A 227,072-nucleotide genomic window follows, 5' to 3' on the forward strand; every position below is an offset into this window, starting at 1 on the left:
ATTTGCATTCAGAACCTAGCACTCAGATCTGTAAACAGTCTGAGTTAACAAAGTAATACAAAAACAGACAATGGAAGCAGATACTGTATAATCTATTCAACAGAATAGATTTTTTTTACATGACTAAATTAAATGTTCCCTGCCAACTTTATTGGTTCCCATTCTCACAAGGTTTTCTAGGCTTTTGGAGTTACCTCTTAAGTCAAGTAGCTTCTTTAAATCTCTGCCTCTTGCAGGGCCCACAGCCAAATGTGTCTGAGAATAAAGAAACTTTTAACTTCCTCTCCCACTGAATTCTGCTTCCCTCAATGTCATTGGCAGGACAGACTCTGTATTTCAGAATATTTCAAAGTCTTCCAGCTAGCCAGCAGCCTAATTAAGGGCCCCCTTAATCCATTAATCCACTACAACAGCATATACAAAATGTTTTTATATTTCCATTTTTGTCCATTATAATCAACTGTGTTTTTTGGTCATGGAGAAAACATTATTGTATTCATTTAATTGGTTTTCAAAATTCTAGAAAAGTATTTTGGAACTCTTCAGCATCATGAATATATATCCTTTTGGGAGAGGGAGAATTTTGAGAAAATGTATACCATAGTGGGCCAGTCATAGAACTGCCATTTTCCCCACAACAAGAATCTTGTGAATGGGTTGGGTTGGGTTGGGTTGGGCTTAGAGAAAGTGACTGGCCCAAGGTCACCCAGCTGGCTTTCATCTGTGCAACGTTCATATAACATTAATTGGTTAATAATTATATTAAGTAATTATAATCACTATTATATTTATATTAATTATAATTATATTCAATGTATACATTATTTTATTGCCTTTACTCATTTTTTTTGTTTTTAATTACATTAGTTCTATCACACAGTATATTAATTATAATATTAATTATATCATATAGCTCAAGGGTGTTCAAACTGGCGGCCTGCGGATCAGAGGCGTCACACATAGGCCACACCTACCCCAGCTCCGCAAAGGGGAAAAACATCATGATATGTCACGCAACAGCAATGTGACAGCACAAGTTTGACACAAGTGTATCAATTATTATCATACTAATCAGCAATTGTTACATTAATTTTCATTAGTAATTAGTTGTTATTAATGAGAATTTGTAGAATCTGCCTGTGTGAATTTATGTCCATTGGGTAAATACTTTTTTAACATGTGATTGTTAAAAATCAGGGGGAAAAGGAACAAGAGTCAAAGAGAGACTCAGATTCTGGAATTTCAGAAACCATTTTGGTGGTGCTCAAAGGCATTTTGCAAATGTACAGAATGATGGAGAATGGCATTTTGTTTTGCAGCAAGTGAGCCGCAGATGATTTTTAATGATTTTATTATTTAATGTTTTTATTTAAAGTTTTTTAAAAATCAGCTAGGCAAGAAACCTGATCAACATTAAGAGTGTTATCTAGGTTATGTTGGCACCTGTAGTTTCCATGTTGTTTACCCTTATTAAGTTATGGTATTAACTGAAATATTATATTTGAAAAACATGTTTGTTTGTTTGTTTGTTTGTCATGTTTATAAGCCACCCATCTCACAAAATGTGACAAATGCTATATATATACTTACAGATCCCTACTTCATTATTACCATTGAAAACAATACTTAATGACACAGTATAAATTATTTAAAGAATATGACATTTCCTGTGTTTTCCATTTTGCATCATACATTCACTTATTTTGACATCTAGAGGCATAACAGGAAGTAATTTATAATTGGCTTAATATTACTTCACATTATGTGACTTATTCCCCTCCCCCTTTTAAGCTCATAATGTTTGATATTGGAGATAAGGTTAGTGTTTTTATAGTGACACAAAATATTAGGTTAACAGCTTATGAAATGTGAGAACTTAAATAAATCACACAGATTTTCAGAGTTAGTCTGTATGGTATTTACCAGATGACAGTATAATTTGTTGAAGTTATGTTTATAACCTACTACTTATTTTAAGAAAGAACTTGTAATTAGTATTTCCATTTTAAAACTTATGGTTGCTGCAGTAATGAATCCATATGCAGACAAACCTTGGTTTTCAGTGCTTTATGGCTGTTTGCAGTGCCCCGCTGTTACCTGAATGTGATTTGCAATGTTTGTCAGTTTCCAGTTTACTTCTGGTTTTTGGCAATAAACACCACTGGGGAAAATTGATACACATAGTGACTGCTGCAAAAAATGTCAGAAACTCAGCTCTGGTCAGGTGATGCCTTACCTTATGATGTCAACAATTGGATATAATATAATATATAAATGGATGAAGACTATTGCTTAACACAGTGTAAGCCGCCCTGAGTCTTCGGAGAAGGGTGGGATATAAATTCAAATTTTAAAAAAATTTTAAGATTGTAATTCTTGGCTCAGTTATGGTTGTAAATTAAGGACTATCTGTATAAACTCTTTCTAGCTGTCCTTGTTTGTCAAGATCTTTTATTAAATTACTCAAAACATGGATTAAATTCTAGGAATGAGTGGGTACCCTTTGAGTGTCCTATGTGTGAGCTACAGTCTTTTTAGACAAAATACCAAGCATTATAGTATAACATTATAGTAAAACATTACAGTAGAACATTGCCCTCCATAGAGTGAAACTGCCAGCTTTATGCAGGTGAACAATAACAAACTGCTGTAAATTATATGATTTTGGTAGCATATAAATTAAATCAGTAAATAAATGAAAGGCCCTTGGTGCTCTATGAATGGCTCAGCTGGGCATGGGGGTGGGCAGGGATTTTTGCTACCAGTTCTCCAAACCACCCGCCGCCACCGCTACCAGATCAGGTGATCCGATCCAAACCTGGAGCATTTCACCCCTGGATTACTCCTCCCTTTCCTCTACATCTGTCTGTCTGTCTGTCTATCTATCTGACATTTTCCTGAGTTGCATATGGATTATAAGCTTTTTGACTAGATAAAGATTGACCTGCCTTAATTATTATATTCTTATGTATAATATGTCTTCATATCTATTATCTGGATTATAAATCAGGACCAGACATTCTTTATATCCTGCTCAATGTGAAGATTTTTTTCCTTCTATTTTAAAAACCTTTTTAAAAAAGAAAAATAATTTCTCATAAATACTGTTCTCTGTATAGGTTCATAGAGATACTATCAGAAGGTTATTTATTTTGCATGAATATGTTTTGAGTTTATTACAGGCTGTGCCATTATTATTGTCAGCTGTTTTTTATCTGTAATAAACTTGTTATTTTTACTTGGCTTTTATGAAATCATTTGGGAGTTAAAGCAGTTTAAGAGTTTAATAAAATTGATGTGAAAATAATAAATGATTAATATTTGCACTTTCCCCCACCCCAAATATACGTTTGTTTATTAATCAAATGTCTATGCCTCTCATCTCACTGATACAGTGACTCTGGATGGCTTACAATAAAAGTGTAAGTAGATAAATATAGAGAGCTAGTTTGGTTTAACTGTTGACTTGCTAACTTGGCTTTGAAATAGTTAATAATAATTTATGGTTGTTTTATTATAGCTGTGATCTATAAAACCTTGTTTATCTATAATTTTTTTTTTTTATTCAAAAAGTTTTACAAAAATTTTCCCCTTTCCCCCAACCCCTCTCCTTCACAAACCCCTCCCTCCCCTGGCTTCCCGGAACAAACACAAGGTATAGTTAAAATAAAACAAACATATGCTAAAAAATTTTTCCCAAAACTATTATACCAATTCTCCTCTCTAGCTCTGACTTCCTCCTTACATAACCAAATCCTTCAAAAATTAACAATAAACAGTAATAAAATATATAAATCAGTAGAACAAATTAATCCTAAAATATTTAAAACCAGCTAAAGCATAAAAATCCAATCCAGTTCAGAGAATATCTCCTTATAGCTTCTATAACCATATAACCATATAATTTCCCCAAGTCTTTCTTACATAAGATCTTTCAAGAATATTCTATTTTAAAATTCAATACAACAGATTATAAAATTTATAAAATTTCAATAGAGAAAATTACAATATTATTTAATTAATTACAATATCTATTCAACTTTAGTCCTTCCTCATCAAAATCCAGTATATCCAAATATCTAGTCTCTTATAATCACAAATTGTCTTCGGGACACTAATATTTTTGTCTATTAATATTTTAAAACCTTGTTTCAAAAATAATACTTTTGTCTCTTGCCATTTTTTGGTGCATTAATCTCTGTCTTTCCTTCGTTGCTCCTTTTAAAAGTCAATCACAATATTTCCTAGTAATTCCTTATGTCCAGAAATCCAAAATTACTGCCGTATATTCCATCAGTCCAAAAGAGAACTCTTGGGAAACATTAAGCTTGTGAGTCTTTTCCATTTGAGGGACAATCTCCTGTAGCACAAATTCAGGCAGCTCATCCAAACTATTTAAAGAAAACTTCTTTAGATCACCTTGTTTCTTCACGATCAAATCTTCATATTTATTCACTTTTATTTGTATGTCCTCCATTCCATTTTCCGAATAATTGCACTGGTTAATTTGCTCCAAACTCTCATCCAAAACGTCCCCATTTTTTATCAATTCGTATTTTTGAATAATTAAATACATACTTTCTATGTAGTCCTGTATAAAGTCACGAATCCATTCTTCTGAAAGAACCTCCATAACAAAATTCCTGCTGAGAATCCCCTTGTAAAGTATTTAAACAGCGTAATATAATCCAACAGTCCACAGTCAAACACAATAAGATAAAATCTCCATTCAGTTTCAATTCAACAGCAAAGCTCCCTTTGATGTATCGCTCTGCTTTCAGTTTCTCCAAAACGAAACTGAAGGGGGGCGAAGTCAGAAAATCAAAAATACTTGCAAACCAATAATTGTTCCTCACACTCGTTCCGCCTGCTTTTCGTATCCACAAAAAGAAATCAATTGCTAGCAGAAGTGGACACCTTCCTCTTTTCCTGCTTTTTCAGGAGCGCAGAGAATACTGGAGGTGGGGGAGGGGTAAATAAGGGGATTCGACCGTTCAGGACTTTGTATTACAAAAACAAAGCCCCTAGGGGAATCTACCCAATTTCTCCCCCTTGCTCTGTCTCTCTCTTTCAACCAGAGAGAGAAATGAAGCCGGGATCAGTTGTTAAATCCGGCTTTTACCATATTCAATGCGGAGTGCCATAAATTAGCACCCAGCGAGAAAGGTGGCGCCACCCAGAAGCCCTATCTATAATTTTTTTGATTGGTAATTATTTTAGTGTAATCAGAGTTGACTAAATCATACCGATGAATGGAAAGTTGCACTTCACATTTTAGGAACTGTATTTCTCCATAGCAGTTAAGATTTAGGGACATAAAGATTTTATTAGCAGAAGGCAACACTACAAATAATTAAATTAAATTAATTAGACTTAATGTGCTATCTTACACCTTAAATAAAATTAATTTTATTATACCTGTTACTGACTTTCATTTTATGCATGTAAAATGATTGAAACTAATCCAAGTGACAGCTTGAGTAAAGAATTAAATCGCTGAAGTTTATGGGCTGAGTCCTCTTTCCACTTTCTTCCTGATGATAAATAGTTATCTTTTAAAAGTAATGTAATCTGAAAAACATGTGCATCCACTTTTAGAACCAAGCAAGCCATATAGTGGCTTAGTGTGAGTTAACGACTCAGCGCTGTCCTTCTTCACAGTAAAATATGGTATGTATAAGTTATTTATGGTTCATTTCTAATGCTGGTTGATTTATAGCCTTTATCACGCCTTGTGGTCTGCCAATCAACCTTGTGTGGACCACTAACATTTTTTGAGAACTTAACAAACTTACCGCCACCAGACATTGTCACAATTGTCTAGGTTTTTATAGCCATGTTGGCCTTGAAAGACATGCTGCTAAGCACCTCCAACAAATCCAGGCATTACTGATACTGCTAGCTCCTATAATGCTACTATGCTGCTAGCTGCTGAAAAGCTGGTCATTACACTAGCTGTTTCTTTGAAGCTTGCCATTAACTTTCAAGTATCAGTGTGGCTCCTTTTTCTCTATGAATTCTGCACTTCTAGCCTATGTTGTACAATATACAGGTGCTGCCAAATACAGAGACCTGAGAAGAAACTCAAGGCAATACAGTACACAGAAGACTTTCATCTGTAAAGGATGTAAAGAAGGCTTCCCTGTACAGGCTTTCAGATTATTTTGCAAAGGCACCATTTTGGATTGAAAACACTTGATGTTAAGTTCAAAAGAGTTATTTGGAGAGAGAAATTGTTTTATATTTGGAAGTAGGTTACTTCAAACAGAATTATTTTGAGTTTAAAATGCATCCACAAGAACAAAATATTTCATATTTAAAACAACTACCGGTATTTTGAACTTGAAGTAGTATAATTCAAGTAGTATATTTCCCTACTTTCTAGTTCTAAAATAAGAGGGGGCCAAAAAGTGTGTGTTGATCTTTATCTGTGTGCATTTATATCTATAAATATAAAACACACATACATACATTATTTTATCTTCATTGTTCTTTCTGGATACACAGACAAGAACTGGAAAATAGGAACTAGAAATATGAGTTTCACCTAGAGATGGAAGAAAAAAGAGGGCAGGATTGGACCTGTCTTCTTTAAGATTGTACCAAACCTATATCAGGCTCTGAAATATACCTGATGTGGAAGAAAACCTATCACTGGATGGCTGTTTAAGTTATTTTATCCTCTGAAGCATCTGAGCTATTATTAGTATGCCTTTTTAAAGAAATTATTTTTAACCATCTTGTATTTTGCCCTTTAACATTCCAGCATAGAGACAGTGTACAGCTGTTTTAGAGTGAAGCTTAAAATCAATTATATGAAACTGCTACACTTCTTTAAATTATTTCCCATGTGAATTATGATGCTGGACAAAATTAGATAAAGTTACATATTTGTAACATATAAACTTGAGGGGTCATATTATTATTTTTTAAAATTAAAGATTATTAAACTTTAAAAACTAAATTTAGTTGGCTTTGCTGGCTTTATTGGATAAGATTTAAAGCAGGAAATAAAGTCAGAGTGTTTAGCATTTCAAATGTTAAAAAATGGAGCACCCATAGAGACTGGTTTTTGAAGTACCAATAATACCTTAAAAAATGAATCATTGAAAATAATTATGTCAAAGAATGGATTGCTCTAAATGAAATCATATTGTAATAAAATATTTGATACCCAGAAAGATTATTTAGTAGAATATTAGCAGTATAATATTCTAGGTGAATATAAACATTAATTTGCACTGCAATAGAAATATACAGAAGGAAGATAGAAAAAGAGAAATGTTTGAAATACTGATGATGGCTATTTGCAATTCTTGGTTTATTGTATTATAAACAGTAATTCTAGAAGAAACGTAGCAGCCAATCTCTTTTTAAAAGGATAATGAAGACAAAGGAAACAGTTTCAACAATTTTTTTTGTTTCTCTAACTCAAGGTTATTAAAAAAAAACCCTCTTGATTCAGTCTTCCAAGCAATACAGCATTAAATACAGCTTCCTTCCTTCCTTCCTTCTTTCCTCCTCCCTCCCCTTAGTGCATTTGTGGGGCATTTAGTGCACCAGACTATTTAATGCCTAGTTCCCATAATCTTTCCAGTTCCCTCCTTCTGAGTGGTCAGCGAACAGTTGAAAGCAGAGCTGCTTGAATATATGAAAAATATGATCAGACTCCTTTCCTTGTAGTTTTGTACTATGCAGAGTATTTGGTTCCCCTGGTCTAGAGGAAACATAAATGGGCACCTGTTATGCCATCTACAACAACTTTGTGCAAAAACATTATCAGAATGCAGTATACCAGAGGTGGAAGGACCTTGGAAGTCTTCTAGTCCAACCTTCTGCTCAAGCAGGAGATCTTATACCATTCTGGACAAATAATTGTCCAATGTCATCTTAAAAACCTCCAGAGCATCCACAAACTTTAGAAAGCAAGCTGTTCCATTGATTAATTGTTCTTACTGTCAGGAAATTTCTCCTTAGTTCTACGTTTGAACTTTCTTTGATAAGTTTCCATCCATTGCTTCTTGTCTTGCTCCCAGGTGCTTTGGTGAATAGGTTCTCTCCCTCTTCTTTGTGGCCCAAGGCCAGGTTACTCATGGGGTCTCCTCTTTTTGAGAGTATCTGCCCGTCCTCCGAGATCAGAAGAGTCCACGTTCCTTTCCTGAATCAAGTGGGACCTCAGAAGAGTGACCCCTTCCCATGGTTGGCCCTATCTTATGGAACACCTTTATTCAGCAACTAACAATCTTTTTAGCCTTCCAGAAGATCATTAAATTCTTTGCCCAGGCAATAGATAAAGGGTGAACTGTGGAGAGTTTGGGGGCCTTTTGGAGGTTGAATGAGGTGCTGGGTTTTTTATTTTTATATGTTTATATAGGTTTCTTAGTTTTATTGCTGTGAGACCTCCTCGCAAGATTGTCTGAAGATGGGCAGCCATACATATTTTTTAAAATAAATAATAAATGTGGGACGTCTATGGAAGAAGGAACTTTCCCACCACCCTGAAAGAGAGAGAGCATAGGTTACATTTCATGGAGTTGACGTTCTGTAATAAAAAACAATTTTAGTCCAATTAAGAAAGTTTGGCAAACTGATCAGTGGTGAAAGATATGAGAAAATTATTCTAATTCATTGTGATTATTTAGGAAGAATTTCCTTTATCTTGTAGAATATAGTACTTCGTAGTTGAGCAACATTACTGAAAGAGAATATTAGCAATGGTGAATATATTTAATTCATTCCTGATGTGCAGAATAGTAAGTAATAAGGAATTTGTCAAAATATTCTCCAGGTTCATATGTGCTAGTCATTCCCGACTCTAGAGGGTGGTACTTATCTCTGTTTCAAAGCCGAAGAGCCAGTGCTGTCCGAAGACATCTCCGTGGTCATGTAGCTGGCATGACTAAACGCCAAAGGTGCACGTAATGCTGTTACCTTCCAAACAAAGGTGGTCCCTATTTTTCTACTTGCGTGCTTTCGAACTGCTAGGTTGGCAGAAGCTGGGACAAGTAACAGAAGCTCATCCCATTACCCAGCACTAGGGAGTTGAACCACTGAACTGCCGAACTTTTGATCAACAAGCTCAGCATCTTAGCCACTGAGTATCTTTCTCAACATTGCTATAAGCATATCCATTTATATAACTTCTGTAGTTGTAGCAGTTTTATTTAAAATTCTCTCAATAATGGTACTTTTCCCCTCTTCGATGACAACACTTTGAGTTCTACAACAGGGGTCTCCAACCTTGGTCCCTTTAAGACTTGTGGACTTCAACTTCCAGAGTCCCTCAGCCAGCAAAGCTTAAAGGGACCAAGGTTGGAGACCCCTGTTCTACAAAGTATTGTGTATTGTAAAGGTTTGGAATTTTGTCCTGATTTATACTAATGATTTTTATCTATCTCTTTCTAGATGTTACATCTTGGGACAAGTTGACAATATCTCTCAGATGAACCTCTGCTTAAAAATATGCCATTTGTACATGCTACTCAGTCTTCTTGAAACATGGGTGAAAAAGACAACGATAAGTACAACCAAGCTAATCAAATATTTGAAAGCTTTGTTCAAGCTCAAACATGCAAAGGTTCGATACAGGCTTTTAATATTCTCACTCGCCATCTTGAATTAGATCCTTTGGACAACAGGAACTTTTATGCCAAACTTAAATCAAAAGTGACCAGCTGGAAAGCCAAAGCTTTGTGGAATAAGCTAGATAAAAGGGCAAGCCATAAGGAATATAAACGTGGAAAATCTTGTACAAACACAAAGGTAAGGTGAATTTTGTACTTTATTTTGAATCTGATCCTGCTTGAATAAATCAGGTGACCCTCTGGTTTTATAGAAGAAATTTTGGGATACTTCTTTGGGTTTAATAACATTTCTGCACAAATTTCCTCTTACGGATAAAAGTTCTAAAGTCTATTCTTATGCTTTGCTGTTCATACATAATATATCATAAGCTATGTACATCTGTTTTTTTTAGTATTTGAAAGTTGAACATGATACATAATTGTAAATTTCCAGTTACTTTAATATGTACTGTAAGTATAACGAATAAAACAAAACAAAACAAATTCAAATGTTAATTTTAATATATTAAAATATATGTACTTGCTTCATCTACTCGCCTTTTGAGGAAGGTTATTGTCATATTTAACTTGCATTCGAAGTCAAAAATGCAAAGTGAGCTGGGAATACTTAATAAGAAACCAAAGCAGCTTTTTTGTTTCCACTGTCAGCTTTCATAAGAACCTGTGAGTGAATGATCACTAGGTAGATGGAAGGGAAACATCCTTTTTGAAAAACTGCATCCATTTGCATCCAATTAGGGTAAAATCCTCTGTTTCAAATGCAGGAAATCAGGAGTCCAGGCAGTTCAAATGAATATAAGGGTTTATTGCAAGCTTAAGCTCTCTACAAGAATCTGAAATACTAACAGTCAAAGCAAATTGGCACTGTTGACAAAGAGTCAACAGAATTCAAGTGGACTGGACTTAGATCTCTTGTGGACATGAAGGGATTCGAGACTTGTGACATGTTTGACTCCCTCTCTTAGGCTCATCCTGGTAATTTACTACACTACGAATCTGACATATTAATACAATTAGTCCTCTGTTAATGACAGTAATTAGGCAACTCTGTCGATAAACAAAGGGGTTGTGAAACACAATGTTACATAATAATCACATCAACTCATGTGGCTTCAGTTGCAGTTGTTGAGCTAAAAAGCTGTGCAGGATTCACTTAATATCACAAGATTAACATTTAGGTTCTCCAGTCAGCTTCTCATTGACTTCACTTGTTGGAAGCAGACAATGAAGGTCATAGATGGTGATCATGTGACTGCAGGATGCTGCAATTGTCATAATTGTGAGCCGGTTGCCAAGTGCCTGTGGAGATGCTCTGACAGCCTCAGCTTTGAGAACTGACCATAAGTTTACTCATGCAACAGTGTTGTTTGTACCTGTGAAAGTCATTAACTGTAGCACTGATGTGAACAAGATAATTTGAGTTACATGTTGAATATATGAAATATGTGCAACTTAAGTAGTTAGTAACCTTCTGTATTTAAGGATTTTTTAAAATGTGTTTTTTATCCCCAGGTTAGAAAAGAAAAAACTGGTCTATCCCAAATTCTGTTATTAACAATGGCTTTTTGACATTTTTAAAAATGAGAATATTCCACAGAAACTAAAACAAAAATGACATTTGAATAGAGAACAGTATCAATTAATAAATTTCAGTTATTCCAAAATGAACCAAAATCGTTTTATATGCTGTCAGAGTAATCAGACTGTATGTATGGAAATGCTTAATCTGAGGAATGTAATGAAAACACTGACTGGATTGCCAGCTGAATGTAACTATCAAGGAAGCATTCTTGACTGATGAATCATTGTTTCCTGTCAAAAAATATCTATGATATAAATATGAGTGATAGGAAGTGCAGAAACAAGAACAACTCCCCAGTGACTACTTTGAGGCAGTACTGGTATTAAAATACTAAATATACTAGGTTTAGCACCTTAGAAGATTAAATTACATGCCAGTATATAAATCAGTTGTGGAACTAAAATCTTCCATACAATTAGTGAGAATAAAAATACTTGGAACAAAATATGATTCTAATGTTGAGCATTAATGATCATAGAATTAAACTTTGTGGAAGGGCTAGAATGTTTTGCTAAACGTTAGAAAATGTTTAGCTAAACATAGAAAATGTTGAATTTTCTGCATTGTAATAAATATAGCAGCAGTCTTGCATATTACTTTCTATATTATTTCTGATTGTCTGTCTATCTGTCTATCTGTCTGTCTATCTCTATCATCTATCTTGTAGCTTTAAAATGTATATATTGCATTATTTATAATGGGATGTATAAGTATAAAATACATACAATAAAAATAAATGTAATGGTTAAGGCATTAGGCTACAGACTGGGAGAAAGTGAATTCTAGTGTCACTTTAGGCACAAAGCCATCTGGGTGACCTTGGGCCAGTCACTTTTTCTGAGTCCTAGAAAGTAGGCAATGACAAAACCACTTTTGAAAACCTCAGCAACAAAAATGCAGGGATTTGTCCAGGTCATCTTTGAGACTCAGACATGATTGAATGGAAGAAAATATATACATACAGTAGTGAAAAATAATAAATAAAAATTTCTGAAACAAAAAAACAGGAAAATCACTAGATGTATAAGAAGTAAACAGTAACATTCACTTTTAAATAAAGATATATTTTCAGATGTTGGATACAGCAATATTAGAATAGAGTTAAGACAACTTTTTAATGGTTGAGGGAGAACTTTGACAGATAAATCTCTGCTTTGTAGGAAAAAGTAAGCATTCCCATTTCTACTTTAGCCTCTGATTTAATAGGAATGCCTGTCTAAAATCAATTTTGAGGTAGGAGTACCTGAGGAATGCAAAAAAACTGAACCACATTTTCCATATTGATTAAATTGGAATCATTGTATATTTTCTAATGTTGCTTCTTTGAATTTCTGCATATTTTATTGAACTTGATTGGTAATTGGGGAAAAAATGGGATATTGGGTAGAATAATCAATTGTACTATCACTTATGCTCCTCAAAAAGCTGAATTTAATCTATTAAATGTTGTGCAAAAAGGCCTGCAGAGCACCTGAGATATGACCAAACCTCCTTCAATAATTCAATAATCTTGACAGTAAAATCCATTTTGCAATGTTAGCTCTTGCATACTGTGGAGGGGGGTGTATCCAACTAAACATTACTTCATTGTCATAATTAGTAAGTCAATTGTGCATTATTCAGAAAGGAGGGATTCATCTGGATCAGAACTCTTAACATGGAAGTGAGTGATTTACTACCTGTCTTGCTATAGTTCTGATGTTACACACACACACACACACACACACACACACACCATTTTCCTGCTTTTTGGATACCTGCTGATCTAATATCAGTAGAAACAATGGATGGCTTTTTGAATGGGGCAGATATTTGCAGAGAAGGTTGGGCAGGCTGTTCTTGCTCTTTAAAATTCGTGCAAATGGAGCACCTACAGCTATCTGATGTAATCCTAATCACTTTTCCCAGTCAGTGCTTCAAGAGCAGACAGACTGGCAATAAGTACATTGCTTAATCTGTTTGTTTTTGCTTGATAATGTCTGGAATACAAACTGAGCTCTTTTTTTAAAAAATGCAGTTCCACAGTAAGATACATAAATACTTCACCATACCCTTTATGCATTTCCAGCTAGCTGAATCAAGGTACACGAACGCTGTATATGTCAAGTGTGCTCTTTGTTAGATTAATATTAAACTTTATTGTTTCTTAGCCAAGGCTTGAAATGATAGATCAATTTCTCAGGAAATATGAAATTAGTTAATATTTAAAAGTATTAATTAGTATACATTGTTGGACGAAATATCCATCTGGGTTCAGTTCCAAGTGAGGACAAAGACACTGGAAACATGGAGGCTGCTTGGAAAGATGGTTTAATGGTGGTCAGGATCACATGGCTTGAGTTCCTGAACAGAAAAGAGGGCTGAGATCCTGTGTGCTCCCTGGCTTTATGCTTTCTCTGAGCTTTGAAGTTCCTGGGGCACAGGAAGAGTACCCTGATTGGCTGTCAGACTCCCAGGGGGTGGGAGTCTTAGCTAGCCTTGCTGGCTGATGTAATCTTCCCAGGTGCCATGTGGTGAGTTTCAGTTGCTAGATGGGTTCTATTATGATGCAGATGATGGCCCATTGACAAAGGTGGGGGGTGGCAGGAAGTTGCAGGGAGCTGCTTTGTCTTTAAAACATGTTTCTCCATTTCTCATCCAGGGAAATATATTCTGCCTTTTTAAATATTTTCTAAAATATTTCATTCTTCTAGGAGGGGGGTGGTTGCTAACTTCCTACAACATATTAATGGAAGAAAAAAAAATCCATTTGAGCTTCATTAAGCTAAGATTATCTTGATACTAAAACAAAGTAAAATATTATGAGAATAACAGCAGCAATTGTTATGATATATATTATAACAATTTCACCCCCACCCCCATTTTCTATCAGTATGAATGTAGTTATATTTGGAACTTTAGAAAACATATTTGATATCAGTGTATATTTTTATTTGACTTTTAAATATTTTCTCCTCTTCTTTCATATATTCTCCTTCTTCCTTTTGAGAAATGTAGTTCAGAGACCAATGAAGTTATTGTTGAAGGTACATGTTTCAAGTAAATGTTTCTTGAACAGCACACACTCTTCTACCCATCCCCACCCCCAATTTTAATGCAAATTTAATGGCTTTTGGCACTGAGGAGTTTTTAAAGCAATCGGGCTTGGAGGAAAAGTTTAAAGTAATGGGAGTACCTACATACTGGAAAAATGAGTTTTTTCTTTTACCATTGTCTCCTTCCAAAGGCTGAGAGAGGATAACTGGCCCAAGGTCACCCAGGTTTTTTTTGCCTAATATGAAACTAGAACGCACTTTATTCTGGTTTCTAGCCTGATTCCTTAACCACTGCACCAAACTATCTCTCTAAGGACTGCAATTACAAAACATTCTAATAATGTAGAGCAGAATTCAGCATCGCTTAGAAATTGTGGAAAATTTACAAGTTGCTTTGAATAAAATGCTTAGATTCAGCTAATAAAACCAGAGCCAAGAAACTTATTTAAAGCCAAAGGGCTTTCATCAGCTCAATAAAAAAATAATAATTCTGGGACTCCCTCCGATTATTTATGCTTATTTAGCATTACCTGTTTTATTTCAAACCACAAGAACCGCAGACACCAAGACATTACTCTGATGATTTCTGTACTGTGCAAGCACACGCTGTCCTGAAAAACAACTGCAATTATTACCAGATGACAGTAAGCACAATCTCTCAATAAAAATAATGTTAGGGGGGAATAAGTATGCAATTTTAGCACAAGAATTAGCTGTGAAGACAAGAAATTATATGGTCTACTAGAGATAATTAGATCAGTGTGCTGTGATAGCAGAGTGAGCAAGATAAACCAGACAATGGAGACATAGGAATCAGTTTTTAGATAGCTTGGAAATAATCTGACTTATGTTCCTTAGTTCAAAATCATTTGAAATGACCAAATGGAAGCATTTGGTTCCAAATGGTTCCAGTATAGATGGAAGAACCCTAAGATTGTTTGATAGGAGATGTATTTGGTAAATTTGCAAAATTCCAATTTGTTGTCATCTTTTTGAGAATTGCTGATTTTACTAAATCCAATAATTTGGGCAGAGTTGCTCAAAATAACTAAACATCTCTTTACAGCATTAAATAGAAACAGCATTAAATAGAAAGAAATAGAAATGCTTGAAGTTTTACCATTTATATTATTTACATAATGATTTAGTTTACAAGTGTTCATGTTTTTTTGAAAAAGAAAATTATAGGAAATAATTCTTTTTCAAGCACCGGTGATGAAAGGAAACATAGACAATACTTTTTTGAAAACAGGACAACATATTTGACTTCAGGAACATCTTGTTTGGAGGGATTAATTTTGGTGTAATGCCATCAGCACTAAGAACTGCTTTTTCTGGCACTTGATTGTTGCCTACAGAATGAACTTGGTACAGTTACTTTTTATGTATATTGTTTCCAATAATGTAATAGTGAGGGATATTTAGCTAATGTTTTGACAGTTTAAGACAGTTTTGCAGAATAAATGGAATTATTTGTTTTAGAAAGTTATTGATACTGACTTCTTGTTTTAAAATGGACACTGTGCTAGGACAGTATTCCTAGAAGTGATGAAATCAGGTCAGATGCTTAAATAGTAAGAGATGAGATATTTGTGGTTAATGCCACAGTGAAGTTATAGGAAACTTAAGGTTATGGGAGGATGATGTGGGTCTTGAGTCATTGTGGGGAAGCTGTTCTAGACTATGAGAAAGGTATGATCAACAATTCTTAAGCTTCTGGAAGGAGCTGAGTTCTTACACTACTAGCAAGAGACAGAGCAATAAATTGGCAGATGGCATATGCTGAATTTTCAGAACAAAACAAGGAAAATAATTTTCCTACTTTTAAAGTTACACCTAGTTTGTTGACTGCATTACATGCTTCCATCTAAGCTAGTAATACTTTAGATCAGCAGTACAACCCAGAATTAAGTTGTGGGTTAATTTTAAAAAATCAGTTTAATAATCCAATTATGAAACAGAAAAAGTATTTTTCTACACAGCTTCAAAAATATAATAGCATAAAGGTTCTAATTAATATGAGGGATGAGATTTTTCTGGGCCCTAAATGCAGGGGTGAAATGCCACCAGTTCAGACCGGATTGGCAATCCGTAGTGATGGCGGCGGGTGGTTCGGAGAACCGGTAGCAAAAATCCCTGCCCCCACATGCCCAGCTGAGCCGTGCGATCATCAGAGGTTGTTTTTTTAACTTTTAAAAACACTTTTTCTTTGGCCGAAAAAATGCTTTTAAATGTAAAAAAAAAGCCTCTGATGATCGCGTGGCTCAGCTGGGATCATCAGAGCCTTTTAAAAGCATTTTTTTCTATAACCGCTTTGGCCGAAGAGACTTCGGTAGAAAAAATGCTTTTAAAAAGCTCTGACGATCCCATCTGAGTTGCCTGATCGTCAGAGACTTTTCTTTTAAAAGCAAAAAAAAATGCTTTTAAAAGAAAAGAAAAGCCTCTGATGATCAGGCAACTCAGATGGGATCGTCAGAGGAGCCTTTTAAAAGCATTTTTTCTACAAGCACTTTGGCCGAAGAGGTTGTAGAAAAAATGCTTTTAAAAGTAAAAAAAAAAAAGTTGGCCATGCCCACCCAGTCACATTACCCCCCCCCCACCAAGCCACACACACAGAACCGGTAGTAACAAATTTTACATTTCACCACTGCCTAAATGCTATGAGATTTTTTGGGTTCTAAAGGCTATTCAAATTTGGATAGAAAAGGGGAAAATAAAAGTCGATAGGATAGGACAAGATAATATAGAAACCTGTTTGATGATAAAGAAAAAGATAAATTAGCATTGCAAGTACAATAAGCCTCAGGCTAATCTTTGAAGCCCTGCTTTCCAGCCATAATGTCTACAGCCATTTCTTTCAGTGGAAATCTGCATCTTTTCAACAGTCTCTTCTATTCTCAGTGAACATAAACTGAAATGAAAATAAAAGATTGTTTATTCAATGAGCAGCAACATTTAAAATGGAAGGTAATTTCCCACGCGGGTCACTTGGTAATTGGTTTCTTAATTGTCTTTCAATAAATTGAAAGGTTCCAAATATTACTTGGTACATCCAGTTCAAAGTTATAAATCCATATCTACTTGATTATCCAGAGAACTTGTCCAAATAGATGGTACAGCATTGGATGGACAGAAGCTAAGCTGTCTTAATGCAGGGCAGGCTGTTGTATTCCTCTGAGGTTTGGAGAATAATGTGAAAAAGTATGAGAAAGAAGATAAATAAAATATAAGCATATTTGTCTAAGAATGTTTAGAGTGGGATCCTTATCCTACTTTGGGTTTAGTTGCTTCTCCCTTTGCTAGCACATGACATTTAATGTGCTTCTGTGGAGTCAGTATGGCTGTTATAGAGTTATGAAATAAAATATTAAAAATATAACCAATGGGCATACTTGATAAAATCCAAATAGAGTTAGAAACAAAAAAAATCTAATGAAATGAGATTTGTGAATGCTACAGTGGTCAAAATGGAAAGCAAAGACATGGGAATGGATGCAACCAGTTGGCCATGTTGAGAAAGCTTAGAACACATTACAAAAGAGCAAGAAAGTGATTCTTCATATTCAAACCTTGGGGCATGTAGGCATGTAGAATTTAGCCTGCCAGAAGCTGCTTTTCATACTAATGAAAGTTCTTATATCTGTAGCAAGGATCTTATCGACTCAAGTCAAGTGTTTGGCTTCTAGTGAGAGAAATCAGTTCTACTGAAGAATTATTGCAGGAGCTCAGGGCTACCTTGTGACAAGTTCAGGAAGAATGATGTAGGCTGCCAGCTACAAAGGTAAAAGGAAAATAAAACTTTTGCAGAGTCTTACATCTAAATCAAAATATCCCAAAAGTAACAGAAAACAGATTTAATCCAAACTGCAAAGAATAAAAAAGTTGTCACTAATTATAGGGGAAAAGATAAAGATAACATTGAGTAAAAGAGGAACCAAATAAATAGAAAAGGTCAAATATTTTAAACTGAACTAAAGCCAGAGTAAAGTCACAGATCTATATTAGTGAACCAGCAATAGAATGAGGAGAGATCAAAGTCCAAGCAAGCAAACTGTCATGCTCATCAAAAAAGAGATTGTAACTGAAGGTCTCTTAAGACAAGGAATTTTCACTACCCCTCATTTGACAATGCAGAGGACTGGGAAAATAAATGGTAACAATCTCTTTTGCAGTGCTTTATGGTGAGGACATTCACCGTAATTCATTTTGACCTTTGAATTCCTTTATTGAAATAGAATCATGATTATATATGTAGCAATAGGGCTCATGTATTAAATTCTGTTGAAGCCAGGTGATGTTCCCTTTTGTTGATTTTAAATCAACCAAGCATAGGTCAATATATGAGGGAGGGAAGGAGGGAAAGGTAGATTTTGCTTTGGAGCAGAATTTTACCGAAATGCCAGAGGTGGCTTTCAGCAGGTTCTGACCAGTTCTGGAGAACCGGTAGCGGAAATTTTGAGTAGTTCGGAGAACCGGTAAATACCACCTCTGACTGGCCCCGCCCCATCTATTCTCTGCTTCCCAAGTCCCAACTGATCGAGAGGAAATGGGGATTTTGCAGTAACCTTCCCTGGAGTGGGGTGGGAATGGAGATTTTACAGTATCCTTCCCCTACCATGCCCACCAAGTCACACCCACAGAACCGGTAGTAAAAAAATTTGAAACCCACCACTGAGAAAGGCCATAGAAACAAAATATTTTGCCCAACAATAGTTAAAATATCTACAGTTTAGAAAAGATATATTAATTTTGCTGTATTAACATTAATTTAAAGTATATAATGGATCAAGACTGTTAGATGGGAATGTTTAACTTTTTAATGTAACATGAAGCAAAACAGCTCTTTTATCAACATAAAATGACATTCAAATCACTTAAAGAGAATGTTAATTACCTGTGAGCAAAATTTATAACCATGCTTAATAAAACTGTTAAACTATTTTGTCACTCTGATAGGTGGCACAGAATATCTGGTAGTGCTTAACTTAAACATATTTGACACGGATTTTATTTTTACATTTAAAGCTTTGTCTTAAAAAAGCCCAAATTCTATATCAAACAAAAATTGTGGGGCATAGCTGTAATCCTATGTATTGGTTCCTAGAACAAAGTCCTATCAAACTCGGGAATACTAAATTCTGAGTGCAGCTTTCTTAACAGCTTTTAATAAGAAATGCACACAACTTGCTTAATTTACTTGCCAAGCCAAATATAATCTATTTAGTCCAGTGTCCCAACAGATGACTTTGTTCCTGTCTCAAAAATAACTTGGAGGTACGTTTCCCTGCATTCCTGTGCACTGCTATGAACAAAGAAGCTTTTTCTTTGAGGACATTGGCATCTACAGTATTGCTTTAAAACAATCCTTTGTAGTTCACATCAGGAGTGAGATAAATTTATCTGATAACATCTGCTATAAAAGTTGGAACAAATTGGTGCTTACTTAAACTATTTCCTTAGATGTAAATATAAGGCATCAGATCTGTATGATATCAGATGCATATTGAATAAGGCAATTATGCTTCATACACCTGGCTGTAGAATGGTGGAGGTGGATTCTGACCTAGAAAACAATTTTTTGCTTCAAGCTCTACAGTAAGTTCAATAGTATGGCATATTAGTGAGTTTTATAAATGTCTATTATTTAAAATAGAAGTTACCTTTCATCTTATTTAAAAGTGTTTTTATGCAGTCTCTGTAGAAACCTTCAGAACAATGAACTGAACCAAGTAGCAAATTCAGAAAGAAGAAAAAAACACAATGGCAAAAAAATTTCAAAGAACAAGAACACACAATGTTAGACACAATAAATCAAGTTGTAAACATGTGTGCCTGCTTTATAAGAACATACCAATTTTTTCATTCTGCCATTCTCCTGAATCCATCCCATTACTTTGTCAAAGTAATGGTTTTGTAGGAAGTTAGCACGCCACGCCCCCCTAGAAGAATGAAATATTTTAGAAAATATTAAAAAGGCAGAATATATTTCCCTGGATGAGAAATGGAGAAACATGTTTTAAGGACAAAGCAGCTCTCTGCAGCTTCCTGCATCCCCCCACCTTTGTCAGTGGGCCAGAGGCAGAAACTCATTCTCCCCACCTTTGTCAATGGGACCATCATCTGCAACACAATAGGACCCATCTAGCAACAGAAACTCACCACATGGCACCTGGGAAGTTTACATCAGCCAGAAAGGCTAGCTAAGACCCCCACCCCCTGGGAGTCTGACAACCAATCAGGATACTCTTCCTGTGCTCCAGGAAATTCAAAGCTCAGAGAAAGCATAAAGCCAGGGCGCGCTCAGCATCTCAGCCATTTTCTGTTTAGGAATTCAAGCCATGTGATCCTAACCACCATTAAACCATCTTTCCAAGCAGTCTCCAGGTTTCCAGTGTCTTTATCCCCACTTGGAACAGAACCCAGTTTATACTATACTTCCAACAGTTTATACTATATTAAAATTGCACAGATCCTTTGAAAGATATTCTTTGCAAAGCATGGGAACATGAATGAAGTACCTCTCTTCAAATCCCTAAAACAGCTACATCTTTTTCTAGGTTATAAGCTGTCCCTGTATGCGGGTGCATGCAAACCCTCTTTGGTTTGCTTTCTTCTCAGCAAAATTCTTCTTCTTCATGCAGTGTAGCTTAAAAAACTTATTTGATGAAAGAGAGATGGAAGTGGTTCCTTAATGTTCCTTAATGTTAACCATATTATCCATTTATCTATAGCAAATTCTGTCAGTCAGTTCTTCTCTTTTCACACACTGATTTTTTTATTTTTTTTATTTTTTTGCTGCAAGTCAGCCAAGGCAAAAGCACCAGAGCAAACCTGATAACAACCTTAAAGTAATAATTTACTTTTTTTAAAAAATCTCCTTAGATTCCGATTTTGCAAACAGAAGAATGAGTTAAACAGAAGGCATTTCATAAACCAGGCATAAATCCAGAACGGAAGCTAATATAAGCCCAGAATGACGCTATTGGGTCTGTTTTTCTGACTGTTCTCCTTATTGAGTCTTTGCCTAGCTCTTTGTGTCTTATTTGCTCCCTTTCATCATAAATGGATTAACTAGATTTGGAAATGGAGAAAAAGTCTGGAATCAATATGTAGTACAAAGTTAGGTCTGTAGAGAGTCTCAGTCATTCAAGTCATGGTTGTCCCAAAGGTGCTTTTTTCCCAAAGTCCAGTTGCCTCCAGAAAAAGCACCTTTGGTACTTTGGTTAGGTGTTTGTACTGTATATTAAATGTTTCTTCTTTATGTATCTTCAGATTTCAATGTAACTGAGGATTAATTTGTTCAGTCTCATTCATAATTTGCTAAATACAAGAGTCTAAATACTAATGCTGGGAAAGACTAAGGGCAAAAGAATGGGACGACAGAGAACGAGGTGCCTGGATGGAGTCATTGAAGCAGTAGGCTTGAGCTTAAATAGACTCCAGAGCAGGGGTCTCCAACCTTTAAGGCTTGGCGGACTTCAACTCCCGGAGTTTCTCGGAGTTTATGTCCGCCAGGCTTAAAGTTGCCAAGGTTGGAGACCCCTGCTCCAGAGGATGATAGAGGACAAGATGGCCTGGAGGAATGTTGTCCATGGGGTTGCGATGGGTCAGACATGACTTCGCAACTAACAACAACAACAAAGCACTACTATGTTTAATGCAGTTAAGATCTATATTGGTGTTTGTCCTCAAATATTTTAATATGAATGGCAAACGACACATGTAATTTGCATTTTAGTAGGAAATCTTGATAAACAAAACTACAAAGCAGGTAATTTAATGTAAGCATGTTAGATGGTATTCTCAGATTTTGGCATAAAACAGTTACTAACCACATGCCTCAGAGAAAGTAGGTGGTGTTTATCTTGCGACTGCTCAGAAGTATTATGTTTTAAGTGATAAACGAATATTCCTTGAAAAACCAAAGTTTGAATGAATCACTTTTTATAACTGGAATTGTTTGTATATATGCACACACAGATGCATACGCACATCTTTGCCTGGCAAAGATTAAACCATTTATGGTGTGCATGTGTTGAGTACTGTTAAACTGTATATATAACTCTTTAGCAATGTTTGTTAGAACTCAGAGTTCTCATGTGAATCATAACAAAAACGTGCTGACAAATCATATAAACCTCTGCCAACTGTTTCTTCAATCTTGATAGCATCTGGACTAGATAATATTGATCCATATAATTAGGTCAACTGAACCAGTTTTATGATAGCAGCTGACACAAAGTACCTTTGTAGCTTTATCTCAGCCCTTCGAGGTAGGCTAGACTAGGAAATCAAAGTTATAAATGCTAATACTACTTTTATTATAAAGTTACAGTAACAGAATTTTTGAGATCTGAATCACTTCCCCCATCCCTTCCTTTATCTTTGTAAAAACTAGAGAGGGTCATATCTGAAATACTTTTTCAAATTACATTCCTATTCCAGACTCAGATTTAAGGTTATTCCTTCTACCTATTCTACTTAGTAGTTTTGACTTCATATGCTAAAGCTAGCTGGGAAGAGCAAAATTTACCTATGAAGAAATAGTTATCTGCAAAGAATGCATTGGTTTTCATAGAGAAAAGTAAGCATAGGTTGTTAAATTAGTACTTGGGGTTTTATTTTCTGTTTCTTCTGCCAGTGATCATAAGAACTGTTTTAACAATTAATCAGCATAGTGTGTGTGTGTGTGTGTGTGTGAGAGAGAGAGAGAGAGAGAGAGAGAATGAGAATGAGTGCATGCATATATATGAACAAATACATGCCAAATTTATACTGAAGAATTGATTGGTTCTCAAAATAACAATGGATTTTTCATGTTGATTTTAGGTATTTAAATGTTTTTGTTTGCTTCAAAGTTTGTTTTAATACTTCTAAGCAAGTTTCCAGAACTATATAATTTGGTCCAAACTATATTCATGCCATAATATTGTTTTTGACCTAACCACTTGTAAAGGGAAAGCAGCTGAGGAAGGGCTTAGCTGTGAGTTATTTTCCACCTATATAACCTAATCCAGATACTAATTTCTTCATGTAAATTCCCCCTTTTTAAAGTATTTGCTCCAAAATTGCTTTACTATATGTAGTAAACATATTGAGCACATCTTCTGTGCTCAAAAGTGCTGTTTACTACAAACAGTAAAGCAATTTTGGAGCAAATAGCTTTAGAAAGGGGGAATTTACATGAAGAAATTAGTATCTGGATTAGGTTATCTACAACTATTTTAATGAAGGAGACCAACTAAGAACATGTAATTGGGCCATTGGTGGAAAGTCAACCATAAAGGACCCACGTCTGAATTAAATGGCAGATTTTTGAGGAAGTATATTTTGTATGGAGTTATTATTATTTGTTAGACTTTGTAAATCAAGAAATTCAAGGCAGCAGGCATAATGTTTTGTCTTCCAAAGTTTTCACACAATCACATTTCTGTGAAATACATTGGGCTGAGAGTGACTTTGGCCCATAGTTCAGAAGTGGGTTTCAGCAGGTTCTAACCAGTTCTGGAGAACCGGTAACAGACATTTTGAGTAATTCGGAGAACTGGTAGTAAAAATTCTGGCTGGCCCCACCCCCATCTATTCTCTGCCTCCCAAATCCCATCTGATCGAGAGGAAATGGGGATTTTACAGTAACCTTCCCCTGGAGTGGGGTGGGAATGGAGATTTTACAGTATCCTTCTCCTGCCACGCCCACCAAGCCACACTCACAGAACCGATAGTAAAAAAAAATTGAAACCCACCACTGCCACAGTCACTTTGGAAACTTCTGTAACCAAGGGTGGCTTTGAACCAGGTTGCTCAGTGTTAATATTTCGAATCCTATCCATAATCTGAATTGATTTTGCCCTTAACCGTTACCAAGTTAATGATTAGGGTGAGCTTCTCTCAAGGTTTTTAGATGTGTCTTTCATTATCTGTGGCTGTGCAGGACAGTGTAAATTTTAATTTTCCTATAGGCCTAAATGTAAGCAGTTTTCCTCTTATTGGTTTTTCCAGTGTTTGATTGTTGGAGGTGGTCCCTGTGGCTTGCGAACCGCCATAGAACTTGCCTTTCTTGGAGTCACAGTCGTCGTCGTAGAAAAGCGAGACACCTTTTCAAGAAACAATGTACTTCACCTCTGGCCATTTACAATTCATGATCTTCGAAGTCTGGGAGCTAAAAAATTTTACGGGAAGTTTTGTGCGGGATCGATTGATCACATTAGTAAGTCATAATTACATCATTGTTTCTTTCTCAAAAGGAAAATGGAGGCACATTATACCCATGGTGAATATTTTTTTATCTAGAAATATTAGTTGCAACAATACCAAATGCGTTGAATAGTTAATGGCATGCAGATTTGCAGCTCTTCCTGTTATGATATAACATTTATTACAATGGATTCAAATGCTAAAAGCAAGATCCACTGCGGAGAAAGTCTTTGACAGGTATTTTTGGAAGAAGACAAAGTAAGTGCTTTAATACCTAGAATATTGCAACTCCTTCACAGTGTGTGCTTCCTGTCAGTATTTTCAAGTGTGTTTGATCTCAGGGGTCTTCAACCTTAGCAACTTTAAGACTTGTGGACTTCAACTCCCAGAATTCGCTGGCTGAGGAATTTTGGGAGTTGAAGTCCACAAGTCTTAAAGTTGCTAAGGTTGGAGACCTCTGTTTTATCTAACCTGGATGCCTAAGTGTTCCTTCAGAATTTTAGCAATATCAGTTGACAAAAATTATCTTTATATTTAGTATTTACTGTATGTACAATTTTTCAGTAGGACTTGATGTGTATGTCAGAGTTCAACTACAGCCTCCATTTACAATCTGGATTATTTATCTTAAAACACAGGAATGGGATTCCAATTTATAGGGGTAGATCCTTTCTTAACAGTAAAAGAAAACTATAAAAAAACTTCCTAGATATCTTTCGGAATGAAAATACATGGTAAATAATGTATGATTCAGGAGCCAATGTGGCGCAGTGGTTAGAATACAGTACTGCAAGCTACTTCTGCTAACTGCTGGCTGCCTGCAATTTGGTAGTTCAAATCTCACCAGTCTCAAGGTTGACTCAGCCTTCCATCCTTTCGAGGTGCATAAAATGAGGACCCAGATTGTTGGGGGAAATATGCTGACTCTGTAAACTGCTTAAGGTAAAGGTAAAGGTTCCCCTCGCACATATGTGCTAGTCGTTGCCGACTCTAGGGGGTGGTGCTCATCTCCTTTTCAAAGACGAAGAGCCAGCGCTGTCCGAAGATGTCTCCGTGTTCATGTGGCCGGCATGACTCAACGCCAAAGGCGCATGGAACACTGTTATCTTCCTACCAAAGGTGGTCCCTATTTTTTCTACTTGCATTTTTATGTGCTTTCAAAACTGCTAGGTTGGCAGAAGCTGGGACAAGTAACAGGAGCTCACCCCGTTACACGGCAGCACTAGGGATTCGAACCGCTGAGCTGCTGACCTTTCGATTGAGAAGCTCAACATCCTAGCCCCTGAGCCACCGTGTCCCTTGTAAACTGCTTAGTTTACAGCTTAGAGAGGGCTGTAAAGCACTGTAAAGTGGTCTAAGTGCTAGTGCTATTGCTATGATCAAAAAAACATGTAATATTTGTCTTTCATAGGTATTAGGCAACTTCAGCTTATTCTCTTCAAGATTGCACTGCTGCTGGGAGTTGAAATCCATGTGAACTTAGAATTTGTGAAAGTTTTGGAACCTCCTGAAGATCAAGAAAATCAAAGTAAGCTGTGTTTCTTTGAAAGGAAGAATTTCACAGCGGAAAATAATTTTTACTATTAGAAAACAGGATACTATTTTTTGTGCAAGTGATTACATCTGTAGAGATGTGCAAAGCATTCTTTGTGGCTAGTCTGTGTCCAGAGCATAATATGTATTTTTTATTTGTATCTGTAGTGAAACTGTGTAACTTAATCTAGGCACAGGTCGAAACTTGTGTTTTGGGCGGAAATGTTTATAGAGAAAGCCAAAGTTTATGGTGATACATGATTGCTAAGTAAAGGAAGGTATGAGAAAAGTCAAGCCAATGGAAGGACTGGATAGATAGCTCTCATCCTGACTTCAAGGATAGCATACACAACCAGCCTCCAATGTTTTCTTTCTCTATTTCCCTTTAGCTGCTAATACTAATATCCTTGGCTTCAAAAGCTGCATAAGGGGAAGCAGAGAAGAAAGGCTTGGCTTAAGCTAGGTATGTGGACTAGGAGAAGAGAGCAGTCCTTAGTACTTTTCCAAAGTTTGTCTCAACCATATCTTCAAACAATGAAATCCTTCTGGATTTCTGTTGTTGAACAACTGTCCACCCACAGTTAAGGAAAACTTCTGAAACAGTATGTGTTTGTGGTCATATTTGTGTAAATTTTCTTCATGTATTGCTTGATTATTGTTTAACACAGAAGTGGTACGAATGGATATGATCATCTATCATTATGGTGTCTGTCCCATTTTTAGATTGTTTTAACTGTAAGAGAATTTGCAATAAATATACTTTTTTTCACAAATTATAAATATAGTATATATTTCTCTTATAAAACACACAATTTATCTGTATTTTCTATAATGCATATTTTTAATAAATTGAATCTTTAAAAAATAAACTAGAAGAAAGTAGGAAAGTTTTTCCAAACTTTTCTTAACATGATTTGCATTATACATGCTATTGGACATACATTTGCTAACTAACCTCTTGATTTCAGAAATAGGTTGGAGAGCTGAATTTTTCCCAATGGATCATCCTTTATCAGAATTTGAATTTGATGTAATAATTGGAGCTGATGGCCGAAGGAATAGTTTGGAAGGTATGTTATAAATAGAATCAAAATCCAATTGAACAAATATCTAAAATGGAAATAAAGAGCCTGATCATTTCTTTCTTTATGAAAAACAATAAAGTAGATAAGACTTTTAAAAAATTATTACACATTTATCTTTTAAAAATATAGGTGGCTATTAGCAAATGAAAGAGACAAGCATTTTTTAAATTGAAAAGTCTAATGCAGATCTTTTCATTGTTCCAGTAAGGACATGCTGTGCTATTTGGATCACAATTCTGCAGGGGTACAAAATGAATACGCACAATACTTGCTATGTAATTACTTTAGAAAGCAATAATTTGACTTAAAAGATAATCATTGTGAATTTGGCATAGAATAACGAAATAGAAGGAGAGAAAGATCCTGTTGTACTAGCTGTTAAATGTTTTAAAAGGAATTTAATAATAATAAGTATCACAGCTCTAAGTCACTTTTGCCTGTGAAACATTAGTTAAATAGCCTGTGTTATGTCATATGACCAAACATCTTTATGCCTATTCCTATTGGGCTTTAATTAGATGCACATTTAATTCTTTGAAACTACTGGAGTTTTATGTTAGAACTTTTGAACTTAATATCACTACAGAGAGTTGTGCCTACCCAATTCTAGAAGAAAAAAAAATCAGTACATGTAATAGACATGATGAATTCTGAGGTTGCAAGGTACCAGAGGAATGTGGTAGAATAGTCACAACAGGTAACACCAAGAAATTTTTAGCAAAACAAGTATAAACTCTTTAGGAAATCTGTAAGTAAATGTTTGTACTGGATATGAAATATGTAGAACTGTCCAGTGGAAAAATGAAGAGAGTCAGTTTTAAGAATCTGATAAAGGAAATTATATAGCTAGAGGAGGTGTAGTTCAGTTAAAAGAGGACATAATAGAGAAATGCTAGGAGAGAAGAACAAATATTTGAGTTTTCTTGCTTCAAATTAATTTACAATCTTTGTAACGCCACCTGAGTTCTTGGGTAAATGCCAAAATTCCTCTTGGGAAAAAAGTATTAATCAACTCTTGTTGTTTTTCCTTGTAAGGTTTTAAAAGAAAGGAATTTCGTGGAAAGCTAGCTATCGCCATTACTGCCAACTTTATAAACAAAAATACCACTGCAGAAGCCAAAGTGGAGGAGATTAGTGGTGTTGCTTTCATTTTTAATCAAAAATTCTTCCAAGATTTAAAAGAAGAAACAGGTAGGTATTCTTTTAAACATGGCAGAATATAGTAAGCTGGCAACCAAACTGAATAGCAGAGGTATAAAATCAGTGGTGGCACTTTAATTCATTTTCTTTAAGATTTTGTTGTTCATTGATTTACACAAAAATCTGTAATAGACAGCTTAGCACTCATTATGCTAAATCGAAAGCAATCTTGCTACATTATATTTGTGCAGTAATGTGCAATTTTTTCTAGGTTGTGGGTCACCCTTTCCTGTGGATGTAGGAATATAAAGGATTAAGACCAAACTGATTTAACTTCATTTATCATTTTAATTAAATTGGAATTAAATTGGAATTGAGTATGAATGCTATCTAGTTAGAAATTTAATCTCTTTCGCTTTCTCTTACAATAAAAACTATGATTTGGTAATAATTTCTGAAGGCCCATGCAAGTTATTTGCAAGTTTTCAAGGGTGTTTGTGTATCAGGACCATGGATTATGAACTTCTGGTCATAGTATTAAGTATGAACTAAGTCATAGTTATTTCGAAGGTGCTACTCATTGCAATAAAAATAGTAAAATGTTTTATGACTTCCTACAATAGAATCTTCTCAGCCTTTACATTTTCATATTATTTTCTGGTCCAAAATTTTTCCAACACTTTGCATGCATACAAGGAGAAATTGAATTCCCTGAAACATGCTGTTTGTTGACAAATTTAATGTGACATAATAGAATAGAATAGGATTTTAGATTATGAACACACATGATGTAATGTGTTCATCTTTAAATTATAAAATCCTGTTGTTTTTTTTACTGTCAACATCATGTAAGAACTTAATTAAATGTATTGTTGAGAATGTTACAGTAGAAATGAATTTGAATTCAAAATTTAGGAAGTTAAAAAAATGTTTTTCCCAAATTGGTTGAATGTTAAAGTAGTAAAAAATTGAGAAATACACACTGTTTTATTATATGAGTTTTCATCCAAAAACATGTCTTGCTCTTCTGTAGGAATTGACCTAGAAAATATTGTTTACTATAAAGATAGCACACATTACTTTGTGATGACTGCAAAAAAACAGAGCCTTCTGGAGAAGGGTGTCATTATTAACGTAGGTATCTAATGTATATATTTTTTTCTCTGTATAATAGTACTCATTCTGATCGCTGAGCCTCATCAGAATCTTAAAACCCAGATTCTCTTTTTTTTAATCGCTACTATCCAGATTATTTGGGACAGATTATTTCCAGAATTCCCAGCCAAATGGCCATTGTATTCCCAAAGTACTGGGTGGAAATTCTAAGTGTTGCAGTCACAGCACATCTGACAAACTACAACTTGATAAAAGCTGAACTGCATTTTCAAATTGAAATATAACAGGAAATTGTTTTGAAGTGTTCAAGAACACTTTACTGAAACTGAGTGTTCAAGGAGGATAGAGAGGGAACATGTAGGCATAAGACTCATCGCAGTACTAATAAACTAGGCCATGTCCTGGATTGTATTTGTTTTTCCTCCACTTTCTCTCTTTTGTGTAAACTGCTTACCTACCTATATCCTCTACTTTCTTCTCGTAATATTGGTGGCTGGACGGTATCTAGATTATAATAAAGAATTTGGATTTTTTCAATTTAAATTATAAAATCCTGGTGTTTTTTACTGTCAACATCATGTAAGAACTTAATTAAATGTATTGTTGAGAATGTTACAGTAGAAATGAATTTGAATTCAAAATTTAGGAAGTTAAAAATGTTTTCCCAAATTGGTTGAATGTTAAAGTAGTAAAAATTGAGAAATACACACTGTTTTATTATATGAGTTTTCATCCAAAACATGTCTTGCTCTTCTGTAGGAATTGACCTAGAAAATATTGTTTACTATAAAGATAGCACACATTACTTTGTGATGACTGCAAAAAAACAGAGCCTTCTGGAGAAGGGTGTCATTATTAACGTAGGTATCTAATGTATATATTTTTTTCTCTGTATAATAGTACTCATTCTGATCGCTGAGCCTCATCAGAATCTTAAAACCCAGATTCTCTTTTTTTTAATCGCTACTATCCAGATTATTTGGGACAGATTATTTCCAGAATTCCCAGCCAAATGGCCATTGTATTCCCAAAGTACTGGGTGGAAATTCTAAGTGTTGCAGTCACAGCACATCTGACAAACTACAACTTGATAAAAGCTGAACTGCATTTTCAAATTGAAATATAACAGGAAATTGTTTTGAAGTGTTCAAGAACACTTTACTGAAACTGAGTGTTCAAGGAGGATAGAGAGGGAACATGTAGGCATAAGACTCATCGCAGTACTAATAAACTAGGCCATGTCCTGGATTAAAATTGTTATATCTCTGTTGAGACAATTTATAAATTCATAGAATTCGCATTTGTGCTACGTTAAAAATAATTGGGGATTACGGGAGTTGAACCCCAAAATGTTCTGGAAAGTAATTGGGGAAGAGTAATGTACTGTACGTCTTTGGGAACTGAGTTTTATTTATAAAAATAAAATGAGAAAAGTAAGATCCTGTACCTAGGCATGAAAAATCAAATGCATAAATATAGAATAGTCAATAGCTACTTAAGTATGAGCCATCAGTGTGCTGCAACTGCCAAAAAAGCCAATGCAGTCCTAGGCTGCATCAACAGAGGGATAGCATCAAGATCATGAGAAGTGATAGTACCACTCTATACCAAACTAATGAAGCCACGCTTGGAATATTACATCCAATTCTGGTTGCCACAATACAAAAGAGATGCCAACACCCTAGAAAGAGTGCAGAAGAGAACAATAAAGAGGATAAGATATCTGGAGCCTAACCATATGATGAATGGTTAAGGAAACTACGTATGTCTAGCCCATTGAAAAGAAGGTTTAGGGGTGACACAATAGCTGTCTTCCAATACTTTATGGGGCTGTCACAAAGGAGAGGGGTTCAACCTATTTCCCAAAGTCCCTGAGCGCAGGACAAGCAGTAAGAGGTGGAAGATCATTAAAAGGAGGTGCATGGTCCTTTCCGACTCTTTTATTTTATGTTCCACATACTGCCTGAATTTTATACTTTTTAAAAAAGAAATCTCAGTTTTAAAAATTTAACCAATCAGCAACGTGCTTGTTTCCCGCCTAAACCATTTAAAGATACATTACAGCAGGGGTCCCCGATCTCTGAGACATGACTCGGTACCATTCAGAACCGGGTTGTATAAGCAGTGGGTGAATGCGAAACTCAATTTGTATGAGCTGCAAATGGAGCTGTATATGTGTGCGCGCGCTCACCCAGAACCATCCACTCTTCTCCCTGCTGCCAATCCGCAAAGGCAGAAAGATTGGTGACGACTGGTCTAGAGCAAATTAAATTGCTAGCATACAGTATGCATATAACTTGACCCTGTATTTTTATATGTAATTATTTGTTTTATCTAGCATCCATTGGATTGTCCAAGAATTCTAACAATAGACATCTGTGGTTTCATTTAGGATTTTATTGATACTGAAATGCTACTGTGTGTGGAAAATGTAGACCAAGACAATCTATTGTCCTATGCAAGAGAAGCTGCCGACTTTGCGACTGATTATCAATTGCCTGCCTTAGATTTTGCAATTAATCACTATGGACAACCAGATGTGGCCATGTTTGATTTTACTTCTATGTATGCCTCTGAAAATGCTGCATTAATACGTGAGAGGCATCGACATCAACTGTTGGTTGCTCTTGTTGGAGACAGTTTAGTAGAGGTAAGATGAAATACATGTTTGTTCAAGATAGCTTTTAAAAGTGATTTGCTTTGTAAAAGCAGCTTGATGAACTAACATCTAGTAATTATCGCAATTATGAGTGCTATAATACCAGTGATTAATATCAGCCAGTTCGCACCACTTCGGGAGAACTGGTTGTTAACTTTCTGAGCAATTGGTAAACTGGTTGTTGGAAGAAATCATTAGGGCAGAGAACCGGTTGTTAAATTACTTGAATCCCACCACTGTATAATACTATTCTCTAACTGAAATGTAGGAACTTCAGAAGCATTCACAATCTATGCGAAGAGGTTTTTTTTATTACTATTATTGTTGTCCGATACTCCAGCTTTTATCTATTGTATTTGTTTTTCCTCCACTTTCTCTCTTTTGTGTAAACTGCTTACCTACCTATATCCTCTGCTTTCTTCTCGTAATATTGGTGGCTGGACGGTATCTAGATTATAATAAAGAATTTGGATTTTTTTCAATTTAAATTATATTAGATGTTACCTAAAACAAAAATATGTTTCACAGCCTTTCTGGCCAATGGGTACTGGCTGTGCAAGAGGATTCCTAGCTGCATTTGACACAGCGTGGATGGTGAAAAGCTGGGCACAAGGAAAGTCCCCTCTTGATATCCTAGCAGAAAGGTAAGTCTGTATGTGCTTGTCTTTATATACTAGAGAAGTGAGTAAATTCCATTTTTCACAGAGCATAAATTGATCCCAGTTTGATCCAAATGAGGAATATGGCCGTCCAGATATCAAGCATTCCTTACTATTGGCCTTGGACACTTGGTTGCTACAGTGTATTTCAGTAGCAAATAGGTGACCTAGTTCTACCATATTTGATAATGCTTCTATTATCTTGTTCTTATTTTGTTATCAATTTGTTTCTCATTTGTTTCAGTGCAGTCTTTGCCCAATTACAAGGAAGAAAGGAGAGTTGTTGAGAGGGCTTTTTTTTGGTAGATGTTATGTATGGTAATGATGAAGTCAAGTATCTGAATTTGGAAAAAGGTCATATAAGGGCTGAGAAAGCATGTTTGTGGAAAAAAGACAGCACAGGCTGTAAATGGAAACCTGACTGACTAATAATGGCTGTGAAATCTATACCTACTGCTGTTTTGTGGCTAAAGGAGGAGTTGTTTCTTGTGCGAAAGGAAAATTAAAGCCAGATGATTTGGGATGATGTAATCTTACTTCATTGTAATTATTTTTCTGTCTTAGGAAGACCTATATTTTTCTGTCTGAGTTGTTGTCATCTTAAGCATTTTTCATACTATGGCAAATCTAAATTCATTGTCTAATAAAGGTAGGTGCACCTCAAGTAAGGACGAAAACTTCTTGCCTCTTAAAATCAAACAGGCATATTTCTATTGCTTTTTTTCAGGGAAAGTATTTATAGACTCTTACCTCAGACAACACCTGAAAATATCACTAAGAATTTTGACCAATATACTATTGACCCTGCCACACGATATCCGAATTTGAACTCAAGTTGTGTTCGACCTCATCAGGTAAGCCAAGATATAAACAATAAAACTCTTTATATTCAAAGCGTTACTAGGAAGGTTGGGTTGGGATTTTTTTTTAGATAATAATAATAATAATATAATAATATTTTAATTTATAGACCGCCCTTCTCCCGAAGGACTCAGGGCGGTGAACAGCCAGTTAAAATACAAAACAAACCCATACAATAATTAAAAACTACCCCTAAAAAACTAATTCAATTGGCCAAGCTAAAATACAATTACACCCTATAAAATCACTAAAATTTAAAAACCCCAATAAATCCATATTAAAAGTTTAAAAATTAAGTCAGTCCAGCAACATGAAACAAATAGATTTTAAGTTCGCGGCGAAAGGTCCTAAGGTCGGGCAGTTGTCGGAGTCCAGGGGGAAGCTCGTTCCACAGGGTAGGAGCCCCCACAGAGAAGGCCCTCCCCCTGGGGACCGCCAGCCAACATTGTTTGGCTGACGGCACCCTAAGGAGACCCTCTCTGTGAGAACGCACCGGTCGTTGGGAGATTGAAGCCGGCAGAAGACGGTCCCGTAAGTATCCCGGTCCTAAGCCATGAAGCGCTTTAAAGGTCGTCACCAATATCTTGAAGCGCACTCGGAAGACCACAGGTAGCCAGTGCAGTCTGTGCAGGATAGGTGTTACGTGGGAGCTCCGTGATGCTCCCTCAATAACCCGCGATAGTTTAGAAAGTTTTTGTTCAACTTTGACTGCCATGAACATGGTGGTTGCATAGGTGACCTATAAAATATGAAAACAAACTCGGATGATCATGAAGAAAATGCAGACCTGCCTGTTTTGCATGCGTGTCTTGATAGATTTATTTCCCCTAGATCACTGATGATGAATCATTTTGGCACCGAGTGCCGAAAAGGTCGTGTGGAAATGTCGCGCGCACAGAAGCGCGCTTGTCAGGGCCACGCTCCGGAAAAGGCGAACTTCCGGGTTTTAGCATGCAAGCATGCCTGACAATTGTCTGGTGCACATGTGTAGGCTGGTTTTCGGCACTGCCGCATGCATGAAGGGTTCACGCTCCAGAAATGCCAAACTTTCGGGTTCTAGCACGCACGTGTGCCCGATGATCAGCTGGCTCGCGTGTATGCGCAAGCCAATTTTTGGCACTGCCATGCATGAGAAAGACAGCTGATTGTCATGCATGCATGCACGCTAAAAACCCAGATGACAAACAGGCAAGGCTGAGCATACTGGGCAACCTGGCTTCACGTACCACTTTGGGCACACGTGCCATAGGTTCACCATCACAGCCCTAATGTTTACCTGTAAGTTAACACAATGTTGTTTTATAGAGTTTTAATGTTTGTTAAATGCTTGGCATCTTGGAATAGGGTAGCACATAAATATAATAATTAACATATGAACTGGGGTTAGATAGATGTTGCATTTCCATTGTCAGTTTAGATAATTGAATGATAAATCAGATTTGAGCAGTGAAGATTCTGAACTCAACTGATGATTATCTTCCCTTAGGTGAAACATTTATATATTAAAAATGAGCTGCAGCCGTGCCTACTAGAAAGAGCAAATACCGTTAGAAGATCAATTGGCCTTTCAAAACGTGGTATGAGAAGTTTCATTAGTGTTTTTTTTTTACACCATATCCTGGGAGAGTTTGAAAGTTGTAAAGGTTGTACTGGTATTTTTTTTTTTTAAAAAAGAAAATTATTCTTTCAGAATATGACATACAGCCCAACAAACTTTTAACCTGGTGTCAGAAACAGACCGAAGGATACAAGAACGTGAACGTCACAGATCTCACCAGTTCGTGGAAAAGTGGCCTTGCCTTATGTGCAGTTATACATTGCTTCAAACCTGACCTCATGTAAGTTTTTATACATGTATGTAATGCTTGCTAATTGCCAAATTCCTTTTAAAATAGAGACTTGAATAAGGCCAATCAAAACAGTAAAGAAAGATTGTTTCTCTTTTTAACATCTATTTTGCAATTCTCTGCATCTTTTTGTTCAGATTCTGCCCCTCAGTGTCTTTGGCTCCATACTGAAAAATACAAAGTATACAGATTCAAAGAATTCCTTGAGTTTTCAACCATACTGTTTTTTTCTTGTGTTATGGAAGTTGATATCTTTTATGCTTGTATTTATTCCTGAATTCATAGCATTTGTTATTTTACAGTGTTTTCTTTTAAATACTCTGTGCTGAGTAATATTCTCATGCAAATGTGGGGAGAGGTTATTCAGAAATGAGGAGTGTCATCTGTATTGTTATAATGTCTGGGAAAAAAATACAAAAACAGCCCATAACAAAAGAGCAAAGAAAACAAACCCTGAAGGCAACTAAAAGGAAGAAAAGTGCATCAATTGTCCTTACCAAAACCTAGGCAAAGAGCCAGGTCCTTAGGGCTCTTTGAAATGCCAGTAGTGTGTGTGTGTGTGTGTGTGTGTGTGTGTGTGTGTGTGTGTGTCTATCTTAATGCATCTGTGGAAGGATATTATGTCAATTCTTTAGAGAATAAATTGTATGTTTTATTCCTATCCAAGTTCCGCAAGAATTCTGGAGATGATGATGATTAGATTTTTATCTTGTCTTTTACATTTGTTGGTCAACTCAAGGCAGCTCCCACGTCCAGTTTTCTCCACAAAAATAGCCCTATGAAGTGAGTTGGGCTATGTGTCTGAACAAAGTCATTCAGCCAGTTTTTCATGCTTAATAGAGATCTAGAACTCAGTGTCCCCTCGTTCCTAAGTCAGCACTTTAACCACTACACCAAATTGGCTCATACTGGAACTAGCAATTACTTCATACTTATTTAGCAAATCTCATTCTCTAGAATAAGGATATTCTTATGCCAACAGATGCTAACTTTCTTCCTAATACCTAATGCCTTCCATATCTATGTACATAACTTCCCATAATCTCTAGTTGCAGTCTCTAGAAAGTACTCAAATAACAGTTCAGAACATCTGTAAGGTATAAGATCATAGACAATTGATTTTGGACATTTGCATATTCTGGTTTGGTATATATTATTCTATTATATATTTTATAATATATTTATTCAGGATTTCTTTTGTTGGCTGTCTGGCTGGTTGGTTGGTTGGTTGGTTGGTTGTCAGAGTTCTAAGTGATAATTATAGACTATTGTTTATTGTATATATAACCTGGACTGAAATAATATAAGGAGATGGTGGTATTCCACTCTGGCAAAAACATAATGTGAAAGAGAGTAAGTAGGTATGAATACGCACTAAATTAAATTTTTATCAAGGATACCAACACAGATTTCCTGCTCCCCCCCCACAATGTTTTAGAAAAACTTTGAAAACAAAAAGATTTAGTACAGGGAAAAACATTTTCTAAAGTATTGTACAGATGAGAAGCAAGAATATAAATCCAGTTGCCAAGACTCAGTTTTCAGACTACTCTTAAGAGATGTTTCTGTACTTATATTACTTTTCTTCCTAATTCTTAAGTGACTTTGATTCCCTGAATGAAGAAGACGCAGTCGAAAACAACCAGCTAGCATTTGATATTGCTGAACGTGAATTTAGAATTCCTCCTGTCACAACTGGGAAAGAAATGGTATCTGCTGGAGAGCCTGATAAACTCAGTATGGTCATGTATCTCTCAAAATTCTATGAGCTATTTAGGGGGACCCCTCTGAGAGCAGTGGGTAAGTTAGCTCTGTTGTTTTTACTCTCAGTAAAAATCAAGCTTTTGTTGCTTTACATTCAGGTTTGGCCTTAAACCTGAGCCCAAGGTTTCTTGCAATTGTAACTGCTTTGAAATATTGAATTATATTTAGCTATGTCAATCAGGTTTTATAACAAAATGGGGGAAAGGGACGGTTTTATTCTTGAGTGGTTTTGGAAAGCCAGAAGACACTGTTGCCATTACTTATTTTGGTTTATTGATCACATAAGTTTCATGAAAGTTGCTGATTCTGCATTTGGCTTTCATATTTGTCTCCGTTTTATTAGATTTTTTTAAATTGAGAACCTTGTCTGCTAGATACAGTATATTGTTTTCCAAGTACTATGATATGGTTCAATAATACTTAGAAATCTACATAACCCAGTTTACTTTTGCACCTTTCATATAGTCATAGGCAAAATGGCAAGGTGGAAAAGAGGGCAACAACAACTCTTGACTCTGGTTTGCATTAAAATTTGTACAGTAGAAGAGCTTTTAGGCACGCACAAATATCTTTTAAAGTACTCATTACAATCTGCTGATTGTAACTGGTGTACTCAGATATATATCATGCTTCGACTCAGCTCTGCTCAATGTGTTAAAATTTTTGTGTTAGCATTTGGCAGTGTTTGAGTAGTTGAAGGCTTTAAATCCACCTCCCAACTTTCCGGACAATCACAGAAAGACATCTAATGATACTGTGACTTCATTGGAAGGAACAAGGCCAAATTTTATGTCCCTTTCATGTGGTGGTTAAGGATAGAAATAGAAGTTCGACAGACAGTAGTCTGTCGAAGACTACTTCAGCTTCAATCGCAACAATACATGAGCACACAATAGATTTAAACTTAATGTGAACCACTCCAATATTGATTGTAGAAAATATGACTTCAGTAACAGAGGTGTTAATGCCTGGAGTGCACTACCTGACTCTGTGATCTCTTCCCATAATCCCCAAAGCTCAAAGATTATCTACTATTGACCTCACCCCATTCCTAAGAGGTCTGTAAGGAGCGTGCATAAGAGCACCAGCGTGCCTACCGTTCCTGTTCAAATGTTCCCCTTGATTGTATCCAATTTGTATGGTTATTTCATGCTTATACGTATGTATACCCTTGTTTTTGACAAAATAAATAAAATAAATAAATAAATAAAAGTTGTAGGCCTCTGAGAGACAAATCACTTCCATCCCGACCCATAAAACTTCCTAAAATCCAAGCAGTGGCCTAATATCCCATTCCTCGGGCTCATCTTGGGTCTTTCTCCCAGATTTGTTAGAGGGACAGTTATAGAGGTATTTATAAACATGTTCAACTTTTTACAACTTCAAGTTTCTGGGGTTGTTATGGTGGGGAATAAAAATGGAACCGGGAACAGGAAGCAAACCACTTCTACTTTGAATTTTTAATGTTTTTTTTTTAAGGGCTACTGAAATTCAGCAGTTTTGTTATTAACTTTGGCAGTGAAGTTTAGGGTGTTTGAGTGGGAGCTGACTGTGACTTTGAAAGATGTCCATGTCTATTCTAAGTTCAGAGTACAGGACTGTACTATTCAATTTGAAGAATAATGTTGCTTTTTCAGTGTTTCAATTTTTTTTTTGTAATGAAAGACTTTCTGAAGTTAACAATGAATTATAGATGTAGTTTTATAGGAAAAATACTTGAAAGTATAAATGGCTTGCTTTACATGATTTCCAAATTAGAATAGAATAGAATAGAATAGAATAGAATAGAATAGAATAGAATAGAATAGAATAGAATAGAATAGAATTTTATTGGCAAGTGTGATTGGACACACAAGGAATTTGTCTTGGTGCATATGCTCTCTGTGTACATAAAAGAAAAGATATATTCGTCAAGAATCATAAGGTACATCACTTAATGATAGTCATAGGGAATAAATAAGCGATCAATCATATTAGGAAACAGTCAATATAAATCGTAAAGATACCAGTATCAAGGATACAGTCATAAGTGGGAGGAGATGGGTGATAGGAACAATGAGAAGATTAATAGTAATGCAGCCTTAGTAAATAGTTTGACAGTGTTGAGGGAATTATTTGTTTAGCAGAGTGATGGCGTTTGGGAAAAAATTGTTCTTGTGTTTAGTTGTTTTGGTGTGCAGTGCTCTGTAGCATGGTTTTGAGGGTAGGAGTTGAAACAGCTTATGTCCAGGCTGCGAGGGGTCTGTAAATATTTTCACAGCCCTCTTTTTGACTTGTGCAGCATACAGGTCCTCAATGAAAGATAGGTTGGTAGTAATTGTTTTTTCTGCAGTTCTAATTATCTATGAACTCTTGTGTCTGTCCTGTTGGATTGCAGATCCAAACCACACAGTTATAAGAGCTGCAGATGACAGGCTCAGTAATTCCTCTGTAGAACTGTATCAGCAGCTCCTTGGGCAGTTTGAGCTTTCTGAGTTGATGCAGAAAGAACATTCTTTGTTATGCTTTTTTGATCACGTTTTTGATGTTAGGTGTCCATTTTAGGTCTTGAGATATGGTAGAACCTAGAAATTTGAAGATCTCTATTGTTGATACTGTGTTGTCTAGTATTGTGGTAGTATGGGAGGGTTTCTCCTAAAGTCTATCACCATTTCTATGGTTCTCTGTGTGTGTTCAGTTCCAAATTGTTCTGGTTGCACCACGAGGCTAGTTGTTCAACCTTCCGTCTGTATGTGGATTCATCATTGTCTCGAATGAGACCGATCACTGTTGTGTCATCTGCGAACTTCAGTAGTTTAACAGATGGATCGTTTGAGATGCAGTCATTGGTATATAGAGAGAATTGGAGAGAGCACACAGCCTTGTGAGGCTGTATCAGTTAACTGATGTAATTCTGCTTAGTTTCACCTGCTGCTTCCTGTCTGTTAGAAAGCTTATATGATCCACTTACAAGTGTGTTCAGGTACCGCTAGCTGGTTTAGCTTAGTTAGAATAATGTCTGGAATGATGGTATTGAATGCTGAACTAAAGTCTACAAAGAGGATCCTTGCATGGGTCTTTGGAGATTCAAGATGTTGTAAGATGTAGTACAGAGCCATATTAACAGTATCATCTGTTGATCTATTTGCTTAGTATGCAAATTGCGGGGGGTCTAACCACTGATTGATGGTTTTCAAATGGGACAGCATTAGCCTTTCAAAGGTTTTCATGACTACAGATGTTAGAGCAACTGGTCTGTAGTCATTCAGTTCCTTGATGGTGGGCTTCTTCGGCATTGAGATGATAGTAGAGCGTTTGAAGCAAGAAGGAACATAGCACATCTCTAGCGATTTATTGAAGATTCGGGACAAGATGGGGGCCAATTGGTCAGCACAGACTTCTAAGCAAGACTTTTTTTTAAATTAATACATGATGCCTTAATTTACTTTATTTCTTTATGTTTGAACAGGTACCATGGTAAAGCAAAATGGAGAAAGAATTGATCCTTGTTCAACAAAGTCATCCAAATTCTGCTGTAATAATTACATAAACTTGACATTTCCAAGGAAGAGAATACCAAAAGTAAAATTATATATCTTTTTTCTTCCTCCCCGTCTTTCAGATAAAGGAATAAATGCATGCATAGTACAAAATAAACAGCAAGGTTATAAATGTATAAATACTGTGTAACTCATGACAGTTAAAAATAGGACAGTTTTCAATTATGCTATCTACATGCTATTTAGATTTACACTGTGAACAGAGTATGCTTTCTCTGTCATGCAAAGTTTGTAAATTTCCCTGGACTATTTGGTTGCCATTTGAGGTCAGTATGAAATTGGCCTTTGATCTCCTAAGGGCAAACTATTCCTAAAACTACTGAAAAATGTTCTCCAGTAAAAATGTTCTCTAATATTAAAGGAAACTACTTTAGTTTTCAAAAGAGAATCTACTTATCTGTGACTAGTATTCTCTGTTGATTTCTGAAAGAGATCACTGTATTTTTCCCCCTGTTGATGCTTCATTGCTTCAAATTAAAAAAAAAATTGGAACAACTATGGTATAACTTCATAGCAGCAGGAAAATAAAAGAAAGTGTGTGAGTTTGCAGGTGTCACTAATAATGAAAGAAAGAGTGTTACTTCCCACTAGTAATTTTATATTTAGTACAAGAAATACTCAGCTTCAGAACTGGAAGAAGTTCAGTTTTATACAGATACAACTCCAGAACACTAACCTGTATTAAAAATTAAATTTAAAAAATGAATTAAATTTAAATTAAATTTAGAAAATTAAATTTCATCCTACGTATGAAAATTAAATGTTTGATCTTTGAGATAAAGCCTATCATATCTCTTATGTATCAGGGGGGAAAAAGCTTTGCATAATACTAATTGTGTTCAAATATAAGCTTAAACTTCCCAGTATTTTAATAGTGAAATTGCTGTAGTTCAGTTCATTCATCTATCAACTTCCATCATATATAGTACTGTTTGATGGAATACATGTTTGTTAAAATTGCCATCTGACTATACTTAGTTACTTCTGTGATGAGTGGAATTTACACCACCATGAATTAGCTACAGTGATTTGAATAGTCAGCTAACAATGGCTCACTCCAATATGTGAGGTTTCACACATGCAATGTAACTCCCCACCTTTTCTCCCCCCTACATTTCATCCCTACATTATTTACCTGTCCCTAGAATGCATCCAGAGACATTAGCACACATGTATCATTTTATAGAGATTGCTTGAATCAAGTAAGAGAATATATAAAAATATTTGGTCAACAGCTTCAATAACTAGCAACTAAAAACTATGAGAGCATTTTGTGCTTTTAAAGCTGTATATCAACTCTGCCTTCTGAAGGCCAATGAATAAAGCCTTCCAAATACACAATGTAAGATTCTTCTTATGCCAACCATTCTATAAATAATACCATCAAATCATGTGAATATTAAGCTTTCTACCAGTAGTCATATGCCCTTTTTAGGGAACAGCCTTTCTTTATTCAGCCTTGCAAACAGAACTGGTGTGTTTATTCAATTGAAACCCAACTATCCAATTTGCCAGAAATAAGACAAAAAGGCTCAAACTTCCAAAACAAGTTTACAGTAGATTCCTCTCCTAGAATATCGATATAGTGTATTTCATGATGTTGCTAATTGTAACTTTTTCAGTCTCTCAAGTCAACATAAATAAGACATTTTAATTTGTTTCCATATTTGTTATTCTATGCCAGCTTTCCTGCTCTCAGTTACATAAAAAAAATTATTGTTATTAAATGCCCAATTGAACAGTGAATATGAAATGTTTTAAAAACATGCTCAGAAACTTAGTTTTAAAAGATCTATGGATTAAATCTACAAATCGGTAACAGGAACTGTACTTGTAGTGCTGTCCCATAGATGGTTCTTTTACTTACTTCCCTGCTTCACAGGGAATGGAGTTCACACAAATAGCTTGGCAGGGAGAGAATAAAAACAATTTCTGGTTTCTATTAGTAGTAGGAATTTCTGTTATAGCCTCTTCCAAGAGCAGAAGGGTAATTCTGGTTCATGTGACCATTAGTAATGATTTTTATCTAGACAGACAATAGCCTGATTCAAAATAAAAACTTTGAAAACTTTTAAGGCAGTTTTTAGAACTATACATCTGTCAGTTTTTTGGAAATGAAAGCTAAGAGTGGTTTTGTCCATCATTTAGAAGATTACGCATAGCTATCAAATACTTCCAAAAGAAATATACTTATGTGAAATCATATGGCTTGCAAGCTCAGCCAGAGTGTTGAATTTTATCAGTGATGCCACTCACACTTGTATGAAATATTGTTGAAGTGACATAATGTTGAAATATTCACAGGATTCTTTCTACCTCTTCTAGTGGTAGAAAGCTATATAAATTAATTCATATCACTGATGACGTTTGTCTCCCTTACATAAAGAACAGCTGGTGATTTATCCAGGACCTGAATTAGGCAGCAGTATATACAATCCCCTGAGTGGTGTCATATTAAAAAAATGTATAACGCTGAGATCTTTAGGCCCGAAATAATGCACAAAGACCTTGAATCAGGAGAACCGGATTATCTCCTGGCAGGTTTCTGAGCTACTACTGTGACTTGGAATTGTGTGATTCCTGAGTTATTGTGAGATGTCGGATAACTACAATAAATCATTTTATATGTTTAAACTACAATCCACAGCATTGATACGCGTGTGCTGTTTTTGTACCAAAAATAGAATATAGATGATAATAAAAACTTCATCTTTTGCTTTCCTTAACGCCTTGAAATCTATTAATTCAGGTAGTTGTTCTCTTCTCATGTATTTTTCGGTGTTTTAGCTGTTAATGAGAAAAGTGCTCGTGCTGACATAATACAAAGAAGAATGGTAGAATACAAAGTGGCTTTTATTTCCATCGGTCATATGTGGTTTTTACATCAAAATCAGATTATACAAATTCCACAGCTTATGAATAGAATGGAGGAGACTGAAAAAACATATTCTAGTTTCAACTATATAATAATAATAATAATAATAATAATAATAATAATAATAATAATAATAATAATAATAATAATAATAATAATAATAATAATAATAATAATAATAATAATAATAATAATAATAATATTTTAATTTGTATACCGCCCTTCTCCCGAAGGACTCAGGGCGGTGAACAGGCAGATAAAATACAGACATACACAATAATTAAAACAACCCTTAAAAAACTGATTTAAATTTGCCCAAAAATTAAAATAATATACACTCCCATAAAATTACAAAAATTTAAGAACCCATCAAATTCAATTAAAATTAAAGATAAAAATCAAGCTAGTCCAGCCATCCGAAATAAATAGGTTTATAATATAGATAATAAAATTTTCTGAGAATAGGTTGGTGTTTGTAGAAAGAGAAACATTAACATCAACTGGCTTTATAACATATTAAAAGTGCCCTAAAATTAGTCCTCCAGTTAATTCTTTATAGAAAGATGCATAATAAAACTTTGAATTGCACCTGGTACATGATTTAATTATACTCTTTGTCCTTTCTCCTTTTATAACTAATCTGATTTTTTAACACACAGCATGTTAATTTGCCCTTTTATTAAATAGATAATTTTTTGATACATTTACACTTGTGAATTTTTTCTAAAGTTGATTTCATTGCTTTCAGGTGGAAGAAAATGAAACCAGTAAAAGGCGACGCAAAAGTCTCATCAGTTTTGAAGAGGTTGGTAATACATTTCATTATTAAATATGCTTTTATTGTGTAACAAAATTTGTTTTCCACTACAAAAAGTAGATATTAAGGAGTTCACATTCAGCTTTTTAGCTGATTAAAATTGACCATAAGGAGTCAGGGGATGGGTAGCATTATTTTATTTATTTATTAAAAGGTTTAAACTGCCCCATAGTTGAAGCTATTAATCCCATTTTTTTATCAGTTCAATGTCTGCAAAAAGAAAAATAATATTGTTTTGGAACCGGCTTTGGACAAGCAGGACTTCACTTTAGCCTCTTTCAAGTAATACCAGATTCTTCAAATCTGTGGTTGGAAATCTGTATGGCTACTGCCATTGTCAGTGGAAGCCAAACTTCTCTGAAGACATGTAGTGTGACAAGTGTCAAATATCAAGGATACAATTGACTTGATTGTTTCTTAGGAACTTTTCTGTGGCTTTAGATACCATCAACCTTCTGGATCATTTGAGAGATTTGGGAATAGGCGGCATAGCTTTGTAATAGTTCCATTCCCATCTCTCAAATAGGTTTCAAATGATGTTGCTTGGACACAGATCCTTAAAATAGGAAGTATAAGAAAGTCTACAGCTTTATTCTGTACCCAGTAATATTTTATATCATCCTGAAACACTGAAGATGTGCAGTTAGATTTATCAATGTGCTTCTGACATCCAATTCTATGTTTCTATAAACTTTTCAAGAAATTGTATGACTCCAGTGAATGGCCTGCAGACTGTAGTGAGACAGATAAGGGATAATTCATTGCAAGGTGAAGCAGATGATGCTATTTTGAAAGGCAATAATTCCAAAGAAGCATAGAAATGTATATTTTAAACAGGATTGCACTCTTCTTGCAAGACACATAGGTAGTTTGGAGTATTTCTGGACTTGGATCTATCTCTTGTTTCTGAGAACAGATTGAAAATGGCCAGGAGCACATTTTATCAATTCAGAATTTGTACCCATTGGAAGACAATGATTTTAATATTAATGATATATGTCCTAGGAACTTCCAGGCTCTACACAGGTTTACCTTTGTGTCTATGAACATTTAATTTGGAACAAAACAAGGCAGTCAGGTTGGTCTCAGAAGGACCATGAGCGGTCCATATTTAGCCTACTGTATACCTAAAGTATACAGTAGGTACTGTATACTTAAAGTATACCACTGAGCAGTGGCTCAGTGGCTAAGACTCTGAGCTTGTCAGTTGAAATGTTGGCAGTTCAGTGGTTCGAATCCCTAGTGCCGCGTAATGGGGTGAGCTCCTGTTACTTTCCCAGCTTCTGCCAACCTAGCAGTTCGAAATCACGTAAAAAGTGCAAGTAGAAAAATAGGGACCACCTTTGGTGGGAAGGTAACAGTGTTCCGTAAGCCTTTGGTGTTTAGTCATGCCAGCCACATGACCACGGAATTGTCATCAGACGGTGCTGGCTCTTCGAGTTTGAAACGGAGATGAGCACTGCCCCCTACAGTCGGGAAAAAGTAGCACATATGTGCGAGGGGAACATTTACCTTTACCTTATACTTAAAGTACAGTAGTGGCTGCCCATTTATTTGTGCACAAAATACAGTTAAAGCCCTACACAACTCCGGTCCTGACTATTTGAGAGAAGACTACTTTTTGTATGAATCTTTATGACTACTGAGATATGAAATTCTCTACCTGTTACTCATTTGTGGGTTCCTCACCCTTTCATCTGATCGTTCCTTAGGAAGCATCTTTCCCCACCCCTTCTTCCATTCTCTCATTCCATGCTCACATTCCATTGCACCCATTTTCTGTTTTATTTATTATCAGGCTTGATCCCCAAAACTCAAAGCTTGCATTACTTTTGTGGTGTGTAACAGATGCATTGTTCTAATGTGGGCGACAGAACACTTTTCAAATCCACAAACGTAATGAAGAAAGAACAATCTGGTCTAATAGTTAAGGTGGCAGGCTAGAAACCAGGAGACTCTGAGTTCTAGTCCCACCTTAGGCATGAAAGCCATCTGGGTGATTTGGGTCCAGTCACTTTCTCTCAACCCACAGAGCGGTTGTTGTGAGAAAAATAGGTAGAGGAATGGGGGGAGTAAGTATGCTTGTTACCTTGAGTTATTTATTTAAAAAATGTAACCTTTTTACGTAGCTTTTTAAAATCTACATTAAAAATTTACATAAATGGCAGTCCTTAATGTTATGGAATAAATACATATACTTTTTTCTCCATGTGCTTGCTTATAGTCTTCAAATCATTTAAATCAAGAAAGAAATTCTAGTAATCGATCAAGGGATTTGAAAGGAACAATAAATCGAAACAAAGTGAAATCAATGGCAACACAGCTCTTAGCCAAATTCGAAGAAAATGCGCCCAACGTTTCATTAAGGAGACAGGTGAGTGAATAAGCAAATAAATAAAGATGAGAAGAAGGCAGAGCAATTGCAGGACAAGGGGCACACCATCTTGGTTAGTTGAAAAATGGGACTAAGACTATACTGACAGTGTTATCTAAAAACAGATGGAGTTGAGGTAGAGATGCTGAATTCTTCCTGTCTCTCTCCTCTGCATGCTATGGAATATGAAACGTGCAATAAAGTGAATTACATACAGTAAAGTACATGCAATAATTTGAAGGGAACATCTAAGACAAGGGTCTCCAACCTTGGCAACTTTAAGACTTGTGGACTTCAACTCCCAGAATTCCTCAGCCAGCAAAGCTGTCTGAGGAATGCTGGGAGTTGAAGTCCACAAGTCTTAAAGTTGCCAAGGTTGGAGACCCCTGATCTAAGACACAAATCTTGTAGGAAGAGGAATTCTTTCATACTGTCAAGCAGTTAACAAAATCTAGACTCCTAATACCCTGTTTAAGCCTACAGCAGAAGTTCCATGTTCGATTGTGCAAAGCTCCTATGAAGATGATGCCTACATGTTCTTGTGACCTTGGCTTGTTTTTAGATCTTCTGTATACATCTTCTGTTTCGTAGAGTAAATGAATCTACTGCCTTACTTAGTTTAATCAGCTTTGATCTGACTAGTTACTAGACTTCCCTTTGGCCTTGTTACTGCTTTGTTACTATTTCCAGTACAAATAGTAAAACTCACATTTGGAAATGGAATCAAATCTTTCTGAGGGATAAGCAGCTATTTTGAGGTATTGGCACATAGGCCTTCTGAATATATATGCATGGAATGACTATCTTAAGCTTTGAGTACAAGGAGAAAGATTCTAAAACTTTATTCTGCTTCCAAACAGCATTTCATGGAATACTGATATTGATCAACTCTCAAAAAGCATGATTCTGGGGTAATGCAGTTCAGTATTAGTTTCAGAATCTTCACATATACAGGAAATACACATTAATAGTCAGATAATATAAATATTGCTGGCATTATAAAAGGAAGCATCTCAGAATACCTCCTGACGTCGTATTTTTGTATACTGATGAAAATGCAACATAGACATTTGCTCGTAGTCCAAGATAAACAAAGTCCCTTTCAGATAGTAGATAGTGTGACGTAATTATATAATGCTTTCCTTCTCTGTTACTGAAAGTTTTTGAAATAATCTGATGACATGGGATCAGGCTGCTGTCTTAGTATGTAACATAATTTAATAGAACAATATAAAAGCTGTATATTCTTGTGCTTCTTAAGTTAGTTTGCAATATTTTGGTTAAGATGGTGGAAATTCTGTTTGCAATATTTTGGTTAAGATGGTGGAAATTCTGTTGCACATTTTTATTGTTACTTAAATAAATTGATTTTCTAAAAACATTATATTCCATGACAATTGCTGTTTAACTATGTACAAATATTTGTAGTATAGGATTGCATTTAGAAAACAAGACAACATTTTGTGTCAGGTTGGGCTTTTGATCAGAGTCTTAAAGAGTCCACCATAAACACTTGTTTGAAATATCCTACATTAATTCAATGTATACACTTACTGTATATTAAATAGTGTAGAGAAGAGCAATAAGATGATTAAGGCAGGGGTCTCAAATCTTGGCAACTTTAAGACTTGTGGACTTCAACTTCCAGAGTTGAAGTCCACAAGTCTTAAAGTTGCCAAGGTTGGAGACCCCTGGATTAAGGGACTGGAAGCTAAAACATAAGAGCAGGAGTTGATGATGTCTAGTCTAATGAAAAGAAGGACTGGGGTGACATGAAAAAAAAGGACTGGGGTGTCTTCCAATATTTGAGGGGCTCTCAGAGAGAAGAGGAGGACAACCTATTCTAGGTTCAAGACAAGAAGCAAATGGGGAGGAGGGAAACTAGTCAAGAAGAGATCCAACATAGAAATAAAGAGAAATTTCCTGACAATTAGGACAATCAGTTGAACTGCTTGCTTTCCAAATGCTCCATTACTAGAGCCATTTAAGAAGAAATTGGACAATGACTTGTCTGAAATGGTACAGGGCTTGAACTCCTGCTGCTGCTCTAACAAAAGGTTGGACTAGAAGACCTCCAAGGTCCCTTCCAACTCTGTTGTTCTGTATTCTGCATTTTATTTTTATTCCTATTGCTATTGAAATGAAAAGTATTCAAAAAAGAGGAGTATTTTTAACCCCTATATATCGCCACCTAATGATAGAGGATGTTCTCAAGTGAATCACATGTAAAATATGTGAATATGTAATGTCACACTTTCCTATTCCAAATGAAGATTGTAAGTTGTTTACATTTCTGTCTTCTCCACCTCCAATGCTGCTCTTGATAATTGCTCAAGGCTAATTTACACTAGGCTGACCTTAAGCCAACCACTCACTCTCAGCCCTAGGAAGAAGAAAGCAAACTATTTCTAAAATCTTATCAAGAAAATTTCAGAAGCTTGTCCAGACAATTTCTAGGAGTTGACACTGACTCAAAGGTGTAAAAAATAAATAAATTTCAAAGTTACGATTAAGTTAGGTAATGGTTGAAAGTGATGACTAAATCAAGGCGACTGAGATTCATTGTTTTATTTCCTTTTTCATTTATTTATTCATTGTTTATTTCTTCATTTTTCTTCAGACTACATGGATTAATTTTTATGTTTTCACACCAGTTGAAAAGGTTACATATATTCTCAGTAATTAATATACTTGCCTAGTTATTTTACCGTACACAGAAATCTAGGATAATTTGAAAATTGAACTAGTAAAAAGCTATCAATGATATGCTCAGTTGTGATTGTAGTTTGCTATACAAAAGTACTAATGAATATTGTGGTTTTTAAAATTCTGAAACATTTATTGTTCAAATGAAGAAAATGTATTGGTTACTCCAACAATAAATCCTGGTTGCATATGGTAGACAGAAGTCCTCAGATATGAAACAGAGTTGGCTTGATTGTAGCGATAGTGATGATATTCCTAATGGCCATCAATGTGACAAGTCTAAAGAGTCAATGCTTATTGTGTGTAGTTTATAAATATTATCCTCTCTCTTTAGATGGTTTTAAGTTTCCTGAGTTTAGATATTTGAATAGCACCTAACTCAGGGGACTTTTGCAACAGGCCAGATTTTCAGTCTGCTTAGGTTTCTGTTTAGCTTTCAGTATGAAGATCAGGGGTGAAATTCAGCAGGTTCTGACAGATTCTGGAGAACCGGTAGTGGAAATTTTGAGTATTTTGGAGAACCGGCAAATACCACCTCTGGCTGGCCCCAGAGTGGGGTGGGAATGGAGATTTTTGCAATATCCTTCCCCAGGAGTGGGGAGGGAATGGGGATTTTGCAGTATCCTTCTCCTGCCATGCCCACCAAGCTACACCACGCCCACCAAGCCACGCCTACAGAATCGGTAGTAAAAAATTTGAATTCTACCACTGATGAATGTTTATGACTATTGGGTAACATAATAGCCACGGCTACAGAATCGGTAGTAAAAAATTTGTAGCCACGCCTACAGAATCGGTAGTAAAAAATTTGAATTCTACCACTGATGATGTTTATGACTATTGGGTAACACAAACTGTGAGCTCAACAGAAAACCTATGAGTTCAGTTTATGATTTGCTCAGCTGACTTGCAGTTAGGTTAGTACCATAAGATCATATTTATGATGTTCTATTGTTTAACGCAAAACATTTAATATTCCACATGAGTGTTTTGAAAACAACCTGCTTCCAATTTGTTTAGTTATCTAGACTTTTATTCCATTGTCTTTCATAATTATGTAAATAGAGGCTTTGGGGAATGATTTTAATTGGGACCCGAGTAGAGAAGAAAGATTAAGCTTCTCCTTCCTACTGTCCTAACTAACACTATATAAATTTTAATGCTAACTACCAATCCAGTTTGTACCCATCTGATTTTAGAGAATATTATAAAATTTGCAATAAATAGAAATTATAATATAATAACTTCACAGATTTTAAAATGCTACTGCTGGTGATTCTTCTTAAAATTTCTTTCTTCTTCTTCATGCTATCTTTCTGTTCTAATTTTAAAATGTTCCTTTCTCTGGCTGTTCTTCACTTTTTTAATTTAAGGAGCCGGTAAATAGACCAGGCTTGCTTCTTTCTTCTGAATCTCCTATAAATCCTCGCTTTGCTAAACCTAAGGAGACAACTGATAATCTGCCAACTCCACCAAAGAAACAGGTAGGCATTCTTCAGGGTGGGGGGGAGGACCCTTGATTGCTGGAGAGCATGATTGGATGATGCTAGCAATAAGCCCATTAATAGATTCCAAAACACTAGAAAGTCATTTCAACGCAATGTGAAATATACTGAATAAGTGATATAGTAGGTAGCAATGCTTGGCTCCTAAAAACCATTATTTCACACCATTATTCCCTATCCTGGGGGAATGTCAGAAAAGGCAAAATAATTTCAAGGATCATTTTACTATGGAAATCTAATTTGCAGTAATCAGATGTGTGCTGTTTATGACTATTGGGTAACACGAATTTTTGTTCCAAATAAATTATTTGCCTTGTGTTTAGGTGATTAGGTGCCCGTTTGCATGGATACATTTTGATTATTTTAGCCAATTTCAAAACAGATATCCTTTGTTGGAAGAGAGGCCACTGGCTTCCTTTGCGGTGTTTCCCAGTCTCAGGCCAGAACTAAGATGGACTGCACAGTCAGGAAACCCTTGCAGCCTTTTTCTGGAGAGCAACCATTGGCCAAGACTTTGAGATGCAGAGAACCAAGCGAGCCGAAGTCTAGAGTCTCTGAAACTCTTGCCTCTTCCTGTCCTGCTGCCCTTGCACTTTCTGGTGTGCTTCAGCGCCTTCAGGATGTGGAGGAAAAAATTAATCAGGTGACATTCTTTCCTCTATGTCCCCTTCTTTTTTCCTTTCTGGTTTCTTCCTCTGCTACTTAAACACATTCAATCATATAGGACAGTTCTGAACCAATGAAATCCTAGCTGCTCCAACCATGAAACATACTTTTTGTTCCTTTCACAAATTCCCTCATCCTTTTACCGTTTGTTTTCTACATTGCACCGACACTGCACACACCTTAGATTGATTAATGAAACTCTTTGGGCGAAACTTGACTAGAAAGTTCCCTTCCTTTTGTCTTAGGCAGGGAAACAGTTGTAACAGTTGGATAAGCCAAATTGCTTATTAAAGTCTCCATTACTTTTTAAGTCCTGCATGGTATTTGATAATTCATTTATCAAGTAAAGATTTGACTCCCTTTTTTTAAACCAACAGCCTTCAAGATATCTCAAAGTCAGGCTATAGGAACTGGGGACGCAGTCATGATATCTTAAGAGATTGCTGTGCATACACAATTCATGGAATGTGATCCCTGGAAAAAGTCTTTTTTTAAAAGCACATTACAGTTTTAAGAGGAAGAGCAGCGTAGCTCATCAACTGGTGAGATGCACCAGAAAAAATGCACATTGAGGTGACATCAGGCACAGAGTTTCCCATAAAGAATTCCACATGATGATTTTTTTTCTCTTTAATTATTCCAGATACTGTAACTTCATGTATACATAACAGTGCTTTGGGTTTCTGTGCCTTCTTTCTCTTTGTTACTTAATCGTCTTTTCTCCAATCTGCTACCTTTTGTACTGTAATTTCTACTTTTTCTCCCTAACTCAAACTTTTGTTCTCTCCTTGCTGTTCTTGCCACAGAAAAAAGCTCAGTCCGTAGCCAATAGAGAATTTCATAAAAAGAGCATTAAAGAGAAAGCCGCTCACCTGGCCTCCTTGTTTGGTTGTGTTGACATCCCTAAGGTGAATAAATAAGCAGAGGATGCAAAGTTGGTGAGGAACTGTGTTGGTGGTTAAGAGCTCATGCCTAATAACTCTTTTGCTTCATTTCATTAAATGTGATTTAAAAAAAAAAAAAAAGAAATGTGGAAATTTGCTCGTCATCTGTCACAAAGTGATAAGGGCTAATTTCGACATGTCGATTTTTCCCCAATAAGTTTGTCTTAGTTTATGGCTGAAATAATTTTTTCTTCTGGCTGTAACAAAACGTTCTTCAGTAATTTAATGCATGTTGGCAAGTTCCAAAATTTTAACATGCGTTTGCAGGTAAATAATTTGGGACCATTTTTTCCTCTTTCCGCTTTACACAGAATCCACTTCCTACTAAAGGTCTCTCTCATTCTCAGCTCCCATCTCCCGCTTGTCTGCCATCTCATGATTCAGCTGTTTCCTCTTCATCTATAAACTCTGCTTCCCCTGCTATTTTTTCTGAAAAGGTATTTTTAAACGGGTTTCCTCTCAGCTTCATATTAAAAAAAAAAAGCCTGTGTACCATTGGCTTTCACTAACGTTGCAAGAGAACGGTGTGTGTGTGTGTGTGCTATATTTCATTTGAAAAAAAGCTAAAATAATGGTATTAAAGAATTTTAAAACAGCACCAGAAATTGAATTTGGCTTATCCTGTTTAATAAACTATTTTAAAACTTGAACTGAAAAAAAAATGGAAATCATGTAAATTTCCCCTCTATAAACAGTGGGAGAAGGATGAGTGTATATTTGCTGTTCAGGAAAAAAAATCTGCTTATTATCAGGTGAGCTTCAGGGCCACATGGGTTCCCAATTCCTTGTTTACAATCCTCAGAATTTTCTCTGATAGCCGTTGTTAGAAAGTAGCATGATGATTATGATTTTGAAGTAGCACTAACACAAAAATACTGTGGAAATGTAATGTTTTATATAACAAAAATCCCCAGGGGGAAAAAAAATGGAAATCATGTAAATTTCCCCTCTATAAACAGTGGGAGAAGGATGAGTGTATATTTGCTGTTCAGGAAAAAAAATCTGCTTATTATCAGGTGAGCTTCAGGGCCACATGGGTTCCCAATTCCTTGTTTACAATCCTCAGAATTTTCTCTGATAGCCGTTGTTAGAAAGTAGCATGATGATTATGATTTTGAAGTAGCACGAACACAAAAATACTGTGGAAATGTAATGTTTTATATAACAAAAATCCCCAGGGGGAAAAAATAAATAATGTCCCAGCCTTAATCCTTTTGCATCCCTGTTTTCTTAACTTCATCTAGAAAGAATGGATTCGCACATTATAGAACACCATAATGTAGTTTGTTTGCTTGGGGCTTAACATTCAGGAACATAGTGCTTTGTTAAAACATGGTTTAATGCATGTGATTATATGCATCTCACAGTTCACTTTCAGGAATGCAAAACAGAATAAAGGAATAAGAAATAGTAACCCAAGAAAGGGAAATACAGATACATCTAGTTTACATTGAAACCATTTTCAGTCTTTGCAAATCAACATAGTTTCCATAATGTCCAAATCCTGTTTCATATACTAATCTTCTCACAGTGCTCGTTTTGATGAACAAGTATTCAACCATTCTTTCCTAGTTTTCCTCTTACTTTCAATCTATTCACTTTTCCTTATGAATCTTCATTAATTCTCTCTTTGTAATTAAATTACCTCTAACATTTCTATTGCATTGCTCACTGAAATCTGCATTCAGACCACTTTCATGTATTTTTGATCCTATTTCTTCCTGGACCATACAGTTAAGTATTCCATTCCCACTGTGTTCATAATAGTTTCATTATTTCTCCTGATTTACCAGTACTCAATCCTCACTTCATGTAACAAAGCAGGTAGAAGCACTCTTATTGATGATGGTGGTGATAGTGATTGCGCAGATTACATTTTGAATATTTGATAGTAACCTGTCTAAAAATATTTTTAAACCTGAATAATAATAATTTGAATAATATTTAATAATAATATTTAATAAGCAGCAAGTATATAAAATTATGCAGACAAAAATAATTGTGTTTTTGCAAGACAATCCCATTTTTGGCAAGCTTGCATCCTTTTTAATAAAGATTGTGTCTATCATTTTAAGATGCAAAAATATGTTGCTTTACCAGCTGCCATCATGATTGATGTCTGGTAAATGAAAGCATTGATATGAACTGTGTCAATAGATATAATTTGCTTCAAAGGATCAAAACCAGGTGTTGTTAACTTACCCTTTATTTCATGCATTTTTGAAAACATGCTTAAGCACATTCACCAGGAATGCCTTCCTTTACAAAATGCTTCTTGCATTTTTATTTGGTGTCATAATTGTAAATGTTTGCATTACAAGGTAAATTATTAAAAGTCTCTATTCCTTTTTGAGAAGTCGAAAGGAATATGTGTTGGCAACTGTAATATTATGTAATATTTCATTTGCCATTTAACAAGTTGCCCAGAATTAAATGCAGCTCTTACTTAATTCTCTAGCCCAGTGATGGCGAACCTTTTTGGCACCGAGTGCCCAAATCGGCATGCATGCACGCACACACACATGCGTGAGAACATGTGAGAGCCAGCTGGTCTTTGGGTTTCTGGTGCTCTGGCAGGTACAAAGACTACCTGGCACATTGGAAACCAGAAGAACAGCTGTCAACAGCGTGCATGCCCACAGAGGGGGCTCTGTGTTAGCCCTCTGGGACGCGTGCCATAGATTTGCCATCATGGCTCTAGCCTTTTGTGTCAAGAAGAGTGTGCTTGAATATATGCATACACACAAACTCGTCTGTTCAAGATATTCATACAATCTTAGGTTTTAAAGATGTGGTATTATACAGATTTTAGATTTTATATAGTAAGGGATAAATGTTTAGATTTTATGTGGGGTTGGCATTCCGTAATTAAGCTCTCTTCTTTTTTTACTTTAAGCTTGTACACCTTTGCTTCACTGTTTTTCTTTGCTTTGCTTTTCCTTAAATTGTAATTTCTAATGCAAGATTTCTTCCTTTTCCACCTTTTCTCTTTCCTCTCCCCTTCTTCGGGCCTTGTTAAATACTAGATGACAGTAGGGAAGGTGTCTCATGGAATAGATGCTGTAGCACAAATCCTTGTCAATCTATACAGGAATGATCACAAGCCTAACCCATTACCTGCATCTTTGCAATTGGTAAGCCTTAACCCACACATAATTGAGTGTAATTTGTTCTAACAACGACGATAATGTTAAAAATGTATCCATTTTTAAAGGATTGAAAACAATAGAACCTTTTGATAGATAATAGTATTGGCTTTTCCAAAGCACACCAAAATGCTGAATTATGCATAGTTTCCCTGATTATGTTGAGTCACTTTATATGTATCATACTTTGAATAAGATATAGCCTAAGTAGCCCAAAGTAATTTAGAATTTGCTGTTAACGTTTAATACATATAATATCAGTGGTGGTATTCAGCCAGTCCTATCTAGTCCAGGTGAACCTGTAGCAACGGCTGCAGGAGGCTCCATCCACCCTCCTGGACGTCATCACATCCCATTTTTGATGCTCTGCGTATGCGCAGATAGTCAGATTTCCAAACCAGTAGGGAAAGTAAGTGAATTTCACCCTTGATGTATATGGATATATACATGGATAGAGCCAGCATTTGTGCCTATATTTTCAGTTTATACAGATATGCAGAACATAATATAAATTATAATATTAAAATGAACTACATTACATTGAATAAAATATGAAAAACATTGTTGCTCCCTAACCTTAGTTTAGCACATTAAGACAATTGGAAGTAGTGCTTTTTATTTGTGTCTATATAAATGGGCATAATTCTATTTCTATAAACATATTGGAAAATCTGAAGATTAGTTAGCTATTTTATATACAACATGTTGCACATACTGTATTTGAGCATAGCCTAAGCAAGACTGAAGTACTTTACGACCATACCAAATACAAACCTATAGAACCAAAAGTCATTGCAGATGACACTCAGCAGATAAATGTAAAGAGCTTCAAATATTTGGGATGCATCATCTTAAGTGATGTGTTCTGTCCTCCCCGACCTCCCCTAAGAAAGCACGCCAGCCGAGGGCCATCTGCCAGCAATTTATTTACACTTGGCCGGGTTTTCTTTGGCAGCGAAAAGTTCTGGCAATGTTTCTTCATGTGCCTGCCAAGTCTTTATCAAGTAGCAGCGTGCTGATGGACCATTGCCAGGGCAACCAGGAGTCTGCAGGAAGATCAAAAAGTTACTCACAAAGAAATCTCAACCTTCAGTCCAAAAGCTGTCAGTAGCTCACACAAAGCAGTCCAAGAGCTCGTAGCTTGTAGCTTTGTCCGACACACGGGCCTACGGAGCAATTCCACCTGCTTTTATCCCCTGTAGGATGTGGCTTCGTGACTCGGCACTCCCTGGGTCTGCCATACCTCTTCCTCTGCTGCGCACGCTTATCTTGGGATCGCTGTCTTGGATCGAGCCAAGATTGTTCCTCAGCAGCTGGCACTTGGGGCGTTTATTATTTATTTATTTATTTAATTAATTAATTAGATTTTTATACCGCCCTTCTCCCGAAGGACTCAGGGCGGTTTACAGCCAGGAAAACAAAACAGTAATATAAATACAGGATAAAATACTATTTAAAAAACTTATTCAATTTGGCCCAGATTAAAATATATTTAAAATAATAAAACCCATTAAAAATTAAAACCATATAAAATCTAAAATCCTATGTCAGTCCGGCACGAATAAACAAATATGTCTTCAGCTCATGGTGAAAGGTTCGAAGATCAGGAAGTTGGCGGAGCCCTGTGGGAAGTTCATTCCAGAGGGTAGGAGTCCCCACAGAGAAGGCCCTTCCCCTGGGGGTGGCCAGCCAACATTGCTTGGCGGACGGCACCCTGAGGAGTCCCTCTCTGTGAGAGCGCACAGGTCGGTGGGAGGCAGTCGGTAGCAGTAGGCGGTCCCGTAGATAACCCGGCCCTAAGCCATGGAGCGCTTTAAAGGTAGTGACCAGCACCTTGAAGTGCACCCGAAAGACCACAGGTAGCCAGTGCAGCCTGCGCAGGAGTGGTGTTACATGGGAGCCACGAGTGGCTCCCTCTATCACCCGCGCAGCTGCAGGCATTGCCAGGGAGGAGGAGGGGTCGGGGGAAAGAGGCCTTGTTAGCTCCTCCTCCTCCTCCTGGTCTGCAGCTGGAACCTGGGGCGGTGCCAGAGAGGAGGGTCCTGGCGAGGGAGGCCCTGCTGGCTCTTCTCCCTCACTCTCCGAGTCACTCTTCTCCATGAGGGCAGGCTCGGGGACCAGCTCGGGGGCCGGAGCCACAATATGATGGGTCTTTGAACAAAGAAATTGACTACCTTCAGGCTCTGGCCAAATGCATAACAGAGTGATCTAACAACACAATATCTATATCTCTACAAAGCTGAAAGTCTACAGAAGCTATCATTATTCCTTCTCTCATATACGGATGTGACTCAGTAGTGACAACATATCAATCAATTGGAGAAATTTCATATTCATGCCCTCCACTTCAGCCTTGGCATTTGTTGACAAAACCATGTCTCAAGGAGATTTGGATCACGTGGATCAGGGGTGAAACGCCTAATCCAGTAGCGATGGCAGCCGGTGGTTCGGAGAACTGGAAACAAAAATCCCCCCCATGCCCAACTGAGCCACGCGATCAACAGAGGGTTTTTTTTTTTACTTTTAAAAGAAATTTTTTTGCCGAAAAAATGCTTTTAAAAGTTAAAAAAAAACAACCTCTGATGATTGCGTGGCTCAGCTGGGATCGTCAGAGCCTTTTAAAAGCATTTTTTCTACAACCTCTTCAGCCGAAGAGGTTGTAAAAAATGCTTTTAAAAGGCTCTGATGATCCCAGCTGAGTTGCCTGATCATCAGAGCCTTTTAAAAGCATTTTTACAACTTCTTTGGCCAAAGAGGTTGTACAAAAAATGCTTTTAAAAGTAAAAAAAAAATAGTTGGCCATGCCCACCCAGTCACATTACATGCCCCCACCAAGCCATGCCCACAGAACTGATAGTAACAAATTTTACATTTCACCACTGATGTGGATCCATGAGGATTGTGTCCCTAATTAACAGTAGTAGGTGGGACAAATCATCAAAATGGATGGGCCCCTGTGGCTCAGACTGGTAAGACAGTCTGTTATTAACAGCAGCTGCTTGCAATTACTGCAGGTTCAAGCCCCACCAGGCCCAAGGTTGACTCAGCCTTCCATCCTTTATAAGGTAGGTAAAATGAGGACCCAGATTGTTGGGGGCAATAAGTTGACTTTGTATATAATATACAAATGGATGAAGACTATTGCTTGACATAGTGTAAGCCGCCCTGAGTCTTTGGAGAAGGGCGGGATATAAATGCAAATAATAATAATAATAATAATAATAATAATAATAATAATAATAATAATAATAATAATAATAATAATAATAATAATAATAATAATAGACCACTGTATGCCTTGTCAACTGTTCTATAGTGAACTGGAGACTGAAAAGAGACCTCAAGATCATCCATTCAAGCACTACAAAGATGCTGTGAAAAGCAACCTTACGTTGCTGTGTCATCCAAGATAATTAGAAGATGTAACTGATTACAGAACCAGCACCACAAATGAATTTTGAAAAATCGTTTACTATGCTAACTTAATAAAGCCATCTAGTATCATGAAAAAGCATCATAAACATTAAATATTAAATCAGGAAGTAACTGAAAATATATAAAATATGGTACCAGCAATTAAAATCTGCCAGCAAATTACTGTGGAGAGAAAGTGGGAACATAAAAGTATGTTTGAAGATTTTTCTTGGCAGCATATCAAAGAGGCTGATTAGGTTGCTGGTAGGAGTTAATTCCAGAGCTTTTGGCTCTTCTATTGCCAAGGTCTTATCCCTAATTGTAGATAGCTTCACATGGGCACTCACACCACATATGGAAAGCCTGCTCCACCGTTTAGCCATAAGATCTACTGAATTACTACTACTTCTATATGGTAGCAGTCTAAACACAGCCCACTAAATGCATGGTTTGCTATGACAATGTAAGTCGAGGGTAGACCTCAACTTACAACTACAACTGAAAATTTCTATTGTTAAGTGAATTTTGCTCCATTTCTTGCCACCAATAGTAAGTGAATCACTGCAGTTGTTAAATTAGTAACGGCTTTGTTAAGTAACGGCTTAACAAAGTCCCCGTTGACTTTGCTTGTCAGAAGATTGGAAAAAATGATCAAATGACCCCAAGCACACTGCAACCATCATAAATGTTGCCAGGTGTCTAAATTTTGGTTATGTGGGGATGCTACAATAGTCATACGTAATTTCAAATTGTCACTAAACAAATGGTTGTAAGTGGAGGACTACCTGTATACTATTTAAACGTACAGTATATTGCCAGGATGCAGAGTGTAGCTCTGCATCCCGGCAAGAAAATGCAAAATGATATAAAATAGCTCTGCTTAAAAAATATGTAAGTAACAATATAACATCAAGCAAATCAGGAGAGCCTGTTCTTGATTAAACTGTTAGTTTTCCTTCTGAAAGAACTTTTTTTGTGGTAAAATTAAAGAGTTATACAAACGTTATTCAGATATTACCACTTTACGTACTTTTTTCAATAGGGATCTTTGAAAAGAGAATTTCCTCAGACAATAGGTGGAAGTGAAACCTGCTATTTCTGTAAGAAAAGAGTTTATGTCATGGAACAATTGAGCGCGGAAGGCCACTTCTTCCACCGAGAATGCTTCAAATGTGTCATATGTGCGACCACTCTCCGCCTAGCTACATATACCTTTGATGCAGAAGAAGGTAATGCAGATCTACAATAAAACATTTCTTAATTTATCGATAAAAAGAGAATACTTGTAGCTCAGGGTTGAAATGAGGGGTCCTTGGGGCTCTCTGAGCTTGGTTGTTTTCTTGCAGGCATTTCATTACCTAAACTAGGTAACATCATCAGTGCTTGTCGCACCGATAGTAGGACTAAAGGTAAAGGTTCCCCTCGCACATATGTGCTAGTCATTCCTGACTCTAGGGGGAGGTCCTCATCTCCATTTCAAAGCCGAAGAGCCAGCGCTGTCCAAAGACTTCACTGGTCATGTGGCCAACATGACTAAATGCCAAAGGCGTACAGAACTCTGTTACTTTCTCAACAGAGGTGGTTCTTATTTTTCTACTTGCATTTTTTAGGTGTTTTCGAACTGCTAGGTTGGCAGAAGCTGGGACAAGTAACGGGAGCTCACCCTGTTACATTGCACTAGGGATTCGAACTGCTGAACTGCTGACCTTTTGATCGACAAACTCAGCATCTTAGTTACTGAGCCATGACGTCCTTTGATAGTAGGACTAGAAGGACTATATAGTCAGATAGTAGGACTAGCAGTGATGATGCTACCTAATTTAGGTAATGAAACATCTGCAAAAAAAAGCAATCAAGCTCAGAAAGCATCAAGGACCCCTCAGAAATATTTATGAGGGGGCCTTGATGCTTTTTGAGCTTGATTGTTGTTGTTTTTTGCAGATGTTTCATTACCTAAACTTGATGTCAAGACGATGTATCCTAAGCATATTTTGATTGTATGAGCCTAGATAAGATTAAATTAAATGGTAAAGGGTGAGTTATATGAAACCAAGCAAGGATAGCATCTTCATGATCAACAGCAAAAATAGCATGTGGTATTTTAGCTGCTTTGCCAAGGCTTTGTTATCCCAAGAAAAGACCGTTCAGTTGCCTTATTCAGTAGAATAAGGTAATAAGTTTTCCTCATATAAAGGACTTTTCTTAAATGAAATCACTGCTTTCCAAAAGGTTTTCAACCACATCACTTAAAATGACTTAAATCAGAAGTTATACCACCTTTACATTCCCCCATTCCATCTGTCAGGTTTACTAACTGGTGGATTGCATTGGGGAAGGGACAAAACCTAATGATGTTCCTTTTATTTTTCAGGTAATTTTTACTGCAAGCTTCATTTTGCACAATGTAAAACAAAGAATATGCACAGAAAGAAGAGAGTGGAAATAAAGGTATATATATATATATATATATATCTACTAAAGTATGACAGGGTAGGAAGATTATAAAGAGATAAATTCCAGCTCATTGGAAGTGGTACATAAAAGGGGAACCATCTATGTTATTCTGGGAGAGACTCCTTTGCACTTGAACTTCATGGGGGTAGCCAAAATGTTGTCTCACTTAGCAGAATTGAACTGATACATTCAGAGACATTTTCGCTCAGTCTGTCGGCCACCCTAGCTTTAAAACATTTATAACAAGGCATGTCTTTGTGTCACATGCAGAAAAGGAGGAGCTGAAATACCTAAGAATTGCAAATGATTGTTCTTTGGACTTCAATGAGATTTCTGATGGTTCCATTATTTTAACAAGCCCAATTACATTATTTTCCTAGCCTAGTCATATCAAATACGTTCTAATGTCTTTTCAATTTTGACTGGAAAATATGATGCGTATGATGATAAGCAAGAAAGAAACTAACCACAATTACATTATTTTTTTCCCTGGGCTGCCATTTTTCCGTTTATCAAGATGAGAAAGTATTAAATATCCTTTGCATTTGCATTCTATCTTCCTTGCAGCCTCTCTAAGCTTTTTATTAGTTTTTGAAAGGAGACACTAGGGAAAAGAGATAAGACATGACCTTTATGCCTACCTTGATTCTGAAAATTGATATCTATTTATAAGTTGAGCTCAATGGAAAATATTCCCTTACTTATTTTGGAGTTAGTTGGCCATCAGGGTGATCCTTTTCTAAGTTGAAGCACTGACATAAAGTAAATTGTATTTTGGAGATTACCCAAAACTCCTTGCAAAGAAATATTTTGCAAGCTAGAGCAGGGGTGTCAAACTCAAAGCCCATGCGCCAGATCTGGCCCAAGGGGTGCTTAGATCTGCCCCACTGAGCCACCCTGGAAACAGCGAAGGACCAGCTCTACCAGTGAAAACGGAGCTCGGGAGGGCCTCCCGAGCTCCATTTTCGCTCAAGGTTTGCAGGAGCTCCGTTTTCATTGGCAGAGGGTTGCAGGAGGCCATTGCAGACAAAACGCAGAGGGTTGCAGGAGAAGGTTACAGAGGGCAGGAGAGGGACAGCGAGGCTCCTCTGGAGGACAAGAGTTTGGTGCTCTCCCTGGTCTCGCCTTCCTCCGCTGGAGACAATGGATGCCCCCAAGGCCCACCCACTACAAGCACCCCCAACATGAGTGATGTCAAGATGGCCGTGCCCACCCGGCTCCCCGAGGTCAAACGCAACCCTGATGAAATTGAGTTTCACCCCTGATCAAGAGAGTCTGTGAATCGTGGCAGGGCACTAATGTAGACAATAATAAATAAATGGTTTTTAAAAAAAATATTTGAAATATTGAAGATGAGCAACCTGTTAATCTACTTCTCTTTAAAGGAGGAAGTGGGATTTCAGAAGCATCAAGAACCCATGTGTGAAGAAACTAGCTCAGAAAGTGCTTTTGCTACTAGTAGCAGTTCAGAAGACCGGTCGCCAGGTATCCTGCCTTCATTCTTTGGGAAAACTCTATGCTGGCCTCTTAAGGTGACCAGGGATCTGCTTGACCTTCCAAGACGCCTCTCTAACTGGATGCATGGTTTCCTGCACGCAACCAGACTTCATTTCAGGGACAATGCATACAACTATATCTACTTGTATGAACTCCTAAGCTTTAGCATGCCATTCTTTTTTGTGCTTCAGGAGTTACTTGGCAATTTTTATGGGGAAGTGGAGTTGTCATACGAGGATATGCTTGAAGTGGTGAAGAAATTTTTCAAGCTTTAAAGTTCTTCTGAATCTTGGTTGTGCCTTTCAGATTTCCAAAACAAACAGCTTTGGGGTTTTGCACAAATATAAATATTTCAATTCAGTAGGTGCTTTAAATGAGCCCAGAACTCCATGGTGCAATTGTAAAATTATTCATTTTTTATTATGATGATGATTATTGGATCATGAATGTTAGTGTCCGAATTCATTTCCCAACCATGGAGACGCTATGAAGGCTAGTTTTATAGATTTTTTTTAAAAAAATTACATGATGGATCTATTTCTAGTTAAAAAACAGATATTCCTCTATGTTTACATTTTGATATTCTTATTTTAATGACTGTGAAAGGAAGAACTTTCATACATAGGGCAGTAGCAAATTTTTACTATATGGAGTTTTTTTTTGAAAACTGAATGTGGCACATACTTTTTCTACCTTTTGCTTTATCTATGGGGCGACTGTCTGCATCAGGTTTTTTTTAAAAAGTTCAAATGTATACTTAGCCCATAATAGTTGTATTGACGTCTCTTTGACAGACCCTTTGTGAACACTGGGCATTTTCTGTAATATTTATGAATGAATTCAAAGAGTAAATATTAGACATTAATTAATTAATTAAAATAAACCAAAGTGCAACAATAGCCTATATTTATTTTTTCTTAAATCAAGGGGCAATTTTATTAATTTATATTAGAGATGACCTAGAGTTGATATGGAAGGTAAGATGTATCTATGTTAGAATACTTTTCTCAGTCAATCTTTTGAAAGTTGTAAGGATCAAAATAGTATAAAAATGGAATAATCTGAGAAAGAGGGAGAATTTTTCAGTTTCTGTTATTGACTTCATACAACTTTTTGACACCTTAGTCTCTCATAGAAATTAGGATATGGCTGAGAATTATATTATATTCACTTGATATAAAAGCCACATTTGACTGAAAGAGAAAAGGTATTGCCATTATAGAAGATTTACACAGGAGATATCTGTGGATAAATTTAAGATAAAAATAATTAATAGGATCCCTTTAGTTGACTGTCTTATTGTCCTAATTTATCTTTGAAGAATACATGCTGCTTCAAAGTCTTGGGAAATAGCTGTAAAAAAATAAAGTCCAACCATGAGGCTTGTACACTCAATAAAAGATCCAGGTGATCATAGCTGTTGGCTCCTGAAACTAAAACCAATTTGACTTGGCTGATAGAAAAATAGCTCCCCTGGAATTTATGTCTGGTTCTCTATACCCATCCTGTGGCTATCCAATTACATAAATATTATTTGTATAATGTGATGTTAACTTACCATTAATCAGAATAAAAACAACTTCATAAAACCCATAAATAAAGATTTAATTTAGAGCTAGCCTGTTAAAGGATTAACTGGTACATTGGAATTATTCTTAAATATACATGCTGTTCTATTTTCACCTTTAGTCTCATGTATTCCTGCTTGGAAAATTGTCCTATTTGTTTCATTGGCATGGAGAGATATAGTGTTAAGCACAATACATGACAATAATCTTTAATTAAATGAACAATGATGATGAAAAGAGACTTTTAAAATTATTTTTTAAAAGAAGGTTAATTTTTGGTCTGTTAATGATTTGCTCGCATGTAAGAATTTTAGGTGGTTCTACTCAAATACTGTGATATTGTGAACTCCCTGACACAATAAAGGGGTTTGTGTGACACCCCTCCATGATTAAAACCAATGAGTTCCTCCTCGCTATAATAGTAATTGTGCCATTAGGTGCACAGAAAGCCAGAACCCACTAAGAACTCAATTCTGCTGCTAGCTTGTCTAGGCACAATGGTGCTTTTAGGTGCTCAATTCCTAAGAAGTATGCCCGAATGTGCATCATCTGACAGATGAGATGTCTGAGCCATGGAGCAAAGGACTAGATCCAGGGAAGAACAGGGTGGAAAGGGGAGTTGAATTATCAGAAGCCAGTGTGGACTGTGGAAACTCAGATTACTGCTATACCAATAAACAAGGCTTCTTTTAACAATGGAAAGGCTTGTTCGATCTCCAGCCTCTATCCTTTGGACCTGGGATCAAGGCTTTCTGGTCACCTCTCTTCTGCAGTGATGAGCAGCAGAGATAGGGAAGCTGTAAACAATATTTCTTACTCTTACATGACTAGTCTTTTGAGACTACTCTACTATCCCCTCTTGCCATACAATTGTACTGCCTGTGGTGTGGCCACTGATTTGCCCAGGCAGACTAAGATAGTATTTGACAGCAATTCAGGTTGATCTGGGATTACAAATTTGAGTCTTAGTTTGTCTCAACATACCAGCAGCTGCATCACTGAATTTCCTTTTCCCCTGATTGCCATGTTTTTCTTGGTATTCTTCAAGAAGAGAGCAGCCTACCACATAACTTGTAAAGGCGGTTTACTGAGGCACCCTATGTTTCTAAAGCACTCTCCTGCAAGACCAGTTTCTGGGACCTTCATCTTGCCCACCATGGCTTTGAGTTTGGCTCTGGGCAAGCCTTCCTGTTTCCTCCCAGTTAGTAAAATCATGGCTCCCCACTCTTCACCCCTAATCTGCCTGAGAATGATCTTCCTGCCTTGCCTTTCTGCTTGGCTTTCTTCTACTCCCCAGTCATGTTTTCCCAGCAGTCTCTATATTATTTCTCCTCCTGCCCTTGAAAATTTGCAGCCTTCCCATTTATCAATTGATGATGGGCAAGCTCTAAACATGTGAACTTACCCGTTCCTTCCCCATTCCCCCATAAAACTCTCCTGCATTAGGAAACAATATATATATATATTTAATTTGATGTCTTTTTTTTCAATTAACAAATTAAACTCTGTAGTTATTCCAAGGTCTCCCTAGCACATAGTTTCTGCTTACGCAACAGTTTTCGGTGTTCCCCCCCACATGCCTTTTTCAGAGTTTCCAATTCTCATTTAAGAAGATGTAAGAGAAGGGAAATTTGATCTAGCGGCATCTTGTGCTGGCTAATGGATACAACTCTGCAGTCCATTTCACAAGTTGAACCTATATATATATATATATAGGTTCAACTTGTATATATATAGGTTCAACCTAGATAGATAGATAGATAGATAGATAGATAGATAGATAGATCTGCTGCCATTCTTGCAATTCAGCTATTGCATAACTCAGACTCCGGGAATGAAGCATCAGAGTAGCCAATATACACCCAAAATCTATGAATGATTTTAGGGCAACTTCAAGGGTGAAGAAGTAACAACACAAATACATTTTGTACTGCTTGCTTCAGTGTATCTTACATAAAAAAATAGTTTCAACCTTATTAAATTATGTTCATATTTTATTTGCCTATAATTTGACTTGTTAGTTACACAATCATTAGTTAATTACCCTGTTTTCCCCAAATTAAGACATCCCCTGATAATAAGCCCAATTGGGCTTTTGAACGTATGGCAATAAGGCCAAGCGCTTATTTCAGGGTTCAAAAAAATAAGACAGGGTCTTAGTTTTGGGAAAACACGGTATTACAACTTCAACTGAGTTGTATATCAAAAATTTATCACAAACAAAACTCTTCAACTGCTTCCAGTATTATCTAATAGTTTGAATGCAATGTATAGAAAAGGAGGGTCCATTTACATTGTTTGAAGCCACTGATAATCATTATACAATACAATTTTGTTTATCCAGTTGTTTATCTCATTCTAAGGGGGACTATTTCCCAACCATTTCCCAAGGTGTGTTTGATCACTGTAAAAAGGCCAGAATTTTCTTTTGAGTTATGTCCAGTCACATCTACACAAATAACCAAGTTCTATTTGGCTATGGTATTTTGTTACTTCCTTGTCATTTGCACATTAAATGAAGGTTTCTTAGGAAAGCTTTAGAGGTGGCTTTGGGGTTAAAAAAGAAGATGTGACACAATATATTGTACACCTAAATCCAAATTCAGTCTCAGATAAATGCAGAATCATTTATTTTGGCTTAGTCATATTCAAAATTGATTGTTTGAAGTCCGTTGCTATTTCAGAGTCTTTGATAGCTACTATTATTTGATACTTGAAATTTAAGAAATGTGGTTATTTAATATTTTTGGCTGATCAGAAAGAATTACTGTTCATTTGTTCTACCTTACAGTATCAGTGCAATGTATCTAGTGCTATGTAATCAAAGATTTATAGTTGGCTTGTTCTGACTATTTTTTCCCCCCAATATTTTATATCGTCTTTAGTTCATTTCAACATTCCAGTGCTACAGCCCCTCACTGGCTGAACCATTTCTGGTGTAAGATTATTATTCTCTATGCTTCCTTTTTTCTGTGTTGCGATGAATGCCTAATACTCCCTACTAGTGTTCAAACATACTAGTGGTGTGTGTGTGTGTGTGTGTGTGTGCGCGCGCACACGCGCTAAATACAAAATAAGAATCTGCATGGTCACTTACCTTGATTTGTAGCTGACAGTCAAAACTTCTGTCTTGCTTCTTTCCAAATGTTCCCTCTCTGCATTGCAGCTCTTATCTTTGCATGCGTTCCAAACTTATTTTTTAAAAAGAAATTATTCAAATTAAATCATAAGGCATTTCTGTGGGTTTTTTAATTCCTTCTTTGCAATACCAATAATTAACATTTTGCTCAAGCACCTGCATCTCCTTAAACTGTAGCTGTTGGTCTAGTAAATATTAGGAAAAAAATGATTAGGGGGAATGGCCTTTTAATTTTACAAATCACTTTAGCAATAACTATATAAAAAGCAATCTTAAAACATGAATTGTTTCTTAACATTCCTTTGGTACAGATACAAAGATTTAAGTAAAGTCTGGAAACTGAAAGACACAGATTTAATTCCTTAAGGGATTTTAATGCATTTCTCTGAAATGCAGATTCATGTTGCTGTGACATCAGCATAATTTACATATTTTGCAAGCTTTTGCTTATAAATGTAAAGGCCTAAAGGACAAAACAGACAGAACAGCCTCCTCCCCCTCCCATGTATTCCTCCTCCCAAACCTGTTTCATCTTCTTTTCACCAAGATTCTTAGTCTAAGAATTGAGAAAGCTATTATGAAACATATTTTAAACACTGAATACAGTGCTTAAGGTGATATATTACTTTACCTTTTTCAAAATGGTCTGTCAGAACATTGAAACAGAAAGACGGTTCTATGCAGAATTATTACCATTCCTATCCTGAGGAGAAACTATATTTGCAAGAGAAAGATGTGTGTTTTCCCTCAAGGCTGTTTTCATAAGAAAAGGAAGAAGAACCCCTTTGCTAGTGAGGTCTCTTGTTTACAATTGGCTTTTTTTTCTGTCCTCCTGCCAGCCTTATTGAGTCTGAAAGGCTGGATCAGAGCTGGATAACATCAGGTTTATTTTAATTATTGGTAGAGTTGAGAGTAGAAATAAGGATTTCTCTGCTTGTTCAGGGGGAGAATAATTCTAAATATTCTGGAATTGGAAGGAATCAGTCTGATTTTATGATTCATAAAAGTAATGGATAGTACAAAGAAGCTAGGAAGAAGAGCACTGCAGATGACTTAGTTGATACTTTCTAAATTGAGAATCCCAAACTCAGTCATATGCTATTAAAATTCTTACTCATCCAACTATGTTTCATGTTCCTATTTCCAAAGGAACAAAGTGATTTTAGTCTCTTAAGTATGCTAAACAAAATCCGTTTTTCTTGGTTTCAGAATTTTTAGAAATGTGTATGACTCTTCCTGTTACTTCGATGCTGCAGAACAATATTCAGCTTGGATTTTGTTAAAAATGTACAATTTTGCTGGATTTTAATGATAAATTTCTGCTTAATGTTTTTTAATGAATCGGGAATAACCGAAAGCTTAGCACATACAGAAACCATAATTCCGTTGTTAAATATGCTGACTCTCAGTCTTCTAGGAATTATACTGATTGCTTTGGTTCCCACTTTGAAGGATTTAGGGACTCCCCAGCATGTTAAAAAAAAAGATATCAGTGAAGGCTTTTAAATACCACTTGAAGGATCTTAAAAAGATTCTTCTTTTGGATTCCCAAAGGGAAGATTAGGAAAGGATGCAGATATGTCCTAACAGAATGGTACTTTTTTTTTTTTTTTTTGCTGTGATTAACAAAAATTCTCAGCATGTTTGGGGCATGTTTAGGGCACAGGGGACATCTGAATGAAAACTTTCTGTCTACTTTACTTATTTCTATTGCAGATCTACTCATCTCTTAAACAGTACCAGTAGGAATTCTCTTCCTCTACTCCTTGTCACTTAAAATGTTTCTGGAACTCAATTAAGCATTTTTGTTAGAGTGTTCTTTTTTTTTAAAAAAAAAAGTGTATATAAAAATTTCACATGGAAATTTGTATTTTGCACAGATTTAATGTTTAACTTTCTAATGTGGCTGTTAAGAAATAAATTTTAAGTTCTCCTAAATACTGTTGCATCTTTTCTTCCTTTTTAACAAACTGCATTGGAGGACAGACTGTTCCACCTTTGCTGCTTTTCTGGTTTTGGTACAATGCTTCTTACACTCAGCGTGGGCTTTCTTATTTTATGCTCCTGAAAGACATTTAAAATGTTGCCAAATGACTACAAAATACAGGTAATCCTCGACTTAAAACAGTTCATTTAGTGACTGTTCAAAGTTACAATAGCACTGAAAAATGTGACTTAACGACCGTTTTTCAGTTATGACCTTTGCAACATCCTCACCATCCTGTGATCAAAATTCAGATGTTTGGCAACTGGTACATATTTATGACCCTTGTTGCATCCCAGGGTCATGTGATCACCTTTTGTGCTGTTCTGACAAGAAAAGTAATGGGGAAGTCAGATTCACTTAACAATCAGGTTACTAACTTAATCAACTGTAGTGAATCACTTAACGGTGGCAAGAAAAGTAGGGCAAAACTTACTTAACAAATGTTTCAATTAACAACGTAACTATTGGGCTCAATTGTGGTCGTAAGTCGAAGACTACCTGTATGTGCTATAAAAATTTTGCAACCACTAGATGGCAGAAAGACGCCACAAAACCCCGCCATCTGGTGGGTGCACTGATATTTGCAGACCTTCTTGTATGAGTAGGTAACATTTTACAATGTTGTGCTCAAACCTATCATATGGCACTTTTTTCCTATCTGGAAATGGAAGCCTTTAGTGTAATTATAGAATATACTCTTGACAAATTTTTGCAGATTCTCAACTGAATTTTGAGAAATTGGGGCTTTGGTAACATTTCTAACTTTTCACTTTCACTAAATGGATCTCTTTTTCCTTTAATCAAAGTATTTTTTAATGAATAATGAAAGCTTCAGACTGCCATGTTTAGCTATGAGAGAATTTGATTAGTTTCAATTGCAACTATAAGTGCTAAAAAAGTTTTTACTGTGTTTAAGAAGCAGGAAATGTGTTTGAGAAACTAAGGCTCAAAGGGCTCAGATCCTCACGATCAATTAAGCAAATGACCCACAATTCAGAAATCTAGTCTTCTGACTGTAGAACTAAAACAAAGGAGAACTTGGGTATTGGTTTCATAATTTTAGTCAACATGATGCTAAAGGCACTTCTGTATTGCAAACCTTGAAGCACAGGGGTGTCAAACTTGATTTCATTGAGGGCCACATCAGGGTTGTGTTTGATCTCGGGCAGGGTCCGGGGGTGTGTGGCATGGCCAGGGTGGGTGTGGCCAGCTCGACATCACTCGTGTAGGAGCTCAGGTGGTGTCCCAAGCACTCTGCCAGCGAAAACGGGTTCCCAAGGTCAGTTTTCAGCTGTGACAGCCTTCTGCAACCCTCTGCCAGCAAAAACGGAGTTTGGGAGGGCCACATGCAACCTTCCCGAGCTCCATTTTCGCCAGCAGAGGCACCACAGGTCAGTCCTTTGCTGTTTCTAGGGCCAGATCTAAGCACCCTGCAGACTGAATTCGGCCCGCAGGCCTTGAGTTTGCTGTAGCACAAACATAATAGTCTCTTTCTGCTAGAAAGAAGTGCTGAGATTTCTTAGCCAATCATTGCTCAGATACTGACCAGTAATTGAGTGTCTCATTTTCACATCAGCCAACAAAGTAAAAGAAATTACACTGAGAGTGTTTTATCTTCCCCAAACTTTAATGCTGAGGAAAGTTAAACATTAAGTTTACAGGAGCTGCTCGTCCCTTTGAGTAAGTTCATCTCGATCACTGGGTCATTCTAGGGGACGAAGGGAACCTACCATCTCTTACCCTGCACTTACTGGCTTATTAAAGTACTTAAAGCAGTGCCTATACAACAATATTAATTAGAAGAGCTCCAGTTTCATACAGTACTTACTCAGAGATCTTCCTTGTTTGTTCAAACCTTTCAATAGCCTAAAAGTCTCTAGAGATTCTCAGTCATCCAGGTCATGATGAAAAGGTGCTTTTTCTGGAGGCAACTGGACTTACTTGTTTTTTTCTTTTGAAGACTTTCGTGTTTTTTTCTTTCAATAAGCCTCCATTCCCAGGACTCTGCAGGACTACAAAGCTTTGCTAGGTGCAGTGCCAACCCTTTTATTTGAATCAGCTGTGCAAGGGCAACACAGGGTGGTTAAACATCTGGAGAGCTTTAACTTTTTTATGTAATCAATTTTTTGTCAAAACATTCATAGGTTTTCGTCTCTTAGGTATTGTTTTTCCTGAATTGGACCACACTGTAGAGAAAATAATTCCGGTGTATATTGGATTTCTTTCCACAATGACTTTATTTCCCTTTTTCCAATCCAATTTTAACATCTCCACCCTTAAACCTTTGGTTATATAAACATACAACCATATTTTGCCTTGGATTGTCGGAAGTGACTTACAATTTGGGAAGGATTCTCTTTATACTTTAACAATTAACTGCTAGTATGTTCAATCGGGATACCTGCCATTAGTATAATACTGTTAAATATTTCAAATCCTTATTTATTACTGTATTTATGTCCTGCTATTTGGTGTCTGAAAGAGCCAGAAAGGTGATCTTAATCATTTATCATGAAACATTAAAATAACAACTTCTTGACGTAAAGTAATAACTGCCTGTTATATTTGATTTGATAAAAGTTATTCTAATAAGCACTTTCTATTACATTTGTATTATTCTGCAGGCCCGTATTTATTATTTGAAAACCATATAATGTTGTTCATTTTCTCTCTCAGCAAGCCAGTGCGAGAATATTACTTAGAACACCCCAAACTTTTTATGCTTAAGTCTCATATTTTGTTTTTTAACAAAAGGATGCTCGACCACACTTCCATATCATATAGAGTTAACAGGGAGTCCTTGACTTACGACTATTCATTTAGTAGCCTTTCAAAGTTGCAACAGCACTGAAAAAAGTGACTTATGTCCATTTTTCACACTTACAACCATTGCAACTTGTCCATGGTCATGTGATCAAAATTCAGACAATTTGACAACAGTGTCCTGGGGTGATGTGATCACCTTTTGTGTCCTTCTTTCAAGCAAAGTCAGTGAGGAAGCCAGATTCACTTAACAACTTGGACATGAGAGGTCATAAAATGAGGCAAAATTCACCTAACCAATGTTTCACAGAAATGTTGGGCTCAATTCAGGGATGGGTTCTACTTACCTTTACACTGTGTCTGTACACGCACACGGGCATGATGCTTGGGCACATGTATGCTCTTCTGTGCATGCACAGCAGCTTCTGTGCATGCTCAGAAGAGTTTTGATGACATTTGGATCAGTGGGCGGAGCCTCCCACCAGTTTTACTATAGAACCAGTCGGAACCAGGTGTTGTGTCTTGCCCGCTCTCACCGCAGCCGGGGCCTTCTTATCTGCTTCCGAACACCGAGGAATGTCCTAGTATGCCTCCCGGCCCCAGTCCTGGCTCCATGCCCAGACAGGCTGAGGAGGAGGAAGCACTTCCCGGCCCCAGCCCTGGCTCCATGCCCAGGCAAACGGAGCAACTAGACCCCTCCCCCTCCCCCACAGCATGTGAGCCTGAGGGAGGTCAATTACCAACAGCTGCCGAGTGGAGTGACCCTCGCTTCAGAAGAATTGATAGGCGGCGGCGTCAGAAGGAAGGGAGGGGCACGCCTGGATAAGTGCTGAGTCATGGAGCCACACCCCATGGCCTATATAAAAGATCTGCTTTCTGGCAATCTCTGAGTCAGGCAAAGTCGAAAATATCTTGCTGAAGTCACTTTCTGGTCTCCTGCCTGCCTTGAGGACTTTGCTAGGACTTTGGCAGAGCTGCAGAGGCACGCCTGATTCGGATTTCCCTGACCCGGCCGTCAGCGGAGGAGTGGGACACGACACCAGGGGCAACCCACCATTGGCTCAATTGCAGTCATAAGTTGAAGACTATTTATATTTCTAATAGCACACTTTTAGTTCTCACATTTTAGATGTTCCTATATTTTTGTATTCAGCAAGTTCTGCCTTGTAACGTGTTGCGAAGTGATAGGAGGAGGTGATCTTGGATAACTAATTAAGTTTAAATACTATCAAATGGGCTCTATGTTAATGAATATTTCTCTGCAAAGTTTTGATGTGCTAACAAATGTTTTACAGTTTGCGATTTTTAACAGATGAAAGTACCGTATGTCATGTTACTGCCACTTGTATTGTTCACAAAGAAGCTAGAGACTGAGATTCTCCCCTGGGCTGATTACATTGAATACATGAGATAGAGCTTATTGCAAAATGTTTTTCAACATTCCATCCAATGCTTTTTCTAGGATCAGACTAAAGTTGTATTTAATGGAAGAAAACATTAATTAATTTTTGATTAGCAGTCTTCAACCTGGCGACCTCCAGATTTGTTGGGACTAGAAGGTCCATAATTCTTATCCAATGTATCTGGGATGGTTGCTTTAGTTGCATCAGACATCAAAATAGATTTAATTAATGTGTGAAGCATATCTATTCCTACCTATCTGAGATAACCAGATTTTCTGCCATATGAAAAAGTCCCAGTATACTATACTGATCAAATTTTCAGTCATAACAGATTGCTGGGTCACATTCTCAAGGGACAGTTTTTCCTGAATTTATATCAGCTTGCTGAGGACACTAGAGTTTGTAAGACATGCAGAAGGAAGCCATGGCAAATAGGTTTCTGATAGGCCACTGCTACATGGCATCAAATTGAGGGTATTTCATATCATGAGCCATGGTAGTGGAGTGGTTAGAGTGCAGTACTTCAGGCTACTTCTGCTGACAGCTGGCTGCCTTCAATTTGGCAATTCAAATCTCACTGGTTGATCCATCCTTCCAAGGTGGGTAAAATGAGGACAATATGCTGACTCTGTAAACCGCTTAGAGAGACCTGTAATGCACTGTGAAGTGGTATATTATTATTATTATTATTATTATTATTATTATTATTATTATTATTATTATTATTATTATTATTATTATCATCATCATCATCATCATCATCATCATCATCATCATCATCATTCTTATCTTTTATTATACTTTATTATCAGTGTACAACATAGGTACAATGAGATTGGTTGAGCTCCCTCAGTGCCCACCCCCCCAACGCAATACAACTCACAGTGAAGACAGAAAATCCCTAACCCAATAAATCATATTAACAAAACACCCAGTCCTATTGCACCAGTGTGAACACGTTACACATTGTGCCAGCCCTGCAATCCATCATACTACATAGTTATGATGTTATTTCTCATTCAGGAGTCTGAAAGCTCACGGATAAAAACTGTTCTTCAACCTGTTTGTGCAGCTGGCTATACTTCCCAATGGTAGGAGGGTAAAGAAGTGGTGACCAGGGTGTTCTGTTTCCCCCTCCCAATACTCCCAACAAAAAGTCAGTCAAATGCCTTCTTTAAGTTTATTTACACTTGGCTTCTGGCACAGAGATGTTTTGGCCACGTCTCCCCACGCGTCTGCCAAAATCTCTGAAGATAACTAGAAAATTATAGATAAAGCAAGAATCACTCACGAACAGATTCTTCCATCCATGAAACAGTTTGCCCGTGCAAATTCACTTCTTTGTCCAACACAAAAAGCCAAGAAGCTCCGCCTCTTGCTTTTATCTGCTGTGGGTGTCGCTCCGTGACTCATCATTCCCTGAGCTGGTCCCAAAGCTTCCTCTGCTGCGCGCGCCAGTCATGTCTGCGCAGTCTCGCATCAAGCCAAGATTGTTCTTGGGGCATTGCCAGAGCAGAAGAAAGCCTGGGGGAATCAGGCCTTGCCAGCCCCTCCTCCTTCCCCTGGGTCTGTGCCAGGGAGGGAAAGGGCCCAGGGGAAGCAGGCCTTGCCACTCCTCCTCTTCACTCTCTGAATCCTCCTCCTCCAGGAGTCCAAGTCCGGGAACCTGGGTCACAACACAGGGTGAGAGTTGTCCCTGAGAATTTTCCTCACTCTTCTAAGGCAGTGAGCCCTAGCGATCTTGCCTAGTGGTATCAGGGGAGAGTTCACGATGTTTTGTGCTCTACTCACCACCCTCTGTGATGTTTTTTTATGGTGGTGTCAGACCAGCATGCCATACCGTGATGCAATAAGTGAGGACACTTTCTATTGTGGACCGGTAAAAGGAGGTCATCAATTGTTGTTCCACCCTGTTTTTACGCAAGACCCTAAGGAAATGGAGTCTCTGTTGGGCCTTCCTGGCCATCTGGATCGTTTTGTTTTTCCAAGTGCTGAGATGGATTCCCAGGAATTTAAAGGAGGAAACTCTCTCTACACAGCCCCCCTCGATGTAAAGTCGGGCAGGTTCCTCTCTCCTCCTCCAAAAGTCCAGCACCATCTCCTTGGTCTTGCTGATGTTCAGGTGCAGGTTGTTTTTTAAGCACCATGTGGAAAATTTTTGAACCTCCCCCCATATGCTGTTTCGTTTCTACCTGTAATGAGACCCAGTATAGTGGTGTCATCTGCGAACTCAATGATCACAGTAGATAGGTCTGACGGTACACAATCATGTGTGTACAGTGAATACAGGTAGGGACTGAGCACACAGCCCTGTGTGGAGCCAGTGCTAATCTTCAGAGGGGTAGATATGACAGACCCAACCCTCACTGTTTGTGGCTGGTCCCTCGGAAAGTCTTTGATCCAGTCACAGATGAAAGAGGGAAAAATCCTCTTCTAAGGGCTATTGCTATTGCTATGTGTGGGGAGATGCCTCATCTTTCCATTTTTGCATGACAGGCCAATATTATTGAGCAAACATGCCTGCCTGGCAAATATCAGCCTAAAGTACTCATTTGGTATGCGTTTTGGGACATACTTTAAAAACAATTTGAAAGTATATGATGTAGAGAATTAGAATTCTGGCAAAAGTAAAAGCCTCTGAGAGGAATCAAAATGAAAATTAGATTCAATGTACTTTCTGCATTTGTCACAATGTGCTCAGTTTATTGTAGTGTTTCCATCATTTGAAAAGCTAAATGATAAATACGTTGCGGTTATAACGTATTTATCAAGATATTTAAAACGTGTGTTGCTAGAGGTCCGAAGCTATTATATTCTTTGATCCCACTGCCATGATACTTGAATTCTGCTGCAAAAAGTTCTAACTAGACATCCCCATTGTCTTGGGCTAGTGGTTGTGTCACCGAGTTGTCATAGAAAATTAGACTGGAATAGATTTCTCCATCAGAATTTTGACTGAGAATAGAAAGAAGGCCAAGCATTTTTTGGATGATTTTTATTATATTATTCATTGGCATATATTCGCATGTTCTTGCTAAAATGAAGACTGTATTTTACAACTGAATTCTTTACATAAATCTAAGAGATAAGATCTAAGAAGGCACACATATCCAAGAGGATATATATGTCTGGAAAGTAGTGACACATTTCTAAAATCTGAAATTTTAGGGGGAAAAACCAGTTATTTTTAGTAGACAAATTATATTTTTCCATTCTTATATGTAAATTTATATGGTTGTTTACAATTGTGTATGTAGAGAACTCATCCCAAAACTTTCATAGAGAAAAGAATGAAAATCAAATGCTAAAAAGTCAATAAGGAGCAAGAAGATTCCTCTATCTGGTGAGCTTTTTAAGGGAAAAGAGGCAATTCCATTTCTGGCCATTTGCGGGAGGGAGCAAGGGAAGAAAAAGAGCACTGTTTTAGAAAACTTGGAATGAGTTGAAGTAGAATCTTGAGAATTGCATATTCTATTGTAAAAATATGAGTTAAATTTGGATACAGAATACTAGCTAGAGAACATCAAGATAAAACCAACAGTATGCAAATAATGTTGTCCACACCTTGTTAATAACATGATCTTTGAATGGCATGGTAGGACAGAATTTTACAACATCTTATGGATACTAATTGACTACTTGCATAAACATTTCTAAAGTTAAAAACCAAATTTTATATTTAAAAATGAAGCAGGTGCTTCTGCAGCACTGTTGCTAGCTAGGAACTATTTCAAATACAGTTAAAGACAAGCATTAAGTAGATAGCATGCAGCTTAGCTTCTACAAATCACGCAGCAAGGAGAAGGGCAATGTCTAAGTACAAGAAGACATGCAGAAACTATCCCAAAAGTTTTTCTAAAGAGATGTCAGAGATGCACTTGAGAGAAGAAACCAAAGCTACACAAACCAGCTGACCTAGTCTTCCATGGTAGCTGTTTCCATGGCTGCTAATTTAGCCCTAGACGAGAGCTTGGGCTGCATTGGAATTTCAATTTCCAGAGACCTCACTTACTTAATTTGTTGTTTAAAATACCAGCAGATGATTAGAGCATCTTTAATTAGGGACATTGAGATCTTCATGGCATATCCCACATTTCAATGTTTCTTCTACCTAAATTACACAATAGGAAATAAAGCCAGGCTCCAGAGCAAAAGCTCTATCTATGATGATAGATAATCTATTTCATAAGAAAAAGAAAGGAAATTGTGTTAGGAATGTAGAAGAAAAATTGTTATGGAAATAAATAGTATCTGGTCTCTTCTAAAATTCTGTGAATGAAACTGTGACTAAGGCTGGAAGAAGGATAATAGCTCAAGTGGTAGTTGTATCAAAATTGTGCATTTTGAAGGAATGCAATTTCATGTGAGCTTACATGGAAATACAATAATTGCTGATTGATTAACATACAATCCTTTCTTTTGGAGTTACCCAGTCAATTTTTTTTGTTTTTATTTAACAACATGGGATCTCCAAAGGATGTGTCAAAAGAGAAAGATTATGGAAAATTTCACAAATGCATTTTAGGAATTGTATATCTAAACTGATCCAAAAGTGGGAGGTGGAGATATATTATCATTACAATTGTTGTTCATAATCAGATATATTATATTTATCCTGGTTGGTTGGTTGGTTTCAGATACAACTTTGATATTTAATAGGAATACTGACTAAATCCATTTCAATATTTTTTCTTTCAAAGGTATATGCACGCATGTGATTTATAGACCCGTATTTTGAGTAGTAGTACTAAGTTAGAGATGAAAAATGGGATGCAGTGGCTCAGTAGCTAAGACGCTGAGCTTGTTGATCAAAAGGTCGGCAGTTCAGCGGTTTGAATCCCTAGTGCCGCGTAATGGGGTGAGCTCCTGTTACTTGTCCCGTTACTTGTTCTGCCAACCTAGCAGTTCGAAAGCACATAAAAATGCAAGTAGAAAAATAGGAACCACTTTGGTAGGAAGGTAACAGCGTTCCGTGCACCTTTGGCATTTAGTCATGGAGATGTCTTTGGACAGCGCTGGCTCTTCGGCTTTGAACGGAGATGAGCACCACCCCCTAGAGTCGGGAACAACTAGCACGAATGTGCAAGGGGAACCTTTACCTTTAGAGATGAAAAAAGGAGTGCCTGACTGAGTGTGTCTTTGGAATGTTTAATTTCACAAGAATTATGGTAAACACAGTTCTTCATAAGCTGTCTACATTTTCCAGGACCAATTAAACAATATTCCTCCCAAGAATTATTGGCTATTCTTAATGTAGTAGGTTCATTGACCAGAAAATGAAAGGGAATTGATAATTTGTAGTGTAATTTTTTTTTTAATTTGCATTTATATCCCGCCCTTCTCCGAAGACTCAGGGCGGCTTACACTACGTCAAGCAATAGTCTTCATCCATTTGTATATTATATACAAATCAATTTGTATATTATATACAAATTAACTCCTTTATATATAATGGATGCTTTGAATAAAATGGCTGAATACTTTAAAGCTTGTTTTCATCATCATTGATGTTAATTTCCACTGGCAGATAAGTACTAAGAATTTTAGGCGTGGCATTCCTTTCTCCATCTCGGCATTTTTTGCCTTGGCCTTTCATTTTTTCTTGTTCAATGAGCAGATTGTGAAGTGAATCGCACACATACCTGCATAATTTGAAATATTCTTTTCAGAGTTGGATGTAAGGAGGACCAGTGGCTATTGTCTAGCTAGATTTATTTTGGTTGCAGCAAAAATATAGTTAATAATTAAGCCCAAGTATTGGAAATGTTTAGAAGTTGGCTGCAAGGCAATGTTCACAGAAACCCAACAGCTACTTTGTCACTGCTTCGTTTCAATTCCAAGAAAGCTGAAAGATTTCTTGACTTGCCAAATACCTTCTTTGGATTCTCGAGTTCTCTTTGCAAAGTTAATTGAACAGAATGGACTGTGCAACTTAAAAAATAATATTTTGCTTCTTAATGCACAAGAAGATTGAGCAGATGGATGAATGTACATTCAGACAGGCAGGGCTGTTCATAGCGATGACTCTGGATAGTTTATAAGAAATTAGAAACAAGAAAAAAGAACATTAAAGAGCCAATAATCCACATAACCAAAGTCCAGGATCAAGAAACATAATTCCAAATTTACCAGAGCAATAAAATCAATCAGCCAACTCATAGCAAAGTTCATTTAACAGCCCAAATGCCTGGGGAAACAGCCAGGCTTTAATTTCCTTTATGAGAGTTAATAGGGTTGGGGCCATCTGGATTTCTGAAGGGAAGCTGCTCTCTGGAGCAGGCATCACCACAGGAAAGGCATAACTCCTACTCCAGCAAGATGACATTGACAGAAGTCATCTGGAGCATGACTGTCCCTCACAAAACTGATAAAGTTTTCCACAAAAAAATGGAGACAAATAGCTTGGCTGGCCATATGCCACAAAGGGCTTGATAGCTAATAACCATTTCCTGAATCTCACCCAGAGGCTTCCTGTGGAGCCAGCTGTCTCACCGAAAAGAGTCTTTCTGGTATCCCTTTTCCAGATTTAAGGTGTCACCAGGTGGCAAAGGTTGTAACGTTCAAGAGAGCAGATCAGCAATCTGTTTTTAATTTCAGAGTGGATTTTGCCCAAAGAAAATGTGAAAAAGGGATTTTTAGAACATGTATCAACGTTTTCCAATGTGTGGAATTCAATCCCTCCAATGCTTAAGGTCACCGGTGGGATTGGCTTTTCTCATGGCATTGTGTTCTACAATGAGAGTTTGGGTGATGGGAATGAACATTAGCTACACACACATACACACACATATACACACAGATCAGGAACTTTTCCCTCATAAATATGTCTTCATGCAGATGTTAGACTATTGTAGAATTTCGAGGATGTTCTGGGTGTGAAGACATTGTGCCCAGGAGACTGTTTCAGATAACGTATGCATTTTGATGTTAGTAGAATGTGATTTCCCCCTCAAAATCTCTTTCTTTCTCTCTCTGGTCCCTCCTCTACCTTAGAAATGGCTTGCAAATTTGGGGGAATATAGCATTTTAACCTCTGCAATCCTTCATGGTGCTAAAATGCCTTTAAAGAAGATTCATGAAGTTCTGGTGAAGTAAAATATAAACAGGACTTTTTGATGAGAATATATATATAGGGTATGTTTTAATGTTTCCAAGTATAGTCTTCTGTATAAGGAAATGTTTTGCTATGATTTGTTATGGGTGGATATGCTTGGGTTTTATTTAACTATACAAAGAAGATTTGTGTATTAGCAACAGAAATACAGTGGTGCTCCAATGACCCCCTTTAGGGTAAACTGAGTTCCAAACACTCAAGGTGTACAGACACTACGTTCCCTTTGACACTCAATTATACACAAACCATTGCTTTCTGTTATCCCACACACAGCCACATAGGCCTGCTGCAGCTAATAGTGTTAGTCAAAAAATTGCACAGATTCAGAGTTTCCTTTTTAAAAAAAAAAAATCAGAAAGAAGAATATTCAAGCAATGGGGAATATGGAAGACTAAGACAGTCACAAGTAGAAGAATATGATACTTAATCAACCCATCCCTCACTTTCCAAATTAAATTATATAAACGAACGGGACAATTGCATAATGAACACCTAGCCTCAGGCACCCAAATGGGGCTCCCCTTGAAGTGCACTCGGAGGCTTCAGTTAGTCCAGAATGCAGCTGCGCAGGTGATAGAGGGAGCTACGTGTAGCTCCCATGTAACACCGCTCCTGTGCAGACTGCACTGGCTGCCTGTGGCCTTTCGAGTGCACTTTAAGGTGTTGGTTACGACTTTTAAAACGCTCCATGGCTTAGGACCTGGGTACTTACGGAACCGCCTGCTGTTACCACATGCCTCCCACCGACCCGTACGCTCCCATAAAGAGGGACTTCTCAGGGTGCCGTCCGCCAAACAATGTCGGCTGGCGGCCCCCAGGGGAAGGGCCTTCTCTGTGGGGGCTCCCACACTCTGGAACGAGCTTCCCCCGGGGTTACGTCAAAAACCTGGCCTTCGGGCATTCCCTTGGGAACTGAAGACACATCTCTTTATTCGCGGGGCTGGCTTAAATTGGATTTTTAATGTGAAATTTTATTAATTTTTAAACGGGGTTTTTAGTTTACGGTAATTTTAATTTCAGGCTAATTTTAAATAAGTTTTTTAAATGGTATTTTAACCTGTATATTTGTATTGTTGGCTTTATCTTGCCTGTACACCGCCCTGAGTCCTTCGGGAGAAGGGCGGTATAAAAATCAAATAAATAGTAATAATAATAATAATAATAATAATAATAATAATAATAATAATAATAATAATAATAATAATAATAATAATCTCAAAAGTTAGCCAACCACAAAAATCTACTTATATTCTCTTTGCTAGCCATAATGACTTACAGAAATCTAAACTGCCTATAGCATTTGAATTAGTGTTTTGAGTTTGCTTTGATATAGAATGAGGGTTATTAGAAAAGGTGATAATGGAGCTCTTTTAAGTTAATGACAAAGAAGTGTGCCTAAGCAATGACAAAGAGGAGGGAAGGAAACTCCCTTCCACATAAAGCAGGGGTCTCCAACCTTAATCCCTTTAAGACTTGTGGACTTCAACTCCCAGAGTCCCTCAGCCAGCTTTGCTGGCTGAGGGACTCTGGGAGTTGAAGTCCACAAGTCTTAAAGGGACCAAGGTTGGAGACTCCTGACATAAAGCATAGAAAGACAGAAGGCTGGAAATAAGGAAGATGGTGAGCTTAATGTGTATCACAGGACTTTCTTTCTGCTCACCAGATAATCAATCACCCTGTTCCTCCCTCCCTCCCTCCCTCCCTCCCTTCCTTCCTTCCTTCCTTCCTTCCTTCCTTCCTTCCTTCCTTCCTTCCTTCCTTCCTTCTTTCCTATCATTGTTTAGCTTAATTTTGGAAGATTGTTTCCCAAATATCTTCTTGGTCCCATGATGTCTAATAATGCAGTTTTTGAATGGTGGTCATTTCTGGAAGTTGTAACAGAGTATAGGTAAACATACTGGAAGATTTCTACTTTTCCTGTAGTTCAGTGTGATTTCTTTTGTCTCTGTATAATATTAAGCAAAAATCATTCTTTAAATAATCTTTGTGCTTTAATATTTCTGCAGGATATTATGAGGTCAACCCTTAGTCTGATGTCCAAAAAAGCTTAGCAGGTTTGAAACTGATTACTACAGGAAATCCCAAGGCTGTAGACTAAATTGGAAGTTGAGAAAAATATCCCAGGAGAAAACAGTGATATAATATACCCAGATTGCAGCTAAAAACTTGTATCAACACAGTGAACAGAAGCTGAAGTTGACTTGTTGGAGTCTGCACTTATGTGATCTCCAGGCATAATTAGTCAAGTTCCCATTGTTCTAGGAAGCTTTGTGCAGGCTGGTTGCCTTCCAATGTGGGTTTAATTACCTCGCACAATGCATACTTGGCCTGTCTTGGAATTCTGGTGTGTGAAGTTCCACAGTCTTAGTAAGACATAAAGTTGGGGGACGCTATTAGGCTCTATTTGTATGCATATGTGCTGATGTATACATGTGTGTGTGAGAGAGAGACAAAAATGACTCAACGACTCTTTTTTGTTTGTTTGTTTGCCATTAATGCAATGTCTGGAATAAGGGATGAGTAGGAAAGATTGTGACTCAGAGGCTTTCAGCCCATCTGATGTATAGTATGATTTTTTACTAAGCAAGGCAGCATAAAATTTATTCGATTTTTAGTAATTATGCATCCTTTGTAAAGTAATCAATTATTTCCTGAGTTTCTATCTTGCTGTGACCAAGATGTTCCCAGCTTTATGCTTTCTATCTCCTTAGGGAATCATCCTGTCGAATTTATTTATAGTTCTTATGAGGGCTCCTGGTATTCCTTTCTATAGGCAATAAAGCCTATTTAAAGTTTCTAGGGAAAAACCTCATCTCATTTTATAATACTTCTGCTGTCTAGAACTACACAGTGTATATTTGCTGGGGGGAATATACACTTTTTGTAGATTTGGTAAAATATAAAATGTTTATGTGGGAAGGGGGAGTTGTTGGCCTCTCCAAGATTGTTGGCATCAAAAGGCATTATGTCACAAATAATGTGATGTAGTATAGGTCTCCTGTGTAAGAGGGTTGGACTAGATGACTTCCAAGGTCCTTTCCAACTCTGTTACTGTAACCTTTTTGTGCAGCTGAGCCAGAAGCATCAATCGGGTTTGCTGCTTCCTCGGTACCATCCCCCCTGCCATTCAATGGCATTCCTGCCAGGCTACTTAAGCTCATTTCCGGTAGGGGAGTTCCCCAGCCAGTAGTGTTGGGGACATCAATCTACCTTCCCACAGCAAGGGGTCTAGAATGATCCAGAAAGTCAAAGCTACCATGACAGATATGAATCAAGGACCCAGAACACATTAAAGGCCACATACTAAATGTAGTTTTCAGCTCAGGGCAGACAAAATGTGATTTGAAAGGGAAGGCATTGAACTTTGTCCCTCATCATGGACAGATAATTCTTTGCAACATCCCCTCCACAAGGAGGAAGGATCTATTAGATTGATGACTCCTACTGCAGGTATCTAATAGATCCAGTGGGTTTTCAGATGGCTCTTGGCAGTGGTGGGTTTCAATTTTTTTTACTACCAGTTCTGTGGGTGTGGCTTGGTGGGTGTGGCGGGGGAAGGATACTGTAAAATCTCCATTCCCTCCCAATCAGCTGGGACTTGGGAGGCAGAGAATAGATGGGAGTGGGGCCAGTCAGAATTTATACTACCTGTTCTCCGAACTACTCAAAATTTCCGCTACTGGTTCTCCAGAACTGGTCAGAACCTGCTGAAATCCACCTCTGACTCTTGGGGAGTTTCATGAGGATCTGGTAGGCAGTTTGGCTGACACTGTGATCACTCTCTGAAATAAAGAATCATCCAGGGAGTGGGCCAGATTATACCAGAATAGTATATTGAAATGGAGGGTAATGGAGCTGTATTGGAGAAACATAGAGAACTATTGGAAAAAGATTTATCTTGAGTCTGAGTCACATTCTAGTGACTGGCAAAAATAAATATTTTTTGGTCCTTATTGTATTGGCTGAATGCCACTCAATGGTCCTTTTTAAGAAACTCGCTTCCCTTTAGGAAAAGTTGCTTGCTTCCTTTTAGGAAAAGTTGCTTTAAAAAGATCATTGGCTGAATGCCATCCAACGATCCTTTTTAAGAAACTTGCTTTGTTTCAGAGGAAAAATTGCTCACATTTGAATGGTTATTGCAGGATTTCGCCAACAAAACAAATTCAAGAGCAGTTGGACTCCAATATAAACAGAAATGATTGGGGCCATATCTTTGAAGTAATCTGGGCCTGTGAGTAATTTTGAGCCTGTGAGTCTCAGGAAGTAGAGACTTTCTGAAAACTCTACAGCAGGGGTGTCCAAACTTGGCAACTTTAAGATTTGTGGACTTCAACTCCCAGAATTCCTCAGCCAGCTTTGCTTTGCTGGCTTTCCTGGCTGAGGAATTCCGGGAGTTGAAGTTTTGGTGGCTGAGGAATTATGGGAGTTGAAATCCACAAATCTTAAAATTCCCAGGTTTGGACACCCCTGCTCTACAGTGTAATCCCATTTGTGAGGGGATTCCTGTTCTTCATGGCTGGCTAAGACCTCCCATGAGATGGCAGGAGACTGCAAGTGAACAATAATCAACACTCCTCTATCTTGACTTTCTTGTTACTCAACTAAAACACCTCCAACCATATTATAATTTTTGTAGGGGAATAATTCCAGTCCTCTTCCTCCTTCTTCTCCTCCCACCATTTCAGCTGCTTTTCCTACCTTTCCAGCAGTAAAATAGCCTTTTTGAAATCATATGAAACCTCTATGCACACTATTCCAAATGTGAGTGTATCCTTGATCAATGACAGAGTGTTACAATACATTAACTACACTTATAATTTGGAACTTTTTGTGACAGAGGTTGTTCGTCATTTTATTTTTTAAAATTAAGGATACAGGTTTTTTACACTCAGTTTTGTGCATCTTCAAATTCATGAACTCTGCCACATATGCTCCATATTATGGAGCTTTTGTTATGATATTACAATGCTCAGGGACATAAGTTTGTAATGCTTTAATATGCTTCCCAGCCCAAAAAGACAATGTTAAGTACATTTGGGGGCCAATGAATAAATGAAGCTGAAGTGCACCAGTAACATTTAAATGAATCCATTGATGATGAGAACATCTTAATTGTTTCTGGTTTACAATCATGCCACTTTACTGCTTGGCAATGATGCTAAAGGTGTCTAATTGTTATTGGAGGAGAGAAAGCTATTGCTTTCTTGAAAAGCCCTTCTGTTTATTTTATTTATTTATTTGTCAAGTATGTATTAGATAATATATATAAGTATAAGCATGAATTGAATACATAAAATGAATACAATTAAAGGGAACATTAGGACGGGGCGGTAGGCACACTGTTACTCTTATCAGACCTCTTAGGAATGGGGTGAGGTCAACAGTAGACAGTCGAAGGTTAAAATTTTGGGGATTTGGGGATGAAACCACAGAGTCAGGTAGACATTGGCCATTATTTTGCTGAAGTCGTATTTTCTGCAATCGAGTTTGAAGCAGTTCACTTTAAGTTTGTATCTATTGTGTGCTCGTGTATTGTTGTGGTTGAAGCTGAAGTAGTCATTGACAGGTAGGACATTGTAGCAGATGATTTTATGAACAATGCTTAGGTCATACCGAAGGCAGCGTAGTTCTAAATTTTCTAAGCCCAATACTTAGTATTTGTAATAATTATTACCTATTATTATTATTATTATTATTATTATTATTAGTAGTAGTAGTAGTAGTAGTAGTAGTAGTAGTAATAGTAGTAGTAGTAGTAGTAGTAATGCTCAGTATTGATTTTTGACTTTCAGGTTTGGGATGTTTCTCCCAACCCTTGTCTTTTTTATTTTTAAGGGGAGTAACATAAAAATGCCAATTGTTTAGGGTCTTCTTACCTGCTGTCTTTTTCAGTACTTACAACAAAGAGGCTGTGTGATGTTACTAAAAATAAAGCTAGGATAACTGGACTGCAGTCTGTTGTGATCACAGCCTGTCCGTCAATAGAAGCTGGTCATCAGCATTAGGGAAGAACAACTGCTAGGACAAACTATGGTCAAAGACCAGCCCGGCTCTGGAGGATGACTGCACTTCTTTACACGTGGCCTTGTCACAAATTTCTTTTGGAAGCTGAGCATCTTTTTCCAAACCAAATTATCATGTGCCAGCTAAAAGAATGGCACTCACAAAAGGTATGAAGAAAGCACCAATAATGATATGCTTAAAAAGCCACTCAGAATTGTTCCACATCTGAGCTCTGTCAAACTCTAACAGCCTGTTGCTTTTCTGCTCAGATTTTGTCTTTGATGTATGGATTACATGTTCTGATACAAAGCCAAGCACTTTAAAGCTCTGAGACCTCCAAGCATTACTGAAGATGTTCTTAGTAGGGTGAGACTTTCCAGCATGTAGCATCTCGCTCGGCTGATGTTGGAGAACTTTTCGGCCTGTGCTCACTGCCACAGAGATAGGCTTCCATGGAGGCTAACATCTCCCAAACTGTTTCATTTTTAATCTATCTGAAAGTAGAAGTAGGCAGTGGTGGGATTCAAGTAATTTAACAACCGGTTCTCTGCCCTAATGTTTTCTTCCAACAACCAGTTTGCCAAACTGTTCAGAAAGTTAACAACCGGTTCTCCCGAAGTGGTGTGAACTGGCTGAATCCCACCACTGGAAGTAGGGCTCGAGTTTAGGAAAATCTAGAAAAAGATGTGTTGGTCATTACCTTTAAAGCGCTCCATGGCTTAGGGACAGGGTACTTACGGGACCGCCTTCTGCTACCAAATACCTCCCACCGTCCCATACGCTCACACAGAGAGGGGCTTCTCAGGGTGCCGTCCGCCAAGCAATGTCGGCTGGCAGCCCCCAGGGGAAGGTCCTTCTCTGTGGGGGCTCCTACCCTCTGGAACAAGCTTCCCCCTGGATTACGCCAACTGCCTGACCTTCGGACCTTCCGCCGTGAGCTTAAGACCTATTTATTTATCCGTGCAGGACTGGCTTCGTGATTTTTAAATTTTATAATTTTATATTTTTAGAGAGTTTAATTTTAATAAGATATTGTTTTATATCTCAGCCCATATCTAATAAGTTTTTTAATTGTTGTTTTAATTGTATACTGTTCTATTTTTATTATGGCTGTGAACCGCCCTGAGTCCTTCGGGAGAAGGGCGGTATAAAAATCTAATAAATAAATAAATAAGACAGTATTATTTGGATCAGGGGTCTCCAACCTTGGTCCCTTTAAGACTTGTGGACTTCAACTTCCAGAGTCCCTCAGCCAGCAAAGCTGGCTGAGGAACTCTGGGAGTTGAAGTCCACAAGTCTTAAAGGGACCAAGGTTGGAGACCCCTGATTTGGATTAAAGTCTTTGAAGTAATAGATATTGTCAGGAGTGTCCACAGAATGTGGTTAAAAGAAAAAGTCAAAATGGTGGCCATAATGGCACCACTGAAACTCTGCCTGTTTTGTTATTGATGTCACACATAATAGACAGAGCTTTGATTGCACCCTTGTAGTCAATTGTCTTGCTTTTTTTAACCATACCCTGAGGACATTCCCTGATACAGTAAGCCAGATGTTAGATTTAACTACAAGTAAATATTTTTTAAAAAACTGAAAAGTAATCTTTGATCCATACATAACAATCCTCTAACTAAACACTGTAACTCTGTGTGGTATCTGGCAGCCCAATGTTCGGCTTCAGATGCCTGTAATTATGGGAAAGGAAGTCCCTGAATCGCAACTCCAGATGAGATCATGTCCCACTAGTGTTGCTGTGTGAGCGAGCCAAAGATGAAATGCCTCCTTCCTCCTGTGAGGAGCCCCAGCACTAAACCTGAATGTTTGCTTTAAACTCTTTACAGCCCTCTTCATATTATAGAACTCCCAGATAGAAAAGAGAACTCTAGTAAAAGTAAAAACAACAACCAGAAAAATATATTTGCAGATGAGAAGGAATTTGGGGTTTTTTCAAGCAATCCAGCCTGATAAGAGATGAGGCATTACACTCTGGATATTGTCTTTAGAAAACAGAAGGTTTCTACCTGCATCTCTAAAATTGACTATATGCTGGTCAGGATCTCCCAAATCAGGATACTCAGTAATTAAAATTTAGCCATTTAGCTGGTCTTGGTTGCTCTCATAAAGCTAAGGAATATTAATCTGGCAAGTAAACTGGATGGGAGACAATCAAGAAATTGTAGAACTGAGATTAGACCGGGATATGGGGTGGTGGTGGTGGAATATTTCTGGAAGGAGGCAATGATAAATCACTTCCATATAATCACCAACATGGAATAAATTATAGATATTTATAATGATAGGATTTCCTTAATACTTTTGGCATTTCATACTTAAACTTTCAAACATGTGGGAGTCATATTTTGGTTGAAAAAAGTTGTCCCTGAAATAAACAAGCACTTCTGGGAGTAACATACAATTCCATACAGAGATTTTAGTGAGTAAGATGCAGAAAATCCTGAATAAACATGTTAAAGGAAGAGCAAATTGAAGAATTTGAACTTAATGCCATTTTAGTTCCGCTGATTTCAGTGGAAATAAACTCATCCAAATGGGTGATCTTCAGCATTTTTCTTCTGTTAAGAAGCCCCCAAAGTCTGACTAATAGAAAAGTTAATCAAGGAGACTGCAAGACAATTGCTTTTTGTTTTGCTTACATTGATTTACACAGAATAAAATGTTGCATGGCACGTGGCAGCCATGGCCATTCTGGGCATGTTTTGGACACTCAGCAAGTGGTTTTGTGAAAGCTGTACCCAAACGCCAGAGGGAAACATGTCCATGGAGAAGGTATAAAGCCGCAAGGCAGCTTAGGGTCCTCAGGGTTGAATATTACCCTCAAGGGTTTTTAGTTATTTCATGCAAAATTCAAGGTATGGATGTATCAGGCAATAAAGTCCCACCCCTTGGCAACACTGTAGGGCTGAAGGCAAGGGTCAGGATGAACTGCCTTTTCCTAAATCTTAGTTTGTGGCATGAGATGGTTATGAAGATCCAGGCAGAGCAACAGACCATCCATTACTATCAAATTGGCATGCTGGGTGACCAGAGCAAGAATATAGTAGAATAGAATAGAATAGAATAGAATAGAATAGAATTCTTTATTGGCCAAGTGTGATTGGATACCCAAGGAATTTGTCTTGGTGCATATGCTCTCAACGTACATAAAAGAAAAGATACATTCATCAAGAATGATAAGGTACAACACTTAATGATAGTCATAGGGTACAAATAAGCAATCAGGAAACAATATCAATATAAATCGTAAGGATACAAGCAACGAAGTTACAGTCATACAGTCGTAAGTGGAAGGGGATGGGTGATGGGAACGATGAGAAGATTAATAGTAGTGCAGATTTAGTAACTAATTTGACAGTGTTGAGGGAATTGTGTTAAGGGCCGGAATAGCTCAGGCTGTTAAGAAGCCTGTTATTAGAACACAGTAGTCTGCAATTACTGCAGGTTCAAGCCCGGCTCAAGGTTGACTCAGCCTTCCATCCTTTATAAGGTAGGTAAAATGAGGACCCAGATTGTTGGGGGGGCAATAAGTTGACTTTGTAAAAAAAATATACAAATAGAATGAGACTATTGCCTTATACACTGTAAGCCGCCCTGAGTCTTCGGAGAAGGGCGGGATATAAATGTAAACAAAAAAAATAATAATAATTTGTTTAACAGAGTGATGGCATTTGGGAAGAAACTGTTCTAGTGTCTAGTTGTTCTGGTGTACAGTGCTCTATAGCGTCATTTTGAGGATAGGAGCTGAAACAGTTTATGTCCAGGACTGGAGCACTTCAAAATGACCAGATCTCTGCTGTGCCTTCTGCCACCACTGCATGGCATAGTTGCAGGAATGGGACATGAGGAACTTCAGCCATCTTTCTTTTTTTTGGAGGGGTGGAGGGATAAATTTTTTTTTATTTTTAAACATACATCAGTATCATCAATATCCATTGCATGGACAGTGTGGCATCTGAGTATCATTTATTTTGGTACAAAACCTATATTAATACAAACAAGAATCACTACATTAATCAAACTAACATAGTCTGGTGTTATTATCTATATTAATATCAGCGCATATTCCTTCATTTTTCAATTAATCAGTATTTACTACAACCTTCTAATAGTCATAGCACTGTTCTTGAGCATATCTCATATCATCCTTTTTTCAAAATCTAATCTTAACCTCTGACATTCACTTTAAATATGTTATACAAAAACGTGGTATAACAATATTCCCCCTAATTTTAATTTTTTTAATCTATTTCTATTTAATCTTTAATCTAATCTAATTCTATTTAATCTAATCTATTTAATCTTTTTAATCTATTCTAACTCTCAGTACAGCCATCTTTCAATGTCAAGGATATTCAAGTAGCTGTTTAAGCTTTTTCTAGGTATCTTTTCCTTTTCTGGCAGCGTCAGGTACTGGCAAGGCACCTCTTTTTCTTGCAATGGTTCAAAAAAAGGGCATCAGGAGGGTGGCTCAAAAGGATGAGATGTAACCCGTGCTGTCATGCAGGTGCTGACTTTAGATAACCAGCCATTCAGCTGGTGGAAAAAACTGGAGTTTGGGGGCTTCTCCATCTGAAAGCCCCGACTATTGGAACCTCTCATACTCCATTCTTAATAGGGTAACAGAGTTCTTCGTGCCATTTATTTTCCCCACAGCAATAATGAAAAGTGAGTTCAGCTGAGAAAGTACAACCCCCTTAGGATTCTATGCCTGACAAGATACTCATGGACTACAGGTTTCTAGGCCATAACTTTGTAAACAGCAAGCTTCAATCCTTCATCTCAGGTATTTCGTCCAGTCAAGGACGAGAATGTAAGAAGTAAGTACTTCACATCTCTCCTTCAAAGAGCTGTGGTGGCGCAGTGGTTAGAATGCAGTAATGCAGGCTGACTCTGCTCACTGCCAGAGGTTCGATCCTCACTGGCTTAAGGTTGACTCAACTTTCCATCCTTCCAAGGCCAGTAAAAGGAGGACAGGTTGTTGCTGACTGTGTATACCAGAGGTGGATTTCAGCAGGTTCTGACCAGTTCTGGAGAACAAGTAGTGGAAATTTTGAGTAGTTTGGAGAACCGGTAGTAAAAATTCTGACTGGCCCCGCCCCCATCTATTCTCTGCCTCGCAAGTCCCAGCTGATTGGGAGAAAACGGGGATTTTGCAGCAACCTTCCCCTGGATGGGGGAGGGAATGAAAATTTTACAGTATCCTTCCCCTGCCATGCCCACAAAACCATGCCACGCCTACCAAGTCATGCCCAGAGAACCAGTAGTAAAAAAAATTGAAACCCACCACTGCTGTACACTGATTAGAAAGGGCTGTAAAGCAATATGAAGTAGTATATAAGTTTAATTGCTATTGCTATTCAATATGGAATGCTGGTAGTAGGATGAAAATGTAGGCACCAATACACCCAATGATGAAGCACTCAAACATGGGTTGGTGTTGCTTCATGAGAAGTTGCTAGATATTGTTCATTTAAAAAAATAATGTATCCATGAAAATTGTATGCTAGAGAGTTAGTTAACTGGGCATAAAAATCTCAATGGAAACTTTGTGGTCAGAGACAGTGAATCCAATGTATAAATAGCAACCTGTCACTCTCAGTTAATTCATGTTGGCTGCATTGCCCAGAAACTAAATCTGGTTGTGCAGGATGATCTTAATCTGGGGGAACCTGCATATTATCCCAAGTACAGTAGCACAGAGGTTGCCACGTGTTGTAAGATTGCTAGTAGTTTCTCCCAAAGCATGAAGTTGAACTGTATCTGGACCAGTGCCATCCATTCATCCATCCATCCATCCTGATCCCCGTTGTTCCCATCAGGGACAACAGATGGCCATGAATGTCAGCCTTTTTGACCGCAGGGAGTGGAAATTCATGGCCAAGGAAGTTTCTGCAGCTAAGCTGTTTATTATGGTGAACTCCTGGTTCAGAGACAGCCATGCAGAGCCAAGTTTTATTTTTGATTCTTTTCTTAGAAAAGTTGATGGGAGAACCAGAAAAGAAACTAGAGTCAGATCTATGTGAAACAAGGGAAAGATCTTTAGGTGAGATAACTCCTTGTGTGTGTGTGTGTGTGTGTGTGTGTGTGTGTGTGTTGGTTGGTTGGTTGGTTTGTCTGTCTGTCTGTTTGTTTGTTTGTTTTGGTATTGCCACAATCCCAAGGGGCTCTTTAAGCCTTACATCATAAATGTTCAACCTTATAATGAAACTAAAACTACACATAATTAAAATTAATCTTGTTATTGAGTTTCTCCTAATTAACTAATTAGTTAATAATTGCATTGGGTATCTCCCAATTGAACATGATTATTGAAGGCTCTTCTAAATAGCTCTGTTTTTACTGACTTCTTAAATACTGGGAGGGGATATATATTAGAGTTTTTCAGAATAAAACCATTCCTAAGTCTAAGGACCGTAAGTGAGAGGTACTGATTTCTGGCCTTCCTCCACAAATATGCATTGAGGGGGGAATCTTTACCATCTACAGAGGATATGCAAACTGAACAGATAGGGTCTGTTTGAGGTAGATAATCCTGCAGTTCCTGGTAACAGAAGCAACTCAAGTGGAGAACATTAGACAAGGCTACAAATCGGGAAGAATGGAATGTTTGATCATTGTTCCTAGAAGCAGGTAGCAGCAGAACCCAGGACCCCAATTCAGGGATAGGTTTAGTGGTGCTGTTCAGCCGGTTTTATCCGGTTTGGGCAAACTGGTAGCGGTGGCTGTAGGAAGCTCTGTCCCCCAGCCTGGACATCATCATCTCCTGTTTTTGATGCTCTGCACATGCACAGAAAGTCCTGTGCATGCGCGGAGGTGGCACATGCATTCCCATGTGCAAAACAGTAGTGAAGGTAAGTGAATATCACCCCTGGATAGGTTGTCTACTGGTTGTTACCTTTCAGTTCTCTGCTACAGGAGAAAGTCAAAGAGAAGTGAGGACAAGTATTTTGCTCCAGTTACTCCAGCAAAATGTTTATAATTGGATATCTACCTATTTATTTATTTATTTATTTATTTATTTATTTAGTTAGTTAGTTAGTTAGTCACAACAGTATATATAAGCATAAGCATGAAATAACTATACTATATATAAGCTTATATATAAGCATAAGTATGTAATAACTATATTAATTAGATATAATGAAAGGAAACAATAGGACAGGAATGGTAGGCACGCTTGTGCTCTTATGCACGCCCTTTACAGACCTCTTAGGAATGGGGTGAGGTCAATAGTAGACAGTTTTTGGTTAAAGCTTTGAGGATTTTGGGAAGAGACCACAGAGTCAGGTAGTGTGTTCCAAGCATTAACAACTCTGTTACAGAAGTCATATTTTCTGCAATCAAGATTGAAGCGGTTAACATTAAGTTTAAATCTATTGAAATATGAATAGAAATAGGACCATAAGGTTTAAAAGATGGTTGACTTTTGGGCATCCTGAATGAACAATGTTATTGTTCTAAATTGACGTGGGACAAGTTTTCATGTCCTTTATTTTTTCTAGAGTATTACAACTGTCCAGTAGATGGATCCATGTCTCTGAAGAAGTGCAAGAATATTCCCCATCTTGACTTGGGAAGTTCCTTGGCCTCTTCTGAATGGACTTTGGTCAGACTAACCCCAGAAGAAGAAAAAGCTCATCACAAACTTCTGGCAGTTCAAGTCGTGGTAACTAGTGATGGAAGCAGGTATTGGTTACTGATGCAGATTTACTTCCTTGAATGAACTGGATCCAGAAATGATAGAACCTAGTTGTCAGAGTAAAGAAAGGAGATGATATGAGAGAAGGAAGAATGATGAACCAGGAACACTCAATTTTTGTAGCTTGCACAAAGATCTTGTGGGCATATGATTCACTGGCAGGAAATCTTTGCATCCCACACAGTCTGAGTCATACAGGGTGGGGTGGGGGATTAAATCCAGATTATCTTCGACAACAACAGCAATAAAAATTAGAGTATGTAAGAGCTATTGAAGTTTTCAAGAAAGCAACTTGTAGAATACAAGTATACAGTATATATTTCCTGGTTTCCTTTGCACTGAGTTTCTTCAACATTTGTCCTTCCAGTTCCGTCATTAGTAGTTCTTTCTTTCTCAAGAACTGTCAATAACTTGATAGGCTTTCAATAATGTGAGTTGAAAGGGTGTTGTTTTCTTTCATTTTTGCTGGCTGAGAGTTATGGCAGTTGTAACTGAACACATCTGAAGGGCACATGTCCAGAAACAGAATACCTGTCAAAAGAAAAACTGTAGCAAAGTCAACCAATGATGCTTATTACATAAGTAAAGGAAAGATACCATACATGTGTGAACTGTTGATTAGTTGTTTTATACCACTTGCTGGTCATGCTTAAGACAGCCAAATCTTTCTACTCTTCGATTCTTAGCTCAGAACTAGAATCTGATCTGTCTGGAAATTCAGCCATTTGTGCATCCTCAGAAGAAATGTTGCCATTGCCTAAGCCCATTTGGAATTGTCTATCATCTTCAAAGAGATCTCCACTGCTCACCACAAATTTGGAGAAGGGAAATGATCGCCTTGAAAAATCCAAAGCTGCTAATGGTGAGTTTCTATAAGCACCAAATCTCTCTGACTTCACCAAAAGCCATTGAAACAATTCAAGACATCTCCATTGACAAAGTGTTATGAAGATGTAATGCAGTTGAATTGAGTGGCGGGGTGGCCTAGAGGTGAAGACGCTCCCTTCCAACTAAACGAACTGTTGTTAAGTTGAGGGCTAGCTGTACAGCAGCCAAGAATCTGTACAAATTAATTTTTCTCTTTTTAAAGGAAAACTTTCGAAATGCACAGCAATGAGATGCAAAGTATCCCACTGACGTCACTCCCATGGAGTAACAGCCCTGCATCTTCCCTCTCCCACACATTGTGTTTTACACACACACACAAACACACACACAATCATAACCCTTCCTTACCCCCCACAACCCACCACTTCAGCTTCCGCACTGCTTTTTTCCAAAGTGATCCACAGGGTTCCCTGGTACATAACGTACTTTCCCCTTTGGGGCCTCCCTTATCCTTAGCTTTCTATCTTCCACATTGCTCTGTTTTGCACTGCCATTGTTTGCTTGATCACTAGGATTTTTTTCCCTCGAAGTCAGTGGTGAGAATTATATAGCTTCGACCAATGAAAAACAAATGTTTCATTTTCTCCCTCGTTTTGGAGTGGGGGGAAAAAACCCCACACAGGCAAGAGAAACAATAGAGATATAGACATGGCTGGGCATAAATGAGTTCTCGTGCTGTACCATTCTACAAAAATGGAATAAATTAAGAATTAAACGGCTGAGCCATGGCCTTTCTAAGAGAAAAACAGGTTGGAGAACATTGCCCCCTAGTGGCTGATAATTAAATATTTACCTGTCCACTTGAAACCGTGACGTTTCATTGCCTTAGAAAAAACGTAATTTTGAACTTTTCTACCTGAAATGTAAACTTCGTGAGTGAACTGTTCTGTGAAGAAGACTTGACTGAATTTTTTATTGTTACCAACTGCAGCTGGTTTTGTCAAATATGGATGATAAGGAGGGGTAGGATGTCAATTTTTATTCTCTAGTTACGGAATTACTCTAAGATATATATCCAAGCAAAACAAATTCAAATTTAAAATCTCAGTGTGTTTATTGTCAAGGTTTGGCACTTCTTGTGTTTTAACAAATGCCTTTTGTAGCTGTTTTTTCCCTATCTTTCCCCTCTAGCATTACAACGAGCCTACAGTCTTCGTGACCCTTCTTCATCAAAAAAATATCAGAACTGGAAAAAGAAAATTCAATCAAGTAAGATATAATCTGACTAAATCATCTAATGAAATTACTCCTTTAGCTACATTCTCCCATTCAACAATTTCATTTATGTTCTACTTTCATTTATGCCAATTTTGCAACCTTTGTGCGACGTATGTTAACCCAATCACTGCAGGCATTAAGTCAGGGGTGTCAAATTCAAGGCCCACAGGCCAGATCTAGCCTGTGGAGTGCTTAGACCTGGGCCACGGGGCCACCTTGGAAACAGTGAAGGACTGGCCTGCAGTGCCTCTGCCAGCAAAAACTGGCTCCTAAGCTTTGTTTCCAGCTGTTCCAGCCTCCTGCAACTCTCTGCCAGTGAAAACGGAGCTTGGAAGGGCCGTGTGTGGCCCTCCCAAGCTCCATTTTCACTGGCAGAGAGTTGCAGGAGGCTGGAACAGCTGGAAACAAAGTTTGGGAGCCAGTTTTCACTGGCAGAGCACTCGGGCTCCCACAGGTACCCTAAAATGAGTGGCACTGAACTGGCCATGCCCATTTTGGCCACACCCACTCCACTCCACCTCCCGAGATCAAACACAACCTTGATGCGGCCCACAATGAAATTGAGTTTGACACCCCTGTATTAAGTGAATCAATAGGTTGTTAACTGATCCCAGCTTCCCCAGTTGAGTGTGCTTGTTGCAATTCAGCTGTGAAGGTCACAAACTCTGATCACCTGGGATTCTGCAACTGATTCTGCAACATATGGTTGCCAGATGCCCAAATTTTGTTCACATGACCATGGGGCTACTGCAACAGTCATAAGTGTGAGAACAAGTTGTAAGTCGCTTTTTTTCCAGTGCTGTGGTAGCTTCAAACAGTCACCAAAAGACCGGTTGTAAGTCGAGAATACCTGTGATGTCCACCTAGTCTTATGACTTGATTATAATTACTTTTAAGGAAATGGCTTTGATATAAGAGAAAACGTGGGAAAGCCACATAATCTTTTTTAAAAAAATATTTTGCTCTCCTGTTCCTGTTGGCTATTCGTAAAGCAGTTTTTCCTTCTCAGAGTTTCAAAGACATGAGGGCCACATTGGATAGACTTTCTAATACTTGCAATATGAATTTTGCAGTATTTAGTTATCTTAGTTATTTATTAGTTTGTCAACATGTACAAGATAGCAGGTATAAATATGAACATGGACATGAACGAAGGAAATGAATACAAATAAATGGGGACAGTAGGGCAGGGATGGTAAGCACGCTGGTGCACTTATGCACACCCCCTTTACGGACCTCTTAGGAATGGGGTGAGGTCCACGGTAGACAATTTAAGGTTGAAGCTGTGAGGGTTTGAGGATGTAACAATGGAGTCGGGTAGAGCATTCCAGACGTTGACCACTCTGTTGCTGAAGTCGTATTTTCTGCAATCAAATTTGGAACGGTTTACCTTGAATTTGTATCTATTGTTCACCCGTGTATTTTTGAGGTTGAAGCTGAAGAAGTCATTGACAGGTAAGATGCTGTAGCAGACAATTTTGTGTACTATGCTTAGATCAGACCGCAGGTGGCGCAATTCCAGGTTGTCCAAACCCAAAATTTCAAGCTTGGTGGCATAAGGGATTCTATTGTGAGTAGAGGAGTGGAGTGCTCTTCTCGTGAAATACCTCTGGACCCGCTCAATTACATTAATGTCTGATATACAGTGTGGATTCCAGGCAGATGAGCTGTATTCAAGAATTGATCTGGCAAAGGTTTTGTATGCCCTAGTTAACAATTTGATGTTACCAGAGAAGCTTTGCAAAATTAGGTATTTTTATTTTATTTTATTTTTATTTAGTAGTATTTAGTATTGTTGCACTGGATAACTAACATGAGTCTTCTTGATTTGCTTTATTTCTCCTCCTCTCTCTTTTCAATGTATTCTTAATAATTGGCCATAAATCTAACCTAGCAAGAAGAATGTACAAGCTTTATTGTAGAGGCTAGAACTGACAGACTCTTTGATATATTATAAATACTTTCGTTTTCAGCTGTTCCCAAGCCTTGATCAACAAAGCAAGCATTTGAGCCCATTCATAGTACTGGTAAAACATTGTGAATGTATATTTACATTTAAAGCACATTGTACATTCATTTACATCAGCTTTGCTGACTGGGGAATTCTGGGAGTTGAAGGCCGCCTGACTTAAAGTGGCCAAGGTTGGAGACCCCTGATTTACATTACCCTCAGATAGGAGATTTCTTCATTTTCCTCCATAGAACACAGCCTGGTCCATCTGGCCTGGAAATCACCTATTGTGTAGCCTGATCCATCTCAGCTCTTTTGAGTTCAGTTCTTACTGCTGAGGAAAAAAAAGTCGTAGCATCTTTAGCATCTTGGACTTCTCAGAAAACATGGCTGGAAACATGTTTTTGCTTGAGGCAAAGTTACTATCTATTTCACCTTCTGAAGAATGGTGTGGAAGGTTCTGGACTGACACTTAAATCTTTGATATTGGCAAGGGGAGGAGTAGCTATCCCTGTACCTGAAAAGCAACCTAGATTAGGCAGCCAGTACAGGTAGTCCCTGACTCAACTGGGATAGATCCTGCTCATTACAGTTGGATAGCTGCTAAGTGCAGGAAGACATTAACAGCTGTTTGGATTGTTAAATAAATGTGCAGGTTATTAAGTGGAGCACAGGTGCCTCAGGGGCCCCAGGGGAGGCCCCGGGAAGCTTAGTGCAGGCCCTACTCCCCTGAGATACCCTGTGCTCCACTTGTGGTCCTTCAGGGGCCCGGCAAGTCTGGGCCTGTTTTCCATCCCATCAGGTCTCTCCCACCCATGTCACCCATTGCACACTTAATTTTTGAAGCACTCCGGGGCTCGGGTTAGGGAAAAAGGGCATGCCACTCTATTCCTAGGTCAGATGGTGCAATATTAGAAAGCGGCCACCATTTCTGAATTATGACTGTTCTTCATTTTCCGCTTCCCTCCCATCATCAAGCATTTGCCATCAGAGACCACTGCCTCACTCTAGCAGGCAAGCCCAGCTTTTGACAGCATACGAAATGTTCTGACACGCATCTTATTCCTGAATTCATAATTCACGTTCACTTTAAGCAATTCCACAAATAATGAACTACAGCACCTTTATTTGTATCTACAAATATTTTCCTTTATTGGTTGATAGTGCCTTTGATTACATTTTTGTATTACATTTAGATATAAAAAGCCATGTTTGTCCTAGTTGTCCAATTAGCACATGAACTAACAAATAAACAATTTGCAAAAATCTTAATGCTTTTGCAGAGGAGAGAGAGAGGCAGGTGGCAAAACTACCGCCACCTCATTTTTAATTTGTTCTTCTCAATTAAATCTGTGTTTAAAATGCTGCTTATTAATTCTTCTGTCATTTTATATTTTTTAAAATTTCCCCTGTGTGTTTGATGAGGCGTCTCCAGAGGGAGCTAAAAGCTTGTGGGAAGAAGGTATTGAATGTTAAAATGTTCAAGCTAATCTATTTACTAGAATGAATTATTATCTACGATTAAAATATTCTACCCAACTCAAAAATTATATTTTATTTGGGTGAAAACCAGGAATCCTAATGGTTAGACTTCTACAATTTCAAAATACATCATTGTTTTAATATTTGATTGTTACTCTTTTTAATTTTTGGAAGTACAAACTGTATTATTCTCTTTAAATCGGGGTGAACTTGGGAACTGTCCCAGACTCTACATAAAAGAAGCAAATTGTTAAACATGGCTTATTCACTGTATGTAAGTTTAGTTATATTTAAATTAACAGATAACTAGGTTTGGTTTTCTCCTGGTCCTACTTGCATTTTTATCTTTTTTGTAATATGGCTTTCAATATGCTAAGTGTTGGCTCTCAATTCAGAAAACAACTGTACCTTTAAAGATTTCAGATTTAGGTATTTATAGAATAGAATAGAATAGAATAGAATAGAATAGAATAGAATAGAATAGAATAGAATAGAATAGAATAGAACAGAACAGAATTCTTTATTGGTCAAGTGTGATTGGACATACAAGGAATTTGTCTTTGGTGCATATGCTCTCAGTGTACATAAAAAGACAAGATACACTTGTCAAGAATCACAAGGCACAACACCCAGTGACAGTCATATGGTACAATAAGAAAGCGAATCATACTAGGAAATAATCAATATCAATATAAACCTCAAGGATACAAGCAACAAAGTTACAGTCATGCAGTCACAATGAACATCATGTAATCTATGTTGCATAGATTACATGATGTTCATAGGTGGAGAAGACAGGAGATACTTGAAAATGGAATCAGTGGTGCACACCCTGCTGTTACGAACTAGTTTGCATGGGGATATATGGATAGGTCAATATCCATCATATTTAGCCCCCATTTTCTTTCGACTTCCCCCAATATGTATTTAATAAATTAAAGACGCACTTGGAATACTGAATCTCAGGATATTCTTCGAGTGTATGACAAAACAAAACAAAAACAAGAGACAAAGGGGTGGAGAGATAATTTGGGCAGGCTTCGGCTGAAATGATGTCACTTGCTTCAAAAAGCAGTAAAAGTGTTGCACGCATCCAAATCTGGACAAATATTTTTGGCATTTACTATTCCACTAACAAACAGTGTGCGAGCCAAGAATTCCTACTGAAAGGGTGAAGGGTCCGTTGCTTCCCATGTTGCAGAGAACAAAACAGTTCCACCATTACTGGTGCATGAAGAGGGGGGAGGGGACAACAACAAGTCTTTGACAGCTGCTGCTTGTGTGCCCCCGCTGAGCTTAATTGGCACCACCAGGAGCTGAGCTGAGCCATTCAGTCAATCAAGAGAAGAGCTGCCTGGCCTTGAATTCCATTGTGAAGAAATCTGAAGGTTGGTGGGAAGCAGGCCAGCAGTGAAAATTCTGCTCCACAATTCTTAAGGCGGGGTTAGAGGGATATAGAGAGGAAGCTGTATAAATGCCTGCATGACAGGCTGTTGTAGATTTACAATAGGAGAGAATAAATTCGCCCAACCATTAGACTGTGGCTGGATGCTCTGCATATGACATCATGTTAGGACTGTAGCCATACTAGGCATGGGATTTTAAAGAAACAGGTACAGAGAAATACGAAGTCTGGCCTTTTTTCCTCTCAGAGAGTGAGTTTTTCTCCATGAAATATCCATGTCTCCTAAAAGGCAATATGCTTAGCCAATGTGCACTCTGCTGCACAATTCGGAGCTAAGGGCATAATCATAATCAGAATCATGAGGGGTCCTGTAGTAGCATGGTGGCTCATTAGGTTAAGAAGCTAGGCTGACGATTGGCAGACTCATCTTTGAGACACAGTTGCTGCTGCGGGATGGGGTGAGCTCCTGTCATACGCTCCATCTCCTGCCAATCCAACAGTTCAAAAGTGCATCATCGCAAGTAGATAAATGGGTACCACTTCAATGGGCAACTTAATGGGGATATGAAAGGAGCCCCCATTGGGCATCCCCCAGGCAATTGTAATGTCACCATTCAATCCTTTCAACCCAGAAGCACAACTGTAGTAGTATCGGAAGCCTTCTAGCGCAACCCATTGCCCAGGACAGGTATTCTCATCCTTTCCAAGACAAATGTCCAGTCTTTTTATTTAAAACCTTGGTGATGGCGCACCCATGACTGTTCCACTACTTAACAGTTCTTATGATTGGGAAATTCTTCCTTCTTTTGAATGGGATCTCCTTCTGTAACTCTTCCAACCATCTGTTTCATTTAGGATCCCTAAAGATTAAATCCATAATCCCTTCTCTCTGACAACTCTTTAAGTCAGGGGTCTCCAACCTTGGTCCCTTTAAGACTTGTGGACTTCAACTCCCAGAGTCCCTCAGCCAGCAAAGCTGGCTGAGGAACTCTGGGAGTTGAAGTCCACAAGTCTTAAAGGGACCAAGGTTGGAGACCCCTGCTTTAAGTCTTGGAAGGCTGCTATCAGTTCTCCAGTTAGCTTTCTCTTTCTTAGATTAAACATGCTTAGTAGACATGTCCACCATCATCGTTTTAACTGAACAATTCATGTGTCCTTTTATAGATTTTCCTCTTTTGTACAACAAGAGAAGTGGACCATCTTCAAAGGATGCTTCTGCCAGTCTTCAGCAAGAGTTTGAGGAGAGTTGCTTTAAGACAGAGGTAAGGTGACCAAAAGAGCACACTGTTTTGAACCTGCTGTATCATCATCATCATCATCATTTTTTTTTGGGTTAACATACACTGTTTAACATTTAAGTGAACAATGTTAAAACACAGTGAGATAGATTTGCCATTCAGAAGGCTTCGATCTGTGTTACAACATTTGCACTGTGCAGCCAAAGGCATCATTGCACTTGAAATATAGTATTGGAATGGGAAAATGATTGTTCCTTGCAGTATCGTTTGTCATACATGAATTAGCAGACTGTAAACATTTCAGTGGAGATGTTGGAAATTGTCCTCTTACATCCCTGAGTTTTGATGTTAGCAGACAGGGACACTTCGTAAGTCAATCAGTCCCCCAGCACACATTTGTTTTAATTGCTTGTGGAGTGAGTAATTAACTACTATAGCTCTTCTATTAACTTCTTGAAGGGTGCATCTGCTCTTGGCCTTCAGGGATCCAGGCTCTTCTTCTCTGAAAATTTAAAGCCTTTTATCCTGCAAGAGCCTGAACGCTGTTTTGAGTCCTAGTGAGGCAGAATTTCTCCTCAACCCTGTATCTCTAACCCTGCCAGATAGGTGATTCTTTTTTTTTAAAAAAAAAAGGTTTTATTTTTACAATCATATCAAATAATTCATCCAATGTACAGTTATATACAATTAGTCGGGCCTGCCCAGTCACCACCCCCCTTTTTAACACTCTCCCTCTTCTACCTTCTTTTACTTTCCAAACCTTCCTCTCCTTCTCTTATCTACCTCCTCTCCTCCCTCCACCCTACATCAGATAGGTGATTCTTAATTACAGAATAATAGAGTTGGAAAGAACCTTGGAGGTCTTCTAGTTCAGTGGTCACCAACGGGTGGTCCGTGGACCACTGGTGGTCTGCAAGAAAATTTTGGTGGTCCTCAGACAAATTATTTGCATTTTTTATATTGCACTAAATCAGGGGTCCTCAAACTACAGCCCCTGGGATGGACATGTGCAATGAATGTTTGTGTTGCTGCAGGGAGTCTCCTGCTTCGGTGTCTTTTTGTGTAGGTCAGATGGGGGCAGAAATTCCAACTTGGGGTCTGCTTCAGCCTCCTTCTGCTGCGGGGCTTTGGGCGAAGGCTAGAGGGAAGTACCACTGGTGGCGAAGAGCCGGAGGGCCTTGTTCCAGTGGGACTGCTTCATGGCTTGGAACTGGCTGACCATCTCAGCCCACTGAGCCTCCAGTACCTGGCCTTGCATTCCTGCAGGTCTTATTTTTACTTGGAAAACCTACGCTCATAGTCCTGGCCTTCTTGGCCAGATCGATGACCAGTTTGAACTGAGCCAGCTGTTTTGCCAACTCTTTCTTGTGGTGGCTGCTTAGCTCCAACAACTGCTTCCTGTTGAGGCCTAAGGAGCCCAGGCAGGGAGGTGAGGAGTGACTCAGAGGGAAGAGGCGAGTAGAGGCTGGTGAGATGCCCCTCAATGTGAGTGACACCGAGTTGGCCATGCCCACCCAGTCACATGACCACCTAGCCATGCTCACCCAGCCGGTCATTAGGCAGATCATATTAGTGGCCCGCAGGATTTAAAATTATGAATTTAGTGGTCCCTGAGGTCCGAAAGGTTGGTGACCCCTGTTCTAGTCCAATCCCCTGCTCAAGCAAGAGACTTTGGCAACTTTAAGACTTGTGGACTTTAATCCCAGAATTCTGGGAATTGAAGTCCACAAGTCTTAAAGTTGCCAAGGTTAGAGACCCCTGCTCTATACCATTTCAGACAAACGATTGTCTGATCTTAATTGGTTGGACAACCAATAGTTGGACAATATTGGTGGTCCAATGTTACTATGCTTTTCTCCAAATACCTTAATGTGAATTATATAATCATAAAGTTGAAAGGGAGTGAAGGGATGATCAAATCTGACTCCCTGTATAATCCATGATTTAGCGCAACATCCCTGAGTCCATGCTGTTCTCTGATTTATGAGGCAGAACAACAACAACAAAAAAGGCCAGTGCCCTTTGTGCTACTCTCATTGGAAAGTACTATTCTTATTCAGCAATGAAAAAAAACTCTGGTATTGTCCTAAGAAATTTATTTTAATGCGCAACAACTTAATGAATATAGGGGAGCCAGTTTGGTCTAGTGGTTAAACAAGAGCTAGGAAACAGAAGACTGAGGCATGAGAGCCAGATGGATGACTTTGGGCCAGTGAGTCCCTCAGCCCATGGACACAAGCCAATTAATCAACTCTTGTCACAACTAATGGGTCAACACTTGGTTGAGCTGTAAAAAGCAGACTATGCATCTGGGGAGAAAAAGCTAGGAAGGGGGAAAAACAATTTAATGAAAATGTCAGTGGATTTTTCTAGTGGTATCAAGGGAAGAAACAAGTTTTGACAGACAACTAAATCCAGGGTTGTTATCATCTGTCAAAACCTGTTCCCAATATATGACTAACAAATGCATAGTAGAGGAGCTATTTCTGCTTCGTATAGCAGTCGATGCCATCTTCCTTGATTAGGTAGCATTTATCCATCCCAGGTGTGGATGATCTGCAGAGTCGGTAAAGTAGGCGACTTTTGTTCTCTTGCTTTTCTAGGAACTAATGGATGACTAGCTGTTTACGAGCGATTGCGTGCTCCGGCCCCCCAGAAATTTCCCGTGACCCGAGTGGCCAGGATAATCGGGACCTGGGCCTCCGGCTGATGTTATGTAATGCCAGGTCCGCGGTTAATAAAGCCCCCCTGATTTCAGATCTTATTCAGGAAGGGACCGCGGACGTTATGGGCGTTACGGAGACCTGGTTGGGCACCGAAGGGGGGGTTCCCCTAGTGGAGATGTGCCCACCAGGCTTCCGAGCATTCCATCAGCCGAGGGCCCAGGGTAGGGGTGGAGGGGTGGCGGTTATCATCAAGGAGAGTCTGGAGCCGAGGGAGACCACTGTGCCTCAGATAGCTGGGTGTGAATCCCTCTTCGTGAAGTGGGGTCGTAGAACTCAGGTGGGCTTGTTGATCACGTACCTGGCTCCTTGCTGCGTGACTACAGCCCTGCCTGAGCTGTTGGAGTTGCTGGCCGGGTTGGCAGTTGAGACCCCCAGACTGCTGGTCATGGGGGATTTCAATTTGCCATCAGCCGGTGCAGCATCTCGACAGCTCAGGAGTTCATGGCTTCCATGACGGCCATGGACCTGATTCAGTTAATTGACGGCCCTACCCACGCCGGGGAGGTACCCTAGACCTGATTTTTATCTCTGGCCAGTGGTTTAATGATCTGGTTTTAAATGATTTAGTTGTGGAACCTTTGTCATGGTCAGATCATTTTCTCCTTCGTCTAGACTTTCTGACCGCTACCCACCATCGCAGGGAGGCGGAACCAATGCGTTGGTTCCGTCCCAGGCGCCTCATGGACCCCGAGAGGTTCCTGATGGAGCTTGGGCGTTTCCGAACACCTGTCCCACGACTCGACTGAAGAGCTAGTTGCGGCCTGGGAGCGGGCGCGGCTGGGCTTTGGACCGTGTCGTGACTTTGCGACCTCTGACCCGGCGTCGGTCTCAACCAGCTCCTTGGTTCTCCGAGGAGCTGAGGGAGATGAGCGCGGAGAAGGCGCCTAGAGTGCCTGGAGATCCAGCCGCTCTGAGGCTGACGGACACTAGTTAGGTCCTATAGTAGGACCTACCTAGTGGCAATGAGGGCTGCGGCGTTCCTCGTTCCTCCCTCATTGCGTCGGCAGATAACCGCCCGCCGCCCTGTTTGGGTGACCGCTCGCTCCTCCAACAGGAGGGGCGGAGGACCCCTACAAGGCGTGCCGAGGAGTTTAACGGTTATCTATATGACAAAATCGTTCAGCTTCGGGACGGATTGGATCAAAATTGGGTAGATCCAGGCGAGGGTTCGAGGCCCGTCTTGTTGAGGTGGTTTGGGATGACTTTGATCCTGTGACTCCGAGGACATGGACAGGTTGCTGGGCAGGCTGAACGCCACCACATGTTTACTGGATCCGTGCCTCCTGGTTAGTACTGGCTACTCAGGAGGTGACACGAGGCTGGCTCAGGGATTACAAATGCTTCTCTGCGGGAGGGGTCTTTCCGGCCTTGAAAGAGGCTGTGGTGAGACCCTCCTCAAGAAGCCTTCCTGGACCCAGCTGTTTTAGGGAACTACCGGCCAGTCTCCAATCTTCGCCACGGCGAAGGTTGTAGAGAGTGTGGTGGCATGTCAGCTACCCCAGTACCTGGATGAAGCTGTCTATCTAGACCCGTTCCAGTCCGGCTTCCGGCCCGGATACAGTACGGAGACAGCTTTGGTCGCTGGTGGATGATCTCTGGAGGGCCAGGGATAGGGGTTACTCCTCTGCCCTGGTCCTATTAGACCTCTCAGCGGCTTTTGATACCATCGACCATGGTATCCTGCTGCGCCGGTTGGAGGGTTGGGAGTGGGAGGCACCGTTTATCGGTGGTTCTCCTCCTACCTCTCTGATCGGACGCAGACGGTGTTGACAGGGGGCAGAGATCGACTCCAAGGTGCCTCATGTGGGGTGCCGCGGGGTCGATTCTCTCACCCTCCTGTTCAACATCTATATGAAGCCGCTGGGTGAGATCATCAGTGGCTTTGGGGTGAGATACCAACTGTCGCTGATGACACTCAGCTGTACTTTTCCACCCAGGCCACCCCAGTGAAGCTGTCAAGTGTTGTCCCGGTGTCTGGAAGCCGACGGGTCTGGATGGGGAGGAACAGGCTCAAACTTAATCCCTCCAAGGGAGTGGCTGTGGATGCGGCACCTCGGTACAGTCAGCTGCAGATGCGGCTGTCTGTCGGGGTGAATCATTGGCCCGATGGAGAAGGTACGCAACTTGGGCGTGCTCCTGGATGGCGGTTGTCCTTTGAAGACCATTTGGCGACCGTCTCCAGGAGAGCATTTTATCAGGTTCGCCTGATCCGCCAGTTGCGCCCTTCCTGGACCGGGATGCCTTATGCACAGTCACTCATGCCCTTGTTACCTCGCCTGGACTACTGCAATGCTCTCTACATGGGGCTCCTTGAAGAGCACCGGAGACTTCAGCTAGTTCAGAATGCGGCTGCGCGGGTTATTGAGGGCGTCTCGGGCTCCCACATAACACCTATCCTCGCAGACTGCACTGGCTACCTGTTGTTTTCGGTGCGCTTCAAGGTATTGGTTACCACCTTTAAAGCGCTCCATGGCTTAGGACCGGGCTATCTACGGGACCGCCTACTGCCGGCTTCTATCTCCCATCGTCCGCACGCTCCCACAGAGAGGGACTCCTCAGGGTGCCGTCAGCCAAACAGTGTCGACTGGCGGCCCCAGGGGAGGGCCTTCTCTGTGGGAGCTCCGACCCTGTGGAACGAACTTCCCTCGGACTTGACAATTACCTGACCTTAGGACCTTTCATGAACTTAAAACTTATTTATTTCATATGGCTGGACTAGCCTGATTTTTATTTTATTGGATGGGTTTTAAAATTGTGTTATTTTACAGGGGAGTATGTTTTTAACGTTTTGGGCATTTAAATTAGTTTTTTAAGGGTTGTTTTTAAATTATTGTGTGTATTTATATTTTATCTGCCTGTTCACCGCCCTGAGTCCTTCGGGAGAAGGGCGGTATACAAATTAAAATATTATTATTATTATTATTATTAGTGTTCAACTGTAGGACTGGTGGGTGCTTCCCAGGAGATAGTAGATATTCTGCACAGGCCCTGTTTTTAAACATAGATCTATGGGACAGAACAAGGATGTTTTTAAAAATAGCTCCCTCCACTTATTTTACCAACCCAAATGATAGATGAGACATGTCTCTTTGTGCAGGAACAGCAGGAACAGCTAAACAAACTGACTCTCTGGTGGGCTGAGGATGACTCAAAAGCAATGTTTTCAGTGTTGTGACCTATAGAGATCATTATCAGGGCATTTTCATACCATGTGGGGCTTAGAGGATGCGAGGATAAAACCAGTGGTGGGTTGCCACCGGTTCTCCCGGTTTGGGGGATCCTGTTGTGACCCAGGTTCCTGGACCCGGACTCCTGGACTCGGATGATTCAGAAAGTGAGGGAGAAGACCTGGCCAGCCCTGCTTCTCTTGAGTCCTTTCCCTCCCTGGCACCCACTCAAAGGGAGGAGGAAGGGCCGGCAAAGCCTGATTCCATGGAGCCTCCTTCTGATTTGGCAACGCCCCAAGAACAGTTTTGGAGTGATGCAAGGTTACGTAGGCGTGATCAGCGTGCGCAGCAGCGGAAGAGTTGGGACAAAGCCAAGTCATAATTGTCATGCAGTGACATCTGCAGAGACTATAAATAGAAGGCGGGACTTCCTGGTTTTTTGTCTTGGACAAAGTAATGAATTTGGGCGGGCAATCTGTATCAACGGAGGAAAGAATATATTCGTGAGTAATTCTGGCCTTATCTGTAATTTCCTTGTTATCTCCAGAAACTTGGCAGGCCCGTGGGTAGACGTAGCCAGGACATTTATATATATGTAAATTAATCAGAAAAGGAGGCCTCTGACTGACTCTTTGCTGGGAGTATTGGGGGAAGGGAAACAGAACAGATCCAGTAGCAGCGATGGTGAGGTGAGAATGAACCGGTTCGCTCCAACTGTCCACTGGACCCTCCTGCCCACCCCTGTGCTATACCTACCTATATTTGCTCGTTTTTAGCCCAGCTGATAGGCATGGCAGAGCCGATTGCCACGCCTCAGCTGTTCTGAAATGGAATGCGCTTGCGCAGAGCAAAGCGCGTGCGTGAAACGAAGCGGTGGTAACACCTGTTGAAACCCACCACTGGATAAAACCATAGCCCTTCTTTTTCACTACATTTGCTTCCTCATTCAATTTTCTTCTGAAATACTGCTTCGCTTCGTAGCTTCTGTTAGTGCCTCCTTTTCTATATCTGATACAGCTTCATCCTCCTCTCTCATCAGTTGAAGGATGGCTATACTTCTGTCCTGGGGCTTCCCTCCCCCCAAGCCAATTATGAATCTATGGTTGCTACAGATATATTTATTTTATTTATTTATTTTGTCACACAGTATATATAAGCATAAGCATGAAATAATTGTACAATATATAAGCATATATATAAGTATGAGTATGTAATGACTATATTAATTGGATATAACGAAAGGAAACAATAGGACAGGAATGGTAGGCACTCTTGTGCTCTTATGCACGCCCCTTACAGACCTCTTAGGAATGGGGTGAGGTAAATAATAGACAGTTTTTGTTGAAGCTTTGAGGATTTTGAGAAGAGACCACAGAGTCAGGTAGTGTATTCCAAGCATTAACAACTCTGTTACAGAAGTCATATTTTCTGCAATCAAGATTGGAGCAGTTAACATTAAGCTTAAAACTATTGTGTACTCGTGTATTGTTGCAATTGAAGCTGAAGTAGTCTTCGACAGGAAAGACATTGTAATAGATGATTCTATGAGTTAAACTCAGGTCATGTCGAAGGCGGCGTAGTTCTAAATTTTCTAAACCCAGGATTTCAAGTCTGGTGGCATAAGATATTTTGTTGTATTCAGAGGAGTGGAGAACTCTTCTTGTAAAATATTTCTGGACACGTTCAGTTGTATTGATGTCAGAAATGTGGTATGGGTTTCAAACAGTCGAGCTGTATTCAAGAATTGGTCAAGCAAATGTTTTATATGCTCTAGTTAGTAGTGTAGTGTTTAGTAGTGTAGTGTAGTTTGTAGCGTAGTGTTTTGGTTAGTAGTGTAGTGTTTTTGGAGAAACACTATACTACTACATCTCATGTGGGATGGGAAAGTATGGATTTAATTTAGACAGACTATTTTTTTTAAAAAAAATTAACTATCCCTTGAGCTTCCCTGTTGAATTTCTCAGATGGCTTTTCCTGTTCATTTGCTCACTTCTATGCCTAGTAACTGCACAGCTACCTGTCACACAACTACAAATGGTTAGATTCTGCCCATTATGCTCCCTCACCCATATCAGGGGTGTCCGCAGCAGGGGTCTCCAACCTTGGCAACTTTAAGACTTGTGGACTTCAACTCCCAGAATACTTCAGCCAGCAAAGCTGGCTGAGGAATTCCGGGAGTTGAAGTCCATAAGTCTTAAAGTTGTCAAGGTTGGAGACCCTTGGTCCATAGGGTATTGTTAAAACAAAACAAAACCCAAGAATGGCAACTACAACAGTGCAATCAAAGCATTGCCCATGTTTGTACTGATGCACATTAAAAATGGGCAGACCTTTGATTGCACCTCTGCCACTGCCTCTTCCCCTTCCCTTCCCCACCCCATTCACTCACTGTTGCACTTCCATTTTTTCTCCATCACATTTTTCAGCTGCTTTCTCTCAAATTCACCTCCCTCCTTGTCTGTCTGTCTTTCCTGCCCTGCCTTTATTTCCCTTCCTCCTTCTCCAGTCTCCTGACAATCCTTTCCACTCTATTTTCCCAGAGGTTCTTGGGCATTAGCATCTTCCTTTTTTTCTTCCTTTTTTCCTGTTTCCAGCTGCCCCCCTTCAAATATCTGCAACAGTAGTTGATGGATTCTTCAACACATACCCCTCCTCCCGAAATGTGAAAGTGTTCTACTTCAGTTTGGCACCTTTCCAACAAGGTTGGTGAAGAATGTTAGCCTAGCTTATCTTACAAAACCGCAGGATAGCAAACCTGCTTTTGTTCTGTTTTGTTTTCACTCATATGGATGCACTCAGGGTGGGCAGGCTATGAAAAAAAGTACACAAAAACAGAATGACGTTGCTTTCTTCCATGTCTCAGCTCCAGGAAAGGCGTCATTATATTGTCTGATAATTTTTCTAAGAATGACCTTTGAAAAATTCTAGACACTGTTAATGGCCTCGGACTGTGTCAGGTTTAACAAGCCATGCTGTAGTGTCTATCTGAAAGCCATTTTCTTTCATCACAGAAAAAATTTTTAAATATTAACAAAAAATCAAATAGAACATTTACAAGTTGTTACTTGGAGATGGAACAGTCTCATTCCATAGAATTGTCTACAACCAGAATTCCTGGTAGTTGTTTCAGGATTTGTATAACAAATTTGTAGGTACAATAAATATACTACAAATAGAAAAATCATGAAAAAAATGAATAAAAAATGTCCCCTGCATTTTTCAGTTAATAAAAACCATATATCCTGTCTCAATGGTATGGTAACACATGGGATATTTAACATGAGCTCTGCTTTTACAAGGATGTAGCTATAAACTTTTTAGTTTCTTGAAAATGAGGGTCAAACAAGCATTGGCTTTAAGTGCGGCCACTACCAATTGATGTCTCTTATCTAAATATAATTTTAATTCTTTAAATATTTCTATATTTCATGCTTACAAAATTTTCCCATGCAGGAAACGGCATCCATTATGTTTCCTTATGACCATTTATTAGAATAGACCATGTCTATTAGAATAGATATAGGAACAGAGTTAATCACAGCCTACCTTTCATTGATCTCCATACAACCATCCAATAAGATGGCAAAAAATGCTCTATGTTAAAATATCTTTTCTTCCACTGCTACAATTAGGGCCCATTAGGAGGAGATGTGATAGAAGTTGACAATGGCTAGGCAGACTTCAGATAACATTGAGCTTTGTTTGAGGACTGCTTCAGGATATGGGGGTTCATATGAGTGGCTAGTTCAAATTGAAAAAACAGAGTTGGACAGAACAAAGTTCTTTTGTCCATAAATGTCTAACTTGCTGTAGATTTTTATAGCAGGAAGAAAACTATACATGTAATCTTTTCTGCCATAGTTATATTTGCAGAGCTGTATATCTTAGAGCAGGGGTCTCCAACTTTGGTCACTTTAAGACTTGTGGACTTCAACTCCCAGAGTCCTTCAGCCAGCAAAGCTGGCTGGAGAATTCTGGGAGTTGAAGTCCGCCAGGTTTAAAGTTGCCAAGGTTGGAGACCTCTGCTCTAGTGCAGTGATGGCTAACCATTTTGCCGTCGCGTGCCAAAAGCATGGGGAGCGGTGGGGTCAAACACGTGCATTCCCACACCCATAATTCAGTGTGCCCCACCCCCCCACACACATATGTGCATGACCCTCTTGCGCTCCCCCCGCTTTTGACACACGATGGCACGGTGGGCCAGGTAGACCCATTTTTATTTATTATTTATTATTATTATTTATTTATTTACATTTATATCCCACCCTTCTCCGAAGACTCAGGGCGGCTTACAGTGTATAAGGCAATAGTCTCATTCTATTTGTATATTTACAAAGTCAACTTATTGCCCCCCAACAATCTGGGTCCTTGCCAGGCTCCAGTGGCTTTCTTGGACCTTGGGGAGGGCGAAAATGGCCTTCCCCACCTCCCTGGAGGTCCTCTGGAGGCAGAAAACAGCCCATTTCCCGAAAATCAGCTGGCCAGTGCGCACATGCACGCTGCAGCTGAGCTAGAGCAATGCTCATGTGCCCACAGATATGGCTCTGTGTGACACCTGTGGCACATCACAGCTCTAGTGAATATTTTTCCAAAGTTCAAAAAAGAACACTGTTTACTGGGAAGATTTTTTGAATCCATGTTATGGGGTTTAAAGCTTTTAATCAATTTATTAAAAAATGAAAGTTGTGGGCTAAATTTCACCTGGCCAATAGTCCGATCCAGTCAGGGTCAAAGAGATGCTATTGATTATTCAACCACACTGCATAATTCACAGTTCTTGTTCCTACTTCAATTTGGCTGGAGATTCTTGTTTCAGACCTTTGCAGCTACAGTTAGTGAAGTAGAAAATTGCTAAGGTCCATCCATCCATTCATCCATCTATTCAATGTAGGCCAGCTTTTCACATAGGCAAGTTGTGTGTTTGTGGAGCCATGCAGTTGAGGAATAAGCATCTCTTAATAATGAGGTATAGTTGGAAGACACAATTAGGAAGGCTATTTGTGATCTAGCTATGAGGCAGCCTATTGTAAATAAAGACTCCTACAATTACAACTCCACAAATATTTTTATTGCTCTCAGAGGACCTTGGCTAACATCACCATCAACACTGTTCCTTTTCTGTTTTTTTTGGAACGGTCTTTATCTTTTCAACTGTTTTCAGCTCTCTCTGTTGCCTTGATATTTATATGTGCATTTTTAGAACTGATTTGTTTCAAAATCCTCCCCAGATAGAAGTATGGCTGAGGAGCTACATTTTTCCTCTAAAAATAATCATTTTATACATTCCTTACAGCTGACATATCCCAACAACATTCCAGAAACGAAAGCACATTACTAACCTCACAGCGCAGAATTTCACTCCAAAGAAAAAAACACAAAGGAACCTGGAGAAATTCCTTCCTACCTTCCTCATTACTGCTACGTTCCTCATTACTGCTATGTAGATAGCTATCTAGTGGCACCTAGCGAATCCCTTTCTCATGCTGATTGGGCTACCATTCCCAGTTCTCCTAAACCAGGCATCAACCACTGTGGTTCTGATGAACAATATTTAGGAAATGAGGCAGTAAACAGTCAGCAACTGACTTCAAGACTGTTTACAAAAAACTCAGACACATCCTCCTTAAACCTTGATGAAGGAGATAAAATTGCTTCGGCGCCTGCCAAGGTACAGCAAGACAAACCCTTAAACAAAGCTAAAAGTAAAATAATGAGGAAGTTAACCCGTTCTCCGAAGAATTCTCAACCAGAAGGGACAAGAATTGCTCACCAAGGCCAAGGAATTCCGGGGACAAAGAATCAGTGTTTTAGTAGAGATGAACACATTCCAAAGCAAGCTAGTTATGCTAGGTCTCCTGGATTCTCAGATAACCTTTTGCCAGTTTGGGACCCTGAGCAGCAATTTCCAAAATATGTTGCTAAATGTCCCATTGCTGCTCAGCCTAAACTGTCACTGAAGTTAATGGCTAATGTCATTAGAAAATCCATATTAGAAGGTCTGGAAAAAAGCCAGGATGTACATACCAAACTTTCTCCGGAAAATGCCTTTAATTTCTCTCATAACCTGGCTCATCCTGAAAATCTGAAAAACACTAAGTATCAGGAAGACTCCAGTGCGCAAATGCAAGAGTTATTTATGTTGAATACTACAGAACAAGGCCTTGAACCTAGGAGTTCAGTTATCTCTAATTTTTCCGGTTCAATTGAAGATTTTCGGTATGATGATAGAAGCTCATATTTTCCAAAATACGATGTGCATCTGACATCATCCAGAGGTACTCGCCATGGACATTCTTACTCTAATAAAGTTGATGTTCCCACGCTTTTAGAAAGATTTACCCTTAAAGAAAATGCTCGGAAGTCATATATTGATTGTAATGAAAAGAACATGCTGCATCCATCTTCAAGGCACACAAAGAAAAGTGATAACGCTATACTAGATGGTCCAGTTCAGAGGAACAATATGTGGAATCTGTTCAGCAATTTGAGGAATAAAGAAGATGACAGCATTAAAAGCCCTTTGTTAATGCCAGCTGTGTCTCCCATTACCATCTTTGATGTTGATAAAGTACTAAGTGATTCTTCCAAAGGAGAATATTTGGGTAAGCATGCTATTTAAAAATATTTTAAATTAAGGATGACATATTATTCATTTGAAACATATGCTGTATTTTATTATACTACTATACTGGGATCTGTCCTCTAATTTTTCCTATGAAAGAGGTTCTGGATTTTTAGGTTAGGATGCTTTAGAACTGTGATGGCGAACCTATGGCACGCATGCCACAGGTGGTACGCAGAGTCCTCTCTGCAAGCACGCCAGCTGTCGCATCATCCCAGCTCCACCATGCATGCGTGGGCCTCCCACCGGCCAACTGATCTTTGGGTCTCTGCTGCACATGTGTGGGGGGTGGGATGCATGGGGATGCGCACGCATGCATGGGGGTGGGGCGCATGCATGGTGGGTGCAGGTAGGTACAGGAGGCTTTCCATGGCCAAAATGGGGCACGGGTGGTCTTCTTGCACCCCCTGCACTTCATTTTGGCTTCCAGGTTGGTGCAGGAGGCTTTCCAGGCTCAAAATGGGGTGTCTGTGCCCCATTTTGGGCCTGGAAACCCTCCTGCACCAACCTGGAAGCCAAAAAAGAGTGCAGGGAGGATGGGGCACATTTGTGGGGGGCACTCACATTGCGATTTGGGGGTTCTGGCATGTGCACATGCATTCACATACACATGTACACACTTTGGGCACTCAGCACCAAAATGGTTAACCATCACTCTTTAGAATGTTCTTTAGAAGAGCCATGGTGGCGCAGTGGTTAGAATGCAGTATTGCAGGCTAATTCTGCCGACTTCCAGCCATTTGATTCTGACCAGCTCAAGGTTGACTCAGCCTTCCAAGGTCGGTAAAATGAGGACCCAGATTGTTAGGTGCAAGATGCTGATTCTGGAAATTGCTTAGAGAGGGCTGTAAAGTACTGTAAAGTGGTATATAACAGGGGTCCCAAACCCCCAGTCCATGGACAGGCACTGGTCCGCAGCATGCCAGAAACTGGGCTCTGTAAACAAGTGAAATCCCATCCATGGGATGCAGACTGCAAAAAAACATGCCCCCTCTGGTCCGTAGAAAAACCTCTCTCCAAGGAACCGGTCTCTGGTGCCCAAAAGGTTGGGGTGAGTGCTGCTGCTATATAAGTCTAAGTTCTACTGCTATTTTTTGTAAATGCTATTTTTAGAGTTCCTTTTGATGCTGCACTTGAACTTCCATTATTTTTGAAAGGGAACAAGAGGATTGGCTCGTGATCACATTTTTCATATTTATCCAGGATTCTGCAGTCTTCTTGGCTTCCCATCTCCTAGACTGAAACTTTCTTCATAGAAAATGTTCTTTCTCTGATGTCTTCCTTTGAGATATAACTGAAATGTGGGACGTTAGAGAGGTTTGCAGGCCCATTTTATAAAGAAAATAATGGAGAGTGGTAATGTTACATGTAGAGTCTAGCATGGCAGACTGTCCAAAACTGTATGCTGAAAGTCAGGATGCTCAAATTTACCCATCAATTTCTGTCAGAGTTTGTTGCAGAAATAAAATCCAGAAAGCACGCACAGATAGACTGATTCAGCAGGATTGATTTAAATAAGAAACTTCTTTATATACAAGAATATATATATAATACCAACAGCAGAGAACAATTTCATTTCAGATCAGATCAGCAGACAAATTCATACAAGGCAGGAGAATACAGTTAGTTTCATTTCAGCAGAACAGACAGCATGCACAGATTGCTTAGTTTCAGTTTCAATTCTCTGCGCAAACTCAGAAGCTGCAGACTAAGGCACGCCCTGGCTCCAGTCTGTCTCAGCTCCCATTGGCTGATTTAGTTGCTATGCCTATTCATTGGCTCACCTTGTTACCATGTCTCTGCCAGTTCATGAATAATCTGACAATTTCGTCATATTTAAATTAAATGCAAGAACTCTATACAGGACAATGAAAGGTTTCCAGATGTTTTTCTCTTCTTTTATATTGTTTTGAAAGCGCTTTCTTTTCTGTGAAATGGAATGGGAATCGTAAAAATGCATAATAATAGAAAATAATGCAGAATAATATAGAAAAATCAGAGAGACAGAGAATTTCTAGCAAACTTTGTTTAGTAGAAAATATACAGGATGCTGTAGGTCTAGATTTTCTTTCAGTTCTGAAGATGACAAATGATTTAAATTCTTGCATCCCTTAACTATTACTCATCTAATAGCTATCTAATAATCTCATGGAATCATTAGGTTGGTCATGGATCAGTTCCTTGCGTGTGAGGAGGAAGGGCTACTCATTCACAGGATATAGACAGACAAGCAGACCTTATTTTTAGGCTCAGCAGTTATTGTAGCATTATGTGGTAGGACTATAGCTGTAGTAAGATCTGCTACTGTACCCTGATCTTGATTTTGAATCTCTTCTGTTAGTATAACCTAACACCTACCCTAGAATTCTAGCATTGCTTGAGAGTCTGAAGGAACGTCAAGTGCTATAAAGTTGATTGCTAAGTCAAACCCATTTTGAGTGTGCACACAGAAAAAGACACTGACTTCCTTCTCATTTTGGACTTTGCTCTAAAGTTTCTTTCTTTCAATGCAAATTTACCCCAATTGATTCTAATGTAAAATGATTAATGGACTTTGATTTTGTTTCCAGGTGGATTTCATGGAATTCTTTCATGAAATTTATTTGAATGCATTTCAAAAATGGCATTGTTGCAGGGAATGCCTTTTCTCAAGGGTCCTTCAGTATTTCTTGCACATTTTAGCATGCTGTAAGCCGCAGAAATACAAATATATATTCTGCTCCTATTTGGATAACTCTGTCATACTTAAAGATTTGTGAGTCAGGGTCCTATTTAACATAACTTGTAAATATGGAACTTTGCTCTCCTTCGCAGTTTTTGTCTGGTATGTTTTTCTGTCACTCCGTGAATTTTCAGGGCATTTTCTACAGCTATGACTCCTGGCCTTAATGGTGGGTACTGCTCTTTTATGCTCTCTTTGGCTTAAAATGCACAATAGCAGAATGACCTGTTGAGAGCAGCACATTGAAAAATAACCTTCGTAGATCATAACCTTCCATTGTGTGGGTAAGCCCTCCCAAATAGTATTTTGTCCAGGGGTGAAATGTAAAATTTGTTACTACCGGTTCTGTGGGCGTGGCTTGGTGGGGTGGGGGTAATGTGACTGGGTGGGCGTGGACACCTTTTTTTTTTACTTTTAAAAGCATTTTTTCTACAACCTCTTCAGCTGAAGACGTTGTAAAAAAATGCTTTTAAAAGCCTGTGATGATCAGGCAACTCAGCTGGGATCACCAAAGGAAAAAAAGCTTTTAAAGATTTCTGACGATCCCAGCTGAGCCGCGCGATCATCAGAGGCTTTTTTTTTACTTTTAAGAGCATTTTTTCAGCAGAAGAAAAAATAGTTTTAAAAGTAAAAAAAAAAACCCACCCTCTGATGATCGCTGAGCTCAGCTGGGGTGGGGGGGCAGGGATTTTTGCTACAAGTTCTCCGAACCACCCGCCACCATTGCTACCAGATCAGGTGATCCGGTCTGAACCGGGAGCATTTTACCCCTGATTTTGTCCCTCCAAAGCAAAGGAACAGCTCTGCATGCCTGTGCAACATCCGTTTCTGCCATCAGTTACAGCAAATTCACACTTACTTATCTGAAATGAAGCAAGAATCTCTCAATCATCTTAAACAATGTGTTCTTGTCACTCGTGCCCTGAACATAAGTGAATCCAGGTGTTAATCATTAATCTTGCAGCAAATTAAGTGCAGTAGCAGATGTTCCTTCTGCTTCTGTTGTTTAATTCATCAAGAGGAGGAGTACATGGATTAGACAAGTAAATTGTTAGGGGGCCAGGTTCAGTTCCTGTTAAAAGGTAGTGCTGGTGACCAAGGTAACAAGTAGAGTTAGGGTATAATAATGAAATCAACTTGGAATGCAAGTTATTCCCAGAAATCCTCCTTCCTTTCCCATCCAGCTTTCTCCACTGTTGCAATGTGTGTGCTTATAAACAGCAACTATTGTTTAATACCTGCTGTGGTAGAGACTGAGAGAGTGAAAATATAAGTGACATTTATTTAGATCTCATTAATGAAATATTTATGCTGCAGAAGACTGAGTGATAAAGCCTCCATCAGGGCGTCCATTTGCTTCTGATTATATTTGTGACTTCTTTTAAAATATGACCAGACATTCTGACGCCGGCTGTTTTACACTGAGCAGATGTCACAGAAGAAAAATGGGTGCCAGATGCTACAAGCCACATAAGAGTAATTTGTTTAAGAGCTGGCTCAGCCTTGGTGCATTTATTTATGCCCCATGGTGTGAGATAACGTGGCTAACTTGTGATATGCATTTTAAGAACAGGCCTAATTTTTAATATAGGGCGAGTCATTGTTGGCACATAAAATTTGATATATTCATATTGTGAGGATGAGCACAGGATTGCCAGGGAGTGAAGGCCTTGAAAAGTAGCCAAAATGTAATTAATGTAATCAGGTTTACAAATGGTTGTTCGGTCTAGCTTTGAGAAGCTATGAGCAGGTGCAGCATAAGCGATTGCAGTCGGATCCTAGGAAAATAATAAAGGCAATAAATGTCATTGACCAGTTTGATTCTCTTTCAGGATCTAAAGGTCTACCTGCCAGGAAACAAGCAACAACTGGCTATTACTCATCCTCCTCTGATGGCGAATGGGAATGTAAGCCTTCACCGCAACCCTTGGTAAGTTATTGAAGGCTATTTCCTCTCAAACATTTGCTGTTTTCACTTGATTACAAAAAGGATTGACATTTAGTATAATCATCTATTTGTCTCTTTAATAGCATGTTGAAGAATCTTAAGGGGGAAAGGGGATAATAGTTTAACCAGTCTTCTACAGAGGCAGCATGAATGACCAGCTATTTTTCTACAGGACTCCTTAAGATAACAGAATTGGAAGGGACCTTGGAGGTCTTCTAGTCCAACCCCCTGCTCAAGCAGGAAGCCCTATACCCTTTCAGACAAATGGAATACCACATTAATAAGTTTAGGTAATAGAGAATGACTGAGATTGGCTGAAGAGAGTCCATTAGGTGCAATAATAAACAAATTTAAATGACTAAATATGCAATAATATTCTATGATTTCAATTTCTTTGTAGCAGAGCTTATTTGATGGACCTAAATCTTAAAAGTAACATTCCCTGGAATCTAATTTGAATCTAGGGAACTACAAGAATGCACCCTAGGCAGCAATATAAACGTGACTTATCATGGTCGTCTTCTGGAATGCATTTTCAATTTCTTTTATCTAGTTCACACACCCTTGAAGTTTCTTCTTGGTGTTTTTCCAACTAAGTCCTAACCAGGTCCAATCCTGCATAGTGTATTTTGAAATTAGCCAAAGTCCATTGGAAATCACCTCCTGAGAATAGAAGCAGTAGTAAGTAGCAAGTTGAAGCTACTTGGAAAATATTTACTTACTGAAGCAGTTTTTTCATGCAACCTTGTCAATTGCTAAAAAGTATTTTAGGGAATTTCATTCTCTTACTCTACAAACCTATGAATATTCCAATATGAAGGTTGGCAAACTTTTGTTTTCCAGAGGCACATAGAACATGGGTCTCCAACCTTGGTTCCTTTAAGACTTTTGGACTTCAACTCCCAGAATCAACAAAGCTGGCTGAGGAACTCTGGGAGTTGAAGTCCACAAGTCTTAAAGGGACCAAGGTTGGAGACCCCTGATATAGAACATTTAAAGGGAATAATGTCTAAATTGGCCTGCGGGGAGGAAGAGATAATACAGAGTGAATAAGCCAGTGTGCCTCAGATAGACAAAGCCACTTGTTTTGTTCCTTTCCAGAGTTTTGTTAGGAAACTGCACCATCAATTTCAGCATTTATAGGCTCCAAAGATTTCTAAAAAGATAGTTAGGACAATAAGCAGTTACCAATGCTGTCCTTATAATATAGGTTGACAATACCCTGATATGGTGCTAAGCTCCATTCCCAGTATTGGCCAAGTAGTGGGCTGAAAACTGCAATCTGCGGAGTCAGAAGATTTTGTGTGAATCCCAAAGAATAGAATAGAATAGAATTTTATTGGCCAAGTGTGATTGGACACACAAGGAATTTGTCTTGGTGCATATGCTCTCAGTGTACATAAAAAGTGTACATAAAAAGCTCCTTCCATATTGGCACATCCCCTTCCATGTTGGGCACAGGAAAAATGCAAGTCAAAATAAGGACAAGGGGGGTGGGAATAGTAAAAGAAAAACATCAAGGACATGTTCAAGGCTTGGTCACTGATTTTATATAAAATATTATTATAATATTAAACAAGAATATTTTGGCTTCTGTACACTCTGTCTGTCTGTCTCTCTCTCTCTCTCTGAGGGAGAGAGGGAGGGAGGGGGAGGGAGGGAGCGAGGGAGGGAGACAGAGCAGGGGTGAAATCAAGCAGGTTCTGACAGGTTCTGGAGAACCAGTAGTGGAAATTTTGAGTAGTTCGGAGAACTGGTAGTGGAAATTTTGTGTAGTTTGGAGAACTGGCAAATACTGCCTCTAAATACTGTCTCAGAGTGGGATGGGAATGGGGATTTTGCAGTATCCTTCCCCTGGAGTGGGGTGGGAATGAAGATTTCCCAGTATTCTTCCCCTGCCACGCCCACCAAGCCACACCCACCAAGCCACACCACGCCCACCAAGCCATGCCCACAGAACCAGTAGTAAAAAAAATTGGACTTCACCACTGAGACAGAGTATGTAGGCATGTATATACTTTCATTTCAGGGATGGTATATACTTATATATACAGTACAAGAATGTGTGGTTTGCCAGCTGCTAATGCTTTCTTACTATTCCTTGGAAGAGTCTGGCTGGCTACTGCTTTTTGTCGATGCTTTTCATTTATCAAATATTTATGCCCAGCCCTTTTTAGCTCCAGTTCCACCTACTTTTTCTCTGGGCCCTGCCAGCTTTTTGAACTTGGCTTTTCAGCATATTGCATGGCTGAATATGGCGCTTAGTCACGAAAATATAGTTTGCCCTTATGGATTGTCCTTGTGGATTGTCCTTGTGGATTGCTTTGAATGGCTGTAGGAGGTCTCTCTGTTTCTCATTTAACTTAAATCAAAATAACTGCTGATGACCTGAACACCTAATTTTTCACATATTCTCCTACGTATTATTTTACATAAAGTATGAATTTACTGGTGAACTGCCAAGTCATACAAATTTAATAAATAAAGAAAAAACAAACAAACTTCAAGCCAGCAGAAACATGTAGAGAACTTTGGAAAAAAACATTATATGGAGAAACAATAAAACAGGCAACAGATGGGATGCAAAGAGGATGCTATGAAAAGAGAGGTACAAAAAGGGAAATAATTTAATATAAGTATAAAAGAAAACATTGTATTAAACATAGCAATTTAAATCAGTGAAATAAATTTACTGTTTTTAAATAAATCTAAAGATACAGTAAAGACTCGAGCAACTGGAGGAATTAAGAAACAGTGCATTATAGTGATTTTTTTTTTAAAGGTCAGAGACATGTAGGTACCTCAAGGGAAGAAAAATTGTATTTCTTTTTACGTTGTTCTAGGTTTTGAACCAGTAATCTTATACCGTATATACTCAAGTATAAGCCGAGTTTTTCAGCACGTTTTTTGTGCTGAAAAACGTCCCCTCGGCTTATACTCGGGTCTATACGGCTTATACTCGAGTTTTTTTTTTTTTTTAAGCCCCTCGGCTTATACTCGAGTATATACGGCTTATACTCGAGTTTTTTTTTTTTTTCTTTTTTTCACATTTTACCGGACGGCGCGGGGAAGCCCTGCCGGTGCAGTGAGAGGGCGGGGCGGGGGGGCCGCCAGCCTTCTCAGCTGAGGGAGGGGGGGGTTCCCCAACCGGGAGGGGCCTCATTTCCCACCCTCGGCTTATACTCGAGTCCCCAGTTTACCCCAGTTTTTGGGGTAAAATTGGGGACCTCGGCTTATACTCGGATCGGCTTATATTCGAGTATATACGGTATTTGCAAGGCAAGGGTAATGACTACTATGCCATTGATGCACCATTAATAAAGGGTTGGGCTAGAAGACATTAGAGACCAATATCAAAAAGAAAGAAAGATTTAAACTAGCACATATGCCATGTACATGTACCTTCAAGCTTTGCCTTTATCTATCTATCTCTATCTCTTTATCTCTTTATCCATCTATCTATCTATCTATCTATCTATCTATCTATCTATCTATCTATCTATCGGCAAACTCCTGGGCCATGGTTCATTGGAAACCGGCCACACAAGCGGTAGGCGAGTGTGTAAAGTTTCATTTGTACATGCAGGAGATTAGATTGCACACGTGAAACCATACCGTCCCACTCACCCACAGCCGCTGGTGGTCCATGCAGCCGGAAAGATTGGGAAACGCTGATGTATAGAGACAGAGAGAATGAGAAAGCAAGCACCATTTTAGTGTAGTGATTAAAGGCACCAGACTAAAAACTGCCCCACAGTCTCAAAAGGCGTGCAATCAATGTAACAATAACAACAAGACAAAGGTTGGACACAAAACACCTGGCTGACCTTGTTTGGTCTCAGAAGCTCAAGATGACCTGATGAGTATTGAAATGAGAAACTAAGTACCAGGGTTGTAGGTTAGACTGGAAAGTTGAAAAAAAAATCACACTGAAAATCATTTCCTTAATGCTGCTAAGAAGACAGCAAGATTGTCCCCATGAAGACCTCGTATTATTTCACTACAGTCACAAGACCGTCTATTTCAGCAACCATCTCTCACCATTATCTGTCACAGTTGTCCATCAAGTCTCTGGAATCTACAATCCATCCATCTTCCATTCACTAAGCTTGTATGAAATTGGGACAATTATTGCACTGTTTTACATAGGTCACAATACTCTTAAAGTAATGTTGAATCCCTTTTTTTTTGTTTTTAATATGATTTGAACTTCTCTTTTTAAAATACATCCATCTAAGGTTTTTCTATTTCCCCCTAGAACAGGGGTCGGCAACCTTAAACACTCAAAGAGCCACAAAGGTCCTAACCAGAAGCCTCCGTTCAATTCTGGAGCCAATGAGAAGTCCAGTTCCCCCATCATAGTCTCCTCCTAGCACGGCGTTCTTTTTCCTCTGTTGACTGGAAGTCCGGTTTCCCCACCATAGAGTCTCCTCCTAGGCGTTATCCTTTTTCCTCTACCTGTCCTAACCAAAAGCCCTATTAATTGTGGAGCCGACCAGCAACAGCTGCTGAGCCCTTCTCTAGAATGAGTAGCAACCAAATCTAAAATAATCTTCTGGCTTGCTCTGTCTCTCTGATAGTACAAAATCTCAGCTGTTTCAGTCATTTGTGGCTGGTATCAGCTGTTTCACTAGTGGAACTCTATGAAAGATGAGCTCTTGAAGTTAGCCAATAAGCCAACCAATGAAAATAATAATAGCCACTAACCTGGAAATGCAGGTGTGAAGCTTCTTTCTGAGAGCAGATTCCACTTGCTCATTCCCTGCCTCACTTCACAGCCTCTGGCTAACTTTGAAGAAAGGAAGCAGGAGGTGATAGAAAACAATTTGCATGGTTGACTTTCAGGGCAAAGAGAGGTTTTGCCAGAAATTGCTGGGTGGGAGAACAGCATGAAGGCAAAACTAACTTTGGCCACATCAAGGAGGGGTGTGTCTCTCTGTGTGGGAAAAGAAAATGATGTGGCATGTGTTACTGAAACCTGAATTGTGTGGGTTTGACACTGCTTTGTCCATCTGTATTTTCAATGTAGCTTTAGCCCAGCAGTGGGATTTGAGGATGGATTTTCAGTGATCCATAGGAAATACCAATTCATTTGCCAAAAAGCCTAATTTGGCGGCTAAAAGGGTTTTGCATGGTGTTGGGTCAAGATGGCGGATATTATTTGGTGGCCCGATATTCTCCTTGGCTGAGGAAAAGTTATAGAACTTTAGGATGAATTTTTTCTTCAGATTAGGTCAGCTGCATATTAAAGGTATTAAGGCTATCCAACTGGTAGATCACTACCTGGAGAGTATGGTCTCATAGAGTCCTCTATTGCTCAATAGTGTTTGCCTAGGAAGATTTTCCAGAACCAAAATTTATGATTCTGTAATGGAAAAATAGAACAGATACAATCTTACCATTTTTGGTACTGTAGCGTCCGTGCTTTTTCCTTGTTTTCTGGGGAATTCGCACAATGAAGCACTGCAGCGTCAGCAAACAACTACAGCAAAAGGAGTGTTAGACGCACTTGGAAGTTGACATGCAGTTGAGTAGATACAATCATGCCTCTTGTAGGTCATGAAGATTACAAAGAAGGCTTACTTACTCCATTTCAGGCAATTGTCTATTAGAATGCTTTAGTTTGCTCAAGGGTATATTTTCATCTGCTTCAACAAACTCAATCTGCATAAGGTGTTTTAAAGATAAAATCCTTTACTACCCAACTTGAATGCTACAAATAATACATAAATATCTGGCATAATTTGGTCTAATTATATGGATCTGCTTTCAATTGCTAAGACTTGAGGATATAGCAAGATGATTACAACTTTCTAGCCCATTACATGTTCTCTTACTCCATTGTGGTTTACTCATGTTATGCAATAACTAAGTGGAACATCCATTTCTGAAGCAAAAGTTAACTAAATACAGACAACTTTCACCAACTACTGGCATGTTACAAAAACCCATTTTTACAGGCAAGGTGCTTGAGAAAATATTGCCTGTACAACTGCTGACATTCTTGGAAGAATCCTATTAACACAGTCCTTTTCAGTCTGGCTTCCAGCCTGATTTTGGAACAAACTCAGTTATGGTCACCCTGTTAAACGACCTCCTGCAGAAAAGACAAAGGGAATATGTTTCACAGCCTAATGAGATGCTAGCAGGGAGTTAAATAGAACTGCTGTAAATCAATTCTCTTACTAGCCATGCCAATGGTAAGACTATAAATCAGCCCACAGTCTTTCACTGGTATTATAAGGATGCAGAATTTGAGTTGGCCATCCACTGTGAGAATTTCAAGGGGTGAAATATAGAACATGGTCAAAACCATAGGATCAAAGAGTCAAGGGAACAGGTAAAAGATTCTCAGCACCAAGAATGGGCTGCCACCAAATGTTGCTCAAGCAGAGCATAAAACTCCTGAGCAGTCATAAATATACTAATCCTCTACGTTCCACACCAAATACAGCTGAAGCTCTGTAGCCTTATTCCGTCATGATCCTGCATATTCTCAGCGTAAGGCAAACGGTTGTCAGGCACAAAGGATCAGGACCATACGCTTACTTGCAGCACAGAAGATTTATCCAAATCTATACACAAACCTCTAATCAACTAACCATCAGCACTAAATTGGCACTAGATAAGGGTAACAAAATTCAAGGAGGACTAGACTTGGATAATTTGTGGCAATGTAAGGACTCTAAGATGATGACACATTTAATTCCACTACCCCCTGCCCCCAGCTCTGCCTTCTCTTCTTTTCTCTTGTGTTGGTTTCCTTGAGAGGCACTACATAGAAGGAAAAATGAAGGAAATGTGGTGGCCAAATACCATCCCCTCTCTTCCCCCCTTTACCTACTTTACTCTTTTAGATTGGATGAGCCAATCTTTTAGAGAGGGGCTTGGTTATGGTGGCACTGAGAGAGAAGAACAAGAACACAGAAAAGTTGGAAAGAAGATGTAAGGAACTGAAAACTGAAGTCTTAAAGATGGTAGGCAGAGCAGAAAAATGGTGGTGATAGGAAAAGGGGCCGGAATAGCTCAGGCTGTTACGAAGCCTGTTATTAGAACACAGTAGCCTGCAATTACTGCAGGTTCAAGCCCGGCCCAAGGTTGACTCAGCCTTCCATCCTTTATAAGGTAGGTAAAATGAGGACCCAGATTGTTGGGGGGGCAATAAGTTGACTTTGTAAAAAATATACAAATAGAATGAGACTATTGCCTTATACACTGTAAGCCGCCCTGAGTCTTCGGAGAAGGGCGGGATATAAATGTAAACAAAAAAAAAAAAGCAGCTTGCAGGGAGTTGAACAGGAGATGTTAATGGTAGCAGAATAAAAATCCCAGAATGCTGGCAGGAAATTAAGCCCAGTGACAATTACACTGGCTATCTAGACACCAGCAGGAAACCAAGCTCTCAGTGTTAGCAATTACTCCAAATAGCCTAGAGCACAGGCACTAAACTAAGAGCCTAGCCTGGCAAACAGAGATCCAGAACATTGGCATACCCAGTTGACAAAGACTATAACAAACTCTTGTGCATTAGCTGCACTGAAAAAGGCCTAACAGTGCAGCAGCTTTTTCAAGAAGACCTAGAGTGACAACTGTAGACAAGAGACTGTGAAATAGTCTCAGTGCCAGTGAGAGGGTCCCAGTGCCAGACTATGTACAAATAACTGGAAGCAAGATTAAAAATAAGTAGAGACCCAATAAAACAGTAAAGGAAAAGGAAAATGGATTACAATACATGAGATAACCTGCAGGATAAAACAGTATTGACATGGAAAATAGAATTATAGAAGATAAATTAAACAGTAGAAAATTGTGTATAAACAGAGGAGGCTGGAATCTCAGATTTGAATTTAAAAGCGGTGAATATTTTGTAATAAAAAGATTCTGGTTGCAGGAATTCTCAAATGCTACTTAAATCTGACATTGTTCCCAAACTAAGCCCATAACATAGGTCTTTCACAAGGCTAGACTCTGGCTTTCTAGCTGTAATCTTCTAGGTCAGTGATGGCTAACCTTTTTGCCATCGCGTGCCAAAAGCAGGGGGAGCAAGGGGGCGCGTGCGTACCCACACCCATAATTCTATGTGCTCTGCCCCCGTACATACACATGCGACACCGCGTTCCCACCCGCATTTGGCCTGGTGGGCCCAGTAGGCTTGTTTTTCGCTCTCACCAGGCTTCAGAGCAGGGGTGAAATGCTCCCGGATTGGACCGGATCGGGCGATCCGGTAGCGATTGTCCTGGTTGGTTCGGTGATGCGGTAGCAATCATGGAGCAAAGCTCCGCCCACTCGCCTGGGTGTCGTTACTTCCTGGTTTTAACCAGGAAGTAACATTTTACCTTCTGCACATGCACAGTTTTTGCGCATGTGCAGAAGATCCACTGGTGAAGAAGTGCTGCCACTCTCAGCACCTCTCAGCTGGGGGGGAGAGGGATAGGTGTGCGAGACTACTCAGAGGGACATTGCGAGGCTCGCTCACCTTTTGGGTCTGGCGCACTTGGCTTCCGCGCGGTCTTTGGGTGACTGCTGCCCACTTGCCTTCCCCGCTGCCTGCATCCAGCCCATGACGGGGGACGTGCCACTTCCGGGCCAGGCTGCCCACCCTCCCAGAGGACTTTCTTCCTTCTCCTGCAGCAGCCACTGGAGCAGAAACTGCTGCTCTGCTGGGGTGCGCATGGGCAGCCCTGGGAGGGCAGGCAGATGTAAGGCCTATGCTGGCAGTTGGGAAGGGAGACCCGCTGTGCTCGGCCAAAGAAGAGCCGCCTTGGGGGAACTGGCGAGGCTCGCTTGGCTTCCACAGGGCATTTGGTGACTACTGCCTGCTTGCCTTCCCCTTTACTTCGGGTCCTGCTGCCTGCATCCATCCAATGACAGGGAACACGCCCGGCGCACCCCGCCCACTACTCCCCCGACTCCACCCCCCACCATGCGACTGGCGCACAGCCTCAGCTACACCTCATCAGGACTAGCAAGCCTTAATTAATCCTGTGCTGCCTGGGCTATAAAGTTCTGATTACTCCTGGGCAAGCAACCCTGAGTAATCCTGGGCAGCCTGGGTTTCTCCCGATCAGGCTTGGACTTCTGAGCAGGCGTGGAAGCAGCCAGTGCCAACCTGAGCACCTGCTGTTTTCTGTCCGCCTCTCAGCTGAGAGGTGGTAGGGAGCAGGCAGCAACAAGGAGATCTGAGGTCTCGGCAGCGGTCCCGGAAACAGCGAGCAGGAGTGGGAGCCACCAGCGAGCGACAGGATGCAGGGCTAGTAAGTGGAGCCAGGGTGAGGCTTCCTGGGTGGCTGGAATGTGGGGCGGTTAGCTCCATCAGCTGCTGTCCCTGCCAGAAAGAGAGCCCCCACGCAGCGGGGCTGATGAGAGAGAGAAGAAGGAAAGAGAAAGAAAGGAAGGAAAAAAGGGAGAGAGAGAGAGAGAGAGAGAGAAGAAAGAAAAAGAAAGAAAAAGAAAGGAAGAGAAAGAGAAAGAGAAGAAAGAAAGAGTGACGTGAGTGATGTCATGTTGGTCCCGCCCACCCAGTCACACACACCCACACCAGGCCACGCCCACCAGGCCACGCCCACCAGACCGGTGGAAAAAAAATTCGATTTCACCCCTGCTTCAGAGCCTTTCTAGGTGCCGGGGTGTATGAAAACAGCCTTCCCCACCCCCCAGTGGCCCTCCGGATGCTGAAAATGGCCCATTGCCAACTTCTGATGGGACCAGAAGGCCAGTTTTTTGCTCTCTTCAGGCTCCAGAGCCTTTCTAGGAGCCTTGGGAGAACCAAAACAGCTTTCTCCCCGGAGGTCCTCTGGAGGCCGGAAACGGCTTGTTTGCCAACTTCCTGTGGGACCTGAAGTTGGCAAACGGGCTGTTTTTGGCCTCTGGGGGTGGTGGGGAAGGTTGTTTTGTCCCCTCAGGCTCCTAGAAAGGCTCTGGAGCATGAGGAGAGCAAAAAATGGGCCTGCGCCACCCCCACCATGTCCTCCAGAGGTAGGAAACAGCCTGTTTCCCTATTGCAGGTAGGCCTAGGGGCTCAAACAAGAGCTGGCTGACATTTGCGCTGGAGCTGAGTCACGTGCCCACCAATATGGCTGCGTGTGCCACCTGTGGCACATGTGCCATAGGTTTGCCATCGTGGTTCTAGGTTGTCAAAGACTGGTGGGTTTGCTTTAAATTCCAGGTTTAAATCCTCAGCACCAGAATCAAGCACTGTAACATCGGCATCTGGTCTTTTGGAACAAGTATTGGGGCTTGCTCTCATCAGAATTTGAATGATGGTATTTATTTTTCTGAGGAAATTAATCTGTTTGGCTGAGCTCTGAAAGTAGGTCTCATTCATGTCATTTGATATCCCTGTATACTCTGTCATGCACTGAAGGATGAGAACACAGTAGATTGACTCCTGCATGAAAGAGCAGTACTGGAGTAATGTTGGGTGACCATGTTTCTTCTGCAGGTGCTTGAAGATATTACTGTACTCCCATTACTATTTATGAACTTGCTGAGGATAGTTAGACATGGCTGATTATCTGGAGATGAGGAGGAGGAGGAGGAGGACAAGGAGGAGGAGGAGGAGGAGGAGGAGGGGAAACAAAATATAAAAACACTTGAAGAGTCACTTTGTTTACTAGCAAAGTACTCCTCTGCATCTGTTCCTTGATGCTACAGCAACTCAAAAGTCATTTTATCCTGGCCAAATGGGTGCTTGAGTGACCATGCAGAGCGACTGTAGCAATACCCTTTCAGTGGTTGTAGATCTTTTACAATATCAAGGAGCAGAGAGACGCTTTGAGCAAAGCCTCTTACAGAACGATCTCTATAGACCAACCATTATGACAGGATAAGTTTTACATTTTCCTTGTAAGTAGCTAGCATTGCATTTTATTGCTATTTTTATTCTTTTAGTTTGTAATCAGAACAGGCATATAACGTAATAAATAAAACATCTACATTGACATTTTTAATATTAAATCTGCCTGCATTTTGCATGAAGGCACTCTATTTTTTCTTTTCATGGTGGAGTATATGCTTTAATATTTTGCAGCACTGGTAAGTTAAGGAAGATTTGAATGTAATGCCAGATTCCCTAATGTTTACTTTGGAACCACCAGGATTATTACCTTGGTTTTATAAATGTGGTATTTTATCTTAATTGACAGAACATTACCATTTCCATTATCGACAGAAAATGTTAATGCCTAACTAAGACTGCGGTTAGGCCTTTATTGATGAGAACAAATGGCTCAGATTGTGCCCAGCAAACATAGTCAAAGGCTACTTAACATTCACATTAAAAGAAAAGTCTATGGAAATCTGTGGCTAAGTACAAAGTATTGATTTCCTTTGGTATGTGCTGTTGTTTATTTTTGCAGGTTAAAAGTAATCTTAGAAGGAACAAAAAGTTGGCAAAAGAAACAAAGCAACTGGTTAAACAAAAACAAAAGGAACTAAAAAGACTTCACAAAGCACAGGTACTTTAGTTTCTTACCCTTTGTGTAATGTATTCGACAATAAAGTATTTTGCCAATTTGGATGCATTGCCTTCTGCCATATTATTGGGAAACTGCAAAAATATTCCCCTTCATTAATGCTTAGTATGGAGCCATATGTTCTTCACTGTTCTCTTTACAAAAAAATTGATATGATTTTTATTTATCCTATCCTGAATACAGTTCCTGGTAGAGAATATGAGCCCTCTTTGTCATTTCTTCTATCTGTTCCATGTTTAGATTTATTTATTTGAGTTTTATCCTACCTTTATTATTGCTTATAAATTACTCAAGGTGGAAAACATACCTAATACTCTTTCCTCCCTCCTTGGCCATGCTACCACCCACCATGCTCATGAGTTCAGCGAAGCCTGGCACTCCACAAGAAATTCCATCACCAGACTTATTGACCTACAACCAGCCTACAAACCCCTCAGAATGCAAATCAACCACACAGCCAACCAGAGACAGCACTGACCCTCAACCAACCCATGTAACTCTTCCCCCACCCAGCAGTTCACCTCCCAATGACCCTGACCTGATGTAACCTCCCTATCACAAGACCTGTCTCAAGACTCTCACTGATGACTTACACTTACGCATCACAAGACCCTCACTTGACACAGTCACACCCTTATAAACAGAAGAACAGTGACACTGTTATCCCCTAAATTCCGCTGAAGATATCAGCTAGCCTGGTAACAAAATGTTCGGAAACCAACCCACAAGCTCAGAAAACGAAACTTCACCCACATCCTACACCCAAGCTACAGGTATTTGCCACTATTGCAAACTCCTTTGTCTTCCTATTTTCCTCACAACAATACTATGAGTTGGGCTGAGAGAGAATGGCTGGCCCAAATTCACCCAGACAGTTTTTCATGCCTAAGGTCAGGACTAGAACTCACAGTATCTTTGTTCCTAGGCTAGCACCTTAACCACTAAACCAAACTGGTATTCCAGGTTACCCAGTTCTGTACTTCTTTATGATTATCCACCTCTCCACAGGTCTCAAAATTTTATATTAATCTCCTTTATTTTGACTTTTATATATTTTCATTTTTACCTGTGTTATTTTTTTTTCTTGGACTGATGGCTTTATGTTCATCAATTCATTTTACTGACAAAATTTGTGGCCCTTAGAAGCTCTGCAGCCAGACTCTTTTTTATAAGTGTGTGCTCTTATTGTGGGTAATCTTAGTGCTTTTTCTGATAGAATAGGTTGTAGCTATTATCACAGTTGCATGACTGCTAAAGAACAGCTAGGCACTTTTCTTGGTAGTATTGTAGTTCCTGACAATATTTGATAGCAGAAACATATATACATGTTCTAGTCTGTGTTTAAATATATTTTCTTGGGCTAGAGACATAGAAAAACACCCAAAGGTATATGTTAATGAAAGACCTATGTTTAGTTCCCATATTTCCCATGTAACAGTTAGGAAAATCATCATGAGTCACTGTCTACTTCAGGGCTGTCAAACTCCCGGCCCATGGGCTGGATGCATCACACACTAGCCACGCCCACACCCAGTTTAGCGAAGGTGGAAAGGTCTTGATATGTCATGTGATGCCGTTGTGACGATGTGAGTTTGACACCGCTCGTCTCATTGAATAGAGAGCCATGAAGTCCTCAATTTACAATAGTTCATTTAGTGATTGTTCAAAGTTACAATAGGACTGAAAAAAGTGACTTATGACAACATTTTTCACACTTAAGACATGGCAGCATCCCCACAGTAATGTGATCAAAATGACTCATATGGCAACTGACTCATATTTATGACCATTACAGTGTCCAGGGTCATACGATCATCTTACCTTGATGAACGTATCTTTTCTTTTATGTACACTGAGAGCATATGCACCAAGACAAATTCCTTGTGTGTCCAATCATACTTGGCCAATAAAAATTCTATTCTATTCTATTCTATTCTATTTTGTATCCATCTGACAAGCAAATATAGGGAATATGGGGAAGCCATATTCACTTAACAACCATGTTACTATCTGAACAACTGCAATGATTCACTCAACAGCTGTAGCAAGCAAGGTCATAAAACGGGGCAAGACAAACTTAACAAATGTCTCACTTAGCAACAGAAATGTTGGGCTCAGTTGTGATTGTAAGTCAAGGGCTATCTGTATACCAAAGTAGCATCTTTCAAGATTTTATTTCTTAGATTTATTTATTCATTCGTCCAGGCTATCCAACGGTTATTGGAAGAAGTGGAAGAGCAACAGAGAGCTCTTGAGGTGTATGGTGTTCAGTTGGAGCGGGAACTACGAGGAGAATCAGGTGAGAATGGCAGAAAATTCTGTGATCTGAAGAACACGCCAGCCCTCCTGAAGCTGTTTGAGAAGTTGTAAGAAAATTCAGTTGCATTTAACTTTTTATCCTCCTAGAATCAGTGGTGGGTTACCCCCGGTTCGGTCAGGTTCAGAGATGGGTTTCAGCAGGTTCTGACCAGTTCTGGAGAACCGGTAGTGGAAATTTTGAATAGTTTGGAGAACCGGTATAAAAATTCTGACTGCCCCTGCCCCTACTTATTCTCTGCCTCCCAAGTCCCAGCTGATTGGGAGGAAACAAGGATTTTGTAGTAACCTTCCCCTGGATTGGGTGGGAATGGAGATTTTATAGTATTCTTTCCCTGGAGTAGGTTGGGAATGGAGATTTTACAGTATCCGTCCCATGCCACACCCACCAAGCCATTTCCCCCAAGCCATGCCACGCCCACCAAGCCACACCCACAGAACCGGTAGTAAAAAAATTTGAAACCCACTACTGGTCAGGTTCTTGCAAACTGGTAGTAAAACCGGGGGCAGGCCCACCTGAATGTCATCATAGACAACCTGTGCATCCCGTTGCAAACCGGTAGTGAAGCTAAGTGGAACCAGGGGTGGGTTCTACTTACCTTTACTACCGGTTGACAATGGGATCGCGTCTCTGAGTAGAAACCACCCCTGCCTAGAATAGATTGAAATAGAATAGGATACAGGAAACTTTTAGGCTTGTGAGCATTTTTGATAATGATATCTTGGTATCATATAATGATTGTTGGGGGACAACATAGCTAATCTTGAGATGTACAGGACAATGCCCAACCACCTAATACAAGTGAGCAGCCAGAGTAAGTGGCAGTTTTGTTAGTATTTGAGAGGCCACAAGAAAATACCAGCTTGTAGGGTAGATTGGGGAATTAAAAGAAAATGGCAATTCACTTCTATATTGGTGCGAAAATATCAACGCAGACATGTTCATGAAGTCATCCAGAATCAAGCTCAGTTATCAACTGCTCATACTTATTTAGTGATAAATTTAAAGCTGCCCAGAGTCACCTTATAGGTGAGATGGGCAGCATAAATATTATTAAATAAACAAACGAGCAAACTTGGGCAGTGAATCCCAATCTCAACCCCCCCCCCACTCAATGAATGCAGGAAAGCAGGTCATTATTTAAATCTACCCATTGGAAAAGGAATTTTTGCTACATCTCAGACCAGTATTATTGAAGGATCTCCTCCTTAATAGAGGAGCTCCATAGATTACTTGGTTCAGGAAGTGACTATAAATCTGTATTCTTATGGGCTATTTTAGCACATAAAATAGCCCATAAGCATATAATTACACATTTCTATTAGAAGACGCAAAATTTAAAAGAGGGTAGAATTCTAGCACTCTATACTTGTGATCAATCAATCAATTTTATTTATTGTGGTTGAAGCAGGGGTGAAATGCTCCCGGATCGGAGGGAATCGCGCGATCCGGTAGCGATGGCGGCTGCTGGTTCGGAGGACCAGTAGCAAAAATCCCTGGCCCCGCCCCCCCCCCCGCCTCTGCTGAGCCGCACCATCTGCAGAGGTTTTTTTTTTTTACTTTTAAAAGCCGGTTTTGCTTCAGCAGAAACAGGCTTTTAAAAGTAAAAAACAGCAGAACCTTACTTGTACTCTTACTTGTAGAAAACATGTTTTCTACAAGTAAAAGTAGAGATTCTAAGGCACTTACCTGATTACTGATGAACGCATGGCTCTCTTTCCAGCCCCAAAGCTCTAGTTTCACTTTCAGTCAGACAGCATCAATCGCTCAGCTAATCTATTTCCTCAGTGATTAACTGGCTGGATTTGCTGAGGAACTCTGGGATTTGAAGTCTGCAATAAAATAAAATAAAATAAAATATTTGTGCAGCTTTCTGAGATTTGGTGTGTTTCTGTAGTGTTTCACTCTAACTACACAAACACACAAAATCTCAGAAAGCTGTATGTGGCATATTGTGTGTGTGTGTGTGTGTGTGTTAGTTGTGTGTGTAAAGTGTGAAAGTTGGTTTTTGAGCTTTTTGTGGCTATGTGAAGTGTGAAGTGCAGCTGCTTTTACATTGTGTGTGAGTCAGTTGTGTTGTGTGTTGTGTGTGTGTAAAGTGTGAAAGTTGGTTTTTGGTGCCTCTTATTGTTTTTTTATACTTTGTTTATTATTTTTATTATTTATTGTTAATGGCCACGCCCACCAAGCATCTGACTACCAAGCCACGCCCACCAATTAAGCCACGCCCACAGAACCGGTAGGGGAAAATTTTAGATTTCACCCTGGGTTGAAGGCCAGTACACATTATACTTGTGTATCAAAGGTGAAGGAACTATTTTCTTTTGTATTCAATCACCTTCTTCCTCTTTCACTTTTATTACTTTCACATTTCCTCCCTTCCGAAGAAGACATCTTTCTCTTCAATGACACCAGTGGGGGGGGTTCTTTTTGGATTAGCTTGGTAATCTTATTTCTTTGGAATCCATTGGATGTTAGTGCGTTAGTGAGAGTGTGTAGTTCGGTTTTTAGGTGTTGTCAGCTAAGCATTTTGTTCTAGAGATGAGTGTCTTGGCTACAGAGTTGATCTGTGCTGGGTGGTGGTGTGAGAGTGTGTGCAGATAGCGGTTTGTGTGTGTTTTCTTCTGGTAGATGGTGTGTCCTAGGGAGCCATTGGGTTTCCTGTAGACTAAGACATATAAATATATATATGGCTGGAAGAGCAAACAGTTACTTAATTGCTCCAAAGTATGCCAAATTACTTTTCAGCCCACAGCAGGTGGTATCTTTTAAAAATTCCTGTCTTCATCATGCATTTTGTCTTGTGAGAGAGAGACTTTAGATTTGCTTTGTGCTCAGCATAAATTTCTTGCTGTGAGTTGGCCTTATTTCATGTTTCCTTCAAGAAGGCTGGTTGCTTGCTCTGAGTACCTTGTTGGAATGGAATTGTGCTGATCTTTCCAACTCGCATGCAACCTTGCAAATTACAGATCAGAGGTGCTTGATCATCTCCATTCTTCCTGATCTGGAATCTCACTTCTCCATCTGCACTAAGTCAATGGTAGCAACAGTTTCTTATAAAAGGGGCACCAAATAAGAAAACCATAGCAAATTATAGGAAGACCTCCTACAAGAGTCTTTGTCAAAAGCATTTCTATCTACTACCGTGTTTCCCTGAAAATAAGACATGTCCAGATAATAAGCCCAATTGGGCTTTTCAGCACATGCAATAATATAAGCTAGCCCGCAAAATAAGCCCCCCCACCAATTATTTACATGCATGCACAGCCGGTCCTGCCATTTCCTCTGGTTGCTTGCTGCACAACCAAAATGAGTTGAGGAGGCGAGGCTGGAGGGGGGGAAGGGGGGGACATATCCTCCCCTCTCTGGTCTTCGCACTGGCTGAGCGGCCCAACACGTCCCATCCTATCCCAATGGCAACAGCAGTCTGGCTGCTTCCCTTCCCCGCCATCTCTTTATCGAGAGGGGTGGTGGGGCGGGGGAGAAGCAAGACGTGTGGAGCTCCCCTTGCTGTCCCCCCCAGGCATGACAGGGCTCCTGCTCCTCGCTTAGCCACCCTCCCCCTTTAGGGATGTAATTTGGGGGTAGCAGGTGGGGCGGGGGAGAAGCGGGATGCACGTCTTACCTGTCCAGCACCTTCACGTTCCTTGCTGCTGTGTCCAGAGAAACACGTAAAAGAAAACTTCTCGCGAGTTAGATTGAACCCCAAAAATAATAAGACCCCCTGATAATAAGGCCAAACCCTTATTTTTTGGGGGGGGGGTCAAAAGAAAATAAGACCCTGTCTTATTTTTGGGGAAACACGGCATAACAAAAAGCAAACCAAGGCTTCTCATTTGGATGACACCAGGGGTGAAATGCTCCCGGTTCAGACCAGGTCACCTGATCTGGTAGCGATGGCGGTGGGTGGTTCGGAGAACTGGTAGCAAAAATCTCCCCCCCACCCATGCCCAGATGAGCCGTGCGATCATCAGGGATTTTTTTTTTTTACTTTTAAAAACATTTTTCTTTAGCCGAAAAAATGTTTTTAAAAGTTAAAAAAAAGTTTAAAAAGCTTAGCTGAGATCGTCAGAGCCTTTTAAAAGCAATTTTTCAGCCGAAGAGGTTGTAGAAAAAATGCTTTTAAAAGTAAGAAAAAAAGTTGGCTACACCCACCCAGTCACATTACCCCCCAAGCGACGCCCACAGAACTGGTAGTAACAAATTTTACATTTCACCACTGGATGGCACCAATGGGTTAAGCTGCCCCAAAGTCTTAAGAACTGAATATTTGTGGCATTCAAAAATGTACAGACTTGTTGTTAGGCCTGCTAAGTTGTTATGCCATTATTTACTTGGCATGGCTTGGGAGATGGAAGATTTCTGCTCCATTCCCTGTCATTAGTAATTTAAGTCCTTTAATTAGGGTCAGTTTTTTCTATTCTCTATTGATAGATCGACAGAAGCTGGTGTTCTAAAAGAGGGACTGATTATTTCTCATTTGTCAACCTTACACATAGATTTGGCAAACAACCTTAGAAAATTATTAATTTGGGACCGTTGCTTATAACCATGTTTATGTTGTTAATGTATGGTTACAACTCTTACAGTTCCATTCATTCAGCCTTTAGAAATATGGTACTTTATTGCTTAATAAATAACCAGGTCTTATTAGATTAAGCTGTATTTAGGCAGGGCTGTGCTTATGGAGTTCAAGTGATTTAATAGGTGTTATTATGGTAATTAGAAAATCATCACAGTTAAGCAATATTATTGAGCTGCAAAGGTTCTTAATAACCAAATTTAGAGACAGGCCTGCAAACAGTAGTCTTCCATGACATTAATGCAACTCCCCTCTAATAATTGTGTGAGAGTGAAATGAAAGGCTCTTTTGTTAGGGGGAATTACTCATTAGCTACTGGACTGAATAAGAGAGTATGGAGGGTGAAATAAAGTGCTCTAAAGGCACTGAGTAAAATGTGTCTAAGAGGATCACAAGTGGAGCAACAACCACATATGCATTAGAAAAACCTCAAATAATCTTAGCCTTATGAATACCATTCATTATTACTGGGGCACAGATCAGGTTAATTGTGATCAATCTGTTCTTCTTTTTCTTTTAAACTTCTTCTGAAGCAGCCTCTCCTTTAGGCACCGATTTTAATTCTGTGCAGCTTAATTTTAGTACAGTTAGAACATCTTTTCTATATACCGTAGGTTCATATTCCATCACTTGCAGTGGGATATCAAAAGAGAAATCCTGGTTGTTTTGCTTTATTGTTCTATCCATCTCCACTTTGTGTGAGAGCTACTGAAAGCATAGATTTCTAATGTGATATATCAGTATAAAGTTGCATTTTGGCTGTACTATAAACCAGGGGTGAAATCTAAAAAATTTCCCTACCGGTTTTCTGGGCGTGGCTTAATTGGTGGGCATGGCTTGGTGGTCAGGTGACTGAATGGGCATGACCAATAATAATAAATAATAAAAATAATAAAGTATACAAAATTTTGGAGCGCATTGGTCTACCTTCTTTAAAAATAGAGGCACCGGTCTACCAATTGCCTTTTTTTGGGAGGCACTGGTCTGCCTATCTTAAAAATAGAGGCACCAGTCTACTAGCTGCCTACAGCACTGATCAGCTGTAGTGTGGCCCTTTGAAGCGCTGCGGCAGTCATTTAAGGCTGTTTGCAGCTATATCACCACCGAGAGCTTCAGGGACAAAGAAGAGGAACAGCGAAGCGTGGGCAGTGGAGAGGGCAGGGATTTTTGCTACCGGTTCTCCGAACTACCCGCCCCCCATCGCTACCGGATCGGGTGATCTGGTCCAAACCGGGAGCATTTCACCCTTGCTATAAACCACACATTGGAAGTGTCCCAGACTGAGGTGGGACCATGCGACAAACCCTTGCGCATTTACAAAAATGCAGGGGCTGGTTGTGTAAACAACTAAGCGTGTATAACATGTTCCAGAGATAATCTTCGAAATACAGATGGTGGAAGCAAACCATAGGATATCCTCTGCCTTCAAGCTATACTTGAGAATTTCTCAAAAATCTGGTTTGAAAAGTCTTGGAAGCTATTTGGAGAAAAAGCTTTTTAAATAAGTGAGAGTACGGGTCTATATGCTGTATATCCTTGCTGCAGCAGTGGGATTCAAATAATTTAACAACCGGTTCTCTGCCCTAATGATTTCTTCCAAAAACCAGTTCACCAAACTGCTCAGAAAGTTAACAACCGGTTCTCCCGAAGTGGTGCAAACTGGCTGAATCCCTCCACTGCCTTGCTGGACATGAATACACAATATTATTCTCTACTTGTCTCTGCCTTACAGCCCTTCCCGTCCACCCCTTTGCTTCACTTCAAAAGTAGCAGGTTTTGCCTTTTCAGCAAAAGGTATGCCAGCTGGTCAGTCTGTGGCAAGTTATTTCTCCTGCCACACCTAGCAGGAGAAATAATAATAATAAAATGGGAAATAGCGGCAGTGAAGAACAGTGGTGCCCGTTGTCTAATTTCTTAACGTGGTCATTTTGTACAATTGGAGAACAGGGAGCAAGAAGGCCTGTTTCTCCCATACTTGTCTTCTGCTTTTCTTACCATTGGTGGCTGGAGAAGTGAAGGGAAAGGAGGAGGAGACCGGGTCCTTTGATGTCAGTTCTCCAACCCCATAGAGACATGGAAGAAGATATTCTTCACTAGGGCTCTCAAGTCACCTTCTTTTCCAGTGCAGACAAGACCTCTATTCTGCTTCATTCCTGGAAATGTGATCAGCCCCTTGTAGGTCAGCATTCTTTTCTGCTGGCTCCCATGCTGGATAACAGCACTTGGATGCTGCTGTGTGAAACAATCCTTTGGGGTCAAAACTGGAATTTATCTTTTTAATAATATGTCTTCTAGCCTTCATGTCTATGGAGATTCTCAATCATCCAGGTCATGGTTGTCCCAAAGATGCCTTTTTTTTCCTTCAAGAGGCAACTGGACTTTTTGGCTTTTCTTTGAAGATGTTTCGCTTCTCATCCAAGAAACTTCTTCAGCTAAAGCTTTGAAGAAACATCTTCAAAGAAAAACCAGAAAGTCCAGTTGAAAAAAAAAAAAAGCACCTTTGGGACTACTAGCCTTCAGTTCAGCAGCTGTAATATTTTAAAATGCTTAGAAAATGCAGAGTATTTTGGAAAAAGACATTTTAATCGGCACTACTTCTCTATACTTGATGCAGTTTTTGGGATGGGGGCAAAAACTAATTCTGGCATTTTTTAAAAAATTCTTAAACAGAGTCAAGGATGCAAGATGAATCTGAATTATTACATGAATGGTTCGAACTAGTACTGGAAAAGAACAGATTAATGCGCTATGAAGCTGAACTCTTGACCATGTAAGTCTGAATTGGCAGTTTGCATCAATGGTGAGAATATATGTACTGTATGTATGTATTTATGGATGCCAGAAGGTTTTCTCTTTCCAGCATACATATGTCCCTTACTGAGCTAAACTGCTGTATTACCCCTTGCATATGTATTTTTATTTTAGTCTGATCAATCAATCAATCAATTTGGTCTTGGTCAATCTTTTTTATACTATCCTTAGTGAAAGGCTTTGATGGAATATTTTCTAATGATACTTTTTTTTTTTAAAGTTCTGGTCCCCCTAACAGTTTTATTTAAATAAGGTTGTAAAAATAAAAAAGTAGTGAATAGAACTTGGAAATCTATGACCTCCATCAAAAAGTAAAAAAAAAAAAAGCATCAGTCATACATTAAGACCAAAAGTGAACAAGAGATACCATAGTGGTTAATACAGAGCATCTGATTATGAGTATTCAGAAGATAGTTGGTACTTCAAAGTACAACAGCACTAGAATATAATGAACTAGTGTGAGTGAACTGTTGATGGTTTGTGTAAATATTTAAACTGCTCTGATTTTGTAGAAGCAATAGAATCTTTTCAAGTCCCCATTAGCTGCTTTCACAAAAAATGTTTACAAAAGATAGACACCCCCCCCAAAAAAAAACCACAACCTAAATAAATAGTTTGTCTTAAACATATTGGGTTAGTTGTTCAACAATGGCATAACACTGTCCCTTGGCACAGGAGCAAGTTCATGCAAATAAAATAATGTAGCTTATTATAATAATGTTTCTTATAATATAATATCTAAGGATACTTTCATACTTTCATGCTGATTTGAAATCTTTACAAGGAAGATAGGAAGGAAGGAAGGAAGGAAGGAAGGAAGGAAGGAAGGAAGGAAGGAAGGAAGGAAGGAAGGAAGGAAGGAAGGCCTTTTATACTTTTAACCTTTGAAGTGAGATAAGACAATCATAGTCAATCCTAATCTTAAACCATTTGTTCATTTTATTGCTGTAATATATTCATTCATGAGCTGTACATTTGTACAAAACTGTACAAAGCTGTATATTTCCTGTTTTGTTTCCTGATATTGTTTTCATATCCCATTTCTTATTCTATTTATTGCATTTATAAGACTATTCAGCCCTAATAATGTGGGTGGCACACAACAAATTTGTGAACAATGATCCAAAAAAAAGAATAACCTACATCATTAAAACACTCCAATATATAAAATAGTGAACCAAACTTGATAATTAAACAACTAAAAGACTTCACATATCTGGACCCCAATATCTGGCTAAAAAGCTAGATTTCAGTGGCTTTTCTCAAGGCAAGGAGAATAAGGGCTGTCATATACAGATAGTTCTTAACTTATGGCCACAACTGGGATGAGAATTTTCACTGATAAGCAAGGGACTTGTGCCTGATTTTACAACCTGTTTCCCACAGTTGTTAAGCAAGTTACCGCATCCCTAAGTGAATCATGTGGCTATTAAGCAAATATGGCTTCCCTGGCTGATCTTGCTCCTCAGAAGCTGGCTGGGAAGGTTGAAAATGGCAATCACATGACCCTAGAATGCTGGTGACCAAGTGGCTGAATTTTGATCACATGACCATAGATATGTTGAAGAGGTCATAGGTGCAAGGTCCAATTGTAAGCAACTTTTTCAGTGCCATTGTAACTTTGGTTATAAATTGAGGATTACCTGTATCAGAGAGAAGAATCACTCCAGGGGACATTATACCACACCTCAGCCTATTTTTTGGAAAAAAAAATTGTGTGTGACTTCTATGCTCACCAAGAAAAGCATATTTCATCTCATGGGAGGCACGGTTTTCAAAACTGGCCAAATTAATAGGTGTATAGATCAAAAATGATAGAAATGGAAATAAACTTGAACATCTTTTATTGCATTGCTGGGAAAAAAATAAGGATCTTGATCAATTTTGTGTAGAATGATAGGAATTATTAAGGGATCAGTCCTCATAGTGGGATTTTGTTCTTGTTCCAGAGCCAAAGATATAGAACTAGAAGATCATCAGACTGACTGGAGAAGGACCGAGATAGAAAACTAACTATTGATGATAAAGTAGATGTTTAAGGTATTGGTATAAGGTTTATTTTGCATACAAAATCAATATATGTCACCTGAAAATGGGTACAATTAGTGCTCATTTTACGAACACATTGAGACTGGTAACTCTATCACCAAGCAACTCAGTTGTAAGCAACACAGTTGTAAGGGGGGAAAATCACTCCTTACTTACAACAGTAGTTTTTCATTTCCAGGTGAGGTTGTTAAGTAAATCACCATGGGTCATTTAGTGCAACATTGCATGACCATGATTTGTGACTTCCTGCCAGCTTCCCCATTGACTTTACTTGTCAGAAGCTGGCTATGAAAGTCTCAGTACACAATTGTATGACTGTGGGATGCCAAGCACTTGAATTGTGATTGTGTGACCATGGGGATGCTATGATGGCCACAGTTTTGAGGACTGGTTACAAGTTTCCTTGTTCAGTGCTGTCATAACTCTGAATAGTCACTTAATGAATGGTCAGTAAGTGAGTACTACCTGTACATTGCTACAAGCAAACTTGTATGACTGTTGGTAATATTGAATTTGCCAAAGTAGATCTGTTTTAATTTCTTTACATAGTAGGAATGGATTATTTTGACATTGTAAGTTGCCGAGAATCACCCTCTGGTAAGATGGATGGCAAACACACTTAATAAAATAAAATATTATTTATTGTTTCTTATGTGTGAAGAACGAAAGGCTGATGGATGAATGTAGTAATATGAAAATGAGAAATCAGTATGAACAAAGTTGAGATGTTTTGTAATAAATCAAGTGAATGAGAAATCAAATCAGAAAAGGAATATATGGAGAAAGAGTAACTGGGTTGAAAGGAAGGGGAAAATAAAGAAACTCAATCTTCACAAAGAGCTGAATGGAACTGATGACAAACATGAAAAATAGAGAAATTAGAGGTTTTAAATACAAAAGGTAATGCATGATCTGATGAAAGCATGTGTTTGAAGGTATGGAGAAGGATAAGAAATGGTGTCTGTGTAAACCAGATTTAGTTAGATTTTCATTTTACTTTCTGATTTTCATTGGCTTTACTCTCTACTTCTTGCTCTTTGCATAGCATTGCTTACTCCATGAGGAAGTAGTGTGAGAGGTACTGAATGTATATTTAAACAACAGAGTCAAAAGTTTTTAGAGCATACATATGTGCTAAAAATTCAATCAACTTCTGAGTCATCAGTTTTAAAGAAAATTTAAAAGCAATTCAGGTATTTGGATATCTACTGGAAAAATGATCCTTTTCCCCACAAATTCAGCATTTAATTACACCTCAGACAGGTGATATTTATAAGATAGGATAGGATAGGATAGGGAAAAGATGGTTCAAAATGGCTCTCATCAAATAATTCTTACATAGAGTTTTATTTAGCATTCATATCTGATTACAGGCAAAGGATGGATTCAGAAATGTTCCTGTTGGTACTATGAACTGACTGTTGAATGAAAGTCTGTGCCAATGTATGAATGGCAGCTTCTTGTATATTAATCATTTAGCAAGTTTGTCTATAAATCCCTGCTTGAACAGCTTCCCTGATGGGGTATAAAAGTCAACATATACAGCAATACAGGTGGGCAACCTGTTCACAAATGTTTGGTGGGCATTTTATACATTCCATGTCTGATGGTATTCATGGACATCACTGCATAAATAGACAAAACTGGTCCTGATTCTGATTTCCCCACTTTTGTTAGACCAATACTAAATATAATAAATCCAGAATGCTATTTAATGCAATAGAAAAATGATATTAACTTTTAATTTTTGTATTTGTAGCAGGGCCTAATTGATGAATAAGGAACATGAGAAAAGAAAAGAAGAACGCTAACAGTATTTTCTGGAACAAACAGGAAGTTTCAATAAGCCAAAGAACTATATTGTATAAGTTTATAGTGCTTGACAAATATAAACACGGAAGGATGTATACAGTTCCTAATGGTGAGAATACTAAACCACTGGAATAGCTTACCTTTGTGGGTGCCCCATCACTGGAAGCTTTCAAGAAGAGATTGGACATCCATTTGTCTGAAATGGTATAGGCTCTTCTGCTCGAGCAGCGGGTTGGACTAGTAACCTCCAAGATTACTTCCAACTGTTATTCTATGTTATAAAGTTCTCAGAAAATAATTGTCCTTCCAGCATAATACATTGTAATGTATGATCACAATGTATGCTGTCCAGAGTCACTTGTGGAAATGGGGGTGGGAGGTGGGGCTTATAGAAATCAAATAAATAAGGATCAAAATCTTATTGCACAGTACAACTATAAGGGAAAGGAATAATGTTCCAATTGGTAATATAAAAATAGCACTGGCCTTTGTGGAAAAAGAATGACTGGGCCTTATCTAATACAGTTCCACTGAGGAAGCAATAGTAGAATGGTTTTTGTGTTCTACTTCCTGGATTTTTAATTCTAAGAATACTTGATAGTTACAAATTGCAATACTGTTTTAGTTTTCCTTAAAAGTTTCTCATTTCGATCCATGTTTCTCATTTGTAAACTTACCTTGTTGATGGATGATCAACAAGGTCTTTCAGTGATTGAAATATGTACCACTACATACCACTTATAGGGACGTGGTGGTTTAGTGGGTAAGACGCTGAGCTTGTCGATAGAAAGGTCGGCAGTTCAGCGGTTTGAATCCCTAGTGCCGCGTAACAGGGTGAGCTCCTGTTACTTGTCCCAGCTTCTGTCAACCTAGCAGTTCGAAAGCACATTAAAAATGCAAATAGAAAAATAGGGACCACCTTTGGTGGGAAGGTAACAGAGTTCCATGGGCTTTGGCATTGAGTCATGCAGGCCACATGACCACGGAGACGTCTTCTGACAGCGCTGGCTCTTTGGCTTTGAAACGGAGATGAAAACGCCCCCTAGAGTCGGGAACGACTAGCACATATATGCGAGGGGAACCTTTACCTTTACCTTTAAATACCACTTAACATTTTATATGAATTCTTGAGGTGGAGGATGGTATCCTTGTGATTGCAATTCCATTGTAACTATGAACAGTTACAATTAATTAGAAATTATACTGTATATGTATATTGTAAATAAAGAACAATAATGGAATCAGTGTGCTGTTAAGCAAATGCAATTTATAAGGTGTTTGCAAACTAAAAGTCACTATACATATTAAACTTCAAGACTATGGTAGATATTTGTACTTTGTACATTGTAATTTAATATATAAGTGTTTATTCTGAACAAGATGTAAAGAGATTAAGTGGGCTATTTATACTGAAACAAATAATAAAAAAGATATTGGTTTACTCTAAATGTTATTTTTGTAGTTTGTTTTTTAAAACTTGCTTGATACATGTAGGACAACAGAATCATTGTTTCGGAACATCTTTGTTGACTATGCCAAATGGAAATATTTTTTTAAAAACTTGTTTATGTAAAATATGTATAAAAGGCACTGTTGCTTCTGCTTAAGAATATCAAGTACAGTATAAAACTTTTACGTGCAAAAATCTATGATTCCAGACTGGTGGGAAAGAAATTAACCAAATTCTGATACAAACAGCATATACTGTAACTTGATGTAAATGCAACCAAGGCCGTGTTTAGCAGATTAGGGTTTTGTTGACTATGTACAGTAAACCACAAAGTTCCTAGCATCAATTATCTTTGACGGCAATAATTTCTTTTTGACCCTGTAATCCCTTAATTTGGTGTAGAGTTGGTGGGGACGGACTGGATGGAGCTGAATGTTTACTGGCCGGATTCCCTTCCTGATGTCACACAGAGTTCACAGTCAATATTTTTTTCTTTGGGCCCTATGAGAAAACCATCTGCTGCTACCTAGGATTGAACTCTCAACCTTCCAAGTGGGAGGCAGGTGTTTTCACCACTAGGACACCACACCATTCTCAATCAGTAAAGTCTAAAAATAGTGATTTTAGTTGCAATTATTTAATATTTATCCTTAGTTACTTAGTTTCAGTAACTTTGGATGCAATTGATTGCCTTTCACCGTGTGGTCTGCAAGGAAGAGTTTGCTATAAAGATTTGCTTTTGGATATCTAAAATGAACCCTAACTAAAAGGCACTCATGGTCACAGTTGTTCCCTGAGCAGGAGCTCATGAGTCCAATCCAGTTCAGGAGGCACCATGAGTTAGATACAGCTGGGAAAGTGTCGTTCCTTCAGGTAACCCATGATGAGCAGCATGTTATTGAAACCAAAGTGATTTGATCTTGCTAGATCTTGCTAGATTCAAGCCTAAACCCTGATTCTTCTCATTCAGATCTTCAGATACCAGGAAAGGACCTCTATGGTACTTCTTCAGCCAGAGGCTGAAAAGCTGGGCTGTAATATCAACATATCAATGATATCTAACCACATTTATTACCTTTTCCAATGGTCTCATGTCAATGTTAAATAAAATTCAACATTTTATTGGGCTGATTGCTCCCACCTACCAACCTCTCAGAAATGGCCCAGTTGCCTAATACCAGCTGGCAGCAAAGACAGACTTGTGCCACGGGAAGCAGATCCTCCTAACAAGCAGAAAAAGTAACTCCCACTTTTATTCAACTTTGCTTTCCGTTACTTCCTCGCTAGCTTGCTTAGCCTTCAAAATCAAAGAAGCTGCAATACGAAAACTTTTTGCAGTCCCCTTTCAACACCTCCTCTAACCTTACATTTGAATTCTTAACTCGGCTGCATGCAATCCTCAAGATCCGGCGTCGGCACATCTGTATCCTCGCCCAATTCAGCCCCCCTCACCGGGGAGGAGAATAAAAATGAGCCGTGGAGTGGAAAGAGACGATGTACTTCGGGGGTCGCCAACCTTGGTCCCTTTAAGACTTGTGGACTTCAACTCCCAGAGTTCCTCAGCCAGCCAAGCTGGCTGAGGAACTCTGGGAGTTGAAGTCCACAAGTCTTAAAGTCGTCAAGGTTGGAGACCCCTGATATAGTTGATCGAGTGGAACAAAGACTTAGTTTTGATATCGATAAAAGAGTACACAGACTCGGTGTGTGTAACTAAAACTGGGCTAGGAAATGACGTCGCGGGAAATGTTTTCCGGGAGCACAGACTACGCTACTTTTTGAAACTGTCCCGGCCAATGATGCAGGTATGGTGAATAAATCAGCCCAGGGCTGAAGCTTGCTAAGTTGCGCGGTCGCCTCCTGCAAGTGCAACTAAAGGCGCGAGTTTACTTTATTCAAAGAACGGAAACACGCAGGATCTTTCCCCAAAGTGCCCCTTGGCAAGTGAAACGAACCGCTAGCTTAGACGTTAAGAGTTGAAAACTAGATTCGACTCCACCGACTTCCCTGTCAAGCGACCGTAAGGTAGTAGGATCGGGTGGCAGACTTTACGAACTAAGCAGGCGGTGGACCGCCGGGACCTTTTCCTTGTTATATTTGCCCGGGAGGATCCAGGGCCGCAGCATCTTTTAAGTCAACCTGCGGGTCCGACGAAGATGCAGGGGCAGAGCCAAAGCCGCGAACGCTCGCCGTCTCTGGGCGTTGCGGACGGAGGAAGGGGAGCGGGAAACGAGCAGCGGCGGCTGTCCAACGGAGCCGACCGGGCTCTGCGCGTGGGTTGCCAGAGGGAGGGGAAAAAAACCAAAAACTCCTTCTCTGGGTGTGCGCGGGAGGGAGGGAAGGAGGACCGACCGAGGGAGGGAGGGAGGGAGGGAAGGAGCAGACCCAGAGCAGCCTCAGATGCTTGGAATAATTCCGTTTCCGTTGGGAATAGGGACGAGCCCGCTGGTGACTGAGCCGAGCGAAGCCTCTCCGCTTTCGTTTCCCCCACCAGGCTCGGGCGCCGTTTGGTAGGAGCCACCGCCATGGCAACCTCTCCTCAGAAATCGCCTTCTTCGCCCAAGTCTCCGACCCCCAAGTCGCCCCCTTCCCGGAAGAAAGACGACTCCTTCCTCGGAAAGCTCGGAGGCACCCTGGCCAGGAGGAAAAAAGCCAAAGAAGGTAACCGAAGCTCCGCAAGCGCGCGCGCGCGGTGCCTTTAATGGGGCGAGGGGAGGGGCGAGAGAGAGAGAGAGAGAAAAATAAGGGGGGGGGAAGAGGAGGCAAAGGTGGCCCGCGCTGCCTTCCAACCCGGACCCCGCGGGGGTTGTTGAAGGCGCCTTGGCTGGGCTGGGTGCGCCGCTGTGGCGCGTCATGCTGAAAAAATGTTGTCCCCTGAAGCGCTGCTGGGGAGTTGATGATGAGCTCTTCCGGCAACTCCTTTTGCTTTCTTGCATCGAGAAGTTGGCCGTCCGTAACGTGCAAAGTTCTCCTCTGGCATAAAGCCCTGAGAGTGGCGGCCAGGTTTCCATTGGCTGGCTGGCCGGCCGGCTGGCTGGCTTGGCTGTCTGGCAGGCAATGTTCCGCTTGGCTCATTGTTTTCGCCCGCCTGGGAACTCGCGGGCCTTATAATGGAAAGGGCCTGAGAGAGACGTCACCGTCCGCTGCCTACCGGAAAGGGCTTAACTTCTCGCAATGGGAACGCGCGGGGCTCGAAAGCGCGTGTGGCCGGTTGCCGGGGGTGGGTAGGTTGGCAGCGGCGCGCCTCTCCGCCGCCCCGCAGCCAGCTCGCCTTTGCCAAGTCAAAAGGCTTTTTGTCTTTTCTACTCGTGGTTTTTTATTTCTTTGGGTTGGCAAAACTCCAGTCAGAAGAAGCTGATGGAAGAGGAGAAGGGGTTTTGGGGCAAGGCATCATCTGAGTCAAACTTGTTATGGGTGGGGAAAGAACCTTTATTGAGAATGCCCCATAACTTGAGAAGTGGAGGAAAAGGGGAGAATTTGCATCAGGATCTGTGTTTAAAATTAAAACTCTCAATTCAGGTTTCTAGCTTTGCAAGAGATACAGTCCAATTAGCAAACTACATAGGTTTTGAATATGGGTTATTGAATAAACTACAGTTAACATTATGAAGAAAATAAACCATGATGTACAAGCCACAGTGTCTGGATTTGTAGAGCATGCGGTGACTTGTTGGGCCTTAAACCATAGTATGTTCAAAGTTATCTTAGTGAATTGCTTCTACAAAGTTTTGTGATGCTCAGGTATTTGATCTGTGCCTTCAGATCAGTCCATAGAATTGTCACAGTCCTCATCAATATCTGTACTGTATTAACATTTACTAACTACAAATAATAAGTGTAGAAAAGAATACACACGCACATAGAACAAGAAACAAGAAAAAATAAAGCCAAGAAAGAAAAGAAAGTATAAAGAAGTTACTTTCCCCTGTGTCACAATAAGTATAAACAATTTTAACAACTTACGACTCTTGTAAAATAAGACAATCTCTTCATCCCATATCACATCTCTTATCTAAAGACAGATCCTTAAACCTCATTATTCAATCTTGGTCAGCAAAGCCCATTAAAGATTGCCAGAAATAACATCTTTTTAAATCTTGATAAAAAAAAACAACCTTAAATTCTTTCTCTTTATTTTTAACTATCTTGATTTTTATTTTCTTCAAATAATGTCCTGGAACGTGGTGCCTTTTATTCCCCCTCACCAAGTCTTTCACCAAAACTTTTAACATGTCTTCTTTGTAAATACAATAGAGGAAAATGATCTAAGTCACTCTTATTATTTATAACTTAATCACTTATTACTTATCTATTATCAGATAATTTGAATGTCTCTTTTTTAGTTGTTAAAGCAGCTTGTTTCATTTGTATATCTAGTATATCATTTTTGGAGCCTGTCATTTTAAAATCTAAGTTCATATCAATTTCAGTTTTGTCCAGTAGAACTTGTTCCTTTTCCATGATATTATACAAACGCAGAGAGATGACTATGGGCATAGATGGAATCTCTTCATTTCCAGCTGCTCCACTCATAGCTAACTGCAAAAATTCCTGTTCCTACAGTCTCTCTCTCTTTTTTTTTATAAAAAAGTTTTATTTTTACAATCATATCCAACAGCTCATCCAATGTACAGTTATATACAATTAGTCGGGCTTGCCCAGTCACCACCCCCCTTTTAACTCTCTTCCCTCTTCTACCTTCTTCTACTTTCCAGACCTTCCTCTCCTTCTCTTATCTACATCCTCTCCTCCCTCCACCCTCCACCTTCCTTCTCCCTCTTCTACCCCTCTTCCTTCCTCTTCTCCCTCTTCTACCCCTCTTGTTCCTACAGTCTCTTGAGTGGCAGCTGTCTCCATCCACTGGCCACCGATTTTGGCTGTAATGCTGCCCCTGCCCCTTCACAGACCTCTAGCTCATCGTGTCCTCAGTGAAAGTCACATCATTTTTTGATCTTGAAGCAGGTTCATAGAATGGAAAATCCAACATTTGGAGGGTTGCAAATTGCTTTTCTCGTTAGTATCATATCCATGAATGTAATGGCAGGTAACCTAAAATAGCTGTTGGCTTCAGTTAATTCGGGGAACACAGTGGTCAAAAGATGATAGGAATTCAAATCCAACAACATCTAGAGAATTGCAGATGATCCTTTCTGTAAAGTTTTTAAATTGAACAGTAAGCAAATATGTTGTAAAGAATGCCAATCTGAAAATTACCCTTTAGTTCTGTTTTTTTTCCTTCTGATATGGGATCTAGGGAACACTCATATTGCAGTAACAGATTATACATGCTGTAATCTGTCTGTTTCAGTTGAAGTGGTTTTCAAATTATATTGGAACCAAACCACTTCCTAAGAAATCTTCTTTGGTATAGATCAATAATGACAGACAAGACTCTGACAGTGAGGTTACCTATCACTGATTGCCTCAAATATGGGCACTTGCGGGGTGGAGTGGGGGAATATTTACCACGTTCTAGGGTTCAATTTTTGAATATCTGTGACAGACTATATTGTGATTGGAATTTATATGTTTTTAGAGAACACATTGAATATTTTGGTGCATAAAGACCATCCACTTTGAGATTTAGATCAAGAGCTTTGTATATTCCCAGTCTGCTCGAGGAGGCCTTGGAGGTAATCAGAAGTACTTAACTTTTTTTCTTTTTATATTAAAATAAAAACAAATTTCTGAGTAGATTAAATTATCCTGGGACAATTAAGTGGGCCGTATGTTGCAGAAGTATGTAGGAGTTTTCAGGATATTCTCCTTTAAAATTGAATTGTTTGCAGGGCTTGTAAATATTTTCCCCACCAAAATACTATGAAATTTTGCAGGTCGGTCCATTGTTACATCTATTTTTCCTGTTAATTCAAAAGGAAAGGCATTTGTTTGCAGGGAGGGTCATCTGGCAGTACCCAGAAAAAGAGCACCTCTCTCTGGAAAATTATTGCCCTAGAAATTAGATTTGCCTCAGTCCTGTTGAATTTCGATAAACATGGTTTTGTTGATAAACTCTAGAGCTCTGAGAACATAGTTGAACCTGTATAATGGTTATGTTAATTGTGTTGGTTGCTGTATATATTATTTATAATTTTTTGAGGAATGTTGTTTTAATATTGTATTTATTTGTTGTTAGCTATCCAGAGTCATGGTAAAATGAGGACCCAGATTGTTGGGGCAATAAGCTGACTCTGTAAACCGCTTAGAGAGGGCTGTAGAGCACTGTGAAGCGATATTTAAGTCTGAGTGCTATTGCTATGTATTTGAAATGGACAGCTGTATAAATTGAATGAATAAATGGATGCGAGGCAGTTTTGAATAGTATTCATAGAAAGTAAATTAGAGGCTTATTTTGAATGGGAGGAACAGAAATGAATAAAATTTTCAGCAAAGCCAGCTTTTCTTAAGGAATAGCCAGGCCAGATTTTAGACACGCTAATTTAGGCTGATTTTTGTATGTAGTTTCATTCATTCATTCAGTTAAATTTAATTGCTGCCCATCTCACCACAGAATGAGATGATTGCAAATTTCGTTCTGATATGCTGTGTCCATTCATCAAAAAAAGAAAAAGAGATGTGAGAAGTAGATGCAGCTGATGGAGCTTTACAGTATATGCTCCAGAGATAGAACTCTAGGTAAAGTATGAAACCAGGCCTTCACAGAAACTTTAGATCTGGAAAGAAAGACTTAGATCCATCTGCTCAAAGGTTAGGTGGCAGCTGTGATCAGAAAGATCTTTGCACAGGTACATATGGTGCACCAGTTGTATCCATTCCTAGAGTAGGATGCCCTTCAGACACTTATTCATCCCCTAAATCACCTCATAAATGGACTATTTCAGTAAACTCTATATGTGGGTGTTCTCAAAGACCATTTGGAAGCTTTGGTGGTCCAGAATGCAATAACATAAGTTGTGAGTTTGCCTTTTTATAGCCATGTGACACCACTGCTTCATCAGCTGCAGTGATTGCCACCTGGCTTTAATGGAGAATTCATATTGGTATTGGTTATGACCCAGAAAGCCCTTCATGGCATAAGGACATGGTTATTTGAGGGACCAGCTATTTATTCTCTCAATAAGTTTAGATTGTAGCACTCCCAAGTCCCTTCATTTAAACAATATCACTTATTAGGACCTGGGAAGTATACCTTCTCTGTTTTGGCACCCTGGCCTCGGGAACAGTATCCCTCTAGTTCCAGATTCTCTGAAAACCTGAATTTGCTCCATGGCTGGGGTTAAGATGGTTTCTCTAGCTGTGTTTGCTTTTTTCCCCCTGGCGTATTGGAATGTTTTCTTTTTCCAGATGTACATTTTCCCCATTTACTTTATGGTTTCTTACCTGTGTTTCCTCAAAAATAAGACCAGGTCTTATATTAATTTTTGCATTAAGGCTTATTTTCCGGTTAGGTCTAATTTTCAGGGAAATACAGTACTAAATGTGTCCATCTGTCTGGCTGACGATCTTAATTGGGGCTTATTTTTGGGGTAGGGCTTATTTTCCAGTTGGGCCTTATTTTCAGGGAAACACAAAACATTTACCTTTCGACAGGTAAGTTACGCAGGAACATCTAAATCCAATAAAATACTAATAAATCTGTTCTATCTAGGGTAAAATGAAAATATGATCTGACTTACTATAGTTCCATTCTGAAATTAGGCTTCATAAGGATCTAATGCATATAGTTTATGTAATTGCATACAGATTATTATGCCCTGTGCTAATAATGAATGCTTGTTTGCAAAGTGATATGACTGACCAGTGACTGATTAGAATCCACCTTGTATTAAATGAGAGAAGCCTATGTTAGAAGCAGCTAACAAGCTGTTTAAAGCAACATGTGAGAGGGGAAAAGGATTAACCTAAACCAGGGCTGTGAAACTCAACGGGTTGCATGCGTCACGTGCTGGTCACGCCCACACCTGGTTTAGTGAAGGGGAAAAAAGTCCTGATACATCACGTGTCGCTGTTGTGACAACACAAGTTTGACACCCCTGACCTACACTGTAATGTGGGGCATGTCTAATATGTAACAAGAAAACAGGTATCGTTTACTAGCAACCTTTTGTTTAGCCACCATTCAAAGTTACAATGGCACTGAAAAAAGTTATTTTTTTAAAAAAAATAATTTTTATTAAACAGATTTTTTTTTAAAAAAAGACAAAAACAAAAAAGAAATATTGACACTTTCTTCTTTCCAACAGTTTCACATCGGTGATCAATACTTATACATTTTCTTATCCTAATGTATCTTTTATACATATATTTCTAATATATCATATATATATCACTATAATATATTATATTATTCTAATTATTTTATTTACATATATACTTAGATATACACATGTACCCAATTTCCTTTCCACAATTTCTGTTTCTTCCTATTTAATGTATAAAATACTTTAAAAATAAATGAAAAGTCCATGTTTTCATTACTCAAGCTAATTGGTCACTTCCATTATATTCTAAAACACCTTAAAGAACACGGCAACATAAATAATTTACTAATGTTAATTACCATAATGTTAATTACCATACAGCCATTTGTGACCTGAAGTCACCTTGGTAGTTTCATGAAGTATTCTGCTCATTTACAAATAAATATAGTGAGCAGTGGAATACAACTGCAAATATTGGTATTAATTAATGGAGTTGCTGTGCAAGTAGGATGATTATAGAATGCATTCATAACATCAGCACATTATTAATGCATTCATAACATCAGCACATTCTCAATTCTCTTATGAAGAGGATATAAATCTATGAAACCATGATCATTTGGGATACATAGAGATACAGTTTACTTTAAATCTCTTTATGATATTAGAATCATTAGCAAGGAAGTCTTTGAGATAATGGTAGAAGAAAATAATTTTCCTCTGTCCTTTTCCCCTTTCTTGTAGTATTTCATTATGTTATATTATGGTTTGCCAGGGTAAGTAAAGCCATAATTCATTGTTCTCCTTCAGCATCTGTGGATTTGACTGGCAGACATCAAAAATTCACATCTTGTAATAACCTGCCTTAGAGGATCTTAACAATTGGAACCTGACAGTCTTAGAAAGCTGTGATACATTTACCAAGGGAGAGCAAAGATCAAAATTGCTTAAATTGATGTAGGAACAGATGAAAAAACAGACACTTTGGCCCTATAAATTATATGGAGGACAATTATGATGTAGTATATGGCTTCAGACAGTATCCCCAATTGATATGACTTCAATTGAAATAATTTGCCCACTCTTATCATAGTCTTATTTGGTTCTGATAGTAGAAGAAAAATTACTCTGGCTCTAACATTTGTAATATTTCCTTTTTTCTTTTTTTTTTGGCCCGGCTGCTTATTTTGCTGCTGCAGTTGAAAAATACTGCATTTTGCCCTATCCAACAGGCAAATCTGGTATTGCAATCTGCAAAAGAATTGATCTGTAAATAATATCAGGTAATCAGAAGGCTGAATAAACTGGCTGTTGTCAGCCATTAAAGACCAGGGCCACATGTTAAGTTTCAATTATATTAATTTATTATTCATGTCTATGCATGGGAATCTAGTCAAGTAACAGCACTATCAATAAGGATTAACAGAATTCAAAACACCAAAGCACCTGAGGGCAGGACAAGAAGTAATGGGTGGAAGCTTGTTAAAGAGCTATCCAATCTAGAAGTAAGACGAAATTTTCTGACAGTGGGAACACTTACTCAATGAAATAGCTTGCCTCCCAGAGTTGTGGGTGTTCCATCACAGAAGTTGTCAAAAATAGACTGGCTAGCCATTTGATTGCAATGATGTAAGGCTCCTGCCTTGAGCTGGCTGGGGAATTCTGGAGTTGAAGTCCTCCAGGTTTAAAGTGGCCAAGGTTGGAGACCCCTGGACTAGAAGATCTCTGAGGGCCCTTCCAGTTCTATATTTCCATGTCTGCTTGTTGTCTCTTCCTTTCCTCTTCTTCTGCTTAGCCACTCACACTATGGGTTGGACGAGGGTGCTTTCAGCCTCATTCCCTCGTCTCATTATTACATTTCAATAAAGATTGTAATTCCAAGATTTGGATGCAATAGATACTCCTAGACCAAACAGTGAAATCAAAAGTTGTTTTCATTGAACATTTTGCCATTCTACAGTTTTAGACCATGTAATTTCCTCTTGAGGGAAGCGATGGCTCAGTGGTGAAAGACCCTGAACTTATCAGCTGGAAAGCTGACAGCCTGGGTTAGAGACCCAAATGCTGTGCAACAGGGTGAGCTCTGTTCTGGCCCCAGCTCCTGCCAATCTGCCAAAACATGTAAATGCAAGTCAACAAATAGATAACACTTTGATGGGAATGTTACAGTGGTCCATACCTCACCCTTTAGTCAGCCATAGCATAGACCATAGAAGCATCTTGGGACAATGCTGGCTTTCTCTCAGCTAAGAAATGGAGATGAGCACTGCCTTACAGAGTAAGACATAACTGGAGAGGGGAAACCTTTACTTTTAATTTCCTCTTGCCACAGCTCAAGACATTTAAAATCATATCATTAATTATAAGATAATTTAAAATTTTAATAATCCTTTTACCTCCTGACTTTAAAATGCACCTATTTTCAAACTGGAATTCACCTAAAGTTTAAAGTGAATAAGGATCAAAATTTTACATTGGTTTAACATTCTCCCAATTATATAATAATAACAAAGTGTTCAACCGCTTTTATGTACACAGAGCATATGCACCAAAACAAATTCCTTGTGTGTCCAATCACACTTGGCCAATAAAATTCTATTCCTATTCCTATTCCATGATGCCCAAAATGTCCTTTGACTGCCTGGTTAGACAGGCCAGTGTGTATGAAATTAAATATAAGAAGAAGAAAAGCCTCTGTGTTAATTTCATGAGAATCTTGATAGGAAAATAATTTGTTCCCTGCTAAGGAACTAGAATATCACTTTCTTAAAAACAAAAAGGAAATTTATATTTGGCAAAACCAGCTCTAAAACTATGCCATATTAAAGATTGTCTGCATCCAATGAAACCAAATGCAACCAAAATATCCAGGATGGATAATCTAAGGCAATACTATCTATAGTTTATATGCCAAGATTGCTATCAAAATATTGGCATCAGTGTATTTCAAGAAAATTGGATAATGGCCTACACAATTAGTAGAAACTGAAAAGAGTCTCAGATTGGAAAGCAACATTATAAACCTTCAGTGTATGCAGAGAAAAAATGTATGTCCTATATTGCTTCACAGGATAGCCATCAAAACTGGGAGAGTTTCCAGCTTTTATAAGTTAAGTGGTATCTATTATTTCCTGAAGATAGAAAAGTGCAGATTGATAAATAGCCTGACCATATTTGTTTTTGAAATAACTTATTTAAATATAATTATGTTTCTCAGTAACCTTTGATTCACTGTCATAAATGCCAAGACCGAACATAAAAATCTTCATTTATTAAATCCAAGTCTTTAATAAAATTTGCCCGAATATTTTTAATAGTAGATACCCTGGGTAAATAATATAAATATTTGGATTTACATAATGTTCTTTCTATTTCAGTAGAGAAGAGAATGTTAGATTGAAATTGTTGGCAAATAAATTCAAAAGTGTATCACTCATCCAGTATTTTTGCTTTGTGTACTATGTAATATTCTATGTAATGAATATGAATATCTATGTAATGTAATAATAATATAATATTATGTAATAAATATCTGTATTAAATGTATAAAGTATTAAATGTATGCAGTTTATCAATAGCAGTAGCACTTAGACTTATATACCACTTCACAGTGCTTTACAGCCCTCTCTAAGGAGTTTACAGAGTCAGCAAATTGTCCCCAACAATCTGGATCCTCATTTTACTGACCTCAGAAGGATGGAAGGTTGAGTCAACCTTGAGTTGGTAAGAATCAAACTGCCGAATTGCTGGCAACCTGCAGTCAGCAGAAGTAGCCTGCAGTACCGCATTCTAACCACTGCATCACAATGGCTCAAATTTTCATTGCTAAACAAGGCAATTGTTAAGTGAATCACACCCCATTTTGTGACCTTTTTGCCATGGTTGTTAAGTGAATCACTGCAGTTAAGAGAATCATGCCGTTGTTAAGCAACTATGGCTTTCCCCGTTGACTTTGCTAGTCAGAAACTCTGTAGTAAGATTGCAAATGACAATTCCAGCATGCTGCAACCCTCATAAATACATGTCATTTGCCAACTGCTCAGATTTTGATCACATGACTGTGGGAATGCTGCAATGGTCATAAGTTTGAGAATTAATCATAAATCACTTCAGTACAGTTGTAATTTTGAATAGTCATTAAATGAATTATTGTATGTCTAGGATTATGTGTACTAGTTAAGGCATCAGACTAGAGACTGAGAGACCAGGAGTCCTAATCCCACTTTAGGTGCAAAGCCATCTGGATGACTGACAATGGGCCAGTCACTCTTTCTTGAACCTAGGAAGAAAGCAATGTCAAAGAAATTGAAAAATCTTGCCAAGATTTTTTTGGGTCTGCTTTCTGGGTGGATGTGTGGTGGTGACATCCTGGGTGGATGTGTGATGTGTGATATCACCACCACACATCCACCCAGAAAGCAGACCCAAACCCATACTGATCATGAAGCACGACTAAGGACCAGAAACCAGACCACAGCTGCAACATTAGCCATTTCAAACCCCTCCAATCCATACATGCAGCAGACTGACACCCACTATGAAGATGTAGCACGACCACGAAGCCAAACAACAGCAATGCAGCTCGCCGGCTCAAATCCCCCTGCAACTCAGACTAATCTGAGCACAACCAAGCCCCCACCCAAACAGGACACACCCCCAGCCAATCAGAGCACAAAAAAACCCCAGCCAATCAGAGCACAGCCAAGCTCCCACCCAATCAGTTCAAACCCCCACTAGCAGTTAAAAAGGAAGAAACAGCTGCAATCACACATTGCTCCCAGAAGCACGAAGCTGAAGCCTGAAGATGATGAATGAGACTTCGTCGAAACGTCGCCAAGACACTTCCAATTTTATGTGGGAGAAAACCCGAATAACCAAAGACCTACATATACATATACATACATACATACACACACACACACACACACACACACACACACACACACACACACACACACACATATATATATTAAAGGGAGCTGCAAGTTTGATAGCCTTTGTTTAGCTTAGTTATCTTGTGTGAATCAAACAAGACAAGTGTACAGTTTACATTTATAATAAAAAAAAGTACGGTAACTTGCTTTCTGAATATTCTGTTTGTCAGCCAGAAGATACTGCTCCAAGGATACCTAAATTTGGCTGCAGTAGAGATTCCATTGTAGCCAAGAGTTTTCAGACAAGTCTAGCCAAGCTTCTTACAGTAAGTGTTAGGAGAATTAATGGAGAACATGAAAATAAAGTCATATGTTGTTATCATATGATGCCTGATTTAATAACCAAATGACATCATAAATCCATTCTGGTCATGTGATTTATCTGCTTTGTTGACAGAATGGCCAATCCCAGTTTAAGGGATTTAAGTAAGTTTAAGTAAGAACCATCTGTATTTAATTTGGTAGAATTTAGTAATTTAGAATTTAGTAATTGTACTTTGGTATACAATTTAGTGACCAGCTTTGTACTTCCAAAACCATTGAAAATAAGGGGATTTAAGTGATTGTAATTGTTGCCATGACTTCATTGTTGCTGTGCTGTTGAAAATGGTGTCTAACTATGTCTATTAAAGGAAGGCATAACACATTCTGTATCTGAAACAAACTTATATAACCTTTTTTCAAAGGTTTGTTTAGGGGGAATGTTCTGGGAAACGATACTATTTTCAGCCAAATGCCTGAATGCCAGGGAAACTAGTAAGTGGTAAAATCATTTTAGGTTTGTCCAAAAAAAAAAAAAAGGTTTAGTGGTAAGCTGTGCATTGTAAACCTCATTGAATGAAGAGAATACATGAAGTCAATGATTTAATTAGGTTAAAAACTGCCAATACTTATAAGACAACTGAGTCCTTCGGGAGAAGGGCGGTATACAAATTAAAATATTATTTAAAAAAAATATTATTTAGATGCTGAGAATCTATACTTTCCCCACCCCTCCTATTTACAATACATGATATTTCTGTTTTAATGGATACATTTTGATCCCTGTGCAATATCATATTTTAAAAAGGAATGTTATAAAATCATTCACGTTGTAAATAGGCAAGTTGGTGCTCTTGAGGTACTTTAAATTTCATATTTTGTAGATCCAAATAGGGAATTACAGGCTTTGAACTCCTGCATTTTGGAGTATAGCAAGTTGTAGGAAAATAACTCACTGCAAAAAAAAAGAAGTCATCTTTGTGTTGAATTTTAATATATATATATATTATAAAGCCTAAATCTGAGAATTCGAGGGTAGAGTCTGAAATACCTCCAGATAATATGTAGTAAATTGGCAAGGAGTTCTGCTAACCTAGCTTAGCTGTTGCAGAACTGGGAAAAAAATTGTTGCCTAGTTTGGAAGCAGAGAATATGTTGCAAATATGAAATTGCTATATAATTCAATTTAATGTGAATGTTAAGAGTGGGACCAGTGAAAGGCCAAGTGATTACATGCTTTCAAATGAGCCCTGTGAGTTTAAGATGTGATTGATTTAACAACGGAAAAAGAGTTATTTTGTACATATTTCTGTACATTCTGAAGCAATTCTTTAAAAGAATTTGCACAGTCTTAATGTATCATACAATGCAACTTTGATATAGTGGATTATCATGCATGCATGCAATGGAATAATTTCCTCAATGATTTGCATCCTTTGGTAAAGACATTATACAAATTGATGCAAATGATATAATTGGTATTATTAGTGTAATGATGTCATTATGGAAATGATGTAAGTTGCTGCAATAATATGCTGTAGCATTTAATGGACCTTTATGAATAACGGACACCCTCTCCCTTGAATCAGTCCATTCATATGACTGTAGTATCTTGTTTATGCTACATTCATTAGACAAAATAAACTGTAACCCATAAAAATTCTGAATCTATTCAACAGTGTTATTCTTTAAAATAATCTTGGTTGTTTTGTGGCTGCTTACTATGTATTTCTGTTGAATTGCTACATCCTCAGGACATATTATCTTGCAAGACTGAGATCTGAAGAGCGAATTTGAAGAAAATGGAATCAAAATTGCTCATTTCTAGCATTAGATTTTCATATCATAGGATAAGTAAATTAGGCATTGACAGAATGGGATTAATATACATTTTTCAGTTATTAAATTGACTCAGTAGAGTAGGTGTGTTTGGATTGTTCTGTTCTTATGATTTATTCTCAGAACTTATTGATCATAGTGTATTTAAAACAACTCCTAGTTACAAGTTTTTTAGGAGGTGGAGATTTTGGTAGTGTAGTGCCAAATCTATGGCCAAATAAATTGTTAAATGTCTGCTCACAGTGACTTTCTCCCATACCAAATTTTGATGTATCTTCATTTTTTAAAAAGCCATTAATTAATTTGTCTCTTTTTAATAATAAAATTTCATTGTTCAGTATTCTGTAAAGAAATATGCAATCCTAAAACCAACAAGTAGACCCTAATAGTACATGCAATAAGATTCTTCTAAAGATATAACAAAATCTTTGTACATTACTTAATTGCCCACTGAAACCTTATTCCTAAAACTATGGGTATGGAATCTGTCAAATGTAGAAATTTGATTCACTTTTGCTACCAATGAGCTTGTCCTGCAGTAAATTTTCTCATTTCAAATTTTATAAGCTGCAGGTGCTCCTTAGGGCACCAGGTGGCTCCAGTAACCAGCACAACAAGGTAAGTTTTGGTGAGAATAATGGATGAACATATTTTTAAAGAAATGATTAAATATGTATAGTCATGGAGAGGTACATTTGTTAATAATAATTTAGGGACTTCTGAAAAAACAGTATATTTGATTATGATATGAATAAGAGAAAGTTCTTGTCAATTGCTTGATTTGGCAATTTACAGTGTAATTGCATTGTTTTATGAGCTTGTTTTGGTTTTGAATTGTTTTAGTATTTTGTTGTATGTTGCCTTCAAATTCGTAATTTTCAAAAAAAAAAAGATGAAATTGCTAAAGCACGTACATCTAATAACTAAATTGTATTACCTGTACAAACTCCTTCTTAAGTATTGCACAATATATCTGGTATTTTTTTCAAAAGCTCCATTTTGTTTAATGATACTTAATCCAAAACCACAGCAAGTAGGGATCACCAATGCTGCCCCCCACACACATATCAGGAGAGAGAACAGCTATTATACCTCAACACCATTCTCTGAAATCTTCTGTCTAAAAAATCTGTTTCCTTCCACAATCCAGATTTTTGAATATCACAAGGGACCACACTCCTGAGACATGCTGCTGATAGATGGAACACACAGTATTTTTTCCTGCCCTTCTAAGTCCGGTCACCACTTGCAGAAAAGAAGCTAGATGATGCCCAGTGTGACAAACCTAGTCGCAGCTGTCCAATACATCCATTATCCCAATCTCATTCTTGTTGCCCCTGAGTGCCATCACTGAGATACCTGCATCCTCTGGAATGCCAAGGTCAGACATCTTTGGATTGCTTTGCCATTGTCTCTCAGAAGGGAGGTCAATCTCTAGTGAACATACTGCCTCTGCTGTTATCTTGTTGGGAATCACCACAGCTCTGTAGCTACACCATTAGATATTTAACAGCCCAATGCCAAGCAACATGAAACAGTTGTTCAGGAGCATTGCTTTTGTTACATTCTGCTACCAGAAGGAGGTGTTTGGTTGCACAATCTTGTCCAGCTCTTCATTTACTGGAGACCACCAATACATCATCCTGGACATTGCCCCCATAGCACCAGCTCACAGCTTGGCAATTTCAACACCCTTCCCCCCCCCACCTTCTTCCGCCCCTTACAACATGCTTTTATTCCTGGAATACTGAAGATCGAAAACCCTAGAACATTAATGACACATGATAAAGCTACTTTTTGTGATTTACTCATTGTTCTTGTATCATATCTTATGCCATCCAGATGTTTCCCCCCATATATGTTACCTTTTCATTATCTGTTTAGCTGTCAGATATTTCTGCTAGATGACTCACTACTGTATCAAACAGTTGCCAAGACTGTTCACATATACTTTCCCCAAAGTCTTGTTTTTCTCCCTCATTTGTTTGTCTTATCTGTTGACATAAATCCATTCTGTTGAACAGACTCAACAATTTGTGATTATATTATAAGTAACTGTGTTCTCTTCGCCGATGATGTTAAACTATTTAACACTACTAACAATGCTGCTACCCTTCAAAAAGACCTTGACTTTGTGTCGGAATGGTCAAAAATTTGGCAACTTCAAATCTCAACCAACAAATGCTTTGTCTTACACATTGGAAAAAAGAATCAGAACACTAAATACAAGCTAGATGGATATGACCTTGTAGATGACCCTCACTCTGTCAAAGACCTTGGAGTTGGACAAAGCCCACTGCAACTACATCGCCAAAAAGGCATTAAGAGTTGTAAACCTAATCTTGCATAGCTTCTTCTCCGGAAAGATTACACTACTAACCAGAGCATACAAAACATTTGCTAGACCAATTCTCGATTACTGCTCATCTGTCTGGAACCCACACTGCATTTCAGACATTAATACAATTGAGCGTATTCAGAAATATTTTACAAGAAGAGTCCTCCACTCCTCTGATCGCAGCAAAATACTTTATGCCATCAGACTTGAAATTCTGGGTTTAGAAAATTTAGAACTACGCCGCCTTCGGCATGACCTGAGCATAACTCATAAAATCATCTGCTACAATGTCCTTCCTGTCGAAGACTACTTCAGCTTCAACCACAACAATACACAAGCACACAATAGATTCAAACTTAAAGTGAACCACTCCAATCTTGATTGTAGAAAATATGACTTCAGTAACAGAGTTAATGCCTGGAATGCACTACCTGACTCCATGGTCTCATCCCAAAATCCCCAAAACTTTAACCTAAGACTGTCTACTGTTGACCTCACCACATTCCTAAGAGGTCTGTAAGGGGTGTGCATAAGAGCACTAGCATGCCTACTGTTCCTATCCTAATGTTCCCTTTGGTTGTATTCATTTTGTGTAGTTATTTCATGCTTATATATATTGTTGTGTTTGACAAAATAAATAACTAAAATAAAAAAATAAATAAATTTTGCTTTCGGTTTTAATTCTTACCAGTCTTTGTCCAAATAATGTCGCTACTTTTCTTTCATAAAATTTGAGGTATGCTTTTTCTTCTCTGATTCCATAGTAATAATTGATCATCTCTCGCCTAACTACCTCAGTTCTCTCACTTTGGTTTTCTGTATCGATTGCTTTATTTCTACCTAGCTCTCTGCTGTCAATTTCTTTTTCTCTTGAATCATATAACGTTTTTCAAAGGCCTAGCTTGTTCTTTCTCTAACCTAAAAAGGATGCACAGGTGTAAGATTCAACATTCTAAACTGCTTTCTAAAACGAATGACTTTGTTTCTATTTTACATTATTCTTTTGCTATTTTAAGAGATAATTATGGATGTTTATAATTGTAAAGAGTAATATAAAGAAAAGAATAACTTCCAGGAAAGTGGCAACTATTCTTTTCCCATTCTTTTCTTTCATATTTTTCAGAAGTAGTTGTCGAGTGTACCATCATCTCATGCCCATACATGAGTATAGTGGGTAGATCCAGCAAAGTAACTGTATGAATTCTGAGTTACTATCAGCATTTTACTATAATCTTGAGATTTTCAGTGTTCAAGGCCTAGAAGGAAGGAGATGACTATTGTTTGAAAACTTCCTTTTCTTCCTAATTTCTAATACTGCAGAAATTGTCAGTGTGTGGCCTATACATGCCGTGACAAGTGGCACTATCAGACCTCTAAAATTAATATTTAAATGGGCAAGGTTTCCTAACATCTTCACATTCTCACTTGAGATTTCCAGAGATTTCCAGAGAGAACAGACACACAAAATTTTCGAGATTTCATTCATTTCTTTTGATTTTTTTCTTACAAAGTGGGGAAAGAGCAGGTAATTGTACATGAAATTACATGGTGGTGCTCACTACTATATCTGAAAACATTTGCTCTGCATGATGTGGCTAAATTCTTTTAAGTACTGACCACTCCTGCATTGTGCTGCAGGACAGATGAATCAAGTTAGCACAATTTGGAGCTTCTGACAGGAATCAAAACAGGAGATAGGCTTCTGGTCACATTAAACAAGTCTCTATTTATTTGATTTCAATAGCTGCCCATCTCTCACATGTAGCAGTTTAAAGTAAAATAGATAAAAACAAATAATATAAAATAAAAGTACACAACAGCTGACGTTTATTTAAAAAAAATGTCAGTGAAGCCAAGATATGGGCTGGGTCACACTTCCAGGCCCAGACCCAAAACCAGGTTTTTAGGGCCTTGGGAAAGGCCAGCAGGGTCAGGGCTAACCTAATCTCAGATGGAATGATGTTCCACAGGGTGGGCCCCATGGCAGAAAAGACCTTCCACATTGGCCCTGCCAGCTGACATTCAGAATATGCTCCTCCTGCCAAACTGGGTTGGATAGATAGAAACAATTGGGGAGAGATGATCCTATAGTAGTCAGATACTAAGGCATGAAGGACTTTAAAGGTAACTACCAGCATCTTGAATTGTACCTGAAAGTATATTGGAAGCCAATGCCGCTTGTGGAACAGTGGTATCAGGTACACTGAAAAATGAACACTGAACCCTTCCCAAAGACCAGGGATAGGCAGATGTTGTTTGATGGTGTTGAAGGTATCATCGTAGGATGCAAGCTGTTCCCAAGTAAAGCTGCCTTTTGCAATTGACTTGTGGTGATTTTGTCAATGCCGATGGTATTCAAATAGTGCTCCAGATGTTTTGTAATTTCATCCAGGACACCTATTAGTATTGGCACTATCTTTGCTTTCTTTTGCCACTGTCTTCTGTTTGTAGGTCTTTCTATTTTGTGATTTTCTCCAATTCTTTCACTTCTATTCTGCTGTCTCCAGGTACTACAGTGTCCACTATTCAGACATTTTTGTTCTTATTGACAGTTCTCCAGTCTGGGATGTTATATGGCAGGTGCTTGTCTGTCTGAATTCTAAAGTCCCAGACCACTTTAACTTCTTCCTTTTCTAGTACTTTGTTTATTTTGTTGTCTCACCAGTTGTTGCTTTCAAGCAAATGGTATTTTATTATTTTATTACTTATGCAGGTAAAAAAATGAACTTGTCTATTTTTTTTATATCCAACTTGTTTGATACAATGATAGACAGCATACTAAAGTGAACTTGTTCTAAATATCTTACAGGAATCAATTATTTGGGTGCAATTCTGGCTTATGCATCATGCATCAGAATGATTGTAAAGAATTTGGTCGTTCGTATTGTTTTTCACTATTTATTAACATTTTCTGCCTGAGAAATCACAACATGAAAACATGTCTTCAAAACGTTTTGCTGCTTTTGGGAATTAAAGAAAAAGATGCAAGTGATGATAAAAAGTGAATTGTGAGTTTGACCAAACAGTGGATCTGGAAGTGCCTTGTCCAAAATGTGTTGGGTAGATTTGGAACTTAATTTGATTGTAATTAGCTGGCTTCCATCTTGATGGGCAAAGCTTTTTAATAAGTCTTAAAACTGAGGAGTAGAGGGAGATACCAACTGTTTTGTCAATGGAGATACTTCTGCAAATTAAAGTTCATTATTATCCTTAAAAATACTTAGATTATATACTGAGCCTATGAGAACACAGGCCGGTAAGGGCACTGGCAAACTGGACTCGTCTAGACCAGGGGTCCCCAACCCCTGGTCCGTGGACTGACACTGGGCGGCGGCATGCCAGAAATTAGGCCGTGCAAACAAGCAAAGCCCCATCCGCAGGATGCAGGCAAAATCATGCCCCCTCCAGTCTGTGAAAAAACCGCTCTCCACCGAACTGGTCCCTTGTGCCGGAAAGGTTGGGGACCACTCGTCTAGACTATATTTAAACTTCATTTAACCTCAGGATAAAAGCAGTCTTCTGCTTCAATCATAAATCTAAAGCATTGTGAAAATCCGTAGGTATAACCAGAGTCCTCTGAGTCATGGGAAGAAGAACAAGGGAATGCTTTCCTTTCGTACCCATATATTTTCAGTTGTAATTTAAACATACTTCTTGACATTCTTGTATTTTGTTTCATAAAAAGAATAAATCTTTTGATTGCTGAGCACTGGTCCACTGAAGTTGTCCTGTAGTTAAATGCTATTGTTCAGTAAATGTATGTGTAGTAGAAATGTATTAGTAGTATAAAAGATTGTTCATTTTGTTCTGTTATAGAAGCTAAAGCAAACTGCAGATTACCTGCTGAGTTACTTAATCTAAATATTTCTTTTTGTCATGTTTTGAGTTCTTGGGATAAAGATAGTAACATGCATAAGGCACCCACTGATAAATTTATATTGTTTGGTAGTTCAGAATAACCTACATAGAATTCTGTACTCCATTTTTTTCCAGCTATCCTACACAGGAGATTAAACAAAAAGAAAGTCAATGAGTAGGCTTCAATGGTAGAAGCTGGATTTGATCTCTTTCTCTTACTGCTCCTAATTCAATTTCTACCCAGGACGTCCCACTGACTTAATGCTGACACAGCATCTAAATTTATATTGAAACATTACAGTACATTATAGTTGCTTGAAAGTAACATAATGCAAGCATTATGTTTTCCTGATGAAACATATCAAATTAAAATTTTGAACTATTTCATATATTGATACAACAGAATGGAAAGTTTCTTACAGCACAATCAAGCTAATTTTTGTTCTGAAACATTTTAATTGTTTGGGACACACACATATTTTCAAGATTTATAAATTGGCTTCAGGTTATATTTGTTTTTCACTTTTTAAAATTTTGTTTGATAGATTCATAATAAAAATTAAAATTTCTGGGTGGAGCCAATTGAAATCTGTCCCCATCTTTATTTCACTCTGTTTTTTATGTATAGGAAGGACCTGAGTAATAGGACCTATCTATCTAGTTTTATGTTCTAAATGCCCTCATAAGATTTATTTGCAATAATAAGCTACTTCTCCATAACTATGTTTCCTGTATCGTTATGGTATCTGTAGTACTACATGAATTGTTTTATTTTATCTACTAGCCACCAACTAGTATAGGAACTCCTATCTGGGTAGGTAATTTATGTGTAGAAATATACATTAATTTGATTCATCCATTTGATTCTGATACTCTCCGGCGTGCTATAACTACATGACTTAGAATAGAATAGAATAGATTTTTTTTTTAGAATAGAATAGAATAGAATAGAATAGAATAGAATAGAATAGAATAGAATAGAATAGAATTTTTATTGGCCAAGTGTGATTGGACACACAAGGAATTTGTCTTGGTGCATATGCTCTCAGCGTACATAAAAGAAAAGATACGTTCATCAAGGTACAACATTTACAACACAATTGATGGTCAATATATCAATATAAATCATAAGGATTGCCAGCAACAAGTTATAGTCATACAGTCATAAATGGAAAGAGATTGATGATGGGAACTATGAGAAGATTAATAGTAGTGCAGATTCAGTAAATAGTTTGACAGTGTTGATGGAATTATTTGTTTAGCAGAGTGATGGCCTTCGGGAAAAAACTGTTCTTGTGTCTAGTTGTTCTGGTGTGCAGTGCTCTATAGCTGCTTTGAGGGTAGTAGTTGAAACAGTTTATGTCCAGGATGCGAGGGGTCTGTAAATATTTTCACGGCCCTCTTCTTTTTTTTTTTTATTCAAAAGTTTTACAAAAATTTTTCCCCTTTCCCCAACCCCTCCTTCACTAATACCTCCCCTCCCCTGGCTTCCCGGAACAAGCACAAGGTATAGTTAAAAATAAAACAAACATATGCTAAAAAAATTTTCTCCCAAAACTATTATACCAATTATCCCTCTCTAGCTCTGACTTCCTCCTAACATAACCAAATCCTTCAAAAAAAATAAAAATTAAGAATAACAATAGTAAGATATATAAATCAATAGAACAAACTAATCCTAAAGTATTTAAAACCAACTAAAGCATAAAAATCCAATCCAATTCAAAAAATATGTCCCTTATAACTTCTATAACCATATAATTTCCCCATGTCTTTCTTACATAAGAACTTTTGAAAATATTCTATTTAAAATTTAGTGCAACACCTTATAAAATTTCAATACAGAAAATTACAATATCTATTCAACTTTAGTCCTTCCTCATCAAAATCCAGTATAGATCCAAACCAGATTCCTCACAAATTGTCTTTCCGGGACACTAATATTTTTGTCTATTAATATTTTAAAAAAACCTTGTTTCAAGAATAATACTTTTGTCTCTTGCCATTCTTTGGTGCATTAATCTCTGTCTTTCCTTCATTACTCCTTTTAAAAGTCAATCACAATATTTCCTAGTAATTCCTTATGTCCAAAAATCCAAAAATTACTGCCGTATATTCCATCAGTCCAAAAAGAGAAATCTTGGGAAACATTAAGCTTGTGAGTCTTTTCCATTTGAGGGACAATCTCCTGTAGCACAAATTCAGGCAGTTCATCCAAACTATTTAAAGAAAACTTCTTTACAACACCTTGTTTCTTCACAATCAAATCTTCATATTTATCCACTTTTATTTGTATATCCTCCATTCCATTTTCCGAATAATTGCACTGGTTAATTTGCTCCAAACTCTCATCCAAAACGTCCCCATTTTTTATCAATCCGTATTTTTGAATGATTAAATACATACTTTCTGTGTAGTCCTGTATAAAGTCACAAATCCATTCTTCTGAAAGAACCTCCATGACAAAGTTCCTGCTGAGAATCCCCTTGTAAAATACTTAAACAACGTAATATAATCCAACAGTCCACAGTCAAACACAATAAGATAAAATCTCCATTCAGTTTCGATTCAACAGCAAAGCTCCCTTTGATGTATCGCTCTGCTTTCAGTTTCTCTAAAACGAAACTGAAGGGGGGGCGAAAATTTCTCTTTTTTTTTTAAAAAAAGAAAGGGTAGAAGTCAGAAAATCAAAAATACTTGCAAACCAATAATTGTTCACTCACACTTGTTCCGCCTGCTTTAGTAACCACAAAAGAAATCAATTGCTAGCAGAAGTGGACACCTTCCTCTTTTCCTGCTTTTTCAGGAGCGCAGTGAATATTGGAGGTTGGGGGAGGGGTAAGGGGATTCGACCTTTGCAGGACTTTGCATTACAAAAACAAAGCCCCTAGGGGAATCTACCACATTTTTCCCCCCCTTGCTCTTTCTCTCTCTTTCAACCAGAGAGGGAAATCAAGCCGGGATCAGTTGTTATGTCCGGCTTTTACCATATTCACCCAGCGAGAAAGGTGGCGCCACCCAGAAGCCCGGCCCTCTTCTTGATTCGTGCAGTATACAGGTCCTCAATGGAAGGCAGGTTGGTAGCAATTATTTTTTCTGCAGTTCTAATTATCCTCTGAAGTCTGTGTTTTTCTTGTTGGGTTGCAGAACCGAACCAGACAGTTATAGAGGTGCAAATGACAGACTCAATAATTCCTCTATAGAACTGAATCAGCAGCTCCTTGGGCAGTTTGAGCTTACTGAGTTGGCGCAGAAAGAACATTCTTTGTTGTCCTTTTTTAATGATGTTTTTGATGTTAGCTGTCCATTTGAGATCTTGCGATATGATAGAACCTAGAAATTTAAAGGTTTCTACTGTTGATACTGTGTTGTCTAGTATTGTGAGAGGTGGAAGTATGGAAGGGTTTCTCCTAAAGTCTACCACCATTTCTACGGTTTTGAGTGTATTCAGTTCCAGATTGTTTTGGTTGCACCACAAGGCTAGTCGACTTATGCTTTAACCATAATTCCCATGGATAAAGAAATATTCAAGGAGAAAATTATTAATCTTAGTTCATGTAGGTATCGCTGCTCTGTGAAAACATAGCCGATAAGCAAGTCTTATTTGTACGATTATGCCATTTTGTAAAGAACTGAATATTCACAAAGTAGGGAATTTTTATTGTTAAATAAAACAGTTGGTGTTTTTTTAAAAAAAATACCACATCTGCTTTTTAAGTCTCAATACCACTCTAGAAAATTAATGTGTGACATACTTCAATCTGCATGTCTATAAACATGTCATGTTTATAAGGACTGATTCCAATGCAGTATTTTGGCTTGTTCCTTGGAAAATATGCCACAAAAACATCTGTGTTGGAATGAAACTATATAGCTTGTCTGTGTTTGGGTTGGAGACTAAATTGTGACTATCTTTGCCTCCCATCGGTATATTTTGTATTTTGTTTTATAAATAATACTTTTGCATTTTGATAAAAGCATTCCCTATCGAAAAAAATAGTATCACTTGGTCATACATGACTTGGTTTACCCCATTCTCTCTACCTGTTTACTTTTCATATAATATTTTTGTAGTCTGATCACAGTTCATTCTCTCTGGATGAGCAAAACACTCAAATGTACTTACCCTCCCTTTTTATTCAGTTCTTATTCTTAATTTACTCAATTCTCATTCTTAACTCATCCACTATTCTTGACCCTTTAATTTCTGGTTTAATCCTCACATTAAGTGCTTCATTCCCAGCACATTTTACTTATTTTTGTTTCTGCTGACATATGAACACATTTTACCCAACAAATGGTATTATCTGCATATCGAAATGCACACAATCATATTCCCAGTTTTTCATATCATTACATGTTACACCATACAGTTTAATATTTACTGCAAATCATTTTTGAGTTTTAGCTAACTACATATCATCTGCATATCAAAATGCACAATCTCATTTCCAGTCCAGTGAGAAGCGAAACGTCTCCAAGCAAAAACAAAGGAAGTCCAGTTGCCTTTTGAAAAAGGACATTATATAATTATGCAACAAACTAAGGTGGCATCACATAACCTTTTCTCAGTGGTGAAATCCAAATTTTTTTACTACTGGGTCTGTGGGTGTGGTGGGCATGGCAGGGGAAGGATACTGCAAAATCTCCATTCCCACCCCACTCCAGGGGAAGGATACTGCAAAATCTCCATTCCCACCCCACTTCAGGGGAAGGATATTGCAAAATCTCCATTCCCTCCCCACTTCTGGGGGAAGGATATTGCAAAATCTCCATTCCAGGGCTGAAATGCTCCGGTTCGGACCGATTGCCTGATCCAGTAGCGATGGCAGCGGGTGGTTCGGAGAACTGGTAGCAAAAATCCCTCCCCCCCATGCCCAGCTGAGCCACGTGATCATCAGAGGGTTTTTTAAAAAAACTTTTAAAAGCATTTTTTCTTCGGCCAAAGAGGCTGTAAAAAAATTGCTTTTAAAGGGATCAGGCAATTCAGCTGGGATCGCCAGAACCCTTTAGAAGCATTTTTTCTACAGCCTCTTCGGCCAAAGAGGTTTTAGAAAAAATGCTTTTAAAAGAAAAAAAAAGGTTGGCCACGCCCACCCAGTCACATTAGCCCCCCACCAAGCCATGCCCACAGAATGGTAGTAGCAAATTTTACATTTCACCCCTGCTCCATTCCCACCCCACTCTGGGACCAGCCAGAGGTGGCATTTGCCAGTTCTCCAAACTACTCAAAATTTCCTCTACTGGTTCTCCGAACTGCTCAAAATTTCCACTACTGGTTCTCTAGAACCTGCTGGATTTCACCCCTGCCTTTTCTTACTCTATCCTCAGTGGCAAACCATTCACTAATCATCTCATTTAATTTCATACATGCTTTTGTTCCATTTATACCAACCTTACTGAACTCAGTAAGCCACCTTCAATTCTATGCCAAGCAAAACATTCCATAATTCAAGACTATTCATTTTGTTATATATCTTCCCTAAATCAAGCGATCTAGAAGAACTGTTAGAGCTTCTAATAAGACTGATGAACAACATCCAACAGACAAAAAGAAATTACAAAGGAAGAAGCATGTAATACTTTGATTTACAAAGAAGAGAATGATCCAAGGAAATCTAAAGCATATAGACCAATTTCTTAACTGAACGTCAATTATATCCAAGAGTCAATATTTCTTCAGTTGTACCATCTATACATTACCATTTCTCAATACTCCCAGAGCATATATCACTTCTTTTTCATCCACCATTTTGATCACTAAAATTATAGAACATTCATTTTATTTTTACTTTTGACATATGATTGCATACAGGAATAGCTCCAAGAATTATTAATCTATGTCCTTGCTTATGGAACAATAGAAATCTTAAATAAGAATCTTACAGAAATAGTCAAGATATAAATTTAGCCTACAATCTTATCCTCATTGGACTACTGAACTCAGTGGTGATTATGGAATAAACATATAAAGAAATTCTATAATTACAAATGTTATTCTGATTACTGTAGAAAAAAAGAAATAGAAGAAAAAACAGTCATTTCCCTTTTGATGGAACTTATCTGGTGCCAAAAACTAATGGATTCTTTTACCGGAAATTGAAAATTAAAGAGGATGAGTCAATATCCAAGGTTTTATAATATGCATTTAACTTAAATAATGAATGCTAAATCCAGAGACAGCCAATCAATCAGCTACAATATTCTCTTTGGCAATAATCTTTCTCACTCATACTCTTGGGGTCTTTGTTAAAAAATGTCATTAAATAATCGGAATGTCAAAATAGGGACTGAAGTAGTCTTTGAAAGGGGAAAATAAAGCATTGTACTGACACTAAGTTTAAAATATGTTTTTTTCCATTTTAAAACACAAAATTATACTTCTAGAAAAGAATAAGCCAAACTGCCTGTAATATAATAGTGCATTTATTTAATGTCAAGTACAACAGAACAAGTTTTGCACAGTTCTTGAAATTAAAAAAAGCAAAAGTTATTGAATTACTGAGCATTAGGTTCACTATGAAAGGTATGAACAGGACAATTTTTCATACAGACTACTGTAAGGAATGGGAGAGAGAAATCTATATTTTGATGCTTCTAGAGAGATAGAATTCAATTAAATTCAAGTTAGACAAAAAAATGTTTAGAAAATGTAAAAATAGTATAATAAGAGTGATCTCTCTTGGGAAAAAGTCTAGGAAACATCCAGGAACAGAAAAGAAATGGTAAGACAAGAAAAAATTATTTTAGCTACAACTCCATTAAAGGAATATAACAGTGAAATACATAGTTGTTAGACCTGACAGTATTTGAGTAATCATATATGATTTGTATACACTGGAATACAATGGGTTATTCCCAGGTGGTGTTAATCATATTTAATTGACATAAGAACAGTGGAATATTAGTCATGACAAATGCAAATTAGTTTCCTTGAAATTTAATGTAAGTACTTTAATTCTAGATGAATCATAGATGGTTACATATAAAGTAAAGTGTCAAGAGGTGGGTTGTGTTTTTTTTTTTTTCATTTTCCAAGTGGTATTTTACTAATTTCACTCTTGACAAATAAACATGTGACATGATCTAAAATTCTAATTATAATGTACAGGTAGTCCTTGACTTATGATCACAATTGAGCCCAAAATTTCTGTTGCTAAGCGAAACAGTTGTTAAGTGAGTTTTGCTCTATTTCACAATCTTTCTTGCCATCGTTGTTCAGTGAATCACTGCAGTGGTTGTTAGTAACATTGTAAATAAAGGTGATATTCAGCCGGTTTGGACCAGTTTAGGCGAACCGGTAGCGGTGACTTGCGGGTGGCCCTGCCCTGCCCCTGCCCACCCATCTGGGCAGAATCCTGTCCTATATCGCTGGTTTTTTTTTGACACCGCACGCATGCGCAGATGGCATATATGAGCAAATTGCCACATTGTTTGACACCGCACGCATGCGCAGATGGCATATATGAGCAAATTGCCACATTGTTTGACATCGCACGCATGCGCAGATGTGAGCGTGCACGTTCACATTTCCAGTGCTGGGCGAGCCAGTTGCTACAGTATGTGAAATCCATCTCTGATTGTAAAGTAAATCTGCCTTCTCCATTGGCTTTGCTTGTCAGAAGTTTGCAAAAGGTGATCACATGACCCTAGGTCACTGCAGCCGTCATAAATAGCCAGTTGCCAAGCGTCCAAATTTTGATCATGTGACCATGGGAATGCTGCAGTGGTTTTAAGTGTAAAAAATGGTCCTAGGTCACTGGACTGTCACTGGACAAATGGTTGTTTAGGTTGTGGACTGCCTGTAAATCTCATCATACTTGCCATTCAACAAAAAAGTTCCTAATTATGACTTTTAAAGTGTTAAATCAATTCAAATTTGAAATTGAATAATAATAAGTGAAGCTTTGATGCAACTATAATTCTTATTTATAATTGTAAAACATATATTCAATTTTAAATTGTTTATCCGTTTTGGAGGCCACACACACACTTGTATAAATTTCATTTAACATCTGGGTGTTGGGATTAATATAAGTATCATTTAGTAAAAAGGAAGAGAGGACAAGGGCTAACATTAACAGTGAAAAAATCAGTAGGTGGAAAAAGAGATCGTTTAAGCTGAATGTTTATGTGGAAACCAGATATGGCCATGTTTGTGTTTTAATGTAGCCATAGGGACTTAAAGCTAAACAGGCCCAATGAATGTGAAAATTCCCTTTGAATTCCAGTTAATGTTCAGACAAAATGTATATGATCAGATTTAACTCTTGCTTCTTCCCGCATTGAAACAAAATTCATTTTGGTGGGGGGGGGAAATAGGAAAAAGAGAAGTTATGAAAGGGTCAAAATATGTTCTCTCATTTTCTTAACAAAGTTGTTGAGAAAAGGAGTCTTTGGAGCCAAATTCTGCTCTTTTGTTCAGGCAGCCAGAGTTTGTACAGCTGCATGATTTGTGAAGATAACATTTAACTCTTTTCTTGCAAAATTAGAAAGAAGGTCTGTAACGTGCCTCTTTTCAGATGGAGCGTATGCGTTTCTGAAACAAAGACTCCAGTGATCTATATTATTTTAATTGTTTTGGGAAATGTGTTGAGGCAGATTTAGATGTGACAACAAGCCACAGTTTGATCGTAGTTTGAAATGATATCCCATAGAGAAAAATTGGTTAATCTCTGTGTGTGTGAAAGAGAGAGAGGGAGGGAGGGAGGGGGAGAGAGAGAATGAGAATAAATATTCATTTGGGTCCTCTTTTCACTCATACAATTACCGAAAAAATGTTCATTCCTTTTAATTATAAAGCTGCAGTAATATGAACGTATCTTTTCTTTTATGTACACTGAGAGCATATGCACCAAGACAAATTCCTTGTGTGTCCAATCACACTTAGCCAATAAAGAATTCTATTCTATTCTATTCTATTCTATTCTATTCTATTCTATTCTATTCTGTACGGTACATTTCCTACAAAAGGAGCCAAGATACTATTTTCCAAAAGAATTGAATAAATGTTTTCTAGCAGCTGATAGAGCGGTACAGGAAGAGAGAAGAGAAGTAAGGACAAAAGGTCCTGGTAAGCCATGCACTCTGGCTACCTGGAAACTATTGAAACAAGTAAAACATCTCTTATTGAACGTTCATATTTTACTCCAAGGAGTTAAACATTCGGAGCAGTACTAGATGAGCCAGATGGTCTTTTAACTGTAACATTGTTCATATTGTTTAGATTACCGTGTTGCAAGTACAGCGCCTAATTTACCTTTTATGGGAAAAAGCGTGGAAAATTGACCACAGATGTACATAACTAGGAATGATGGCTGAGTAACACTTACCAAACCTTCCTAACAGACTTGATCTCACAGATAAAGAGCGAACACTGAAATGTTGGCGATGCTGCAAGAGAATTCTCTAACATTGCCTATTTAAGTCTTTGCTTTAGAGCCTTGAATTTAAGTGTTAGGTCTGAAATAAATCAGATGTGATTTGTTTCACTCTTAGGCTTTCCCATTTCATTCCTTTATGCATCATCGTGTGTGTATAGAACATGATTCATATAAACTTTACATAAATTATCCTTCTCCCTTGCCCCTTTTAAAGTAGGCAAGCTGAGAAGCCAAGTGTATTGACTTCGAGCACAGTTCCTAATTAAAAAGAAAGGGTATGGTTCAGAATTTTTTTCTTTTTGTGCTGTGTAACAGAAAGCATACACCTGCTATTAATATAGCTTTGATTTCAATCAGAAGCTAAGCTTGTGCCAAACCAATTAGGCAGACTGTTGCTTATTTTTAGTCATAGGTCTCTGGATTAGCACTATAAGTTCAAAAACCTATCTGAATAAAACTGTTTTTTTCCCCCTCCCTTAGATGGGATCAAACCTCGATTCTGCGATTTGTCAATGCATAAATGAGAAATACAAATGAAAAGCTGTGCACTCTGTTCTGTAAAGTCCTTTTGTTTCTTATCATTTTCCTTTATATTGTTCATTTCCTTCCACTTACTGATGGTTAATGTCAGGTCATTCACTTCTGTCTGGAGGTTTCCCTTTTGGACTGCATTTGCATGCAGGTGCTCCTCCGAATGCCCAGCTGTTCAAACTTGCCTAACCCTTTGGGAGTTGCTCCGGCCAAATTTATCAACTTCTTTCAGAGGCGAGAGCCACCAAGGGTGAAAATCCCAAGGGAGCATAAGCAAATGGAAACTAAATGAGAGAATCTCTCACCACAGGGCTAAACAGATTGTTTGTATTTATCCAGGCATGAAGCACCATTCAGAAACCAAACCTTCATCTATGAACAAGGCAGATATCTCAAAAAAGTAAGCCAATCTGCATATTATAAATCAAGGCACAAGGGATATATGTGAATCATAAGAGGATTAAATAAAAATTGTTCCAGAAGAAATTATCTCAAGATCAAAACTCAATAGCAGTGTCTGAGAAAAGCCAAACTCTTTCCCATTTAACTTGTTTTTATTGTAAACACTTTTATTTCTTGCCTTGGTTTTTTTTTAAAGCTGAGCTAATAAAGACTATTGCATAAATGACAACAGCACAGCTTGGAAGTGCTTCAGAAGGGCAAAAAGATGCTTCAGAATGGGGGTGTATGGAAATGTGGCCCCTGCCTCTAACCCCCTAATGTAGTTACACCTTTTCCTGGGGTTCCATAGTTGCTACAACTGGCCCATAATCCCAGGAAAATGTGCATTTAAAGAGTTTCACACAGTGTTACTTTCGTGTTCCCACGGTGCTTCGAGCATCTTTTATTTTTTTTTAATCTGTAATACTGTATATCTTACTTTTCTTTTTTCCTAATCATAATCATTTTAACATGCCGTATTTAACATAGCACACAGTGATTTTTTTGTGAGTAAAACAATGCAAGCATAATAATATTAAAAATGGCTAATCCCTAGAAGGTCAACCAGGAGCTAAAGACACTAGAATCAAGGCAACAAATGTAGTTGGAAATCTATGCGCCGACGTGCTCTTTTTAATATAATTTTACTGCTGCAACATCCTTTTTACAGTAGTCAAACCATCTGTTAATTATGTAGAGTAGACCAACTCCCACATAATTTCACTTTCAACACATTGGCCTGACTATTTCATTGCATACTAGTTTATACTAGGCCAATTCTGATTCAGTGATTCCCAGAACACTTGTTCTTTTTTACCCATCATAAAGAGGGAAATACTACCCCACCATTATTTTACTTCCTATTAGCTATTTTAAATTGTTCTTTTGACTTTTTGCTGCCTTCTGTTTAAAACCCTTAATCTTCTCAGATGCAGGATGCCTTAGTTTGCATCCATTACTATTCAGCTATTTCTTTGTCTCATTTGCAGGTTCCTGTTGGGTTTTCTGTACCCTCTAGAGCAGGGATCTCCAACCTTGGCAACTTTAAGACTTGTGGACTTCAACTCCCAGAATTCTGATAGTTGAAGTCTACAAGTCTTAAAGTTGCCAAGGTTGGAGATCCCTGCTCTAGAGAGGGACAGGATTTTGCAAATATTTTTGTAGGTCATCTGTCTGTTATTTTAACATACTAGTTGTGTTCATTGGGTGATGACTTAAGAAGGTGGGAGTTGTGAGGATATTTTAAAAAATGGTAGGCACTTTGCATTTTACATATTTTACATGTTTGGTGAAAACACTCTGGAAGTAAGTATTTTCCCCTCTATTATAACAAAAATTGCTTGATCTGAAAACGAAAGCAGAACAAAGAATAGCATAACCTAATTACATAATTATATATAGTAAATAAGGATAGAGTTCCAGATCTATCTATTCTTATATACTGCATATTCTTTGTTTTATATCCAACAATCCCAAAACAATTTAGATGTCTGAGAAACTATCATTCTGGAGCTGTTTCATATGGCTACAACATGAAATTTGATGAATGTGCTGTTTATATTCCCTTGTGCCTTACTACCATTAGCAGACACCAACAATGAAATTATAAAAAAACTCCTGGTGAAAGTCTACTTACATAATAGAAATTATGATAAGAGCATCTTCCTATATTTTATTTATTTATTTATTTAATCAAATTTTTATACCGCCCTATCTCCCGAAGGACTCAGGGCGGTTTACAGCCAGATAAAATACCGAAATCATACACAATAAAAACTAATTAAAAAACTTATTTAAATAGGCCAGAATTTAAAATTACAGTTAAAATGATAAAACCTCATTACCTAAAAATTAATAATTAACCCCAGTTAAAATTAAGTAAAACTTTTAATCCAGTCCCGCTTGGATAAATAAATGCGTTTTCAGCTCACGGCGAAAAGTCCGAAGGTCAGGCACTTGGCGTAAACCAGGGGGAAGTTCGTTCCAAAGCGTAGGAGCTCCCACAGAGAAGGCCCTATCCCTGGGGGCCGCCAGCCGACATTGTTTGGTGGACGGCACCCTGAGAAGACCCTCTCTGTGTGAGCGTACGGGTCGGTGGGAGGCATGAGGTAACAGCAGGCGGTCCCGTAAGTACCGGGCCCTATTTGTTTGTTCATTTAAATGTCAACACAAAAACTCTACTGTTTCTTTTTTTTTTTTTTTTTTATTCAAAAAGTTTTTATTAGTCAAAAAAGGTTTATACAAATACATATCAGGTATGGTAAATTTTCATTTTTCTTATCTAAAATAAGAATTTTACTCAAATTTTTTTAACACATACAACAGCCATAAGGCAAGCAGGTGACACGAAGTAGCTAAGTTTGCAAATTTTAAATACGTAATAAAGAAGAGTCAAGAATAATCAGAATATCGTACAAAAGAGAATAAGGAAAACCAACACAATCCCAAATATCTTTATCACTTCCTAGTTTTGGATCTCAGAACTCTGGGTTCAGCCTGACCCAACTCCAGGGCCGCAACAGCGGCAGCCGCTTCAGCCCCATGATCTATAACCTCCCCTTCTTCAATTCCTGGATCATCTGATTCCAGGAAGGCTTTGTGTTCCTCCACATAGGCCGTAGCCTCCACAATTGTACTGATTTTTTTCGTAATGCCCTCCCGGAAAATCATCAATCCCTCTGGCATCAGCCATCTGAAGCCCACTCCTTCTGGTACAATTTGCTTGACAAAAATAATATTTCTTTCTTTTTCACGTACCTGTCTGGGAATCTGCCTCAGAATGGCTATCATCCTACCCCTGTAAATCAGTGCCCCACTCCTATGTTTTCTAAGAATTTCATCTCTCGTCTCTCTTCTCACAAATTTGACATGAACCTCTCTGGGAACTGCATGCGTGCGTGCATATTGCGAATTAACTCTATAAACTCGATCCACATCCCAATTCATGAAATCAACACCTCTCCCAAGAAATTCTCCCAACAATTTAGTCACAACATCTCTCAAGTCTTCTTGGTCCACTTCTTCCAAATTTTGAAACCTAAGGAAATAAGACATTTTATCCATCTGTAGTCCAAGCACAGCATTGCCTGTCGTCTCCTCTCTTTTCTGCACTGCCCGCATCTCACCCTCCAGACCTTCCACTTTCTGCTTGTTTTCTGCTGAGACTTGTTGAGTATCCTTTAAATCCTTTTGGATAGTCACAATTTCTGCTCTTATTTCCGTTTGGCCTCTTTGCAAATCATCCAATTTCTTGTCCATATTGGATAACTTTTCCAAAATTCTCTCCATCTCTCCAGCAGTTGGTCTCTGACCTTTTGCCATTTGAAAAAAAAAGTATTCAAAATCCTCAGGCAAGCACAGTATCCTTGTAATTTCCTCCGGATCCACCAGGGGGCACTCACAGGAGCAACGAGTCCAGAGTACAGTTAGTCAACCAGGAAGCCGAAGGGAAGTGATGTCATCAAAATTCTCATAGTGAAGGCGGAAGCTGGACGCCACCACTGTTCCCCAGAAGGAGGGGCCTCAAACCTTCCCTCCTAAATTTCTCCATCACCTCTTCTCCAGAGCTCCACAAAACCGGTAATCTTCTTATTTTAAGTTCTCCTCTCTCCAGAATAACTCGTGCTCCTTCCAACCGCAGGGAGAAAACCCCCGCACTCCGGGCACTCCACTCACGTTTACCGATATTCCCTTCCCTTCTCCTCCTCAATTCTTCTCCGTGCCCTGTTCACCACCAGGCTGCTGCAGTTATAAATCAATGCCCGGTGTCACGGGCACAGCGGCCCAGGCGACGACCAAAATAATGGCCGCGGCCTGTGGCCTCCGAACCCCGCCAAGCCTAGGACGCGCCAGCATCGGTCCCCACAGTCCTGTATATCGGCTGGGAGACCCCTGGCGAGCCGTCCGTACGGCAGGTGTCCTTTTCGGAACACCTGGCCCCTGAGGGCCTCGGCGGCGGCCGGATTCGGGCGCTGGAGGCAGGAGAAACCTTCCAGACGTCCGTTGCCGCTGGATACCGGAAGTCGTCTCTCAAAAACTCTACTGTTTCTATCTCTTTTGCATGTTCCACCTGGTCACATTGCCTCAGAAACAAAAGGAAACAAAAGACAAAAGAAAAGAAATTTTAAACCAAAAAACGGGGTTTAGTGGTGGTAGCAGGACAAATAGACCTTTTAGCAATCTCCCAGAACTATTGGGATTTCACTTGATTTGTGAAGAATAAAAAAATAAGCAAAGTAGACCCATAACAAGGAAAGTATTCAAAAGAGAAACAAGTAATCCTTAGGAAAAGAATAGAAGGTTTTGGAGTTGCCAATAACTTAGAAAGATCCAAATGCAGTCTTAGAACAAGATTAGAAAACAGACGGAATATGGTTTCTGGAATTATTTAATAATAATAACAACAGAGTTGGAAGGAACCTTGGAGGCCTTCTAGTCCAACCCCCTGCCCAGGCAGGAAACCCTACACCATCTCAGACAGATGGTTATCCAACATTTCCAACCTGTTTACCGGTGGTGGCCATATCTTAGTTTGTATGTAATATGTATGTACATATATGTAATATGTAATATATATGTGACAAACAAGGAGAAAGGAGACTTAGAGTGGATGAGCCACCAGCTTTCCAAATTACTGTCCTATATGGACATATTGAGAAAAAAAAATAAGTTTTTGTATTCTCTCCCAGTTGGTTAACCAGATTCAACCCATTTCCAAACCTTACCTTTCTTTTGGTGGCTTCACCAAATCTGATCATACTCTTTCTATTTTGGGTGAGTGGTCCTAGAAATGGATAAAAACAGATGAGGTCTGAAGTCTCTTTCTGTAATTTCTTTCTAACGTTTGTTGGGTTGGTTTAACAACAGTGTCCCCTACCCTACTCAAGTGTATTGTCTGGATAAGATTACTAAACAAATTATAATTTTTAATTTCATAGCTTTAATTAAAAGCTCTCTGTTACTTGTTGAAAAACCCAGAAATCATGTGTTAAACTTCTTCCATGACAAATTAAGAGAAAGATGACATGCCAGTTAACAGCATTTTAAATATATTCCAGTACTCATCTCTGCCCATTATCTCTACCTCATTTATATTCTAGTTTGTTTTTTTATAACCAATCATACAACATATAGAATTTAAAGTAAGATTGCTTGTAAATTATATGACTAAAACAGGGCTTGATGTGGCAATAAAAGTGATGAAGAATCTAATTAAAATGGTATTCTGGGATTTGTAGCAAAGACTGTGCCACATAGGACAGCAATGTAGCAGGTCCAAATGTTTGCCTACAATTTTCTGGCAAAAGCAAATGTGTAGAGAGACCTTTAGAGTGGGTTTACGATGGTCATTTTCAAGTATACAGAGCCCTACCCTTTTAACTTGGTTTGCAGGTGTAACACACAAAAATAAGAGCAGGATATCAATCATAAAGTTGTGGCCCTACCTTGACTTTTTTAGCACTGGCCCCATGGACATCTCTTAAATTGAAGAAGGTCTTTTTGAGGGATACAGAAGGTGAAGGGTATTTGGTTGTGTGCAGCAGCCTGGGGTCACAAGTGTGGTAAGGGCCCAGTTTCCTGACTCTACTAACCAGAGGTGGGTTTCAGCAGGTTCTGACCAGTTCTGGAGTACCGGTAGCAGAATTTTGAGTAGTTCGGAGAACCGGTAGTAAAAATTCTGACTGGCCCCATCTATTCTCTGCCTCCCAAGTCCTAGCTGAATCGGGAGGAAATGGGGATTTTGCAGTAACCTTCCCCTGAATTGGGGAGGGAATGGAGATTTTGCAGTATCCTTCCCCTGCCAGGCCCACCAAGCCACGCCCACCAAGCCACACCCACAGAACTGGTAGTAAAAGTTTTTGAAATCCACCACTGCTACTAACATCTATATTAACTTAGTGCACTATATATTTAATTTTGTTTGTTAAATTATTTTTATGTCTTATGTTGCCCCCGGAGTCATTTGTTGAGATGTGTGATTATATAAATCAAATAAACGAACTAATAAATACATACGGAGCCCAGGGTACCTTTCTAACTCTTAAAAGAAGTGATCGCTCAAATCTCAGGCATGTTTTGGTCTCTCCTATTTTGGGGGAGTTTTTCCTTTAGCATGCTGCACAAAGCCAGGTGTGGTCCTTGATCAGAGAAAAACTATATTCCCTGTCTGTAACGGTGGAAACCAGCCCCTAAATTAGGTTCTGGAAACTATCATAACAACCATTAACATATTTCTATTTTTTTTATTTATTTATTTATTTGTCATATTTATATGGCCGCCCATCTCAAACAAAGTGATTTGTGTAGATTTTGGATTAGGAATGTAGAGATCCAGGCCTAGTCCATTATCTTCAGCAATGGAAGTTCGCTGGGTGACTTTAGGACAATTATGTTGGCCCAGCCTATCTCACAGGGTTGTTGTAGAGAAGAATTGACCAAGGAATTGCTATGTATGCTGTCTTTAGCTCTTGGGGAAAGTGATCAGACAGACACTTCACAATAATATTCAAAGACCAAATCGTCCCTTTCTAATTTGGGGCTGGATGGCAATTTTCATCTACTAAAGAATCTCTATGCTATTTATTGCAATAATACAACTCAGATAACCAAAGAATAAAAGTCCTGTATTCTAATAAATTTTATAAAAACTGAGGTGTAGAATATAAATGTGTAGATTAATAAATGTGTATGAAATGTTTTAATTGAACAGGACTAGAGTCCAGTGTTCAGCATCTGGTTGACAAACAATGACCCAAGAGATGTTTCTGGGAAATATCATAAAGCTATTAGGATATGTCATTGATAACCTGAATAAATCCAGAATCTGTCTTAGCCAGTAGATCTTCTGATATTGAATTGCATGATTTTATTATACTTCATTTGAAAAAGTCCTTCTTTTTGTCTGTCACAAGGAAAATAACTTCACTGAATGATTTCAACTACTTAGAGTTAGACAGAATTATGAACATTTCATTCCAGTCTCTGCAAATCTGCCTGAAGTTTACCTCTGTTAAATTAAATGTCAATCCCTATCTTCCTAAGGAATTGATTTATCATGCCTGCCCATTTCTTCACCTTTTCCAGATTCCAAAACATTTTTGAACAGTATTTGAAAGTATTTCAAATATGACAACTTACAGATTTAGACAGAAGTGTTGGGATGCCATCAAATTTGTATTCAATTTTTTTTCTCTTCATCTTAAATATAGCTTGTGTCTTTCTAGCTCTCATTAACAAGAACTATCCTACAAAATTAGCTTCAGATTTTATTCATTCATAATCCTCATGGGCAATTAATGTTTGCCGCAAGGGGCAGGATACGTATGAAACAAGCCAAAAAAATCTGATTTTAGAGACAAAATGCAGTGCATTACACATAACAAGCAAGTTGTTTATTAGCCAAGATAACTAGAAATAAAATTTATTTGCACTGAAATAGTATAAATTATATACAAGTGTATCAATTGACTAATCTTATTTCCAAAATGTAGGTCTTAAGTTTATTTTCAAGGTACATATTTTTATATTCTAAACTTTTAAAAAAAGAAATGGTTTGTAAGAGTAAAAAAAGAATAAATTTTACCAAAGTGTACTTACAGGAAATATTGATAAAGACAATTAAATCTTTGTTTGTGATAGTTTTTAGTAAATGCAGTTTTTTTAGTTACTACTTTTCCCTTTTCCAGGTGAAAACGTTTCATAGATTTATTCAGTTGTTTGTATAGTACTACCGGTATTTCTCTTATTATGTTTAATATACAACAGTATGTTTAAAATGATAACAGCAGGCAGGCCCTACCACTCTAGCTAATAGATGTCTTCAAAACCATATTGGAAATTTGTTCTTTGAACAAGAGCATCACCTATATTGAGCCATCATTTGACCCCAAACTAGTGAAGAAATTAGAAAACACTATATATAAGCATTGCTGTATTAGAACCATCTTCAGAATTCATTTAGGATAGGGGTGAAATCTACTTACCTTCCTTACCGGTTCGGAAGTGCACGCGCCATGCCACGCATGCGCAGAGGGTAAAAAATACATTACTTCCTGGTTAAAACCTGGTTAAAACCAGGAAGTAATGACACCCAGGTGGTTGGGCAGAGCTTTGCTCAACCATCGCTACCGGATCGCCAAACTTCCGGCCATGATCACTATTGGATTGTGCGATCTGGTCTGATCCTGGAGCATTTCACACCTGGTTCAGGGGAGGGGAGGAAGGGAGAAAGGAAGGAGGAAATATTTTATGTCCTCCCTAAAATAATTTTTATTTTCACTATTTTATGGCTAAAAGTATCATAATACAATACTGTGAATTTGATTTGTTGTGATAAATTTCAAAAAAAGAAAAATTGCCAGATTTCTTTGAAATAATCTTTATTTGCAAAGTAATAAAAATACTAAATGGGCATATTGCTATGTATACATTGGCAGCACATTGCTTCTTGTGCAATTAGTGCTCTGAAATACGTAGTTATTCAATTGGAAAATACATAATTTGGGTGAAAATGTATTTTCTCTCCACCACTATCTGGATTTTCTCATGGTCTAGATAATTTTATCCTATTAACATCAAACATCTAGGTAACTTTAGAATCTTGCATCTGCATTATTTCTAGGAAGGCATAATATAATTGGTAATGACAGTAATTGGCATTATATGGTTTAATTCAATTTCCTCTTCAAGGAACAAAACCTTTTAACCAACCATTCCAGTCCTATTTCTATATTTATTTATTGGTTATGTTACTAAAAGTGCTATACAGCAGATATTGTATTCATAAATTTTCACAAATTAACCTATTAGTATTATGTTACCGTTGAACTTCTAACGACAAAAACCATTTCACAAAGTTTTCATTCCTTATTGATAAAGTTTCGGTTTTTAATTAAGATGCTAATTGGATGGGAGAAAAAACATATAAGAAATGGAAAGAACAGACTTCAAGTAAGATTGAGAACTTTTGTTTTTTTCTGAGACAGGGATATCACAGGAACATCTTGTACTGAAATGTTTTTCAAACATCATAATTTTAGGTGAGATTGTCTGGATGTTTCAGCTTTGGAACTGATTATATAATTGATTTGCTATGATGTAGTTCAGGAGGTGGAAAAATCAGACTTTTTAAAAAGCCCTCCTATGGAGCTCTACAATTTTAACTGAAGTTTAGCACTTGTACTATTATTATATATTTCATCCAAGGGTGAAATCCAGCAGGTTCCGACAGGTTCTGGAGAACCGGTAGTGGAAGTTTTGAGTAGTTCAGAGAATCAGCAAATACCACCTTTGGCTGGCCCCAAAGTGGGGTGGGAATGGAGATTTTGGAGTATCCTTCTCCCAGGAGTGGGGAGGAAATGGGGATTTTGCAGTATCCTTCCCCTGCCATGCCTACCAAGCCACACCCACCAAGCCACAACATGCCCACCAAGCCACGCCCACAGAACGGTAGTAAAAAAAATTGGATTTCATCACTGATTTAATCTCTTAAAATATGAATTGAAAATGAAATATAGCAAGGCACTGGAAAAGGCAGAAGATAGAAGAAGAATTTTCTCATGCATTAGCCTGGTCTTGCTCCGATCCCTGCTTTCTACCAGTACTCCAGCTCACCCAGAGACCAGCCAATAATAAGTATTGCTTCTACCATCAGACAAGTTTCTACCACCATACTAGCACCTGGCAGCCCAGCACTCAGCAGCTGATGGGTGACTCCAATCCAGCATATGCCATGGTCATTGGTATTATTGTTATGGCTATCACCAAGAGCTGATTTCTGGATCTAGCCCGTCAGCTCCGAAAGCTCTAGCTTTCTTTCCAGCTCTTGGACCATTTTTTATTCTAATTTTGAATGGTCTCCCACAGGACCATTCCTCACCAACTGCTCTGGAAGCGCCAATTATCCCTCCTGCTAATTGCCACTGAAAGCTCCAGAAGATCCTCTTTGCTCCTCCTACAACCTTCATCCCACAACCCTCTCAAACATACTCAACCATTTAACTCCGGTGCCTGTCACAGATTACCATCTTGCTTTGGCACCATTAGAGAAAAAAAAGAGGGGGACTCAACTGACCCTATCACATGATTTCTCCATTGTTGATAGTAATGTGTGACAAATACAGAAAAGGGGGAAATCTCAGAGATGCTTGAAGCTTTTTTTCAGATTTTTCATAAACATGCTTTTCAGAGAGAGGTTGCCTGTTTCTGAAAAGAGAAGAGAAAGATAAGGAAACAAAGCAGGAAATTGTGTTATCGGTTTTCCCTTCCACTTTGTAGGTTTGTCCATTATTTGTCTTTGAGTGATGTACTGAGAACTACAAAGAATTAGGAGCAGGATCTAAAGATAGAGCCCAAAAGTTACATTACAATCAAAGTACTCATTTACTATGCAGGTTAAAATATAAATCCATTTTTTTTGAGCAAGTCATAATCCACACATAATCTAAATCATTGGGGATGCTTGAAAACCAAAGCACACGAATCAGTCATGTATACTAGCATGTAGTTGACTTATATTTACCTGAATGTCAGTGTGAAGACCTGCAGATTCTTTTAAACCTCTTCTTCCGTGTGAGGGCATAAATAGGATATGGAGAGGAGAAAAACAAAGGAGGTGCAAGAGAAAAAAAAGCAGGCAATCCAGGAGAGGAGAAATGGATGATTCTGATAGTTGTATTATGAGGGTAGATATTGATCAAGCAATGAAAAAACTGAAGAGAAAAGGAGGGAGGGAGTTTACCTTGTGCTGCTCCCTGGTTTCTCAGTATATGCACTCCCAGCCTTCACTGCTGCTATAATAATATTCATCCTAATAAAATTTAATGACTGAAGAATTCTGTAAGCTAGTTGGATAAATGATGCTGCACAGTATGTCAAACGTTCAGCTTTCCAGAATGAAATTTTGCCAAAATGAGACTGGCAAACTTTGCTCTGCAGATGGTGTACGAGTCTCTTGTGGTATCATATTAAATTATATAGGCAGTCAGTCAACTCTATAATGCATTGAGCTTAGAGGTGCAATATGCATTGAGTGTTCTGTCAAGAAATGGATTCGGAAGCATAATACAGCTATGCAAGACAGCAAAAGAGAGAGCGGTTAAGAAGAGGATTTCTTAGCTGTTCAAATGATGACTTGGATAGTGTACAATGGGATGTGGAGCCTTTTGCCTCAAAGGTAAGGGATGCTGCACTGCTTGCTGATTTTCCCCCCAGGCTTATTGCTGTGACTGATTATCTGCCCAAAGGATTTGAATATTTTCTTTTGGTTATTACATTTTAATTTTTCTGCTAGCTAATACTGTTTTTAATGTTGCATTAACCTTGCTGTGATAGTGTGGTAGTAACAGCTATTGAGGTCAACAGTTTAATGAAATTACCTCAAATAAACTGAAAAATGTGGGGTTTTTTTCCTTTCCAAAGAAATGTGGAATATTAATCCCAACAATCTCAGATCAGCAATAACTAAAATGCAGGGCCATTTTGAAACTTGGAAATAGATGTTTCCCAACTCTTGTCAAAATTGCTTCATGTTTTAGAATAACAACCTTTTTTTTATCACCAAGCACTTTTTAATTTCAGGCCCTCTTTATTCTGGGAATAGTTGACCTCTCACAGTTGTGCATTATTATTTCTGAACGTGTTTGATGAGGTTTCCCAATGTGAAGATCAGGAAGCCCTTTGAATGTGTTCAAGAGCCTCTATTGTGAACAGCTGCATGTGCCCTTCATGCTTTAACACACACACACACAAATCAGGAAAATATATTGAATAAACTAATATAATTGTGCATGCACGTTTATGGTATTTAAAGCTGAAATTTTTAAAGAGTGAATATCCTAGCTAGAAAGAGAATAGCTGACAGTGATAACAGTCCTACTACTGGTGTTAAATGATATGTGCTGAATGTGTGTACTCAGATTATTTCAGAATCACAGTGGGGTTGGATGCAAATCATGAGCAGACTTCCAAAATGGGTTGTCCTACTGGAAATGGGAAAAGGTAATTTTTGCCAATCCCATCTTCTTCCAATGCTGACCTGGAGAAATATCTGCTCCTCCAGAGAAGATGAGAAGTGGTACAAAAGGCTGCAGAGTAAAAGGGAAATTTTGATCAAATTCTTCTTTGTTTCAGTACAGCTCTTGTTCCTGCATTCCCATTCACAGAAAGACTGGATACCACCTAGTAGGACTGTCAGAGTTTCAGACTAAAACACAAAATATGATTCAGAAGACACACACGTGCCTGTGTAACATTATTGGAACCAACTTAAAACCAGCTGTGTCTTCTTTTCTTGGGCTCACACTGCTGCTTTCCATAGTTGAGGCACCAGGAAAAGTTGTACTTGGATATTGGTTTTTTGGTCAGGTGCTATCTTTGTGCCCAATGAAAAATCCAATCTATATTTAGTCCTTTGAATCTGAAATATTTCATCCTTAATATTTAAGAGCATTGAAACATCGCCTGCACACTATAGATTCAGGTTTTCTGTTTAAAAGATACATACAATTATAAACCCAGCTTTTCTATTTTATTATCTAGGATTTCTTTTCTCTTCTTCCCAAAATTCACCCAAACACAGCCAGTTTTGCCATTTGAGAATCTAGTCATGAAAGGCAAGGATTGCGGGTTTCGACCCCCTAAAGCTTTTTCCTTTTAAATGATGGATTTCCTAGCCACCTTTAAAAACTGTGATTTTCCCCAAAGTGATTTGTAATATAAAATATTACAAATAAAATAGGGTGTAGGTGTGACAGCATATTAAAACAACTGGTTTAAATAAATACAAACATAAGCAATTGCAATTGAATCCTCTTTTAAAATAATTTCTCTTTCACCTCCTACTTTTTTTGTTCATCAGAAAGAAAAGTTGGATAAAGTAAAAGTCTTCAATGTGAACAGCCCTGAGAGGGAATCTAGTACAAATTGGAAGTCCCACCCTGCCCTGTGCTTGGATATTGTTGTTCCTGTTGGCCTCACAATTGTCTTTTTTTTGTGATCTTTAATTTAGTGTTTTTGCTATTGTAATTCCACTATTTTGTTATTCTCTTTTATTACTTTATTTTTTTCTGCAAGAGGCTATAAACCGCTTGAATTGAAGTGGCATATTTACCTGTCAGGCAGTCAGTCAGTCAATCAATCAATCAACTATTCATGCTTTCTCTCCCCTCTTCCCCTCCCCCTCCAATTGACATACCAATTTCAGGGTCCAATTTTTTTGTTGGCCTTTTACTCTGGGATGGTGAAAAGTTTCATTCAGCCTTTTCTACATAGTATCTTTTTCTAAATATAGTCAATTTCAGATCAACTTCAGCTTGGCTGTTTTAGCAGAAAACCGCGAGTTGAATCCATGACAACTGGGAGACCCCAGAATGTGTAAAGATGGTTGAGGGATTTTCTAATTAATAGAATTTCTTTCATGGTCATAGCAACATATTATTTTAGGTCATCTTTACGGCAAGAACTTTTTAAGGGTTTGAGACTTCAAAATTTGCCCCTTCAAGTCTCTGGATCAGTACTTTATTGTGCAATCATAAAAGAATCATCCACATTTCGTTATATGTTGTAAACTACTTGGAGTTGTTTTTGAATCCACAAATATAGAAATATAATAAATATGATAACACAACTTGGGAAACAAGGAGGGTTGCTATACACAAATCATATTTTGTTTTTCTCTTTGCAGGTAAAAATATAAGTATAAAAGTAGTATCGACATTATAATGAAAACAAAATTGTGTTTGTCAGAAGAATAATTATGTAGTGGGCATCTTATATTACTCTTTCCTTTAATCAATCTCTTTGTAACATTGATTTGCTCCATATAATCGATAGTAGAACAAAACAAGGATGGAATAAAATAGTGAGCATTTGAGAAAAATTCAAGATGCCAGGCCCTTAATTTGCATTATATTCCAAACAATTCTGTGCTGGTTTTTTTCTGATTTTTTTATTAGTTATGTTTTATTTAAAAGAAAAATTATGCAACCATGGAAAATGGGCATTTCTGAGAATAAGTAGTAATGCATCATCAGATTGTTTGCATAGTGTATTCACTTTCAGAAGTGATTGGCTTGGAGTCAGCAATTAATGGATGTGGGACTTAGCTCTGCTACAGATGGTTTTCTGAAAAATATTTTCAATTGTAAACACATCTCCTCTTCCTTCCTTTATCAAGTCTTTTAAGAATGAATGGACATTTATTGTTTAACAATGCATGGTTTACATTCTGAAGATACTATTTTGAATGAACACCTCATAAACAGCCATCCGTGTAATTGCAAATATATTTCTATGGGAGTTGTGAAACAAATATTTTGTTCCCAATAATACATTTACACACTTAATTATCAGTTGTTAGAATTTTGTTGCTAAGCTCAAAACAGTTTTTATATTGTGTGCATATGTCAGTATTTTTATATTTTTAAAATTACACAAACTAAATGAAATCTAATGTGTGCATACAAGTATTCATGCAAACTAAATATGTAGCCTTTTCTTAGTATTTTTCTACTTATCTTCATTGCCACTTCCTTTTGATGTGGATCATGGGATTTTTCAAATTTATTGAATTGCTTACGTTTGCTGAAAAAGTAATTGGCTCAATAAAAATGAAAGGTGTGCTCTATATTAACTTCCCTAATTCGATATTTTGCAGATATATTGGACTACTAATTCTGTATTTCACAGTGAGCATGCAAGGTTTGGGGACTGGTCTAAATGAATTTCCCTTTATGGGTCAATAATAATAATAATAATAATAATAATAATAATAATAATAATAATAATAATAATAATAATAATAATAATAATATAATCACTGTATAAAACTAGGATAAATAAATGTTGATATTTATTAAAACCAATGTACTAGAATGGTACATTGGTTTTAATAAATATCAACATTTATTTATCCTATTTTATTTTTTAAATATGTATTGATAAACAATAATTGTAAAACTTGATTAAAAAACTAAAAACCACAAGGTGTTTCATCTATATGAAATAAAATTCTGCATGCATAATTGTTTCTGAAAACTGGATAGGAAAAGAGGTGGTATTTTACACACACACACACACACACAGGGAGGGAGGGAGGGAGGGAGGAAGAGTGGGGGAGGGACTGGAGGCATATTACGCCTGTAACTAAGTGGTGTTGATGCCATTTCTTTCCCACAGTTACCTATGTTCAGTGTTCACAAGGTTAGTCTGTGTACTTGATGGCTTTATGCACTTAGTCTGACTGTAGCCAATTGCCAATACCACTTTTAGACAGTATTACTCATATTCATGTTCAGACGCCCTAGTCCTGTGATGGTGAACCTATGCCACATGTGCCAGAAGTGACATGCAGAGCCCATCTCTCTGGACACGCGAGCCATTGCCCGTTGCTCTTCCGGGTTCTGGCGTGCCGGCCAGCTGATCTTCACATGAGTGCTGGAAACTGGAAGAGCAGCTGCTCATGATCCTCCAGTTTCCGGTGCACGTATGCACACTGGGCAGCTGCTCTTCCGGTTTCCAGCATACACGTGCACCGGTCACCTGGTCTTCCGGCTTCTGGTACACATGCGTGCATGAAGACCAGCTGGCCGGTGCGCATGCACGCGTGAAGACCGCCGCTCTTCCAGTTTCTAGCATGTACACGTACACTCCCGTTTTGATACTCGGTGCCAAAAAGGTTCACCAACACTGCCCTAGTCAATATAGGTTAATATAGGTTAATATATTAACCTATATTAAAACAGCAGGTATATTGTCGTCTAAAGATGCTTTGAACCATGGCAGGTAAATGCATCTAAATCAGTAAATAATTGTAATGTGCATAAAATATCAATGCCCAATCCTTACTGACAGTCATCTTTAGAAATTTCTATCATTTATTCATAACTATCTTTATGAGGTAGAAAAAGGAAATGTCTCAACTCTTTATAATTTTGGAGCAAAGCATTTTACCTAGATCTCTCCAGCCTAGATTACTGCATGTCCTGCTTTGGAGATGAAAGGAGGATTGTATGTCCTGATCAATAAATATGGCTAGAATAATCGTGTATGTTTTTCAGTGGTGTTTGGTAGTATTGATCATGATGTTCCCTTATCATAGCTTTCTGGCTTGGATTTATGAGGCACATTATGAGTCTTGTCTATCTAAGTAATATGGGGTGATTCACTTCCACTCCGCAGGCTGATAATCCCCAGAGGATGTGTTTATGGGCACACATGGAGCAATGTAAACCACTGAAATAAGCCATTTGTATAATGAATCTCATTATCAACAGTTTGCGAATTACATACAACACTGCCTTTGTTTTCCACTAATTCTTAGCTTTGGAAGCCATGGAACTCATGAATTGGCACACTTATTCAGTTTTTGGATGAGGGAGAGCAAACTTTATATTGAAAAATGGATGCTTCTTTGGATTGAAAATTATATTATTTGTGTAATGGAATGTCACTGATGTTGATGGGGTTACACAGTTTCTAAAAACACAATGTGCATCTTCGGGATGCTTCTGGATTCAATAGTCTTGTGTAGGTTGTAGGTGGTCAGGTGTGCTTTTGACAAATCCCATCTTATGTACTAATTAAAGTATATTAGCTCCTCTTTGGAGCACCTGGAAACCAAAACTATATATTGGTACAGAACTGGGCTAAACAAATAGCGAGCCCATTGTACCCAAGGCCTAAACAATAAGGATTGTGTTTACAGAATTAGAAAATATATGTGGCTTCCTCATTCATCTCTTTTTGCTAGTTAGGAAAGATCAGTAATTGCTTGCCAAAGCAAACAAAGACATTTTCCCCCCACTTTCCAAGGCTGTTGAGCAGCACAGTGTGTTGTTAACTGTTAGTAGTAGCTTCTCCTTTTTTTTTCTTCCCTATAATCTGAAATAAAATAGTAGGAAGCCTTCAAGATGGAATGTTTGAAATCACTTAATGAAAGGAAATATAAATAGGCATCAAAAGACATGAAAAAGTCTAATAAAGCACAGCATGGAGGACATGGCTGCATATACTAAAGAAATTAAGCTAATTTAAACCTTGCAGACACTGCTATTTATGCCTTCCGATAGACTCATCAGTTTCTAGGGACTTTAAAGGGCAGAATTTATTTATATACTTTTATTTGGGGAAAGAAAGCTGCTTCTAGATTAGTGATGGACAGGAATGTTTTCTTCATTGACGATTTTTGTGTCTTCTTCAAATTGGGGATCATTTTACTGCTGAATATGATTAGGCTATAGATTTAATTCCATAAATAGGAAGAGTTCCACAGATATAAGGGAGCAAGAGAATTGGTATTCCTCCAAAACATTGCATATCTTCCCTGGGCCCCATCCCCCAAAATCTACCTAGCAGAAATCTACACGTACATAAGAGTTGGCACTCTTTCTGCAGTAATTCTAAAGTAAATCAGAACTGGCATCTTAGATGTGCAACATTTAAGATAGTCCTTGCTTAACAAGAGTACTTGGGACCTGAATTGCCATTGCTAAGTGATGCAGCTAAATGATGATAAAATGAGACATCACGTGACCATATTGCTTAACAACTCAGGCCTGCTTGCAATCCCACACTTCCTGTTGCCGTTGTTAAGCAAAAATCACGGGTTGTTGGAAGACCTGACATGACTGCAACTTTCTGCTGGCTTCCAACAAGCAATGTCAGTGGGGCTGGAAGTTGTAAGTCCTGGGAACTTGCAAACAGGGCAGAGGACTTGTGGGTACTGCAGAGTAAGGCAGAGGCTCTTGTGGGGACTGGATTCAGGCTTGCTGCGGTGCCACATGAGTGGATGTGGGTTGAGGAGGGAGTGTTGTGGTGCGGTTTCAGTTTTCAAAACACTCATATAGAACACATTGTTTTGAGTGATTTAATGGGTACATGCATTCTTTGCATGATTATCGCAATAGAACTGTTTTGTGGGTGGCCATTACCCACAAGTCCTCTGGCCTGCTTGCAAGTTGTTCAGGATTTACAACTTCCAACCCCACTAACATTACTTGTTGAAAGTTAGCAGAAAGTTGCAGTCATGAGAGTCCTCAATGACCCATGATTTTCACTTTTTACTGTTATTTCTCAGTTTTGCATTTCGTTTCCTGCTCACTTCACTTTACAATTATGTCTCAACATTGGATAAGAACACAAAAGTGCACTCTTTATTGCTACCAAAAGGCATTGCAATGTCAAGAAAAAAAATTATATTTCACTAACCTTTTTTCCCCTTTCCTTTCAGTGTCTGAACTACAGGAAGAAGGAATAAATGCCATAAATTTACCACTCAGTCCAATTCCTTTTGAATTAGATCCTGAAGATACTATGTTAGGTAATTTGAAATACTTTTTTTTCCTTTAAACTGGTCGTAAGTATGCCTTTTTTATGCGGAATCTTCCTTCTTCATTTCTCTCCATTTTTTTTCAAAGAGGAAAATGAAGTTCGAACAATGATTGATCCCAATTCAAGAAGTGATCCAAAACTACAGGAACTAATGAAGGTAATACTTGTTCTTTCACCTTCAAACACTTTGAAAGTAGTCTATAAAATTCAGGCAAAATAAAGTAAGCTGTGTTTCATTCTCTTGAACTTTATTTTTGTGTCACTGGATCGCATCCAGCCTTCTCCTACCACCATTTACTCAAGTCTTTACTCATTGTAAAATATATTTCCTTTAAGACAAATGGCTAGTGAATCACTTGATTCTTTAGCACAAAATAGTTTGCAGATTATAGCTTTAACACTGATTCCTTATTTTATTTTCTAAATGGGTAAAATATTTATTTAAAATAGTTTTAATCTTGCTATTTAACTCTGTTAGACTTTCCAAGATATAAACAAATAAATAATCTGAAATACAACAACAAATGATAGCCGAACAAAAATGGAATAATTCATATTTACAGCAGAACTAAAAATATACCCAGTGACTGAAAATCAACAATCTGCATTTTTTAAACCTTAATCATAGGCACCAAAGACTTGTGAAATTAATATTCTTTAGCATGTGGGAAGAAAAGAGTTTATTGCAGTTCCTTTTCTTCAGATATTTTTCTCCTGGTTTGAATGTCAACTTATTTAAAACCAGACATATTTGAAGTTTTTAAGAGAAACAATAGACGATTTTTTAATTTAATGGGAATGCCACAGTATAAACTGAAATTGAAAAAGTAATATTCTATCAATGGAAGATAATTTCATTTTAATTCACTAAAAGAAGGTGGAGAAACTATTTTGGTGAATTTTTCCTACAATCTGCAGTCCCTCCCATATGCTCCTGGGAACCCTCAAGCTTCTAGAACAGATTTTTGGAGGATTACAAAATAAAGTTCAAATTCCTGAAAATCATCTTTCCCTTCAATCGGGTGGGTTCTACTTACCTTTACTACCGGTTCACAACAGGAGCGCACATGTGCAGAAGCTTCTGTGCATGCGCAGATTGTCCATAGTGATGTCCGGGTGGGTGGGCGGAGACTTCCGCCAGTTTTACTGCCAGTTCTCAAGAACTGGACCAAACTGGGGGCAACCCACCACTGCCTTCAGTTAACTGGTATGGAGTGCCCATTTTGTGAGATGAAATAAGATTTAATTTAGTTGCCCAAAGGGAGTTTTCACCATAATTTCTAAACTGTAATTCATGTGATGAGTAGCAGGTTTTTCTTGGTGAGTTGAAAGCCTGATAGGAATTTAATAAAATCAGTGGACTACCTACCTTTCATCTGAATCCAATATTAGTGACTTTTGAAGATAAAAAAAAAATCAGCTAAACTTCTAGTGCTGCTGAAATTAGAAATGATAAAGGTAAAAGTAAAGGTTCCCCTCGCACATATGTGCTAGTCGTTGCTGACTCTAGGGGGTGGTGCTCATCTCCGTTTCAAAGCCGAAGAGCTAGCGCTGTCTGAAGATGTCTCCGTGGTCATGTGGCCGGCATGATTCAACGCCAAAGGCGCATGGAACGCTGTTACCTTCCCACCAAAGGTGGTTCCTATTTTTTCTACTTGCATTTTTACGTGCTTTTGAAACTGCTAGGTTGGCAGAAGCTGGGACAAGTAACGGGAGCTCACCCCGTTACATGGCAGCACTAGGGATTCGAACCGCTGAGCTGCAAACGTTTCGATCGATAAGCTCAATGTCGTAGCCCCTGAGCCACCGTGTCCCTTTTTTTAGAAATGATAGTTCCAATAATTCTAAGCAATTAATATTTTTTCTAACAATATGCTTAAGAACGGTCAAACTATTTCAAAAGTTCTTGATACTGAGATTGAGATAATTTCGAAGACACTTCCATGTCCACTTTGCGTAAAGTGAAAGAGAGTTTTTTCTGCTATTCAAAACTTACATATAGCTTTTAAATAGCGGAAAGTGTATCTCCTTGAAAAATTAGAGTTTGAGTCCAACATTTTCTTCTATGAACAAAAAAAAGCTAAAAATAGAATTTACTGTAAGTGATTTATTTGCTGAGAGAGCAAATATTGGAATGTGAAGAACATTCTTTTAAGTTTCATTGTTTACTTCATGTATATTAAGTAGATTAATCTTTAGTACTGATTGGAGAACTGAAAAAAAATTGATATTGATATCCCTTCTGAATCATTGCCCAAAAAAACCTTCATAATTCTGTTCATCTGGTTACTAGGAGCTGAATGTGATTTGAGGATGTCTTTACCTCATGCTTAAATACCATTGAATTTAACTAGTGGATTGTAATAATTATATTTTAAGTTCCATTGAATTTCACTGTTGAATTGCAATAATTTATATTTTAAGTCTTACCCAGTAACTTCTCATCCAGTAATCATCATTAAATAGTTGTTATGTCTACTGATAATTGATTAGAAAAAATATGATTCTGCTATAAAATAACTTCAATATTTGGGAAGCTGAAAAATGGGTAGCTTTTTTTTAATGGTGTAGCTTAACATATTTGATACAATATAACATACACCAGTCATAAATACTAATATTTCAATATCAATATTTTAATTCTTGTATTTAACTTGATACACTGCATCTTTGGTAAATTATGTTGAGTTTTTTCCTATTGTTTTGAACATCATACTTTTGAACAACATACATTTGCTAAATCTTGGTCTCTTAACAAAGGTATTAATAGACTGGATTAACGATGTGTTAGTGGGAGAAAGAATAATTGTAAAAGATCTGGCTGAAGACATGTATGATGGACAAGTACTGCAAAAACTCTTTGGTAAGAACTAATTTTATTTTCATGCATGTGTGTGATGAAATTTTGCTTTTACATAGAGTGGGTTTTTTAAAAAAAAAAAAGCCCAAGAAATAATGTCTAAACAGCAAATAACCATTTTCCTTATATTTGTATTATATTTTAAATTATTTTTACTCAGCATCTTAAATTAGACATCTCTCTGAAGTTTGACACTTGAAAACTTCAGTTACATTCTGAAATTTATCTTTCTGTAGTGCTACCATATTTAATGATGACATCCAGATTTATAGGCCATTTTTGAGAAAAACTATACTATAAAGTTTTGAAAAAGCAATAACTATAATTAACATTAGTAAAATATTATAGATTGTTTTATCTAGGAACCTCATTAGTCAATACTGTCAGATATAATATTTAGAAGAAATAAATGTAAAATGTATTGAAATCACTGTACTTTATTAAATTATTAGAAATCTGCTATAGAAGGAGAGGTTTTCCTTACTGTACTTAGATTTGCTTGGTGAATTGTCAGTGGTTACTTTTGAAATTTTAAATTAGTTTCCCTATAGAAAATCCATTTTGGAATATATGGAAGAGGATGTCTTCACGTTGAACTTGGTATGTGGAGTTGAGGCAAAGACTTGTTTTTTCTTCCATTATCACTTCAGAGAAGCTTGAGAGTGAGAAACTCAATGTGGCTGAAGTCACACAGTCTGAAATAGCTCAGAAACAGAAGCTACAGACAGTCCTTGAAAAGATCAATGAAACCCTTAAGCTTCCTCCAAGGAGCATCAAATGGAATGTGGATTGTAAGTTATTTATTTACAGTACAATTTGCATTATAAATACTACATTAAAATTGTGTTAAATTTATTAAATAAGAAAAGAACCAGAAATGTTTTGTACAAAAATGTTTTTGTACGGAGTTTAAATTCCAATGGTACATGCCATGTAGCATTCATGAATGAAGGCAAAGTGTTGCATTCGTCAAGGAATAGTGGGTTCAAAACTGGAGAGGTCTTTTTTCTGGTTTCTGATATAATTTGCTATGGGGCTTTGTAGAACAATAAGTGCGAAAAAGACTTACATCCAAGAAAATCCAAAGTAATTGATTCACAGGAAAATAAAAAGTCTAGACTATGTAATATTGTTATTTTTCGTATTGTTACTTGCCCAGAGAATTTTCTCACAAATTTTGGAGCAAATCCTATAATACATTTTCCTCCTTAAATTCTGCAAAGAATTTGCAGACATATCCAAGACATGCTTCTGTCTATTCCTTTCAATTTCCAGTTAGCTGAGTTAGGTTAAAAAAAAAAAAAGACTTTCCCAGAAGTATTCCTGGCTAAAAGGATATCTAAAACTAGAATTCTTTCATCCAAATCAAGTACAGGAGAATCTTCAACTTAGACCAGTCACTTAGTACCATTTGAAGTGGATGGATTGCTCTCCCCCTGCCCTCAAAAGATACTTAAGACCCAAGTCTGAAGTTCCAATGGCAGTCTTTGCCTCTCCCCCCAGCCAGTTGATTGAATTTTGGGCGCTGGACAGCTGACCCACATTTATGGCCGTTTGTAGCATCCCATAGTTTTACAACATTTTTGCCAGAAACCAGTGTTTTGTTGTGGCTTTCGGCAAAAAGCATTGGACAATGGGCTAGTTTAGCAACTAGCATTTGCTTAATGATCACTATGTTCATTTAACAATTGCTGCAAAAAAATATCACGTGAGTGCCTCAGCTTCCAAGCATCATGACATATAACAGAAATTTGGGTTCACTATGGTTGTAAGTCAAGGACTTCCTGTATATGGGACAATACTCCATGCTTTATCCTAAATATTGTGCTGGATCATCGTCCATGAAGACTGAAAATACTTCTATATACATTAGGCTGTTTTGCGTACGCATATTTGTCCTGTAGATAGCCTAAAAAAAAATCTATTGTTTGGAATGTATTTCATAGTAGCTTGCAAAAGACCTTTTATCAAACTTAGACAAATAATACAGTTGAATAGTTCATTAGTACTATTCCATTGTTGTTCAATAATATGTGGGTAATCTTGAATTGAAGCATGCTTAACATCAAATACTTCGACCTGGTATTCATGGATATCTCAAGTTAAGGGAATAATAATAATAATGCTAGAATATAGTTATGAATTATTTCTTTTGATGATTGCCGATTAGAAATTTCCTATAATAAGTCTTTTGATACCTGTTAGTGTTGAGTACATAAACAAAGACTGCTGTGAAAGACCTCTTAACAAGTTTGTGAGGAATGTTTGAGTCATTCTGTTTAGTAAGTTATTGCTCAAGGGTACGAGCTAAATGGATTCATTCATCTTCCTGCAGACATTATGATACTTAAAACTAAATTAAGTGCATGTTATGAATTAAAAAATATCCTTCTCATATTTTATAAATCAACATTGGAATAGTGCAGATAAAGGAATGTCACCGAGGTATCCATAGATAGTACTTAATTCAGCTGCCGAAACCTCTTAAATCACAAGAAGCATGCAACACCAAACTCGCTGGAATAATGTTGATTTAGTTGTTTTTATAAGATCCATTGATTTATGGTAGGAAAGAGAAACAGAGGAAAATACTCTTGGATTAATCTCTAGTGGGCAAAATGTTAAAAGATTAAAATATACTGCATGCTGATAGTGGTTGGGAAGTAAATATTTCAGTTCCTCTCTTTCAGCTGTCCATGCAAAAAGCCTGGTTGCAATTCTGCATCTTTTGGTTGCATTGTCGCAGTATTTTCGGGCTCCCATCAGGCTGCCAGATCATGTGTCTATTCAAGTTGTAGTTGTCCAGGTATGAATGAATGAATTTCTGTATCCTTTTGAAACCAGAGAAAGTGTAAGAAAAAAAGGCATGTTTCTGGTTGATCTTTCTTCAGTGAGAAAAAAAAGTCAAAAGCACAGCATTTCTTTTTTAGAGCTGAGTGCACTGTTGTCATTACTGATAGCATAACAGCAGAACGGCAACATTAATATAGTAAAGGTTAAATCAGATTTTGGCAAATTGTAACTCTGAGGTTGTCATGCAAGAGTCCTAAAGTTAATATTTTTCACCTTTCTGGTTGTTTTGCTCCATGTTGTGGCACTCTACTGGGACTACACAAATCTTCTGAAAGAATATGCACACAAATCAAATTTTCAAATCATGAAAGAGTCTGCCAATTTCCAGGTTTACATTGCTGCTTCAAAAGCTGCTCCCAGCTCTCTCTGCATACGTGCGCACATGCATTTTGCTTTACCGAGGGAAACGTGGAACGAAGTGGTAACTTGTGCAAACACATGTGTAAAGCAGCTTGTAAAAGCCAGGAAACAGAGGCGTCTGCTTTGCAATTTGAAAAGAGATGCTTTGTATATGCTCCCCTGGGTTCAAAGTATTTCCCTCAAAGGATTTGCATGGCTCTACTTCCTACTTCAAATATTTGTGTTTGCTCACTGAACACAAGTTTAATAAATGCTTCTTTTGATATTACATGTTCAGCTTGGCAAATAATATAGATCTTTCTATCAGCTTGTGAATGCCTGCCAGTCGTATCACCTTCCTACGATTTCCAAATTCACTTTTTAAAATTATTATTATTTTTACTGAATTTGGTCTTGTCAGTTCTTCAGATTTTTTTCTTTCTGGAAAAAAAGAGCCTGTGAAAATTCTAGCTTCTGTGATAAATATTTCTAAGACCAGCTGTTTTCTGTCTCCTTAAAATAACAGGAAGAACAAGTTTATATTTCGTATAAGTAACCATACAGAAGTGAGCTTATGGCTTGTGGCTGTTTGGAAAACAAATGCAACAATACCTGCCTGAAATTGGTTGCCTGGGCTTTATTCGAGAATTACTTCAAGTGGAAGGGGGGATACCTTTTGATTCTTGTGGTTAAGACTTAAAAAATATGAGAATACATCACCAAATGAGTAGGACAATATGCCACATTTGTAGGATAAGAGTAATAGAACCAGCTTCCATTGTTGTCCTAACGCTGTAGTGAATAATCACCCTAATTTGAAGTTCTTCTTTCTACAAAAGGCAGAGGACAGTTTCAAAGCCACATGAAAACAAACTGGGAATTTCAGACAGAACCCTGGTGACAGCGAGAGTCCTGCCTACTATATTCACTGCACTGTAGATAAATGCATTCAACATATGCCGACATAAGTATTGACTGTTCGGCTGTGGAATGAGCTGTTTCTCCCTGCTATTGCTTCTCAGTGTGTTGAGAACATTTCTGTCAGCCCACCCAAGTAAACCAGACAGGAAACACAGCAAGATGGACTAATTCCACTTTATTGTAAGGCTACATTAACAGAATCTTGCAAATCTGAAAGTATTAACTTCCCACTGCCATTTTTAACCATCCCATCAATTAGGGCAAGTCCTTCCTAAATTTCTTTCTCTGACAGTTAAGTGACTGCAGCTCTCTCTCTCTGTCTGGCTCTTTCTCTCTGTCTCTCCCTCCCTCCCTCCTGATTGTTCCCTAGGCAGCATGTCTTTCCCTTGTCCCCAAGTCCATCTAAATAAACTATTGTAGTTTCTTGGCTTTGGACTGTTTCTTGTTAGAAGTGGCACATGTATTAAGACTACTTCAGGCAGCCTTATAAATTTTTTTCTTTAGATATTTAACTGGCTTTTCTTCTGAATTTTGCTTCTGGAGAATCTCCCTTTTCACCATTGGCATCCTTATAAGGGTAGGACAGAGTTTTCCAGACTTAGCAACTGGCAGCTTCCAGAATTCTTGGCAATCAACGCTCTTATGAACTGAAATCCCCAGATCTGGAATATGCCATAGTTGGGAAGCACTGGTGTAGGAATATGTAAAGCTTCTTGTATATTTCTACAAGGTGAGAACTGTACCTTCTAGGAAAAAAATGCAGAATAGAACGTGTCTGTCTGTTGGAGTTGGTTGTTCTTACTTCAAAACTAAATCAAAATGCTTATTCCAATTTTCAAACCAATTTCCAGTTATTATTTTGAAATGTACTTGGAAATGCTTACTTTGACAGAAAGCATGTTAGACATTCCAGGCTTTGAGGGGAAAAAATAAAACTATTTAAATGTTTATATAGAATTTTTTTATAATAAAAAGTATTTATTAATGTGGAAATGGGAGAAGAGTTATGAATGCATTCATAGTAATGACCAGGTAAAAATAGTTGTCCATCCCTACTTTCCATAGGGTTAAAATATAAGTCTCCATCCAGTCTCTTCTCAGCCCATCTTGTATCATGGATCTTCTGCTGCCTTCTGTTTCCAGTTTAAAATTTCTGAGCTTCCCCTAGAATAGATATAAGAGTAACATGAATATTCAGCCATAAGGAATGCTTGCCATTAACTTATAAAAATTCCTGTTGAGCTATCCTTATATACATGAGTCAGGGTTCATACAGGAAGATTCCCATCTTAGAATTAATAGTTAATAAAAGTATAAATAAGGAAAGAAATTAGAGAAGACATAATCTTACAATTTAAATACAGTCTATTTTATGGCTAATTATTGTTATTTTTTTCAGAAACGGGAAGGAATCCTCCAGTCCCGACAGATCCAAGAGGAAATAACTGGCAATACTGAGTAAGTCAAGTCAAGGTTAAGACATGCCAGCTTTACCAAATCTTCCTTTTTGATTATGGGTTCTACTAATGGAAATTTCAAACAGGCTTCACTCCAAATAATAAAGAATGATGTAAAGATGCGGAGATGTTCTCAATGTAAGAAGCTTTAAAATCAAGTAAATCCTTAAACAAGAAGGTAATTTCCCCGTGTATGCTTTTTTTAGTAAAGTTTTTTTTATTTTTTACACACAAACAACAACATACAATATACCTTTCTGAACAAAACGTCGGCCAGGTACATGTTCACATCAAATTTACTTCTTTTCCAACACTTCCTACATACTTTCATCAATATATTTTCTCTCATTTTTATTTCCCTATTTGCATTTCTCTTTATAAATCTAATTTTACCCTTCACCCCCAATTTTAATCTTTTATCAAATTGTCCCTCTTTCCCCTCCCCTTTTTTTCTACTCCCATTTATATTAAACACTTATATTCCCATTTAATAATTATATTCTTTTATATCTTCTACTTATCCAACATCAACATCAATCATATCTTTACATTTCAAAGACAATTTATAGATTGTTAACCATAATCAAAAAAGAAAAGAAAAAACAAGAAAAAACTCATTTTTTCTTCATAATAACTTCTACAATATCATTAATACATCCATAATAACCTTCAAACATTTTTTCTCATTCCAATCTCAATATTTATGTATTTCACATCTCATTAGTATTTCAACCAGTAATTTATTTCAGTTCTTTTTTCTTTTCCTCTTTTTTCTTTTCCTCCTCTTTTTTTCTTTTTTCCTCTTAAAATTATTTACTCTTTTTGCTTTGTCCTATATTTCCACCTACTCTCCTTTTCCTCCTTTCCCCCATTTTTATCTTTTCTCTATTGATCCCTAAATGATCCTTTGACTTTGTATTTTTTTCTTTCCTTCTTTCTCTCCTTGTCTCTTCCTCCCCTCCTTATTTTTATTTGCCCTTCTTGTTTGCAATATTTTTCCATTTACTCTCCTCATTCCCCTTTTAAAAATTCCTTTTTTATTACTGCCACCCCCAGTGTAATCTTCTAAGTTCTTTGTCTATTTCCCTTCTTTAAGGAGTTTTTGTGAGTGCCAATGTAGAGAGAAGTCCAATTAGAAACAATTCAGGTGAGGGCTTTCTTACTTAGTGGCACCAGATTTATAGACCTCCTATTCCTTGGTCATTCAGACAGAACCTTCTGTGGTGTATTTTAATGGAATTTTCAGAGTCAATCTCTTCTGTTTTGAATGTAATTAGCAGGTGTATGTTTAATTTGCTTTGCCTATTTCTGCATTGGACAAAATGTATTAAATGACTCTTAAGAGGACTCATACAAATAATTACGTTATTTCTTTTCTATAGGGCAATGTCAGGACGGCATGGTAAGTACACATTGATTGTTGAAGTTTTCTAGATGTTTGTAAATTATTCTCCAACTAATGATATTATATAATTCAAAGTCAACTAAGTTCACATTCTGAATTTTCTTAATTGATCTGTAAATGTACATTTCTTCCAAAGAAAATAATTACATTTCTTAAATCAATACTTTGTTATACTTTCTAACCTGCATGGCTGGAGAACAATAGATTTCAAAATAGATCGACATGACTGTGCATTTGGTAAATAATGGCCAAGGATTATTTGGGTAGACCAAATATTCCTTATTAAATGTAGATGACTGTCGATGACCTTCTGGTTTTGAAATTCCTATACTCCAGTAATGTAGCATTTAACAGGTTGTTCTCATCAACTGTATTGCAGAACGAGATGCATTTGACACACTATTTGACCATGCTCCAGACAAACTCAATGTTGTTAAAAAGGTAAGTCAAAAGTGTTTTTGACGTGTGCTATTTAACTGTCTTAGAAACTCAGTGAATTTAATTAGCACTAAACTTTGATGTTGCCAAGACATTCCACGTGTTTGTTTTTGTTGTATGCTTTTAATTGCAGTGTGTTATCTAGGTACAGAGCAAAGAATGTACTTTTCAAGTTCCTCAACTTGAGGCCAAGATGATGGTTTCTTGAGGAACAATACACCACCATATATGTATAACAAGGTGCATGGCATCACCCCCTCTTCAAAAAACTGTCACAATACCTTGAACCCAATCCCCAATTTGCACTAGCTAGGCGAGGCAGGCATCAGTTCCAAAGGTGACAGAGCTCTGTAACCAAGAACATTGTCCACTTCTTTAATATTTATAGTTTGAATAAATCCAAGATATGTTCACAAGATACTGCCACTGTTACCTCACTGGATTCTGTTCATGTGGCATCTAATTCAAAATTATTTGGGCTACAAAATATCTTGCAAAAAAAGTATAGGGAAGCTTTTCTGACCAAACACCCTGCAAAAGGAAATGGGTAACTACTATCTAGTAAGATAGCAGTCCCCAGATGCATTAAGGGCGGAAAGTACTGACACTTTCCACCGTTAAGTAGTGGCAATGAAGTTCCATGATTAACCAAACAGCTCCTCTAGATCTAAAGGATATTCTTTCAAATTACAGCAGTTGAAATAATCTCTGCATTTTGTAGAAGTTGATTGACTAAGCGCATAGCTGAACTGCTATCCAAACTTTTGTGAAAATTCCCAGCAATTACTATTGCTCCAGTAGTATCCATACTGTGTCTGTGGTTGACCATCTTAATCCATGGTGCCAACTGGCATCATCAGCCAGGAAATGAGTCGACTGTGGCAAAGAACTGGGAGTAACATCTTTGATTTTCAGATTACATTCCTACTTCTCTAAATAAAGGCTAATCCAGTGGGTCTCTATAGTATGTGATTTGCAAACAAAATCCCATACTTTATAGAAATCATGTAATCCCAAACCTACCTTCAAGTCAAGGATATCAAAATCCCAGAGCCCCAAAAATCAAGGCAAATCAGCCATGAGTCAGCCATAATGTCAAACAGCTTAAGCAGGGAGGGTGCTAGGCAGTAGAATAGGCACTACAAGTTATCTCTGATGCTAAGTTACATAGACGTGCACTCTCTCCTCCAGTTATCTGTGCAGCGCAGCATCTGGTCACGATTGTATTTTGGAGGATCATTCCCATTCTTACTCCTAAAGCTTTAGACTGGTGGAATAGCCAAAATATAGCCAGGTACATCTTAGACAAGGGGACTCCCCCCACACACACACATCTGTGCCCAACTAGATTTCAGCAACACATTCCAGATCTACTTTGTCCTTCATATGTAGAGGACGTATTACACATTGATGTGCCATTCAGCAATGTCAGTTTCACATCAAGGCCTTCGGCATTCTGGTACCTAGGAATTGGGCTGAGGAAACACTTGGCACCTGTTTTCCAGTGTTCCCCTGAAACCACCTGCCTCTTGCCTTCCATCATATCTCCCTCCATATAAGTACTTCAGTTCTCTCTTGGCTTTCTGGCTTCCTATTGATTCTTCTGAATATGCACTGGAGGTAGTGTATAGAAAATCACCATATGAAAGAGCATCTTATTGAAATCTGAGAAGTATTACCAGCTTCCCCCACTACATAAAATAAGTATTTCATAACATAAATGCAGATGCTTTTCTGTACATTATTTCTAGTGAAAGATGGTATAGAAAAGGAGTTGAAATATCGAAATTGCCATTTCACACATTTGTATTATATGATCTCCAGTTGATCTAGATCAGCACAGCTTCCTTGAAGAGAAAACAGTGGCATTCCACTTTACAACAGCTTATATGTGGCTCAGATGTTATTTTCTTTCCTCAGTTATATATATTAAATATATATATATATATTAAAGTGATAAATATTTCCCAGCAATAAGTCATTCTTTATTCAGTATTTGGGATGGAGTTCCATAGCATTTTCCTCTTTCTCAAAAGCCAACGAACAAGCGGATTTACTAAATGCTAAATTATTTTAAAGCTCAGATTGCATGTTTTACAGGACTCTGTTTTTAAAAACTTTAAAGCTTATATTCTTAATTTCTAGACTCTCATTACTTTTGTGAATAAGCACCTCAATAAGCTGAATCTGGAAGTAACGGAACTAGAAACCCAGGTAGGATTATATAGATTTATATTTAGAAAAGTAGAACTGTTTTTTAACATTATTCCAATTTGTACCATGTAATCAATGGAGGTGAAAATGTATTGGAGCATTATCTTTTATTTTCTTGTCCATCCTTCATTTTTTTACAATTATATCATGGGTACAAAACAAAAATCATGTTTGCTAGCAGAAACTATGGCTATTGATAGACACTTTTTCATTTATTAAATTTGTAGAAGGATACAATCAAATTGGGCTTTTGTTGGTTAACAACAAAGCTATAACATGATACATAATAGAATGACTAAAACATTTGTGGTAAGAATAGATTAAATGAAAGCTAAGCCATCCATATAAAAAAGTCAGGAAACTTTCAATATGTTTGCCGGCTAGATGACAGAATCCATCTGACCAAGTATGGAATGGTTAAACTAGAACCCTTTGGTTTTATATAGCAATAATGGACTGGGCTGTTTGATCCTCCAGGTTCTGTGAACATGCCAGGAGAAAGTATGTCATGATGTGTGTTTGTATTAATATTCCATAATACAGAACACCTTTTTTCCTTCACTCTATCAAAAGAAAATTCATAGAATCACAAAAATCTTGTTTTGTTTGCATTTGCTAGAAAATACACTATTTCTACCCTTGATTTCTCCATAAAAGAAAAAACAATAATTGGAGTTAAAGTTTTGAAAATTCCCATGGAGAAGAAAATGCCATTTTTAATCAGAGCATGAATCTATGCTGCCGAAGTTGAGAGTATCATAGAGTTACTGTGTATTGTAGGGTTTTTTAATGCCCTGCTTTAAAATAAAAGCAGTAAAATATTTGCCTCCTAAGAAACAGTGGTACCTTCGATCCAATTTAGCAATCTAAAACTAGCCCCTCTTCTTCAATACCCCAGTGTAAAGTCCAGCAGCCATATTCTATTTTGCACAGTTTTTCATTGTCTTCATTTATCCCCTCCCCCAAGTTTTTTCCATGAAACCATCTGCATGAAAGCTGGTGATAGGAAGGAAGTCTTGGCAGGAATTGCATTCCTCTTTCTGTGACATATAAAGAAATTTGTATTCATTTAGGAGGAGGAGAAAAAAATAAGATACTGAGGAAAATTATAATCTTGTGATATTCAAATGGGAAAAGAATAATGTTTCTTTGTTTTGGTGACTGACATGTCACATTGTTTACCCAATTGTCATTTTCTGACTCAAAATCTACTGGAAGTCCCCCAAAATATGCTATTGAAAGTGGCATTAGACGAATGGAAAGATGGATTGCGTTGCCAGAGGCTAAAGGTCAATAACATCTGAAAGGCAGTGTTTCAAATAATGGGAATTTAAAATGAAAGAGGATTTGTGGCAGAGGAATGAAATAATTAGGGTCTGACTAAAGGAGGTTAAACTGATGATGGTAAGCATTAGGGATAGTTAGATGATGCTAAAATGAAAATGACTATGCTAATATAACATATAGTTTCAGCATTACCCTGAACCCTGGTTTATTATGTGGTCCAAACCAATTCATTGTATGCTAAAATACAACAATAGGGTTTTCCCCCCTATTTCTGCTCCTTTTAAATTAAAGCAAAGAGCCTTGTATCTTCTCTTTCATTAAATATGGGGGGGGGGAACACAATACATGACGGTATTTCTAAAAAAAATCCCTTGACTTTTGAATGGCAGTGAATTCAGTTTATAGTGAATTCAGAAAAATTCTGAATTCTTTCATGAAAATATGGAGGGGAAGGAACATTAAATATGTTCACCACCTTGAATTATTTATAAAAATAATAAAAGCAGAATAAAAACAATCTAAGGCATGCCAGCAAAACTGCAGTGATTTGTCTTATGTATTAAAAATGCTTTCAGGTAGAATTGCTGTTTGAGCAAATGGTAGCTCTTGACAATGGACCTAGGCTGATCTAGAAAACAGAAGTATTCCTGCTTACTATTTTATAGGAGGTCTGGGAAATCAGGGCTAGTGACTAAATTTGCAAAGTAAAAAAAAAGAAAGAAAAGAAAAAAGGTGATGACAAGCCATTTTCATACCAAGCCAAAAGAATTGTATGGATGTCTCTGCAGAAGTCATTTGAAATCAAATTCAGCTCAATTTTTTAAAAGATTTTTTAAATCTTTCGCTAGGGATGCCACATACGTTAATACTTTTTATGTAACGTGGACAACAGAAATTTGGTTTGCTTGAAGTCATGTAGATCAGATATTTATAATATGACTGAGCTTCCCTTGGTCAGGTACTTCAGTTCCTCTGAACCACTTATAAGCACCTGAGTCATATCATTCTTAATTACAGGAACTTCTGTCTTGCATAACTGTTTCTACTTACAAAACTTTAAAATCAAGAAATTAGTTTTTTATCATGTCAAAGAGTGAACTTTATAAGATTAGATCTAAAAATGTCTTATTTTTAAAAGTTTGCAGATGGAGTATACCTGGTGCTGCTGATGGGTCTTCTTGAAGGTTATTTTGTGCCTCTTCACAGCTTTTTCCTAACTCCTGACAGTTTTGAACAAAAGGTAAATTTTTATGCATTTAAAGAAGAATTAATATAGCTATTTATGTTTATACTGGTCATCATCCTAAATTGTGCAGTGTTCAATAGCACTGCACAGAGAGACTTGATTTAAATAAAGATTAAATAAATGTCACTCTTCTATTTTTAAAGTAGTATTCTGCTTCATTATGCTATCTGCTATCAGTAAACAAGTCTAGAATTATGAGTAATTGCTTTCTCTTAATTAACCCATCAGGTACTCAATGTCTCATTTGCATTTGAGTTAATGCAAGATGGAGGTCTGGAAAAACCAAAACCAAGGCCAGAAGGTATTTGTTGAATGTCTTGAGGATGCATTTCATTGGTAAAGCCGCCTAAAATTTTAGGGAAAGTTTCATAGGAAATAAATGCCTATTTTCATTTGATCGTCTCCTAATTATGAGGATTAATTAATTTTCCACTGCTATTTGTTATGTTCTTAGAAACACAAACAAATGAAATTCTAATATCGTAAGTAGATATAAATCTTAAAAATTTCTTTTTTCAGCCCGGAGGAAATTTGATAATTTCCAAATTTGATCTTTGATGATTTCCAGAAATAGTATCAATGATCTTCTTTCTCTAAATACAGATTTTATAAGACTTTAAAAAGGACATTTACTTATCATTTACTCCTTATGCACGGTCACTCATGCCCTCGTTACCTCTCGCCTGGACTATTGCAATGCTCTCTACATGGGGCTCCCCTTGAAGAGCACCAGGAGGCTCCAGTTAGTCCAGAATGCGGCTGCGCGGGTAATAGAGGGAGCATCACGTTGCTCTATAACACCCATCCTGCGTGGCCTGCACTGGCTGCCGGTAGCCTTCCGGGTGCAATTTAATCTGTTAGTGACCACCTTCAAAGCGCTCCATGGCTTAGGACTGGGGTATCTACGAGACCGCCTTCTGCCACCGATAGCCTCCCAACGACCTGTGCGCTCCCACAGAGTGGACCTGCTCAGGGTGCCATCGACCAAACAATGTCGGTTGGCGGCCCCCAGAGGGAGAGCCTTCTCTGTGGCAGCACCGGCTCTTTGGAACGAGTTACCTCCGGGGTTACACCAACTCCCCGACCTCCGAACCTTCAAGCGGAAATTAAAAACTTTATTATTTAATCGTGCGGGACTAGCCTAAATGTATTTTAAATGTATTTTAATTATAGTTTTTAAATTTTAAAGGGTTTTATGTCAGTTTTGACCGTTTTAGTAATTTGGCCAATTAATATATTCGTTTTAAATGTTTTTAAATTTGTTATTTATATTATGTGTATTTTTGTATTTTTAATATGGCTGAGTCCTTCGGGAGAAGGGCAGTATAGAAATTGAATAAATAAATAAATAAATAAATCATAATGCTACCATAATCACAAAATTTCCCACAGGTAACAGATACAGGTAGTCCTCAATTTACAATTGATTGCTTAGCAACCATTCAAAGTTCCAGTGGACCTACTTGGAATCTAATCCATATTCCATGTTCTGATGATCCCATGACTGCAGTTCAGGGACTGGGCAACCAGGCTGCATTGACGGCCATTTACAGGGTGCTGCGAATACGTGACCATGTTTTATGACTGTTATGTCAAAAGAAGCAGTTACTTCTGTTTTTTAGTAAAATTGGCACCAAAGTGTCAATTCACTTAACAATTGTGGCATTTGCTTAACAACTGCATGTGGCGCAGTGGTTAGAATGTAGTACTGCAGCTAATTCTGCCTGCTGCCAGCAGTTTGGCAGTTCAAGTCTCGACAGCTCAAGGTTGACTCAGCCTTCCATCCTTCCGAGATTGGTAAAAGGAGGACCCAGATTTTTGGGGGCAATACGCTGACCCTTTAAACTGCTTAGAGAGGGCTGTAAACCGCTGTGAAGCAGTATATAAGTGCTATTGCTGTTTGCTTAATGATTGCACCACAAAGGTCATAAAATTGGGTTGGTCACATGACCAACCTGCTTTACAGCCATCATCACTTGATTATTGGGCAGACTCTATTATGGTATTAACTTGAGGACGACCTATACATTCAGAATATAGGTGGTTGAAATAATTATTTTCCTGAATCTGTCAAGAGCTCCATTGATGAATTTAATGCCAAACAGATAGGTGGCAAGGGTAATTCCTGAAATCGTGGGGGTTTTGGGGGGAGAGGCTGTTCTGCTAATCCTTGTGCTCTAATATGACTGAAATCACATTTGGGATTGTGGGATTCTATGAAGTTTAACATCAGATCAGATTACGATTCAGTGACTTTGTTGAAAGCCACAGAAATGTTACAATTTGTCAGCAAATCCAGGCATAGAATAGGGCATACCCTGAATATACTATTTCCCATCTGGACATGGCAATTGGTAGAAGAGGGGCAAGAAGGGACAAGTGACAAAATGTGTATCACTTACATTAATCTAGTTGCTCTAGTATTTTGTCTTAGGTATACTTACAACAATTCATTCCATTTTCTCTGGCAAATACAATTACCTGTCATCTAGGATTTGCTATTTTAATACTCTTTCATCCTAAATCAATTTTTTCTTTAAAAGGTGGGGGAGGGAATTGGATTTTTAAAAATGCCCTAAAAACAACAACTAATAGAAGAGCTGCGAGTTAAGATTAGCAGGAGCTACTTCGTGTTATCTATCTATTTATGGATTCAAGTTTGCCTTTGGCATCAGCCCAAATGAGTGAAGATAAAGTGGGAATTGTAGAGTTAGGCTGAAAATGGAGAAACATTACGATTCCCTATCCCTTTCGGCCCATTAATGTTATTACAGCATTTCAATTTTTCAGGTATTTACTGCTTAGAGAAATGGTTGATTTTTTTCCCTCTGGTATAAATCAAACCATACAGACATTTCAGCATTCATGAACAATTATTAACATGCTTAATATGAAATTTCCTGCTCAATATGAATGGAAAAACACATCTGCTTTATATGTTGTTACATCTGGGCACAATGCCTATGCTTAAATTTTCCAGCAAGTACCTGTGTATTGAAAAGCATTTTAATAATTGCGGAGTGCACATAAAATAGCTTTTAAATTCTTCCCTTGTTTTTCTGAATGAAAAATAGTTAAAAACAAGAACAGAATAAAAAATTGGATATTAGATCTTTTGTCTATAACAGAACGGGCACCTTTGTCACCAATGAAATAAAATGTTCCTCTCCCAGCTTTCAAGCAACTTGAAAGAGGCAAATTCTTATAAATAAAGAGGCAGGTTCAGCATAAGTTTTTTCCTGAGTGCTGCGTAAAAATCATTTATTCTTACTGCCACTCAATATCTAGCAATATCTTTCCTCAAAGCTGTAATGTTGTCCTTTCTACCAAGAATAATTGACAAAAGCAGAGCCTTTGGCCTTTTTGGACCAGTAGGACATTTAAGAGTGTGTTGGCCATTCTTATAAAAATGTTTGCAGCAGGAGAGTTGCCCTTCACAAGTTGACATTTTTGGCATAACCAGTTACAAAGCTAGTTGTGTGGATCTGTGTATGTCCAAACTATGAAATGCCACTCTGTGCTCCTAGTTTGGCTTACATGTGTCCTTTTTATGTCAAGCTAAGTCCAAGAACGATGAGGAGCGATTTAGCCAGAATTTAGTTTTTTAGTTGCCTACAACACAATAGACAGAATCTTGCCGGGTTCTACTCTCACCCTAACTAATATACCCCGGAAGATTCTAGGGAGTGACTATCCCAACTCTCTTCCTCTGTCTCCAACCAATTCCAAGCTGGGCCACTTCTTGTCTCACCCCCGCTTTCTGGAATATGTTCCCCACTTCCTGGGAAACTACTGCTTCATTGTAGTCCATTACACCAAACCCCACCCCTTCATGGGCACTGATTCTCAAAGATAGACATTGCACTGTTCTTCACACATTCATTCTCATTTTTATGGAGAATAGAAGCATTTGGGTTGGGGGAGGGGAAGAGGAATGCTGAAGGGTTGCATTTTTGCTTTGGAGTATTTCACCTACCATTTCTCTTTAAGAATATGATGATTAGAAGAAAATAATAATAATCTGATAATGCAGAAAGCTTGACAGGCATTACAAATGGTGGTGGGGGAGCATTGAAGTCTCCACAAGCTGCCCTTGGGATCTCATTGTCAAGGTTTTGAAATAACCAATATTTAAATAACCTGAAGCTATAAAGGTCATTTAACAAACTGTTTTAAAATGCCTTCCGTGCACCTACAACTGACAGAATAAATCAAATGTTGTATTAATCTTGTGTTCTAAACACATAAACGGTCTCGAAAGCAATCACAGGCAGCAGATCCAATCTCATATTTAGTTCTTCTTAATATCTTAATATAGAATGTATTTGCCAAAGACAACACACAATAAATTAGAATCTTTCCCGTAGTACCAGCCTGATGCATAGTATGAATATGTTTAGTGTGCATGGAGCCCAAAGAGAGAAAAAAATATAAAGGTGGTCTTTAAAATAGCATTTGCTTTTCATGCTTGCCCAGAAAGTGCTCTGATGGAATTGGACTGACAGTTCCAGACTATTCAGTTAGCCCTGGACCATTTCTGGGAATTTGGGAAGTGGTCAGCCTACTCATCATGAGGGTATGAGTAGACCAGGCAAAACTAAAACCAAAAATAAACTAAATCCAGGTGTTATCCATGGTGGTGGCGGCGGCACAGTGGTTAAAGTGCAATATTGCAAGCTAATTCTGCCCACAGCCTAGAGTTCAATCCTGACAGGGCTCAAGGTTGACTCAGCCTTTTATCCATCAGAGGCTGCTAAAATGAGGACCCAGATTGTGGGGCAATGTGCAAACAATACTTCTGTATTGTAAACTGCCAAGAGAGTGCTATGAAGCATTATAGGACGGAATATAAGCCTAAATGCTATTGCTATCCCACTCAAAATATCCAATTTTAATATCCAAAGATTAATTTTTTTCTTTTTGGTTTCTGATAAACGCTCAATCTTGAGTTCAGTAATTAGAATCCTTATTGAATTTTTGTTCAAATGTTTAAAATACCTCTTCTTGATTTTAATGCTACCTGTGTTTTTGAGCAGCAAATCTAATTGAATTTAGTCTATCTCAGAAACTTAAAACTTGGGCAGATCTAGTTAGTCCTTGCTTGGGAGAACAATAAGAAATGCCAGAGCTGTAGGTGAGACTGGCACAATGAGATATTACATTCCTGGAGGAATATAAACTACATCTGTATGGTTTGCCAAAAGACTTACTCTGAAGACAGCTGTCTGATTAGCAGAGTCAGTGCTGCAAGTTTAGATTCTATCATTCTTGAAAAGTAAATCGTTATGCTATCCCAAAGAGCATAAAAGGACTTGCTAGTCCTTTTAGAAATCCTGTGTTCAGTATTGACATTCAGAATCAAATGGATATTCACTGAGATAAGATAAGGCTTGAGACAAGTTGAAGGACTGACTTACATTCAGCATACATCCCAGCCTCAGTGGGCAAACCAAGAATGGCAGGTTGGAATTTGGCCCCTCAGTGGCTAAGACGCTGAGCTTGTTGATGGAAAGGTCGGCAGTTCAGTTATTCGAATCCCTAGTGCCACGTAATGGGGTGAGCTTCCGTTATTTATCACAGCTTCTGCCAACCTAGCAGTTCGAAAGCACGTAAAAAAAATGCAAATAGAAAAATAGGGACCACCTTTGGTGGGAAGGGAACAGCGTTCTGTGCGCCTTTGGCATTTAGTCATGCCAGCCACATGACCACAGAGACGTCTTCGGACAGCGCTGGCTCTTTGGCTTTGAAACAGAGATGAGCATCGCCCCCTAGAGTTGGGAATGACTAGCACATATGTGCGAGGGGAACCTTTACCTTTACAGCAGTGGTGAAATCTGAACCGGTTTACTATCGGTTCGCTGGTTGCACATGCGCAGTGTGCACCATGCACAAAAGAGAGATGTGCGCATGCGCAGTGCATGCCAAAAGGAGGCATGGGGTAAGTAGAACAATGTGGGGGGAGGAGTGATCAGCTGTGGCACACGATCTTTTTTTACTTTTAAAAGCATTTTTAAAAAATGCTTTTAAAAGTAAAAAAAAGGCTCTGACGATCGCACGGCTCAGCTGTGATCGTCAGAGCCTCTCTCTTTTTTTTTTACTTTTAAAAGCATTTTTTAAAAGAAGCAGCAAGCGGGCGACCGGGCGATTGGGTGAGCATGGGCGAGGGGGCCCAGGGATTTTTGCTACCGGTTCACCGAACCACCCGCTGCCATCACTACCAGATCGGCCAATCGAGTCTGAAGCAGGAGCATTTCACCCCTGTTTTACAGTTCTCCAAACCTACTGCTAGGAACAACTAACTCCATACTTCCTTCAGTTTGAAGACTTTTCAGAGCAGCCTTTGGTGGCAGCCTGCTCTCCAATGCACAGCTCTGAGGAATTCTTAGTAAGAAGTATTGAGTCCAGTGACCATCGCAGAGAGCCATGTCTGGCCAAAACCGCACAGTGGAAGCTCAATGAGAGAGCTGGCAAATGCTTTGGAGGGCATTTTTTGTCTTTTTTGCTGTAGCAGCAAGAAAATGAATGACATGGCTTATGGAAGACATGTTAAGTCTAAACGTCTGGTTTTGGTGGATGGTGGCAGTCCAGCTAGAGCAGTTGTCTCATCTTAGTCAAAAAGTCCTCCTAGGCCACGCAGAAGCCTGAGAAATGTTTGGGTTTCTAGGTTTTCAGCTTCAGTTGTACTAACAAAATCAGAGCTACAGAACAACTTGACCAACTGAGTCTAACACATCTTTTAAACCACTTGTAGCCTGCCAAGTGCCTGATCACCCCATATGCTTGTAATCCCACGTGAGCAGCAAAACCAGAAGGTCTATCGCCCACTTAGCGAGCCATAATTAGATAGTGGGTGGGTTGCATTTGGTTTCATGGGTCCAAAGCTGCACAGGCCTGTTCCAAAAGAATGCACTTGTCACTTATAGCCAGCTTTTATTATAATCCTGTAGGTTGGCTGCTAAAACTCTATTAAAATCAAATAGCTTTCAGTAGTCTTACTACATAGAAGAGCTGCAGTTTTTGGCCTATAAATACGAATGTGTGATTATGTTTCTTCCCAATGTGGGCCTTTTAATTTGCTCGCTGTGATTTCAGGTGATTTGAAAAGCTCACCTTTCCTTCCCTCCCCCACTTCTCCTTCTTTTTAGACATTGTCAACTGTGACTTGAAGTCAACGCTGAGAGTGCTCTACAATCTGTTCACCAAATACAGAAACTTGGAATGAAGAAAAGCACATCAGGAAGCCACGGGTGGCAAAAATTGGAACCAAACAACAAAAAAAGCTCTCCTTTCTTTGCAGTCATTCTCAATTTACACTACGCTTTCTTGAAAAGAAAGGGCACCGTTTCTTGGAATGTTCTTTGTCGTTAAATTTAAATATTTTTATTAGGACAATTTGAGTTCAGAAATATTAGAAAGTGAAATCTGCTGGAACGTAATAGGTTTGATGGGGAAAAAGCAGATTGCTATATGAATTAACTCTTGGTTTTAACTGTCTTTTAATTTCTTAGAGAATAAGCACCAGGCACAAATCCTGATCCACAACCAAGCTAAGCTAAATTACTGCCAAACAGAATTAAGAATCTGCTCCAATGAGCTTTTTGGAGGAAACCTCATGTACACTGTTTTTATGTGTATGTGGAGGGTCTGTTTCCTTGTGCAAGATGCTCTTTTATTTGCCCAAGCCTCTCTAGTGCTTCTCCCTTTCATCACAGGGTTCCTCCCTGCCATGCTAAGGACATAATTGTAAACCCAGACTCTGACTGCATTGGGCTTTTTCATCAGTACTGGAGCTGAAACAGAGTTCTAGTCTATACTATTTTCCCTTAGAGTCACAAAGTGATAGGAACAATGTCCCCCTTACTTATAGCAGCACCCAAAAACCTTTAGCATTCATGTCACAAATTGCTCTTTAAAGTGTAGATGGTCCATAGAATGATATAAGTTGAAATTTGCCAGTTTAATTAATTTATGGATTCTACGGTACATTCTCCTCCCCCTCTCCCTCCCCCTCTCCCTGTCTCTCTCTCTTGTCCCCTCCCCCCCACAAATGTTTATTTGGGACAAATGATTCATTTTATTTATGATTCAAAGGATATGAAGGGAAGGAAGGAGGGGAAAGGAGAGAGAGAGAGAGAGCATGTACAGTTTGATGATGCAAATAAAACAACTTGTATCACTATAAGGGGCCAACTTTTTGTTCCCATTATATACATTCCACATATTTTTCATTCCTATAAAGTCTGCATGAATATATGCAACTGTGCACTTAAAATAACATACAGTATAGTATCTTTGGTGGTAAAATACTCTTGTTTACTTGCAAAGACTGAGGTACGAAATATGTACATACTTTAAAAGTGTGGAAAATATAGAGCAAGATAGTACGGTGCTATAAACGTTGAAAAAATAAATGGGGTTAGTTCTGCCAGGGTACTAAAAGAAAATAAAAATAAGCTTTGTTTACTTAATGATAATGAAAAGGAAAGAATATAATTGATAATAGTAAGATAGAAGGTTTAAAGAAATGCAAAAGAAATCATAAAACCACAGAAAGAGAAGTGTTTATGTTTAACTTGTTTTCTGAATACCTCAGATGAATGAGAAATTCTAAACATTTACAGAAAACCAAACAATGCTGTACTGTTGGTTTTGAGCAACAGAATTAGCTTGTATACAGATAAAGTATAAATTTTTAGTATAATATATTTTTATTCAACTTAATTTACACTTATTTTGTACTGAAATTTTAGAGCAGTTTAGAAATGTATTCTCTATGGAAAATGATAAACTTAAATGTAAAATAATACTCTCTACATATTTTATAACGTTAGATTCTGATTTTAAATAGATCTTTCATTTAGTATCTAGGTATTACACAGTAACTTTGTTTTTGTAGCTCAAAGAAAACTGTTCATGTGATATAAGGTCATGCCTTTTGCCTTCCAGAAGCTGAGACAGTGCTATAAGTATTCAAGGGCCCAGATCCAATTTCATCCAAAACTTCATTTGTAGTAAATTTGCCATGAGGTATTTTATAGGGTTTATATATTGCTCAAATTACTATAAGAATTGTTTTTGAGTGGTTATATGCCCAAGTAAAATCTTTGTTCATATATTCGAATGTGATTTGTTACATGCCGTTTTTCCTTGTATGAGGATTGTGATATAGATGCTATATAAAATGTGTCTAAATTATTTTATATGTTCAAGGGAACTAGTTCTCTGTGAATTCTTGATCCTTGAGCTTTGCCCATTGTCAAGAGACAGGATTTTATGTTTAAGGTTCAGAGATATTGAGTAGACCCTAGCTCAGCAAGTGATCATTCTCTAAAATTCTTTTGGATATTGGATTCTGGATTTATGTTCAGTTTGATTTAACCTCTTTGAGCAGCAACATGTTTCGCCATGTGCAGAAGCTCCAGGGAAAAGCTGGATGCTCACTGCTTACATTGCAAAATCAAAGTTAATATCGTGAAGGAGAAAAGGTTGGAATTGTTGGTGATTGCCAAGAAAAGCAACAATTCTTCACCAAGTCATTATTTATGCTAAGTAAGGGGAAGGGGCAAGTCACATCATGCCAACCATTTATGATCCTTTTTAAAAAAAAAGGAAAAAAAGCACAAAACTGAAAAGCTTGAACTCTTGTGGCCAATCTAGCCAACTTACACAAAATGCAAACAAGTGGTTTTTAAAAACAAAAACAAAATTCAATGCTCTCATAATAGGATAACATATCCAACGTAAAGATGAAACAATAAACATCCTTTGTTATTACTGGGCACAACTTAACTGTTTAGTTTTAAAAATAAGGTTTGTGTTTTATCCACTAAAGGGACAAATTCTTGAAAAGATTTTAATTAGTCAACAAAAAGTAAAGTAAGCAAAATTGTACCAAAAAAAAAAAAGCATCTTTCCATTTCTAATCAGTCCACGTAGAAACTAGTAGTTGGTGCATGTATGTGTGGAAACAGTTGTTGTTAGTTGCGAAGTCGTGTCCGACCCATCGCGACCCCATGGACAACATTCCTCCAGGCCTTCCTGTCCTGTGGAAACAGTATTATATTGTAATTTAAGTTTCTAAGTGAAAGCAGAACTTTCAGTTGTGCAAAGTTCAGCAGCTTAATCTACATATATGTTAGATTAAGAAAGTGAAGTGGAATTCAACACACTCTGTTCATGTACTTTGTTTTCCCAGATATATTTCCAAAGAAGTTTTGTCAATTGTATCTCTGAAAGGAGAATACGTAGCGCAAACAAACCTGGTTTCTCATCAGACAAGAGTCAGGTTTTCCTCTTGGTTCAAGATGATGGGCTAGATATATAGCTGTATGTTCTTGGCAAACAGGCCCCTGTGATATGGGAGGTAGGAAGCCTATATATCCATAATATCTATGCTTGAACTTCCCGAGTGCATTGCCTAACTTTAAAGTGCTTTCTGCAAATCGTGATTTTGTTAATTGTGTTTTCTTATGAACTTGTCAAACCACAAAATGAATTTTTTGAAGTGCATTTGGATCAGAATTACAAACTAGGTATTTGATCAACAAATGACTCATGGATACTGAGTTCCTTCCATTTTCAAATCCACAAGTGGTTAACAATTGAAGGTGCTTTCTGTGATTTTGCAAATTGCGTGGATATATTTCTAGCAAGTTATGTTTTAACTGAAGAGCTATTTCTATATTATAAATATATATATTATGAACGTGCAGTTGTTTGATAATATTCATACCCAAGCATTACATAGCATACATAAATTGAACCTTCCTTATATTTCTCATGGAGATATATCATTGCTATGAAGGTAATATGCAACAGAACCTATAGATTATATCTAATATTTATTGCATTTTTAAAAATATAGGAAAAATATACTATTATGCTAACAACTTCATTTCTGTATCAGATATAGATTTCAGATCTATTAAAATTTGTGTTTACCTAAATGCATATATTTGCCATGTTTCTCTGATAATTGAAGATCTGTTTTATATAGGATCTGTGTCTGTCCCTTTAATTGTTGTTGAAGTTAAGCAAAGCTTTTGGGCCAACCCTGCCTAACTTATGATATCAATTATTTTTCTTGCTGTGCAGCAAGATAAATATATTAAAAATAGTATACTTATATGTAGGATTAGCAGACTCTCTGGATTTTGAAAATCACAAGCCTAAAGGCTGGTGGGAAGAAAGGGAAGATTAAATAAGAACCACTGCAGTACTGTAAATGGCCATGGACATGTCTTTTTGTTTGTTTGTTTGTTTGCAGTTTCTCTTTCCTATTTAGTGAACTCCATGCCTATGGGACCATGTCTAGCTTATGTGGAGTCATAGTTGATAAAGTACAGATTTTTGAACTGGTGCCTCTGCACGGAAGGAGGATCCATGAATGCCACAGTTTGCCCATTCCTATCACCTTGAAAATGTGATTGCTCTTTGGTGCTCTCTGAGCTTGCTTGTTTGTTTTCTTGCAGAGGTTTCATTACCTAAACTAGGTAACATCATCAGTGCTAGTAAGGAGTGCAGTTTACTGTCAGCTTTATATTCTGGGAACTTGCCTGTCAAGTGTTCCTGGGGGTTGCGACAGGCAAGCCACCAGAATATAAAGCTGATAGTAAACTGCACTCCTTACTAGCACTGATGATGTTACCTAGTTGGGTAATGAAACGTCTTCAAGAAAACAAGCAAGCTGAGGGAACACCATAGATCCTTCATGTCAACCCCGAGCTACAAATATTCTCCTTTATTAATATGATTGCTATTGTTGCACAGTTAATAATGGCCATGCATTTACACATAGTATTGGGAAGATCAGAATTTAAATCCTAAAAATCTAGAGTTAAATTCAATGTGGTGTGAACAGGTTTCTGTGCACAAGATAATCTCATCTCTCACGTTTGCTTTTGTGATGCTGCAGTGGTTTCAGAAATTCTTCGCTGTAGATTCTCTGATTATTTGGGGGGTGGGAGAAATGTTTTCAGCCAATGATAAGGGAAGTGAAGAGCCAGAGGTCAGAGAAACGCTGTGAAAGTGGCCTTGACACCCAAGGCTGAGAAATGAGTGTCAAAAAGTCTGTTATCACATAAGGGCAGATGAGACACTAAAACTGAATAAATATAGCTAGATTCCTAGATTCTGCAGTAGCTGATCTTCACTATAAGGGCTTCTTTGGCATCTGCAGTAAAGTCAGCTTATGTATTTGAGTCTTGTGCTTGACTCCTCTGCTGCTGTTTTCATTTATCTAATGCCCATTGTCTAAAAAAAACTAAATTTTGTAAGCAGGTTCAGTCAGACCCAGTATTGAGCCAACATTAATGGACCTTGTTGATGATCTCTAGTAGGTTTGGAATGGGATGGTACATTCATCCTGGCCCTTCTTAATTTCAGTAGCCTTCACTGTTATCTCCAGCTCAGGGGATTAGGAGTGAGAAGTACTGTATTACAGTGGTTCTTCTTTCTCCAGGGTTGGTTCCAGTCAATGGTGTTGGAGTATAGAAGTTGAACCTGAGACCTCTGCTCTGCAGCAGGCCTCATGGCTTTCCTCTCCTCCCACTCCTATTTAACATCTACCAGGAGCCACTGGGTGAGGTCATGCCATTTTGGGGGTCATATTTTCAGTATGCTAATGATACCTAATTATATCTTTCAACCTCAGGCCAACCAAGTGATTCTGCTGTCATCCTTTCCTAGTGGCCTCCACCCAGCATCTGAAGGCTGTGGGGATCTGAATGGGAAAAATAGGCTTTGGCTCATGCCTGGCAAGACTAAGTGGCTATTGGGTTTAAGCACCTAAGTCTGGAGATCTCCTGTCTTTAACTCTGCCTGGCAATGCATTTTCCCAGATGGAGTAATTCAGAAAATTTGGGGGTCCTTTTGGACTCAGTTATGCCTATGGAGATGTCTTCACAGTTTTGCTTCTGCAACAGTTATACCCATTCTTGGATCACAGTGGTTCATGCCTTAGTCGCTTCCTGTGTAACATGGTCTATATGGGACCGCCCTTGAAGAATTTTCAGCAGCTGCAGCTGGTCTGGAATGCAGTGGCACAATTAAATTTGGTGTTACTTACAGTATTACACCTATATAACACCGCTGCTGTGCAAGATGTACTGGTTTTGAGAAGGCTACGGTGTACAATGCTTGCTATCACCTATAAAGCCCTGCATCTGCTATTTGTAGAATCACCTCTTGTTTCTGCACACCCCAGCAGATCTGACAGGGAGGATGGGCTCCAAGTCCCTTTCATCAAACAGTGTCATCTTTTTGGACCCAAGAGCTTTCCATCTGGTAGTGCCTATCCTATGGAACAGCATCCCTGCAGAGGCCCAGATGGCTCCAACCCTGTTAGCTTTTTGTAAGGCAGCGAAGACCAGGCTGTTTCCCCAGGCATTTGGGCTAGGTTAGGTAAGCTCTGCTGGTAAGGCTACTTTTATGACTTGGGTTTAGTGTTTTAAGCTCAGGTGTCATGGCTGTGTTGTTTTAATTTTGTTCGCTGCCCAGACTTAACTAGGCAGCCCTATAAATCATATAAATAAATAAACAAATCAGGCTAAAGAAACTTCCTGACAAGAATATTGTTCCAGTTTGAAAGCACCCCTGAACAACTGTGCTGCTATAATCTTGGCTGGGCTTGAGAACTAAACCAATTTATTTCTGGCCCAGCTAGAATGTGTTTGAAACTGCTGTAAACCTAACATTTTCTACAGCTCGATTAAGCTTCTGTAGCCCCTCAAACCTCCTCCCAACAGTTGGGCTTCAACAGCCTTTGCAGTTCTTTGGAAGAGAACGGTGACTTAATATCCCCCTCAGAATATCCACTCAAGACTATTTTACAAGATGAATATAACCAACCTGAGGAGAGTTATGTAAACTTCATTTTATCATTTTGTGTGGAAAGAGAGTTTAGAGTATTTTGTTCGAGGGCAGTGACTGTTCACTCTACTTCAGTCTTGTAAAGTTGGCAGAACCTGCTTTTGAAGATTGGGGCTGAAAAATTGGAACAGTATGGAAATGCCCTAAATTAGCGGAGTTACGGGCTTATGTATTTATCCTACTTTTCCAACTGTTGTTCTGTCACAATAATTTGCCAGTACTGTAAGTTCATCTTGTGGTAGAGATAGAGATATATATAGAGAGATGGAATCGTAGGTAGGTAGGTAGATGTAGATATAGATGAGAGAGAAACACACACACGCGTGCGCACACATGCACACATACACATACAGACACAAACATGTAGGGATTTTGATACAGCAAGCTTTTGAGCCTGATCTGCCATTCAATTATGATTGCATATATATTAAGATAAAAGTCACTTAATCAGTGTAATTGATCTTAGACTATTTTAAAAACTGATGTTTTCATTGATGTTTCAAATTATTATTCTTGATCCTTTTCAGCCCTTTATTTGTTCAGCATTAGCCTGCTACATTGCAAAAGGATGTTTGTATTGTATTTCACCACAGTAGCCAGAATGTCATTGTGTGTTTTGAAAACACATTATGGCAAACTTCACTTATTGTTTCTTTTGATGTAGCTTCGTCACCAAAAGTGTTTGTTAAAATTGTAAGGAACAAATCACATCGATTTAACAATGTTTCTTTCTGAATAGGGTTTGTATTTTAAAAACTTTAAACACCATAGCATGTAACAGCTGTAATTGTGCGGGTTTTTTTCAATGGGCTGTCCTTTCCTGTTGCAGGTAAACTAGCATACCTAAATGCTTCCATTCTTTCAGAAGTCATCTAATGAGGCTGAGAGGTTAGAATCAGGAATTTGAAGCAAGTACTTAACATCCCCTCCTGTGCACTAGGTGGGGTATAATCAATAAGTATTGAACCCACTGAACTAAACTAGCAAGCAGTGTATCGTAACTGCTGCTACTGTGTATGTGTGTTAATTTAATACTTGTTTGAAGTCAATTACAAATAGGCAAAAGTCTTCTAACTCTAGATTTCAATACATTTTGAAATTTGTTTGATGTGGGGGGGAAAATGGGCTGGCATTGGAAATACATTCAGTGAATAACGTGAGAACTTCAGGAATTATTTTCTATAATGTTAATGATCTTTTAACACTTCCTGCTCCTGTGCATTTTAATTTTTATAAATTATTCTCTGTCATCTGGATAATTTAAAATGGTGCTTTTCAATTATTCTGTCTAATAAATCAGTTCACCTTCAATTGCTACTTGAGTAATATTTTTTAATTTGTTATATATACTGTGAAACAATTAATAATGACTTTTGAAAACTGTTTCAACATACATAATAATCATAATCTAGTAATTGGTGGCTATATGTGTGAAATTATTCATAGGAAAAATAGTTATTTCAATACATCTTTCTGAAATAAAATGTGTGGTTCTTATTTAATAGGATATTAATAACAACTGTAAAAATAGCTAACGTTGCTCCAGATCTAGCTCTTTCCCCC

General features: G+C 38.2%; 2 protein-coding genes across 10 annotated transcripts; both read left to right on the forward strand.

Annotated features, from left to right (window-relative positions):
* Positions 1–9,462: 9,462 nt before the first annotated feature.
* Positions 9,463–146,558, forward strand: MICAL2 (microtubule associated monooxygenase, calponin and LIM domain containing 2). The gene is given in 36 exon segments (XM_058161707.1): positions 9,463–9,762; positions 24,201–24,408; positions 25,807–25,923; positions 26,897–26,998; positions 28,049–28,204; positions 29,187–29,287; positions 31,662–31,919; positions 32,457–32,572; positions 33,315–33,441; positions 34,935–35,025; positions 35,139–35,286; positions 36,896–37,095; positions 40,508–40,620; positions 44,222–44,278; positions 46,515–46,664; positions 50,744–50,854; positions 51,243–51,518; positions 52,348–52,449; positions 52,797–52,922; positions 55,512–55,619; positions 60,088–60,274; positions 61,417–61,493; positions 62,885–63,268; positions 91,772–91,805; positions 92,963–93,031; positions 94,491–94,674; positions 95,374–95,549; positions 96,707–96,784; positions 102,796–102,893; positions 114,056–115,364; positions 119,939–120,036; positions 131,412–131,510; positions 133,734–133,827; positions 141,098–141,197; positions 143,188–143,278; positions 145,047–146,558. Coding segments are annotated over 35 exon segments (5,982 nt in total). The 5' UTR covers positions 9,463–9,498; the 3' UTR covers positions 143,252–143,278; positions 145,047–146,558.
* Positions 146,559–148,216: 1,658 nt separating this feature from the next.
* PARVA (parvin alpha) lies at positions 148,217–226,820 on the forward strand. 9 transcript variants are annotated; one of them, XM_058160082.1, is made up of 15 exons: positions 148,217–148,351; positions 149,041–149,207; positions 196,520–196,609; positions 196,707–196,777; positions 199,381–199,483; positions 200,131–200,271; positions 202,171–202,286; positions 204,993–205,051; positions 206,433–206,452; positions 206,835–206,896; positions 209,039–209,107; positions 211,533–211,634; positions 211,869–211,941; positions 218,786–222,003; positions 224,845–226,820. In XM_058160082.1, the coding sequence occupies exons 2-14, from the start codon at positions 149,072–149,074 to the stop codon at positions 218,860–218,862; spliced, it is 1,119 nt and encodes a 372-aa protein (XP_058016065.1). In that variant the 5' UTR covers positions 148,217–148,351; positions 149,041–149,071; the 3' UTR covers positions 218,863–222,003; positions 224,845–226,820. The 9 variants fall into 9 exon arrangements, with proteins under 9 accessions (XP_058016065.1, XP_058016058.1, XP_058016083.1 ...); XM_058160075.1 differs by lacking the exon at positions 148,217–148,351 and adding an exon at positions 148,423–148,571; XM_058160100.1 differs by lacking the exon at positions 148,217–148,351 and having other exon boundaries at positions 148,918–149,207; positions 224,845–225,054; positions 226,339–226,820.
* Positions 226,821–227,072: the final 252 nt, after the last annotated feature.

The sequence above is a fragment of the Ahaetulla prasina genome, chromosome 1 (assembly GCF_028640845.1).
Source record: "Ahaetulla prasina isolate Xishuangbanna chromosome 1, ASM2864084v1, whole genome shotgun sequence".
Lineage (NCBI taxonomy): Eukaryota > Metazoa > Chordata > Lepidosauria > Squamata > Colubridae > Ahaetulla > Ahaetulla prasina.

Bases quoted from the DNA above. Each gene is read 5' to 3' on its own strand.
- PARVA (XM_058160082.1), top strand. From the start codon at position 149,072: ATGGCAACCTCTCCTCAGAAATCGCCTTCTTCGCCCAAGTCTCCGACC. The intron at 196,610-196,706 runs GTAATTTGAAAT...TTTTTTTCAAAG, and splicing joins TCCTGAAGATACTATGTTAG to AGGAAAATGAAGTTCGAACA. The intron at 199,484-200,130 runs GTAAGAACTAAT...TTATCACTTCAG, and splicing joins AGTACTGCAAAAACTCTTTG to AGAAGCTTGAGAGTGAGAAA.